A 275,770-nucleotide genomic window follows, 5' to 3' on the forward strand; every position below is an offset into this window, starting at 1 on the left:
GTCACAAAATACGATCCGTGAGACTATCTCACACAAATTTTTGTCTTTTTATTCGAATAGCTCGTCCTTCGGTGGACAAGGGATGTGTAATGTTTCAAAAACATCGATTGTTCATATATATATTTTTCATGTATAATAAGTAAACATCTAAAATAATGCAATAATTTTTAAATAACGTTTATAAAGTAAATCATAAAAAAATGTGAATTTTTGGAAACTCTTCTGTGCATAGGTTAGAGTTATTTCACCTTGTAATGCCTCACAATATTAAATAATAATTGTGGTGGGACTACTTAAATTATAATTATAGAAAACAAGTGTCTTAATTTCTTACTTTTTTATTTTTTTAGAAAAACTTATTTTTAGAATTTTATTTTTTATATACAGAGTTTTATTTTTATATGTTATGTTTTTTTAAAAAAAATCAAACACATTCGGATTTTTAAATATAATTTAGTTAAAAAAACTGATGATTTGATAGCTTATCAATAATTTAGGGAGAAAATTATAATTTTAATTCTGTCCCGTTTATCTATCATGTGTCTTTGCATGTTTAACGCATTATTTCTCGCTGATGATTGCGAAAAACGAGGTCCACAACCTAGGCTTGATTTTAATTGAAGCTTTTCGAATTTTCTTCTTAAATTATTGAGTGTGTGTCGTGTGTAAACTTGCTGATGGGGGAGAGTTTGAAAACGATGGGGGACAGTGGCGTGACAATTGAAGGTGTGGGGAAAAGTTTTGTGATTTGGTTTGGGGTGTAAATTGTATATTATGTAGTTTAATTAAACACATTAATCAAAGCTTTTGTCCATTAAGAGATTAATTAGGCCCATTAATACTTAATTAAAATATTTAAGAGATTTAAAAATAATTTTGCTTAAATGAGTTTGTGAATTTAGTAGCCGGGTTGCCCACAAGTTCGTATTTTTGTTGAAAAACCAACACCGATAAAAATTATGTCCCGCGTATAAAATCACCTCAAAACTCCTTATTTTCAAAAATAAGAAAAGCCATCAACGATATTTTAAATAATTAAAAACAATTTCTATTATTCAGCACTCGGTCTCCGTTTCTCGATCGAAACTCGAATAATAAAAATACATTTTAATGCAACCATGTAGAAAAATATATTTTAAACATATCAATATGCACAACATAATTAAATAATGCAATTAAAATAATTAATTGAAATACACGAGAAATTTAATAAATCACTGTTGCCGACTAATAGCGCGTTTGGATTTTAAAGTGTTTTGCTTAAAAGCAATTATTGTTTTTTAATTATTATTATTATTTGATATGTGTTTGTATGGGTTTTTAGTGTTTTTTTAAATATTTTAATCTAGGAGATGCAGAAGACTCGAACTTGAGTCAATATATGAAGAATTCGAGTGAGACCATTGGACCAAGCCCTCAATCTCGTTTTCTAATATTTTTAAAAGCACTCGATTAAGCAAAAATTGTAGCTTTTCAAAAAGCCCAAATTTGAAACTTTTCTAAAGCTTCTCTTTAATTATAAATTTAAAAATTATATATTTATCCAAACACAAAAATAACACAACTTTTACTTTATAAAATAATTTTAAAAGCCAACTGAAAAACCATTTTTTAAAACAAAAAACTTTAAATAGAAACGAAGTCTAAGAATATTTGGCTCAATTTTTACAAAATATGTATAAAAGCATTTATAACATCTCAGTTCTACTATATAATTCTGATATATATATATATATATAATAAACTTTTTTTAAAATAATATGACAGATATTTGAACATATATTGTATTAGATTAGAATAAATTATATTATTGAGCGTAATTAAAAAACTGAATTAAAATTAATCATCATTGGCGGTAGTAAAATGACAGGAACCAATTAGCTTCCTTTATTATTTTTTTTGCGGGTTTTTATTATCTTTGAGTCTTGAACTAAAGACTTCACCAATTAGTATTCTACACATGCAAAATAAAATATATATTATTTGAAATTAAAAGTTATTTTTGTTATTAAAAAAATTATTTTTCGTAAATTTGAATCTAATTATATATATATATATATTTGCTTTCATGTTACCGAAGCAATGACATAAGCGGCATTCCAGAAGATCTGTCTGTTTGCTCTTTGCAGGCGAGCCGCGTGGAACATTTTTAAATTATTTCGATCGCATCAAGTTGTTTATTTTATTAAAGAAATTGTTTTATATACGTGTTATTAAATAATTGATACTACCTGTATATCTATATTTAGATATTAATTTATATAATACAAAAAATTCAATAAAAATAAAATTTATCAAAATCTATATTGAATACAAAATCTTACAATAAAATCTCATGAAATAATAACCATATATTGATGATATGATTGTTCTTGTTAAAGACATGCAGATGGAACTCGTTCTCACGAAGTGACATCATATACAAATATATAATTCCGATGCATGCATCCTCCCTGAATTCTTGAATTAATCCAGAGAGAAAAAAAATGGCGGAAAAAACAGTAGAATTGGTGTTCATCCCTTTCCCCGCCCCGAGCCATCTTGCAGCTTTGGTGAAACTGGCAAAGCTCTTGACTGATACAGATGGACGCATTTCAGTTACTATCCTCATCTTGAAGGCACCGATTGACACCAAGATCGATTCTTTGACAAGGAATTCGAGCCACTCTCGCGTACGGTTCGTACGAATCGTCCCCCATGACGAGTCCATAGAGCGGGAGTTGATTAAATCTCCCAAAAACCTGATGCTCCGGTTCATTGAAAGCCAGAAGAAAGCTGTCAGGGACGTGGTGGCGGAGATGATGGAGGACCCGACGAGAAGGATTGCTGGGTTTGTGCTGGACATGTTCTGCACCACCATGATGCAGGTGGCGGATGAGTTTCGGGTCCCGAGTTATATTTGCTTCACTTGCAGCGCCGCTGTGCTGGGTCTTATGCTTCATTTCCATCGAATTAGCGACGAATTTGGGCCGGAATACGTGGCAGAACAGTACGAGGGTTTGGATTCTGAGGTATCGATTTCGACTTACGCTAACCCTTACCCAGCGAGTGTCTTACCTTCTTCTGTACTTGAGAAAGACGGCGGGTTGTTGAACAATTTCAAGAGGTTTCGGGACTGCAAAGGGATTGTGATAAACACGTTCCTTGAATTGGAATCCCACGCGGTGAAGTCTCTTTTGGCTGATGAAAGCGTCCCAAACATTTACCCTGTCGGGCCCATAATTCAGGAAGCAAGTGGTGCTGAACAGAGGGAAGGGCAGGGCGAGATCCTGGAATGGCTGGACCAGCAACCAGATTCTTCCGTTGTTTATCTTTGCTTCGGCACCAACGGTTCCTTCGATAGAGAACAAGTGAAGGAGATTGCCGCCGCTCTTGAAAAGAGTGGACACCGGTTTTTATGGTCCCTTAGGAAGCCTCCTCTAGAGGGAAAATTTGAGATGGTCGGGGAGTACGAAGACCACAAGGAAGTACTGCCGGAGGGATTCCTGCAGCGCATGTCGGGAGTCGGGAAAGTGATCGGGTGGGCACCACAAATGGCCGTACTATCCCATCGTTCCGTGGGAGGCTTCGTTTCGCATTGTGGATGGAACTCGACTTTGGAAAGTATTTGGTGCGGGGTGCCGCTGGCAGCGTGGCCTCTTTTTGCAGAGCAGCAAGCTAATGCATTCCAATTCGTTAAAGAGTTTGGGATGGCAGTTGAGATTAAGATGGACTATAAGAAAAACTGTGGTATCATCGTAGGGGCGGAGAAGATCGAGATGGCGATTCGGGAGCTGATGGATTTGGACAACAAAATCCGAGTCAAGGTTGCAGCAATGAAAGATAAGAGTCGGGTCGTTTATGAGAAAGGCGGGTCGTCCCAGGATTTCTTGCAACGTCTGGTTCAAGATTTTATTGATACGGTGTCTTGAAAGCATCCTATAACCATTGAGCATCAGCTTTCAAGATTTGATCTCCTTTTAATCTTTTATGAAGTCAAGTGACATACTGTACTGTTCAATTTCCATCCAAATTGAATATTTTACTTCGAGTGTCTGAATGGATTCGAAAACATTACTTGTTGCTCAATCTCATTCAGCAGACTGATACATAGTCTTTTATACTAATTAATGTCATTTTTGGTTTATGATCAAAACTCTTTGCGTGGGTTCAGATGATAAATATACAGAGCATGTTTATTCGGGGAAGTTAAGGTTCAACAGCCTGTGTAGGAGATTGTATGCACTCAACCTACGCATTCATTTACAATCAGTGAAAACCAAAAGCTTTTCTCCATGGAAGGGAAACATCTCTTGTAATGGATAGGTGAATTTCAGAAAATTAACTCTAGTTCTAGCTTGGAATCCGCAACAATTCTTGATACCTCATTTGCTATTTATCTTTTTCTTTACAAAGCCAAGATTACATGTTAGCAAGTGACTCAAACTATTCATGAGTAACTCATGAATAACTTTTAGAATATGTGTCTAACGAACCAACTCGTTGTTTGAGTTTTATTGTCAATTATATAAAAACAATCTTTGTTTTACTTTATTTGTATACTTACATAACAATTTTTGTTTTACTTTGTTTGTATACTCATGCAAGTTGTATAGATAAAGTCTTTGAATATACTAAAGATACCATGATGTATGTCTCTCAACATAAGATTATGAAAACCACTAGAAAGTGTATCATATATTCTAAACAGGTTCTTACTCGATAGGGATAAAGGTCGCTTGAACTTGAGAATAACATATGTGATGTAAAAATCATGTTTCATTGGTAAGTGCATGAAGATGTTTATTAATACAGATGAGTGATCGTTTGCTGATGCACTAAACAATCCTCGCTCGAACTTTACAAGTGGTTATCACTTGTTGAGTGTAATAGTCTGTGGTTATGGTCATACATCATTATTCATTTGACTCGTGACTACATGGAAACTCCACGTATTAACATGCAATTTAATCTGTTTATCGACTCTATTGAGGTCATCAAGTGACGAGGTTGAGTGTAGTTTTGAAATACGTAAGAGCCAATACATTGTAATCGGGGATTAACTGCTCACCTACGGGTGAAAATATCATATATGGTATGGTGAGTTAATAATGTCATGAGTATTTGGCCAGAGCAAGACATGTACTTTACATAAACGTGTTTTTCCTAGTTGCACATACGAAGACACTATTATTACTAAAAGATATATTACATCGTTCTTAAATTCATTTGTAACTCTCGATATACCAATTGTTGCAGATTTGATCGGGATATATGAGTTGAAGAAACCGTATTGTACGCTAGCTATAACTTAAGGTTTTTGCATGTACTATCAGTGATACTTAGAGGATAATTGGCTCGATACTACTAGACGCTCTTACCTTGATTCGATGAATATAATCAAACTTGAGTTCTGACGTCCTTGATCAAGAGATTGATGAAAAAAATGAGGCTAATTAGGATAAACCTGAATAGGAAGAAATGTTGTTCAGGAATAACATGAAGTTGTGAACCTACGACTAGCTGTATCCCTGAACCATTAAGAATTACACAAGTATAAGACTGTGTGTTCCCGTTGAGATAGTCAAATTCAAGGTGTTGAATTTTGGTGACTGATGTTTGGATATCAAACAAATATCTTATAAAAGGAGTTTATAAGTTGATTCTTGTAATGGAAGTTGTTGAAGTTAGCTTCATTGATAATTAAGTGAGTGAGTGAAAAGTATGTTTTAGTTAAGAAGTTTACAAAACCGGCGGCTGCAAAAAATGGATCAATGAAAATTTTGGAAAATGTATGTTTTAGTTAAGAAGTTTACAAAACCGGCGGCTGCAAAAAATGGATCAATGAAAATTTTGACATTCAAAATTTTCATTGTATAGCGAGATTTGTACCATTGATATATCGAAGCTGTTTGATCATCGATCGGAGTTATAATGAGTTCACAAACTAACGTACTCCAATTCGTTAAAGAGATTGGAATGTCGGTTGACATTAAGATGGGCTACATGAAAAATTGTAGTGTCATTGCAGAGGCGGAGGAGATTGAGAAGGTCAATTGGGAGTAGATGGATATGGACGACGAGATACGAGCTAAGATTACAGCGATGAAAGGTAAGAGTAGGGGTCACCTGCGTGAAAGGCGGGTTGGGACGTCTGGTTCAAGATTTCGTTGGCACGATGTCTTGATGCTCTATCAAGTAAATGTTTGGTTTCCATAACTCGTGAATTTCAGTTATATCTCGTGTTATCTTCAAAATTTAACATTATGAGGCTCCCAATGTAGTTGAGATGGTAGGGTATGACAGACACTTACCAAAAGACCAGTTGTTCGATTCTTCCTGCATCTTCTTTCTCAATTTGAGTCTTGTCACACAATATTTATCCAATATGATTTACTTATTCAACATGGTTTACAGACTACTACATTGGCTTTTTGGATTTATCCAGAACGCACCAAAATTTAACATTTTGCAGACTAAATAGGCCTATGATTGAGCACTATTTCAAGCCTATGTTTGTAATATATAATTATTATCTTTCTGTGTATTTTGAGTAAACCATCGACTAACACAATAGACAACTTTATCATCAGACCTCCAATCATCACACAACTTAATATTACATGTTCGTCTTATGAGAATAACGAGCGCAACCAACTTAATTGAACTTTAAAAATTATAAAGATTTTCGTCAAAAAAAATTATAAAGATAGCATAAATAATTTGAAATATTAAATCTTCGCTTTGTAAATGCAGATAATAATCGCTCACGGCTCATCCAACAAGTAGAGCTATCCAATAAATTTTTATATCTATTCTACATTTAAAATAGATTGAACTTTAAATAAGTCACCAAACTAAAAAAGTAAATATTTCACCAAATAAGTTATTTTTAAAAAGATATGGTTGGATATTGAAGTAATCATGAAACAAATAAGGATGAAGTATTACGGGCAAAAACTCGTGTGAGACGGTCACACGTGTCGTATTTTGTTAGACAGATCTCTTATTTAGATTATCCATGAAAAAATATTACTTTTTATGCTAAAAGTATTATTTTTTATTGTGAATATCGGTAGGGTTGACTCATCTCACAGATAAAGATTCGTGATACCGTCACACAATAGATCGTCACAAAAGAGGCATACTCATATATATATATATATATATATATATATATATAATTATCGAGATGAAACTGGAGTAAAGATGATTTAATTTAATTTTAATAATTCATATAATCATATTTTATATTAATAATTAATTATTAATTAAAATCGATACATCAAAGTATCATATTTAATTCGTTTATATTTATGGCCCTTTCTCGTTACCGTTAGGGCTTAATCCTCCTAAACCCCATCTTGTTTACCTTCCTTCTTCCCTTCACTGTAAGCGCGCTCGCTATAACAGAAGAAAAAGAAAGAAAAACGGTGGAGAAATCATGTACGGCGGTGGTAAGTGTGGTTGATTCCTCGTCGGTTCTTATTTATTTAAGGATTATGAATAACTGGGCACGATTTTACTTCTTGTTGTTTGGTACAGACGAAGTGTCCGCAATAGTGGTGGACTTGGGTTTCCATACCTGTAAAGCTGGTTACGCCGGTGAAGATGCTCCAAAGGCTGTTTTTCCATCAGTGAGCCGGCCAAATCTCTGTTTAGCATGTTTTTGTTTCTTCTGAATAGTTTTCTGATATTTTTTATTTCTTTTATTTTGAAAGTTTTTGTATTGTTCTCGCGGAGTTTCGTGTTTCTGGGTTTTTGCTTCCAAAGTTGAGAAGTCTTTTTTTTTCTTGAAAGGGATCGAACAGTGGTGCAAAGACTAGGTTTTTGTCTTTCAGACCGGAGATTTTACCTTGATTTAGTTGAAAGTGTTAAACTTGGAGGAACAGGAGTAAGTTTGAGGGTTAAGGGAAAAACTTTATTAAATTGTAGTCCAAACACAGGGTTTCCATTTGCTCAGAATTTTACCAACTAAAGTTTATCTTGTACAATTATTCTTTTCCTGAAATGGGTATAGTTTTGGTTGAAAATTGGAAGAAAAAGTTTGATGTCAAAGCCAAATAATGAAGCGATGAATGGGAGGATGTCAAATAATGCAGACAAAACCTTTTGCCAAAGAAGGGACTTCGATGATGTATAAAGGAGTTAATTGACGAATATCGTCTTAAAAAGGGGTTGCTATAATAGTTTGGGTTTTCAAATTTTTATAACATGTTTGTATGAATAAATTTACCTGATTATGCCCTGCCAATTCTTGCATTTTCATTCTATCTTTTTCTGAAAATATAATATATTTAATCAGGATGTTGGGTCAATTGACCTAATGGAAGTTGATGATATTGATAATTCAGACAAGAATTCTGGATCTGCTCTAGATTCTAAATCCAAGGGTAAGCGTAAACTTTATGTAGGATCGCAAGACATGGGGTTTCGGAGGGATCACATGGAGGTCAGTGTATTAAATTTATTGTTCTATGATTCAGTCCACATCTTCATAAATTTGTACGCTGATCATAAAAAAGTGATATCATCAGGTATTATCACCCATCAAGGATGGAATAGTTGTTGACTGGGATATGGTTGAAAACATATGGGACCATGCATTGAGGTAGCTGCTGCTTCATTTTAAATTTTTTCTAGATTTCATTTCTCAACCTTTTACAATGATCTTGTGTAAGAGTGTAATTCCGACAGTCTTTTGTTCCTACATGCTGAATATTATTTACTTAACATGTTATGCTCAAAACTTCAATCTTAAAAGCCTCTTAACTGACAGGAAATGCCTATTGATTGATCCAAAGGAGCATCCAATGCTACTTGCTGAGCCATGTTTTAATACTCAACTGCAGAGAGAAAAGTAAGCTGAATCTTTTTTTTCATATTGTGGTTACTTTTAATGCTGTCTATGTTTCTGTGAACATTTGCACTCATTTTTATGCCAGATTCCTTCTAGCTGGAAGAAATGGTTTCATTGGAAGAGTAATATGGAAATATGGGAATGAGTTTTAGAGGAGAGTTCTAAGCTAGGTGGACTAGAATATAATACAATATAAGCATTTCTAACTTTTTATTTCAATAAATATATGTGGAAGTTCAGCACTTACTATTATCAGATCTTGTTAGGGATTGGTGTTTTATTTGTTCTTGACTTGCTACTAGATTTAATTTCTCGTCGTGGTTCATGGATGGCTCATCCACTTCGCATTGTAATCTTTTGATATTTATTAATAATACAATAGTTTCCTATCAAAAAAAAAAAAATATATGTGGAAGTTATCTTAAATGTTGATTAAATTGGATGATACATATCACTGTAGCTGGTCACAATCAATTTGTAATTGAGGTTTGATGTTGATGAGATAGAGGATGTTCAATGGATGCTTGAGGCGGTTATGGAACACAAGTTAGAGTATTGTAGTGAATAACGAAAATGGGCTTTCAAGTCCTGGATATGTAAAGGCTGTGAAACATCCCAACAATCCGAACTACTGTATTCTGCAAGCAGATTGAAACAAAGTGTTTACTTCGTCCTGTTTCAGTTTAAGCTTCTTCCACTTGATTGTTGGGTAGAGTTGGAAGCCTTTTTATGGCTTCTCACATTTCCTAGTAAACATCATTGTAAAAATTAATTTTCAGATTGTTATCAGTAATCACATTGGCACTGTTATGAAATACAAGTTTTGGAAATGTTATAGCATTGACACTCAAAATTTTATATATGTTATTCCAAATGCTTCACAAGTTACATTCTTCATATTAACCTGTGGTAATTTGTATTAGTTTTATTTGGTCTTACTTTGGCTGATATTTTGTGAGTTTTAACGTGATTGTTAAGTGATTTTTTTGTCTAACAGGTCTGCGGAGATCATGTTTGAGAAATACCAAGTTCCTGCATTATTTTTGGCCAAAAATGCTGTGAGCACCCCCGATTGCTGTCTTGCATGCCCACTATTAACAATTTCTTTTTTCATAATTTGGAATAGAGTTTTAATTCCCTTGTCTGTTTGTGCTAGGTCCTCACGTCTTTTGCATCCGGACGGGCCACCTCTTTAGTCGTTGATAGGTAGGAGTGTATTGCTACTTGTTATACTGACCACAGTTCCATTTATTTCCAAGGTTACGATATGCTTGTGAACCTTCCATTAATAATCGCCTGATATTTACTTCCACCAATTTGAAGCTAAACAGAGGAATTTTCCTTTTTTTTTTCCCCAAAAAAGACACACAGCAATTCATTGTTGAGGTATCATAAACTTACAGCCAGTCGCTCTTTTGATGGTTTACGACTGTTATTTTATTTTTTAATTTCTTTCTCCAATGAAAGAGCAGCCTGTGTGCTTATTAGAGTCATAAAACCATGAAATCTTTGTTCATCTGAATTGATCTCCACGCTCATCTTAATTCCAAACCTAATTTGGTTGCAAAGTTCCTGAGAAAATTATCGGTTTTTAGTTTTCCATAAATTGCTCTCTTATGCACCATTAGTTACAAGAGCTTTTTCGTTCCTGGGAAATGTCATTGATGCGGAGAAATTCTGCATGGAGTGGTCTTTCTCATTTATAAATCAATCTAAACTTGTGGAGTGATGCTAAAATCAGAAGTTCGTTTTCATTCTTATTTTCAAATCAGTCACCCAAAAAGAACATCAATGATTTATAATTCAAAATCTGTATTAGAAAATCTGCAAAGTTTTATCTGTATCTTCCTAAATGTGCCACTATAGCCTAATGTTGCCAAAATATTATTTTCAGGTCCTTGGTTTTGAATTGACTGGCCTTACTTATTACTCTCCTGTTATTGATGTTTCTATTTTTGCTTAATTTTGACCATTTGTGCTTCTTCCTGCTCAAGTATTTGCTAATCACCTGTCTCAGAGAACTCTGGTTGTTTTCTCATATTCCTTCACACGAAATTTTTTTGGTCTTTCCAACTTCCACAGACCATAGACAATTTTTTTGTACTACTATTCTGTCATTAAAGAAAACTGCTATTCACTATTTTTGCTTTCAGAATCGTTCCTATAAAACAATTTCTCTTTTTTATAAATTTATTAGACAAGGTAGAACCTTGATTCCTTTTACAAAATATAATATTTATCTTTTGTGCTCGTTATGGTTTCCCAGATTTATTATATGGCACCATCTAGTATTAATTCGTTGCAACTGTTGCTTGTTTCAGTGGTGGAGGATCAACTACTGTGGCTCCAGTTCATGATGGATATGTTCTTCAGAAGGTACTTCCTTTTGTGTTAAGTATTTGGTGATACTCATATTATAGGTATTATTGGGTTATTCAATTTCATATACCTTGTTCAGAATCTCTTAGTCAACTTTTTTTGGACAAATCATTTTCTTCGTATATGCCATATGACTAATCATTTTTTTCGTATATGCCATATGCACAAGAGATTTGTTGTACTTGAAAGTACCTTGTAGATGACATTCATCAATGCTAATTCCCTGTCCGTAACAATTACTTTTGGACATTTGTCAACTCCTAAAATTTTATTGAATCTCTCTAATTCTCAAATGTAATCTTCCTCTTCCTCCTTCTGCATAAACACAAGACGGGAATAAAATAACGTGTGAAAACTTGACATGCCAATGACATCAAGAAGTGGCATATTGTATTTGTTGGTCTTGTATGTGCAATATATAACGAGGACATTAGAGAAATTCTTTGTCAATGTCATTGAGCTCGGGTGTGAGAAAAACAAATGAGTCAAGTGATTATCTTAGTTAAACTTCATATCATAGGGTTTGATTTTTGGTTTGACTTTCTTCTCTTGGTGGTTTAAAAGGACTGGTTAGTATTCTGGATATTAATTGGCTAAGTTTGTATTTTGGATCTCTGGGAGGCTTACTTTTATTTAATGGGTCATCAAGTTTTAAAAGTCGGTTTCATTTCTACTGTTGATGTATTAACCTTTTATTTTGGAATTGGATAAGTTTCCCCATTCTAATTACAAATTGTTTTGCTCCCACGCTTGACATAGGCTGTGGCAACATCTCCTGTCGGGGGAGAATTTCTCACTGATTGCTTATTGAAAAGCCTGGAACACAAAGGGCTTCCTGTAAGGTTTTCCCCTCCATATTAGTTTGCGATTTAACAGAAAGTAAACTGGTAGCTACTATTGGCATGTACTTTTATTTCTTTTCCATCTTTTCTTTGATTCTTCCTGCTTTCTTATCATCGGAAATGTAGATAAAACCTCGATATGCATTTAAACGGAAGGAAATTCGTCCAGGAGAATTTCAGGTGATCTGTCCTTTATTTATTTGAAATTTTTTGAGTAATCCTTCACTTTACTTCTGGTAGGCATTTGGCGTGCTACTTAGGTTTTTATTTCTATTTTAACTGTTAATTGATTGCTTGTTTCTGGTACTGTGACGAAATCTATAAAATTAAAGTACAATCTAAATTTTGCACTAGCTCTGTGTTGCACTTGAAGTGTGGATAGATCTGGGAGCCTTTGCTAGCTTGATTCAGACTACTGAAGAATGCTCTCCACTTGTTCAAAGATGCCATAATCCTTGGCTGCATTCTGAATGGAAAAATAAACCTTACTTATCTTCAACTTAGCTGAAATTTAAGCTTCTTGATGGTTTTTGTTTGAATGTTATGCCTACTTCATTGCAGTTGCTGTTGTTGATTTGTTTTCTATGACTGCTTATGACCCTTTCTTTTGATCTCACAGATTACGGACCTTGACTTCCCAAATACAACAGAAAGCTACAAACTCTATTCTCAGGTATGTGTTTGATCAGGCTTGTTACTTGCTGGTCCTCCTTCATTTACTTAAAAGAATTTTTATTTGTGACAGAGAGTTATTGTTGGAGATATTAAAGAATGTGTATGCCGAGTGCCAGACACCCCTTATGATGGTTTGTCCTCCTAAATGTATCAAAGTGATTTATTCAGCTAAATATTGTGTGGCATTTTTTAAATACTTAAATGTAGCTAATATTTGTTTTTGCTATAATTAATATTACAATTTACCACCAAGACAGGGTAGACTAAATGAATTATTTATACTGAATACAAGTTACTCTCTATCATAACCCTGTAACTGAATCACAATATGACTACTGTTATCTAAGACATGCTGGTATTTTAGTTGTGAATTTGTATAGAAATTTCTCGGTCCAAAAGGAAAAAGTTCCTTGGCCTTTACATGTTCGTGGGCATAGAAAATATAGAAATTATGATAATGCTATGCACGAGTTCTCTGTACTATCTAATTCCACTGGATTTACAAGACCTGCTGTGAACATTATCATCAGACGAGCCTTAGTCACAACTAGTGGGTGATCAGCTAATATTTTGCATCTTACACCAACTATATTTTCCATGGTGTCTAGGAAAAAGACAGAATTTCTTGTGATGTCTTCTCTCATTAATCTTAATAATCTTTGTGCCTGATCAGTAAAACGTTTGGCCTTGTGGATGTAATTTATTGACTTGTCCCGTCTATGGCGACTCGCATACTATTCTATGATTTGTGTTGGATTAGAAAGTTAAAATTGCTGACCCTTCTCTTTTCTCTCAGAGACTTCATATTCCAACATCCCAATGACACCTTATGAGCTTCCTGATGGACAGTAAGTTTGTCTGTAAGCTATTTTTATTCCTCATTTCTCCATCCTTGAAATTTGGATATAAGATCTCTAATGCGATACGGCTACGCCATTCAACTGATGGTTCTTTTCACCTTTCGCGAGAATATATTGTGAAGATTTAGCTAGTTCAACTTCGGCATGATTTAACTGGTTGTGCATTTATTTTCCTTTTTGAGGAATCAACTAGAATTTGGTCATAATATTTTTTTGTTAAATATAATCATAAATTTGTATGTTCATGTGGTCGATTACTATTATGTTCTTTTGCTACCAAGTTGTTTAGTTATTTATTTTAATGCAGGACGATTGAAATTGGTGCTGACAGATTCAAAGTTCCTGATGTACTATTCAATCCATCTCTTGTCCAGGTTAGTGCAGGACATTTATAATCTTTGTACCTGTTTTGTGAAGACCCAGTAATGGGATATTTATCTAGTTATGTGTTTGCGTTGGCGTTTGCTTCACGTTTTTGTTATGGGATTTTTTTGATACCTTGATACTTGTGTGATATTTGCATGCATTGTACGAGATTGGGGCATCTCTGAAGATTTTTTTATTTAATCCATGTTCCTGGATATTTTTTTATTTTATCATATTATATGATAATCACACATGGCTGATCCTTCTACGAAGAAACTGGGGAAATTATTACTTCTAAGGTTAAGCTGCAGTTACGTTACAGAACTTCTACTCCTATAGAACAACCCTCGATCTCTATGAAGCAATTTGGAACAATCATATCATCTAAGTCTGACCTCTGTTATTAAAAACCCTAAAGCAAATTGTTCAGGGCATTGAGCACAAGGCAATCATTCAGTATGAGTCTGGTATACATGCTCACAGTCTCACACCATGTTGTCAGGCGAGAATGACACTATACTGATATCAAGGAATACTTGTACTTAAAATGGGTAAGCTGCAACATGAATGCGTATCAAGGACAGTCTACTGTTGTTTCTTTGGGGAGGAAAGTCATTTATTAACGAGAAGGGATTTATATTGAAAGCCTAATACACGTAAAAATTAGAATATTGTCTTGTTATAAGGTGGACAGACTAACAAAGCAAATGAAAAGGAGGGGATGTCACATAATTTATTTTTGGAAATCGATCCACATTCGATACTTTAATTCCACAATATCAATCAAGTGTGACTAGAGTCATGTCATAAAATTACCATCTGTTTATACATCATGTGCTTTTTTAAGATTGTTTGCTCTTGATTTCTTCTTGATATCCTCAATTTTTTTGTGTATTTTATTTGTTGTGGTCAGAGACGTCCATGTCTTGTGGTTTATGAGAGATTCTTTCTAGTTACGGGATATGCCCTTACAGAATATTTGAATCTTATCTAGTTTATGCTTGACTTTTTTACTTCTACTTAGCATATTGTACTGACAATTTGATGCCCACCGTAGACTATACCTGGTATGGAAAATTCTTTAGAGATTGCTTCATCTGTCCGTGGTCTGCCTCAAATGGTGATTACTCTTTTCTTTCACTAAACTTATATTTGTTCTCAATGCTCATTACCAGTTCTTCTTTCATTCCTAGTTTCAGTTAGTTGGTCATTCCTGAAAATTTCCAGGTTATTGAGAGCATAAACAAGTGCGATGTTGACATCCGAAGAGAACTTTTTAGCAGCATTTTGGTACGTGTCTCTCCCTTGTCTTTCCACATTTCAAGTATTCCCAATTCTGAGTGTTCTTGTCTGTTGTGTAGTTGGTAAGAGTTGAATCATGCAAAACCTTCAAATTTATCTCTTTCTTTCCACGTTTTCTGTCCTCTACACTGGCTTGTCCCCAGCTTGGGACCCCTTCCATCTTGTAGATTTGCTCCTCTGCTTGGACGATAACTTAGTTGGCTGTTTTCTGAAGGACAGTGACATGTTAATGAAGTAATTTTGTTATATTTGTTTTGTCATGAACAGATGAAGGTTCTGTCTACATAGTACATACTTACGGAGTGTAAAGGAAATATGTTTCTGCAATCTACTCTTTTGTATTTGTTATAGGACTTGTGTTTTTTCATTGTTGCTCTTTGTTTGAGTTGGACACTGTTATTATTATTATTTATTGATCCATCCCTAATTATTTTCTTTTTTTTTTTAAGTTCTATAGCAGGATAAGCACAACAGATCCACACTTAACTTTCAAGTTTAATGTCAGAAGTTGTATTGGCACAGTTTCTATGGCTCCCATGTGAAACTTGACACACTTTCAGATATATGTATTTAGTAGTCTTACTATTGTAATTTACTTTTTTTCCCCTGCAATAAGTTTGGAAAACGGGAACCATAATTTTCAGATTTTAGGAGATTTGATTATTGTAAAAGAAATTTAATACTAAATGACGGTTCCTTGGGCCCAGCCAAACTAAGTTGTAGGGATTTTAATAGCATAATTCTATGTTGTGCAGCTTGCTGGCGGTACTGCATCAATGCAACAGTTGAAAGAACGTCTTGAGAAAGATTTGTTGGAGGTGCCATCTTCTTTATGAACATACATGACTTGTTTTGATGAAATATTTCTTGTATTATTTGTTGTTGGTTGCCAAAGAGCGATGCTTTTATAAAAGGAGGGCTGGAAGGTGGTCATAGCATTTCCTTATGGAGGATTATACTAGTCTTTGATTAGCAGTTGCTTAGTTTGGTTGCCTCTTGGTCTTATATTTGCTATATGGGTTAGCACAACATATGCTGGTTTATTTGCTTACCCATTGAAATTTGTAAAGATTAAGATAATATATCGACTCCTGTAGTGATGTGTAGGTATAAGCTTAATATAGTGGGAATTTACGGCATTGGTGATGGAGTTGAATTAACATTTCATTCTCATAGTACTATTCGAGTGAACCGACTTCAATTTATTGACATTCTATATTACTTGGAATAGTGTGTGGCATCTTTAATGTTTTAAGGAGTGGCTTTTTGATGCTGATTATTATGTTGTTTCTAGGAATCCCCTCAAGCAGCAAGGGTCAAAGTGTTGGCAAGTGGAAATGCTACTGAAAGGAGATTCAGGTTGTGTTTATTTGTGTACCACTGCTCGACAGCATCTTTTGCCTTTGTCGCTCTACTCCTCTTTCACGAGTGAATCAGCTGTATATGCGGTTGTATTCTTGGGTTTCGTTGGGTCTTTAAATTTACCAGAGTTTATATTATGGACATGTTAGGATTAAATGGTACAAAAATATTGAGTGTACCTATTTTGATATCTCAAGAGTGCCAATCAAAATATTTTCTGTACCAGATTTTTTCGTATTATTGTCAATGATTAAATAATGATCAAATATCCGATTTGTGAAATTAAAACGGTCATAATTTGAGAAGAATTGTTACTATTGTTATGAGATTTTTCAACTCTCAATATTCTTTGTCAATGCGCCTATATAAGAGTTGTCTGGGAGTCGCTTTGTTTTAGCTGCTGTCCACTTCGGTTTCTAGAGTAAATTCGTATTTGTCTGGTGCACTTTTGCTTGCCTTAAGAATGCTTTAAGATATTCACTTTCGGAATAGCAAACCTTTGATCTTGAACTTCAGATTTCAAGCTATGTCAAGAAAAAATTCCAATCAAAAAGTGACTTGTGTATTACGACCAAAATTGTTTTCGCTTGATGCTGGATGCTAACGAGTGTTGTCAATACAGCGTTTGGATCGGGGGGAGCATATTGGCATCTCTTGGTTCCTTTCAGCAAATGTGGTTTTCCAAGTCTGAGTGAGTTCTCGTGCCTTTCAGTTCATACACTTTCTTTACGTATAATATCTTTGTAGCAGATTCATAATTTATATGCTGTGGTGATGACAGGTATGAAGAGCATGGAGCTTCTTACGTTCAACGCAAATGCCCCTAACATGCTCTCATGTTCTACCTGCTAATTTACATGAATGGCAAGATGATTGGCTATTTCATTACTTCTGTATCTTGTTATACATTATATTTAATGTGTTAATGGATCTTCTCGGACGCTAGCAACTTTACTACTAGAGCATAGTTTACTATCTATTTATCTCGTGCTTGGTTTCGTTAATGCTTATCTAAATGCCAACTTTACTACTAGAGCATAGTAATATTTACGTGCATTAGACTATCCCATGATGTGGACAATGAATGTTTGTGTTCGAGTTTTGGCAGTGGAAATATTCAAGGTGTGATGTGTAAATAAATGAAAGTTTATAGAAGATAAACTAAGAAGATTTTCATAACTAGTTTTATTCTTTCAGTTATAAGAGTTATGTAAATGATTTTTCAGTTTATTCCCCGATTTTCTCATTCCCTAAATTTTCATTGAACTGTCTGAATTCATTGTTGCCCAAAGACTACTAACCACAAGTCTTTTTATTAACAAAGTTTGAGGAAAAATTAACTAGAAGTTAAATAATTTAGCCCATTGCATGAAAAACTAACATTTGACTAATTCAATTCTTGAATATTTGGAATGAATGATGAACTTGTACGTATGATATACCTTTTAATTTGTGTCAAATGTTAATTTTATAAATGACATGTAATTTAATGTATCCAAAGACTTCGTTTGTGCTTGCTTCATTTATGTCATCACATTCTTCTTGGCACCCACGTTCTCTTCTCTTGTCCTTATTTCCTCCGTCGTTCTCTGAGAACTAAATTTTAAACCATATATCGCCACACCTGACTGACAAGCAAATATTACCGACAGCAAAATCAATTTTCGCTTATATTTATATGATTTCTTTCAAAAAAAAAAAAAATTCACTCGAGCTAGTTAATAAATTGATTGCTAAAATCATAAGTTAATTTTTTCAGCGTAGGTCTTCTAAACTTTTTAATTCTACGATATGCTGATGGCCTTTCAATTTTCTCGTCACCCTTGGAAATTTCGTTAGCACCGTTGCACTTGGGTGTCATAATCCGATTTGGTTAACGAAAGAATTTTTCAACGAATGTAAAAGGTAATTTTAACTTGTGGATTTTCAAATCAGAAGAACAGTTTGGTAAACTTGTACCAATTCACTAGTACTATACAAATTGGACGTATATAATCACATCTAAAGGATGGGATTAATTGCAAGATAACATTATTGGAAGTATATGATTAAGTTTGGTCCACAGAGCCTGTGAAGTATCAATCGTACGTCCTTCTCCCAAGCTGTCAACTTTGTTATGGCCTACCTATCTTTGTGTTCAGATCCCAAGAAGATTGTTTGTGCTTTGACAAAAAATAAGTAAATAATTTTTTTAAAAAAAATTACTGAAAACAAAAGGGGTGTCACTTCATTTGCTTCAATGAATTTTTCGTAAAGTGGATGAGAACTAGGAAGTGGAACAAGTAGCACTTTCTCGTAGCAAAAATTTACGTGAGACTGTTTCACGAGTCGTATTTTGTGATAGAGATATCTTATTTAGGTCATCCATGAAAAAATATTACTTTTTATGATAAGAGTATTATTTTTTATTATGAATATCGATAGGTTTGACCCGTCTCACAGATAAAGATTCGTGAGACTGTGTCACAAGAGATCTATTCATTTCTTATTGAACAGGTGGGGCTGAAAGACTCCAAACCACATTTACTCCCCAATCGATTTTCGCAAACAAGAAAATAGGCATCGCATTCACATGGTAAATGACATTAAGGAAGTTGTATATCCAACAAAAGTTGCAAAACATCACAAAATTCAAGCCCTCTTGGCCAAAAGAGACATAGGCCCCAGCACCCAAGAAGAGACACATTTGCCCATAATTGAAAGCTTTCCACTGCCGAGTGTCATGGGCTTGTTCCACTATAGATGTTGCTTATTCCAATGCCGGTTTTTTTTTTTTTTTTGCTTCGATAGATTTTAGTGTGTGTAATCATCTTGAACAAGTGTTTGTTGGAGGTGCTGTCTTTTTTATGCACATACATGACTTGTTTTGATGAAATTTTGCTTGTTCTATTTGTGTTTTGTTGCCAAAGAGCTATTTTATTTATTTATTTATTATTATTAGAAGGAGGGTGGTAAACATTTCCTTGCTGAGGATTATACAAGTCTTTGATTAGCAGTTTCTTAGTTTGGTTGCCTGTCGGTGATGGATTTGAATAAGCATTCACTCTCATGGTACTATGCGAGTGAATCAACTTCAATTTATTGACATTCTATTTCACGATAAAGATGTCAGCTACTTGAATGGTGTGATTTATGGAGTGGCTGATTTATGTTGCTTCTAGGAATCTCCTCAGGCAGCAAGGGTTGCCATTGAAAGGGATTCAGGCAACCACGAGTGAATGAACTGTTTATGCAGTTGTATTCTTGGGTTTCGTCGAGTCTTAAAAATTTACCATAATTGATATTATGAACATGTTAGGATCAAATCGTACAGAAATATTGAATCTGCCTATTTTGATATCTCAAGGGTGCCATTCCTTATATGTCTTTAATGTAAAATCAGTCAATCCCGTGATGGCAATGATCTGTTTGTACGTATGATGTATATATTAATCATTCGTCCAATGTAAATATTATACACACTCTTCTTCGCACCCAAACTCTTTTTCTTGTCCATGTTTCTTCCATCCTTCTCTTACTAAATCCACACCATATATTGCCACATCTGAATACCATATGCAAAAAAATATCAACAGCAAAGTCACTTTTCGTTTATATTTCTTTAATATAAATTCTTTCAAAAGGTTTTTCACTCGACCAGCAAATAAATTAATGTTTAAATCATTAGTCATTTTTGTGAATTACCTTTGCCCTTGTCATGTCTGGGACATTTTTCTTTTGAAGTAATTGTTGGGGGGCCACTTTCAGAGACGAAGTCATCAATCGTCCTTTTCCCAAGCTGTCAACTTTGACTTTGAATGCGGACTTTCGAGCCAATTAGCTGCTTGCTGCACGGTTCCTTCTCGACTCAAACGCGTCTTCCGATTCTGAAATTTAGATAGATCGATGGGCGTGATTTGCCCACATGGGCAGATCTGCCAGCGTTGATGCAACTAATGCAAGCTTCCACTTAACTTTTAAGTCCTAGCCTACGTATGTTTGTGTTTAGATCCCAAGAAGATTGTGTGTGCTTTGACCAAAAATAAGTAAATAACTAAAACTTGTTTCAAAGGTTTTGCTACTTCCTACTTGATTCAGTGCATTTCTATTCAAGTGGATAAGGAACTAGAAATTGGAACAAGCAGCAACTTCTTATTCAATGGAAAAAGAAAGAAAAAGATCACTCATCCTCCGGTCACTCAAAAGGCTCCAAACCAAGAAAACAGTGTTGTATAAGGTTCAAATTAAAAAAAGAATGGCACCAATGGTAAATAACATCAAAGAAATTGTATATCCAGCATAAGTTACAAAACATCACAAAAATTCAAGCCCACTTGGCCAAAAGAGACATAGCTCCAGCACCCAAAAGAAGAGACACATTTGCTCCTAATTGAAGCTTTCCACTGTTTTGCAATTTGGGACTCATAAAATCAGCAGCAAGAAGATCCACGAGTGCCATGTATATCAAGATCCCTGCAGATGCTGAGTTAAAGCATCCTTGGACAATCAGAGCAGTCGGGCTTGTTTCACTGTAGATGTTGCTTATTCCAATGCCAATTGCAATGCCAACTGGAGTTGTTAGGGAGAAGAATAGACCCATTATTGCGACTGCCCGTGACTTGAACTTTGCTTGTGCAATGCATCCTCCGAGGCCAATGCCTTCAAAGAATTGATGGAATGTCAAAGCAGCAATCAAAGGCCGTATTGTTTTAGGACTTTCCGAAGCACCTAAAGCGATTCCAATTATCACCGAATGGACTATGATACCCAACTCCAACACCTGATGATTCAAACGTATGGAAAATTCAAAAAACTTGGTAAAATATCAAAGTTTTACGATTGAAGAGTACTCATGCTCAAAATTCAAATTTATTTGAAGATAGGAAATTAAGGACTAATTTTGTCTCGATATATTTATACAAGATGATCGATCGAAAATTATATTGCAAAATAAAAAATAAAATAAAAAATTGATTGAACGTACAGAACCGAAAAGACGTGTACGGCTGAATTTCATTTCATTCTATAAAAAAAAAAAATAATAATAAAGAAAAAATCGTAACAATCTAATAATATACCTGGGATATTACTCGATGCCGGAGGAGCTCCGTTTCATCAGAATCCGACACCGAAGAAACAGATCCATGTGCATGGCCGTGCGTGGCGTGAGCATGAACCTGAACCATCCCTTCCTCCTCATTCCCAACTTGGGCCGCCGCCTTACCGGCCGACCTGCGCCTGTAATGCGAAGTGGCGTACGTATCCACCATCAACGTCCCAATAGCAGAAACCATAGCGATGAAACCCGTGAACGGGAAATCCCCCCACGGACTCTCGCTTATGCACGGAGACGTCAGGTCCTCGAAAGCGTCCGGTAGAACATGTATAAAACCCGTCGACAGGATCACTCCGGCGGCGAAAGCTTTGACGATGAAGAAGAAGTTCCGATCAGGGCTCAATGCGGGCACCGCTTTTCCAAGAACCGGAAGGCAAACCCCAATTGCACTGGCCACTAAGATCGACGCGATTGCCACTAATTTGTATTTTAATGCCAGAGATGTGTTTCGTTCTTCTTCATCGGCCTCGCACGTACATTCTGCCACAATAACTGCGGGCAGCAGCGCCATTATCGCAAAGAAAAGGGTCTTCATCTCTGCAGAAAAAAAAGGAAGAACAAGAAGAAGAACCGGAACGGTGGGTCGTGGAGAAAGATCGCAATACAAACTCTGGCTTCGACTTGTTTTTGTTTATATTATCGTACAGCAGCAGAAGTCAAACGATTGGAGATATTTTGTGTGCTAATTTCAGAGTCAAATGACAGGTTAATGAGGTAATCGCTAAGTTCAAGTAAATTAGTATTTATAAAGAACAAAGGGTTTACTCGGCATACTGACAACATAATGTGCTCATTCTTTTCAAACTAAAAATTTGACCTTTATTAATTTTTGTTATATCTAAATTAAGTAACTAATTTTTGATGGGATGTGGTAAAATATTTTTTAAATTTCTTTTTCATATCTTTTTTAAAAAGGCAAAATATAATACAAACTTAATTAAAACTTCCTTATTTAATTATTAAATATGTAATCCTTAAACTATTCTACTTATTTTCAATTCTAAGTCTTTATAAAAAGTTAAAAACTTGTGTGAGATGGTCTCACATATCATATTTTGTGAGACAGATCTTTTATTTGAGTTATCCATGAAATAATATTGTTTTTTATGTCATGAGTATTTCTTTTTATTGTGAATATTGGTAGGATTGACCCATTTTACAGATAAAGATTCGTGAGACTGTCTCACAAGAGACCTATTCAGCTAAACATAGTCACATTCTCAAATCTCTATGTTTCGGATTTGTGCTTTTGATTGCTAGTTTTTTATTTATTTTATTTACGAAGGCACACATATTAACATAATTAACTAATAAGAAAATATGTCGACATGGGTAGAGTTTTTTAAAAAAAAACAAAACCTTTTTTAAGAATTAGATTAATTAATAATAATAAATAATAATAATAATAATAATAATAAAAAACAACATCGATCTTATCTCGTCATCTCTCCTCATCATAATCTAAAATCTATCCTAGGATTTCGCTCCACCCATTCATCTACTAATCTCCTTTTCTTTAATCCTTTCGAACCCTTCTTCATTTTTATAATGAATAAACTTTTTATTTTATTTATTATTATTATTTTGAACGTGAATTTTATTTTAATATATTTGAGTTAGCTTGCAAGAGTCGATATCTGATATAATATATTTCTATTAATCAGAAAAATCAATTTTTTTAAAAAAAAATTGTATTTATGAAGATGTAAAATATATTAAAAATTTTAAAGAAAAACTTTGTATTAGAAAATAGCATGACGTAAATTGCTTAGAGTAGGTCTCTAATGAGACGATCTTTATCTCCGGAAAAAAGACACATGATTTCATTGTAAAATTTGTAGTTTTTCAAGAAAAGAACTTTGAGGTTGATCCGTGTTGATTAATAATTGTATGAAGATGATTTACACAAATATATCTATATTGTAACTTTGTTAGATTCAATATTATCTATCACTTTATCAAATTCTCAAATTGTTTCTACGTACTTATTTATACTTTTAAATCACAATGAATGACTAAAATATTATAAAAGAATTAATTAGATCACCAAATCTATTCACATGCACGTTTGCGTGCGTTAATCGCTAGTAATTATTATTTAATTGTAGTCAATTATCTAACAAATCTCGTACAATTAATTTCTTAATCTAACTGTTAAGTCAGAAAGATAATCGAATAGCATTGGGAAATCTCAATCAGAAAATTCCACACCCCTCCCAAACAGAATCTTAAGCTAGCTACTGCACCACCACAAAACTCAAATGAAATTCATCCTACATTTGTAATTTTTATTCAAGAAAGAATTCCTAACAACGCTTGCATCTACACGGTTTACTCTATTCAATTCAAGACAACTCAATACTCAGAAGCATTCCAGAGCACTCTCCAAAATAACACATATCTCGGCTATTCTACAATACCTTACAAAGCCCAAATGGTAACCCGTCGCCAGTCAAACTGTCATGTTGTACTTAAAATGACACCTTCATTTCTTCCCATCATTGTCATAGTGTTCATCATCATCATAATACTCTGCCTCCTAATCGTCTTGATAATAGTCTTCACTGTCGCTCTCATTGCTATCATAGGGCAAGAAACGCCTTGCCCGTTGTCCTCTTAAGCTCTCTTGAATTCGATCCCTAATGGCCGTTCCCTGAGAAATAGATGTTTGAAATGATACAAGAGAGTAGATGTATCTGAGTTTAGAAACTAGAGAATCTGAATGCCACCCCCAATGAATTGCTATGACTGCTGCTTACCATTTTATGACAACCTTCTTCAAACATCTCAAGAAATCCAGCAACCCAGCGATCAGCATTTTCGACCCAAACATTGGGATGCATGCCAGCTGTTCTTGCAACAGTTTGTATCTGCCAGATGGAGTTTCGAAAATGTAAACAAGCTGGTTACCGTTATAAGTGAGCAATAAAGGATAGCTGATAACAATTATGGATTAGCTATGTTCAATGCTTAACCAAATGAGACTTGAAGATAGGGATCAAGACAACCATTAGATAGTAATACAAGCTTTGAGCATTTGCAGGGGCATTTGCTATAAAAGGCCCTTGCTTAATGTCTCGGCATTGAAATGGCTCAAGGACGCTTAATTACCAACTGATACACAGGTAGGAGTTGGGGAGGTGGCTTTGGGTGGGTGTCACGGTGGTGGAGACGATTGCGTGGTCATTGGCTATTTTTTGCTGCATTTTCTATGCTTTTTATCTTCCGTTTTCAGTGTTTCTCTCTTACTTTTTTATTAAAAAATATATATTCAATATTATTGGGGTAAAAAAGTAAAACTGCAGAAAGAATATACCGTAGGTGTTTGTGATTCAGGCTAGCACATGGATTGTAATCGAGTAATGAGGAGACTAATAAGACAACATTTCCATAACTAGAATACCTTCTCCCCTACCTTTTCTTGATGCTCCTTCACTTTCTCTTGCAGCTTCTTCAGTCTCAAATTCACCCTCAGTCGTTTTTCCTGCACATGTTCGATATAAGAATTTAGCATCAACTACCAAAATTAAAATATGCCACGTGGTAATTAAATACCAGACCAAAGATGAATTAAGTTGTATCAGAATCAATATATGATAAAGCAGAAAAAATATATCTGGATCACCATGCCTTAACATAGCTAACATTAAGCTCCTTTCTTGTATAGCCACGATCCAAATTGCGCATAACATATTGGTTATAATCTTTCACTATCCTCATAATAATGTCTGATGTTGAAATTCCATCAGTCCTTTTAGTCTCTTTAAATCTTCCCACAGCTTTGACCTACAAAGATAGCAGCATAATTTATGATATCCATGTGTCAACAAGATATAAAGAAAAAAGAGAATTACATACTAGCACATATGTTAACTTTGGAAATATTTGAAAAACAATGGTTTATTCCAAATATTATAAGGTATAGCAAATGCTTACAAATTCATAAACATCCTTTCCAGCTCCACTAGTATCAGCATAACTGGAAAAGAAGGAAAATCCCATCGCACATAAATGCACAATTGTATGTAGTTTAAATTCATCGAGTTAAACTAAATCTTCCCATGCAGTTTGCGGAAGTAATAAACCAATTAACTTTGTTATTGTAAACGTAATCTCTTTGGCTTGATTTTGTCATGGAGCTTTAAACACAAGAAATCAAATTCTTTCCATCTGAAATAAATCTTACCGGTCCAAGTATGAATATCAATCACAGTAAGTCTTAAATTTTGTACCTCGTCGGAAATCAACACTTGATTGAGTGTGAATTGTGTTAATAAATGTGGATTTGCATGGCTTGATGAGAATTACTGTCAAGTAACGAAAAAACCATGAAGAAAAGAGATCACTATTGAAGATCTTTGTGATTTTGCAGTGCAAAAATAATTATAATTTGATTATTGAAGTCTCTAATGACTGATCCTTAGGTTCTATCCAGAGAAGTTTGCATCTGCATTGAACTTTGCAAGTCGACATTGAAATAACAAAGCTGGACAAGGTTAATAGACCATTCAGATTTTTTCTTTTTCAAGTCAAAAGCGCACACAGCTTTTGATGGTTCTTCAAGCGTCTGTGGTGTTTCATATTGCAGGTGACCAAGATACCTTCCTATGAACTAAGAGCTCTCGAATGATAAATTTGCTATTGTATATCTAGTAATTTTGGGTAGTATTGTTGCTCCTCAAACGAAATGTTCGCGCTAAACAATGACAAAAGAAGAAGAAAGGGGATGTGGACAAACATCTGTTACAAAATGAGTATTGATAAGAAATCTTACGGAAGAGAATCATGAGCCACATAGTCAATTTGGTGCTTGTCGAGGAATTCTTGATTTATCACCCATGGCGCATCAGGGATGACCTCATCAACCCACCTGCCAAAAAGAGGTTGCCAGGTGATAAATCGGCAGATCGTTTTTTAGTGAGAAAGGAGGAATTTGAATTATCGCAAAAGTGAAAATTCGAAAAACACAAGTTCAAGGCATTTGAATTCTTGTAAATAACTCAAAACTTCCAAACCTTTTCCATTGTTAAAAGACAACTATCATCGCTACTGATTAGAACCTCGGAAAAACATTCATCACAAATCAACTTCACTCATAAACATTATTGATGTAATCATTGCTGAACTGCATGAGTATAGCTTCAATTCCTCCGTAACTAAAAATTCACAGAAAGGCCAGGGAGGATACCCACTTGCAATGGCGAAGAGACTCATAACGCTCAGCATCGGTCATGACAGTCTTCCCCTTGAACTTATGCGTAATCTCATCATTGCAGCATCCGACAAGCAAATACGTATTGGGGAATCTACATAGATTCAAGTCAAGATATGTCGGCACTTCAAAACTTCGGTAACACTTAAAAGTTGCTAAACAAATCACAACTCAAAATAGATCCAAAAAATAAAATAAAAATAATTTTTAAAACGATCAAATCCGGTTCGACGTCAGTAGCACCATATGGACATAAACTAAACAGATTTTGTAATTGCATCCAACTTCGAAGGCAGAAAATACACAAACACAAAAAACTAAACAAAACCAGAAAATTTTATGGTCATTGTGGAAGGAAGAGAATTTCTTACAGCTTTTTAGCTTGTTCTAGGGAGCGAGCGTGGCCAAAATGGAAAAGATCGTAGATTCCATCGGCGTATACACGAATGGGGCCATCAGAAGTTGCAAGTGGATCGACGGAGTTGGACTGCTGGTCACCGTCGGCGGTCTTCGTCTGCTCCGCCGCAATTCCAACACTGCACTCCCCCATCGAAACTGTCTCCCGCCCTCTCTCCTTTGCTACCTTTCTTTTCCGTTTTACAGCCAAAATATCGAATATTCCCCGACTTATCCGGGCCGGCCCAACCATTTATTTTAAAAAATAAACAACATTAATATTTTTTTCCCCCTTTATTATTAATAAATCATAAATTTTAAAAAAAAACATCTATTTATTTCTGTCGAGTTTGGCCATGATTATTGGCACAATTCCCGACTGCATGAAATGGTTGATTCTTGTTTGCCGAAAGCGGAAGCTTTCTCCGAGTTGTTCTTCCTGTTATTGATTAAGCTGGAATAACATTTACAAAAACTCGGCCACGGAGTTCTTATGTGACTGTTCAGAAGCTAAACAGATATCCCAAACAGCAACAATTCATAATATTTTCTGCTCATTCGTCAAATGTAATGTGGATGCTGAGTTTTTTTTCTCATCAGAACAAAAAAAGTGGTTGTTTTGCGTGATGATGATTGATGAGCAAAGGAGGAAAGTGGGTTGGCGATTGCGTGATGATGATGAATTTGCTCAGTGTCAAAGAAGGTGAGGCCATAGGACTTCTTGAATTAAGCTATATCATGGGTTCGAATATTGGGTTTAAAACTTGATGCTAAGGTAACGGTGAATTCGATAAATTCTTCGAGTCGTGCAAATGTGTTCAATTATCTTTACTCAACGACAAACAAACTAGCGTGACTGTTTTAGCCAAAGCTTCTCGTTCCTATGCTAATTCCATGGTGTGGAGTAAGCCATCCAAGTGGTATTCTTTATCTTTTGAATCTTTTATGTATCAATTGTAATGAGCAATTAATGAGATCCTCAAGAAAAGTCAAATTCATCCAAATAATTTGGGTTTGAGTCGAATTCAAGTCCAATCTCAACATGATGTCAGAGTTTAGGTCCATTGTTATGTGTTGGACTGCCCATAGTTGGAACATTCATTCTCCTTATAATTGAGTTATTTGTAAACTTCGCGTCCTGGATGTTCATTCTTGGACGTGAGATGTGTTAGTTATCTCTCTTTAGACTAGTTTTTGAGGTTGAATTATGTTTAATTATCAATTTTAGCATTTATTTTAAAAAAAAATAAAAAGTCTATATTAATATATATCCCCATGACCATCAGTCAACCTAGCTCTCCAAGAAACCTTAGTTTTCAAAATATCTAGGATGTCATTTTATCATCTGCTCAAAAAAGTTTAATTGATAGTAGCAATTTAAATAAATAACATAAAAATCTAATTTTGAACGGTCAACACCATTGGGTAGATGAGAGGTTGCATAAATTTGCATCTTTCGGGAAAATGGTCAATTCGAATCTATCATTCCATTGGAATACGTGAAAAAAATCTATTTTTGAATTCTTGTTCTAGTAATCGAGATTTCATAATTTAAATTAGGGACGGGTACAATAAAACCTGTCTTTATTAGAGACAGTGTTTGATATTACATCAATAAATATTTATTAACGATAATTTTAACGACAGAAAATGTTACGTGCATCACATGGACACATTAAACAATAAAGGGGTAGATGATTTGTATTTATTTAGAAACGAGGGCAGATTGCAAATAAAAAGGAAATATTATTTATTGATCAAGAATTTACACCTCATGCCACCGAAGAGTCATCATTCATCAACACGACACTCAACTCAAGAATATCATTATCCTCTTCTCGTCGATCACATCATGTAGTAGTCGTAATTCCGATGATCTGTAGTGCTAGAGAACCCCGGCGGAGCGTGGAATGAAATGGCCTCGCCGCCGCCCTCCTGCGTCCTATTTATCGTGAACACTTGCTGTTGCTGTCTTAGGGGGTGCGAATACTGCATGTGAAACCCAGCGGCGGGATCAGGAGCATGATTAATAGCTGTGGCAGCTTCGTCAAGCGCGAACGTTTCGCCGCAACCGGAGGGCTGAGGCGTGGCAGAGAAAGTCGAGATGGAGGGGGCCCCCGTGAATCGCTGCACCATGGACCGGAAGTTGGTGGTGTCTGTGTTGAAAAGGGTGGTAGGGGTCCGCCGCGAGGCCCTCGACCGACGCCGGAGGGGCTTCGATATGCGTCCGTAATTCGGGGCCAAGTTAATATTCCTCGAGTCGGCAAAGGTGGCGTCGGCGGTCGGCTGAGGAAGGATTTGGCTGAAGTCGGAAATGTAACTGGTCTGGTATTGCATCCATTCGTTAGCGGTGGACATTATTGTTTCACTAGTAGTCATACGTGAATTTGGTAAAGAACAATAGACTACTCGTTGCTTGATTCATCTATTATATAGGCAGAGAAATGAGTTGGCATAAATCGATGTAGAAGTGAAGGCTTGGTCTTATTATATAGCGATAAATTATATTTTTGTTTTTTATGATTTTTAATTTCTTTTGTTATTATTATTCATTTGTGTTTTTAAAAATTTTAATCAATTTTGAGTAAAGTGCACTTGAAATTAAAGATGTAATTTCGGAAAAATTATTGATATGATAATGAACATCATTGATGTATGTTTATGGTGTCATGTTAATATTTCGATTAAAAATGACTGAATTTGAGAAAAAAATATGAATCAGTTGAATAAAAATGTAAACCGATCGATAAATATTATCAAAAATGAAAAATATGTAAATTATATGATCGTAAAAATGTCATTTGCTCTATTGTGTATATATATAGTGCAACAAATACAATAGTAATGATATAGATAAGACTATGTCATATATGTTGTTATGTAATATTATTGAATATCCATCTGTTAATTAAGATGGAATAATTATATTTTAGCATTCAAAAGTGTTGGTGTAACAAAGAATATTACCAGACAGAGTAATCGAAACGTAATGTTTGAATCACTGTATGGTTTAAAATATATGAATTGTACGATTACAATAAGCTAGATTTTTTCATATAATTATTATCAAGGTCAAGGTCACGGGTTCGATTATCATTGATCGCAAGAAGTACAAATGTTGGGAAAGAGATTGTTTGGTGCAATAATTGTCTATGTTAAGTAGAGTATCGAAACATATTAATTGAATTGTTGTATGATTTAAAAATTTGAGTTACACAGTTGTCATCGATTATAATTTTCGATAAAACTGATAAAATCGATCTTAAAAAATATATTATAAATAATCTTTATCATATATACTGAATATTAAGTTATTGATTGAAATGGTCCACCTTTGAAAATTTGAACGAATCGGATAGACGCGTTCGTTATGCACTCTACTTAAATTGTTGTTTATATATATATGTCACAACACGAGACAATGAAATGTAAAATATAATCTCATGAAATCACAGAAAAAACACGACCTTTGAAAAAAAAAAAACTAGTTAAATAAAATAAAACAAACAATGCAAATTAAGTTGAAAATCCATTAATTATTTTTTTATATATTTAGTTAAATAATAATAATATTTATTATACAAGAAAAAATACCGTAAATAAGTAACACCAAGTCCTTAATTACTAATTATTATTAAATGAGAGATTCATTAAAATTAGAATATCAGCAAATTTTATTTTCCATAATACTCATTCTCATAATATATTTAATTTTATGAAAAAACAAGATGTATAAAAATTTCAATATAATTATTTTCATGAATATAATTTTTTTATATCGTGTTCAATAATATGATTTGACTGGGTTTCTAATTCAAAGTTTTTACTGGTCAAAGAAAAGAACACTTGCAAAGTTTGTGATCGGTCTTCGTCATCAACAATGATCTAGAAGGTGGTTTGATTTTTATTTTATTTTTATGTTTTAGGAATATATTTTTAGAAATTTCAATTTATTTAATAAAAATATATTTTAGTAAATTTTTATCAAATATATATCTATTATATCTTAATAAAACATTGTTTTTAATCTTCATCTATATTTCTGAATTTTAAATCATAACATCATCCATAACATTTAAAGTATTATATAAAACTATATTAAAATTTTAATTTTAATATAATATCTATAATTTCAAAAAAATATTTAACATAATTTTAATGTATATGCACCCTTCACCTGAGAAAAAAACCCACTAATTATTAGGTAAAAATTTGTGTGAGACGATCTCACGGGTCGTATTTTGTGAGACGAGTATCTTATTTGGAGCATCAATGAAAAAATATTAATTTTTATTGTAAATATCAGTAGGGTTGACCCGTCTCACAGATAAAGATTCGTGAAACTGTCTCACGAGATACCTACTCAATTATCATTACTACAATTGGTACACATACTAACAAATGAAATATGAGGCTACAACTATTCAAAAAAGAAACATGAGACTACAACAAGGGAGTGAAAAATATCTTCAAACAAAGACGTTAAAAAAAAGTTGAAAATTGTTGTCCCCATAAGATAGCAGATATTTTTTAAAAATTTAATTAAAAGTTATGGATTGTGAAATTGAAATGACAAATAAATGAAAACAAAAATATTAAACCTGAAGGTGGGGAAGGTGGAGTGTTTTCTAGATTAAACAAAATTTTTGAAATTTTAAAAAATCTCATCAAAATATTCAAGTTGTTAGTATCGGGTGATTTAATATATATTTTTTTTAAAAAAATGGAGATCTGATAAATTAATAAAATATAGATAGAATTTTTTTCTTTTTTTAACGTGTAGAGCGGAGGAGAGGGCAATTTAACCACGCAGGGAGACTTTATTGACTTCAGGATTAATGCCAGTAATTTTGATGTGTATATAGTAGGAAGCTCCAAACCTCTAATACTTAACATGATTTATTGATTGTATTGATAGGATTTCATCGTAAAAAAAAAAAAAATCAATTTTCTTTCTATACTCGATATTTCTAAAATATCGACATTTTATACCATGACTATAAAATACGATAATTATCACGATAGAATCTTTTATTTAGGTCATCCATGAAAAAATATTACTTTATATGCTAAGAATATTATTTTTTATCGTGAATGTCGGTAGGATTGACCCGTCTCACAAATAAAAATCCGTGAGACCATCTCACAAAAGACCTACTCCTATAAAAAAAAAATAAAAGAATACGTCACCATTCCACGTGGTGTAGTAGCGTAAACCTTCATTCAAAACATATGACTTAAAATTTGACTATGACTCGGCTCAAGTCATCTCGTTCCTCTCACCGAAAGAGTCATTCTCATAGACTCACTCGTTATCATCACAATACAATCGTTACTTCTTCCCAAGCAAATTAAAGCTAATATAGAAGTAAATGGTCCCACCTTAATCTTGTACCCAAAAATTCATATACTAAATTTTATCAGACAAATATTCTATTTAAATTCTCCAAAAAATAGTGTAAAAAATATTATTTTTATACTAAATTTGGACTCACAGAAAAGCATTCATTTATTTTGACAAGTGAAGCGTGGATTCTCATTGTCAAAGCTAAGAGGATACCCTCCAACGTTATCCAACACTAAAGCACAAAAGAAAATGAAAAAGGGAAGACTTTTTCCCTTTTAAAGATTGTGCTGCAAAGATACTAACATCAGACACATCAATTATAATTTTTTTAAAAAAACATATATAGACCACTTTTGGACATACAAGAACCTCTAAAATTAATTAATACATATTGGAATTAGAATATGTCATAACAAAGGATGGGATGATGTTACATTGACTAATTAATACAAAAGACAGGGTTGTCCGCCTCCTTCTGTTTCTTCAGTATCCAGTGGGGAAGTTACATTTACCATACTCTACAACAATTACAGATTATTAAAATTATGATAAAAAATTATGTGAGACAATTTGACGGATCGTATTTTGTAATACTCATTTTCTTTATTTAAATAATCCATGAAAAAATATTACTTTTTATGCTAAAATTATTACTGTTTATTGTAAATATCGATAAGATTAACATGTCTCACAGATAAATATCCGTAAAACCGTCTCGTAAAAACCTCCGTCTTGTAAAAACCTATTCTAAAATTGATTAGAAAAAAGGTTAAAGAACTAAAAGAAGACCACGAAGAAATGACTCTCGTGGGTCACCCAATCACGTGCATCCCATATTAGCTGGCGTGCACCAAATCCCAGCTGCTACGGGGCCCACCCCACCCAAATCTAGTGCTACTGGTTTATGATGAATGGCACATGTTAGCCAACCAAAACTCTCTTTAACATGCGCCACTTAGTTCAGTGTTATGTTTCTTTGAATAGGCAGTGTTTGCACGGGCAATGAACGGCCCGGATCACTCCACATGAGTGATCCGGGCCCACCTCCATGTAAAAAAAAAAAAAAATTGGCTCGAAAAAATACGAGCCGTTGGATCGACCCCTGCAAGCAGTGCCCGCATGGGTAGGATCGACCGAACCCTTTGAATTGGAGTGTTTTGGTGTCGGCTAGTAAACAAAATACGTATCCCAACCCCCAAACTCTCTTTAACATGCGCCACTTAGTTCAGTGTTATGTTTCTTTGAATTAGAGTGTTTTGGTGTCGGCTAGTAAACAAAATACGTATCCGAACCCAATTCTTTTTAAGGTCGATGTATTTTTGTTGTCTAGAGACGTATATTTCAAATTCAATCTTTATGTGTTTATATGATATTTTATGTTAATAAAAATAAAATTTATTTTTAAATTTAAAATTTAATTTATTATTTCATCATAATTGACATTTTTAACCAAAATAAGCGATTTTGAAATAGAATAAAAGAAGAAATAGAGATGCTTACTTGGGTGTTGAGTGGAAATGAAAGAGGCCCCACCAAAATAGCAAGTCCCCATGCCACGTCCTTTCTTCTGATAATAACTGTTGAAGGCGTACGACGCGTGAGCCTCGAGTGTGTTAGGATCGAAACACGTGGACCCTGGCTGGATCGGATGGCAATCGGCGCCGCCTTCCCCACAAGCGTAGTCTAGACCCTCCTGCAGCTTGTCTTTGCCGGCATCTATCTTCGCCACGCACCACGTCTCCCCGCTCGCCGTCGAGACTCTCTGCTGGCCGCCTGTACCCGGAGGTCGGATGTCTTTGTAGCTCTTCAGATCTTCCGGCGTGAAGGGAACTTCGTAAACCTTCTTCTCGTTGGGGTAGAACAGGCCGAAGTTCCTCTCCGACGTGGGTCCCACTTTCTTGTTCTCGTTGAAGAGGGCAAAAAGGAACACGGTCAGGTTTTCTTTCGGTCGCAATGGAGTGCCGCCGCCGGTGAGAACTCGGCGGACTAGGTTCCCGTTGTACGAGGCGGCGTTCTCTACACTAGGCGCCGTGCTCGTTTGAGTCGCCTTTGGACGGCCACCCGGTTTCGCTGACAATGATTCCGACGTCGTCGTAGTTGAGCGCCGACATGGCCGCGAAGACGGCGTCGATCTGAGCGTCGAAGAGGGTGAAATAGTGCAGGCCGTTGCCAGCGTCCACCACCCCGGGATTCTCCCGGGAGAGGGCGTATTCCAACGGTATGACGTCCGCATTTGACTCGTAAGCGAAGAATGGGTACACATTTACCATGAGTTTGGACCCGGTTTTCCTTAGAAACTCCAGCATGGGTTTGAACACCGGTTCGATCAAGTCCGGCCGAAACGTACCGGCGGAGGAAGGGTACGAATTCTGCAGCGCGCTGAGTGCAATGGGAGACGAGAGCTTGATGTCTTCATGGAGGTTGTACTTCACCAGTGCGTCGTGAATGTTGTACAGCGCGGGCATCAAGTAGCGAGTGGTGTTGTGAGTGTCGACGAAGACCTCATTCCCGACTGCAATGGCTTCAATGGCAGTGGATGGGTGGTAGGCGGCGACATTACGGAGAACCCACCAAGAGGCGAAAGATTGGCGGCGGGCGGCGGATGAGAGGAGTTCGTTGGGGAGATTGACGGTGACTCTGATACCCGACCCGGACAACGCCTTGAGAACTGCCGGGTCAGTGTCGTACACCTTGACCCTATCCAAACCTTGCGATTTCAGTAGCTGCACCACCTTTGTCGCCGATGGGAGGTCGTTAGCTATCCGGCCATAGTTCACACCAATGGAACCTCCACCTTCTGCACATCCAAACCCCGAACAATTTACGGTAAAGCCCAGAAAAAGCTAAGTAAATGCGGCATCCGAATCTTTAAATCAGAATCAGAATGGATGAAATTAATTCGTTCACAGAATATGCGTGCCCGAAGAAGAAGAAGAACAAAAGAGAATAATGCAGCCAAATTAGCATCTATTTTTTAGCCATTTGAATCCACAGAACTCAAAAAAAATCTTTAAAATGCATTGCCCAATTCACAGACATAAAGCGCACACACATCTGCTGGAAGTAAGTGAAAAAGATAGTAACGATAATAATATACAGATACCTGCAATTGAGAGAAGAGAAAAGATTAGTAAAAGGAGATAAACGGGGAGAGCCTCCATGAATTGCATCTCGAACAAGCGAAAGCTCAAATCACGTCACTCCTTGTTTTCTTCTGTTTAAGCTTCCCTTCTTGTTTGTGGAAATGGAGTGAATTGGGAAAGAAGCTCTTTCGTCTTTAACTATATTAATCATATTCTCGAGCTTTTAAATAATTATATATATTATATAATAATAATAATAACCACTGCATGAAATTTTTGTCGCCAAAAATACTTCCAAGGAAAAATGTGATACATAATCGCTCATTGTAATTCACAAGTTAAACTTCTGTTACTTTTAATACAGATTACTTGTGGCACCATTTGTGCTCCCCATTCATATATCTTTCGTAATTTCCAAGTTGCTTATTCGTAGCCGGAGAAGAGACGAGTGCCTTCGATCAGTATCAACTAATGTCGTGGTACGTGTGTATCGATGGACACATTTTTTTTTTTGGTTTGACAAATCAGAATAAAAAATTGTGACCCTTTAGTGGTTATTCTTCGGATTCTACCTAAAAGCAATAAAGAACCAACATTTTGATTAACAGATAACAAATTTATGTTTTTGTAAGATTGACGAACGCTTTTTTTATTTTTTTTGAGGAAAAAAATAATAAAAACGACGATCTCTTTTTGGTTGCACCACGTACATTGCACGAGGCATCGGGTCCACCACTAAATTGGGACCCATGTTTCCTGACCGTTCACGTCGAGATTCTTTTTTTTACAGGCGGAGAAAATTCTGTCATATCATATTATTTAACAATGATAAACGTGAACATGGAGTAGGCTGTGGACTTGAATTAACAGATGCCAGATGAATAAGGGAAATAGGAAATTATAATTTATCAAATCTTTGGGTTATGGGCAATTGATGCTTCCCGAGATGTGAATGACCGTTGTCAGAAGAATTAAGACTCTTGCCACAAATATTACATTCTTAAGTTTGGTCAAATACCTTCACATTCCCCGATGATTAAGAGGGTCTTTCATTTCATATATATATATATATATATATTTATATATATTCGCAAAGGGTCTTTCATATTTTAGTAGATTTCGTGTTTCCTACACACCGAAAGATAATCGTTTCAAGTTAAAAAAAGGAAAAATGGTTGGAGTTCAACTTACGGTGAGGTGCTACCCTAATGTATATTGAACAATGCAAGTTATTTTTACACCTAAGATCCACGATTTTATGAATAAAGACAATTGGATGTCAGCCCAAAAAATATACATCACACAATGCTGATGGACAGCCACATATGGAAAACGGAGACCAAGCCTTAAATTAGGTGGAGGTGATGGCAGAAATCCCAGTGAAGACAAGTTGCCAAGGTTATCCTATGTTGTAGTATGACAAAATTTTCATAGACTAGTACTACCTTCTTTTAAAAAGGGTTAAGTTTCAAACCTAAATAATGAAAAAAATCGCAATTAAATTCCCAAATCCGCCGTCTGATCAAACCCATCGACACACACAGAGAAGGCCTAACTAAAAAAGAGCAAAGAGATGATGGTATCCAGATTATATAGACCTTCAAACCTGCAGTGCCACTGGAATTTGAAGGGAAAAAGGAGCTATGGATGATAGAAAACCTTCTATTGAGATCCCCAGTCGCCAGATTCTTCACGTTCCTTCAGCCTAAGTGGAACCTGCTAAAAGCATGAAAAATTTCAGCAAATCAATGGGTTAGTGATATACAAACGGTAAGGCAACCATGTCCGGAGCCTAAATTGATATACAAACTGGAAGGCAACCATTTCCGGAGCCTAAATTCCAAATCTGTAGTCACCTCTTAATCGTGTCACAAATTTCTTTTTACACTGTTGAGCCGCTAACCAGGTTAAAGCAAGAGTCATCAATCAATTATATGGCAGAAAAGCTGAAGACAAGATACAAAAACGCTTTCCGTGACTTATTAACAGTTTATAACAACATTTTGAGGGGTCTGTCTTCTACAGTAATCAGAGGTGAAGAATCCTAAATCTATCAAGCTTTTGAAACATCTACTACAACCACAATATCCCAGCAAAAATGTAAAATCCCGATTGATGCCAAAGGATGTGGCTATTATGCCAGTTCTCAAGCATGTCTAGCATTGCCTTGCAACTGCAACGATCTCACATTATGTTCATCCTGATAATAGATTAAAAATGGAAGTTATCGAGGAGTAAAATCTATTAAGCAGTGATTTTTTGAGGCACAATATTGCTACAAGTGACCTGCATGCCATAACTGAAACTTTGTTGCCCAAAATCCAGATGACCCTACAAAAATAGAGTGAAAAAGGTAACTCATTGTCTAAGATAATAGACATTGCAAGATTGATACGGAATCCACTAGAGTACCAGTCCATGCATGCTTTGTTGAACTCCATAAAAACCATCATGACTGGATGTGATGGGGTTTAACTGTCCCTACGAAACAACCCAGAAAGATAAACACTCCATCAACTTCACATGTAAATAGAATCAAGGTTGTGTAGACTTAAAGGCATCAAATTTTTTATGACAAAGTAAACAAAAAGTACCAGCCCCTGCATTGTCTGTTGGCCAACCAACATAATATGCATCTTGTGGTGGCTCCATCAGGTTTAACTGATAGACGGAAAAGGTCAAAAATATAATACATCACTCTTTTTTTATATATTCATTCTAAAAAAGTTAGTAGATTCAGAAGCTAGCATCTTTGACCACTAAAATGTTTCTACAATAATATGGTCAGGAACCTCATAAAGGCTTACCAGTCCATGAACATTATGTTGGGATCCATAGAACCCATTTAGGGACATTCCATCTGAACATAAATTCTCCTGGAGAGGGAAAAATCATATCAGGAAAGCATAGTTCCTTAAATCCCTCTTCACGCATATCAAAGATTACAAATGATTTCAACCTTTTAACAGACATCGTGCAAGTTATGATAAAGCCATGGAAAACTATGACTAAGCTACACTATGGCTCACCACTTGTTGCAAATGGTCTTGGGCTTCAACGACAGCTGTCTTGTCTGTTTGTAACTGAGATATAGACAAGCATTGAATACATTCCATGTAACAAGAAGATGATTGCCAAATGAAAATAGATATTGATAGCAAATAAAAAGCTACTCACTTTTCTTCTCTTGTTTGTGGTCTTCTTCTTATTTGCTTTAGTAGAATGGACGAATTGTTTCTCTTCGTCAGCACGATGAAGAGCAACAGAACTACTACTAAGCTCCATGGCATTTCGGTTATTAATATTTACACAGTCCTTCAAGGCTTCAATTAAAGTACGGCAAGCAATATTGTAGTTATCCTCAGACAAAGAACCTTCTTCACCTAATTCAATTGCACGTTTACAAAGATCATTGTATCTCTGCACCCTATTTTGGATTTTCTCTGTTCCTTCTATCGCTGCTTGCCTGGTTTTTGCATCTTTTGTCCATCTTTTCAGGATATATCTGGATGGGATACTAGAAAGACCACATATCTGGAGGACAATCATTGAATGTCTACAAAGAAAGCCTCTATTTTCAAACATCATACATGAACAAGAAACCTCTGAATTCGCCTCATTCCATGTCACCATAAAATGCTCAACTTTTTCGCAATCATCTACTCGAAAAGTACTAATTCCTCCATTTTCTTTTTCCTTCTTAGGATGGCAGCCTACAACACCTAAAACTTCAACCTGGAATTTTCTAAATATTGCATGTGTATAAATTGTCGACATCTGTTTTTCCCAAGGAGAAGGTGATTTGAGTGCCGGCTGTTTGTGCCATGTGTCAAAGTCAGACATGTCTTCCTCTTCATACCTACTTTGAAGCATTGCTCCATATTGTCTCACAAACTCTTTCAAATTGATTTTTTTGTGAATGTATCTATCCAAGAAGGAGTTCACACTTTCCGATCGTTGAGATGTGGATAACCCTGCCAAAAAACATTCCCTCAAAAAAGCAGGAACCCACATCTTACGGTCTGCATACAGTGAAAGAATCCATTCATTGTTATGTAGTTCAAATCTGCCGATCATCTTCCACCACCTCATATCAAATTCTTCATCTGTCAATGACTTGAATATACACTTATTGAATTTTTTCATCAAACTGTCATGATATTTGAGTGCATGAGCAAGAGTTTCAGCCATCCTTTCTAATATATTCCAGAGTGCAAAGCAGTGGCGTGTATATGGGAAAACTTCTTCAATAGCTGATCTCAAGTGGTTATCTTGATCGGTAATTACCACTTTAGGAGCTTGCCCACCCATTGCTTTAACCCATGATTTCATTAACCAGACAAATGTTGGTTTAGTTTCATCAGCTAACAGTGCACTACCAAGCAACATTGGCTGAAAATGATGGTTCACCCCAATGAACAGAACAATAGGCATTTTCTCATTGATTTTCATGTAACTGGTATCAAAGCACACAACATCATTGAAGTAAATATAATCTTTCCTGCTTATTCCATCCACCCAAAATAAGTTCCTCAGACGCTGATCTTCATTCAAGTCGATTGCATAGAAGAAAGAAGGATTTTCTTTCTGAATTCTCACAAAATATTCAAGAATGACCTGAGCATCCCCCTCTTCTAATGCCAAGTACCGATCTCTGTCGAACTGGTGATCAAACTCATTCTTGTCAACGCAATAATTACGGTCCCCACCATACTGTCTAGACATCTCAACATACATCATCCTTGTCCTCTCACTAACTGCATGCAAAATGTCTATATTATTCTTGTCAGCTAACTTCACATTCCTATGAATACGAAAATGATACGCTAAGGCAGGCAAAAGCTCGTGATTGTGCTCCTTCATAAATTCGTGAATATACCATTTCCCATCCCGCTTTCTCTTTACATGCATACTAGCCTTACAACCCGTCTTTTTGACACTTGGCCTTCGACAACTGCCACTCTCTGATTCTGGTGTGACCCCATATCTTGAGCACGCAAACTTGGCGTCAATAAACTCTTTGGTTTTCTTAGAACGTCGACTGTTTTTAATCGATGTGGTGAATCCCATAGATTTTGCATATTCCTGATAAAATATATAAGCCGCCTCATGGGATTCAAATTCTATCCCATCATGTTGTTCCAAGTTTTCACCTTCAATCCCTATGTTATCACTTTTAGGACAAACAATCAAATGTCCATCCTTATTTTGAGCACTATCTGCAACATCAACTATACATAAACCGGTCAAACCACCAATAGTTTCCACAAAATCCATCATTTTTGAAACGTATATTCCAGGTCTATTAAATCACTGCACGACTCATTGTTCTACTGTAAATTAATCAATCCTGTAGACGGTCAAAAAGAAGAACATGAAAGTGTGAATAAAATCTAAAACATGACAAAATGAACTCGAACAAACCTAAAATCCGAGCTTCTCTGTATCGACTCAGGATCATATACCACAAACTATAGGCGACCATAAAATTTAAAATACAATGTACCACCAGCAATTATTATTCTTTCTCAACTTCAGCTTGCTTCAAAAGAACCGACAAAAATGCCACATGATTGCCTATGAATTGAATCAATATACTCAAAAATATTTCCATTTCGCAGTTTCTACACCAAGGTAACATACTGAGTTCTTTCTCATTCCTGATGCGCCATATGCGGGAATCGGCTAAAAAATATGTACGCAATAAAGCTTTACAGGACATGCATATCAGCAGCCCTGGCAACAAAAGGAGATCTAAAAAGTAGGTCGGACAAACAATATTAATCACAACCAAGCCAATAGAGACATACAAGGCACTATCTAGGCTCGAAGTCCAAGCTCATGAAACAAACAATGTCACCCACAAACAAAGCAGTAGAGACAAAAAAACCACAATATCCAGTTTCATCAGCGAAGTTCAAGTGCACACCGTCTCTTGGATTGAAAAACAGCTCCAAAAAACGGCAAAGTATTAAGAAAACTCTAGCATGCATGGAATTGAACTAAATACACATATTAAAATTGAGATCGAGAAAGGGTGTTGTCAAGAGAAATGAAAAAACCTGTTAAAGAAGAACTCTCATGAAAGCCTAATGGGGTAATTAATGTTATGACATATTTTCCGTACCGGATACCACCCACAAGGGGTGCATGTAATTGATGTTTGGCTTAAGCGTCCACAAAATTCAAATTCTAATCCTTTCATCATTCATTGAAACACTTTAAACATCGATTTGGGACTCCACAAGGAATGAAATGCAGAAGATATCATACCTACAACATGAACCAAAGATTTTGGAATGTATATAACAAAAAGAAAAGTAATTAAATAGAGCCCATACAGCAGAGAACATCAAATATTTCAGGATAACCTTTAGAAATATCATAACACATTCACTTCCCTTCCAACATCTCTGATTCAATTATTTGACACGGCTTAAATTTCAATTACCAACACCCAAGACAACCTTCCATTTACAACAAACTTTCCAAAACCCTGATCCACAACTTAATTTATCTAAGATGAAAAATGACACTCGGTTCACATATACCAGAATTTCAACAAATAAAAAACCTGAAACGGCAATGATTGAAGGCACAGAGAGTTACTTATTTTTGTCTGGAAAGAGAAACCCAAATCACCCGCCAACCCTCCGTTATTATATTCACTCGGAACCTCTTCACATCCCCACGAGGACGACTCCGCGTAGTTTTGGGTGAGGATTGAAAGAGATGCTTACCCGCACCTTCAGATTATGCCTTAAAAGAGCTGGAAATGGTTAAACGATGATGCGGAACCAGCGCCAAGCGATTGAAGAACTGGAAAGAACCCCAAATCCATCGTTCCCAGGCGCAACTACGCGTTATTGGATGCAAGGATTTGAAGTTACTAGATTTGATTTCTTGGAGACAAATATTAAAATATATGATTAATTTTGACATTTCAAATATATAATTAATTTAATTAGCAAAATTAACCATTTCAATTTCAATTTAAATTTAAATTTAAAATGATTCCAATTTTATTGTTTTTAAAATTCTTAATCAAAAAATGAATCAGTGCACACCCTACATGGATTTTAAATAATTCTATTTGTGAAAAATAATAATCACAAAGCTTGATGTAAATATATGAAAACATTATAATATGATGAAAATTGCATTTAAAAATAATATTGTATATAAATATCGAGATTATTTTAAATATTCTGAATAAAACTTTGGTTAAAAAGTAACTAGTATTATCTTAATTTGTTTTTAAAGAAATGCGATCTTACCAACTATTTCTAATCACGACCTCTTTAAAGAAATTATTTAGCACTTAATAATCCAATAAATTGATAATTTTATGATTTATCTAAAATATTTTATAAGCTTTGTCACACAAACAATTAATTTTTTTGGGGTTAAAAACATTGCTTTATTCTCTTGGGGAAAAAACAAAATATATCATATTTTTTAATAGTTAAATGAACAATTTGAGCGACAACTTAGGACAAAGAGGCGAAATCACTTCAGAAATTTGCTTAGAATCTAGCACAAATTCATCTCTCCTAAGCCCAACAAGAACTCCACTACCCATCACCTATACCTGTCTCTGAACTTTTGTTTATTGCATATAAATATACATACATATATTTTTCTGGTTTCACAACTGCATGAGGATACAAGTATAACATGATCACAGTTAAAAGAATCCGCCATTTTCAGATTCAATCATCCTACTTACATAAAATCGGCTACAGATGGATAGCTACAACACACTTTACAATATGAAACTGTCATTCAGAATTTCCTGCCATCAGACATTGCCCCATTATACGATTGGTTCATTAAGAGACTTGAACGCTTCGTTTAGCAGTGAAGAAGATGGCTCTCAAGTATGTCTTTGGGCGTCATCATGCAACTGGGCAGATCTCATATTCGGTTCCTCCTGCAAAGGCTATATATGAATCATCGAACTGCAGATTGATGAGGTAATATGAGAGATTTATGAGCTTTTGTCATCTGGAAAGACTAACCCGAAGACCATAGTTGAAATTTGGAGTGCGGAAAAAATCCATTTGCCCCTGAAAAAAGACATCCATGGTAATTTTGTTATATATAGATGTTATTCACCAATAAAATATTAAGAAAAATAAATGTAGGATGATTAAGTACCAATCCGTGCATGGTAGGATGAGTTCCATAAAAACCATCATGGGTAGGTGCTATAGAATTCAGCTGGCCCTTCAAAAGAAGTTGACAGGAATTAATTATCCCAAACAAATATAATCCTAGTATCAAAACTTATTTTCTTATAGGCGAATAAATGACATACCAATCCCTGGATAGTCTGTTGGTTCCCATAGTAATTATCACGTGACGGAGCCATTAGGTTCAATTGTACCTTCCAAAAGATTTTAAGGCCGTTAGAAATAGTGTGTGAAGATCAATTTGCTGCATGAATTTGACAAAACTGCTTACCATTCCTTGCACCCCTTGTTGCTGCCCAAAAAATCCATCAAGATTGACCGGTCGTAGAACTCAACTTCTCCTGCACAAAAAAGAAACAATTCATAAAGAATTATTAAAAAAAGAAGGTTGGAGGAAACCGCAAAGGCTATCACTATTGTGGAGGTCAGTAGTTTCAGAATGCACTTTCTAATTCACACGAAAAGCAAAAACAACTGGCATTCATGGCCTACAAGAACTCCAAAAAAAATTTCCCTGCTTTGCTATACTCTATGCATGGTTTCATATTATTTCCACTTTTAATAGTTATTCAGCCAAGCTTCCTGTAGGCTGATATTCACAACTCATCCAGATTTGATATCCTGCACAGCTGAGAAGCAAAGAAACTCAAAATGGCATACCATTTGTCGCAAGCTTTCCGGTGAGCCAACTGTTATAATATCTGGCTCCACATTTACCTGCAACACAGGTAGTACAGCCTTTCAACACAATGGAGAACATAAAGAAAAACAGAACATATAACTTGATTCACAACAACCTTCCTTTTCTTGGTAGCAGTTTTCCTTTTATTTGTCTTGCTCCCTTGAAAGTCTTCTTCAATGCAGAGAAGACCTGGTGAGATGGATGCGCCAGTTTCTACTAAATTCTTATCTGATTTGTTAAGATTCAAACAATTCTCAAAAGCACCATCAAGTGCACACACGGTCATATCATCTCTCTCTTGTGATAACGATGCTTCTTCGCCTAATTTTACAACTCGCTGATAAAGATCATTATACCGCTGCACCCTTGACTGAACCTGTTCAGATGCATCTCCAGTTGAATATCCGCTCCTGGCATCCCTAGTCCACCATTTCAAAATATATTGCGATGGAATAGCAGAAATTCCACAAATTTGAAGGACAATCATCACATGTCTACAAAGAAAACCTTTGAATTCAAATAAGTGGCATATGCACGATACTTCTGATTTCATTTCATTCAAAGTGACAGTGAATTCTTGATTCCTTTCAAAATCTTGAACTTTAAATTTAATGGTTGCATCAACCTTTTCCTCTTTCTTGGGAGCACATGCCACGGCACCCAATACCTCAACTTGAAACTTTTTAAAAACTGCATGGGTATACACCCCAGCCACGTGCTTCTCAAATGGTGATGGAGACTTCAAAGCTGGTTGTTTGTTCCACGTATCAGAATATGCCTTTGCTTCCTCTTCATATCTATCTTGTAGAATTGCCTCGTATTGTTTTACAAACTCTAGCACAGTATTCTTCTAATGTACGTACTTGTCAAAGAAAGAGTTCACACTCTCGGATCGTTGAACTGCAGACATGCCAGCCAAAATTTCATCTTTCAAAAAGCTTATCACCCAATTTTTACGGTCTTCAAACAATGATTGGAATAGTTCATTTTCTTTTATCGCAAACCTGTCCACCAATTTATGCCACCTCTTCTCAAACTCCTCATCTGTCCCTGATCTATAAATACACTTCTCAAATTTAGATATAATATTTTCGTTCTGTTTAATTATATGATTCAAGGTCTCAGAAACCTTCCCCATTATGTTCCACAAGCAAAAAACGTGAAGAGAGGAAGCGAGTATCTCAGAGACCACCGACTTCAAAACCTTATCCTGACTGGTAATCATTATTTTTGGAACTTGACCACCCATTGCTTTCAACCACGTTTGCATGACCCATGTGAATGTGGCTGCAGTTTCATCTGATATCAAAGCACATCCAAGAAGCATGAACTGATAGTACTGATTGACCCCAATAAACAGAATCAGAGGCATTTTATACTTGCTTCTGATGTAGCTGGTATCGAAAGACACAACATCACTAAGATAGATATAATCATGCCTGCTTTTTGCATCAACCCATAACATACTCTTCAGGTGTTGGTCTTCACCAACATCTACTGCATAAAAGAAATTGGAATTCTGACATTGCATCTGGACAAAAAACTCAAGCATAATATTCACCTCTTCTGCATCAATTGTCATATTCCTATTCTTCTCAAATGAGCTTCTGGAGTCATGTTTTTGACCAACTGCACTTTTATATTCAGCAAACTGCCTGGCCATTGCAGCATACATCCTTCTAGTTTGTTCGCTCACAGCTTGGGCAGGTAATAATTCGTGGTTGTGCTGTTTCTCAAATCTATGTATTATCCATTTGCCATCCTGCCTTCTCTTCACATGCATGCTTGCCTTGCAATCTGTCTTTGCACATGCTCGCCTACCTGTGGCAATATCTGGATCTTGCTTGCTTCCTTGTCTACTGCGTGGCCGGTTTAAAGATTTCTCATATTCACGTTTTGTTCCATATCTAGAGCATGCAAATTTTGCATCAATGAATTGTTGGATCTGGTTTTCTACGCGCCCAAACGCAGCGGAAGTTTTAAAAATTTTTATTTATTTTAAATTTCTAAATATGTTTTGATTTAGGCGCTCGTATGATTTTATAATAAAAAACATTCATAGGGAGTTGAAAATTATACCTTTGGTGAATAAATCACACGGCTCCAACTATTCCGGGTTTAGCGGAGATAGCTCTTTATGAAATCCCTACGAACTTTCTTCAAGGACTCCTTTCTTCTAATCAGGTCAACGACTAGATGATTTGTTCCTCTTCTAATTCGCAATAGAAAATTAGAAGAAGTTTTTACGTTGGAGATTGAAAAATTTTGAGAGATGACTCAAATCTCTTTTCTTGAAAAGTGGCCAAAATTGTTTGGAGGAATTTTGGATTGTGCCTCTCGTGAATCACCCTTGGAAGAATGGAGGCTAGGTCAATTTTGTTTCCTTAAAAACAATAGCTTGACCTAAATTCCACAATTAACATTAATGGGCTTGATTAATTAATTGGGCTAGTCCAACTAGTTTAATTAATTAATCAAAGTCCATTAATAACTTTAATTATTTAATATGTTGGACTTGTACTCATACAAGCCCATTAAACATACTCTCACTATATTTGATTTAATATTTAATAAACTCAACTTTTGAGCTTAATAAATTAAATCAATTATAAATTCAATATTTGAATTTAATATTTAAATTATAAATTCAACTCCTTGAATTTATCACCTCCAAAATTTAATATTTAATAAACCCAACTTTTGAGTTTAATAAATTAAATTATCAAATTTTATAAATTCAACTCCTTGAATTTATTCTCTCCAAATTTCATAAACTCAACTTCTTGAATTTACTATATCATAAATTCAACTCCTTGAATTTATTTTCTCAAAATTTAATTATCATAAATTCAACTCCTTGAATTTACTATATCATAATATAAATTCAACTCCTTGAATTTATTCTCTCCACGGGAACAAACGATCCAGTGCTTGTGTGACCCTCAATGGTTCAGGGATACAGCTAGCCGTGGGTTCACAACTCTTTGTGATTCAGAATAATATTTATTCTTATTCAGGCTTACCCTAGTTAGCCCCATTCTTTTCATCAACACCTTGATTAAGAATGTCAGAACTCATTTCTGATTGCACCCATCGGATCATGGTAAGAGCGTCTAGTAGCATCGCCCCATGATCCCCTAGGTATCACTGATAGTGCCTGCAAGAACCAGTCGATTATGATTAGCGTACAGTACGGTGCCTTCATCTCATATATCCCGATCGAATCTGCAACAATTGGTTCATCGAGGGTTGCATAATAATTCGATAACTATGTGACACATATAATAGTGGCATCGCGTGTACTATTGGAGAACTCCTTCTCCAACGTACATCTCATACTCTGGCCAGAGATTCCATGCACTATTATTACATCAGGTCACATAGGATATCCACACCCGTAGGTGAGCGGTGAATCCCCGACTACAATGAACTGGCTCCTATATGTGTCGCAACTGTACCCAACCTCGCCACCTGACGACTCTCCTGGAACCGGTAAACGAGTCAAAGCACAGCCCTAGCATATAGAGGCTCAGTGTTGTCCCGAGTCGTAAGGACTAATGGTGTACAATCATAACCATGGACTTATCCTCTCGATGAATGATAACCACTTGGAAAGTCCGAGGGAGGATTGTTCGGTATAATCATCATATGACTACCCATCTGCATGTTTGGGCATCTCCATGCCCTTACCAAGAAACGCAGTACACAACATCACAGATGCTAGTCTCGAGCTCAGCGACCTTTGTCCCTGTTTTAGGCGGCTGAATCTACTAGGAACGAATTTAGAATATGCAGTGTTTACAAATGAGTTTCAACATCGAATTACGATTCATTTGTATTAAAGCATAATCAAGGACTTTATCTATGCTGTTTGCATGGGTATACAGATAAAGTATAACAAGACCATAAATAGTTAAATTATATTAAAATAAAGATTGTTTAGTACATTTGAGTCAATAAATTCCCCAGCCAACAGTTGGCTTACAGGGCATCTACTCTAACATGAATTCCCTTGATGTCTTTGAACGACGGCTATTCTGAATTGCAGTATTGAATCCCACAGACCTGGAATATTCCTGATAGAAAGCATAAGCATCTCCGTGTGATCCAAATTCCATACCAGGAAGAGGCTCAAGAATTGTCAGATCTTTAAAATCTATATCGTGTAGGGGGGAATTTATATCCTCCCCGTCTTCAATATGTAACTTTTCCTCAACATCCACCATACTTCCACCAACTCCATCTAAATTGAGGGGTTTCTCATCTCCATCGAGCATATTAACAATTCCATTGCGCTCTTCTTTATCAGTTTCTCCTGAAGGTAACCTAAGATCTATATCCATGGCAACAACTTGTTTACAATTCAAGTTTTCCAGTGGCCACCTAAAAAGAAAAGTCATATCAGTGACAAATTCCAAAAAAATTAAAAAGTATACTCAGGTGTTTATAAACTTCTTCATTCAAATGCAACCAGTGTGAAGAAAGCTAGGATAAATTTCCCATTATCAAAACACTTTAGAAAATCTTAAAAGACAATCAATTATGAGTCCCGGGGAACAGTACAAAAGACTATTGAAACTGAATTTAATGGCTTCTACACTGAAGCACTGGAAATCTCAAGATTCGCTGGAAAAATATTGTATCCTCCTATGATTGGCATGACAAAAATCTCTTATTGCAGCTGATAATTGAACTATAGTAAACTTTGACCATGTAAACACGAAATGAGTATATATCAGATTTCCTGTCTCAAAGATTTAACACCCAAACATTGGAATTTTCAGTTTCACCAAGCTAGATCTCCAGCCCAATAAATTATTTGTGTGCCATGCAAAACTACTAGAAGCCAGTGATTTTTTTAGCATATGCAAAATCAAACATATGCTACGCTGGATAGCCTCAACTTTGGTGCCAAAAAAAATTATAGATGCCCATGTATTTAACTGCAATCTCATATACTATTCAGTTTTTACAGCACATTCAGATCCTCTTATTTCCCCAACAAATTGGCTTTATAAAAACAAAAGAAGACCTTTTGGAGTATTGTAATGACCATAGGCTTATCCCGATCTTGCGCTCCCTTATAGGACCTTTTCCCTCATAGGCTTTCCACATGTGCCATTACTCGTAGCATTATCCCAGCCCTGGCAGTGGTCATTACATGTATACCTATTAAAACTCATCTATCTATCAGGGACGCCTAGATGGGACCACGAGAACAGGGCACAGGCAGCAAATATTTGCCATGAAGGCTGTAAATAGCTCCCATATCTGCCATGGCGTATACTCTTAAAACCCTTTATCTATCACAGAGGCCTAAATGGGACCACGTGAAGGGGCCATAGACAGCAACCATTTGCCATGAAGACTGTCATTAGCTCCCATAACTACCAGTTACTGTCTTACTGATCTTGCCATTCCAAAAAAAATGCCTGATCAGCAAAGGGGAAAAATCACAATCTTCTTTACTTTAAATCTCCAGTATGTTCCCGTTACCTACAACTCATATCGCAATGTGACTCGTCCGCGTAATACATTCACATGCATTTTACCAATCTCAAACTTCTCCTGCATGGCATAGGTAGCCATTTTCATCTTCCCGACCAATCCGAACACAAAACGTTAACAACACCATTTGTGCTCATAGCTAAGTAGATTATGACGGCCCTAACTTCAGCTCCATAAGTCACCAAGCTATTTCAAATTCGAAATAATTCAAGGTAGAATGGTCAACTGCAGCTGACTTTCCTCAACGGAATTGAATCTGAATCCGAAAATTACAGTTCAACGAAACATAAAGTTCAAAACTACAGCTTTCCACACGAAGTTCAAAAGAAACCTTTCCGGTCCCTTTTTCCCCCAATCAAACACGGATAGTAATTTGAACAGACTCCTGCTAAATAGCTGACAATTAGAATCGCAGCTTCCAAAAAATAAAAAATTAATAAAATATTGGATCCCAAATTGTCCAGTGATACACCAACGCTAACGTAGAGAAAACTACAACTCCAAAACATAGCAAAACGGCAAAATTCGTTGCAGACAGAGTATCATCGTCGATCACTTGGCTATGGTACCGGCGAAAAATTATAGTTAAAACAAACGAAAAATGGCTAATAGGCCGGGGGTGGCGGGAGGATGGCCATACTGTAATTTTGTTTTTCCGTAAATTTTTTCGATCTTCAGATCTGCAAATCCACGCGAGGGTTTGGGCGAGTGGACGAGTGCTCTTCCCCCAAATCTATTGGACTTTTTAGGGTTTCCGATATTTCAATCGCTTAAACAATTTTCATCTCGCGCGTGACTCTCTGTTAAAGAGTTAATAATTACGATTAACTACAATTATTGTAAGTAATAATTTTCAAATATTATTTTATTCTTATTATTATTGGAGAATATGCATAAACAATATTAAATATGTCATAATTTATACTAAAACTCATATTTTTATTTATAGTATATATGAATTGTATAATTAGTATTAATAATATTTGGATATAAGATACATTTATTCGTCAGTTGTTTGATTTGAACTCGAACTTTATTCAGTTGAAATTAATATATTATTGTTTAAAATATGTGTCACGCGAAACACAAATAACAACAAAAAATTTCATGTTTAAAAACGAAAGAATTGATTTTAGAAGAAAAAATGAATTAAAAAATGACGAAATTGGGACAATGAATAAATATTATTTTTTATTTTTCTTATGTATTATTTTTTTCATGAAATAATTGATTTTTATTTGTGTAAATATGTTGTCCAGAATGTAAAGCAGCTGAACTGCACTCGCCTACTTCATATTCTGAACACCTCACACACACACACACCGCCATCAGCTCCCCGCCGTCGCTTTGTCTCCTAGCGCTTTGTACTATATTTCCTCCCAACTTCAACGCAAACAAACAAATAACTCTGACGTCTCTTGTTTTGTGAGTAATTTCTTTTTCATCTCAGCAGTTACTGAAATTTATAAACTACTTAGATTATTGGGGAAAATAAGAGAATTTTTTTTTGGCTGTTTACGTTACATTGTGTAACTTTCTTTTAGCAAAAACCCATTTATCAGTAAAGTTAGTTTTCAGGATTGAACAGAGGAAACCAACACGCACGCTCAAGGGCAGTGTGGTGCGCTGGGATTCGGGAAGGCTGCGGAGTGGGAATTGGGGATTTTAGGGTGGGGTAAAAAGTGATGGTGAGGAAACATGGGTGGCAGTTACCAGCGCACACCTTGCAGGTTCTGTTTCAGCTCATTTTTCGCGCTGTCCGTCATTAATTCCAGTGTTTTTTAATGGAATTTTTTTATTTGTTTTGTTGTTGCGTAATTGAGTTGGTGTTCAGCTGATGAGTTTATTATTCGAATTTGCTAAATTTGTGGGATTTTGATTTCTGAGGGATTTTTAATGGTTTCAGCCATGAAATCTGGTTAATATCTGTGTTTCTTCCTATCATTTTTATTGCTCTGTGGCGTGGATCCTTAATAGATTGTGGTGTTTTCTTGACTATTTGTTTTTAGGTTATTGAACGACTGTTATGGCTTGCAGCATTTTGATTTCTCGATGGTAAACGTATGGATATGTTCGCTGTTATAGCTTTTATCTTGACAGCTCCCCATTCAAGTATTATGTCTGTTATACCTGAAAATTACAGGCTCGTATGGATTTTGCGAGAATTCTTTTGGTATTTGTCAAATTAGTTGCTAAGTAGAGTGTAAGAAGTAGGCTGTCTTCTCTCCTGCTCTTTCATATATGTGATAACATTTGGATACTGTATGTTAAGATAGGAGTTGCCAGGATACGTTAGTTCATCTGTTGGTGCTCAAGGCCAAATGTTTGCTGAAGGTTGCTCGCGCTTAGGTTGTGTTAAATTTGCTCAATCATGGCTTTTCATGAATGTCTTTTAGTTCTAGATCAACCGATAGATACTTACGAGATGAAGTGTAAATTTACCAAATTGCTCGAGCTTTGTTCTGTTTGGCTGAGAAGAGTTCAGTCCAACTCAGTTTGAAGGATAATATGAACAATTTGAGAGCTTGTTTTTCACATTTAATATCGAAGTTGTCATTTGTTTTGAATAGTGGTGTCAAAATGCAACACGACCCGTCAACCCGACATGATCCAACATGAAAAAAATCAGGTTCGGGTTGGTGTTTTTCGGGTTCGAGTCGGGTGAGTTCGGGTTAGTGCCTGGTTAGATGGGTTTCGGGTTGGGTCGGGTTGGGTCGCGGGTCGACCCGAAAACTTTTTTTTTTGAAAATATTACCTATATTTTTATATATTGTATATTTATATGATAAATTTTCATCATTTAATATTTATTTTGTATATTTTTTATTTTTTTAACAATTGTTTATTTGATTTAGTAAATATAATTTAATTTTCTACCATTAAACTTTCAAATTTAAATCGAAAATTTTGTTATTATGTGTTTAAATTAAAATATTATTATTATTTTTTATTTTTTTCGAGTTTTTTTCATTAATTTTTTTTAGAAAAATAAATAAAATTCGGGTTAGGCGGGTTAGATGGGTTCGTGTTCGGGTTGGGGGTTTTCGGGTTGCTTCGGGTTCGGGTTGAAAAAAAATTAAAAAAATTTCGCGGGTTGACCCGAAACCCGACCCACCCGACCCGATTGACACCCCTAGTTTTGAACATTCATGGTAAAGGTGGAGCTGGTTAAAATTCCCATTCATTTGATTCAGCTTCGTAACTGGAGAAATTTAAGCGACGACATAGTCTTGTCTGCCTTTTAAGCTATAGGTGCTTTGTGTCTCTTGATATATATCTACCATTACATAATCCTTATCTCTTCTAGTGTAGGCCACACGGTTTTACTTTGTGCTTGAAGTATCTCAATATGTGATTTTAAGGTAAAGTTTTTTGAGGGAGTTGTATTTTGTGTCAACTGACCTTTGTCTGACTTGTTCCTACATTTTCATGTTAAATTGCCTTGGTGTCGTGTGACTTTGTATTAACAAGTGTGTGGTTTCTATGAAAACTGACTTCTTCATATGTTTATATATGCTAGCTCATAGACGAAATCTTTTACAGGTGGTCGCCATCACCGTGTTTTTCTTGTTAGTGGTGGCGTTTTATGCTTTCTTTGCTCCTTTCCTTGGTGGCCAAATTTGGGAGTATGTTCTTATTGCTGTGTATTCCCCTGTGGTACGTATTTACGGCTTATGCATGCCAATTTTATATTGTTTGAACAAACCAAAAACATGTGCTACTGTCGATGACAATTTATACTGAACTTTGTTACAACTTACAAGATACAGCAAAGATGAGTCATGAGAGTAAAATATTCAATAGCAAATTAAGTAATGAAAATTTACCCTTTAACCAGAGTTTTTGGATTGTCAAATAGTTTAATTGATAACGAAGTTGTTACCTCTAGATTCTTTTTAATTTCTGAAAGCAAATTTTACAAGCGAAGGGTAGAAAATTGGAACTTAAAATCAAATTGAAAAGGCATCTTAATTGAATTTGAACTCCAAACTTTTCCGTCTATTGAATGCTATGGTAATATGGTGATATCGATCATCAACCTTTTTACAGTGAAGATAAAGGAAATAAATGTATCAAGTGGGAAAGCCTACTGATGATTAATTTATGACTTCGAATCATGTGCAAATAGGAATTATTGTCTAAGTAAAAAATAAAAAATTAACTTGTAACAAACCATCCTCGGTAACTAAATGGGATGGCGTTGATAATTAAAAATCATGGGCAATAAATTTTCACATCAAAGGACTTAGCAGACGACTCTAGGCCCAGTCTTGGCAACCTAGCGTTTTTGTTGATGAGCATTCTTTTGCTACCGTTTTAAATGTAATTGGACATTTAGTAAGCTCATGACTCGTGATGTATTGTCATAAATTTATATTTGTTATGAGGATGGCTGAATTGACGTTTTACTCAAATTTTCATGAGGCATTTTCCTTCTATCGGTTTTTTTAGTGTTTTTAACACTAATTTGACATTTCTATTTTGTTTTCATATTACCTTTTCTCTATTTATGCATTGTCCACATGACAATCGGCATTTTACATCAAGACTTCACGACTCTTATTTGCACATAATAAATATGTTTAAATCCAGTGATTCCTCTAAATGCAGGCTTTGTCGGTTTTCATCCTTTACGCTCGAAGCACTGCAATTAACCCAGCGGACCCTGGTATCATGTCTAAATTTGACCCCGGGTTAATGGACAACACAAGAGACAAGCATAAATCAACTGCACGTGGCCAGAACAGAAAGTTTGATGAAGTTAGCAATGGAACACATTCTTCTGCATCTTCAGCTTCGCGAAGCTCCTTTGGAGGCGCTCATTCCCGCAGAAAAGGTTCGGTTGAGTTCGTGAAAAACAATGCTCAAGTTCTCTCACCAAGGAGTAGGTCCTTGTGCAATATTTTTGGAGGATTTTTTTGTGCAATCTTTGTTCACGAGGATTGCCGGAAACCTGATGAGGTGGTCGATCAGGAAGGTACAGGTGAAGATGCCTTGTTTTGCACGTTGTGCAATGCTGAGGTGGGTATTTGTTTCACAGTACTACGTGCTATATGCTGCAACAGTAAATCGAGATGCTATATGTGGACGATAGTAATCGAGATGTGATATGTGAACGATTCGAGTTGCTATATGTTGACTACCCGTATCATGATGCCATTAGAAAACAAAATATAATTATGCTCCATACTTGTAAACATGTTTGGTGCAATTAATTTGGGGGATTACGGCTCAAAGCAAGATCACTTGGAATATTTGTCACATCTAGGAAAACTGGCAGTTCCTTCTTTTATGTATATGATTAGACACTTGGAAAATTCATTTTTATGTTTTTTAACAATGTTGGTGTAGGATTTATAATGATAAAAAGAGTTATTTACATTTTGTACTCTATTATGCTTATTCTTGAAGTATAGCAATGATTTTAGCTGTATCTGTTGGTGTTGATTATCAGGCTTCTGTTTTATGTTACGCTTTATTTGTGTCCTATCACTTTTACGTGTGGTGACCGCTGCGTGTACGGCTTCATAGGTTCGCAAGTTCAGTAAACATTGTAGAAGTTGCGACAAGTGTGTGGATGGATTTGATCACCATTGTCGGGTATGGTCCTTGACACGCACAGATTCTTCTTGATGTATTTTCTGGAATTTTGATGCAAGATGTTTATATTTTTTATCTCTGTTGAGGAAGCTTAACTTTATTAATTGATATTGCAGTGGCTCAATAACTGTGTTGGGCGGAAAAATTATGTAACATTTATTTCATTAATGGCCATCAGTCTAGTTTGGGTAAGTTTTTGGAGAAACTTTCTGCTCAGTAACAGAAAGGTTTTAGATGACTAATTTCACTCTCTTTCCAGCTTGCTCTTGAAGTTTTAGTCGGGATTGCTGTTCTAGTTCGATGTTTCGTGAAGAAGAAGCACATGGAGACAGAAATAATTGATAGGCTTGGAAATGGTTTCTCTCGTGCCCCATTTGCAACTGTAGTGGTAATGCGATTCTCGATAGGGCTTATGGAAACTCTAGTGTTTGGTGATTAACCTTGTTTTGTTTAAATTGAAAGGTGTTTTGAAACATGTGAAATCAGAGGTTTTTGTTCTTTTTTTATTATTATTATGAACTCAATGCACAACATCTATTGAAATGAAAATCGTGATTTTATAATTTCTATTGTGGAATAAGATAATGAAATTGATTGTTTACATTTTGTTGATCTTTGTTGCTTTGAATTGATAGTTTACCAGTGTTAATATGAATTCATAGTCAAATCCTTTGATCCAAATATAGCTAACGAAGTATTCATATCATGTTGTTCATGTTATGCTGCAGGCTCTGTGTACAGCTCTCTCTTTAATGGCCTGTGTACCTTTGGGGGAACTTTTCTTTTTCCATATGATACTTATTAGAAAGGTCAGCACCTGCGAGTCTTATTTTTCTTTGCCTTTCTCATTTTCACAAGTAACTACTAAAGCTGCCAACAACCATTACAGACTTGGTTGGAACCTTTGTTTGGAGCTCTAATGAAGCTTTTTATACGTATCTCTAAAGGATATTTTGTTGCATGATTTGCATTCTTGAATAATCATAACTTGCCATTGACTGAACTTGTCGACATTTGTCTTTGTATACCAGGGAATTACAACTTACGAATATGTTGTGGCAATGAGGGCCATGAGTGAGGCTCCTGCGGGAGCATCCGTAGATGAGGAGCCCCCAAATATTCTTTATTCTCCGTCAGGATCTGCTACGACTGGTTTCAGTGGTGGAAGCTCTTTGGGACTGCAATATAAAGGGGCATGGTGCACTCCTCCTAGGGTGTTTGTAGACTACCAGGTATAAATTATTTTTGTAGTGTTTAAATCACGTGGCTGCATATTTTGCACCTTGTATGAAATTATTTGTTTCGGGGGTAAACATTTAATTCCATCCTCCTTGATTCATTAGCAGATGGAAGAATCTTTTACTTAGGGGGTGAATTAAATTATAAAAGTTTTTTCTAATGTGGAGGAAAACACCTTTCTTTAATCTTGTTGGCCATTGAGAAGCTCTTTCAATCTTGAATTCTCTTTATTGAATATGGGTCACTCCAAAGTTCATTCTATTTTTGAATTTTGGATATCAGGAAGAAGTTGCACCGCAGCTAGGACCTGGTATGGTTCCATCAACAGTTGATCCGGATGCAACTGCGGTTGGCGATGTGAGGAACAAGGCACAGAAAAAGGGCATTCGCATCAGTGCTTGGAAGCTTGCTAAACTAGATTCGAGTGAGGCTGTGAAAGCTGCTGCAAAGGCAAGGGCATCTTCTTCCATCTTACGACCTGTCGATAATCGTCACTTGCAAGATTCTGAACTAAGTTCCAGCGATAATGTAAGCATCAGGAGCAGTATGAGTACTGAAACAGGAGGAAACAAAGATGTCAGAAATGAACTCACATTCTCTCCTTTGAGAAACACTTGTGCTCCCAGCCAAGGTAGCAGGGATGAATATGAAACTGGCACTCAAAGTGTAAGCAGTTTCAGCAGCCCAAGCCATGTCCATGAATCTGTCACGTTAAGCCCTCTTCCACAAGCTCATGGGTCAAACCCTTTTGTAGCATCCAGCTCGGTGCCTGGACTTGTCCCAGATCAGCCCCTAATTTCTCGAGTCACAGCCCCTGTTAAAAGTAGCTTAGCGTCACTCAACCCATCTGGATTGGACGGGAAGATTGTACAAAAGAGTAGCACTACAGACCCTTTACAGATTTCTGCTGCTCATGCGTCATCCTTGCTTAGAGACATAAAAAGAACATCTGTTGTTTGGGATCAAGAAGCCGGAAGGTATGTATCTGTTCCGGTATCTGCTTCTAAACCATCTTCACATGCCAATGCAGCATCTATTAATCATGAGAAGCAGCCTGCTGTTCTCCCCCGAGAACCTTTGCTTCCTCCAGTAAAACCATCGGTCCAGCGGTCAGAGAAACTAACATACACCGGAGAATCTATCTTCTTCGGTGGTCCACTTTTAAGTGCTCCAAATCGTGATGGCCTTAAATCTGAAAGGGTTTCAAGCTCAAGAGATGGCCAAGACAAACTGACATTGACTTTGCCCCCTAGATACAAGAGAGATGCTGTTTCAAACCAGCTTCCTGTCTTTATTCCCGGGGATTTTGACTATAACTCGACATCTGGATCAGGACTCAAGTAATTTATCTCGGGTAGTCTGAGAAACCGCCCCGGTGCATCACATAACACGTCTGTTAGGAACAAACCTTTGTAAGAGAAGTGTTTCTGAACCATGAGTCCTTCGTTAGGCTTCTGGTTCATTAGCGAATACTGTTCCTTCTTGTCCGACTCGTTATTTGCAGGAAGATCCCGTTAGATAGTAGTGAATGACTCGTGTAAGGCTGAGTTTATCGTAGAAATCTCTTTGGCTATGGGCATTGCTTCTTTTTCTTGTGTAAATGTATGCTTGATATTTGTTTATGACTGATTGAGATAGTGTGGGGTTATTTTTTCTCACATTGATACTTGATAAATTATTAATCTTTATTATATTTAAATTTTTCTTTATTAATTTAGGCGATGTATATATATATATATATATATATAATTTATAGGTTAATATTTGTATTATAAATTACAAATCTATTAATGATCTACCCTTAAAATTAATGAACTTGGTCTTTTAGTATTATCATTAATTTTATCTCACCCACCATTCTCACAAACAAATTATATCATCATTTTATTTATTAAAAAAAACACACAAATTATCCATACAATAATTTGACAAACTATAACAAAATAAGTTCAAATTTTGTCAATTGAAATTTTCCCAATCTAAATATTAACTTAGCTCTAACAATAATTATTCATAAAAAATTAATTGTACATCATTAGAATTACTAGTTCATACAAAGAATTACCACTTAGTGGTATTTTTTTTTAAAGCGTGTACAAAAATGCTTTTTTATTTAAATTCAAATTCAAAATCAGAACGAAAATTATTAATTGTAAATTGCCTAAATGCATTTATTTATCTGAAAAATCCCATCCTTTTACTTATTTACTTATTTTAAATCAATTGTATCATTAATTTATATTTTTGGATATTTTCATTTACAACGATTTTATGTATCTATATCCGTGGGACGGACCGATCAAATTCATTTTGAGCATTGAAAAATAATAATATTTTTTTATGGATAAGGTCGATCAAATCCGTCTCACAAGTCAAGTCGTGGGATTGAAGATCATTTATAAAATATCTTTTCCCACGACGGACTTTTAAATTAATTACAATTTTGAAATATTCCCAATAAAAGTAACTAATGTTAATTATATTATAAAACTAAAAAAGCATGCTCTTAATATAAATTTTTTAAAACATATCCACCAATGTAATTTTTTTTTTTTTTGGAAATAATTATATTTATGTTGTCGATTGATCAGATATATGTTACCGTTATTCATCGAAATTATATCAGATACAGTGATGGAAGTCGAGATTCATACAAGTCTTAGACCTATGGCGAATGTTGCTGAGTACCTTGACAGAAATGAAGTTCCCGACCGATATTAGTTTTGGTGAATACTTAGTTTTAATCATGGTTTTATCAAAGAAATAATTCGTCAATACTCTGATCTCTTAAGGTACTGAAATCAGTCAAATCTCGTTCTTTCTCCATGTGTATTCCTTCTCACTTTTGAAAATGTAAGACTAATAGTGATTGGCTTTGTATTCTCTGTTTTTTTTTTTAAACACCTGTTATTTTGCTTAATGTATGTTGTTTTTCTTGTTTGAAAAAGTGTTCATTTACTTAATGTCTGTATGTTCTTTTTCTGGTTTTAAAAAGGTGTTAATTTACTCAAAGATCGTTTATTCTATTCTATAGAAACAAGATAAACCATCTATGTAGTTCATTTGAAAAGATCTATCATATTAATGTTTATTTCAATATCCTTGTCGACCATGTCAAATTTTATACATGGGGACAACTCTAGACTTAATCTCAGGCAGTCACAGATTCTTACTTAAATTACTACACTTAACTTTGTCAAGAGTACAGAAATCAATTAGTACTGTCCTCACAGACGTTTATTCCACCATGGATTAAAAACAAAAACAAAAACAAAAACAAAAAAACTTACACAAAAATGTTTGTATTTGTGCTCAATTGAGGTTCCTCTATCTTTCATGGTATTTTAAGCTTCAGAAAACTGACGCGGAGATTGATGGAACAGAGAAGAAGAAGCAAAAGAAATTACCCTCGAAGGGTGGATTCATACAAATGGAGAAAGGATTGTCCGATGTGAAGGATTGCAACCACAATGCTGAGACAAAATCTTATGCAGGCAAAAGACCAACTGTTGTTGAACATACTGATTGGAATCCCGAGGCAACTAGAGAGTTGCTAGAATCACAAGCAACAGTTAAAGAGCTTGAAGATGAATTGGCGACAATTTTCTGGTTTATTAAAGGATTCTGAATTCGAGAACATGAATCTAAAGAAGGAACTCTTGCTGTCGAAAAAGCATTATCAAGAAAGTGTAGAGAAACATGACGAGATTCGCCTTGAGCATGAAAGAATGCGTGAGCACATTTCAGAAATGAAGGTGAGACACGACCTAGGTAGTAAAAGTATGCAAGGTGCATTGAAAGCTCAAGAATTGAAGACCAAGGAGCTGACAGATGTGAAGGAAGCGTTTGAGTGTCTCGGTCTTGATCTGAGGACCTCGAGAAAGGATATGGAAGATCTTAAGTTAGATTTGAAAATTTCTATTGATGAAGCTGGGAGATTTGAGGAGTTGCACCGGCAAAGCAGTTTGCTTGCTGCATAAGAAACGAAAAAAACCTTTGAGTTAGAAAGGTTGCTCAAGCTGGCAAAATCCAGTGCAATAGAAATGCAAAATCAGATGGTGACCTTACAAGATGAGCTGAAGATTTTGTATGAAAACACTGCTGAAAATCATAAAGTAGAAGAGATGCTGAAGAGGAGCACTGCTGAACTTTCTACTGTTTGAGGGGAATTGGAGCTTTAACAATCAGAGATGCAAGATTTGAATCGGAGGGTAGCTTCAGAGGAAGTTCTTACCAGTGAATTGACTCGAGAATTGGCATTTGCAAGGGTTACTGAACTTAAGGCTAAAGAAGACGTTTCATCACTCGAGAATTTAATGTCATATACGAAGGGATCCGTTCCAGAGATGGTATCTTATCTTGAAGATGTGAAATCGAAGCTGAAGGAGAAGGAAAGTTATGTTAAACAGCTGGAAGATCATTTGAAAAGCCATGAAACAAAGACAAAAATCATGCAGGAAGAACTAGCTAAATCTAACATAAAAAAGGCAGAACTGGAAGATGCGGTGACTGATCAGACCAGTAGCATAGCTCATATTAAAGAATTTTATGATGACCTTGAGGATAAGTTGTTGCATTCAGATAAATTCCTGAAAACATATTCTCTTTTTTTCCAAGCAATACCAAACAGCAGAAACTGAAAATTGTCAAAGTTGTAGCAATTGAAGAAAAAGATATTTCTGGAAAAGAAATGGAAGAGCTGAGACAAAGGTTTGCTTCTGAAGGCCAAATGCTAAAGTCTCAAGTTAGTACCCTACGTTGTCTTGTTTTCCAAAATTTTGCTATCTTTTTAGACTTTCTTTTATCATTCAGGTGAATTTATACTAGTATTTTCATCATGCAGATATCTGCTGTTTTGTAAGAGAACAGTTTACTTCATGAAACATATAAAAGTTCCAAGAACGATCTACTTACATGACTGAGCATCTCAAAGAACACCCGAGAGAGCAAAAATCAAACAAATATGCGTCGAAGGCTAGAAGGGATACCCTCTACACTGAAGGTAACCAAAAGTCAATTCGAGCATTATTAACAAATACGCTATTTCATGGTACCAAGGTATCTCAAATGACGACCCTTACGTTCATTTTCATTGTGGTTTTAGTTTCAGTTGTTATCAGCACTAAATGTGGATCATGTTTAAAAGTGTTGTTCTTGCTGTAATCGAGTTTGTGTTTAGCTACTACAGTATCTGTTTTTGTATTTCAATCGTGCGCCTAACAATGTTTTGTTGGCATTCTTTCTATTTGTTAATCATTATTGTAGCGTATAGGTTATAGTCTTGTCTGTGAGATGCTTTGGCTCTAACTTAAAAAGCTTATGCACATTTAATCGGTACTGAGTACAGACCAGCTGCAGCGCGTTCAATAAGGTTATTCTCATTTCAAATGTTCTTCAGCGGCTGGTATTCATTCTTGTTAAAAAACTGTTTCTTTTGAGGGACGATCTAAAATCAAGAATGCAATTTTGTGGCTGCTTTCTCGCATTGGAATTGATCACTTGGTTGGAGTGAATACCTCAATGAGGAATCTATCACAATTCAAAAACCAACAGTAATATAAATTATGGCAAGAGCAAAATCTGTAAATTTAAAATATTTTTCCCGAGACATTATCATGCTGAGTCAACCAATCAAAGATAATGTAAACAGTGGCCTAAAGCATTAAACAAGTATCTAATCATACAGAGATATAATTGAGTAAAGTGAACAAAAAGGTGGTATTTGTATCTGAGGTGTCAGTCGATCGCTAAAAGAAACAATAAATTACATATTAATGGACGTGAAATCTCACAAAGAGACTTGGAATAAGTCCCATGAATCCATGATCTCCAATTCTCCATGAAGGTTGGCACATTTCTTTATTCTAACATCAAAGAATAACATATATAACAAAACGAACAAATACAATGTATCTCCATCTCGGTGTGATTGTAGAGGCTAGATTCCAAATTCTCAAGCGAAAGCACCTATATATCCTCTGTTCCACCTTAAAAAGAATTTGGTTCTGTATCCATGATCCCATCATCAAAATCAAGCAAGAACATCAGTATCGTGATCCGTTACCCTTTTCACGTGTGCAAAAATTCGATTGACTATTCACATGGCTGCCAAGCTGAGGCCGTGAGCAATGCCAAATCTTTCCATCCCAACTTCAAGCATCCACCCTCTTCTGCCAATGTATACCCCTGCCAAGGAAACATCCCAAGCAATAAGTTGGCTTGAGCAGCAGGGTTACCAGCAAGGGAAATTGATCGAAATCCGCCTCGAACCAACTCATCTTCCCACCTCTCCACCTTCACTTCCCCCGTCCGCTTCGGTCCACCTACTGCCACAATGTTCCGAATCTCACACCCGAAGAGCTGCTGCTCCACTGTGTGCCTCTCCACGCTCTCCGCCTCCAATCCGTCCCCTAACGCATCAAATAAAGCTGAATAATAATGCAACGCCTCCACAAATCGTCCCAAGAAACTTCCTCCATGGCTCAAATCCTGTTCAACAATGGTTATCAGTTTCGGCCTCAACATAGTTAGTATTCTTGAAGCTCCCAAGTCACTCCCTGATACATCATACAAGCAATGATGCATCCAATGTACCACTATGGTTTCTCCCACTTTGATATTTAATTGACTTAAATCTTTTATGTTTCCAATCTTCCCTTGTATGGGCTGAAACTCAAAAGAAATGTTAAGTGCAGTAGCAAATTCAGCTAAACGCTGACCAGTTGAGTTAAGTAACTCTGCTGAGGATCCAAATCCTGTGATTCTAAAAGACTTGACCTTTCTTGACTTGGAAGCGAGAATGTGAAACAATCCTGGCCATTGAAGGCCCTGCATGATGTCCAGGTCGATTATGTGGACATGATCAGCACCGTCCAATGCATGCTGGATGGCTTGGTTGGCTGTGAAGTGTGAGAATTTGATTAAAGGGGTGACAGAGTTGAAGATTTGTAGTGCGTTCAGGAGTTTTTGATGATGGGTTTTGCAAAGAGGGCTGACGGGTGAGTAGATGCTTAGATATGAGCTGATGATGCGCGCTGAAAGCGCGTCAGCAAAGTACGCGCCGACCCTTTGGGCGGAAGAACCGAAGGGGGAGGAAAGCTCAGCTATTTCAGGCAGGAGCTGGCCGGCGTCGTCGAGGTTATCCATGGCTACACACTCGGCGCATTGCAGAAGTAACCCGAGGAGGCGCAGTCCGGTCAAATCATCATCCTCCCTGGTGGAAGCTCCAGCAGCGACGGACTGCAGCTGATTCTCCCCCTCTTCCTCGAATTGTAGGTCCTTCTCGACGTGGGAGAGATGAGTTCGATGGCGCTTGACGGGCTCGGCTACAGAAGGGCTAGTAAGGTCAACGGCGCGCTTGCCGGCGGAGTTCATGGCGGAAGAAGAGGCTTTGGGATTGTGTTGAAGGGTTGGCAGTAAACTACGAAGCATGATCGGAGAAAAGTGAAAGGAATCAAAAGGATGTGTACTTTTGGAAGAAAGGATTCAAGCAAGAAATGACAATAAAAGTTGTGCAGAGATACAGAAATGATTGGTGGAGTGGAATTTGTACATTTTCTTTGCGTTAACTTTTTGTTGGCAATTGGAAATTTGATGTGTGATGATTCAAATTTATTAGCTGTGGTTTTCAAGAATTTGAGGATGATGAATCCATAATGGTGATATACCAGAGAGAAAGAGGGTGTGCGAGTGTGTGGTGTTTGGAGGCTTGTGGGACATTGAAAGAGACTTTTGTTTCTAGTCTCGAGTCTATGTGGTGGAAAAAATAAAACTCAATTGGCCCCGTTTTTATATGTTGTATTCTAGACATGGCGTTTATGTTAATTATTTGATTTGGATACGAGGATTCGATTTGAGTGAGTATTTGATGGATACTTATTCTGAGTTGATGTGATCCACACGAATTGAGTTAGTAGGGTCGGGACAATCTACGTTGTCTGATAAAAATATGTTTAGGAAAATGAGTAAATGAGATATATCTTTTGGTGAAGATATATCTATGTATAATATAACTGCAACCGTATCCTGCAAACAAGGAAATGAACTCGTTAATGGGAGTCGAAAGAGTGTCCGACGTGATCCACTCTGATGCTTAAGTTAGCAGGTGAAAATGGAGGGATAAAAGGCTGTATATGTATGAATATACGTAGGGTGCCAAGAGCTTGGAAACAAGAGTATCTGAATCTTTGAAATGTAAAACATATCTGTTATTTATAAGAAAAAAAGGTGATGAGTAACTTGTTTTCAGTGCCTACTTGTCACTTGTAATCTTAGATGTTGACTTCCTGTCACGCCGTCCTACTTTTCCATCGTGTCACATTAGTAGGATTTTGTCAGGAACGCTTATCGAGATAAGATATTACCTGCTCTTGCACTCAAGTTCGATACTGTTATCGAGGTATCCGGATAGATCATGTTTACGAGTCATATTGAGCGCAATTGTGAGAGAGAAAATGCTTGAAACATTTACATTGTTTTGTTTGGGAGCCTAAGACAACCTTAGTCAAAGGTCATGTTTTGGATCATCGTGTGGTTAGAGGTTAGCCTTGTTGTTTGGTTGGATTGGCTTTGTGTTTTTTGAATATTGTTTTTGGGAATATCAAAGACACGAACGTTTGTCTTGACGCGGTAGATATAAGATAAGATGTCGATATTACTTTATAAAATTTATTTATTTGCCGCCTACATAACAAAAATAAATAATTGGTACATAACGTGTCATGTAAAATATAATTATTTTGTTTGATTGGCTGTATATAATTTTGAAAAAATTACCGAATATCATTTTTAAAAACTGATATTTAATATTTTTAGTATTGTTTGTTGGTTTTAGATTTTAGTCCTATCAAAGTTTGATCTTCATCAATAATTTGGATTTTTTGTTGTGACCCTTTTTCATGCTTGAAACTCCTGAATCCATCGAACGTGATTTTTTTGATATTAATTCTTTCTTATTTGGTGCATGTGATGAGAATCAAAATCATATTATTCAAATTAAAATTAATATGACAAAAAATAAAAAGAAAATAAATCAAAATGACTCATAATACTTCAAAATTGGAGAAAAAAAGTTTGTCATTTCTATTTATTTTTGTTTATGTATTTTTTAATGTGGGTAAATTATGTTTTGTTCTCGTCGCATGAGTCACATAGAAGATTATTGATAGGGGTGTCAATCGGGTGGGTTGGGTCGGGTTTCGGGTCAACCCGCGAATTTTTTTTATTTTTTTTCAACCCACCCAACGCGAACCCGAAGTAACCCGAAAACCCCCAACCCGAACACGAACCCGTATAACCCGAGTCAACCCGTCTAACCCGAATTTTATTTATTTAATTTAAATTTTTTAAAAAAATTAATGAAAAAAATTCAAAAAAATAAAAAAAATAATAATATTTTAATTTAAACACATAATAACAAAATATCCGATTTAAATTTGAAAATTTAATCGTAGAAAATTAAAAGTATATTTACTAAATCAATAAAAAATTGTTAAAAAATAAAAATATGCAAAATAAATATTAAATGATGAAAATTTATCATATAAATATACAATAAATTTTGTTCAAGTATACAATATATAAAAATATAGGTAATATTTTCAAAAAAAAAAAAGTTCGCGGGTCAACCCGTGACCCAACCCGAAACCCGCTTAACATGGCACTAACCCGAATCAACACAACCCGAACCAACCCGAACCCGAAAAACCTCAACCTGAACATGATTTTTTTCGTTTTGGGTCGTGTCGAGTTGACGGATCGTGTCGCATTTTGAACACCCCTAATTATTGATATCAAATAAACAATATTTGATAGATTAACTGGTTTCGAAAAAAATTGACCAAAACAAAAAAAAAAAGTTCAATTATTATATGAAAACTAAACTTTGACGAGTTGATAACTAAAACATAAAACAAATCAACTTCCAAAATATGTGTATATAATGTTTTCAAAAATATTCTCCCAAGATCATCACATCAACCTTTTTTTCTCTTTTCTAAGTAGAAATTGATTTTTTTTAAAAAAAATTGCATATATGTATAATGTTTTTTGGCCATACTTCCAAAAAAAAAAAAATCGAAATTGACTCTAAGTGACAATTATTCTTTCCGATAAAACATGAATAACCTTCGACGACAAAATTACATAGATCAATTATATAACTAACGCATGAACAAAACACAATAAGCACAACACTTAAAATTTTGTATACATAATCTAAATATATTTTTATATATTTTTATGTTGAACAAATCAACTTTCAATTTCATCAAAATTGAGTTTGGATCGAATAAATTAGATTCGAAAAAGTATTTGAACAAATTATTAGAAATGACTTCATGTTTTAATGGATGAAATCTACATATTTACGATCCTAAAAAAAGTCAAACAATTACGAATACTTACAAAATCATTCAGAAAATCTCATATTCTACAAATCCAATTATTTGTAAATACACAATCAACAATCTAAATCCCCAAAGATTGTCATTATTAAACATTACATCTCAAACAATCTATCCATCGCCCTAAAATCCCAAACCAAATAAACCATTGAAAATGTGAAAAATTAAGTATACAATGATGTTTGTAATAAATCTGACTATAGAATCTTCAGCACCTCAGAAACAAACATCCAATGCACAACAACAGCACAAGGCGGCGCAACTGCAAAATCAAACATTTCATTACATTTTTCAAGTATTTTTTTATTTAAAAAATTATTCTAAAAAATAGTCTAAATATCTTGCGATTCATAGGATCGATTTTTAAATATGATACTCTATAAAATATAAATGTCACGATAAATTAGAGGCAATAATTGGCATATTTTGTAGAAGCTGATGCATCAAAAAGCAACGGTAAAAAGACAAAAATTTATGTGAGACGATCTCACGGGGTCGTATTTTGTGAGACATATATTTTATTTGGGTTGTTCATGAAAAAATATTATTTTCTATACTAATAGTACTGCTTTTTATTGTGAATATCGGTAGAATTGACCCGTCTCACAGATAAAGATTCGTGAGACCGTCTTACAAGAGATCTAGTCCAGTAAAAAGTTATATAATTGGTAATTTGGAAATAGATAACACTGTTTTATCTCTATTTCAAGCTTTATCTGTACTAGAATAAAACACTAATTTGTATTTTAGTAATATTTAGATTCATGAATAAAATTTAAGACGAGATCTCGAATTTGAGAAGTTTAAAAAATTCTTTGATTTATAAAATAAATTATTTGTATCTATTTTTTTACTGTATCCGATTGTTTTCAACTTTTCATGTACAAAAAACGTAATTTATTAATTAAAAAAAACTAACCATCCTTTCCAAAAACCATCGCCTCTGGACTTCGTAGTTATGGTCGGCGACGGGTTCGCGGCCTGAGCTTCGGATCCATCCTTCGTCGGGTAACCAGCAGGTGGCGGCGGAGCCACGTATCCATGCGTCTCTGCCGGGTACGCCGTGCTCGGTGGCGGATACGCCGCTGCAAAGTTTAATTTTAGACAGATCATCAGAATTTCACAATCAATTCACTCAATTCCAATGCTTCCGCAACTTCATGTCTCCATACAAATATCAAATAAATACATAGAGCTCAAACATGTTTTCTTCAATTACGTACCTTGAGTCTGGTTGTAATTACTCATATTATTCCCGCGAGTATGATCTAGAGCAGAAGATTAATTAATATAATGAAATAATAAAACTTGAAGTGTATATGTTTCATGTTTCGACCGTATATATATAGACAGGGAGGAGGGGTAGGATGTTTATGACGAAGGTGGAGTTGTTCTTCGAGAGATTACGTAGGGACGAAAAAAGCGAGGGGCGGCGACACCGCGTGAAGGCTGCACCGGAGGAGAAATCCAACAAGGTACGACTATACTTTTATCGTTACGCGTGGAACAAATTTGAAAGCGATTTTTATCTGATTCTTGACTCTCACCGTTAAATAGTGCCAACCCTAGTAAAAAATAATATTATCTGCATGAAAAATAATATTTTTTCATGGATGACCCAAATAAGATATCTGTATCACAAAATACGACCCGTGAAACCGTCTCACACAAATATTTGTCCTTCATTTATTATTTGTTTCGCATGTGTGAGATATATATTTTATTTTATTTTACTTGTTAAATATATTAATTTTTATGTTAAAAATATCACTTTTACTTCACAAATAAATCAAGTCGAATGTCTCATGATATTTTTTTATTTAGATATGATTTTTAGATTTTAAAAATTGAAAAAAAGGCAGTGTATTTTTTATTTTTATTGTTTTGAACTTTTATTTTTTGAAAATTAATTGTTTTGATGTTTGATAACATTTAAGGTAGCATTGTTTAGTGATGTTATACCATATATTTATTTTTAATAATATACTAGAATGCAATATACTTTATAAGCATAGTATTTGAATGTGGACATTATCTCATATAATGCAATATATTAATTTATATTCTTAATTTGGAGAGTTTCGAAGAATTAAAAGTATAATTTATTATTTTATATATAAGATGAGATGAAAATTCGATTTTATATGGAATAAAATTAAGAAAAGGTAAAATTAAATTTTTTAGGGCCAAAGCCCAAATGCGCTACGTTAGTTGAAACGGATTAGGGCCCAGTAGTTTGACCGAAGCCCAGTATGATAAATACTTGTTTTCACTAATCCGTTAATTACGTGGCCGATTACTCATAAGTAATCAATTAATTAATTGCAAGAATTTTGACAGGGTAGCCGACGATGTACTCATCTTATTTGATATTTCGAGAATAATTTTGAAATGTGATTTTTATAATATGATTGCGAAATTAAAATTTATCAAAGACATGTTGATTGACTAGTGCACCGATACATGCGTAGTGTGCTTATACAATATTTTTTATAATTCATTTAATTTATATTTAATTGATGATCAAAATGTAATTATAAGAAATAATGAGAGACTACGTTGTAATTTTGATATTTAGAAAAAATAAAGGGAAAAAAATCAAAGTAGAAATTGAACATGCAACTTGATTTTAAAAAACAAAGATTCTATCTGCTAAGCTACATGTGACTTGCATTAAGGTTATAACACTTTATTAATATATATAATTATTAAAACAGACTGTGACTACAAAAATTAGTTATTGTGAGTATGTCATACTTAATACAATACAGATGATATAAAAAAAAATGAGAGTGAGGTAATCAAATGATCAAAATGGTAGCCACACATTTTATTTCTTTTTTAAAATTCGAAGAAATGTATTTCAAATTATTTTTTATTTATTTATTAGATAATGGAGTTTTTTTATGTCTATTTCCAAATTATGTGAGTAGGGAAATTTATGCTATCCCACCATTCATCTTGTGGAGCATAGCATTTGCATGTGATGCATATGGAACTGAAATGAAAATGATCTTACAATGTATTATTGTTCGATCTTGACCACACTTACAAATAGTTTTAGCTGTCAAAGTCAGTCAAAACTGGTTATAAATCGGTGAACCAATAAAAAACGTGTCGAATTGGTTCATTATTTTGTATTTTTTTGAATTTTTTTAGGTCAATTGTTTTTAGTATTTAGTTGTTTTTTATATTTAAAATCTTGAAAAAAATGCTGCAAAATATTACAGTAAACATCGAATAAATATATATTTCAGTCAAATAGTTTCATAAAATACTTAAAAACATTGAAATAAGAAATTAAGAAAATATACAACATGATCCATAAAAGATAAAGTAATTAAACCAAACATGAAGAAATTAAATAAATACTATAAAGTCAATTCTCATTAAATTCCATTCAATTTTTATCTTCTACATTAGCATATAGATTCAGATTTTACCCGAGTGAGTGATGGAGGCGAGGGTATGAGAGGAGAGAAATAAGGAAGAAATAAGATAAGAGAGTCGTGGAGACGTATGCGACTTATTCCAATTTTTATATAAAATTTAAAAATATAAAATTATATCATAACTTGGCGAGCACCCCGTCTTGGCCCGCAACCCAAACGAGCTCAACTCATTTGACCCGTCTCCAAATGGTCTGATATTTTATCAACCCAATTTGTTCAATTTTTATAATAAGACGGGCCAGCCCGACGGATCTGACCTGATTTAACAAATCTATTTCACAGCCCAACGACCTGACCCAATTTAAGAAGTCTAATTCGCATTATAAATGCAAAAATGGGAATCTAACCCTATTGTCGGTCTCCCTCCCACTTACACAAACCAAACCAAACCGAACCAAAAATCTTTTTTTTTTCTTTTTCCTCTCTCTCCCCATGATCTATGCGTAATGAAGAAACAGCCCGCGGTGGGTTGCTTTGTCTGCTTCTAAACCCTACTTATCAAAATCTCTGTTGCAATTATTTGAGCTGGTTCCTATATGGAATTATACTGTGATTTGTGAGCATGGAGAGATCGGGTGGCGGAAACTTCAATGACTCCAGCAAGGCCTCCGCCAGTTCTGTTTCTGGTACGCAGCTCAGATTCCAGCAAACTCTAATTAATTCAGTTTTTTTTTGCTCACTATTTTCGGGTTCATTTTTTTTCTTTTTACTCTGTTTTCCTTTTCTTTTTCCTTTGTTTCATCTTTTATTTTACTATATTTGTAGGAAAAAGTGGCGTTTTGTTTGGTTGATTTGATGTCTGTAAGATTCCTGTTAGACTCACGTGTCTTGATATGGTTTGGGTTTTGATTCTCTCGTGCAGAAGGAGCTCTATTCGATGCATCCCAGTACCCGTTTTTGGGGAAAGATACAGTGGATGAATTGGAGTTAGGGAGCCTCAAAGATGAGGTAGAATGTGTTCATGAAATTGGAGGTGCATTCGGTGGCGAAGAAGAGTTACATGAGTATCATTTGTTTGACAAAGATGAGGTCAAGGTATAGAAGTTGTGCTGTATATTTTCACATCACGTGCCTGTTAAAATAATGCTTATTTCGTGTGTGATGTTGGCCTTTTAAAATTGACTGGGTTGGTCATGTCGCGCCATGGGTACTGCCGTATGGATTTGGATAGGGGCGGGCATAACAATTCTTTTTATCAAATTCAATGACCATCTAGCCTTCTAATGGAAGACTATAAGAGCCTTTGTATATTGCATGTTATATTGTGATGGAGTGTGGCTAGATTCAAAATATGAGCTTTAGTTATATGGAGCTTTTAAGATGTTTTAGAGATCAATAGATTAGGTTTTGACCAAAGATGATATAGCAGCTTGTTTGTAGAACAATCTCTCAAAAGCTATTATATGTTTTAGTAGATTATTTTATTTTGGAAGGTTTTTATGTTCAAAGTTTTTATCACTCGCCTTTTTACTTAATTTCACGATCCACAACAGAATGGGAATGCCATCTATCTTTGAATATGCTAGAATTTCTGTAACTCATGGTGGTATAATTTCTGTAGTTCTCGGTAGATGCATGGTTTTGTACCTTCAGACGTTTAATTGTTTACAGTTTCTTTAACACCTTCTTCCTATTGCTATTGTGTGGTCTTCTTTGTCGTTGATTTATTTTTTGTTCTTTTTTCGGGTATCTCGTTTTGGTTCATTATCTGATATTGATGATCCGGCTACTACAATTGCTAAGGTTGTTTGGTTTGTGGATCCTGAGATTTTGACTTCTGTCTCAATTTATGATGCTGGATACGCTTATTTCTTTAAGCCAGTGGTCCCCTTTTCTGATCAGCTGTAATTTGTTTAGCCATTGTTCTGGTCGTAACATGGGTCCAACAAGTTATCAGTTAAACATGTATGTTGCATCTTCAGACATCATATGAACGAAGGGGGTTGGAGTGAAAGTAGGGGGATAGTTCCTTAAGTATGGTTCTGGGATATAACTGATATCCTCTAGCTTGTCTTAAAATTTAATGTTTTAAATATTTGAAAGCAGTTTTAAGCAGTACTATTCAGGAAAATATTTTAACACTTTACATTTGGCTATGACTATTCTGATTGACATGCAATAACTGTACTGGAAGAATGGGAACCAAGGCTGTTGTATGTTAACAAAATATAAAAGAAAAGAAATGGAAAACTAATATAAGCAAGAGACCTTTGGCTTGAATGAAACTTTAAAATTGATCTCGGTGACAAATGCTACTGAGAAAGGCGAATATTCCAAATACCAATGATACTTAGTTTTTCAAAAATTTCTCTAAACAGTCTGCCAAGGTGCTACTAGTGCTAAGACATAATCCTGTATTATATATTTTTGTCCTGTATCAGGATTGCTCTGCCACCTGCTGCTCCATCATTTCACAAGCTCATATAATTTTTTTTTCTCCAGTCAAATAAAGTTGTTTCTGGACCAAGACATCCTGGAATAGTTGGTGCCCGCGGATCTGGATCTGAACCTTTCTCCAGGGAGAGTGAGTATTTATGGCTTGTCTCACCGAAATTCATACTCATTATTTTTGTTAGTCAAGTTTCCACGTGCTTGATTCCAAACTAAAGGCAACTGTTTGTGCTTGAGCTGAGCTTGAAGCCTGGTTTAATTTCATATACTTTTTATTTCTATATTTCTATCCTTTTTTTGTTTTATTTTAATTTTTGGCTTCCTAAGGACCTGATAATAATTCAGGTCCATCAGCCACGGAATGGGCACCAGAATTGGATTTTCCTGATCGGCTTGACCGTCATATGCCTGACACAGAATGTCACGAGGAAACAAAGAGATGGTCATTGCAGCCCTATCTTTCTACGATGCTTCTTCCAGAACATAAACCATTATACAGAATATCGTCATACCCTCGGCAGCAACAGCAGCAGCAGCAGTTGCAACGTTTTTCTAGTGAGCCTATTTTAGTCACAAACTTGTCGTACACTTCCTTCTCTCCACCAGGATCTCAGCAAGCTTCGTTATATAATTCACGTCATCGTTCATTGTCATCTCTTTCTGGTGGATCCCAGCCAAAGTTCTCTACACCAAACAACCCTCCACCATCTAGCTTTACTCAAAATTTACCTTGCTTGCCTCTTGGATTCCATTATAACACACATGGGTTATTACCGGCACAGGTGTTACCCTCCCAGCAGCAGCAGCAGCTGCTGCATCTTTCATTTCAACCATCTGTAGCCCACATGTTTGTATTGCAGTCTGATATATACCACACATTTCCTTCACCATCACACTTCAGTCAATATGGATACTACGATAAAAGAGAGTCCAAACATAAATCAGCGCAGAAGGGTAGACATTCAGTGCTATTCTCTCAAGGGTATGATTCTAGCAGCCGTAGGGGTGACAGTGATTTGCCACTGTTCAAATCGAAGCACATGACCGTTGAAGAAATAGAGAGCATTTTGAGAACACAGCATGCTGACACCCATGGCAACGATGACCCATACGTGAACGATTATTATCACCAAGCCTGTCTTGCAAAAAATGCGGCTGAAACAAAGTCAAAATGTCGTTTTCACCCTTCCCACCAAAAAGAACAATCTTCCCGATCCCATAATAGTACTGATTCACAGCCTCATCTCCATGTTGATGCACTTGGAAGGGTTTGCTTTTCGTCGATTCATAGACCTCGCCCTGTTCTTGACGTTGACCCTCCACTCTCTGCTTGTGGAGATGGTAGTGCTGAGCAGAAATTGACTGTGAGGCCTTTGGAACAGGAACCAATGTTTGCTGCGAGGGTTACAATTGAGGATGGTTTATGCCTTCTTTTGTTTGTAGATGACATTGACCGGCTCTTAAAGTTCACCCAACCCCAAGATGGGGGGATCCAGCTTAGGCGGAAGCGCCATATGCTGTTAGAAGGATTAGCTGCCTCTCTTCAGCTGGTTGACCCATTTGGGAAAAGCAGTACCTCTGTTGGATTTTCCGACAAGGATGATATTGTGTTCCTGCAATTAGTTTCTCTTCCCAAGGGCCGTAAACTTATATCAAGGTTTCTTCAGCTTCTTTTACCTGGCAGTGAGCTTGTACGAATAGTTTGCATGGCCATCTTCCGCCATTTAAGATTTCTTTATGGGGTTCTCCCCCCGGATCCGGAAGCTGCTGATTCCATTATTGATCTTGCCAAAACTGTCTCTGTGTGTGTTGGTGGTATGGATCTTAATTCACTCAGTGCTTGTCTTGCTGCTGTTGTTTGTTCCTCTGAACAGCCGCCTCTTCGTCCAGTAAGGAGCCCTGCAGGAGATGGTGCCTCAGTCATCTTGAAATCTGTTTTAGAAAGAGCAGCACACTTATTAAAAGATCCTCAGTCTGCAATGAACTTTAGCATACCAAATTCCGCCCTTTGGAGGGCTTCATTTGATGCGTTTTTCGGTCTCCTGACTAAGTACTGTATCAGCAAGTATGATAGTATAGTACGATCGTTAACCACTCTAAGCCTGCCAAATTCGGAGGTTGCTAGAGTTGTAAGCAGGGAGATGCCCATGGAACTCTTTCGAGCCAGCCTCCCACACACTGATGAGAATCGGAAGAATATATTAATGAAATTCGCACAGCGAGCCATACCTGTGAGTAGATCCAGCAATCATGGTGGAAGTGGTGGACAAAAAAATCCTGAATCAGTGAGAGGTTAGATGAGATATGTTGACGGTGCGTAGCAGCTCCTCTCCCAATTGTAAATGCTTTGCATTGGAGATCATTCTTTTTGCTGCTTCCTTCCCATTTGTGTTCCTTTTATGTTTGCCGCTGCACAAACATGGCATAATGGGATGCATTTTACTTTAGGCGCATTTTAATGCCTAGAGTTCTAGTTTTGGTATCAGTTACTGTAGAAGATTTCCCTCCACCTTCCCCTTCCACTCTCTTGCTGGCACGCTCATTGTGTGTTTCATAAAGGGTTTTATTTCCGGTTATTTATACGGCTATAGCACCGTCTTACAGAACTCTGCATCTTGTGAAAAGCTCTTGAATGGTTTTTAATATGGAGAGCTTTAATCTGATGTATTTTATTCTGTGTAAACTATGGATTTTCTACCGTAAGATTGTAATATAGAGTCGAACAATTTGAGAATTGTGTCTGTATTTTAGTTCGTTGGGGGGCTCTCTTTTTCATCGCGTGGAGGTAGAAGCTTGTTGAGTGATTTAATGTTGCAGGTTTGGACTGGAATTTCAGCATGTCTCTCAGCAAATTGAATCACAAATAAACCACTCTCTTTTTTCTTTAATATAGATTTTTTTAATTATTATCTACACTTATAATTTAGTATTTCTGCCAGACTAAATCAAGAAAACATGTACTATATGCTTTGTTGAGCATGTCGATAGGGACTCCGGGGACAGTAATATGTATTGTAATATATTAATGGAAACTTTGGGATATATAAATCTTTGGTTTTTAATTTATTTTATTAATTTAGCTGTCCTTTTAAAATAAAAACGTTTAAAAAATATATTTATTTAAGTTTTTTTTTAAAATTAAAAAAATCAAGTGCTTTTGTATCCAAATTGATCCTCTTCTGGCATTTGTGTTTTAATATCTTCCAATCACTCACCATCTTCTTTTTTTCCAATTTCTTTTTTATTGACACTTCTCCTAGTTGTTGCTTCTCTGCCAACCCGTTGACTTGACTGCCAAACAAGGAACAAATCACAAATGGGAGACAGGGAGATGTTAGCAAAAATAAATTATCAATATTGATTAATGAATCAATAATAATTTTATTGATAAACTCAATGACCACGTCAAAATATATATACTTTACAAGAATAAACAAATAGAATTAAGTAATTAATCGTTCTTCACAACTTCATATAACATAACTTGAAAGGAGTTAAGATGCAAAAAGTCAACTCTCTCTATTTACACAACTATTTTAAAACAATAAGTTTGAATGGCAATTTGGTATTTAATTTTCAACATCCTTGTATGGATAACATTTATATTCAAGTTGAGTAATTAACTTTGGTGTTTTTATTTATTTATTTATTAAAAGGGCGGGCTTCATTTTATTATAAAAATCTATAACAAACCAATTTTATCAACTTATCAAAATATTTTGAACTAAAAAATATGAGAAAAATCATTAGTTTGAAATAACAATTTTTTTTATCAATCATTATTCTAATTTTACAAACACACAATACGTGTACACGAGAGACATATGTATATAATATAGATGTTATTAGATGTAAAATTAAGGAATTACTAAAGTAGACTTGTGAATTAACCACTCTCTGTGCCGTTAACTTGTCTTAAAGTAGTAGTAATTTAACCTGTAACGTAAAATAATTTGCTTGCTTAATAGAAATTCAACCTGTACTTTACATACATACATACATACATATAGAGACGCACGCTATATATATGTTTCAAGGTGGTTAATATTTTATGTTGCCTGATTTTGAGGTTGCTTTCTTCATGGATCGTTAGTTATGTAGTTCTTATACGCATGAAGAACGAGAATTGTCCACTTTTCTTTCATTACAAATTTCGAGATCTTCGAAATCTCTCATCTTCCTTCTTCACATTTATTATATATATATTTATATTTATTATTCTTGCTTTCAAATTTTCCAGCAGCCCTTTGACATTTAGACCAAATAATCACTGTCTATTGATCTCCTTTTCCTGTATAACTATATAATATTCAGTCTAGCTTCTGCTTACCGTATATTCTTCGTTTATTTTTCTTCTCTATTTTTCCTGGTAAGACTTCTTCAAATCCTTGCTGTTTTTCTCTTCTTTTTTGCGTATGATTTGTGATTGATTTCTTATTTCAATGAGGAAAAAAAGTTTGCGGGCGAGTGCAAATTTTATTGGATGGATCATTCTGTTTTTCACAGATCAATGATTCCATTTGCCATCTTGTTTTATATTCCTCACGACTGAAAAGGGTCGAGTTGATTGAGTTTGTTTCCTTGTCATTAGATTGTGTATGTTTTTTTTCCTTTGTTAGTCAGATTAGGTGAATTTTGTTTCATAAATTGTTAGCATGAAATATGGATTGTGCATGATTCTGTTCCATATGGAATGATTAAAGATTGAGCCTTTGGTTGCAACTTAGGACGTCTCCAACCGTCCAATTAATTCGAGTTTGCTGATAGCAATTTTATTCCCTGTTGCTTGCTTGACTGTTGCAATTCAGCCCTTCTTTTAGGATCGGTAACGCATTCCATATTGATCATAGAAAATTTGTTGTGGTATCAAGAAATTGTTGCAGTTGTCATTAACATCAGATTGTATTGAAAGTAGTATTCTTCATTAAAAGTTCATGTTTTTATCTCCTGGTGATGTGCTTGAGGATCTTACAGTGTTCCTAGGAATGGATTACATAGAGAAGCAGCGCACGAGCAACCTCACAAGGAAAATTATCTTTGTTGCTGGAATCACTGCGCTTTTTCTTTTCATGCTTAATCGATCACCTGTTACAAGTAGCTCAACCAAGGTAACTGGTGGTTAAATTTGTAGCAGCTTCCATGATTGAGTAGTGACATTCGCTTTTTTTTTTTGATCTGTGGCTCTGAATTGATTATGCTTTTTGAGTACTTAAGATTCTTTTGAGAAGGCTGCTGCCTGCACAGAAGCTTAAGTGCGTCATAATCATCTCATTATTTTTGTGTGAGCGTATTTCTGACCAGGCGTGGCATCGGCAACTATCCAACTACCTTGTTACATCTTATATTTTTGTGCTTGTCTGGTTCGATGTTATATGCATTTCCTAAACATGTTTATAAATTTAATTTTTCTTAGGCTACAATATATACTCTCTTAGTGTTCAGAAGTTGTTCTTGCAAATAAAATGAAGTTATCTGACTTGTGTGTCTTGATTGTGTTCAGTTCTCTCAGCACGAGCAAGGTGTAATCCATGTCTTGGTGACTGGTGGTGCAGGCTATATAGGTTCTCATGCTGCTCTTCGACTTCTTAAGGATTCGTATCGTGTATCCCTTGTGGTATATCTCCTTTTAGTCCATTTCATTACTGAACTGACTTGATTTTTCAGCTGATGTAGAAAAGTTAGAACATGTATTTGTTTTGATAGAAAGTTAAAAACATTTTCTCATAATGTATTTATGGTGTAAATTTCGACAGGACAACCTTTCTCGTGGCAACATTGGAGCCGTTAAAATCCTCCAAGAACTTTATCCAGAACCAGGGAGACTTCAGTTTATATATGCTGATCTTGGAGATGCAACGGCTGTATCCTCGAGATTTCTTTTGATATGTACTTGGCCACCTCATGTTTCCAATTATATTTTCTGATTTGATTATCCTTTTCCTTAGCTTTCTATTAGGTAAACAAAATATTTTCAGAGAATGCATTTGATGCTGTTATGCATTTTGCTGCTGTTGCTTACGTCGGTGAAAGTACAGCTGAACCTCTAAGGTACATATCTCACTTTATTTTGGATTACAAGGCTTGAGTTTTTGTCATCGCAATAATTTTGTCCTACATGTGTCTTTTCTTAATTTTTGCAGATATTATCATAATATTACATCAAATACGTTGCTGATTCTGAAGGCAATGGCTACACATGGTGTAAAAACTTTGATATATTCAAGTACTTGTGCAACATATGGAGAGCCTAAGGAGATGCCAATAATAGAAACCACTCCTCAAGTGAGTCACTGTTCCTCGAGTGGTGATTAGTTATCCCACCACTTCTAAAATAACGTTGTGAAGTACTAAAAGACTCGAGTATATTGCTCTTGCTCACTGAAAATAGGGAGAACTAAGAATTTAGAGAGTAGGCTTAGATTTGTGGCTGATGTTAGTTGTTCAAAGTTCAGGTACCTATTAATCCATATGGAAAAGCCAAGAAAATGGCAGAAGATATTATACTGGACTTCTCGAAGACATCAAACATGGCTGTCATGATCTTAAGGTCTGTCAGCACTTCTCTTCCTCCAACTTACAACAACTATAACCAAAAAAGAAGAAATTGGAAATATAAAAAATCAATTACCACAAAAATATTATGTTTATAACGTAACTTGTCCCAACGACTAAATATCTTTGTCATGCCCATATAGAAGTTCCAAAATGGCATTTATCATACACAAACTATACATCATGTGCCCTGCAAGAAGTTTTACATGGCATGATCTTGTGATCAGGTACTTCAATGTCATTGGCTCAGACCCTGAGGGACGTCTGGGAGAATCTCCACGACCAGAATTGCGAGAACAAGGAAGAATATCGGGTGCTTGTTTCGATGCAGCAAGAGGAATCATTCCAGGGTTAAAGGTTCTAGTTTCTTTTTTTTTTGTTTCAGTCATATGGACCTATTGGCAACGGATGCATAAAACAAAGAAAAAGATTAATAATTTTCCTTAAATTTTCATGTGTTGCACCTCACAACGGTGAAAGGTATTATGCAAGAAAAGCTCACATTGTTCCCTGATTGCAGATAAGAGGAACCGATTATAACACGACTGATGGAACTTGTGTGAGAGACTACATTGATGTCACAGATTTGATAGACGCACATGTGAAAGCTTTAGCTCACGCCGTACCCAGAAAAGTTGGTGTCTACAATGTTGGAACAGGGAAAGGTCAATCATTCCACCTATACTTGAAACACATGCGAAAATATTCACACACAAAAATTCAAAGGTTTCTATTATACTGGCATTGCTTTAAACTGAAGTCATTGCAACAATCACAGGTAGTTCGGTTAAAGAATTCGTGGAAGCATGTAAAAAGGCGACTGGCGTGGATATAAAGGTGGATTACCTAAGCCGACGGCCAGGGGATTATGCAGAAGTTTATAGTGATCCTTCCAAGATTAAGAATGAGCTTAACTGGACAGCCAAATATACAAATCTTGAACAAAGTTTGAGTGTGGCATGGAGATGGCAGAAGGCACACAGAAATGGTTATGATAATAATAATTATTTTTAGCTCTTGAAGTTCATGATGAGGTGTCTGAATAAATAAATGAAGTTTTCTGAAGGAGCATGTTGTTTAAATATGTGACAAATACATATACCATACTTAGGTCGACAAGGGCTAATTTTGTTTTTAGTTTTTAATAGATCAGTTATACATGCTGAAGTAACTTTTGTTTTGTTCTCCTACGTTATGAACTAAAATCTGGTTCCTTGGAAACTGAGGGTAATAAAATATACCGCACAAGTAAAGGTTCACATCGTTACAAATGCTAATGAAGTGAACTCAACTTAGCTTCGGTCATTCTTGCTAACAGCTGGTAAGGAAATAATATCTCCATAAAGCACGGTGGAGGATAAAACGACATCAAAGTTAAAAAAGAATTTCTTGTTATAGACTTTTTTTACAAGATTCCACATGACTGATATAACAGAGTCCCACAATATTACTACTGTGGATTCAACCTTGTTTTCCTCAAATGTCAGACAAATTCTTTCCATGGGCAAACAAACCCTCATAAATGATCTGCCTGGCCGTGATCCTAAAAGCATCTTAATGTTACAAGTATAAAGATCATAAATAAAAAAAGCAAAAGGTGCCTTGACAGAGTAGGGTGGGGGTTTGAACCCCGGGTCACGTGTCTAATAATCCGATGGATCAGAAGCAAGAGCCCGTCACCAAGAATTGGGTTCAGTTCTGTGATTTCTAAACAATTCTTGTACCATTTGATCTGGAGCCGGTTTATATATGTTCTTGCATTGCAGAATTACAAGCTCCAATGTTTTGCATCTCTAAATGGTTGTTACAACTCATCATGTGCCGCGGGCTCAGACTCTGCTTTGTCATCACCCCCAGTGTCTGAATCTCCTGTTGCTTGGGTATTTGAAGCGGTTGTCTCTTCAGATGCCGAGTCTGTGGCATTTGCTTTATCAGTAGAACTTGGGGTTTCTATCTTCGTAGGTTTCTCAATTGGCTTTGGCTTGGGAATTCTGTTGACACTTCCAACCTACAAAAATCAACATAAAGAGAATAAACATCAGCAAGGAACTCAACTGCCATGATCACAAGTACTATACTACATAACATTATACATGAAAGTATCACTTTGCCAGTCGTGAGACCGAAATTTACTATGATGATGGTTTTTTTGCACGGATTAGTAAATGAACTAGTAAATATGGTGTGCATAATTAATGATTTAACAAAACATGGACTTGACGAAAAACTTCCATTTGTAACGAGGAAAAAATGTCCAAGTTCTGAGGACTAATAAAAAACATGGATGAGCTACAGACTTTAAGCAAAGAAAAGGCCCAAATAGACAGAGATACCTTGTCCTGTAGATCAAAAACCTTTGAATACAATTCTTCGGATGTAAAAGCGGGTGTTCCAAATACGGAAGTCCTGTTGAAGATGATGGTGAGGGCTTGATCATGAAAAAGATTCAACGAATAGCATGATCCAGAGTAATAAGAGAATCAAGCATTCCATTCCCACAAATTTGACAACTATTCAATCAATAACTTTACTGGACCAACCTACCCCCGCCGCTAGACTCGTAAGGTCAAGTGCAACTTGTTCATCAGCATATTCTTATCAAATGACTTCACATATTACGTGAAATAAGAACTGCCCATGGGTTTCATGATATTTATTTCAGTAAAAAAATTTAAACATAAAAAATAAATGACAAATTTGATGCATAAAATAACAGGGTAGTTACGTTTTCACTTTGAACATTTAATTTTTAAAAAATTCACTTAAATAACAAATAGACTTAATTAAGAGGCAATGTTAATAGGGACTTAGGTTGACCAGTTAAGAGAAGGCATCTAGGATCACACCACAGAACCACCCTCCATTCAACTACTTGCAAATGAATGACAATTGTGATTCCCAACTTTAATCTCCTAAAGCAACGCAATTAGTTCTCGTTACTACATCTGTAAGTTGGAACATTTCTACCTTCTTTTTCCTATGGGCCTGATTTCAATATAGGTCAGTTTAGAATAAAGGGATTTTATGAAGACCAATCAGCCCAAAAGATTTAGAAAATTACTTCAATTATAAACACTCAGCAAAAAAGAGTAATCATACTAGCCCAAGAATGTAAAAGCTAACGAACAACCAAACATTGCCAAATAGGTGATGAGAAACACAAAATAATAGGTTAAACAAACATCGAAAACCAGCAACATTCAAAACCTGAGGGAAGGCAGAGAAACCAACATAACATAGAAAATAACTAATAAGTAATAAATAAAAGGTGACTAACTTCCTCTGTTCAGCCTCCTTGTCATCTAACCAATTCTTTAACTTCTCAGCTTCTCGTATAACCTGAAAGACCAAGAATTAACACAAACTTCTTATTTGCATTTAACAAAATTCATAGCCATATTCATTTGTCAGAGTCCTCTGCAATATGCATAAATGTTTGTTGAAATAAAGTTATGATCACCTCATCTATTCTCTCTCTTGGTAGCCAGGATTTGTTTTTTTCCCATCCCTGCACGACCTAAAATATGTGTTGACAGACAAAAGGTAAGACACTGACCCAGACACCCAGTACTGTATGCCCGAGCATATTTCCAAAATTCAAAAAACATGTTCTATCTGTTAGAAATTCATCATTCAAAAATATCAATAACATTGAGATTTGGGAAGCAATGAAATTCAGTTTTGACCCTCATGCAAGCCCAGTTTCTGTCGAGTTTTATGTATTAACATGGAAATTGAGTCGATGAAAAACTTACTGCATTCAATAGTTCTCCAATTTGCACTGAATCAGTAAACCCAGACTAAAAACATTTCCTCATTATTTTCCATCACTTATAGGAAAAATATTTATGCGTTTGCCACAATTAGCACTGTTCAGCTATCTTAGAAAGAGATATTTTACTAGAGAAAACATCAAATCAACCAATGTATTACACCTGTTGCAGCTCAGTAAGATACTTCAGTGCATGTTCTGAGGCAGCAGGTCGTGCCGTAATCTCATTATACCTGCATCACATGACTAATGTAACAGCTATAACAGTAACATGGTAGTTTTTTCTGCTAATCTGTTTAAACTAACCACAGGGGCAGACCTAAAGTATATGGGGTCGCCAATAGCTTTCAACATGTCTAGGCGTTCTTTAAATTCATTTGCAGAAGCATCTTCGCCATCCATATACAACCAATCTTCCACCTGGAAATAGGCCATTGAAACCAATATTCTGAAACAGTACTTAACTCAAATACGTGCCTCAAGATTTGTGGAGAGAGAGAGAGAGAGAGAGAGAGAGAGAGAGACCTCAGCTAGTTTCTCCAAGAAGGACTGTCGCTCTTCATCTGAAGATATTTTCACAAACTCCTCAGATTCAAGCTATATCAATGATTGAAAGAACACAAGTCTATCAGGTGCTAAAATAACAAATAAAGGGCAAGCTTAAAACAAATTACAAACATAACTAGTGTATAGTATAATAATATCCCACCTTAACTGGGAAAAAAACCTATACAGTTAAAGAATGGCAGATCATGAAAATAAAAGTAGCTAAGCGTGACGGTGATACAGGGAAATCCACCTAAATCTATTCAGCACTCTAAGGTGTCAATGAACAGGTGCATGCAAAAAAACTTTCAGTAGCATCTTAAATAATGAACGGTAGAACCAGTATAAGCATTAATATGTCAACTCATGAATCAATCACACAAATTACACATATAGATAGATTAAAGCGAAAAAAAAAGGTTTAGATAATCAATGGGGCTGTCCTAGAACAACATCCATCAAACGCAAAAATATTAGAAATAATAAGATAAATCGATTGGCATGAACAATCCAACAAATTAGAGTTATCACCTTATCTTTAGTAGAATAAATGTATCCTTCCAAGTTGTTTTTCAATTCAGCAGTTCTTTTCCTTTCAGCATCCTTCTTGTCCAAAGCTTCTAACTTGTGCTTAGCCAGAGCCAAAGATTCTTTTGAGAGAGGCATTCCAGCCCCTTTTGTCTTCTCAATAACCTACAAGAAAGATACAAGCAGAATTCTAAAATGTAATATTACTGTAATGCAGATTAAATAAAAATAGTTTAAAAGGTTATATAAGAAAACCACTGTACGGGTATAATTTAAATATATAATACCTTAAGAGCAACACGAAAAGTTCTCTTCTTCAGCTTCTTTTCAGTGCCCAGATCCAACGTGTTAGAATTGTCAACACTCGAATCTGAATTGTTACTGACACCATTATTCATTTCCAACTTATCACTGCTATCCTCCGAAGCATTCTTAGAACCAGCATCTGTAATGTTGACAGTAGCAGATGTCGAGTTGTCCAATGTGAGATTCTTGCGTGGAACTTCTACCCATTCAGTTATTTCAATTACAGCATCTGCTCGATCCAAGGTAAATATACCACTTCTACTGAGAGAGAAGTGTAAACTGGCTTTAATTGGGGAGGAAAGGTTCCGTGTTGAATACCTGGAGACAAAGCAGGCATTAGAAACTATTCATTCATAACGAGAATCATAGTCCGAAGAAACCAAATTTCTAAGCAACAACATTCTTACTTCTCACTGGCATCTGTGAGACCTAGGACATCATATTGTGCAAACGTCAAAGAGGGTGTGCCAGGTGGCATCATATCTTCACTTTCATATGCAAGTGAAACTTCAAAATCTTTGTTGTGAACAACAGACCTGAACATCTGCGGTAAAAGTAGATGACATCAACTTAGTACCATGGATGAACAAATACACCACTTTGCTGTCAAAAAACATCTTACTTTACTAGGTAACTTCTTCATTCTTGGTACGATCAGCTGCCGGGTGGTTTCATCTTTCAAAAGACCATCACCATCCAACTCAAGCACAAATCCATAAATAGAACCATCAATCATTCCTAGCTTGCGGTTTAACTTGATTCCATCACTTAAATTTGCAGCATGCAATGAGGCACCCAGAACAATAGCTTCATCAGCATCAAGATGCTTGCTCAACTCTTTCCTACCAAGAAATTCCTGAAGTTTGGCCTGCAGAGGAAAATGTTTGGCTTGGTTCGTTCGAAATCATCAAGTACAAACAGGTATGAAAAATGCTGTAAATGGCTGGTCATATTTTCCTTACACTTCTATAAAGAGCATGACAGCATCTATGGCCAGATATGCAAGTCAATTAGTGATAAAGCATGAATTGATAATATTTGTTTGACTTACGTTTTAAACCTGAAGGGTATAATGACAAAGCATCATTCCAATTTCTGATATCTAAATGCAAAACTAACAAATTCTAGATACGAAGAACTTTTTCATTGGTATTTCAAAAAAAAAAACTATTTGCATAAGCTCTGTCATTAAATAACATTGCTCTATTAGTTGGATCTGAGAAAGACCTGCAACTTTGGCACTCGAGTGGCACCTCCAATCAACTCCACTGCATAAAGATCATCTACCTTCAGTCCTGAATAGTTGAGAACTTTTTTAACAGGGACAAGGGCTTTTTCCCAAATATCTTCACAAAGCTCTTCAAACTTCTCACGGGTTATTGTGCTCCTGAGGAAAAATACATTACAGAGAGGATTGTCAAGCTAACAAGCAAGAGTTCATTCATTGAAAAACAGTCAGCTGGGATCTATAGTTTAAAAAAATTGTAGGCGTGTGATATTCCTGTTCACAACACACAACTCAGGTTCTCACACAAGTATGTTAATCCATTAACTCAAACCAGCTCAGAGTTGGTATCTCCTGCTGTCGATTTTCATGGAAGTACTTTGAAAATGTAAGATTAATTGATTAAAAAAACTGCCTAAACTAGAGAAACAAGTAGAAGTAAAGACAAATCTTGCAAGCTTGAGACTGACCTAAAGTCCAGATCATCATAAAGGGATTCTACAGAAACTGGAGCCATCAGATTAGCACTTAAAATTTCTTTTGTCCGCTTAACTTGTTTCTTCAATTTGGCCATTGCCTTAGGAGAGTTTCTAACGTCAAATCCATTTCCAAGCTGTTTGTTGAATTCATCAGCCAAATACTCCACCAACCTCAGTTCCATGTGCTGACCACCAAGTTTTTCGTCCCATTTGACATCCTTCACCTGGAACAACTTCCACAATGTCATGCTATTCGAAGTAGCACTTGCATACGCAAAGTTCTTGAAATTAGCTTGATGCATGAAAAATCTGTTCTTTCTATATGTATAAACACATGCCAGGATGCTCTGTGACATACCACATACATATCCATATTCATAAATAAAAAAGGAGTCCGGGTGGTAATATTTCCCATTAACAACTTTACATTTTCAAGACACGCAAAAAAATCTAAGGGCTACAGCAGTTTATCTTAACACGAACGGTCATAAGGTGCGTATGAGTACTAAGGGTTTAGCATTATTTTTTAAGATCAATGTCATATAATCTATTCAAAAACATGGCTTGCTATTATCACAAAGGCAATGGCAAGAAGTTAAAACGGCGAAATAGCCATCTCTCAACCAGTATCAAATTGTCAGGAACAAGAAATAGCAATAATCAAATTCCGCTGGACCAAAAAATTCACCTGAAATTGATTGATGGATACAGTCTTGCCGAATTCCTTAGCATTATAAGCGGAGAATTCCACCAACGCAGCATAAGTACTGCTGGCGCCCATGTCATAAAACAACACTTGCCTCGACCCATTCGAAAAATCCTTATCAATCCCATATTGCAATGCAGCACCAGAATACTCGTTCATTAAAGCTAGAACATTTATCCCAGCCAAGTCAGCCGCCGTCACTAAACTCGTTCTCTCCGCCACCCCCATGTATGGCGGCACAGTGATCACCACGTCCTTGATGGTCGTCCTCGCTTGCGTCTCCGCCAATCCCACTGCATACTTCAAAATCATCGCAACCATCTCCTCCGCCGTGAAATTTGCAAACTCCCCAGCGCCATCTGTCTGAAAAACCGCCACATCCCTATTTGCATCCGGCTTGATTTCGCAACTCAGATAGAGTGATCGAAGAAAATCTCGAGTAAAATTGTACGGTTTGGCGAGTAGTAAGGGTAGATGAGAATACACTTTGTTGGGGTAACGAGCTTGAAGGTTAAGCGATTCCTCACCGATTAACCTCGAACCTGCGTGGAAAGAGATAAGATTTGGGGTCTTTCGCTTCGACATTTCATTAATAGCGACAGAGATCGGAGCTTGGCCCGGTTTGAGATTGACGACGGCAACTTTCAGCGATTCCGACCCGAGATCTATGCTCGCCACCGCCGATTCAGATAGAATCGAATTCAATAACAAGATCGATACGAAGAGCAACACGCGAAAATAACTCGCGATCTCCATTGTCGGAGAAAGAATGCAATGATATCAGCAGGGCATGAGCAGAGACCGGAGAGCTGTAATACGAATTGGGGGGGTTTCTGGAAGCGGGGTTTTTTTTGTAAGCGTTGCAACGAATGGTGGCAATACACGTCGTCTAAAGAACACGTGTCGCGATCGGATTTGCTTGGTGTGTTGTGCTTGCCGTTGCCGTAGATCCTTGGATTCGAGAATTAATTCAGGGGAGTAGACCGTAGCGAAGACTGATGACGTCAAGGACAACTTATTTGATTTATAATTCAAAAAAAAAATTTATTTGATTTATATTTATAATTATAGTTTCTTAAATGAAAAATTGATTATTTTAGTATATTTCAAAGTCATAATTTCAAAAATGTTCTTATTTATTACACATTTTACATTATGTCTTATTCAATTAAAAAATCCTAAAATACATTTTTTCTATTAACACACATGTTCCATTTTCGTGATTCATTTGTTTAATTATCTATTATTTCTCTTTAGAGTTGATTTAACATTTATTCTGTTTTATTTAATTTATAATATATTAATTTTTTTAACACTACTTACTTATATCAATAAACATATTTTAATAAAATTACGAATTGTTAGTTTGAATTAGTGCATACGAAACCACCAAGGTTATAATATTTTAATTACGATTGTTGCTCATCTAAAATAATATAAACAAAATCACCGATCACCATGGTTATGAAACGTAATAATTACATCAATATGAGTTTATACAAATATAAACAAAAAATCCGATGGTCTCAATTAAATCTCTACTTTATTCCACGCTAACAGTTTATGAGTATATACAATAAACTTCAAAAAATAAAATGCATAAAAATGATACTCACAAAAGAATTATCTCAAATTATCACAACTCTATGTCCAAATGCATGGAATTCATAAGATTATTCGAGAAATTGCGAAAATCAAATAAAGAATTTGAGATAAAGAAATTGATGGTGGATATAGTTTAAATGATAGTGAATATCTATGTAATTTGATATGATAAAAAGGCTATTTTGGTAAATTAATTTAACTGAAGACTAAAATTGATTATAGTAATTATGTGAAGTCTATTTAAGAAAATCTCTCTTATTAAATTTAAGAGTTACTTGTACCAACTCTGTCAAATATCAGAAATATAAATTTGAAAAACACTTGTGTGAGACGGTCTCACAGATCGTATTTTGTAAGACATATCTCTTATTTGGGTCATCCATGAAAAAATATTACTTTTATGCTAAGGTACTGTTTGGTTCAAATACTTGTAAGTACTAATATAAATAGTCCTATCATATCACTTGTTTTGTACAGGTATTATTTATCTCGATCAATCAAATTATTAATTATTTATTTCACATAAATCAAATTCGTAATAATTTATCTCACATCAATCAAATCAATAATATAAAATTACGCTATTACCCTTAATAAATAATATTATTAATATTCTATTAATATTTTCAACAATGACAAAATGGTAATATCATATTATCTCAAATTTAATCAATCAAATCAATTAAATCAAACACTATATTAACTATCATTTTCTATTTATTTTATTATTACAAAATATTACTTATCTCCATACTATATATCTCATACCATGAACCAAATGATACCTAAGAGTATTACTTTTTATTTTGAATATCTATAAGGTTGACCCGTCTCACAGATAAAGATTCGTGAGACCGTTTCACAAGAGACATACTCTATAAATTTAGTTCATGTGCAAATTAAATAGACATTTTAAACATTAATACTTTTTAAAAGTTACATGAACGTTTTTTGTACCACCTGAAAATATGGCGAGCTGAAATATTTTGATAATATCCACATACTAGTCATCAAAATGACCAGCACACAAAACAGTAGAAAAAACTCATTTGGGTGCAAGTCATATTTTGTGAAAGCCCAATACCCAATTTAAGCGCAACCCATTTAAATTTATTTTTAACCTATTTAATATAAGTGTGTATCAGTAGCCAAAGAAAAAAAACTTTTATCCACCCCTGCATACCCGTCACCTTTCCTCCTGTTTCTGCAGCCCTCACGCAGCATCTTCAGTAGTCGAAAAAGTAGCGCAGCCAACAACCTTCTTCCTACAGTCTTAGAGTCTCGTTCCTGCAATGAATCGGAAGATTTTGAGCTCGATCGGCCCTGTTTTCATCTCTTGTGCGCACTAATCCAGTTTTAGGTAAGATTTTGGCTTCGATTCTTAGTTATTCTTGGTGGATTAGTTTATATAAGTGAAGCCTTAGGTTTCCTCTGTTGTCCAGCTTGTTTTCTCATTCTGAATAGTGATTTCATCGACTTTCTGGTGAGCCATTTCCGCGAGACTACTATTGTGCATTTAAGCTTTGATTCTTGAGGTATTAAGCTTGAAATTCCAGATTTTAAATCGGTTTATAGGCTGTCGAGAGTTCAATTTCTAACAACTTCGATTTAATTAGTTTAGTCATTGGAAATGCATTATCTTGGGGTATATAACAATTTTATATTGTAGATTATATCGTTGGACGAGATTAAGATTTAAAATCATCAGAAAGTCCTTAAGAAATTATTGTGGTATTGTAAGTTGTAGTTGTGGTACGCTCAAACCTATATTATTATGACGTATATATCGGCGTATAAGAATATCCAGTGGAGGTTGTTTACTATTATGTGTCTTAAATATTTTATCTGATGCATTCATGCATTAATTATTTTGGCATAACATATTGAGCATTGACTCTGTTGACGACGATTTATGTTGATTCTATTGAGATATATTAAGTCATTAGAAGGACGAGTCGGATAGGATTAGCCACATTCCCGGATGACAGTTAGGGACGAGTGACTTAGCTAATCGCATTCCCGATGCTATGTGAATAGACGAGCGATGGTTTGATGTTGCATTCTTGACATGGGTAGCTACTGTTACTGTTGTTGATGTTATTTGTTTGGACTCCGTTTGGTATCCGTTATTTCATTGTTACCATAATTCATCGCATAATATTGCATTTTACTTGGTATTATTACATGTCATTTATTATGTCATAATTTTACTGGTTTGCCGTACTGGGGATCGGCACCTGTTTTTCTTGTGTTGTTGTTTTTGATGCCATAACAGGTTATTCCAGGAGATTTGATGCGTCTGGTGGAGCATCAGCGAGTGGTACCTAGTAGTTGAGTCGGTTTGTGTCAGAGTCCCCATATATCTATATATATTATACTAATTTGATACTTTTGCCAGAGAGATGCCCTTATGTAGCTGTATTGTGATATTTTTATGTTGTTTTGGATTGTTTTGTGATATGTTGTGTCTAATTGTTGGAATATTTCATGTTGGCAATCTTGCTTTTGATGTTAACAAAACTTGTTATTTTGTTTCTAATGAATTTACCTAAGTGCGCAGAAAGATACTAAGCCTAAACTGAAGCTATCGAGACGCAAACTGAAAGCGGTAACTGATTGCCCAAACTGAACCAGTTCAACTGATTGTCCAGTTGATAGGTAGTTCAACAGAAGACCTTCAGGAAGCCCGACCAGCAGATGAAGAGATCAACTGATGAAGAGCCTAGTTGACAAGTTCAACTGAATCAATGAAATGAGTTTAGCTGACGTGCCAACTGATTTCACTACATTAGTTCAAGACCTGTTCAATTGACTAGTTCAGAACATCAGTTGGGAGCCGACCCGTTTGCAGAACACGACAAGTTTATTTAAGTGGAATCCAGCTGAGTGCATTTAAGTAAAGCACTTGTCCAGTCAAAGGACAATAATGGACATTGCAGCAGTGCTTAAAGTCAAGACATTCTAGAATGACTGTCAGGACAAGTAACAAACATATTCAACTACAATGAACATATTTGATGAGTCTTGATGTACGGTTATGAAGCCTCTATTAAATAAAAGATCAAGACCATCAACAAAAAGTGTGTTTGTGAAGATCAGAAAAGAAGAGAAAAATAGGGCATGCCAACAGCTTAATCTAGAAGCAAAATTCTCAATGTGTGAGAATACTTTCGTTTTGTATTCATAAGATCAGTGATCACACACACACAGCAAAATTCTCAATGTGTGAGAACACTTTCGTTTTGATTGTGAACTTAATGTTATTTCGAGTGTCTATTGTTGTTGTTGTGTTTTCAAAAATTCTTGGGATGTCCTATTTATGGGATGGTCATGTCAAATTTCTGCATACCTAAATGAATATTTTAAATTCGTTTTCGCTGTTTACACTAGTTCATCCTTGTTGTTTGGTAATTAAATATTAATTAAAAGGACGAGCCCTCACATATTTCAGCTAGACAAGTTCAAATGTTATATATGCTAATCGGACGTTGGCGGTTGCTGCATCCGTGTCATCAAGTTCGATCTTGCAATATCCGGTTAGCATAGATAAATTCGAACTACTCTAGCCAGTATGAAGTGTGAATGATGGAAAATTACATTTTTTTTCTAACAGTATTGTTCGCTGGTCATTTTAATCACTATACTCTGAGATACCATCAAAATACTTCAACTCGCTAGATTCCAGATAGTGCATGAGGTGTTCGTGCAACTTTCGTAAAATGTTAAAGTCTAAAATATCTATTTAATTTTCAGAAGCAAAAAAAATATGCATTTTCGATATTTCACGAGTTAATGAAAAAAGAACTCTTACATTTAACTACAAAATTGAGGTATTTTGGTATTTTCATTGTTAAATTATTATAGTTCATAGTTGTTTTGAAACACGTCGATGATAGTATACTAACAAGAAGCATATGTCTCGCATATTGTGAGAATTAATCATATGATATTATGCTATATATATATCATATGATTAATGTTATTTCACACGCATTTTTAAATAACGATGAATAGATAAATATCATCGAAAGTAAATCATAAATAAAATTGAAGATTTTTTTGACAGATATTAATAAAAATATATCTTCTACTAAAAATAATTATAAAAAGAAATAAATTTAATTAATGATAATGTTTTAATTATCGTCCTACCTTCGGTTACAAATACTAATAAGTAATAAAAATAATAAAATAAAGCTTATGGTTATAATTGAGTTGCTTGCACAACTGTTACTTGAAATACAGAAGAAACTCAAAATATGAAATCAAGAAATAAGCTAAACATAAATAATGAAAAAAAATAATATGTTTAAATAATTCATTCGATAAATATAATAATTGAAAATTAATTGTATCTAATAATAGTATTAATAATGAATTTAATTTCACAAAGAAATATGTTAATTTTATTATTCGATTTACCATGATAATTTTTTTGACTTCGTATATTCAAGAAAAATCATTTTAAATTTGAGTTAACATATTATATTTATCACAAAATTTTTTTTAACGGTTTCATAGGTCAATTTTACGAGACAAATATCCGACCCGATTTACTTAATGAAAATATTATTTTCATGACAAATATATTACTTTTCATGATAATTATGGATAGAGTGAATCAAAATAGACCGTCTCTTTAGTTATTTGTAGCGGTCCAGTGTAACATTATTGAGACAATTATCTTCTCGCTTGATTTTACTTGTTTTATTTTCCTGCAACGAAACCCCCACAGCTTTGTAGTTGAGAAATTTAATGCGACAGCAAAGCGAATGAAAGTGAAGCAATCCATTTTGTTGATTATCCACACGTATTTCATTGACAATCTTCCCGGATTAATGTATAGGAATCAAATATTAGGTTGTCTTCTTAATTACATACACACTGATGCAATCTCGTTGAAATTGATACGCCGAGTAAGGAGCTCTAACGGATCGAATCAATAATTTTTAGTGTTTGAGAATTTGAGTGAAGATAGTGGCTGCAGCAACACCTGCAACTTATAAAAGAACTCGTGAATGGGCGCCGGAGAGATGTCCGGCGTAGCCACTCCGATGCTAAAGTCATCATGTTTTCAGATGAACACAATCAATATTTGAGAGGAAATATGTAAGTGCTTGAAAGTTCAAAGATTTCAGAATCATTAAATGAGAAATATACCTGCTATTTATAATAGAAAATAGGGGTAAGTATCTCGATTTTCGCGCCACCTACTAAGTATGGCAAGTCGGCTGCCCATACTTGTAGCTTCTGATGAATTTTAAAATACATCCAAGTTGCTATGACAGATTAGACATTATGTACCAATCACACTCGAGTGTGGTGCAATTTTCGAGGTGGCCGGAGTGTTAAGGTACCCGGGCATAGGGGCGGAGGTACATGATCTTGTACCCGGGCTTTAGCCCGGGTAACCCAATTTTTTTTGAAAAAATTTTTAGGTAAATTTTGTATAATTTTAGAATAATATGATATTAGCTCGGGTATATAAATTTACAATATTAAAAATTCTAGACATTAAAATTCTAGTCCGGGCGGAGCCATATTTCTGGCTCCGCCCCTGCCCGGGCATATACCTGAGGGCTCGGGCTATCTGGTGATCACCCGGGAAAAGAAGAAGTGCCTGGATATTGAGGAAAGTGCTCGGTATAATGGCTCTGATTTGGGCTATCCAAGTAACAAACCGGGTTAATGATGACCGGGGCTTATGGGGTATCACCACACACATTACTAGGTGTGATTAACGTGTCTTGATATCCACGAGTATTTTTCGGGATAGAAAGATGAAAGAGCTGGAAAATATGGTCGGAGGCGCGAATTCTAAAAATTTAAGGATAATATATGTTCGTCTGTCCAAGATTCCATCAAAGTTGAATATGTAAATTGACTGTCACGATCCAAGTCCATGTTCGCGTATTGAAAATTGTAAAGAAGAAAGAAAGTGATTTTGCATGCCGCGGCAGTCATGTATCGAATATGCAAATGGTACCACATGAATGTACAGAGTGGTGGAAGACAGATTCTAGGGTCAAGCATGGTCGCAATTGGTGGCTATTTGTTTACCTGTCTCTGTCTATATATGCCTGATTGAGACAAAATTTAACGAAACAATTTACTCAAATAACATCAAAATAATACATTGAACAAGAAAATATGTGAATGGTTAAACCTTAATGTTGAAGATGACAGATAATATCACTCTCTGCAGTCGGCTCCATTCATGCTGTCGATGAACGTCAAATTTGCCTAACAAAACTTGGGCAATTACTGAACTGGTCTAACATAAAATTTCCCAATTCTTTTATACGCAGATGTCCTTATCACCGTTATAACTGCAGCATTTGAAAACAACTGTAGTCAGTGGCACCTGTCTGTTCCTTTTAAGTCTAATGCTGGGATCAAAGTACCGAAGAAAGATTACGTTTTGATTCTTGAACTAGTGAAGCTTAAACATTATCCATTGGGATATATTTTCTGAGGTGGGTTTTTGTTTTCATCCCCAAGAATTCGAGATTTTATCCCTTTGTCCGACTTGAAAAGAAACCATTTTTTTCAATACAATCCGATCTACGGTTGAGCTATGGATGCTATATATCTTCCTGATTGGAAGACTGATGTTGAAGGTCAATTCCCTGAGCCTAATCAGAGAAGACAGTTGGGGTAAGTGAACTCTAGAAAACAACCGACTTTTATGGAGGAAAAAAGTTGAAAATAATCTTGAATTCTGTTTTATGCTATGATTCGTTGTTTCATGACTTTGCAAAATTATATTGGCTAAACTACAGACTAGATAATGGGCTAGTGGAGTTGTTATGGCAGAATGGGGAGGTGGTTTTGCATAGCCAAACTTGCCGAAAACGGAACCACGATCCCATGAAGTCCAAGCAAGTTAACGAGAATGACCAAACAATGAGTCCCGTTGTCGGTAACCTGGTGACTAATCTTATTCAAGATGATGAGACAATCTCATGGATTCATTGCCCGATTGATGAAGCTTTCGAGAAGGAGTTTTGTTCCGACTTCATGTCTGAAAATCCTGCGTCTACCGCGGTTCAGGCTAACAAGCCATCCGGGTCGATGGAATTTGAAAAACCTTTCAAGTTTAGTGTATCGGATGTTACCCATGTTCACCAAACTTCGCAACCGCCAACTTTTGCCCCACCTCCAATTTTTGAAACCTTTGAATCAGCCCTCCAAGATCAGAGATCTGGACATGTTAGAAGAACTGATAATCTTGACTTTCCAGGTAAAACACCAGTATATAATCATATGGGATGCAGTGAAATTCATGAATTATCTGTTCGGACGATAGGGTCAAGCCATTGCGGCAGCAATCAACTTGCATCTAGCTGCGGGATTGGTAGAAGAACTGTGTCACCAGGGGTGAACGAGAACCATACTCGAAATGTGAGCCCTCGAAGTGACAACGGGGAAAGAGAGACACATGACCAAACCATTTCATCGTCATATGGAGGATCCGGCAGTAGTTTTTGGAAAACCGGCAAGCAATCCAATGACACCAATCGCCACAAAAGGAGCAGAATTGTGACCGGATTTGAATTCCCAAGTGATGTATGCTCACTCCAGTTTTACATATCTTCTGTCAAATGAAACACTGCTGAAATTTAAAAAACTATTATGCAGGCTACTGAATTCGAATCAGCTTCAGGGAATAAGTCATCCCAAAATACCGGAACGAATCGTAGAAGCCGTGTAGCTGAAGTGCATAACTTATCTGAAAGGGTTGGATTCTTGTATTTCACTTCATGATTTTGGCATGATTGTTTCATACCGATCCCTCTGATGTTCTTCCTTTTTCATTGCAGAGACGGAGGGACAAGATCAACGAGAAGATGAAGGCATTGCAGGATCTGATCCCTCACTCCAACAAGGTAAAATTTGTTGTTTTCTTGGTTTAAGGTAATCTAAAGAAACACCGGATTAAATGTTAACGTCCTCTTATTCAGTCGGATAAAGCATCGATGCTAGACGAGGCAATCGAATACATGAAATCCCTTCAATCACAAATCCAGGTAATAAGTTCCTTCAGAGAATCAAACAGATGTATGATCCCAATATTGTAATTGAAAAAACATATAAAACTTGGTATCTAAAAGAAAATTTTGGCTTGTTTGCCGTCTTAAATATTATATGTGGCATGACCAGTTAATGTGGATGGGGAGTGGAATGGCACCAATGGTACTTCCAGGCATGCAACAGTTCATGCCTAGAATGGGACTGGGAATCGGCCCCACGACGATTCCTACAGTCCCCAATCTCATGCAGCTATCTAGGATTTCACTCGTTGATCAAGCCATGGCTATTAATCCCGCAACAAATCAAGCTACTGCCGGCCTGAGGCAGGTTTTGAATCCTGTGAACTATCAAAACCAGATGCAAAATCCAGGTTTTGCTGAGCAATATGCTAATTACATGGCCCTCTGCTCAATGCAAAATATTTCCCAGGTCTGTAATTTCCTTCACTTCATTATACACTAAATCTCTGTGCACATATTACTTTTCTTGGATTCCTGTAGTTGCAGCTAAAATCAGGCTAATTGCACCAGATCCTCTCGTCTGAAACGCGTAAAACCCGTAATAATATATTATGCTGAATTTCTGAATCATGTATTACTATTTGTAGCCAATGAACATCTTCGGCTTTAGCTCACATTCATCGCAGCAAAATCATCATGCGTCGGCACCTCCCGGAAGTGGCAATGGATCTGTTCCGTGAGGCAAGCGGAAGCCACAATCTCTACCAACATTAATATATTGTCGCAAAAATTATTATTTTCTGTTTTAAAATAAAACATGTCACAGATAAAATTATTTTGATCTTGAAATGTGATTTCTTGAAAGTTCAACTGTTTTTTATTTATCATTTTTAAGACTGAAGTTCAGCATCAGAAATATATTCCGACTTATTGTTCTTGATCTTTGAATATTTGTAAATTTGTTAATGATATTGGGAAAGAAAATGTTGTTGTGGTTGACGAGGTATTTTATGATTAATGTATGATTCTTGACCATATCCAGTTATAATTTTCTATTGTTGGATTTAGATTTTGGTCCCTCGTTGGAGTACTTTACTTGTCCTGTGAAATTACGAGGATTGTTATTTTCTAAAATCTCAATCAACAAAACTCGCTGATTTTAAGAAAGAATTTGTGTGAGACGGTCTCATAAGTCGCATTTTATAAAATATATTTCTTAGGCATAGTTTGGTACACATGATAGAATAAATATGTGATATATAATATAAGGATAAGTTAATGATAAATAAGATGTAGGATATTATATTTATTGTTTGGTATTATTTTAATAAGAGTGATTAAATTTATATATTAGATTGTAATGACAAAATTAACCTTATCATAATAAATTTTATAATTTCAAAGTTGTTGCTTGAGTTCATATTTTTTATCTGTTCATGCGCCGATAGTGCTTGCATGATTTATTTATTTTTACCTAATTTTATATATTATATAATATGATAATCGAGCCCTTGATTTTGTGAGTCAAGTCAAATATCAGTTTTTAAGGTTAATCGAGTGATACTAATAATTTTATTGATATTTATAAAAATTATTTATATAATTATCTTGAATTCATTTATATAATTATCATATTATACAATATATAAAAATTAATAAAAAAATTTATTTGATTTTAATTTCTACCTACTAGCATAGATTTAGATTTATAAAAATCATTTATAAATTAAGGACAATTAAGTCATTTGTGGTGCATTTTATCATTAAATTAAAATTATCACACCTAATAGAAGGGACTATTTATCCTTCTAAAAAATTATTTATCAATATCATGGGCTTTTTAAAAAGGTACCAAACTATGAATAAGGAGGATTATTTATCAATCATTCCCTTATCTCATGTACCAAACTATGCCTTATTTGAGATATCCATGAAAAAATTACTTTTTTTTGCTAAGAATATTACTTTTTATTGTGAATATCGGTAGGGTTGACCCGTCTCACATATAAAAATTTGTGAGACTGTCTCACAGATAAAAATTTATGGATATCGTCTCACAATAGAGCTACTTCTTATTTCAAGATTGGCTTAAAAATATTGCATCCCAAGAAACGATTTTCTAAATAGCCATGTTTTAATCATGTGCATGCAAAGTAAGAAATGTACTGTGTTTTTTCATATTCCATATTTGCATTAAAAATTGTTTTTAACTAAATTATGTCGACATTTATTCGAAGTCTAAAATATGTACGGTTTTTTTTGGATTGAGTAATTACAAATCATGAAATTTAAACAATCAACATGTAACTATCTACATTTATTCTATAAATTTCATTGAAAAAATTACATTTTTTTTCAATTAACTTGTCTTATTTTTCATTTTTGATTATATGTTTTCAGTTAATTCACAGTTTTAATATATTAACGTGCAATTTTTTTTAAAAAAAAATAGTTAACTTTCACTGAAATGTTGTTGTGACGTGTCACCAAAAAATAATTAAGTAGGATCGAAAAATATTGATATGATATCAGACATTGTTGATATCCAATGAAAAATAACTATTTTTTTTAAAATAATTATTAAAATCGTGAATTCATCGATAACGAGACAAAAATAAAAAAATGCTAAAGTTACATTATCAAAATGTAATTTACCATTTTTTATTAATCAAATTTGAAGTGAAATTAGATAAGTAATTCGTTTCCACTAAAGAAAAGAGCGGCTCGGTTCGCCAACAAAGCAAATGGACCAAATTGATTGGAAAATAAAAATGTAGGGACTAAACTGTAAATTGTGCCACTTTGGAAGGCCGCGGTGAACGAACTTCCAAAACCAGAGGATATGAGTATATTACACACAATTTTTCTCCTACAAATGCAATTATCCACAAAATATCTAAAAATTTAGAAACATCAAAAGCTACGAGCAGAAGGCGGCCTGCTGTCTCTTTGAATTCGCGAGTTGTGTCTGAAAGCTGAGTATATAAAGTGAGCTGAAGCTGTGGAGTGTGAGATTCTTGAAAACAAAGAATGCCTCAAAATTCAACAATTTTTCTTAAATCCTTCATTCCAGCTCCTTCCACTAGAATTTCAAGGTCTTTTTTTTTCTTTTATCATGTTGCCCCTTTCTTTATGTGATTTTAATTCTGAAGTTACAATTTTTATAGAAGTTTATTCTTAAAGCTCATTCTCTGAAATTTTTTTTGAATACCGTATAAGCATTTTTCTCTTGTTTTGTTAAACATGTCTTGCTATTTGTGGGAAATGGGAAAATGTGAGTTTCATATGTTTGTTCATGTGAGAGCTGGTTTGTATGGGTGGTTTTGAAGTTCTTTGGGAGATTTGTTGATGTTTGTTTGTGTATGTGAAATATTTTCTAAATGTGTGTGTTTACTTTGCAGTAAGTCATATGGTCGTGAGAATTTAGTCGGTGCCAATATTCACGTATGTAAGAGGGCACAGGTAGTCTGTCTGGGTATGTTGGCACCAAGAAAGTTCATGCAGAAGAGGAAGAAAGTGGAGGTTTTTAAGGATGCTGCGGATGAAGCAGACCAGAAGAACTGGAGAAAAATTATGCTTGAAATTGAGGAATCGGATTCTGCGATTGCAGTGCTCAGGAGTCGAAGATCGAAGGGCGAGCCTCTCCCTAAAGACTTGGTTGTTGGAACCCTGGTTCGGTTTAAGCAGCTTAAGAAGTGGAAGCTTGTTGGTGAGGTGTGCAATGCCTCAATTTATCTGTTCTTCATTATTGTTAGTGGTGTTTCTAATCTGTCTACAACACATTTAGATTTACAAATTGAGTTACCACTTGTATTGTCGTATGCAGATAAAACACAATCGTGAATTCTTGAATGAATACATTTGAAGTTCCAAAGTTGGTGCTTATAATTTTAGAACTTGAAGATATCTAGATACTGGATTTTATCATGATAGAAAATTTATTTTAGCATAAAATATTTGGTAAGCAAGAACAAACTAAAACTTTCTGATAGAGGGTAAAATTTGTTGTTTTAAGGACTTTTTACTTGAAGGATTTTTGTTGTATTTTTAAATTTGGGGTTCTCTTCAAATTTATTTCTAATTTTTTTTAGCATCTGCAAGGCCCTAATTTACCTGAAGCACATATGTTTTTTTTTATTGTTTCACTCATTTATCTGTTTATTTTATAGATTCTTGAATGGCTTCGAACTCAACATTGGTGGGATTTTAAAGAGATGGACTTCTTGATGCTCATAACTGCCTATGGAAAGCAAGGAGATTTTAACAAAGCTGAGAGGGTTCTAAGCTACATGAACCAAAAAGGTTATGCGCCTCATGTCATATCATATACCGCTCTTATGGAGGCATATGGCAATGGAGGTCAATATAGTAAAGCAGAAGCTATATTTCGAAGGATGCAATCTTCAGGCCCTGAACCCTCTGCAGTGACATATCAAATTATTCTTAACACATTTGTTAAGGTGACTCCATTCATTGCAATAATATTATGTGTAGTACACCATATTATAACGTGTTACTGCTGATGTGAAACTTCAAAATATGAAGAATAATCTTGCTGCTTAACAGCAAGTAAATATTGGTTTGACTAAAAGCTGTAAGAAAATTTTTAACATTGGGATTCTCGATTTATGGTCTTCTATTGATGCGGCATGCTTACTGGGGGGATGGTGCTATAATATTAACCAAGGCTCACACTTTGTGTTCTGCTCTACCCGGCATCTCATTATTTTATTAAATAACGTGAATTTGATTATTTGTTAGTTTATTGTTTGTGAATCCTTAATGAATCAGAAAAGAATGACTTGTTCAAAATGATCGTGCAAAAGTACTGCTTAGGGTGCTTGTAACACTTTTAAGGGTGAAATTTCAAGAGCTTCAAGAACCAAAATTCTAGAATGGGGCTTGCTTAGCTGCTACAAATTTTCCAAATGATAGATGCCACAGGAAACATGACTTCTTCCCTATATTTAGGATTTTTTTTGTTGGTTGAATGATGCATCTAAATTATTTTAGGATTCTGTTCTTGATTGCAGTCTAAGTTCAGAGTATTAGCTAAGATCTTTAAGTGAAAGACTTGAATTTTGTTGATTAATAAGGATTTTATTTTTCATGTATAGTAGCATATCATGGATACTTTGTGTGCTCCTACATATTGATGATGGTACTATTGAGTGAAACTTTTTTTGCGACATTGGGCGGCTGCAGGGTGACAAGTTTAGAGAAGCTGAGGAAATCTTTGAGACCCTCCTAGATAAAGAAACTTCACCTTTAAAACCAGACCAGAAAATGTTCCACATGATGATTTACATGTACAAAAAGGCTGGAAGTTATGACAAAGCTCGTCAACTATTTGCATTGATGCCTGAGAGAGGAGTTCAGCAAACCACTGTTACATACAATAGCCTGATGTCATTTGAAACTAACTACAAGCAGGTCGCAAATATGTTTGACCGGGTAGGTTCAAAAGTATCAGCATTTTCATTCAGTCTGCTATTTTTTCACATGATTTAACTGAAGTTGTTCTGCTTTGTTTTTTTATTGAGATTATTAGAGTGTGGCAAACAAAAAGCCTAAAACGGTATTTTGAGGCACATATACATGGTCTAAGCCACGAAAACAGCACTTTCCTGAGGATGGCAACTTTGTATAAGGGTGTGCCTCGAACATGAGCTTTGACACGTCTTGGAAAATGTCGAAGCATGCTGGAGAAATTTTTTTATTTTTAGTACTCAGTCCTGCTAAAGAAACATCAGGTGTTGAAATATTTTAATGGAAGAACTTATGAGATTTTAAAGAGATCGAGAATTCAGGGAAAGCTTTTGTAGCTTTTTGTTTATGTTTGTCTTCTAAATCTCAATCCAGCTGTAAGTACTTGTATGGTAACTGGAATACTTTTTTACTGATAGATAGAGTTGTTCTGTCACTTGTATGAGCACACATGTGGATGCCTCCATTTGTAATAATTTCCTCTTCAATATAATTAAATTATTATGTATCTGGAAATAGTTCTAAAGAAAAAAATCCAACGGCTGCATCAGGGTTATTGGCACCTGCAGATTCCTTGGGTTTGCTGTGTATCAGATCATGCTATTCTAATAACAAATAGGTGGACAATTCGGTTTTTTTTATGGTCATGTCAATTGTCTCTCAGTGTGAAACTTGATTAGGAGTTAAACTATGGTAAATTTCCAAGTTTTGTTGCACAATTCACCTACTTTTTTATGGAAATTTGGCTTCTAGATGCAAAGAGCGGGTAATCAACCCGATGTTGTGAGCTATGCACTGCTCATTAATGCCTATGGAAAAGCCAGGAGAGAAGAAGAGGCATTGGCTGTATTTGAGGAGATGCTTGATGCTGGCCTTAGGTGTGATTCCCAGTAATTTCTTCATTTCCAAGTTGTGCAGTCTATCTGAACTTTATGTTTGGCAAGATGAAAATAATAAATTCAGACACTTTCATCTTCAAGTCCGACTCTGTAGAGCATTCTTACTATTGTAAAACAAAATGCAGCTGATCATTTTTACCTTTTTTCGTAAGCATAACTAAAATAGCTGCACTTCAAAGCGTTAAACACATCTTAGTGAACTAGAGACGACATTATTAAATAGTAACCAAATATTGAGGCAACTTCTTGTTGCCTTGTGATAATTGTGAATCTAAGAGCCCGTAATTGGACCTATGTTATGCCAATCAAAAGTAAACACTCAAGCTGCCACATTCTAGTTCCCATCAATATTCAGTTGATAATTGTGGAATCAGTTGAATGCCATGGCCCATGGCTAGACAAATATTTGTGTACTTTCTCAACTTATATAGTTCTCTTTCCAGGCCGACACAGAAAGCATACAACATCTTGCTTGATGCTTTTGCAATCTCAGGAATGGTGGAGCAGGCACGAATTGTATTCAAGAGCATGCGGAGAGACAGGTGAAGTTTTTCTATGGCGCAGTTATATAGTTTTTTCCTTTTTACTAAATTCTCGCTTATTATACTATTATTGAATGATTCCTTGGTGCACTGCTTCGTTAACCTCTTACCATTTACCTCACTTTTGATTTGAATTTTTAATACAGTCATGTCCTAATAATGAAACGAAATTATTATTTGTTTCTTGTAGATTCTTTTTGAAGCTAATGATAGAAAAAATTGAGAAAACGAAAGCCCAGAAGTCTCAATCTTATTTCAAACAAGTGGTTTTAAACATGAAATACTGTGAATGAGATTCGTGGAGGTGGCATGGTAAAAATTGCTGTGAAGTTGGTACTTTTGGATGGCTATAAGCCAATTGTTTTCCAGAGTTCGGGGTTTTCCTTTTTTCACAAGTTTAGGATGGAATTAGATTTGAATGACTTCCTTTCCAAATGGTGATTGGGATTAGGGATTCATTAACATTAAGAGTTCTGGCTAGTCGCTAACCCATTTCTTTACAGTCACCCACTTGCCTCCACTCACATAAACTACAAATATTTTTTTTGCGAATCGATTTTATTTGAAAGTTGATCTGTATTTCATATCATGGCTGAACAAGGATCTTCCTTCCATTATCAAGTAACATAACCTTAGTTGCTGATAGACATATCGTTCATTGAAATTCCTTAATTTGCAATACCTACGTGTTTGTAGAGAATTTATTATTTACCATTCATTCTTATTCTTTGGTGACAATCTTGTTTAGCTTGTTACACGTGGAACCTAATATCCCATTTGGGATGAAGAATTGAGTTAACAGTGTAGTGTGATAATTTGATTCTCGTTTTTGTTCTGCAGATGTACGCCAGATCTGTGTTCCTATACAACTATGCTCTCTGCCTATGTTAATGCATCTGATATGGAAGGTGCCGAGAAGTTTTTCCGAAGGATTAAACAAGATGGATTGGAACCAAATGTTGTCACTCACGGGATTCTGATAAAAGGTTACGCTAAAGTAATTAATCTTGAAAAGATGATGGAGAAATATGGTGAAATGCGTGCCCTTGGGATCAAAGCTAATCCAACCATTTTCACCACAATCATGGATGCTTATGGCAGAAACAAGGATTTTGGTGGTGCAGTGGTTTGGTACAATGAAATGCTATCGAGTGGCACCCCTCCTGATCAGAAAGCGAAGAATGTTCTCTTATCTTTGGCGAAAACAGCAGAAGAACAAATGGAAGCTAATCAACTAGTCGAAGGTCGAACATTTGAAGGGCGTCTAAAAGATGTCAGTAGTGATGAAGTGGATAATGTGAATGATGACGGTGAAGTTGAAAATGAAGAAAAAAGATTTATATTTGAAGATGAAGATGAAGATGATGATGATGATTTGACAAGCATGTAGACGTATAGGTCTTTTTCCTTAAGAGCCTAAAGATACATCAACCAGAGATGCACAGCAGATATTGAAACTGAACCTCTTTCTATGATATCATATATTTTCCTCAAGGTGTAACTCTTCCTCTGCAGATTCTTTCAACCGATCAGCAGCTTTTGCAACCTGCAAACAATTGAAGAAAACATGAATTCAAAGACCAATATACGAAGACCTGCCTGGCGTTGGGCTAAAAACTTGCAGGTTTCCTGGTCTAATGTGAATTTATACAATGTGCAGATAATCTTGTAATTTTTGCAGGCAATTGATCATGTTTATGTTTAGGCGTTACTGTAGGGAAAGTTGTGTAGATGCAATTAACGCGAATCCAAATAATACTAGGAAACAAGCAAAAAACAATGATACAACGTCAAAGCAAAACCAAAGATTACCTCAGATGCCCAGTTTGTTCTTGCAGTTATGACAAATAAAAGCAAGGTTTGTAATACAACTCCAATGATCATCCCCCACCAAATTCCCTGGGAAAACCGCCATGAATTTTCCTCATCACTAAATAATACAAAAATTCATACCAGTATTCAGAAAAAGCAAAACTTACAGCGACTCCTAAGTTTGTTTTGAATCCAAGAATGCATCCAATGGGCAAACCGATGATATAGTAAGTGGCCAGGTTAATATAAGCAACCACAGCTTGCCATCCACTACCAATGGCAACACCTGAAAGTCACATGAGAAGATACGGATCCGTTCCAACCAAACCGTAGCAAATGAATCATTTATGTTACCTGATAGTACAGGTTGCATTCCATTTAAAAAAACAGATATGGCAAGTAATGGAGTCAAATCAGACACAACTTCAATGACTTGCGAATCACTTGTGAAAAGTTTGCTCAATCCAACCCTGAATATAAGCACAATTGTGCTGAAGAGTATGCTGATTACGGTACTTGTTGCATTCACTATGATGACTGAGAGCTGGGCTACCCTAGGATGACCTGCACCGAGCTCATTACTGACTCGAATGCTGCAATCACCACAAAATAATATTTAGAATGGAGATTAAGAGGAAGACTTCTAAATAATAAAAGAAACCAGAAATTTTGTCACCTGGCCGCAGCTGCTATTCCCAGCATAAATTGCATATCCCAGTTCAAGTAATTCATGCTGTTATTTCGAGAGAACGAGTGAGAACTGGTAACATTTAAAGTTAGACAAACCAAGAAATTTTCTGGATTTTTTTTTCTTTTTTTTAAGTAAGATTTTCTGGATTTTTACCATATAGAAATAGAGTCCAGGGAGACTGTTGGATTAGGGAGTAGGCCCGAGACAAACACTAGACCTTGGAAATACCATATTTCCAAGCTGCAACAAACAATAAAACAATGATAAGGGACAAGAAAGAAGGATTGAATAACAGATGTATGATTTTCCTGTGTTACGATTAGTCGATTACCATAACATAACGGCAGAAGCCACGGTTAGCTTAAAATAAGGCCATATTCCTTTGAAAGCACTGGACGAGAAACCAGTCCAAGTTTCTTTGCAAGATGGACTGAATCTAATGTAAATCCCTTGAATAATGACTAACAGCCACCAAGAAAAACTAAGCGTTAGAGCCGCCCCAACAAGTCCATAGTCAAAAACATTAACTACAAGCCAGTTTAGCAGAACATGCAAGAAGAATACTCCTACAGCCATGTAGGCCAAAGGGTTAACAATGTTTTGAGCTTGAAGGAATCTTTGCATGGGACAACTAATCGCAAAAGCGTAGAGTTGAGGGATGAGTCCTCGAGCGAAAACTTGGCCTTGTGCAGCAATGCTATGTGATTGACCTATAGCTTTAAGCGCTGGCCCTGAAAACCAATACAGGGATGTGATCATTACAGCCGCTCCAATGTGCAATACTATTGCTCTTTGGCAAATGATCCCCATTGCTCCATATTGCTTTGCTCCATAAGCTTGTCCACATACCGTTTGAACTGCACTTGCCATACCTAGCTATGATAAAAATAAAAAAAAGAAGACAGAACACGTTTAAAACATCTTTTAGTAATATGTTTGTTGAGAATACGTTAGCTCCGGAGATTTAGTTTTCTTATCTTCATGCGCCTAAAACTTCAAACAAGGTGTGAAGATCGACTTGATCAAACCTCAGGGGTTGATCTTAAGAACGTGTCATTCTAATTATTGAAACTTCAAATTTCAAGGGAGTAGTTCTAATTTATCCTGTACGGCTAGAAGAGTTGAGAATAAAGAATTGTGTCGTGCACGTGTCTATTATCGCTCTGATTTAAATGCCCAAAGGTAAATTTTCAGAATAATTGTTTCTATACCATGACACCATAAGCAAGACCTTGAATTCCGACACTGGCAACAGAGGCACCAGCCAGCTCAAGTGCACCTAAATGCCCAGTAAACATAAGGGTAACAAAGCTGAGCATGTAATTGAACAGCAAGACTATGATAGAAGCACCGGAGAGAAGCCAGAGAAGTCTCGACTCCCATGCTACGAGTCGAGGGTACCACCGGATGGCCACCGGCCCATGTTCCAAAAATTCTTCAATTTCACCTGTTGATAAATCAGGAATCTGTGCATGAGAGTCAAGCCCAAGCATCAATGGCTGGTATTCTTCAACGGCCATGCTATGAAATCTTTGACAATCTTTCACCACTACTGGCTAGTATGTTTTGTCTGTTGAGCTTAAACCAGAAAGTCAAACAGATATGAATGACAGGTAAAGATGGAGAGTGAAATATGGCAACTAACATTCCTGGTTGATGCCCGGATATCTTTGGTGGTTAGGGGGTAATGGGGACTATGTTATTGAGTTGTTCGGTTTACATTTGACCTTCAGATGACCAAGAAACCAGCTAGTGTCTTTTCAGGGTGAAGCAAAATGCATGGGAATTTCCCTACGTTAAATTAGCCATATCACGCTGAAGGATCAACTCCATCTTTGAGAAAGATTATGCGATTTAGACACACATTCGAGTGATATTAAAAGAATAATTTCATTCCCTCCAAAAAAAAAAAATATGCTTTCGTTTGATTCTTGCAACAATAGGGAAAATAGCAAAAAAATGTCCTCTCCATTTACACAGTCTGTGCTTTGGTCCTTTAGGTAGTCAGAGTTGGTTTTGGTCATGTAACTTAGGTTTATTTTTTTAACTGCGATTCTTTCTTGACAGAGTATTGACATGAAAAAATACAGACATGATACAAAAAATGTTAGATTTGCAATGACAATGCTAGCGACTTCTGCCCTCAATTTTTTTTAAATTTTAAATATATATAAAAATTATGTTATATAACTAAATAAATAAAACAATGATTGATCAAAATATAAATGTCGACCCGATTTTACCAAACCCTAAAATTTTTAAAGTTTTGGTTTCTCAATTCTATCTAAAATTTCTTTATTAAAACATAATTTTATCTTTTATGATTTAAATTTATATATTAGTAATTTTATTTGGAAAGATTAAAGTTCTAATTTTGCTTTAGTTTTAAAATAATATATTTCATAATAGATGAAAAATAAGCTTTCTTATAACATATGCCAAGTATTATCCATTACTATTATAATTATTATTATTTTGTGAGTAAATGTTAAGTAATATATTTATATTTTTAACATATCATTGATGGTTGATTAAGTTTTCTAAAAAATTATATTTCAACCGTACGCCAAAAACTCTAGCTCAACTTTGGCTTTTATGTCTAGCAAATACCTGTGTACAATCTCACGGGTCGTATTTTGTGAGACAGATCTCTTATTTGGACCATCTATGAAAAATTTTTACTTTTTTATGCTAAGAGTATTACTTTTTACTGTGAATATCGATAAGGTTGACCCGTCTCACAGATAAAGATTCGTAAATCCGTCTCACAAGAGACCTACTCTATATGTCCAACACCATATCACATTTTGGTAAGTGAGGACCAAAGGCTAAAAAACTCGAAGTTACAAGATCAATTCCCAATTTTAACCAGTTGAAAGAGCAAAAGTTAGAATAGATAAATTTCGAGGATCACTTTAATAACAATGTAAGTTGACTACATGCACCAAGTGTCTCAAGTACATCCCTTCAGCTTTCTTCTTCCTATTGTCATTTTTTTTTCAAGTGTGGATATAAGAACAATCATAAGAGCAATTTATAGCATGTATAATTTTAATCATTTACACACTACCTGACCACTGTCATAACATATGGCGCAGTCGAGAAGGTGAACCCGCGACTTGATGCAAACAACAATACGTCTTACAGTTCCATTAATGTCAAATTATTTCTACAAGGATGAGGATCCATTGCAGGTATACATGGTAATCATCTGGCGGAGAGCTTCAAATGATCATAAGCTAACTAGATAAACAGGTGACATACCATCATTGGCCTAAAACAGATAATATGTAAAAAATTGACCAAGACCAATGGAGAATATTTTGGTCTACAAGAAACATTTCGCATAGTTTTCACAATCGGCTACAAGTCATCAGTAATGAAGTGAACCCGCAGTTGGAATCCCATTTAAGATGCTTCTGGAGTCCTTCCGATTCATATGATCATCACAGCTATTGCCGCTATTGGAGAGCTGGTGCGTCTGGACAGAGTTAGGAAGATCAAGGCCCTCTTTACCCATCTGCCGCACTTCAAGAGGGGAGAGAATTTTGATACACCAGACGTTGTTCACAAATTCCCTGGAATACAAGGGGAACTCTATTAATGACGTTCAGACATAAATGGTAATCAAATAACATTTTTCGGAGTCCATCTCATACGTGCTGTTTTGAGGAATGACTATGCAGCATACGTATAAAATGTTTAGGTCAAAATCTCAAACAGAATGTTAAAAGCAAGAGAGAAATGCAAGAAGATAGAAGCTTACTGCCAAGGGTCATCACCGAGAAGAAGAACATCATTCTCTCGGTCAACAAATACAAGCTGCCAGCCTGATCTTTGAGGGTCCTCCAACAAGCCTTCAAGCCCAAACATGCGAGCAAGCTCGCTCCGCAGCTCATGGTAACTGCTAAATTTGGAGACATCGAATGACCGTCCAAAGGACCCTGACTTGTGAACCTGAAAGTTATATATAAAAATCAATAGTAGTATTGGCTACAAAAACAGTGACATATTGTTCAGAAGGAAAAGAATTTGATCACACTCTGAAAGCAAAAAAGCCATGGATACTTGAATGTCATATCAGAGTACTTAAGGTTGCGAAATGACCCTATAAACATATCTAAAATAGGGCAGTTCATCAGATAAAGGAAACATAAAGGGTTCACGAATTTAAAGACATGATTCCCTTGACCTTAAAGAAATAATATCTCAATAGAAAGGCACTGTTATACGGAGTTGGAACTAAAATAAATTCTTCATACAGGAGCCTGTGAAAAAAAGATTAAGGGAATTATGTCAATCCTTCAAAATGTGCATGCCATTATGAGAAGCCAAGATCATATCCACCTCTCAAATTTTCTTACATAGAAAAGCGACAAATCTGAACAAAGATGTGTTATCAAAATAGTTGAGAAATATGTGGGGAAAAAAACATGCTTGTTCACCTTCACGAAGGTTCCAGGTGATGGGGTTGTTTGATCCACATTTTCTGAGTGTAAATAACCTGATTCAACGACACAACTTGAGGTTGTCATGTCTGAATTAAGAGGAAAGTCGGTGGCTGCAGCACTTGCAAATGCAGGGGGTGCATATGGCAATGGTAGTGATTCATTCGCATTGCCACCATTTCTAAGGGTTGACATGTCACTTCTTATTATCACTGATGTGTCTGTACTAACTCCAAACAACAAAGTATTATGGGTATCTGTCACACCATGGAAATCAGGAAATTCTCTACCAGGAAACGGTGGCAACAAGGCTGAAAGGTCAGAGACCTTGGAATGCGATATCATCAATTCTTCTGGATGGGGCACGCCAAATTGAGAAACCTTAGAAGGAAATTGAGGGTCTAATGCTAGTCGTTTTGAAGATGAGGAAGGTGAGACTATAGGACTGGGACCGAGCAGGTTCACTGGGTGGGATGCTCCTTCACGGGAAAATGAACTTAGAAAACTCTGCATGGAAGAATTATTAGATGAAGTCATATGGTTACCAACGATATCCACGAAGTTCTGTAGCTGGTTTGTTGACGACAAGGTCTGCAAAGGTGAGAGCTGCGGCTCAGAGGTTAATCCCATTCGCAGGCCACAGGGTATGGTTTTATCGGTTTGTTCATCTTGAAATTGTGGATGCAGTTGCTGAGATTGCTGAAGTAGTTGTTGCTGCCGCTGCTGATCATTAAATGGCTGACGGAGCTGCAACTGCTGTTGCAAAATTTGAGCCTGAGAAATAGCATTGTTTTCTGGAAAGTTAGGAAGGAAATTCTGTTGAGAATGGGACAGTTGCTGCATCTGATTCTGTATCAGTGAAGCAGAAATATTTGGAACATTTTGCTGGAATTGCAGCAAGGTCTGATTGGTAAGTTTACTGGGACCAAATGACCCTGCTTCCTGAAGTGGAGCTGCTGCCATTAGTTGGTAGGCATCAGGTTGTAAACCAAGTATGGAAGCATCGAGCCTTGGTTGCATCCACGGGGATGCACCAAATCCCTGGAAATTTAGTGAGTGAATCCCTTGATCTTCCATACCCCCACGAAGCCATGCAAGTGAAGTGTTCATGCTCATATCACCATCTCTAAGACCTGAATGGCACAAAAATAAAACATAAAAAGGAGCGTATCAAAATCTAAATTAAACATAAGAAATATGAATAACTTTCTCAGCCAACTATTATAAACCAAACCAGGGAAGAAAGGAAGTCCAGATGGCCATGGTCGTTTCAATCTGAGGGAGAATGGAGATGGGTACATGGGAAAGGTCGTCAGAGGTTCAACCTCCCACAAAGAAACTCTTGGTTGCTTCTCCCCAGCAGTTGATTCATCCCATCCCACCTGAATAAAGAAAATGCAGGATACTTATGTTCAAGTTCCACATTTTTTAAACGACACAGAAAATATGCACAAGTGTCCTGTGGAAAGCTACATAGGATGCACATAGAAAACAATTTGATCCGCACAAACATCTCACTGAGGATCTCAAGTAGCTAATGGCCTTGAGGCTAAGGCCCCAGCCGAGTTCATGATTTTGAGACTAATTTAGCCATTCACAAAAAAAATAACACAAGTAGACCACTAATGAGAACCATAAAACAGAACCACAATAATTGCTTTAATTATCACCAGAATTTGTAGTTCTACAGTAAGGGGAAAATGTAAACAAAAAATGGGCAAAAAGGACCCCAGATATAGTCAGGAGTGCTTTAAAAAGAGGCAGTAGACAAATGAGGATTCTTTATTCAAGGGCGTGGAATAGATTGAGCGAAGGATTTCAGAAGCTGAAGCAGCATGTTAGTGCCATCACGTTCTGAAATCTAAACTCCGCCTTCACAAAGCGGGTCTTGGTTTGGCATTTTGGTTTCGCCTCGGTAGCAGAGACAATGAATGAGAGAAAGCAATCAATATACCTTTACCGAGCGCCAATGTGAATTTGGCCAACGAACAGGATCCAAATCGCTTATGCTGGTAATTGTACCCATGTACCTATGTTCAAATGTACAAAATTTCAGTAGTGTGCATACCACTTCATCCGTCACGTGTACACATAACCTTAAAATTTTCAAGTGACAGCAAAAATATTTGCACATGATCTCCTAAGCTTTTGATATTCAGTATTGAACCCTGAAGAATTAGAATTTTCACAATCCATAATGTGCTGGGTTTCACTTTTCCAAAGTGAAATGCTTGAAGACATTGTGATGCCTTTGCTTCTTAAGTATGAGAATAAGGTTCAAATAGCATGTTTTTTTCTGAAAGTTGATAAGCTTTGAAAAACATGAAACAACGTACAAGCATGTTTTGAAATAATTACCAGGAAAATATAAGATGATGCAATAAGTATATTTGAACATGTGACAGCTTAACTTGTGTCCAAGCCAAACCAAATGCAGCCTTAATGAGGTCAAAACAAGCTTCAAATTCCAACTCATTTCCCAAAATATACATAAAACTTTGATTTTATTTTTTAACAATGAAAAAAAAAAGATAATGCCAATTACCAATGGAATATATATTCAAAAGGTAAAATTATTTTCAAAAAATGGAACCACACTAAAATCTTTTCACTCAAATAAAAAGCTTTGGGCTTTATGTTTATACACAAAATAGAGCGTTCCAGATTTGTACAGATTCTAAAATCACGAGTTTGAAAAAAATGAAGATCAAAAGGTGGACTTCTTTCTCACTTGCCGCATGCATTTAATATGCAAGAACATTTAGACATACCTACGGACACTGGATTCCTCTGTTTCAAAAAGCATCCGAAAGCGCATCCCCACAGAAACTCGGGTATGATAAACTGCTTTGGCATACTTCGCCAGAGGTATCACAAACTCAGATGGACTAGCCCTGAGAATATAATAACTAAACGTGTGAAGGAGCGTCTTACCTAAGATAATAAAATTTAGAAACACACCTTGGATTGTAAAAGATAGTGAAACGACTATTTGTTGCAGCAGCATGGGCAGCTGCTGCAAGAAGACCAATGTGCATACTGTCGCTTGACAGAACAGACGAAGGCATAACAGTCTGGGAACGATTAGCACGCCGAATCCCCAAGAGCAACTGATTATTTTCATTCCTGATAAGAGAGTAAAAGAAAGAGTCAAAACAGCAGAAACAAAAAAAAATCAAAGAAGAAGAAGATATAATGACAACGCAATAAGGTTGTCATTAAAGTTATTGTATATGATGAGAGAGATTATGATATGAATAATAATATACCTGGTGCAGGCGATTAGCCTTGTGACAATTAATATGATTAAATGACAAATCACCATTTCACCCTCCAAACGACATATCCCACAACATTCCAATATAATATTGGGAGCAAAATTATATGTTAAACATCTTTGCTATATTAATTTAGGTTATTGAAATCAACAGCTAAACAGAAAGCCCTTAAGTCAAAAGCGGAAACAAAGCGCGATCATGAAAAAGCTCCACAAAAATCCAGACAACATACCAAATGAATATAACAGAATCTCCAGCAACAATTCTCTTTGCACTTACAAAAACACTCCATCCGGTAGTAAGGAGATGTCTCTTTGGCTGACCTGTATATGCGAGTCGATCTATAAACAACTCAAGAATGAAATTTCACCTAGAAAAATTTGTCAGCATATTTGATATGCAGGTGCTATATTTCGGTATCCCATGAGTAGCCCCCTAACTAAAACCTCTCTGAATAAAATGTTGAAAGAAGATTACGACCTACTCAATTAATCAATTCCATAAAAAAAATCTGCTCTTGTCAAAATGTCCAAAATGTGTGTCATAGCAACAAATAGCAATGTCCACAGGCTAAAATCTCCTCAGATGTTCTTATCAAATCAAATATGCACAACATCAACTGTTAATATTCAAAGCATAATCAACTCATCCATTGTTCAATATCTATTGTTTGAGCACTATTTCTCTCTCTCTTTGTCAAACTCAAACACGTATGTACAAACACACATCTTCTTCCAAAATCATAATTTTAAGATGTGGATCACTAAGTAATAAAATTATTATTTCATTTGTCCTTGAAAACTCTTGAATTTATATGACATCACAAAGAGATGTGTACCAACAAGTGCCAAATTAATTCTTTAACAATAGTTACCAAAATAAATTGAAGCGATTTGGGACAAAGTATTCTCGAAACCAACCTCGGAAGATATGCCTGAACTTCCATTCATTGCCGTGAAGATCTTTTGCAATTAATTCTTGCGCAGGAGGCGTCAGAGAGTAATCCTGAAAAAACATTTATAACTTAACCCAACAAGGTAGGCAATTAATAAAAATTACAAGGCAAACCAGTAAACACAAGTACTGATGGAACCTACAAGAGGAGGAAAAACTTTCTCAGCTGCTCGGCGAGGAACAGAGAATCCTCCATGAGTGCTGGTATCACTAGCTGTCAATGTTTTACAGAAATAGTTGGTTGGCTGTTTGCTTGGTGAGCCAAGTTCTGCCGGCAGCAGGCATATGTCCTTTTGGTCTTGCTAACCAAAATTGAAAAGTTAGTAGTTGTTGACCAACAGTGACTAGATAGAATTCATAAATGCTAAGTTTAAGAGTGATACAGGGCTAAGTGGTTGCAAAGTCATCTGAGCATATACTTCTTCTGTTTCAACATCAGCCTGCAACATTGAGAATTTAGGCCATTAATAAAAATAATGCTGGTCAAAAGTAAAAACATATATAAAAAAAGTGACATACGTGCATTGTAACATTGTGAAGTTGGCAGATTAATTGTGGTGACAAGCCAGGATAGTTAGGGATCGTTGCATCTACTTCCTTGTTCGTCGAGGCAGTAACCTATATACAAATCACTGATCAAAATTACACCATGGGCACCTTAGTCTTACTAACATCATCATTCTTGTAGGATACATAAGCTCATTCTGGAATAATAATTGAAATCGCATGTGTGGAACTATATTCAACCAGCTGAACCTTACAGCAACTGAATGTCAGAATCACATTGAATAATTTACATATTGGGAAAATATATATAATTGATTTAATGTAGCAAAGTAATGATGCCAGACAAAAATTCATCACTGCCCAAGACAAGTAGAAAAATACAAAGGGCACTGGACTAAGAACTACCACTACTGTTCCATATTTTCAAATCTGTAAAGGAGAAGGTAAAAGAACAGATAAAGGCGATATATCAGCGTGAAATGGAACAAAATGTTGGAACGGTTATATGTCGGCTATAACATGGAGAATTAAATTTCATTAAAAGAAAAAGGAAAAAGAATAGAAGAACAGATAAGTTTTTAAAATAAATATTGGGAAAAGGTGATAAAAAATAAAGAAGAAACAAAACAGGTTCAGAAAAAAATAACAGATTCAATTCCTTCACAAAATAGAGATCATCAGCTTTCTATTGGAAGTGGTGTTGGATATCATGATGCGATTATTGATCTTTTAATAAAATTGATTGCACTGAACTCCTAAGATGAAATGATTTAAGATTTATTCCTTTCTGTCACTCGATGTACTATGTCTCTCATCTTATAAGATTTTTTATAATACCTATCAGTTATCAAAACTTGTGTTGGATATTATGCTTTTTATTACGTCATTACAATTACGTATTCATTGACATAATAAGTACTTCAACATAAAAAATTTCATTAATTTATCTCATCAATTGACAAGTCGATCAATGACGATTACAATATCAGGTGACCCTGACCTTTTAATCTGGCTCGGATATGTTTGCAAGTAATATTAATGTGTTTTCAACATAACCACATCTCATTTTCAAAGACGGAAAAGTCTGCCCATCTTTTATTACATTTTCAAGTCCCTAAACTAATGAAATCTCATTCTTGTAGTACCACAAAGTCATTTTTTATTACCACGACGACACCAAGCCTTTGGTGTAACAGATGCTACTAAATCACCAGCTTTATCTTGGGAATGTAAGAGATGCTTAAATATGTTTCTAAATGATTGTAATTCTCCCATACTCCATTAAGATGTTAAATAAAATTTAAACATTACTTACAGCTTATAAACGTTTTGAAATTTTAAAAAAATATGAAGATTTAACAAAAAAGAAAGTTAAAAAAACCGCAACCAATTCCGTTATATTGCTATGAGAATTGAAACTGCGGTTATTGAGCCAGTTTCGACGAACCACGGTGACATATCAAATAAACTAACTAAACAAACTACCAACCTACCATAAATTTATTCCATGAACTGTTTAATAACCTCAAACGTCAATACTACATCAAAGTATTGAACCAGATAACATGCGACTGAAATTGTAAGAAACCTGCTCGCTATGTCCTTGAGGAAAATACACAACTCGACTCCCAATTTGTGGAAGCGATACCAGAGGACCTGCACACGCATGCCACAGCTCCGAATTCAAGCATTTCTTCTCGTCTACCACTCACATAAGAAACACATATCAAGAACACAGCAAATAAATCTAAAAAAACATTCTCGAAAAAAATAAATAATAATAATGAAACCAGCAAACCTTCCCCCGGCTGCGTATCAAAGCCCGACGTGGAAGACGAAGATGACAACTTCATATTCCAAATAGAATGACAACTGCCAGAACCCAAAAAAACAATAGCCCTAAAAACAAAAGGGCTTCATGAAAAATTATATACTTCAAAAGGTCACACCTGAAACTCCCACGTCACCCCACCCCACCTCGCCCCCTAGACTACCAAAAAGAGCCAACCTTTTCATCCAAACTGACACGCACCACCCATTACTCTCCAATTTCTTCCGTTTTCAGCTCAAACAATGGAAAGAGGAGAAATGAAGCAGGTTACAACAACCGAAAACTTCACAAGGGCTTCAAGAAAAACAAAAACTAAAGCAGATCTTGAAGCTTTTACAGCAAGTTTGAAAAACTCGTACAAGAAAAGAGAAAAAAGGAAAGAAGAGGACCCGTCCGAGGAATAAATGAACTAAAGTAAGTAAAAGCAATGGAAGAAGATAATGAGTAGCTTTTCGCCACTATTAAGATCTTTGTGTCTTGATAGCTTAAATGAGCTTCAGATCTTCGAACTATTCTCTCTTCTTTTCTTTTTTTTACAACATTTTTTTTAATGAAGGGGAAGCGATGAACGAAGAAAGAAGTGAAATGGTGAAGACAAAGGCTATTTAGGAAAGTATATCAATTATTGAAATCCATCACAAGATCTACCTTTAATTTGTACAACAAGAGATTTCATGGCATGGTGAAACCTAAGTCTTTATGCAGTCTGAAATGCTTGTACCAGAGTCCAGACCATGGTAAAAATGGGAATATCTCATTCTTTAAATTTATTTACTTAAAAATTGTTTCTTGAAATTATTTTATAAATTTATCCAGACATAACATAAATCCTAAATTAAGGAATGTTAAGAATAAACTCATACTATTTAAAAAAAATCAGTACAAAATAAATAAAATTACATTGAGAAAATTGTATTTTAATTTAAAGAATCATGATCTACTGCATATATCAATGGTAGTGAATGAGGGTTGGAAAATCTTGATTAGATATGTTATCCATTTTTAGGACTGAGTGAGAGGATGGAATTGGTGTCGGAAGTTGTTCATATAAATGTGCATTCAATCTTGATTTTGTTTGTTAGAGATTTATTATGACAATAATTTGTAATCTAAGGCTTTCATGAGGTAATTATATATAAGTACAATTGCTTAGGTTTTTATTACAATTCCATTGTATGTTTTCAAGGGGGGGAAAATATGGCAGGGCATTTGAGATTTTGCCAAATGATCCAAACCCTAATTCAAATGCTCCACAATATTTTTTTGCCAAGTTAACTATTGGTTACACAAATTAGCCCATGTTTGAATATGCATGCCACCAACGGCCAGGCAAGTAAATATTAGTTAGCAATATGAATATTTTTTTTCTGGAAAAAACGAACAAAGTGGTAGTTTGTGAAAAAAGTGAAACCTTTTTTTGTGAATGTTGTGATTTTAAAGATACATGGTCAAAATGACTGTTTTTTCCTCTTATTTGTCTTTTTATTATGAATGATATAAAGTACTATTGCACATTTTTTTGGCTTAGTTCTAAAGATGTGTATGCTCTAAAGTTCTCCATATTACAAGGAAAATGCTAAATATGTGGAAGGTTTAGAATCTATTAGGTAGTTTTGTTTGTTTGACATTTAAGCTTTATCGATCCATTCTCCAAGGATTAAAACGGGATGAAGTCAAAGTAACAAAAAAAGCGTATCGGAAAAAATGAAAGATTGTGCAAGAGACTTTTTAAGCAGTGAACTTATATGAAGATATAATTATAGAAATATTATCAGATTCGGATGTATGTGTTAATCATGGTATTTCCTTACAAGAGATCCAAGTTTCATTACTAAACATCGTACACCTTTCTCTTCTAAAGAAGGTGATGATTTACTTGTCTTTAAACTTGACAATATTACAAATGAAAAGGTCATCTCATTATTAAGAAATGATGGAGGTAAGACTTTCGCTGATCGAGAATTTTCTCCATTTTTAACGGACACATTCAGTCATGTTAGATTGAGTTTTCGGGTTCGAGTCAGATCGAGTTGGACCCGATAGCTGATCCGAAAAAAATTATCGGGTTGAGTTGGGTTCGGGTCAACCCGAATTAACCCGAAAATTTTAAATTTTTTTTAAAAATATAATTAATAAATATTGCTCATATTTTTATATATTGTATGTCTAAAAAATATTTATTGTATATTTATATCATAAATTTTCATAATTTAATATTTATTTTGAACATTTTTTATTTTTTAAATAATTGTTTATTTGATTTAGTAAATATATTTTATTTTTCTACAATTAGACTTTTAAATTTAAATCATATATATGAGGGAGATTTTGTTATTATGTGTTTAAATTAAAATATTTTTTTTGAATTTTATTTAATTTTCTTTTAAAAAAAATTCAAAATCGGGTTGATTTGGGTTCAAGTTCGAGTTGAGAGTTTTCGGGTTGAACAATTTTTGAATATTACTATTGTTCAACCCAACCCACCCGAATTGACACCCTTATTCGCATCACAAGTATCACGTCATTCTGACGCCAAAATATATGGTGGTGATCTTATTTTGTGTGTACGACGAGTCGCCTCATTAATCAAGTTGAGATATACTCTTCAAAGACAAATTCAAGGAAGAAACATGGCAATAATATCCCAGCAAACATTATGTACTATAACACATGGAGTATGGTTTACAAGAACCAAATCTTTTGTTGGTGGGCTCCAGATAGCAGTACTGAAGTGAGACTTTCATTCAATATGAGCCAGGAAATCTTTGAAACGACGCCTTTGCCATCAGGGATTGAAGCCTTGGGAGGAGAAGGCAGGATTACAAGAGCAATTTTCCCCCTAAAAGAATCAATTGCTTTGATTGTGTATCCTATTGGACAACTTAACAGGTGTCGCAAGTTCTTGGACTAAGGTGTCAAGTATTGGCCCTCTTCCAAGAATTCATAGACCATTAGGATTTTGGAATAACGGGGAATGGATCCTGGAAAGTAGCGGTGGTGGGTTGGTTCATTATAATCCTAGCAACAAAGAAATCACGAATCTTGGAATTTATGGGAAAAGAAATAGATTGGAGGTTATCGTTCATCTATTTCCAGTCAACCAAGTTCATCCAGATTTGTAATTTGATGTCCTTCCCTTTTATTTGTTTTAATTTAATTATAGAAGGGGGTATTTGTTCTTCCTCGCAGTTTCATACGTCTACTTTTCTACTGTCTTCTTTATAATCTTCAAGGGTGACAACCAACGCAAATGAAAACAAATTTAAATCTTATAGCATAGCAAATGTTCATATCCTGCTTCTGTATATTATCCCGTATAAAGTGAAATGACATGATAAAAATCAGTGCAAACGAATGCACAACAAAAACCACAGCAAAACACATACTTAACTGGAATAATAACCATTAGATACGTCGTCCTACAAGAATCACACACCCTTCGTATATATTCTGAAGCATTGGCTACTTTTGTTTCCTGATGTCAATTCCAAGCTTGACGGACACTAGTGGGTATATATGATTAAAAACAAGAACAAAAACAGAACCTCGGAGGTTATTATCAAATTACATTCAAGGACCTTACACCACTGCAATTGGACCAACTTTCTTCGATTAACAAGATTATGAACAGTAGGATCAAAGACGGTTGGATGACCAGTTAGAGACTCAGAGCCATAGCAAGACTCTTGGACTCCAGCCCACAAAAGCAACCTTTAGTCTTTACTAGTCGTATGGAGTATGCCCTGTCACACTGAAATTCCATGAACACAAGGCCATCTCATTAGAAACAATAACAAGAACACAGAAAAATAAACCACAGTGACAATTCAAACCAATTAATATAACCACATCCAAAATTACCAAAAAATGACTAAATAATAATCAGAGTGATAAATTGTATATTGTAGAAATTTAAAGTGTAAAAAAAACTCAGAGTTAAAAGTGAATGAAGCTGACACAAGCTTTCTCAAGGCAAGCCTGGAAAATCTTGTGAGCCGTATGATGTGTAGATTTTTAAAACATACCTGCTTCAAAAGAATCTCCTCCCTGTATTCCGCTTACCATCATTATTTTCATCAGAAAAACCACCAACACGGCTTGAACGATTCTGCCCAGATCGTGAACTGCCAAATCCACTGGAACGATCTGATCCAAAATCCTCAAAACCATTTGAGCGACTAGAACCACCAAAGTTTCCAAAACCACTACGATCTGAGCCTCCTAGGTCTCCAAAAGCATTTGAACGGCCAGACCCAAAACTGCCGAAATTGCCAGAGCGGCCAGAACCCTGTCCACCAAATCCCCCACCAGATCCATATCCTCCCGACCGTCCTGAACCAAATCCCCCACTACGACCACCACCAGAACCACTGTTACCACCAAAACGGCCACCGCCAGAATTGCCAAAACCGCCAGAATCGCGTCGAGCGCCTCCCGTATTTCCAATATTACCAAAACGACCACCACGATCCATACCACCATACATGTCCAAGGCTCCAGCATCAACAGCTATTTTTGGAAGCTACACGGGCAAATTTTAAAGAATTTAGTCATGTGATCAAAACCAACATGCAAGCAATTAATAACTAGACTTCTTCGACAGATCTGAAAGTTTGGGTGTTAGATACCACATATGAGACATGTCTCTTATAGTTGTAATTATACATATAACATAATTGACAACTTACCTCGACAAACCGGCATCCAACTTCACGTTCGATACCCTTAACTTCCCTGTATTGGTGTGTAGAATAGATGAGAATTGCACTACCCTTCTTCCCAGCACGACCTGTTCTCCCAGACCGATGAACAAAAATCTCTGAAGAGCTTGGAAGTTCAAAATGTATCACCTGGCCAGAATAAACCATCCATTTTAACCCCGGTTCTAGGAACAAAGAAAGGAAAGAACAAGAGTTCCAACAAAGGCAACATTAAAATTGCATCCCCGTTGAGCTCCCTCTACTAGAGGTATAACAATTACTGTGCTTTGGATGATGATTTAAATTACAGAATTCATCACAAACATGAGATACCACATATGATGAAGATAAAAGACTCAGTTGATTAACTGCCAAAAGAGTGACAAAACTGTAGTAATTCTAACACTTGAACACTAATGATAATTCCTGACATAAATCGCGGTGCTTACATCTTAATATTAAAGAATGGCATCACATGTTCCATGAATTGACTTAGTAAAAAAGAAAACCATGCCAAAGTTTTCTTTTCAATCATTAAAAACAAGCATATCTTATCAGAACACCACAACTGCAACTGAAATCCAATTGAGCTCATTTATAACTGCGGATTTGAAAGTTAAAATTTAGACGGCATAAAATGGAAACTAATGCACTTCATCCATTTTCTCTGTGTAATAACCTATGATTACAAATAAAATGCACCATAAACAAGCACATGCGAGAACAGAAAGAAGAATCACCAGATCAACATTCGGTACATCAAGGCCACGGGCAGCGACATCAGTAGCCACTAAAGTATTAAAACGTCCTTCTCGAAAAGCAGATAAAGTTCTTTCCCTTTGGTTCTGTGAAATATCACCATGCAATGCTTCACACTTAAAGTTTCTTTGCATAGCATATGCCAATTGATCAGCATCACGCTTAGTTTGTGTGAAAACAATGCATTTGCCTCCCTTTGCATGTTCCTGGTATAACATCAAATATAAAAAAGTTTGACTTCAGATGATAATTGCCTCTTAATAAATTAAAATTAAACGCCAAAGTAAATGCAGCTGCCAGAACAAATATCAAGTCAATCATGGTCCGTCGATTGAAGATCTATATTCATACCGTTATCAAAGGTCCAATTATAGCTGGTTTCTCACGCATGTCGGCCGTAATTGCATATAAGGAAATCCCATCTGCTAATTTCTGGTCAGATTCTCCCACCTGCAGAACATATTTCAATCAATAAGTTCCAGTGAAGATAAAAGAAAAAGAAGCTGGAAGTAATCCAAATAGTAGCTGTAAAACTTGCTCAAAGCAATCAAAAAATATTCAATGCAACAGAACGGAGTCTTCATCTCACAAGATCAATGGTAACCGGGTTTTTCAAAAACTTCTGCGTAAGTCTCAATATCCAATTTGGCATTGTGGCTGAAAACATCAAGGTTTGATGCTTCTGCGTAATATATCCCAAGATAACCTCAACGTCATCAGCGAATCCCACATTAAGCATTTGATCAGCTTCATCAAGGACGACAAACTGCACCTCCGACAAATTTAAAGCACCGCGCTTAATCAAATCAATGACACGTCCAGGAGTGCCGACAATCACATCAACACCACGGTCGAGAGTACTCATTTGGCGAGAAATTGGAACACCCCCATAGACGCATAGAGTATCTAATTTTGGCGCAGTCTCGGAAAACTCTTTGTCCACTTGACGAGCAAGTTCTCTGGTAGGAGCCAATACAAGTGCCAAAGGATTCCGACCCTGTCTGAAGAACAATAAGCATAAACAGAACATTTAGCTTATAACAATTAATGATTCTAAATCAATTAACACACACTGAAACATTCAAAATTTTAATCTCATATAACCGACCCATGCTTCTCATTGTATCGAATTATCTTATCGATTATGGGAATTCCGAAAGCTAGAGTCTTCCCAGTTCCGGTCCTTGCTCGGCCAATCATGTCGCGCCCCTGCATAGCTGGTTCCAAAACAGCCCTCTACAATTGTCAAAGAATAAAAAAATATCATTTGATTCACAAGTTGAAAAGAGCAACCACTTTAAGAGATGACATACAAAAGAAAGAACAACCCAAAAGAAAAATGTAGCTTGTAAAATACATCGTCCACTAGGACCTAGGTGTTTTTCCACTCAAATACTAATCCCTTCTTTTCACTTCCAATTTATGAATCCAAACACATTAACAATTTAGTTCATACTTCATTACCACAAAAGTTCAAGAAAACAAAAAAAAAAGGATAAAAACAGACTACATTTCAGCTCAAACTAGTGGGTAAGATCGATTGCTTCCTAGCAGCCCCTGCTGTCCGTTATCATCAAAGCTGTATTCTTTTTTATCCGCTTCGTTTTTAGGGGCACCCTAGGCCTAAAGGTCCGGAAGAGCAAGATTTAGTGCCAAATGGTGGAAAAATTATCGAATTTCATCCCTTCTTGAAGCTACTGAGTATACCTGAATGGGGAAAAGCCTATTAATACCCTTCGCAGCCAAGGCCGAGACAATCTCCTGCGATATCCCGAGCTTGGAAATCTCAAGCCCATCATCAACGGGCCCGTCATCGGATAAGTCAGCGACGGCATACTCCGCCCACAAAGCCCGGCCAGAATGAAACCCCCTGAGGGTCGACTGGAAAAACGACGAAGACTTAGGAAGAGCTCTAGTAGAGGGAATTTGCGGAGAAATGAGGGCATTTGACGAAGAAGGGGGTGGTGGCTTCTCCGGAAAGATATGGCTGAGAGCGGTGAGAGCCAACCTCTTCGATGAAGTAGAAGATGAGGATCTCCTGAGCAAGAGGAGGCCACCCATTTCGTAAGATTTCTTGAATTTATTCAAGCTCTGGTGAGGGAGATGTAAATGTAGCGAATAAACCCTAGACAGGCTTTTGCTAGGGTTTATTGAGGACCACTGATTAGTAATAATGACAAGGAGTGGACCGAACGAGGAATACTTCTACCGCATCGTTTTGTTACTGCAATATATATTTTGTTAGATAATTTCATAATATTTTTTTCGTAAATTGAGGTAAATATGTTTATATTTATAATAAAAAATAATATTTTTAATATAAAAATTATTTTTTATTATTTTTAAATAAAAGATATATCTCACAAATTTGACCAAAAAATCACATCACATGAATTTTGTGTTTTAATAAATAAATTATACATTGTTTTGATTTTTAACTGTTGTTCCTCAAAAAACTACTTATTTTTTGTTTCTTGAGTAAAAAGTTAACTGATTATTTTGACTTTTCATTGTTCCTCAAAAACCACTATTCTTTGATTTTGAGTAAACAGTTACATTGGGGTGTATTGAATTCAGAGTTTTGATGATTTTAATGACTTTATCAAATGATAGACTTTTATGGATTTAATATATTTTTATTGACTTTTACAGAATCTTACAGATTTATGTGAATTCATGAAAACCTTTTTGCAAGATTTGTATAGATTTTTGTGAATTTTTTTTATAAAATTTAAAAAATTTATACTTAATTATAACATATTATTTTTTATTAATTTTTGTAAACCAATAATTAATTAATATACATAACATATTCAGTTTGAAATAGTTTTTCAATATTTATATTAATAAATGAATTTACTTATTTAAAAGTAAAATCATTTAATCCTTACATGTGTATATATGTGGGTTTGTATGCATGCTTGTAGATTTTTTAAAATACACCAATTGGTTAATCTGTAACTTTATTTTTAAATTGATAATATATATGTGAAAGAATATTTGTGTGATATAATTTTGTATAAAAATATCATAGCTTACATATTAATTGAAATGAAAATGGTAAAAAGAATTTAAAAAATCATGGTTATTGCGAGGCTATTCAATTATTAAGAATTAAGCGATATTTTTTGGATCATCTTTTATTATTATTGCATACTTCATTAATTTGTATAAATCACAAATTAAAAATCACAAAATCAATTATGGAATTCATAATTTCCTATGATATTTTTTAAAAAATTATTAAATAAACAATCAGCCAAAAAATGAAAAAATTTTAAAAAAAAGATGAAAATATATATAGAGATACACTTCCAAAATTTGAGAGAGTGATAGGATAGATGAGAGAAGAGAAGATAAGAAAAGAGATGATGTGAAGCGTCAGAGGTAAAAATAAATAGCTTGTGTATGAGTTAGAAGTTTTAAAAATCAATCCAAATCTTTGGGTTGAAACAAATACAATTTTTGACAATTTATAGTTGTACATTAGGCTTTAATGTTTGTATGTTGATGAATTCCATGAAGTTATTAAAAGTATATTAAAATTTGAATACCTATAGACTTTGATAGAGTTTTTAAAAATCAATGTTGAATACCACTTGACTTTTTAAAAGTCTATGAAAGTCTATTTTGAATACCACTAGACTTCTATAGAGTATGTAAAAGTTTAAATTGAATATCTACAGACTTTTAAGTCTACAAAAGTCATTAAAAGTCAATAAATCTCCTACATTGAATACACCCCCTATAATTTATTTGTCACGACATATAAACATGCTTAATGAGCTTGTTCGGCCAAAAATCGTATTAAAATCGATCCATTAAACACGAAATTGATTTGGCGTTCAAAACCGCCCCTAATCCATTCACTGAATAGATCATGGTGGTTTTTAACTTATGAACAATTAGAATTAAAAAAAAATAAAAACATTCGTTAGGCTAAGGTACATACCCTATTAATTTTTTTTAAAAGGGCTCGGAACCAGTCCATTCACTACCGGTTCGGGTGGTGAATTGGATTGATTTCAAGATACATACCTTAAAACAAAACTTATTTGGAACTGATTTTGGATCGGTTTTTACCGATTCCAGGAATGACATGCATACAATTACAAAACTTTTAAAACATATTTTTGCTGTATGTGTTTGATTGATTTTGTTGTTCGCATGCTCACACATACATCTTGTGAGATTTAAGAGACAATGGCATCGGGCTCATTTCAAATGAAGCTCGTTATAGTTTGTATATTTAACATATCTATCAACTTCATACTTTTTACAATATTCACACAATTAATAAAAGTCAGTGTATGTAATATTTCATGGATATATTGTTTTTGTGCTTGTAAAATGTTATTTTAGCATTCTTATAATTTGTAAATTAATTTTAAATGTTTTTATTTTATGGACGTGTTGTTTCTTTTTCCTGTGAATTGTTATTTTAGTATGCTTCTGTTATTTTAAATTGCAAATAGTTTGTTAATGATATGGGCCAATTGACCTTATTGGATATAATTTTCTAGTTTAAATATTTAAAAATATAAGTGGTACCAACTAAAGCTACGTTTGATAAGAACGACAGGCTGCCCGCCGTTGTCGAAGTGGATGGACAATTTTGTAAATTTCATCAAAAGGTTCTTAATTATCTCATTCTTAACAATCATACCAAACATAATATTATTTTATCATTATATATTATATTTCTACTTCAATCATTTTTTTTATAATTTCTCTTAATAATTTCGTAATTTTATTATTCAACCAAACGTAGCCTAACAAACAAAATCGTAATTTCCTATCATTGTTGTACTTGTATCTTCCCTACTTTGAGAAATGAACTTTTTTATGCTGATAAAAATAAGTCATCTATATATTTGAAAAGGTTTTTAGTGGTTGTGAACTCTGCAATAAGTCAATAACAGCTATACTAGCATCCAAAATTCAGGAAAGGGGACAAACCGGGATGAGAATTTTTTTAAAAATATCATAATTTTACTTAAGATTGAATATTGACAAGATCTTCTGGGTTCTTGTTCGTTTTCAGATGCAAACAAGCTTCAGGTTTCAGCACAGAAGCTGAAAAAAGGAGGGACATAAAGTAAACTGCATAGCTTCCAACCACATATCAAGTTAAACTCCATATCACAATAACAGTTTGCTTCATTTGAAAAAGAAGTCGAATTTTCGACATGCATGCTTCTCCAAGTTCTACTCAAACTTCTTTCCCCTGAACTTGCCTGTAGGGATTCGGCTGAGGACATGAGTATCCAGCTTTCGGTAATTATGCTGAAATTGATCCAGGACATTGCTGACGAAGCTGTCGACTTCATTTTCGTACCTTTCGTACAGTACAGGCAATGTGTGGGCAGCAACAAAACCTTTGGAATCAAGACAAATTCCAAATCCATGATACATGAGATTAGCGAAGCAGAGAATGAATAAATACAGCTTTCTTTATTCCAATACTCAATATCTAATTCTTGCTGAAAACATTTCTTAAACGTCATCCTCATAAAATATTCATCCTCACAATTTAACAACAAAACAGGAATGGAGAACTCAAATTTACTGGAGAACTGAACACAAACTAAGAATTCCACGGAATTGTCAAAGTGCACACAAGTAACTCAATACCGTGACTATAATTAATATCTTTGTTATAGCATATAGTGTGATCCCTCACCGATATAGATCACAGTCAGTAAGTTGCACCAGCTTCCAATAATAGCAACAGCCAACAAGCTCAACACAACCTGCAAGTAGTATTCAGGATATCAACTAATCTCACAGACAATGATCACTAGGAAGAGCAGAACCAGTAATTCAGAGGTCATTGGATCTCTGATTCTATTAATCCATATGAAATGTTTTTGGTTTGTTTAATTTTAATTATATTATTAAAGAGTAGAGAGAAACAATTACATGAAGAGGTAAACAGCCGAAGGGCTAAAACTATTATTATTAATTTTCTTCAGATGTTCGATGCAACAGACAAAAGCAAAGTATGACAAAGCAAAAGACAGTAAAAAACTAGCCTGCAGGTGAGATTTATACCACTAAAAATTGCTTCATATTTCCTCCACAGGCAACATCCTGCAAGAAATTCAAGCCACGATTCACCTCACCTCCAACCAACTTGCCAATGTTAATGAAAACCTGCTCAGGCAGAACAAGACGAGGAACTTCGGAAGGAGATCTGCCATCAGCGTTATGACAATTAGAGAAATTCTGCATATTGTCCTCGCTGAGAGCAATGGAAAAGTGATAGGTAAAGGGTGGTCGCTTATCGGCCCCCTTTGATTTTTCTAAGATTTATATATTTCATGTGTTATGCAGATAAATTATGAAGTCACTCCTCCCCCTGCCCCATATTTTTTGAGTTTAAGTTTTGCTCCATCTCAACTTTCTGGGACATGCAGCAGAAGGATAGCAGCATATAAGTTTATATTGTAGCGTTACCTGTTTAATATGCCTGATGCAGTTTTCCACACAAACTGAGCAACAATGCCAATGACAATCGCGAGGCTTAAAAGAGTAAGAAAATTGTAATTCAACCATTCAAAAAGCACCCAAACAATTGTAGCACCAGCCAAACAACTAACTGAGATTGTCTTGTCCCTCCACAAAAGCACGTCCGCGGCTGTACAACAAAATTATAAAAGCTACGCAATAATGTTGGCTCGACTGATTAAATGATAAAAATGTAAAGACATCCTACATTTTCCGCCTCCTAGAAGATGGTGAACTGGCTTTTGACGCCCAAACAGTCTATTGAACTCTGATGACACGGAGTTTAATTTTTTGTCCTCAGAAAACGAGGCTTTTTTTTGCTTGGGAAGATTGTCGGAAATTGTTTCCATGATGTTTTCCATAAGACACTCGGCTGTAATTCCCTCAGGCATCTTCTCCTAATGTAAAACATGACAAGAAGACAATAGTTCATATCGAAACTCAATGTTCTATCTAAATGGCATATGTATCTTAACTTTTGTTTTTACAAGAACAAATGAGATAATGACATAAAGATAAAGTCAAAATTGGACGAGTTATAGATTTAGGTTATTAATTCTCTAAAAAAATGAACATTAGCCTTGTGATCAGCGGATTACACAGTTCGTAGCTTCAGTACCCTCTATAAGAACTATCACTGGGATATTGACCAACTAACTTGTTACAACACATCTGGTCTAGTACAGATTACAGATAAATCACGGTGGTAACTTGAAAATCAAATTATTCAATAACAATTAAAATCGAAATTATTTGAAAGACATGCTTATTTGCAATCCAGAAAACTTATTTAATAAAAAATATATCTTCTGGCTCACATAAGATTGCAAGGTTCATATCCTGATAAAAGTACTTTTTGTATCGATAAAAGTTATTTGTGAAGGATATTTTTTTGAATTGACATATCTTAGTAAATTTAAACCTTAGTAGCAGGCGATGATGGATATACAGCTTGATCTACACACAAAAATCCAACATATAAACATGATCGTAACATCAAGAAGCAAGGCTCAAATTATTCAGCTTTCCAACTTCATATGATCAATTCCTTTAACAAAATCAAGCATGATATTTAAACATGAATTTAAATAAAAGATGATGACTGAACAAATATATAAGCCTTCAGCACCGATTTAACTTAACCTTAACTTCACGGTAATTATAATTTACAGGCATGAACCAAATCTATTGAACACATCCCTTAAAAACTCAGAACACAGTGGGCATGGATCATGGCAGAACCAGGATTTTTTAGAGGGAAATTAAAGGTCAAAAGTTGAAAATTTTTAATAGAGTGGTCCCGTCCTAGCTCACCCCAATCTGAAACTGCCGAATTGAATAAATAATATCAGAAAGCAAAAGAAATTCCACGAACTAGCTGTTTGAAAATCAAACACATGGTGTTCATTTACATATCGTTTCTCTTTCTTTTGCACTAACCCATCAGACTGCATCGTGCCTTGGCGAAGAGATTTCAAATCAATAAAATTTTGAAAGCATACAAATCAAAGCTAAAGTTAAAAATCAAAATTCAAGGGTGCCCAAATATACTTTATAAATATACTTTATAAATATACTTTATACAAGGATAACATTAGTGCAGTAAAGCTAGAACCACTGTATTTCGATAGGCAAATCATCGCTGGCTGTCCAAAGCTATATAGAAGCTAAGATGCTTAAACGAAGCAATTTCTGTACAGCTGCATTACATTGCACTACAGTGATTACTGAAGACAACAGATTATATAGGTACCAAAATATTACATGTAAAAACAACAATTGAAAATAAAAAATGATTTTAAACGAAAGGGCAAGAAATATAAACTACACAAACCACTTAATTAAAAATGTAAAACAATTATTTCTTATGCTTCGCATCGGTGACTAAACAGTAAAATGTAGCATTTGCAAGCAACCCGGAACAAAAGTTACATGCGACAGCATAGAGTAAAACCGTGAAAAGGAAAAACCACACAAACTCAAATTACCATTACGGAAAAAATACCCCATCTAACAGATATTACTCAAGGCAGCGAAAAGAAACCCATTGTTGGCAGTTCAGTGCTTAGAAACAGGAAACACAGACGAACCCAGAAGCAAAAACACCTTTTAATGCAACCAAAAATCAGCAAGAACTACAAATACATCAAGAAAATGGTAAAAAGAACTTCAAAAGCGCAACTTTACCTATCTCGCTAATGCCCACTGTGAAAATTGAAGAGTTAAATAGAAAGAACTATCCAGATTCGTTGAGATAAAAGGAGATTTATACCAAAAAGATCACAACTTGCTTTGGAGAAAGTCAGATTCCTTATATTCTTCAGAATCACTGTGCCAAATTCGCTCAAGAACTGAATCAGTGGCAAGATACTTGGTAACAAGTAACCACCACTCGTTCACGCACCCGGGCCCCCGTCCTCTGTCCTCGTATAAATCTACATAATTTTGCATTTAATTTAATTAATGTATAATTTCTCAAACAAATGATGCCAAGCTAAAACAAAAAATAGACCACGACTCCACTGTGTTACACCAAACTTCTTGCATAAAGTAGATTTTTAAAAAGGTTATAAAATTTTGTGGGTGATGTTTCCCAATTACTGTAAACCAAAAAAAGAAAAGAAAATATTTTTGCGTAAAGAAAGGTTAACCCATTTCATAATTTTGGGTTTTGCCCGTATGGATGGGGCATGTGTTGAGCATTATATACACACATATATTGGACATGCTGAGCAAGCACTAACAAGTACAGTCGACAGATATTTTCCAAATTATGGTTTTTTAAATTTTTTTTCCCAAAATTTTTAAAAGTAATCACATGAATTTTGTAGAAAGGAATAAAACATATGTCGACATGGTTTGATGAGAATTGTGAATTTTTTTTACATAATCTCGTGTTCGTCACAAGTTTTATAATAATCGAAATTAAAAATAGCGATTATCAGTTGTTCTCAGCTAAACCGACATAGTTTCTCCAGGATGCTTAGGTCTCTACTCACATACACCACGAGAAATTTTTTGGGAATCACTCATCCAAAATTACCCAAGTCACCCATCACAAACTTGTCATCATAAGTCAATCATGTTTAACTTTTGGAGTTTTAAGTTACGAGCTCCCGAAAATAAGATACATTTTGTTGATACGAGTAATATATATTATATATTTTAAGTTTCCATCAAATGTACATTTATATACATGCACAATCTTGTAGTCACTCTCATTCTGATGTGGGATTAATTCATTCATGTTTTCTCACTTAGAAGTCCGCAAGAAGTCGTTTTTTGTGTGTGTAACCTCTTCGATCTGGCGATTACTATTCACCCTCTTCGCCCCTCGGGTGTCACATGTCCACTAGCTAGTTCATCACCGGATCACGTCGTACTAGGAGAGGTCAACTTAGATATAATTCTGTAACGTCCACATTCGACGACTATTACCATTATATCAACACGAGTCTTTCTAACATGCTTATGTTCTCACTCATACGTACCCTGATACGAGCCTTTGGTGGCCACGGGAGGATGGTCTATTGACGATATTGATCATTGTTGCATATTGCTATTGTGCATAGCTCTCTTCGGTGTAAAGTAGGTGGGTCAAGGACCCATGAAAGTAAAAAAACTTTTAATGATATATTTTTTATTTTTGGATACACATTATAATGTTTTATCGATATTCATATAATTTTCATAATATGCATGGTTTTTATTCACTGGACATTAGCTCATGCTGCTTGATAATGCTAAAATCGGTGATGCTAACTGGCAAGTCAGATCCTTGCTTGGAGACCTCGGATCAGGTCTTGGAATGCTAGCCGGGAGGTAGGCACGTCCCTCGGAGAGCTCGGATTGGACTCTCGAAATCTAGCAAAACGAGCAAGAACGTTAGAAGGGGGCCGGAAGGTTGTTCCGGCGTAGCCCCTCCGACGCTCAAGTCAGAGAATAGAAAATTTGAGAGAATAATATGTGTGCTGAGAGAATGTGAATATATGAATGAATAAACAATGAACGAAATCTGGTATTTATAGGAGAATGGTAGAGTCCTGATTTGGTAGGTTTTGGATCCTCGGAATCTTGAAAGATTTGATAATATCTTGAGCCAGATTTGATTAGATCTTGTGTCAGATTTGATTAGATCTTGTGTCAGATTTGATTAGATCTTTAATGGGCTTTGATTTCTGTGGGCTACGCGCTACTGCATGAGTAAGGGCTTTCTCCGGCATGACCCCGCCTGAAGTTTGGGCCCATATGGGAGCTCGGCCGAGATGTTTTCAATCACACCCATACCATGATCTCGGAGGTTGGCTCGGCTTCAGTGTGAGAGGTCGGCACCGGAGCTCGGCCTGGGAGGTCGGCACCGGAGCTCGGCCTGGGAGGTCGGCTGACCTTTCTGATTGATGGGACTGCTGATATAGGAGGTCGGCTTGATGACCTCCCAGATGACCTCCCGTGCTTCTACGAAAGCCGGGTCTTCAACTACGTGGGCTACCGAGAGCGGGCCGAGCCCATCCTCAATCCGAGGGATATCACTGCTCATGCATCGTAGGCAAGCATGCGAAATATGAGGTTTGGACTGGCTAAGCAGGGTGATGTGCTCTTATTGGTTTTGAGGAAGAATGCATATAGAGGACTACCTACTGGGAATATTGTAACCTTATTTTGGCTTTTGCGTCCCAAAAATCATATTTTGAAACTTATATCATATGCGTAGGCTAGTTTGCTAACTCAAGCAACTTTTGAATCCACGAAATTATATTTTGGAACTTTTATGGTCATTTGAATTGAAAAAAATGTATGTATAAAATTGTTAATAAATTATATCAACAGTGTATTTTGATGATGATGCTTTAGTCCATCGAAATAAAATGATTTTTTATTTTAACAATTTAAATATCAATTTAATCTCTCCATAATTTGTCAAATTTCACTTTAATCCATCGATAATGATAAAAAAATGTGCACATGATGCTTTAGTCCATCGAAATAAAATGATTTTTATTTCAACAATTTAAATATCAATTTAATTTCTCCATAATTTGTCAAATTTCACTTTAGTCCATCGATAATGATAAAAAAAATGTACACACGCATCGCGTGTGCACAATAACTAGTATATATTAAGTTTGTGTTATTTAGATTAACTGATTTTTGGTGTCATAGTCTGTTTAATAATTATATATATTAATAAAATTTTAAAACTTTAAATAAAGTCATCTCTAGTTTAGCGTATATCGTCTTTGTTTTTTAATCATCAAGTTGTTGGTTCAATTCTTATTTTTTTTTTCCTATTTATTTTCTAAAGTCATATATAAAATTACAGTATAATTTCTCACTAATTTTTATAATTATATTTTAATTTAAATTTAAATATAAATCAAATGAATTAAAAAAACTATTATAATAATACAACACGCGTGAGTGGATATAAGAAATGAAAAAAAAGTCTGCGAGCCACGTACTCTGTCACGTGTCTTCCAATCCGAGATTTCTAATAAAATTTGTCCCAATCCAAGTCGCCTGTCTCGTCTGTTTTCTTCATACGTACACTTGGACATTCCACTTTCTTCGATATACGCACTATTTCTGTTTTCCCGTTTATTCTGTCTTCTCTCGTCTTTCTATTTGTCTAATTGCTAATCGGAGATTTGTTTTCTTAAGTTTCTTTGTTGTTTTTGGTGTTGAAAGCAGTAAAGAAGGATGGGCAGCTCTGGAGTTTCATGGAAATTGAAGGATCACCCCAAGCTTCCGAAGGGGAAAACTATAGCGATGGTTGTTTTGGATGGGTGGGGTGAAGCCAAACCCAATAAATACAACTGCATCAACGTTGCCGAGACTCCAACGATGGACTCACTGAAAAATGTATATATATATTTTTAGTATTTTCTCGTCTAAAATATACTGGGTTCCGGATATTTCAGCCTAAATGATTCGGTATTGCATTAGTGAACACATTAACTCGAACTCTTAAGATCCAACTTTCCATCCAGTCTTTTACTGTATTTTACCTCCAAAATTTTGTGGGTTCCAAATTTTTGTCATCTAGATGGTTGGATCAAGAGAAATACTTAAGTAGATTAATGATATGTTAATGAGTAGAGTTTTTTAATACCCCCTCCTTAAACACTAAATGGGATTGAGATTTGTTTCATTCAAAACGTGATGAAGGGTGCCCCAGAGAAGTGGAGATTGGTGAAAGCGCATGGTACTGCAGTGGGGATGCCAACAGAAGATGACGTGGGTAATAGTGAAGTTGGCCACAATGCTCTTGGTGCTGGACGGATTTACGCCCAAGGGTGAACTTCCTTTTGCTTGCTCTTTACTTCGTTGAAGTTATTGTAGCCATCTGGGAATAAAGTTATATTGAAAACTAAATGTTCAGATGTTACTCTCTCTAATCCGCAGATAGTTGGAACTTGGACAGATAGTTTGTCCAATCAATATAATTTAGAAGTTTAATATCTAATACATCATGCTTTAATGACTGTAATCGATTTCTACTGGTTTTTTCTATGCTGTAATGTGATTTTCTTCAAAGGAAGAAAGGGTATTCTTTCTTGTAGTGCAATTATAATTTATATGGCTGATCGAGAGAAGTTCTTGGACTAAAAAGGGAGCAGTTCTATTTTTTTTTATGAGTGGAATTGCTATCATTATCAGAATTCGATTAAGTACAAACTGTATGAAAACTGCTAAATTATTAAATTTTTATATGTGGAGATGTTTCACACCCATGGTTTGCAGAAACGATATCGGCCATTCCGGAACGGGAACGAAGCATACCTTGACGAAGTTCCGGGGTGTGAACGTTGATGCTTTGGATCGTCGTTACATAGATAGAAAACGCCGCGTTATCGGTGGAACGACACGGTTCGATGAAACGACACGGAACGGAACGTTAAAAAAGAAAAAAAGAAGACCGATAGTCGAGTCTCGACACCGAGCTCGAGGTGGGTCGAGCTCGACCCAGATTTGGTTGAGCTCTTCACTAAGTTGTGAAGAGCTTGGGAAAAGTGAAGAGCTCGACCCAAGAGCTTTCATTCTTTTTTTTTCCTTTTTTTCCCCCAAGAGCTCTTGTGAAGAGATCGTTGACAACTGGAAGAGCTCGACCCACTCTTCTGGATTGAGTTGGTTGATCTAGATATAAAATATTTTTTCAAATAATGTCTCCTAGTAAACCTACATCTCTGAAATATCTTTTCAAATAATGTACATTATATTGCTGATTTGAAAGCACCGTGTAATGCTTAAATTTACCATTTTCTTGATTTGCATATCACACACATATCCATACTCAATTTTGTAGTTGAAATTATGCCGTACTCAAAATTATTTTTGTATTTTTGATTTCGAAGTTGTTGAAGCTTGATAAATATTTGGGCTTTTGGCGTTTTGTTTGAATTTTTTAATTTTGTATAAGTCAATATAAGTATTCTAAATCTGTGCTCGGTGTTTTCTAGAATTTTGGAGATTATAAAGTTAATATTTACGCTGAAAGACATGAAATTTTATAAAGTACAATATATTCTTTCTTCCAATTAAAATTTTTTCAAAAATTTATTTGATTATAACCCAAAACTTTCTTAATAATATATTTCATTTTGAGAAGGTTGTGAAAATTTCGATATATAACAAAAATATGATTTGTGATTCAATAAGGTGTGAATAAAATTTAAAAAATATATTTACTATCTTGTTTTCATCAAATATCTATTTAAATGATATTTTTATTTGATTTAAATATTTTTAAATATTTTTAAAGTTTTAAATTTATATTATTTTAAAAAAATATCCGCGCCGTGACAATTTCGTGAAATGTCATGATAACTGGAATGGTGACTTCCGCTGACCGCGATTGCGAACCATGTTTACACCCACGGAAGTGTCAGTTGTGTTAGGAACGTAAATATATGCAAAGCACTGATTGGTAAATTCGTTTAATCTTTGTTCTCATGCGTACGGTGGTGAAATGTTACGGACTTTATTATTATGGACCATAATATGTTGGACATAGGCCCAACAGTCTCAAGCCCATGGAAGAATCTAGATGTGCGAGGGAATGAGAATAAAATGTGGAGTAGTAGCTGTTGGATCAATTTTATTTTATGGGCTTATATGTGAATAATTATATGTTGTGGGTTGTCTATTAAGTTAAACCCAAAATAAAGTAATCAACTAATGATTCGGGTTATTGAGCTTTAATGTATCTAATAGATTGTGAGTCTTTAATATGTAGAGACAAAAGTGTAATTTCCGTTTTTATGATGGGCTAAATCAGAAATATCAGAAAATAATGATAAACATTATCTATGTATGAGTCATGGTCCCCAGATTGCGCGGCATCACGTTCCCTATCCTCTTCCCCATTAAGAAAATAGTTCAGAAGAGAAAACTAAAGAATTCTTTAAGGAAAAAAAGTGCGTAGATCTGGAAGATCAAGACACGTTTTAAAGAATTCATAATTATGGCTTTATGTACACTTTCTCTTAAGTTTTCAGTCAAATTTTTAATGATTTAGCATGATGAATTATGTGGTTTATGGATTTTTCCAACAAGTGTATCAGAGTCACTTATGCTCGTATCATCTAGATTTTTTTAAAGTCTGTGGATATTATTTGGTTCCAGATCTGGAAAAGAAAATTTTGTTAAAATATTTTTGATATGACTTCAGATATGGAAAATATTTTGGCTGAAAACAATTTTTTTAAAGTTTCAGTTTTGATAAAGAGATTTTGATTGAAAATTTTAAGGATTTGGTATAAGACTTCGATTTTCCGTCCAGTTTTTGTTTAAAAAAATGAAAAGAAAAAACATTTTAGAGGAAAATCGAAAATTTGGGTTAAAATATTTCTCCACCAAAATCGACCTAAGGCGTGCCCAACAATACATAGACGTAGAGGCGCGATTTTGAGGTGCCCCCGTGAGCCCATGTCGTCTGGGCCGAACAGGCGCGACTTTCGAGCCGCCCAGCGCGCTCTGTACGGATTTCCAGGAATTTTTTTTTACGATTTAGGTTTATTCGGTTTAAAGTTAAATATTCAATTATTCAAGTAATGATAAGGTTATATGTATTTTAAAATAATGTCACCAAAGTGACATCTTTTATGAAATTTAATTTTATTTTGAAATACAAAAGATTTTGGTATATGTGAGTTATATGAATATTAATCTTCCCAAAGGAATGTTGATATTTAATATAATCACATATGCACTTGTGTTGGTAAACATGTGATAGTTGTTAGGTTTTTCATGTGAATAATAAGTCGCCCAAATCAAGATTGTTATTTGACATGATAGTTACTGTCAGTGTTTGACTGTTGCATCAGGATGTCACTTGTCTAAAGATAAAACATTAATGGAGTGCTTGATATCCTGTTTATGAGGTTTACATTATTTGAATTTATTGATTATTTTATTTGGATATTTGGTTGAGCATATATATTTGGTTTTTGTTCTTTGTTCAGATTTGACTCGTACAAATATTCATTCCAAATAAATTCTATTCCTATGTTAAATGACTCTAGTTTTCAATCGTGGCAAGAGAATTTAGTGATAGTTCTCGGAGTCATGAATTTGAACCTTGCGATAACGGTTGACTATCTTCTGGCCATTATGGATAAGATTACCTCTAATGAGAAAAGAGAGTTTGAAAGGTGGGAGAGGTCGAATCGTCTATGTATGATGATTATGAAGAGGGTCATTCCAGAAACATTCATGGCCACAATGTCTAGTGACATTGCTACTGCTAAGGCTTTCCTTCAGGACCTTGAAAAGATGTTTGCTAAAAGTGAAAAGTCTGAAAATGGTACACTTTTGGCAAGCCTCGTTTCAATGAGGTACAAGGGTAAGGGCAACATCAGAGTGTATTATGGAAATGTCTCATCTTGTTTCAAGGTCGAAAGCACTGAAGCTTGACCTCTCTATGGACTTGCTGGTACATTTGGTTTTGATATCTCTTCCCTCACAACTCAATCAGTTTAAGTTGAGGCATAACTGTCAGAAAGAGACTTGGTCTCTGAATGAGCTCAGCTCGCACTGTGTTCAGGAAGAGGAAAGGTTGAAGCAAGACAAGACTGTGCTCATTATGCCTCTATCTTAAAGATAAAGGAAAGAAAATGAAGGATAAGGAACCTGCGGATACACAACCTCCGAAGAAACAGCAGAAGAATCTCAGTGATTCTCAAAGTTCTGGTGGTTTTTTTTTTTTTTTTTTGCAATGATGAGCATATGAAGAAGCAATGCACTAATTATTACGCTTGGCGTGCTAAGAAATGTATGCTTCTGAATATGGTTTGTTATGAGGTTAATTTAACTTCAGTGTCTAGACATCGTGGTGGATAGATTCTGGTGCAACAACTCATATCAGTGTGTCTATGCAGGGTTGCTTGGATTGCCGAAAACCAAGTGATGCTGGAAGATTCATCTAAGTTGGTGACGACAACAAAGTTGAAGTTGAGACAATAGGATAATTTAGATTATTGTGAAGTACTGGAATATATTTGGATCTTTACGAAACATTTGTTGTGCCGTTTTTAGACGGAATTTGATTTCCATTTCTGCATTGGACAAATTCAGTTATTCTTGTTCATTTGGAAATGGAATATCCAGTTTGTTTCTTAATTCAAAATTGGTTGGTTCTTGTTCTTTATCACGATATGATAATCTTTAATCTTTTTATGTTACTGCTTCATTTAACGAATCTTTATTAACAAGTAGAGGCACTAAAAGAAAATTAATCAATGAGAATTTAGCTGCGTTACGGTACAAGAGATTGAGCCATATTTCTGAAAAGAGAATAATGAGACTTGTGTCAGACGAAATTCCCGAACTTTTAGATTACACATATTTTAATAATTGTGTTAATTGTATAAAGTGAATACAAACCAACAAAAGGATATTTGAAGCCAACATGTGTTCAGGCGTCTTCGAACTTATACATACTGATATTTCTGGACCATTCTCTTTGGCTTCTTGGAATAGTCAACAGTATTTATTATGTTCATAGACAATTTTTCAAGATATGACTTCATTTATCTCATTCATGAAAAGGAACAGTCGTTGGATGTGTTCAAAAATTATGAAGTTGTTCAAAAATTATGAAGTTGAAGTTGAAAATCAACTTGGCTTAAAGATTAATGTAGTTAGATCTGACCGTGGTGATGAATACTATGTTAGATATGACGGTTTAGGTGAACAACATCCAGGGCCTTTTGCTAGATTCCTAGAAAAATACACTATGCCGGTTTCGCCCACTATGAATGGCATTGCTGAAAAACGAAACAAAACGCTTAAGGACATGGTGATGAGTATGATTAGTTATTCTACCTTACCAATATCAGTACGGGGAGAAGAGTTAAAGACCACAACATATATCTTTAACAGGGTTCCAACTAGGGATTTGAACCCAAAAGAGATACCCCTTAGTAAGTAGCCGTTATTTCAACTGTAGTGGACCTAAGGTAGGATGCGGTGAGTGACCCTGTAAGGGAGTCAAGTAAGGAAAGAAGAAAGGGGTCTCGAAGTAAGACCTCCTTGTCTTCTTTTGTTTCCTGCCCCGGTTAGCTAGGCCCACTAAGGCTAAGTAAGAGAATAAGAAAGAAGGCTTTTTTCATTTTCCCGCCCGGAGATCTTTTCTTACAAACAAAAGGGCAACTAATCATAGCATAGACGTGGTCTAGCCACTCCACATTAGTCCCCTAACAAAAAAGTAGCAAGCCCCTTTGGTGGACAATGCATGCATGAGAATGACCCCAAGTTGCAGCTGGAAAGATAAGTTCGCTGACTGCGACCAAGACCTTTGGACGGGTAAAAAGCCTAGTCTTAAGCATCTGCACGTTTGGGGATGTCCAGCTGAGGCAAGGCCTTGTAAGCCTAACGTAAAGAAACTGGACTCAAGGACGGTCAGCTGTTATTTTATTAGATACTCTGAAAGATCCAAGGGTACAAGTTTTATGATCACACAAGTAAGTCGATTTTTGAGTCAGTAAATGCCCGGTTATTTGAGGATGTTGAGTTTGCGGGGGAAGATAAAGTAAGTGATATTGTCTTTGAAAAGGAATATGTAATTATTCTCACAGATACATTGATCAGGATCACATTCCTCACTTTGACCAAGACACAATACAGGAAGACAATATTGGAGATCATCTCATTCCAGATGAACAAAATCTAGAACCTCCAGAATCTATGCCATCAAGAGATCCATTAGAGAGCAAATAATTGCAATGCTAGATGATTACATTGTATTTTTTCAAGAACATGAGGCAGACATTGGACTGATGGAGGATGATCCTATCAATTTTCGTCAAGCCATGGAAAATTCTAACTCCCAAAAGTGGAATGAGGCCATGAATTAGGAGATACAGTCCATGAAGGCCAATGACGTATGAGATCTTGTCCCATTGCCTAAAGGTACGAAGCCCATGGTTGCAAATGGATATTTAAAACCAATAGGGATTCGAAAGGTAATGTGGAAAGAGATAAGGCTCGTCTTGTCGCTAAAAGGCTTTACCAGAAAGAAGGCATTGATTATAAATAGACTTTCTCTCCGGTTTCTTCGAAAGACTCTGAGCATTGTAATGGCTTTGGCTTTGGTGGCGCATTTCGATTTTGAGCTTCGTCAGATGGATGTAAAGACCGCGTTTCTAAATGGTAACATTGATGAAAAGATTTATATGGTGCAACTGTGTCAAAAAAAATATGGTTTGCAAGTTAAAAGAAATCCATCTACGTTCTCAAGCAAATATCTTGTCAATGATATTTCAAATTTCATCAAATGATCATCTCGTTTGGTTTGGTTTTGAGATGAATTTGATCGATGATTGTGTTCACCATAAGTATAGTGGGAGTAAGCATATTTTTCTAGTTTTATATGTTGATGACATTCTGTTCGCTAGCAACGATTAGAATTGTTGCATGGCACCAAAAGATTTATTGCTAAGAATTTTGAGATGAAAGATCTTTGTGATGCATCTTTTGTACTGGGTATCGAGATACATCGGGATCGCTGTCGAGGTATTCTCGGATTATCTCAGAAAGGCTATATCGAGAAAGCTCTCAAGCGATATGGGATGCAAGACTGTAAACTAATATATTCCCCCATGGCTGAGGGAGACAAATATAGTCTCAAACAATGCCCCAAAAATGATTTTGAGGAAAAAAATGCAGAAGATTCCCTATGCATCTGCAGTGGGCAGTCTGATGTATGCTCAAATTTGTACACGTCCAGATATTGCATACGTGATAATATGTTGGGAAGATATCTAAGTAGTTCAGGATCAAAGTATTGGAAAGCAGTTAAACGACTCTTATGGTATTTATAGAGAACAAAATATTACATGCTCATATATCAGATGTTAGATCAGTTTGAGATCATTTGGTATACTAACTCCGATTTTATGTGATGCCCAGATAATATGAATATATTACGTTGAGCTATATTTATTTACTGGCACAAAGTGTTGTCTCATGAAAGAGTGTTAAAAGGTTATAGCATCTTTTATCATGACTGTAGATTTTATAGCTTGTTGTGTTGTATCCAATCAATTTTTTGGTTGTTAAAGGGATAATTTAGGGTTGATAGTTGTCTATAAATCACTTCGGTACAAACTCCATAATTGTTGATTCAATTATTAAGGGACTATCACCCAAAAAGTTTTTGTGCACATTATTTGTATGGGGTTTGGTCAATTAAGGATATTCAGTTTCAATGGGAGTTTGTAATTTTAAATGTTTTATAGACATGTTCAGTAATTCGGTTTATAGTTATGTAAATTTATTTTCTGCAGAAATAATTTTCAAGTGAAGTCACATTCTGATTATGGTTTAAAAGTTTGATCACAATAAAATTAAGAGGGAGGACCAGTTGGAAATTGACATGTTATGATAACATTGCATGAAATTTTCATGTTACACGTCACGTCCACTTCATGATTTATGTCATTTAGTTGTGTTGGCATATGTGACCATTGATTGATCTAGTTACCTTGAGTGTAGCGAAGACTGCTTTGATCCTACGTTGATGTGATTGATGAACCAGATTGGCTATAGACACATTTTGGAATGAGAACATTTTTTAGCTCATAAGATTATTTTCACAAACATAGTTATTAGGTTATACATATAGCCCAAGTGGGAGATTGATAGATCATTTTTATTTTTATGAGCTTATATGTGAATAATTATGTGTTATAGGTTTTCTATTAAGTTAAGCCCAAAATGAAGTGATCAACTAATGTTTCGGTTTATTGGGCTTTAATATATGTAATAGGTTGTGGGTCTTTAATATGTAGAGACATAAATGTAATTTCTGTTTTTATAATTGGCTAAAACAGAAATATCAGAAGATAATGACGAACATTATCTATATATGGGTCATAGTTCCCAGATCACGTGGCATCACGTTTCATATTCTCTTTCCCATTAAAAAAATAGTTCATAAGAGAAAACTAAGGGATTCGCTCAAGGAAAAGAGCGCTTACATCTGGAAGATCTTGACACGTTCTAGAGAATTCAGAACTATGGCTTCAGGTACGCTTTCGCTTAAGTTTTCAGGCAAATTCTTAACGATCTTGCATGATGGATTATGTGATTTATGGATTTTTCCCCAGCAATAGCTGATCAGAGGCATTTCACGTTTTTCTGTTGATTTAGTGCTAGGGGCAAGAGTTCTTCATCTTGTGAAGGGATTATACCCTTGGCTGAGTAGTAATACTCAGATTTTCATATTGAATCTTGAGTTTAATTTGTGTTTGAATCGTTAGGAAATATTGTTCCTAACATCAGGTCAAGATCAAAAAGCATGGTAGTTAATTGGAGTCTAGAAAAATATGTTACAGTTTTCGATCATTCTTGTGCCTTTGTCATTTGTCCACAGTTACTGAAACTATTCCATCAGCTTTCAAAAGGTTCAGTTGCCAAATAAATATTGCCTTTTTATCTTACCAAGTGGGAATGACAGTCTTTCTCGACCGAGTTTGTGAACCTGAAGGTTAGCACATGTAACATTTTTTGTGTGTGTGTCTCTGTATATAGAGCAAAGCTCGTGGATCTTGCTCTGGAATCTGGAAAAATCTATGAAGGAGATGGTTTCAAGCACATCAAAGAATCATTTGAAACAGGAACACTACACCTCATTGGATTGTTAAGTGATGGTGGCGTCCACTCTAGGCTCAATCAGTTGCAGGTATTCCAAGTGTTTAAATTTCATATGCTTCTGTGTTCCATCTAGAAAATAATTTTTTCTTCCTCTGCTTTCATTGCTTCAAATTTCTTAAATACTTGATTGTTTCCTTTTTACCCCCCTCTTCTTATGCAGACATAGTTTTTAACAAACATATAAGAAACACTTATGTGAACTTACAATTGGGTGGGCAGTTGCTGCTTAAAGGAGTTAGTGAGCGTGGTGCTAAAAGAATTCGTGTTCATATTCTCACAGACGGACGTGATGCGTTGGATGGTACAAGTGTAGAGTTCACTGAAACTCTTGAAAATGATCTTGCAGAACTGCGTGATAAAGGTGTTGATGCCCAGATTGCATCCGGTGGAGGTCGCATGTATGTTACTATGGATCGTTATGAGGTGAAACATTCATTTTCTGTTTTGGCCTAATCATTCTCATCAATTTTTGTATTTATGCATTCAGGAATATGTTAACATAACTTGTGGCTGCCTTGACTTATTTTGCATGATTTTTGTGTATCTAAGAATTGCTTGGCTTCTAGGACCAAAACAATCTGCACTGGAAAATTGCACTTTTGAGGTGATTAGAGGGTTTGATTGGGCAGACGTTCTCGACCCTACCTATCTTCGGCATAGGAGTAAAAGATAACTATTGGGCCCATAATTCCTTTGTCTTGTTTGTGGGTTGTGTGATATTCATCTTTAAGTTCATTTTTGCTGGACTAGCCTCTTTGTTATCACTTACAGTTATTTCTACTTCCACCTCATCTTTCGTCTCCACTGTGTATTTCTTTCTACCATGTTCTATCATGCTTGATCTGATGACCAGTAGTCTTTGATTGGAGGATATCACAGTTAAATATGATTCGTTAACGATGAAAAGGATGCCTTTTAAACTCTCATTGCTTTCTTTCTATTTGATGAGTGTTGTAAACTTGTCTGATTGCACATAATACTCTCTAGTTGGTTACCAAGCCTTTGGTTCTGTTTCTCATGTACCCATATTTTTCTAAATATTTTCAGAATGATTGGGATGTTGTAAAACGAGGTTGGGATGCCCAAGTACTTGGAGAAGCACCACACAAGTTTAAGAGTGCTGTTGAAGCTGTCAAGAAGCTGAGAGAGATTCCTAATACAAATGATCAGTATTTACCTCCATTTGTTATTGTTGATGATAGTGGAAAAGCTGTTGGACCTATCGTCGACGGTGATGCCGTTCTGACTTTCAATTTTCGTGCTGATCGCGTGGTAATGATAGCTAAGGCTCTCGAGTATGAGGACTTCGATAAATTTGATCGGGTTCGATTTCCTAAAATTCGTTATGCTGGAATGCTTCAATATGATGGTGAGCTGAAACTTCCAAGTCGCTACCTTGTTTCTCCTCCAGATATTGAACGGACATCAGGAGAATATTTGGTGAATAATGGCATTCGTACTTTTGCTTGCAGGTAATTTGTTTACAATTAAAACTTCCAAAGCTCTAAAAAAACACAAAGTCAGCGGCCTCACTTTTTCTGACGAAAAAGCTATAAATTCTTTTTCTTAAAAGATCTGCCTAGCTTTTTGCGTTCGGATTCATACTTAGATTCAATTTGTATGTCACGGACTAGATTTCATTTTAGCCCGTCATTCTATTTAGTCATTTACCATGGTTTTTTTACAGTGAAACAGTTAAATTTGGTCATGTCACCTTTTTCTGGAATGGAAATCGCTCAGGATACTTCAACCCTGCGATGGAAGAATATGTTGAAATTCCTAGTGATTCTGGTATCACCTTCAATGTCAAGCCAAAGATGAAGGCCTTGGAGATTTCTGAGAAGGCAAGGGATGCAATTCTCAGCCGTAAATATGACCAGGTAATCCATCAATGTCTTGTTTCTGGTCAATTGCTCGTTGAAGAAAAATCTTATTGGCGAGTTTATATTAGTTTTAACGTGGTTTATTCCGAAGGTACGTGTCAACCTCCCTAATGGTGACATGGTGGGACATACTGGTGATATTGAAGCAACAGTTGTGGCTTGCAAGGTTGCTGATGATGCTGTGAAGGTATGTTAATTCTACTATTTGATTCGGCTGTGAATGTATGTTGATTCAAGCAACGGTTGTAGCATACCTTTGATTGAGGAAGACCAATAAACTATAGTGTCCCATGCTATTTTTACGCACCGGCGATGGTATTTTTATGCTACACGCGGCAAGATACACTCAATCTGGAAACCTTATCTTAATTACTGTTGTTCATGTAAATTGTTGTGGTTCAGGTACGCTCACTTCGTCCAATGTAAAATTTGTAACAGTAATTAATCTTTAGGTTGTATCTCAGAATTACAGTTTGGATGCCCTAATCTTTTGCGGACATTGTATTTATGAGGCTTTAGAGTCCAAAATGACTTTTCTTTTCCATAAAAATTGAAATTTTCCTGGAGTTTCGAGAACTTCTTTTATCTGTATTATGCTGATGAATTAAATGATTGTGCAACGACAGTCAAAATCTGCAGCCTAACTCGATGATCCTGAAAGTATGATCACTTCTGTACTAAATGTCACCAAAATGCTTGATAAATATAAAAATTTATGGTGATGAAATGCAACTCAAGAGGCGACTCAGTTGCCTACTTATATGCTGCACTTGTTACATTATCAACCACTTGAAAATTTACTTTCTTGAAGCTGTGACATATTTATAATGACATATTAATTGTTAATTTGGGTAGATGATCCTTGACGCAATAGAGAAAGTGGGTGGAATCTATGTTGTTACTGCTGATCATGGAAATGCTGAGGACATGGTGAAAAGGAACAAGAAAGGAGAGCCACTTCTTGACAAGGAGGGAAAAATTCAAGTACATACTTCTCACACTCTGGAACCAGTAAGTGGTTTAACTCAATACTTCTCGTTTTCATGCTGTAGATCAACTACCATGGAGAAAAAAAAATTGTGCTGCGTGTGAATTCCTGATTGTGGCTGCCACATATTTTTCACCAACAGTTGCCTTAACCATAACCTGTTATGTGACTTGAGAAAAAAATTTGATTGGAAAGATGTGTTCTTATGGATATATTCTATGGTTGATCGGGTATGAACCGTACCTATCGATCATATAGAAGTCTATAAATAATCCAATCCATCACTCATTTTGAATGGTTCGACCAAGTGATCCGACATATAGTTTCCAGTTGTCAGCTTATGAATTCTTGATTTTACATGCATATTAAACTTCTATGTAGGTTCCAATTGCTATTGGTGGCCCTGGGCTGGCACCTGGCGTGAGATTCCGCAAAGATGTTCCCACTGGTGGTCTAGCCAACGTGGCTGCAACTGTCATGAACTTGCATGGATTTGAGGCACCCAGCGATTATGAGACAACCCTTATTGAGGTTGTTGATTAATTACAATCTCATTCCCGATTCGAACTCCTAGAAATTTTGCAAATAATGATGATGTGAGGAATACATTATCCATTATTTTTGAATAAAATGTTTTAGGCTAGTATCACTGATATATAACTCAGCATTGAATATGCTAAAAACATGCCCGTGGTTTCAGATTGAGATATTCGAAATAAATTTCAACTGTTTCGCTTTACTTTGTCCAGTTTGTTGCCTCAGATGTGTGCTTATTTTTACCCATGTCGGGGTTTTTTTTCAACTCGCACGTTTTTTCCACCAAAATTAAATAATAATCCATAACATGGAGTGATATGTGTTTTAGTACTTTTAGCCGTGTTAAAAACGTTGGGATTAGTTCACATAATTTTGTTTACGTAGACAAATATGTTATATGCGTGTCACAGAGAAATGATCATAGATTAAATTTTAAATTTAAAAAAAAATAATAATACTTCAATCATTGATTCTTCAATCTTGACATGCGAATTATGTAGTGTAAGTAATCATTATACTGTTTCTTTGATTTTCTTATATTTGACACTGAAATTCGTATTTTTTTTAAAAAAAGTATATAGACAAATTTAAAAAATCTACTATACTTTCCAACTTGCAAAACCGACAAGTAACCACAGTAGACCATTAATTAGATGGTTCAGCTAAAAGATTAAGGTAATTACCATCATTTTCTTTCAATAGAAAAATGAAAGAAAATGATAAAATTAAATAAGTAGGTGCGGCGTATTTATCATGTAAAAAGACCTTTGTTGTGGGGAAAAAGAATCCCACAATTATGAAATATTGATATTTAATCAGCTGTAAAAACTAAAAACAATAATTTGAAATCTAATAGGGAGCTAGCGTGAACAGTGGAATCGTTTTGTTTCATTCGTTGTTTCTTCTTACGAGCCAAATTAATGAATTATCAAACAAATTTAAAAGGAAGTGGGTAGCTAAAAGAAAATATATTGTATTGTATTAGGCAAAAACTTACGTGAGATTGTGTTATTTGGGTCATCCATGAAAAAAGTATAATTTTTATGCTAACGGTATTACTTTTTATTGTGAATATCGATATGATTGACTCATCTCACAAGAGACATACTCATTCTGTCGTTCTATATTTGCGATTTATGATCACACAATTTGGACAAAAAGTTAGCCAACGATACCTACATAGTACCTTCAGATAAATGCTGCGACAATAACATAATACCCACTTCACACCACACTATATATAAAAAAAAAGATTAGCAACCGACACATTAAAAACCAAATCAACTTTAATTACGTGATGTGTTATTCTTAAAGAATTTTATTCAACCGATTTAGGACAACTAACACACTCATTTCTGAACGTGAAGTTTACGAATAATAATCCAACTATAAGCATTTCAACACATTATGGTGGAAATTGAGTTCTGATAACATTTGAAATTTGGACCTAACTCAACCCAAAAACTAGCTCAAAAAATGAGTATTGTGCAAACCCATATATATCTCTAAAACAAACTGTGAGATAATAACAATTATATTATATATAAATACACATACCTTGGTAGCATTTTTCATCATCAAAGAAGTCTCAAGAGGGGAAGATTAGTGGAAACCATGCAGCTAAGAATCTTGATTCTTGGCCTTCTTCCACTAGTGCTGTCCCTTCCCGCCACCGCACATGCACACAATATCACCCATATACTTGCCGGGTACCCGGACTTGTCCACCTTCAATCACTACCTCACCGTCACGCACTTAGCGGCGGAGATCAACCTCCGCCGCACCATCACCGTGTGTGCTGTCGACAATGCAGCCATGGACGACTTGATCTCCAAGAATTATCCACTCTACACCATCAAAAACATTCTTTCCCTTCACATCTTCGCTGATTACTTCAGTTCCAAGAAACTCCACCAGATGCCGAAGGGATCCACCACCACCTCCTCCCTGTTTCAGGCAACGGGGGAGGCTGCCGGGACATCTGGATACGTCGACATCACTGACATTAAAGGCGGGAAAGTTGGCTTCTTACCCGTCGACAGCAGCGAAAATCAGCCGATGGCAACCTTCGTCAAGACCATAGGAGATTTACCGTATGATATCTCAGTTATCCAAATCAGTCACATTCTAACGTCACCGGAAGCCGAAGCTCCATCTTCCGCCCCCACGGACGTGAACGTAACTTCGCTCATGGCGAAGCAAGGTTGCAAAGCGTTTTCCGATTTGATCCGAGCGGAAGGGACCGAAGACACTTTTCTTCAAAGTGTCGTAGGCGGATTAACGATCTTCTGCCCTTCCGACGACGCGCTAAAATCCTTCATGCCTAGCTACACAAATTTAACATCTGACGGAAGAACTTCGGTGGTTCTGTATCACGCCATTCCGACCTACAATTCGCTCGGAATGCTCAGATCAAGCAGCGGATTGGTGAACACTTTAGCTACTGAAGGAGCAAACAAATACGATCTCACCGTACTGAACGACGGAGACAACGTGAAACTGGAAACGAAAGTCAACACGGCCACGATCAAAGGAACTTTAATCGATGCAGATCCTTTGTCGGTTTTTAAAATCGACAGGGTTTTACTGCCGAGGCAGCTGTTCAAGGTGGATCCGTTATCCAAATCGAAGAGCAGCAACGGCGCCGAATCTCCAGGTCCCTCCACCGACGACGAGGCGGCGGCGGCGGACATAAATTCAAGCAATGATAGAGAAAGAATCCGCGGTGGTTGGTTTGTGATGAGCGTGATTGGAATTTTGGCCACCATTTTTTAAATTGTTAATATTATTGGAAATTGTCTTGAATATATGAATATATATTGTGAGAATTTTCATGATACGTTGATACAGTTTTCACATATTTTTTAAAATTATTACTTCTGGTTTGCAAAATAAAAATAATTTATTTATATATTATAAGTGTGGGTATTTATCGAATGCAAATTTGCAAATTGTATTTCATATTATTTATGCCTCGGGTGACCTTAAACTTAATATTAAGACAATCGCATGTTTATTTTATAAAATATGTCAATTCAATTCATATTTAAAAATAAAAAATATATGTATAATCGACTCGAGTTCGAATATTAATTTTCAAGTTACTGGAACTTGACTCAACTGGAGACCGAAAAATTCGATAAAAATTCGATTTCGATATTATTTTAACATACCCATCATCATATAGTTCGCCTTGATCATGAGCTCGAATTTGGTCAAATCAAATTTGAGTTGAGTATTTAATTGCATAAAAAAAAAAAAAATCAAATACAACCATATATATATATATATATATAATTTAATGGTCAAAGGCCTTAAAATTTATAATTGTATTTGTGGGGTACGTTATATATATATTTTTAATGGTATTTGGCCTCAAAATATGACCATCTAAACACGACAAATGATCTTTTAAAAATCTGTATTTATAAAAATAAGGAAATTTCTTATACGCGGTTTCACGTTTACGGAGAGTTCTATTTAAATGATGTATGTTAGACTATTTTTCCCCCCAATAATTATAGTTTGCTTCGTTGGATTGTGAATTCAGAAAGTATACCTTTGTTTTATCACTTCCAAATCCAAAGGTGGACAATTCATCTTTAGTTCATTTTTCCAAGGGCTTTAAATGCATCTTATTCTTTCTACAGTGATGGTTACTCTCTCCACATTTATTTAAAAACGGTCTTCTCTTGTTAATAACACATGATGCAACACATTGCATGTATCAAGAAATTTCATTGATCCAATTCTCCCTTAATGCACTATGCAGCATTATTAGTGCTCACTTGTCCTGAAATGACTTGGTGAAATGTGTTTGATTCTTGAAATAAATTTTGTTTATTTGAATTATATATATATATATATATGTTCCTTTTAGTTCAAGTGTTGTTTTTTTTCATGTTAAAAAACGTAGGATATTTACGAAAAGAATAAAACCATGAATAGATCGAGTATTTAAATAATTATTATATTAATCAATAAGGACATATCGATTGCATAAAAAAATTTAGAAATAAAGACACTTGAACAAAACAAATATAGTGGATGATTAATTACGTAACACTAAAATTTCAAGTTTAAAACGATGATTCGGAATCGACCCAATTGTAACAAGCTTTTCTACAACTCAAAACAACAAACAAAACTAGTAATTAGTTACAGGAGCAAAAGTATTTTCCATTGATATTTCAATATTTAAGAGACAACGAGAAATTTATTAAATATCTTTGTTTACTCCAACAAGATTTGAGGTAATGTCACAATGAAGATGTTCATGTTCCCACTTGCTAATTCCTCGTCCGCCCTTATTCCTTGGGCGACTCGTTGAAAAATCAAGAACGATTTCAAGTCGAGTAGGTCTTTTGTTAGACGGTCTCACGAACGAGTCAACCCTACCGATATTCACAATAAAAAGTAATACTCTTAGTATAAAATGTAATACTTTTTCATGCATGACCCAAATAAGAGATATGTCTCACAAAATACGACCCGTGAGACCGTTTCACACAAGTTTTTGTCTTTCAAGTCATACTAACACTATGTTTGGAAGCAAGGATTTGGAGAGACTCGTGGGGATTTAGATTTGAAAAATGAAGAACGATTTCACGAGTTAGTTATGCTCCACCGGGAGAATCTCCTCCATAAACTGGAGGCCTTCTTGGATTCACGATTAAACTTACACCCCAAAGGAGATGGATATATGAAAAGATTAACTCAGACAATACAGTGCGACTCTGCTTCACACAGACCTATTAACTTTGACACACAGGTGTGTAGATATAACAAAACTCCACCAGTGCTAGATGTCTGTCAAGCTTTGAATTCTTTCTATGCTCTACAATTTAAGGCCAACTAAGAAGATTGGATAATCCAAGCACGCTCACAAACACACACGTGCGTGTGTGCTCGCGCTTATCTTTTTCTAAGCTTATTATTTATTGCACTACCTTTTGGAGAAGATGAAACAGTGGAACGAGTTGAAAAGCCTGCCAGCTTATGTTCAGCCATGTCTCTGCTGAATGCTTTCATCACATCCGCCTTGAGTTCCATGAAGCGCATCTTTTTCGTTCTTTGTTCTTCTGCTGTACCCTTCTCCAGCAGTAGAGCGCCTAAAATGTCGTCCTCCAACAGTCTGTCGAGAACTTCCGAGCAGTTGGGGAAATATCGCCGCCCCGTCTCCACTGCCATTTAACAAAGATTGAATCTTAATTCGCTGAGCTATAATGTTCATAGATTTTCAGATGAAATTTGCATCTTAAAATTTATGTCAATCGACAGGGAAGTGATGTATAATGCTTTTAAGTTCAAGAAATTCTTTTGAGTTGGTACTCTTACCAGTTTTTTGCAGGGCTTGCAACCTCTGCTGGAGCCTTTTAACTTGGTCAGTCGGTATTTCATACAAATCAACCTCTCTAATGTTCCCAAATGAACCTTTGGATGCCGAAAGCCCAGCAAACTCCAGAGTCGAATCTACGTGTGCTATCTGCATAGCTAATCTTGCTTCCAGTGGAAATAAGGTTCGTGCCATTGCAACTGCCAAGTAAACTCCAATTTTATAAAGCACTCACACATTCAACTATAGCTGAATAATTGGTTAGTTATTGACTCAGAATACATGCAAGCATCTGTTAGAGCTGGATGAATAAAGGTATAAGCTGCAGCTTAAAATTTTGTAACTAGCAATTCATCATTATTGCCCCTGAGTTCAATTTTAGAATCAAACTTTGTCCAAAGTTATAGTGATTAATAATGATATGACTTGAATATTCCAAAATACACGGACAATTGCTGGTCCAGACAAACTCAAAACTCGAGCAACTTTCGCAAGGATTAGCTATTTAATTTGACTCCCTAACTCTAATTTCTAGCCCTGTCCCTCATGCATGTGTGTGATCATTTTCCAGGGAAAAAAAAGGATAAATAACGCTAATATATGGCAACGCATATTAACTTGATAACTTATCGTTACCTCTGTTTTCAAAAAGAAGAAGCGTCATGTGCAGATCATCGGCCACCATAATAGATGACATTGACACATTCCCAGCCATCGGATTCCAGCACATCTCTCTCACCAGCATATCTACACACAATCGGTCCTTATTCGTCTCCTGGCCATGCTTCATCACCTCGTTAAAATCCTTAGGACGCGTCAACCTCCTGCATATTGTCACAGCTGTACGTCCATCCCACGTCTTGTCAAACACAGATGCACCCTCGGCAAGCAATCCAAGAACTATAGATGGGTCCTTGCGTCTTGCAGCAACATGAAGTACGGAGTACCCTTGAGAATTCCGGAGGTTAATATCAGCATTCTTCAAGTTCAGAACCTCGTTTATAAGCTTGGGATTGCAATATGCAGCAGCATAATGAAGAGCACAAGATGCATCTAAGGTGATATCGGATTCATCCAAAAGTAACTTCACTAATTCAATGTCATCAGAATCAAGTGCTTTGTGAATTCTCCTGATTCTCTTCTCATTCACAGGGTCCACTGTGATCGAGTCATTTTCTTCTCCTTCTTCTTTCTTGGAACGGACGCGGAGTGATTTGACATCAGCCAACACCTCATGGGGCAGCTCCTTCTCCATGGCAATATTGTCAAGTTCTGATCGTGCTATTCTTTGGACACAACTTGCAAGAAGTTGCTTCAAGTCACAATGAAACGCCACCGTAAGAATTGGAAGTACGTCTTCCACAAAAGCTTTGTCAACAAAACTAAGAAGGCGATGCTACAAGCAAACAAAAAGACAATTGTCAGAATCCACATCTCCGTAAAAAGTATATGAGAAAAGATTTTAGTCAGCACAGCATTCAGAGACTAGTACCAAACTAACCTGAACAACCACCAGAAGTTCTTTAATCTCAAATAAAGCACAAGCATACATCATCTGCACAGCATAATCGATGGCAGGACCACAGGAATCATGAGCACAAGATTCATCAACACAGGTTGATACCTCGGTTGGATACGCCTTAATCTTTCCAGTATACAAATAATTCAAGACGACCATGAATGCTTCGTATCCTATTCTTCCATGAGGCACCAATTCAGACATATGATACTTCGGTTTTCCTTCCTTAACAGATTCATCACTCATTTTTTTAAATAGATTGTGAAAAAATTGACTCTGGGAGGCTAAAATGCAGCGATGGACACCCACAATGTGCCCCTCAACTTCTATTTTGGCGTCACTGTAGTCAAAGTCACCACCAAGCAAGAGCTTCTCAAGGCCGGTACTTGGTCTACTCAAACTCAATAATTCAAGACTCGTCCCCACTTCGGAGCTAGCAGAGGAAGATATGTTGTTGCTTGTAGAGCCATTTGACAAGTGAGAATTGGAGGCAAAGCTCAATGATGAATTCAGCTCACTGCCATAATCCATAGTTATTGCTCCTTGGATTTTATTTACCCAAAATCAGATTATTTTTAACAACAAAAGGAAAAAAATGTACAAGATTATAAGCTCCAGCCCTCCAAATTCCTCAAATCCTTGAGAACCGCTCACCTCCCTCAAGTTGCTCTGATTCAAAATTTACATCCATTAAAAAAATACCGAAAACACCACAGGATTTGGGCATGAGCCTGTTTTGTACGTAGCTCCTAATACAGCAAAATCTTCAATTCCGAGACAACCAACTGTTAAACCAATCTCTATATATGCTAACCTTTAATCAATACAGGCAAAACCTCAAAAGTAACACACACACCGATAAGCCACGCAATATGCAAAGACAAATTTCGATTTTTGGGCCGACAAACAGACTCGTCAGCTCTCCTAGCTAGCAAATTATTCTCTGAAAAATGAAACTACTCAACACGATCCCCTGATTGTCACAAAGAAGCTGCCTGCAAAGTTCAAGAAACAAGAAACCAAGTCATACAGAGTTATCCCATGTGAAAGGTGAGTATAAAATCTTCCCAGAAAAAGAAGCAGCAAAATTCTTCCAAGTTACCTGCAGTATTTGTTCAAGAGCCGAGAAGCTCGCTCATTGTTTGAGGTGACAGTTGACTTCGCTGAAAAGGGTTATGTATACGGTAACTACTTCGGTTAGAAGTTGAGAAAAATGGTGTAAAAAATGTGAATGACTGGGTTTCCGGGAAATGACAGTGAAGGCCGTACGGATCACTCAGAACTCATATTGGGGGGCTGTGTTTGTCTCTTTGCTCCAAGTACACGCCCTTTGCTGACCAAATCCAACGTTCCCCTTCCTCTCTCCATCTCCAACTATAGCAAATATAAAAATATTATAAACATATATATATATAACATGTATGTGTATATATATAACATGAATATGACTTGGATTGGATGTCTGGATTCTTTGAAGTTTGAACCCCAAGCTCTTGGATTGGCTGTTTTGTCGCCAAAATGAACGTCAAAGAAAAATGATCTACGGTGGATAGACCGATGCCATAATTCATATTTTCGGAAAAAGAAGTAATTTTATTTGTAGCATAATAAAACAAACAACGCAAATTCCAAAAAATACCCAAAGCAATTTTTTATTTATCGTGCAGTCCCTAAGTCAGAATTTGTTATTTTTCAAGTCCCTATTGCACCTAATTTGTTACTTTGAGCTCCCTTTTGGGTCGGGGTGTTCAAACTTCGGATAAAATCGAAAAAACCGAAAATTCAAACCGAAAAAACTGAACACCGAACCGAACCGAAAATCGAATTGTGTAATTCGGATACAAATGTTAAAACCGAAATTTATTTGGTTCGGTTTTGGATTATATATGTGAAAAACCGAACAAACCGAAAAACCGAAATTTCATTAAATTAATAATATTTTTTATATTTTTATTTATATTATATATTTTGATATGATATCTAGTGAATGAAAAACCATTTTGAATAATTTTTAGTTGATTGTTGTTTGTTTAATTAATTTAGATCTTATATTTAAATATTTTATTAAGAAAACGTACAGAAAGTTAACATATTATATTTTACAATATATTTATATTATTAATTTAAATAATTATACCAAAACCGAATTAACCCGACCGAAATAACCGAACCGTTTTGGTAGAAAACCGAACCGAACCGAAGAAAAATGGTTCGGATATCGGATTATATATTTCTAAAATCCGAAAACCAAAAAAACCGAAATAAAAAACCGAAAACCGAACCGAACCGACCGATGAACACCCAGTCTTGGGCACAAGATTACCATTTTTTCCCTAAATATATCTTAAAAGTCAATGTGACCCTTATATATTATATTATTCGGACAATGACAAAAACTTGTGTGAGATGGTCTCACGGATCGTATTTTATGAGACGGATCTTTTATTTGGGTCATCCATGAAAAATAATTATTTTTTATGCTAAAAGTATTACTTTTTATTGTGAATATCGGTAGGATTGACTCGTCTCACAGATAAAGATTCGTGAGATCGTCTCACAAGAGATCTACTATCGGATACTATTACATTATAATTTTATACAATTGGCTTTTAATAAACATTAATCAGACAATGATTAAGTACTTTGTGTGTCGACTATGATCGAGTAACGTTAGACAATAATTTTAGATTATCCGACAACAATTTGACATTACTATATAATTTTCAGGCATTATTATATTTGTACACTAGTTTGACAACAACTGGATATTGATAAAACGATATTTATTAAATTGTAATTGAGTACTCTCAAACTAAGTTAGTAGGGTTGTTTGGCTACTGAATTTAAATGCAAATTGAATACAATTATATAATATTTTTTACCAATTATTTAGCACCAATTAGTCATGATCAGGAAGATAATGACTACTGAATTTAAAAACCAATTGAGTGCAAAATTTTTTTTATGACGTGGGAAATTGTAGCCGCTGCATGTCAGTGTACACTGGATAAATCTCTCGGATTATCGCAATAGTCTGCAAATCACACTAGTCATTTAAACCGCATTGGGCAAATCTTATGTGACATGTTCGTCTGATTATGTATTGACAGGAGGAATCGAACTTTTGACTATTTGTCAAGAGCTTATCTACTCAACAAACTCGGATACCCAATTGGAGGGCTCAGTTGAGTACAATGTTTACATAATTATTCATTATTTATAAGAAATTAATCATTATCGAATAAAAGTCGGGTAGTTGCAAACCAAATAAGATTTATTATTTGAACATTGAATTCAAGCATCATTCTCGTATCAATATATGTTAGGGCTGATTTAGGTGTTCAGAGAGAGGGTGAATAAATTTCTCACTAATAGACTTGCTAATTTCACAAAAATCGTGAAATTAAATTAAAAAAGTAACGATAATAAATTAACTGGAACAAATTTGGTATGAAATATGATGTAATACTGTATCAATTATAATTATTTCGAATCCAATATTACTTAATTAAGAGCACTCAATTATTGTCTTTTTTTTTAAGTAAATTTCATTAAACATGTAAAGAACTACAACCTTTATCCAAATGTTCAATTAAACAATGGGGGAATCTCAAAATAAGTAGAAGGACTAGCATCTAAATGAGCCGCTCGGGCCAGGGCATGAGCTGCTGCATTTGCTTGTCTATAAACAAACTGAACCGAGAGCGACGTTCCTTGATTTAAAAGAGATTTGCATTGGCGCACAATAGATCCAAATTCCGTATCATCATCTGTCGGGTTTTTTATGGCATCGACAACATTTTTCGCGTCAAGTTCAAAAATCACATTTGCAAGCTCCATTTCCTTGATCCAGGTAATAACTTGGAGTAGCGCAAGAGCTTCGCATTCCTTTACAGCAGGATTTCCGGCGTTGTGTTGCATTCGGCATGCTATAAACTCTCCATTTTCGTCACGCAGCACACCACTAAGTCCAAACCTGTTACTCGAGGTGAACAAAGCAGCATCTGTATTGCACTTTAGGAAGGAAGCAGGAGGTTTATGCCATCTCTTGCAACTGATATCAACACTGTTGGAGTTGGGATACAATACTTTCTCTTTTCCAATTGCTTGCAACCAATCATACAAATTCTGTAGTGCAAAATGCACCACCTGTGTAGGTGTATTCTGTTGATTGTTCCACAGTTTTTCATTCCGTTGTCTCCATAAGCTCCATAAAATCATAACAACCATGCACATTTCTTTTGTGGTTAGTGAGTTCAGCATCATAAATATGAATTCTACAAAGCTTTCAACTTGAGATGAGCAGGAATTTATACTTGTAATAGCACTCAACTATGGTCAACATTATCAAATTATCGTAACATAATATTCCCCATACTTAATTTAAAGTACACAAAAACTCATGTGAGACGGTTTCACGGGTCAATTTTGTGAAACAGATATTCTATATGGGTCATCCACGAAAAAATATTACTTTTTATGTCAAATATGAACATGATTAATCCGTCTCACGAATAAAGATTGTAGGACCGAGTGCTTACCGCTTTACCAGAAGCTATAGCTAATAGTAATGGTGCAACTCAAATCTTTTAAATCGCACAGCAGGTCAAGCATCACGATTCGATCGCTCTACCAAGCATGAACAATTATTGCACCCAACAAAAATCCGTGAGATCGTCTTATGAAAACCCACTTTTTAAAGTAGTCAATTTACGTTATCTTCACACAACTACGAAGTTGGAGGATATTGATTTATTTTCTTACTTTAATTCATTGTATTGTTGTTTTCAAGATTTTAGACAAAAACACGTACAGAAATTTGGTTGGGAGAGAAAGGTTGAAGGTGAACAAAATCAATTACATGTTTGTCAAAAGAGAGAAGGGACCACTTAAGTTTGCGAGTATTTTGAACTTTTGAGATGATTGAAGAGTGAAAACTATATTTTTCTCAAACTAATGACCCCTTACTATTAAATTATTACACAAGGACATATCCTTGATTAAAGTAGGTTATAAGTATTTTTTTACACATTCCCCATAAAACAATGTATTTCCCTTTAAATTTCGCAAAGCAAAAAACTAAATAAATAACTCAATCTGAGATTACAAATTAATTTTTTTTCAGATTTTTAAAACTTATTAAAATTGAGAGTATGTCTCTTGTGAGATGGTCTCACGAATCTTTATATGTGAGACGGGTCAACTTTACCGATATTCACAATAAAAAGTAATACTTTTAGCATAAAAAGTAATACTTTTTCATGGATGATTCAAATAAGAGATTCGTCTCACAAAATATGACCCGTGAGACCGTCTGACAAATTTTTGCCTAAAATTGAATAACCAAATATACTCTTATACCAATTGACATCTAAAATAAAAACTATCTCATTCATACTGACTGAGGTTTAGGATATGAATTCTATCTCATAGTTCATTTTTTCTGGTGAAAATATTTTTTTCTTTGTAGAATAATAAAACAATATATTTCACGCTAATTTTTGCTAACCAAAATCAAAAACTCGGTTACAATAAATTATTTTTCAATTAAAATAATTCATACTCATTAAAATTATGACTGAAAATACAGCATTGTAATTGAGAATCTTGCTCTAGAGAGATTTTAACACACAAAAAAAATTACTTTTATTTTAATTAAAACTTATCAGTACTTGTCATGAACATAAAGCTAAAAATACAAATTAAAATTACACATGTTTAAATCATCATTTTGATTTAATAGCATAATTTTTAATATTTCTCTTACATGAAAATGTGGTAACATTTTGTCGATTTTTTTATTAGATCAAATTGGAAATACTGTTCATTCCTTGAAGGCCAAGAAGGGGGAAAAACAATGAAGTGAGTGCAAGTCCCTGTCTTAATCTGTACAACATACGAAATATCCTGTGAATGTCTTAACATACAAATAAATAAAAGATATATTATAGCAGCACTTTTTCTTTTTGATTCTCCAAGTATTCACAGATTTGGTGAGTGATAATATTATATTCACAATTCCCATTCACTGGCTCTTCTTCCTCTTGGCTAAAGTTTTCTTGAGCCCTTTGAATATTTTCCCAAACCAAACAAAATTCATCACAGATATGATAAAGGGAACCACAAGTACCAACACCATTCCACTTGCATGCATTTGCTTCACCTGTTGTATTCCAGAAAGGAGGGTAACATTAATGAAAATCCTTCATTTATCTCTTTAATTAAAACAAAACATGTCATTGTAAATATATGGAAAAACTGCGAAGTTGGTGGAATTACCTGACCATAATTCACATACGTATGATAAAACAAATAAACGAACAACAAAATTCTTGCAACCTGCAAACATGGCGTTTAAAACCATACTTAGAAGCTGATCAAACAAGATTTGCACATGAAATTGATCCCCAAAAGGAAAATAGAAAAGGTATAATAGATTCGTTTACCAGCCACGCTAAGAATATTATGATCCCATTCGTAAGATATAGACGGGAATTCTTCATTCCAGCTTCATCAAGATACCTGTTCGAAAGAAAGAGTCGAAGAACATCAAAATGACTGCAGATGCGACCAAACTTCCAACAAAACATGAAATTTTACCATCTCAAATTGATCCAAGGTGTGGTTGCCTCGGATGTTAAAACCATGTAAGTGTAAACCTGTGCTTCACCGGTCAACATGGCGTAGCTGACACCCACCACAGAGAGAAGATGGTGAATAACCTGAATGATCGAAACCATTACCAATTTTGAAAGTTTCGTGCGGACTATTCATAGCAGAAGTACATAACAGAAGCAAAGGCACTTACATATTCCATCCCACCTAAAGAAGGATAAAACCAAATTATCATGCCGAGATCAGAAAAGAAATAACCGGCAGAAACCTATCAAAGAAAGATGAAAATGAATTCTTGGAAAATTCAAGTCTGAAACTGCATCTCATACACCAAAATTTTTGTAGATTGAAGGCATTTATTTAGGCATGCAATATTTTTTTTCATATCTTTAAGTAGTTGTATAAATATCACAAGCCCGCTGGAAACATGGAAGTCAATGCTCACCAATCAGGGGGCTTTAAAAATATTTAATCAAATAAAGCAGAACAAATTTCAAATCTTAACATCCTATAATAGTCGTAAAGATATTCGGAAATGGATGTTTCTCCTCTCATAGATATGGACTCAGCATAAATACGCTGAAAATTTCATGTCTAGAAAAAGAAATACTCACTCCCAAAGCAAATGACGACAATGTCGAACGTCGAAGAGTAATTGGACCAAGAACCTCGTCGTTCGAGTAGAGATCTGACCAGAATACAAAGTACAATGACACAGTCGTAATAAATAATGCATGAAGTGTCGACATGGCACTGCAAAATAGGGAAACATAATTTAAAATTCAAGCAAAGAATGGCAATTGAGGTGAATTTCAGGGGATAAAGGTCACCGGTTATTCCATTCAATTTGTTGAGATTTTGGAAGGCCAGAATAGCTTTTGAAGTGAATTGCACCAATCATCCGGCTAAGACCATAAACCTAAACATCAACAAAATGACTCATTAGAAGCATAGAGATTTCGTGCATTCCAGAGCCAAGGAGAATAGGAGATCACTAACCAAAACAGGACGTGATATAATGAACATAATTAGTTAAAAAATACTGAGATTGGATTCATGGAAAGGACTTATGTTTTCATACCATTTTGCATGCGAGAATGCCAATGATGACAGAAGAGTAGGCAACACGGGCATCAGTAAATACATAGTTCTGCAGAAGAAGATCAACTATACTTTGGGTAGATCTGATCACCATATCAGTCCCTTCAAATGGCAGCGTCAATCTATGTTCCTGCTCGAGCACCAGAGTTGCTGTATTCTTAAGGTTCCCTCAAAGCTGGATCCTAATTTAACATATTTGCAATAAAAACAATACCAAAAGTCTAAAAGCATAGAATAAAATAAAAAATAGATTATGAATCAATTGGGTAGACCTTAGCTGATAATTTGGTTTGGAGAATCTTCGTTGATTTCAATATTCCAACTCATTCAAGGTTGGAAAAAGTCCTAGTCTTTGCCCAACTAAGAAAATCAAAAAGGTCCCTGATTTCGTGCTAGTAATTTATCATGTGGAAATGGTTGAAATCGTGAGCATCTTAATCCATGTAATGAGAAAGAAAAGTAATATTTGACCACAAAGGCAAAGTCCACAAATGTTAAAGAAAAGCATCTTCAATCACTCCTTTCCTTCTTGAAAAGTGGTTCTTAAACCAGCAACCTCGTCCAAAAGTCAACACAATACAGGACATAACTTTAATCATGAAAAAATACAATTGAAATTTGCAGCAACTATCTCTATCATGCCTCTACCTATATAAAGGATCTGTTGAAGTTAACAAGGCCTAGCTCAAGTGCAGACCGAGGCCAAGAATCCCGAGGGTATCATTAAGCTGGTTGAAACAGTGCATGATTTTCTAACATAAAAAAATAAAACTCATAAAAAGCTTGCCTATTCTTCATTCAGACAAAAGATACAAAACCCAAGAAACTTTTCAGGCAATCCACCAATTACAATTAAAGAAGAACACGCCCCAAAACAATACAACAAATTAAAGTTCTTCAAGCAAGAATTAGAAATAAATACATGTAATCATGATCAAAGAATGAATCAACACAACAAGACACGGAAGAAACCAAAAAAAAAGGAAAAAAAGAAAGAAAAGAAAATTCAAAATATCATTTTTGCTACACATACCAGAAGACAATCGGAGAAAAAGAAGCGCGAATACGGGTTTTCTCTCTTTATACGGTTTTGTACTCTTGATTGTATTATTTGGGGATATCTTCGTTCAAGAAACCGGAAGCTGGTTTTCGACGTTTGTCTGATTCATCATGGCTCCTATAAGAATTTTTGTGAATCTCTAATTAATGCGTGTCCTCGTCACTTTCTTCAATCCCCTTGTCTTTTTTTATTGCGTTTGCGTTTCTTCGAAGTCCAACTTCGATGGAAGTATTAGCTGTAGCTTAAAAAATAATATATATTTAGAGATGTCAATGAGACGGGTATGTGACGGTTATCGCTAAACCCAAAACCCGTTCCATGAAGAAAACTTCGACCCATTACCCATCCCACCCCGGTTAAATATTCTTTGGACCTGTCTCACCCCGAATACGAAACGGGGCGGGTTAGACCCATGGGACCCGTGAGACCCGAATTTTTTTAAAATGAACATTAATCTTCTTTGTCACATTATTGAATTATTAAACAAACAAGTCTATAAATACAACACAATAGAAAACTAATCATGTGTTCGACCACACTTAATAATAACAAACAAAATATTTTCATGATATAATGAATTACATAAAAAAAGAGTTACTAGCTCTCTAAAAAAAATCTTGACATCTCCAAAAATAAGTCATAACAGAACTTAAACAGATCGGTATAAAATCAGTGAGTAAAAAAAAATCAGTCATGTCTATGGTTGACCTTGAGATGAACTACTAAAAAAATGAAAATTAATAAAATTAAATCCTAAAATATTTATATTCACATATATGAGGCGGGTATGAGACGGGTATTATAGGACCCATGACCCGCCCCATACCCATACGGGTTTGAAAAACTGGACTCGAGACCCACCCCATGACCCATTTAATATACCCAAACCCGTCCAGATGGGAGGGGTCCATTGTGGGTCTGGGTCATTGACATCCCTATATATATTTGTGCCATTGGCACGCGATGCACCATCGGTGTGAATATAATATATATATATATATATATATATATATATATATATGTGTGGCACGCGATGCACCATTGGTGTGAATATAATATTTTGAGAAATTGTTAAAATTAAAAATTTTAAAAATGTTTTTTTAAAATTATTTTTGAGTAGTTCTTTTGTTGAGACGAGTCAATTCTACTCACATTTATAATAAAAAATAAATATTTTTGCAAGAGTGATCTAAATAAAATGTTTGTCTCACCAAATTGACCTGTGATACCGTCTCATTAGAATTTTGTGATTATTTTTTATGTTATGGGTGATGAAATTTTAAAATTTTAAAATATAAATAAATTTAAAGAAATATTTCATTAGCATTTGTTAGTTGTATAAGATTTATAAATTTATTAAAATTAGGTTTTTATTAATTTTTTATTAAATAAAATGAAATATTTTATAATTTGATAATAATGAATATATCATGATCCAAATATTAATTGTTGTAAGCTCTTCAACCTTAACCATATATAACAATAATAATAATAATAATAATAATAATATATATATATATAAAACAGATATTTTAAAAATGATATATCTAGATATTGGATAAACTAATACACACACACATATATAATAACATCATTCAATTCAATTGTTAAATGAATATTTAATTTTAAGAAGGATATAATATTCTTCACAAAAATTAAATTAAAATAAGGAAAGGCATGGTTTTTCTTCTCTAATTTGGTTCTGCCTTTGAGAATTCGATCATCTTATCTACCCATTCCCAACCGGATATCTGCCCTTTCAACAAATCAAACAAAGTATAATTTTATTTTGTGTTTTTTTCGTCTTATACATTAAAGCGAAATACGATTATTTCCTTCCAAAGGAAAAAAAAACCTTACATCTAAAATATTAACAGCACAACATTAAAACTTTGTGGGAATTTTGTCTATATAACCGCATAAACACTTTAAACACCTCTTTGCAGCAGAAATACTCGGGCTTTCATGTTTACATACATTAATATATATATATATATATATATATATATATAAAAGTGAACCTCCACGACTGCTTGAAGAAAATATGATCATACAGGAATTCAAAGTTCATCGTGCATGCGTTGCTCTAATGGTACATTCGGCTCGGGATGAACCGGAGCAACATTCATACCATTCAAAGGTAAAACTTCTTCTGATCTCACCATGCCAGCTTTAACAGCTTCCATTACTTTCCTCTGCAACTTGAGTAACCCAATGCGCTTTGAAACAACGTAAAGTACAGCCAACGAGAAGATAAGAAAGCCAAGGAGAAGTATCACTCTGCCCAAACATACAAATAAACACAAATTAGGTGGCACACAAACAGAATTTGGATATTACATTTAAGAATAACAACGGTTGAAACCTGTCAATAACATCCTGGCGCTGCATTGTAGAAAGAAGGTTTCTTGTCCGTGACAGTAGAGAACGTTGGCCCTTGTACTCGGTCTCAGCCTTCCTTAATACTCCAGTTGATTCCTCTGCAAACATGCCAAATTTATACAACATACATGTTGTCTAACTCTGAAGAATGTCCTTTGTCTACCCCGAGAGTCAAAACACAAATTTGGTGGAGTTAAGTATTACAGGTGAATGGACTCACATAACACAATAGTTCACATTATATTTGGGACTAGGATATTTATAGTGACTTCAGGGGTAAGTATATTATCTTCGCAAAGGAATGCTATAAGAGAAACTGATCCGCGGGAATGCAATGGAAGTGATTATGCATGCTTGCGAATCTATTTAATAGTAGTACTTCATACCTCGATTTTTAATTGCTTGCATACTGATACGTAAAACTCATTAAAAATTATACAGAATGGATATGAAGTAACATCAGTAGTTTCTCTCTATTAGCCAGCACGAGTAGAAACACATAAGAACAATCAATTTCTCGCTTGAATGGTTGGGGGCGTACCAAACGTTATGAGGGTGCTTGCACTCCTTTCAACCTCCTATAACACAATGGAGAAAGAAAATTACATCACAATTGATAATATATGAACAACAGAATGTTATATATGAGTTATAATGACCTGAACCATAAGCTGTCGAGTACGACGAAGACTCTCTGTGATACTTTCAGCAGCAGAAGTCATCCCTGCTTTTGTCCTGAAAAACAATTACAGAGAAACTTACACTCTTGCAATGGTCTTATTCCAGAAATATTATAAATTCACCAAATGCACAATTGTATTTGACAACTAATAAATATACTGCAGATTTCGCCTTCGAGTTGTAGATTCTTCTCCACCTCCCAAAAGAAGCTCTCTCTGTAATCAATAGCATCAAGTTACATTATATTTCTTGATTGTATGATGATGAAATAACGTTTACTCTTTCCTGAATTAGCCAAAAGAATATCAACTTAAAAGTAAAAACAGCAACGGCTCACATCCATAACTTAATACTAAAAGGATAAAAAAATTAATAGAACAACCTTATACATACATGCATAAACTATTTACCTCTTGTTGAACAGCTTTCTTCATGTTTGCCTTTGCTTGCAAATTAGCATTCCTTAAATCCATCCGCAGACTAAATCAAAGACAACCAGTTAAAAGAAAATACATACTATTATACTCCACGTACCTACGTAACCACCATATTGATTAAATGAAAACATAACACGATGTAGCTGGAGTGAAAAGAGAAATGTAATAGAAACTCTATGTTATGAACCGAGAAATAGCAAGATTTTATATCCCAATATTCCATCTCTATCTGTATTGTCTTTCGGTTACTCTTCTTTTTGGCTGCCTACATCTAAAGAGGTCTCAGGAGTCCCAAGAAAGACATCTTCACCACCAAAGTCATAAAGTACTTCACAGATGTGCTTGATTATGGAAAACATACACACAAAAGAATACAATTTTTTAGCAAGAAAACAACGAAACCTTGAGCTCTTGTAAGAATTATTTACCAACACTCTCATTCTAAAAAATCCAACGCATGCTTCTGTAAATCCATTAAAATCCAATTAGTCTTGAACCCACACCAAAGAAAAAAGTCACGTTCTTTGAATTTCTGGACAGGGACCTACACCCCAAAAAAAGGGAAAAAAATAACGCAAGAAGGATCAATTAGCACCTCTGGATTTGATTTTGCCAAGACTGAGCCAATGATTGCGCCTTTTCAGCGTCGTCGACAGAGGGTATTTGTGGGGCAAGGAGATCGAGCCTGAACTGAAGTGATTGCAGCATTTTAATTCCATCTTGAACCAACCCATTTATTCTTGGCAGTGAATCTTTTGACCCCTCTCCTTCAATGTTATCTGGTTCAGTGATTCTTTTCCCATATTCTTGAATGGAGTGGATGTGCTTCCTAGTTTCAGTGTACGTTTCTCGGAAATCTTCCTTGATTTTCTCCACTTCTTCTACAACCTGATCCATTAGATTTATATGATGCAGAATCCGGACTCTGCGCCGTGTTGGTGGTATGTGGGAGATGGAGGAAATCAAAAGCTGATTCAAATCTCTCTTATATGATCGGCGAGAAGTTTACTGAGTCGTTTGGGGGAAAGATTGGGGGCAAATGGCAATGGCAATGGCTTTCATTAGTTCAATATTTAAATAACGCAAATTTACTGTTTCATGAGAACAACCAAATGAATTGTGCCTTGACAAATATTAATATTAAATAGATAAAATGATGAAAGTGAACAAAAAAATAAATCTCATTCTTTCAGTGGACAAAAACTTGTGTGAGACGATATCACGGTTCGTATTTTGTGAGATGAATATCTTATTTGGGTCATCCATGAAAAAATATTACTTTTTATGCTAGAAGTATTACTTTTTATTGTGAATATCGGTAGAGTTGACCCGTCTCACAAATAAATATTCATGAGACCGTCTCACAAGAGACCTACTCCTTTGAGCGACCATCAAAATCTTCACTTCTTTCCTTTTTTTTTTCTAATTTCGTCAATAATACCTAAAAAGTTAACACAAAACATAATGTTGTATTTGCATGAAAGGATTTGAAATCCATGAATTCAAATGTACTTTCATTTTTTAGATAACTTAAACAAAAGAAATTCAAATTCATTGTCCTACTTATTTACAATACAATTATACTAACGACATCAATTTCAAATCCTTAATTGAAATTCATTGTGATATGTATAATAATAGTGTAAATAAGTAGAAGATGTATTTTAGTTTTTTATATTTAACTTATTTAATAATGAAAATAAATTTGAAATCATAGATTTCAAATGATTTAATTCAAATGCATAATAAGTTAATTTAGTTCTGAAAGAAAATTCACAAAAAAACACAGGTATAATGTATGATCCATCAATGAAAAACCATTTAAGATACAACTGAGATAATTCAATATTCACTTAAAGCCTTAACTGGACATCTCCATATCTTTTTTGAAGCAATGACTATTAAAATCCTCTAATGTAAAAGATTTCAGTGGAGTAACAATTATAATCTATTGATTAATTTCTCTCATTTTTACAACTCGTGAGTGCAGCCAAGTCTTTAATAACAAATGCAACCAAATTACCAAAGAGAAATAAATTCAAACACATTAACCGATTAATGAAGTCCTTTGCCAGTCTAGATCATCCACAAGTACAGTAGTATATACACAGATTATAGAAGAAGATAGCATGCATACGTCAAACATTAATATATTTCAGACACAATATTCAGCACTTTGCTATCATTTTAAGATTCAACTCAAAACTCCTAATCATTTTCCATAATCAATGCACATTTAAATTCAACCAGCAACTCATAATCATTTTCCATGATCAATGTGCATTTAAATTTTATGATAACTAACACTCTTGTACAAGTGTTGTGTATCTGTAACATGCGTCTTTTCCAAAGATTCATTTTACATTACCTTTTCCGAAGGTAATAAATCTGCTTAGAGCTCGAGTTAAATCAGAATCCATGTTTAATTGTCGTGTACATTTTCACTCAACAGATAATAAAACACTTTACCCTCAAACTCTCCTTGTCAATATAGTTACCAATCCATATAAGATTAATCAAACACAGAAAAGACAAACGAGTGAGATGCACAAAGAAAAATGGCACTCCCTCGTGAACGATATCGTTTTTATCCTCTATGACAATGATTCCTTTCAAATGGAATGTAGATCAGCCCTATGGCTGATTGGAAGAGCCGTGCTCCTGATGTCCAGGGAAAGTTACCACGGGTATATCATGGCTGTTCATTTCTGCATCAAGGGCGACTTCCTTAACATAAGCTATTCTGGCTTCTGTGGTTTGAATATCGCTCCATTCACTTTCTGCAGGCACAGGTGTAGGTTTCAACTCGCTAAGACATGCTTTATCCACATTCTCTTGCGAAGAATCAACATGCTTCGTCAGTGGTAAATCGGGACCCGAACTTGAGCAAGACTCGGTCTTCTCTGCAAAGACTTGCCGTGTCTCAACCTGCTGTCTGCTAACAGGAGACAGATATTTACGTTGCTACAGGATATAAATCAAGAAAAAGAGAGCTAGTATTGGGGTTAATTAGTTCATGATCAATTTCGTTGATTTTTTCAGTGTCATTCCTCTGGGTGGGTAGGCAGTGTCAAACAAAGCAGACTTTAAAGTTGGAAAGCAAAAAGCATATTAAGAAACAGATAAAAGAAAGCATGGAATCTTCTCAGTCAAAATGAATCCTCTGCTATCACACATTAACTACTCTCATATGTATTGTATATTCCTGTCGCCGTCCATTATAACCCGTGTTCCTGTGCTATTGGTTAATATAAGAAAAATGGAGTGGCCAATTAACATATAGATTTAGAGTTTGAGTTACATCGAATATGTAAATGAATTTTTCTGTTTTTAAGGACAAAGTATCAAACGATCTTCCAGGTTTAATTCAACTTAAATAGAGTTAGTAAAGAAAGCAGGCCATCATAAAAAATAAATAAAGATAAAGAGTAACAAGGCAGGTAAAACCTTTTTGTTCATAAGACAAATGAAAAATGAAGATTAGGCTCAGAACATCTTTTCAGTAAACCACCTATATAGAGTAACGAGGCAGGTAAAACCTTTTTGTTTATCAAAAGACAAATGAAAAACGAAGATTAGGCACATAACACCTTTTCAGCAAACCACCTATATAAAAGCATTTCACTTATAATGGATCTTCTACCAAACCTTTTCAGTTGCTCTTGCAATATAGTTATATATGCAAGCAGTTCTTGCTTCTCATTGGCTGCTTTTGCCTCCTTTTCTATTGCTTCTTTTATTCTAGATTCAGCATCACCCTCGGAAACTCGGACCTTCTCTTCTGCTCGAACAACAGCACCTTCTAATATCACTGCACGCTCTCTGGCTTTTGCAAGCTCAGAACGCCACAGATGTGCCTCTTGAATGGCAGAGTCCCTATGTTTTACTAGCTGATCTTTTTCTTTGCTCAGATTCTGAACTTGCTCTTCCAATTCTCTAACCTATATTGCCAAAGGTAGAACATTGACAAATGAACAAGAAAGAGGAAAAACGGCATCTAAAAATGAAAATTGCATTGGATGAGAATCTATAGCACCTTCAGATTAAATGATTGCATTTGTTCGCCTGAATCTCTTGCTAACCGTTCAACCTCTGCAAATGCAATTCTCCGTTGCTCATCCATGGTGTGAGCAGCAGATGCTGCAGCTTCAGCAGCTTCAGCCGTTTCAGACAGTTTCTCTGCTATTTCTTTTATTGTCGAGTCCCTAGCACGTAGATCCCTTGCCAGAATTTGCAGCTCTTCATCCTTTACCCTTAGTGTTTCCTGCAACACGCTACAGCTTGAGACAAGAATGTAATTGAACAGGGAGTTTAGGGCAGGGAATGCCCATGGTCCATGCTACTTAATATATATGTAATACAATGCCCGTAGACTGGGCTGCATTCTTATCTTTTTATGGATGTTAGAGAGATCGAATTTAGTAGTTAGTACATCAAAGCAGTATATCCTTAGGGTAAAGCAAGGATAAGGGCTCGTGGAATAAAAATTAAGAATCTTAAGGAAAATACACAGCTCAACATTACACACTCACACACTCAAAGACAGTATCCCTTCACCTCACTTCCCATTGCATTTCAGCCAATCATCCAGCTTTCAGACATGAATCACCCAAGTTTTACGCACACAAAAAATGTCAGTACATCATCATTGAACATTCATCACCTTCCAGTAGAACATCAATTAAAATCAGGAGGAGAAATAAAGTCCTCACCAGCACAATACAACCGACAAATTTTAGTCCAACGAGTTCCAACCAGAAAACAAACAGAAGAAAAAGAAGAAGGAAAATACGATTCAGCACCACAAAATCAGCAAAAAAGATACAGAAGCAGCAGCATGCATGCGAGGCTTCAAAATCTGCGGTACGAAACGTTAAAACAAGAAGTTTTGGAAAGAAGTGAGGGTGTTCTAGTTTTTCCTTTGTGCTTTCATAAAAACGTGTATTCACAAATTAGCATTTTGAATCTTGAAGAATTAAGATTTTGTGCAATAGAGAAGTCGGTAAAAAAACATATATTTATGTGTGTGTGAACACACACACAATTTTCTGGGCGCGGCGCACCTTCATGATTGATAAATCATCCATAGGTAACTCAGATGTTCTATTTAACATAGCTCCCAAAGCATTCTTCATAGCAATTTGCATTGCAGCTTCAATTTCTTTAGAAGCCTCCAAGGCTGTCGAATTGGCAGCAGCAACTACAGCAGCAACTGTTCCCAACTTTGAGGACCCATTTCCACTTAAGGTATTTACAGCTTCTTTATGAGCCTTTAAGACCAATTGGGTTGCACTGCAATTTCAAAGGCAAAACCAAAATCAAAAGACAACACAACATCACAGTATAGTTGATTTTTTAAAATAAAAATTAGATCAACATGAATCAGAAAGAGAGCGGGTGGAAAGAAAAGTCAGCTAAAGAATTGAAGGTGCATTAAACATGAGATTAATTCAGGGGAAAATGTATTAAATGTGAGAAAATAAGGTGACAGTCGAATAGTCCGAATTTACTTCTCCTATTATGGCTACTCCCATCACCAGCACTATCATTTACCCCCCAGCACCACCGGACACACCCATAAAACAATCCTTTCTCTCCCTACCGTGCTACCAATACTCACTCGAGAATTGTCGAGAAAAAACTAACTCCCCCCTTATTTATTCCTCCCCATTACAGGTAAAATTTCACCATTTCCCCCATTGGATTTCCTAAGTCCAAGTCTGTAACATCCCTCACATTATAACATACATGCTGCATGTTCCTTGCTTATTAAAAGTACAATCTACACATACCTAAAACCTTTTGAACAAGCAATATTTTCTTACACGAGATGCATAGAAATTTCTGCAACACTTTTTCCAACACAAAGATGGCCGAGAGGAAAGTTTCAGGCTGGAACAGAAGAAATATGGCAAGGGGATACAGACTTACTTGGGTTTGATGAGATAGACCCGATTGGATGGTCAACTAAGGTAGAACAGGCCCTTGCAGACATTGTTATATCTCACCTAGCTACAACTGATTGCTTGCAGATTTGTGTGTTCAGAAAATTAAAAAGGAAATTCCATACAGATGTTGGAAGTTTCTTATCGAGGAGTTAATCAGAAAATATGGTGGTCGGAAGGCGATTAACTCAGTTATTTCCTTAAGAGTTGTGGTTACTAGCATTGCTAGGGGGAGCAAGAGCTCTTGTACACAGTTAATACTCTGGGTTTTGCTTTTTATATTTCATATATAAACTTAAATTTCAGTATTCGAAATTATATTGTTCTTGATCTCTTTTGTCGAAAAATTGGGAATCTAACACAAAAACTCCAATTTTTTAGCTTAGATTGGATATAGAACATTTGGTATTACATTTCACATCGATTTAACAAATAATTGTGGAGTGACATTTAAGCTTTAGGCATTCTCGGACATAACAAACTTGTCTCTTGGGTTTGCGCACTGTTTTTAGGTTTCTAGTTCAATATGAATCCTTGGAACATGAACAATCCCAGACATACATTCAAAATATTTTCCAAAAGATTGAAATCATGTCAGCACAGTTATCAGTGCAAGAAACAATAAATGGAGATGCGAAAGCATATGACATGAGAAAAAATTCAACACTCACTGTAAAGTAGACACCCAAGCTCTAGCAGCAGCAGGCGTTTCTGCACAAAGGAAATAATCGTTTTTCTGGGGTGTCCCAATATCTGATAAGCAAATTAAGTGTTTAAAAATGCAAATGCTATGGAGTTTAACCATTATGACAAAAGGAAACGGAATACAAATGTACATGATTATATTCAGCAATTCTGAATTTCAACACTTCTATCAAAAAAAAAAAAAAAGAATTTCAACACCCCGCCATCACCACTACCATCAAATTTTTTTATTCTACTCCAAAATAATATAGAAAAAGAACAAAGAAACCAAGTGAAGACAAGAAAATATTAATCATATCAGCATGGATACAGAAACAGCAACCATCATACTTTGGTAGTCCTCTGAATCAAAAGAAGAATGATGTTAATAAGATTAGTCACCAGATGAAGGAAACATATCTGCTCAAAATTTAAAATAGCATGTCAACAAGTTCAAAGTGTAAAACGATAAGAATATTACTGGAAATTCACAGGAGATATTGCTATAGTGCTGTTTGCATCAAATTTTATTGCTCCTTTGACTGTTGGCTCATTTCTTCTCACCCTGTACAGGGAAACTAATAGAAACTTAGTAGGCAGTACATTTTAATTTTGGAAAAACTGATAACGAAAGAGTTATCTGCAGTGGCTTACTTGTACTCCATTTTCCCAGTTGTTGGATCTAAAATCACCCACCTCTCATTCCATTTCCTTAGCTGTTAAACAGAATAATTTAATCATGTCTACTAATTTGACAAGAAATAGTACAGATTACTAATAGATTAATTTCAAAATCAAATACTTTTTTTTTTTAAAAATAGAAAGTTCCATTTTCTCCATAAATTCCACTTCAACAGCCATAAATTTTAAATGTTATGGAGCCTCTCTGTTGCCTGGCCCCACCTATAATGAGACTGCTCAAGAACGCATGAGTCACATGACTATTAACTGGGAAACAGCAGTCTGTAACAAAATTAAAACAGTTTGGGATGCAAATAATCTGACTAGCTCCCTCTGAAACCAATGAATGTTCATAGTATCTTTCTAAGACCCAACATCTCCCTTGAATTTTATTTCAGTTTACACCATTTTCTAAAACATAAAGCTGGGTTATCCAGCCAATACCTACCTAAAGATATTGCGCTTCGAAACCTATTACTGGTGATGTGGGTGCCAATCCTTTACAGCAGTGATCCCTATCCAAACACTATTTCAAACTATCAATTAACACTCTCTTTACCTGTATCCGTGCTAACAGATTGAAAAACCTTCATTCCCCGTTTAATGTATTTCTGTCATGATTAAAGATAAGTATACTGTCTCGAAGCCACGTTACGGTTTGCTAAAAATGATATTACTAGCAAAAAAAATGGTAAACATAGGAAATCTAGATTTAATATTATAATATGGATAAGGATGACAACATGAGAAGCAACAGTGACAACTAAAACATAAAGCTAGGTTATCCAGCCAATGTCTACCTAAAGCTATTGCGCTTCGAAACCTATTACTGATAATGTGGGTACCAATCCTTTACAGCAGTGATCCATACCCAAACATTATCTCAAACTATCAATTAACACTCTCATTACCAGTATCTATGCTGACAGATTGAAAAACCTTCATTCCCTGTTTAATGTATTTCTGTCATGATTAAAGATATGGATACTGTCTAGAAGCCACATTGTAATCCAAACAGTATGTTAAAAAAGTATAATACTAATTTTTGATTACTAGCAAAAAAAAAATTTGATATACATAGGTAATCTATATTTAATATTATAATATGGATAAGGATGACAACATGAGAAGCGGCGGTGACAACTAAAACATAAAGCTGGGTTATTCAGCTAATATCTACCTATGGATATCGCACTTCGAAACCTATTACTGATAATGTGGGCACCAATCCTTTACGGCAGTGATCCCCTATCCTAACACTACTCAAACTATAAATTAACACTCTCTTTACCTGTATCCGTGCTGACAAATTGAAAAACCTTCATTCCCCATTTAATGTATTTCTGTCATGTTTAAAGATATGTATACTGTCTAGGAGCCACATTGCCATCCAAATGGTTTGTTAAAAAATTATAAACTAGGAAAAAAAAATTGGCAACATGAGAAGCGACGGTGACAACTAAAACATAAAGCTGGGTTATCTAGCCAATATCTACCTAAAGATATCGCGCTTTGAAACCTATTACTGATAACGTGGGTACCAATCCTTTACAACAGTGATCCCTATCATCCAAACACAATATCAAACTATCAATTAACGCTCTCTTCACCTGTATCCGCGCTGACAGGTTGAAAACCCTTCATTACCCGTTTAATGTATTTCTCTCATGATTAAAGATATGTATACTGTCTAGAAGCCGCATTGTCGTCCAAAGGCTTTGTTAAAAAATTATATTACTAGCCAAAAAAAAATTGGTAAACATAGGAAATCTAGATTTAATATAATAATATGGATAAGCACAACAACATGAGAAGGGCGGTGACAAATGGTAGCTATAATACTGCAAGACATTTAAAACATTCATAGCCTGATTGAACTGATCCCATGCTGAAAGCTTACTCTTACATTGACATGAATAAACATCGATCAAACAAGAAAATGATGAGTGATGATAGTAAAAATAACAAAAAATGACAAACATTTAACATGGCAATTGACAATGTTTTGGTTTCTTTATGTTACTATGATTCAATCTCCACGCACCTTACCAAACAACCAGGTTCAAATATTATTCCTTTTGAGTCCCACCATATTCACCTAACAACGCTCCTTATCACATCTCTCCGAAGGCGAATTGAGACCTAACTAAAACATGCGCAGCTCGTGATTGAAAATTAAAAAGATCGAAAATTGACAAAAAAAAACCAAAAACAAAAAAAATGCCTCCTACAGTTTTAGAACTCAATCAGCCAAAAATAAAAAAGAAAACAAAAACATTGTATGATTATGTACAACAAAATACCGTCAACCATTAAACTATATTAAAAAGCAACAACCATTCCCTTACAAGCAATGTAACTAAAGCAATAAAGTGAAAATTACCGTTTCAGATCGTTTGAGGAGAGGCCCTTGCAGAAAATTTCTGCCTGAGCTGGTCGCCAGCTGCCTTTTGATCCTCTCCAAACTCGTCTTTGTATCCGCATCTCCCTGAATTATTAAAAAAATTTGAAGATCTAACATATCAATCAAACAATCTACAAAAAAAAAAAAAACAAATCCAAGGGTCAGTGAACTCACAAGAGAAGCTCCGTTCGAACTCATGGTGATCGACGATGATTATTATATTTATCTGATTAATGGGAACTCCAAAATCGACGAATGATCGCGAATCAAGCAAGGGTTTTTTGTGTGTGTATATATATATAGAGAACAATGTCGTCTTGTCGGTTTGGCTGTTATTTCACTGTCTTGGACTTTCAGGTGGAACGGATTACGTTTCACTTTTGTTTTAACTTTTTTATTTTTATTTTATTAGAATATGATGCAGATAAATTTTAACTAAGACAATAACTTTCGAATAACTCCAAAAAATATTGATACGAGTAATTAACACAATAATCTTCAAACAAAGTTAACTCGAAAAAATATTGACGAAAGTAATTGAACTTTTGATTATTAACTAAATGCTCAATATGTAGTTTTAATATATTTTTTACCAATCGTGTTCATTTTTGTGTCTTAAACTAACAATCATATAACAGATGTATAATTTTGATATGTTTTATTTGGTCGAATACATCAATATAACGTGAAAAATACAAAAAATTGACATATTATATCAAAACTACAAATGATGTCATCTCATGGTATGGTCGAATTTATGACGACATATTATATCAAAACTACAAATTTTGATATTCCTTTTTTTTTATTTTATTGGATTATTATTTGTAAACAATAAATAAATCATATTACAATTTAGGGTTCTAAAATCAACAGATTTGTAGTTTGGGCCACAAAAGTGTTTGGAGGGGGAGTTCGGTTTACAGGGGGGAGTTCTTCTCTGAGTTCGTGTAAATTTCCGTGAATTCGTCGCAGCGATGAGTGTGAATGAATTCCGATTCTTCTTGTCGTGCGACATTAATCTTCCTATCACTTTCAAGATTGAACGTTTGGAAGGGAAACTACCTCCTCTCAAGCCTCCTGATTCGGGTAAATTTTTTTGAGCACGGATTCGAAGTGTTAGTCTGGAATGATTATGATGTTGATTGTTCCTTTGTGTGATTATGGAAGTGCGGTTTTTGTTAATATTAAATCAAATGGGCTCGCTGCAAGTTGTACTGTATTTCGGATTGTGGTATTTATTACTAGTTCTATTTGGGACATGTATGATTCTAGTTAACTTTAATTCGAAGTACTGATTGTAATAGGATAAATTGAATTATTCAGCTGATGGTGATTGTACGGTAGATGAGAGGAAACCGGAGTTATACGTTGAGTGTATGTTGTACATTGATGGCGCCCCTTTTGGACTCCCGATGAGGACAAGGTTCGCTCCTTGTTTATAAAGTTTTTATTTTTTTGACTTGGAGGTGTGTTTTTCCCCCCCAAATTAATGGGCTTTTTTGTAAACTGTAGGTTGGAAACCTCAGGTCCATCATTTTCTTGGAATGAACTGATCACGCTGAGTACGAAATATCGGGATTTGACAGCAAATTCACAGCTTGGTATATCTGTAAGTCTTCAAATTTAGTCATTATAACCCCCTTAAAGTTTAGACTTTTGTCGTGTTCAATGTTTTTCAAAAAGTTAGTTTGTGAATTGTGACTGTGATTTTTAGTTCTTAATTGATGAATTAATGCATCGAACTCCATAGGAAGATTTCACAGTTAATATTTACATATTGCCTTTTCTTAAACTTCTTTAAACAGACAATGATATTTCATATGTAGGTCTATGATGTTTCGTGTAATGAAAATGAGGAAGCGGTCGGTGGGGCAACCATTAGGCTGTTTAACCTGAAGAAACAGCTCAAGACTGGGAAGCATAAACTTAGGCTTTGGTCAGGCAAAGAGGCAGATGGCTCCTTAAACACAACTACTCCTGGAAAGGTTTTACCTGTCACAAGTCATCATGATTATGCCATTCAAATTAAATAATTTTATCCTTGAATCGTTTTTGTTAATTGCCTCCTCTGGGAGGATGATAGGTTCCAAAAGATGAGAGAGGAGAATTAGAGCGTTTGGAAAAGCTTGTAAATAAGTACGAGAGAGGTCAGATTCAAAGAGTTGATTGGCTGGATCGACTTGCATTCAAATCCATGGAGAAAATTAAGGACCGCGAGAATAGTAAAAACGGGAGTTCTCATTTATATCTTGTTGTTGACTTTTGCAGCTTTGAACATCGAGTGGTTTTCCAGGTAATTTCAGTGCGGACTGAATCTCTTTTGAACCTTTTGATATTCTGTTATATGCATGAATCGCAAGTGTAAATCATTAACTCTTCATAATTTTCTTTTTTAAAAATAAAATCTTGTGTCTAAAGGTTGGGTGTATGGCATGAACTCTAATTGTTCTTTTTCTTTATAAAAGAATTTATTAATTAATATAATAAAATGCACAATAGAATGTTGAGACATTCTTATGATCAGTCTTTCAAAAGCGTGTGGTCCTTCATTCTATTATAGCGGATGAAGTTTCACAACGAGAGCCAAACCTAAACATTGGAGCTAATGAGTAAACTATAAACAAGACCATATAAACTGGTTGAAGACTTACATGTGCAAGATTTCATGAAGATTGTACCATCATTTCTAGCAACTCAAACAACAAAGACTATGTGCTCGTGTCTAACATCTCAAATGCAGGAGTCCTGTTTAATCTTTCCCAATATAACCTTGGCCCAGGGTTTGTTGACATCTCTATTTATCTTTCAAAATTGCACACGGTGCGATTTGAAACTAGAATTCAAGAGTTCGGAAACCAATATCTGCACCACTAAGCTAATTGTTCAGTAACTGGTTGTGCAGAAAGGGTTATTTTCATGGAAAGCTGGCATTAAAAGCTGAGCAGTGCTTATGTTTATTTAAGCAGCATAGTGTGTGTTTAAGTAAATAACCAAGTACCAACTTAAAGGTTAAAACATCGTTTCAGTATGGTTCTGACAAGTTCTCACAGCCAGTTTGCGACTTTGCATCATCAATATTATGCCATCCAGTGAATGGTAAAACTTGATACTGACTTAAGCACGAGATACAATTTGGTTTGCTTCAGTTTATTTGAGCAACCTTATGGCATTCGACCGCTTTAAGAACTAAGGTCTTGAAGCTACCATGTTCATACTGTCAGTGTCAACTTTATAATGTTTGATTCTTATCTTGCGTCGGCCCAGTATTTTTTTTAAAGCATGTTGAACTAGTTATAAATATGATTTAATTGCTGATTAAGTGCTTATAGATTTGAGCTTCAATTACTTTGATCTGCAGGAGTCCGGAGCAAATTTTTTAATGCCTTCTCCAATAGTTTCAACAAATGAGCTTGTCACAGTTTGGGATCCTGAAGTGGGAAAAATGAACCCTTCCGAGCACAAGCAGCTAAAGCTGGCAAGAAGTTTAAATCGTGGCATCATTGACAGAGATCTTAAACCAAGCTCTACAGATAGAAAGTAAGTTTTACAAATCCTAAAACTTGACTCCTGTTTTTGGTTCTTTCATCTTTTAATCAGTTTTTGCTTTATATTTCTGCTAAAAGGGTCTCTATCTATATGATATGATACACATGATGTCTTTCAGGGCTTGGCTCCAAACCAACCCTATTACTTGACAAAATGTTATATCCATTGGTTCTGTGCTTATCTGGTGTTTAATTGTTATGTACTACTATTTCTCGTGCATCTGGGAAAGTCTTATCTGTCTTTTGAGGGAGTAAAGATAGTTTTATGTTTTAAGGAACCTATATCTTGGTTCAGAGTATTCCATTTCACTTAATCTGTCTATTAGAATTTTTTAACCAGTTTATATATATATATATAAAATTAACCAGTTGATGATGCGTCTATTTGCATCATATGACTGCCCATATCCCCAGCCTTTAGTCAATAGTCATGTTTTTAACTTCATATAAAAATTATGTATGACCTAATTCGGCCACAATTGGAGGCACTGTTACTTTTTTTATGTCATTGACTTTATCTGCTGTAGCTAAACAACTACCATGTAAATATTTAGGTTTATACAAAGGATACTCAAATATCCACCTACAAGGACTTTAAGTGGAGAGGAGAAGCAATTTCTCTGGAAATTCCGGTTTTCATTGATGTCAGAAAAGAGGGCTCTCACAAAGTTTTTACGATGTGTAGAATGGAGTGACGTTCAGGTATTGTTACAGAAAATCTCTTAGGTAATTTGTTGTGAAACATATATTTATGTATAAAAAGTCATCTGGTTTTTAATGCTATCATTAGGTTAAAGTTGTCTTACATGTTATAGATTTATTGGATACACTCACAAACCCCCTTCCTCGTGGTAAGTAGTAGAGAAATTCTTGAAATGTACTGTGACTCTCGTCTCATATTACAACCATGACAATAGTTGAGTATTCAGCAAATGGAAAAAGTAGGTGTTATAAGCTTTTGCTAGGTTAGGTTTGTTAGTGGGTGAATCTAGTTTTTTCCACTTTTCCTCTTGATGAAAAATGTGAGTTGGTTTCAGGAAGCGAAGCAGGCCTTGGAACTGATGGGAAAGTGGGAGACAATTGATGTTTCTGATGCACTAGAACTTCTGTCTCCTGTTTTTGAGAGTGAAGAGGTTAATATGTGACTTCTTTGCATTTTCTTGGTTTATTCTTTTATGCTAGTGATTTTTTAGACTATGTGTAAAGATGTCGTCTGACAAGACCAGTTCCACAAACTGATGCATGCTAAGCAGGAATGGCTATTTTATTTTTGCCTTATTTTTTTCTCTCTTTGTAGAGCAAAGTCTTGTTGTTTAAGAAATTTTCATGTAACTCCATTCCCATCGTGGTTTGAGTAGCATAGTTATGCGAATCATATTGGTTTATTTGTTTGAAGCTCGGGGAATATTAAACTCTTTTGGTTGGTGCCTGGTCAAACCTTGTTTTTTTTTTTTTTTGAGTTAATGGAACACAACATTCATGTGACGAATCCATGATACTTGTTTTTACCTGTAAGTTGGAAATACGAGTTCCAGTATGCGGTTATCTATTATTTGGTTCTAGTACTACAAAAGACTCACGGTGAGACACTTTGTGCAAGGATTGTTTGGCCTCACAATCTCAGGTATATATCAGTGAATTTGATTAATCTATTCGTTTTATTTTGTGGATGTGGATTGAATTAGTTCGTTGACATCTCTTCAAGAAAAAGAGTTGCTTAGGTGCTATTAGAAACTATAAACTGACTCTGAAATTGTTGTGATGATGCTAGCATTATGCCCAACTTTGTGATGATTGTTCCAATCAACAACATGGTGCCATTTTTAGATATTCAATCTTTGCCCATATAGTAAGTACTAAACAAACAATCATAATACTAATATGAACTTTTCAATAGGTCCGAGCATATGCAGTGAGTGTACTTGAGAGAGCTGGTGATGAAGAGCTTCAGTGCTACCTACTTCAACTGGTTCAAGCTCTTCGATTTGAACGTTCTGATAAGTCGCGCCTTTGTCACTTCCTTGTGCAACGGTGTAAGCCTCTTGCAATAAATATTGTAAACTTGTACAGATTTGAGATATTTCCAAGCTCATTTTAAGGTCCATGGGAATCATTATGCAGCATTACGCAATATTGAATTGGCTAGCTTTTTCCGGTGGTATGTTGCGGTTGAACTCCATGATCCTGTATATGGAAGACGTTTCTATTGTGCCTATGAGGTTCTGGAAGAGAGTATTTTGAAGGTATGAAATTTCCCTTCTTTGTTAGAGTTGAAATTTCTTTTTTTAGTTCTCTCTACATGTGTGTTTTTGTTTTGGATGTGGATTGGTTCCTGCTGAAGCATTTGGTAGGCTCCGTCAATGTTGTAATGCTATTTTTGCTGACTTGTATTTGTGGTTTGGCCACCCACTGTAGGAAAGAGATTTGCATGATTATTAACTATTTAAAATGTTCGAGAAAATGTGAATTATGTTTCCATCCCTGCGTCTTTGGTTTCTGACAAATAGTATTTGCTACTTGATTTGGACATCATGCCATTGTGCCCGACAAAATATGTGGATACATCTTAATTCATCTATCGTTTGTCTTGATGTGGCCAGGCATGGAAGAGAACTTTTAATACTATTGAAGTGTGTATTATGAATAAAACAACACAACCAATACCTGACAAATACTTGAGCATCATTGTTGGATACATGGTTCTGCTGTCTTTTTGCCCTCTCTTTGGTCTAGTTATTGTTGGCTGACTGTTTTACATTTTATCAGTTGGGTCCTGCTGCTAATGGTGATGAAGATGGTTTGAATTTGTGGCAGAGTTTGGTGCGTGAGACCGAATTGACTGCTCAGTTGTGTTCTATCATGAAAGACGTGAGAAATGTGAAGGGTGGAACTCAGAAGAAGATTGAAAAGCTTCGTCATCTCTTGTCAGGCCTTCTAAGTGAGCTCACATATTTTGATGAGGTACTGCCTTTAGTGGCTTGTCCAACATACATGTGCTTCTTACCTGTTCAAAACATGTCATGGATGTTATTTTCCACTCTCGGTTCCATGACCTTAAACATAGTCTCACCCTAAGTATTTGGAATTAAAGAGGTAATTTTATTTTGTCAGCCTATACGATCACCTCTAGCACCTGGGGTCCTTATAACAGGAATCATACCATCAGAATCATCAATTTTTAAAAGTGCATTGAATCCTTTGCGGCTATCTTTTCGAACTGCAAGTGGAGGAATTTGTAAGATCATATTTAAAAAAGGAGATGATCTCAGGCAAGACCAATTGGTAGGTAGATCCCAAATTGTAACTGCACTTTCTGACTTAAAGGGTGATTTCTTTGCGATTGTGTGTAATGTTTCAAAGTTAATGACAGGTTATTCAAATGGTATCATTAATGGATCGGTTGCTTAAATTGGAGAATCTCGACCTGCATTTGACTCCATATAGAGTGTTGGCGACGGGGCATGATGAGGGCATGCTTGAATTTATTCCATCCAAATCTTTGGCGCAGGTAACTAATTCGACATGCCACTGAGCCATCGTGATTCATGAGCTTTATATACTTGGATTTAAGTGCATCAGAATTTCGCTTGCTTCATTAAGTTGACATGTAGAATAAAATAATTGATCATATTACAATTTTCTGATTTAGCATTCTATTAGAGATACTACTCTGAAGATGCATGCATCATTTAACAGTATTAATTATCATTTCTGAATTGTTCTTCCTCACTCTTCCAGATTCTGTCAGAACATCGAAGTATTACAAGCTATCTACAAAAATTTCACTCTGATCCAGATGGACCATTTGGAATCACTGCTACTTGTCTTGAAACATTTATTAAAAGCTGTGCTGGATACTCAGTTATCACATATATTCTAGGCATTGGTGACAGGTGATTTTAATATAGCAATCATTGTGCCTGTATTTCTAGCATCTTGTGTTTTTTACTCTAATTAATGAAACTCTAAAGTTATGTATCTTCTTGATTAACAGGCACCTTGATAATTTACTTCTCCAAGATGATGGCCGACTTTTTCATGTGGATTTTGGTTTTATTCTTGGTAGAGATCCAAAGCCCTTTCCGCCGCCTATGAAACTTTGTAAAGAAATGGTTGAAGCAATGGGTGGAGCGGAAAGGTATTTGTCCAAAAATATAAGCCTACCCAATCAATTACATTTTTAATTTTTTCAATTTTTTAAATCTTCTCATTCCCCTTTTACTTTGCAGTCAGTATTATACGAGGTTCAAATCCTACTGTTGTGAAGCATACAACATTCTTAGGAAGTCGAGCAACTTAACTTTAAATCTGTTTCATTTAATGGCTGGTTCAAACATTCCTGACATAGCTTCTGATCCTGAAAAAGGAATTCTTAAGGTGATATCTCCTTTTTCATGAATTTTATGCTTCCAAAATGAACAGAATTTATGTCTTTCCCTGAGTAAATATGTTTTTCATTGTTTATGTAGCTTCAAGAAAAGTTCCGTCTGGACTTAGACGATGAGGAGTCAATTCATTTTTTCCAGGATCTTATCAATGAAAGCGTCAGTGCACTATTTCCTCAAATGGTTGAAACCATCCATCGCTGGGCGCAGTATTGGCGTTAATTTAACACTAAACCGAGATTCAGGTCAGTAGGAGTATTTATATAATCTTCTTATTAACTGTGGTTGCTCTCCGTGCTGCTTACCAACTCATGCATGCAGAAAGGCGACCTCGCGATGTATCATTAATATGTAAATATTGATTGGTTTTTAAACTTTAGCGTTTTAGCTATTTTTGTAAATAAGCTGCATTAGTTTTCTAGTTAGCTTATTCATAGACCTTATTATGAAAGGGAAAATGAACGCAAGACCTTTTTCCACTTGGTCATATGGACCCAATATAGCTAAACATATGATAAATTCCCAGCATTAACGCCACTTTTTAGATAATATAATACAGGTTAATCACAGAACTTGACATCCTATACGCAAAGAAATCTTGTATTGATTATAAAAAATTAAAAGAAGTAACAACTCATTAATCATGAATGTTACTGACAACCATGCGTTGGAGAAGATCTTTTGGCACAAGAAACAGACAAAAAATAAGTAAAAATAGAAGGGAATGGAATAAAAGTTCACCACATCTCTACAAACGAGTGCCATTACAAGGATCCCCACTTTCTTCTCTTTTTGACCAAGTGCGTGAATGAGTTTGTGTGGCTACCCCCACTTCACATAAAATATAATAATCTCTTCCCATAGAAACCCAGACGTTTTATGGGAAAAAAAACAAATTTTAGAAAATTTTATATCTAATATATCTGTGGAACAAATTTTCATTTCAAGAACTCAATTAATTAACCTCTAAAACCTTGTTTACCAAAAAAAAAAAAAACAGTTGTAGAACTCGTTGAAAAAACATGGGGTCTGAAAATATTTTTGATCATAAATGTGGAGTTTTATGATTTTCTTGTATTTTACAGAGGTGATGAATACAATATGCACTTAGAAAAGTCATCGATAATAATTTTAGTTTTTTTTCATACCCTCTTTTTGATGCACAAACAATATTAAATATGTAGTTATTCATTATGGCTCATTGAATAACAAAAGTAGCAAATCCATGTACGCCCACACAATATATATTGCTAGCAAATAATCATATTATAAACATGTAGAAGCCTACCCAAAGAAAGCAAAACGAATGATTACATAATATTTTGGGATAAAGTAAATCTCACGATGTTTAAAAGATGGTAAAAAGAGCTTGAATATTGTGTGTGTGTGTATATATATATATATACAAGAGTAGGTCTCTTGTGAAACGGTCTCACGAATTTTTATCTGTGAGACGGGTCAACCTACCGATATTCACAATAAAAAATAATATTCTAAGCATAAAAATTAATAATTTTTCATGGATGACCCAAATAAGATATATGTCTCACAAAATACAACTCGTGAGACCGTCTCACACAAATTTTTGCATATATAAAGGCAACCAAAGCAACATTATTTGGAAATCATCCAAAGATATCATTTTAAATGTACACACACACGTATATGTATAAAACGACAATCAGATAATTGTGGGTGAGCCCGGATCATTAGTATGACATGAGATTCCAATTAAAATGAAGTAAAAATAAAAAAAATAAAAGGCTTTTTTAAAAATCTCAGTGATCCGATTCATGAATAAATAATAAATAATAATTTTATGTCAATTTTTCATAGTTTTCTCTCTAAAATATTGTAAATTACAACGTCTTGACTATAAATATTTCGATGAAATTGATCATTATGTAATTTGAAATCAAATATTCTGATAGAAGCAGTTTGAAAGATTTTATACAATCAATATGATTATTCAATTTAATATAATTTTGAAATCAACCCTAGAATATAATTACATTATAGTTTAGATTGAATTGATTCGAATTTTGAAAAATAATAATGACACTTAAATTCATTTTTTAATTCAAATAATAACATTTTGCAGGGGGGAAAACAAATAAAATTATTTTTAAAAAAAATCAACCGATTGTCTCCACCGCAGGTTAACTTCACAATAGGGGTCAACATGCATGCAAATCATACTTTCCCTCTCAAAAAATATACACACACACACATCCACTCCATTCATTCTTCTCAGCAAATATTCCAATGTCAGCCCCATCCTCACCCTCCCACCACCACCTCCCCATCACCACCGCCGCCACAACTACCAGCACCACCATCCGCCGCCGGATTCTCAACCTCAAGTGGAAAGGCGCAAGGCCACTTCCCTTGCTGATCTCCATCACCCTTGGCCTCATCCTACGCTTCGCCGTCCCCAAGCCTCACGCCGTCACCTATAAAGCTTGGTCCCTCCTCTCCATCTTCACCACCACCATATCCGGCCTCATCCTCGGCCCATTGCCTGTCGGCGCCTGGGCATTTGTCTGCCTCACCGCCACAGTCATCACTAGAACGCTCACTTTCACCGCCGCGTTCACAGCCTTCACTAACGAGGTCATATGGCTGATCGTCGTTTCGTTCTTCTTCTCTAGAGGGTTTGTGAAGACTGGTCTAGGGGATAGGATAGCCATGATGTTCGTGAGATGGCTAGGAAGGAGCACACTGGGTTTGTCTTATGGCCTGATTCTGGGTGAGGCGGCGATTTGCCCCGCAATGCCGAGCTCTACTGCTCGAGCTGGTGGGATTTTCTTGCCCATCATCAAGTCTTTGGCCATGGCTGTCAATAGTATTCCCAATGATGTCTCGTCCAGGAAGCTTGGTGCGTATCTCGTTCAGTCTCAGATTCAGGTAAGTAACTAGTGCTCTTCGTGATTGAACGACAATTCAATTGTTGGGTTTACTAAGTTTTATTTTGCGTATAGTTATATGAGTTCACTTGGTAAATAATCATCCCTTGTCCGGAGGATATGCGAAACAAAGTTTGAATCTTGAACCACATAGAAAAAGGGCGTACAAAAATTCAGTGGAGTAGGCTTGTCCAATTTTTTATTTTTTTTAATGTGGGAACTAAATTATATATGAAATTTTAAAATAAATAAATTTAAATCCCCTTTTCAACTTAAAAAATTCATGATGAATGATTCAGTTGTTCAGACGAGACTAGAGATGATCAGCTCACCTTAGTAATGGCGTCTCTAATCACCAAGTCATGTTTAAGTAATGTTTGCAAGAGCTTATTTCAAAGCCAATGAAACGTTTGAGAATTGTACGTAGAAGTCGAGAAGGACTTATAATAATCTCTTGCAAACCCTTAACATGTGACTAAGTGATTGAACAGTTTTAGTTTCTGATGTGTGACAGTGCAGTAGTAGCTCAACTGCTCTTTTCCTGACGGGTGCAGCTCAAAACCTGTTGTGTATCAAATTAGCCGAGAGTCTTGGCGTTGTCGTTCCAAGTCGATGGATCACCTGGCTTAAGTCAGCTGTCATACCTGCACTAATATCTCTTTTAGCGACTCCGATTATCGTGTATAAGATATATCCTCCGGAGATAAAGGCCACCCCAGATGCTCCTGCTATGGCCAGACGGAAGTTGGAGCAGATGGGTGGCATCAAGAGTGATGAATGGGTGTTGATGGGAATAATGCTTCTCACAGTTGCTTTGTGGATTGCAGGGTATGCCTGTCTACATACTAAGCTTTATCAAACCCAGAGAATCTGCACATTCAATTATGGAAATCTTGAAAATATGTCGATTTCTTATTACATATAATATGATTACGATAACATCTGGTACTACTGGTTCCATCATCTTGCTCTGAATTCTTAAGTCCCTCTTAGTCCCTGATCGGTGTAGTATGTTAACACGAAACAATAAACTGTACAGAGAAGCTCTCAACATGACTAGCGTCATTGCTGCTATGCTCGGTTTATCATTACTCCTGCTCTTTGGAGTCCTCGGTTGGGACGACTGCTTAAGCGAGAAACAAGCATGGGATACCTTGGCTTGGTTTGCGGTACTAGTCGGAATGGCGGGACAGTTAACAACTCTCGGTGTCATACCTTGGATGTCTAAATGCGTGGCAGATTTCCTTGAATCTCTCTCAGTTGGCTGGTTTGGTGCGTTTTGTATACTTCAGACGACGTACTTCTTCATCCATTATTTATTCGCAAGCCAAACAGCCCACGTCGGAGCTCTGTACTCCGCCTTTCTTTCGATGCATTTAGCATCCAAAGTTCCCAGTTTGTTGGCTACACTTGCTTTGGCATACAACACCAATCTTTTCAGTGCAATTACACATTATAGCAGTGGTCAGGCTGCTATCTACTATGGAGGTATTTTGGAGTGAATTTGGACGTTTCTTTTACATCAACCTTAAACATTTGAATCTTGTGGATTATGATGTTTGTCAGTTGTCTCACATCGGCTGGATAAAATCATCTCTCCTTGAGCTAATTTTTGAGATTAATCTTAACAATTTTAACATATTTGATTCATTGTCCTTTTTTTCCTTCGGTTCACAGGCGGTTACGTAGATCTTCGCGACGTTTTTAGACTCGGTTTAGCAATAGCTGTGATCAACATTGTTATATGGGCATTGTCCGGAGCTGCTTGGTGGAAAATCTTAGGCCTTTATTGAGTTCCCAACAAGCAGGTTAGCACTCTCATTTCATATTTTCTCTGTTGTACATTTTGCTCCATTGATTGAGTATTTATTACACCAAATAAATGTATATTTTAATGTGATATAATATAATACATGTGGCGACCCATCCGCTCGTAATAAATGTATGATTTCTTGCTTTCAGTGGAATTACTAATTGGAAAATTCAGTCAATTTTGTAATGAGCGTTACGGTGAGAATATATTATTTTCGAGGCAAAAATAAATGATAAAAAGTTGTGTGAGATGGTCTCACGGGTCGTATTTTGTGAAACGGATCTCTTATTTGGGTCATCCATGAAAAAATATTACTTTTTATGCTAAGAGTATTACTTTTTAGTTTGAATATCGGTAGAGTTGACCCGTCTCATAGATAAAAATTCGTGAGCAGTTTCATAAAAGACCTGCTCAAAATAAATATATAATATGATCTCTTTATTCAAAAATATTGATTAGAATAAAATGGATTAAAAAAAATGTAATTATTGATTGTAAATTAAAATATTCACTCAGCTTTCCCACACTTTTGGACGAAATGGAAAATAAGACAAACTTTTAAAAGCTGACAACTTTAACGGCGATCATGTCTTTTTTAAAAAATTTTTCCCCTTTCTCAGATTTTTTAAAATTAATGTTACATATATTTAGGAAACATATCATTGAAAAAATATGTGGAAATAGATAAATCTTTGATTATATTTTTTATTTTAATAAATAGATCAGATTTAAAATTTTTCAATCAAATTAATTTATGATATCCAACTTTTGGTTTTTTATTTTTTTTAGTTTAAAAGTAGGTTTTTTGTGAGACTGTCACACGAATCTTTATCAGTAAGACGAGTCAACCCTACCGATATTGACAATAAAAAGTAATAATCTTAGCATAAAAAGTAATATTTTTTAATGGATGATCCGAATAAGATATATGTCTCACAAAATACCACTCGTGTTTTTTTTCTTAGTTTAAATATGAATTTGATTTCACATGTGTTTAATCTGTATGATACAATTCATTTTTCGTGTGATAAAAAAAAATTGACGTAGTGTAAAATTTAATTTATTAATAATATTGATACGTTGTTATCAACTAAGAAAAATAAATTGATTCTATAAATTTTATTTATAAAATGTTTAATTTTAATACAAAAAAATTATAAACCAAAGTCTTTGTTTTATCTTAGTATAATTAGAAATTTATTTTTTCAATATATAATAATGACCATATTTTTTTATTAAATTAAAATTTATAAATCAAGTTAACCATGACAATTTGGGGAAAGTATTGTCAAATTTTGATAGATCGAGTTTCCTAGAATGAAAAATATGATCAAGTCTTTATAACCATGGGATAAATTGATCTTATATATAAAATTATCATGAATATAACATTAAAAAATAATATTTTTTTATTGATTGGGTCAAACCGAAGATCTATGTCACAAAATTAAAAGATAGATTAATTGAACAGATTAATTCGGTCTATATTTAAATTGAAAAGTAATATTTTTACCATAAAATGTAATATTTTATCATAAATTGGTTCGAATTAGATTAATCTACAAAATTGTTTTGTAAGACGATCTCATATAAGTTTTTGTTTTACATAAAACATGGAAAAAAATATAAAATATCTTGCGCAAAAGTAAATTTATTTTTAAGCTTTTAAAAGTCTGACATATTTGTCGAGAAATTTATACTTTTTTTTATAAGCATCTGGTTTTAAAATATCATTAATTTCATATAAAGGATTATACGAGGCAATATGATATTTTCCTTTATTTCTCTGAGATTACCCAACGTCAGCTTTGATTAATTTAATGGAGATTGCGATGAAATTGTTGGATTTTTTTAATAATGTCTCGATAAATCTAAATTTTATACGATAAATGTAGAGATGATAGACAAAAAAAATTAATGTCGTGATTAGAACACTTATCCTATGTCCACACACAAATGCCCGAGGGCGGTTTCTTATCAATCATCAACCTTTCTGTCTAGTTTTATACAAAAAAGTATATTCTACCGTTCGATCCGATCATGAAAAAATATAATTTTTATATTAAAATATTATTTTTAGATTTAAATATAGACTGAATTAATTCGTCTCATGAAAATATATTATGAGACTGATGTCAGAAATATTCTCAATTCTAAATATAATCATCATCATCCATTTATGTAGATTTTCAATGAAAACTATTTTTGTAGATGAGAAAATATCCTAATAATAAGGGATATTATTCACATATCCTCTAGATTACTTGAATCTGATGTATACCAAACAAATTTTTTTAATTGCTAGTGTAGGGATTTGTCCCACCAGAAATTGTAATAAATATTATTGCTTCAATATTATCATATATTATATGTTGTAAATATAGTTTATCTTATAAATTACACAAATAATAGGTTTTATTGTAAGACGGTCACACGAATCTTTATCTGTGAGAGGGGTCAACCCTACCGATAAGTAATATTCTTAGCATAAAAAGTAATATTTTTTCATGAATGACCCAAATAAGAGATCCGTCTCACAAAATACGACCAGTGAGACCGTCTCATACAAGTTTTTGCTTTACACAAAAACTCATGTGAGACAGTCTTATGAGTCAATTTTTTAAGATAAATATCCTATTTGAGTCATTCATGAAAAAATATTATTTTTTATACCAAAAATATTACTTTTATTGCATACATGAGCATGATTGACACGTCTTACGAATAAATATCCGTGTAAATTAATGATATTACAATGACACGTTTTAATTTTCAATTCGAGTTGGAATTTTGATTCTGTTAATGCAAGGCATAATCGAATATTGGATTTCCTTTTAGTACTTACTTTTTACCTATCTTTTCGGAATTTCGAATTGATACGCCGAAATCAGGTAATTTGCCATTCTTAATTATAACAACAAACTATAATTTAGTTAATTTTTTTATAAGTATATTAATATTATCAAATCATAATAACAAAAATCAAATAATTTGACTTAGACTTGTAAAAAATGAAAAATATCTCGAGGCTCATGGAGATTATGTAGGCATGAAAATAAGGCTATCTTTGTGTGTTTGCGTGAAATAAATACATTTATTTTCCAAAATGAATATTTATTTCACAACTCATTTCATTATATTGTTATTTCTTCCAAGATAATTATTATTATTTTTAATACAAAATTATTGTATAAAATGATTATACCATTTTATATTTTAACGATTTTGTTGGAGTGTAATAATTGCTTCTGATTAGTAGAACAATTGGAACATGGTGCTTGATGTGCAGTAAAGTTTAAAATATCAGAGTCAAGCAATTTTCATTACTATAATTTTTGGAAAAAATGACAAACGTTCGGTCCTATAATTTGTATCAGATCAAATGTTACGAGTTTGATTTTTATTGATTGTAAAAATTGTAATTATTAAGTGTAAGTTTGTGGGGACCCGGACGCTAATTCCAATTTTAATCATTCTTATGAATTATTCAATCAATTATAATAAACATGGTCTAATTTTTTTTTTTAAATACAATGCGGAAACGTAAGATAAATCAATCTGAAATACACATTATACATAAAAGTACAAGTCTTGTATTTCCTATAATGATTCAACTAGGTTCAACCACTATATATCAAGTGATGATTCCTAGTTTACTTCTGAGCCTGGATCTCCACGCTATCTAGTCCAGCTTCATTCTCTTCTTGACCCTGATTCTATCCCACCTGTTTCCATACACACATACAAACAAGACAACAGCCGGATAACTCCGGTGAGAATTACATTCTCAGTATAAATCATGTGTACATGCAATCATATAAACCATATAAAAGCATATAACCGACATTCATAACATATATCAAATTCAGAAACATAAATCAAATATTCATAGCATGTATCATAATTCGAAACATGTCTCAATATCAATAACCAATCATATTCTAAACATGTACCATAATCAGGAACATAAATCCATATCAATCTATGAATATAAAGCAACATCAATCAATAAATCACAATCAGTGACTTTCAGACTTAGACTAGACTCAATCCTAGTCTAGGGATCCCGGTTTCCAACGTTGGTGTTCCTATATCGACCAACAGTAATAGAAGAAATTTCGATTCTATCCACGTCGATATAACCAAACATCCAGTGTCTTGACCTAACCATCACAGACTTTGGCATTTTCACCAATACCCTATCTTGTGACATCGTGCAATGTGCCCGTGGCGATCCCGGCACTATCAGGTACTTCTGTCACAAGATCACTCGTCTAATACCTGCTGTCTATAATCAATAGCACAAGCATATCAATTCATTCATTGCAAATATCAATGCAATAAAATAAAGTATGTGATTTAGGGAAACTCGAGTCAAACCTCACTCGAGTTGTGCAATCCCAACTCAACATTAATTTATATCTTTCTCTTCTCGGTCTGACGAAGACGAAGTCTCGAATTCAACTCTGTCCATACCCAATCTGGCAATGACAATATCGAACAGGTACAATATCAATATATAACTCAATTCAGAACCTGTTCTGATCAATACTCAAATCAAAATACAATCTGATCAATGTCAATCGACATACAGTACAATAATACAATCTCAATCAATCGTAAATCTGATCAATATCAATCTACTGATGTTTCGACGGCATAACAATACAGTCTCGATAAGCCCGTCAATCTCAACATCACAGATATAATATCAGAACTCATAATCAATATTGGTACAACTCATAATCTCATTAACAATACAAATCTGATATCGAATCTCAATCAAATCAACTCCGAAAATCATAACAACTACATAAACAGTCTGTTCTTTAATCTGACTTCAAATATACGATGTCTACTGTATCAGAAACATCATATCTGATTCATATTCGATTCTGACAATAACATAATTTCAAATCATGTCTAAACGTAACAAAACTTACGTCCAGTTATAGCCTGCGTCGATATGAACACAGTACTGAAGTCGGATTACAAATCGGACGGGTAGATCTTTCACAATCACAAATCTAAAAGGCGTAAGGATTTGGAGCTTCTCGATTTCCTCCTATTTTCCTCTGAAGAAATGTACGATTTGTTATATATATACACACACGCATGTAAGGCAAGTGGCTCAATATTCATGCTGCACGTCTCACCGCGTGTGCGCTATACATTGGACCGCGGGTGCGCTGTGCTTACTGGATCACCTTCAAAAATTCAGAAGGAACGACCGCGGATGTGCTGACTCTTGCACCGCGGGTGCGGTCCTGTTCTTACCGCGGGTGCGCTGCCTCTACTGTACCAACACCAAAATTTCAGAATGACAACCGCGGGTGCGGTAAGGTTCCTGGCGCGGGTGCGGTGTCTTGTTGTCACTAAACTCAAATTACAACGTCGCTTCTCCATGTCTGTTCTTCCATTCCCTTTTTCATAACACATAATAATCTCAAAAGTATCAACTAAAATCTCGGGCATTACAAAGTTTGTTGGGTATAATAATTATTTTTTGCTTGGTGGAGTAATCGCAACATGACGCGCATGCTACTGTATGATTTAGAATATTTGAGTTATATTATTACTGTCAACTATAATTTTGGTAAAACGATAAGGATTTCGGTTCTATATATTATTATCTTAAAATTTTAAAAATATACTATATTTAATTTATATAAATTTAATATATATCTATACTATTTTATTAAGTTTGAGGCACTTAGAGTAACTAATTTTGGTGTCATGGTCAGTTTTAATAATTATATATATTAATAAAATGTTAAAATTTTAATATAAGTTATATGTAGTTTAGTGGATAGAGTCAGTGTTTTCTAGGGTTTAGGTTATATGTTCATCATTCTTATTGAGTTCATTTTTTTATTTTTTTTATTTTTCAATTTATTTTTTTATTTATATATCAAAATTATAGTGTAGTCCCTCACTATTTTTTATAATTATATTTTGATCCTCATTTAAATATAAATCAAATAAATTATAAAAAATATTATACAAGCACGCAACGCGTGCGTCGGTATACTAGTATATTATTAAGGGTGAGACCCTTAGAATAACTACTTTAGAGGATACCAAAATATTTAATTTCATAATTACTCTTCTTAACCTACTAAAAATCTCATAAAATCACTTCATATTTTATATTTAAAAAAATCTAAACAAACTTCTTTTTTAAATTGAACAACTCTTGTAAATTGAAAATAATTTCATATTAATTATTTAATATTTTTTGATGTTCAAATTAAAAATAATAATAACATATATATAATAACATATATATAATAATAATAACAAATTAAAAATAATAATAACATATATCGTTATATATTTTTACTAATATATATCATGAATAAAAACATCTCTTTACCGAAAAGTAGATAATTGAAACCAACGACTACCCAGATATCCCAAATGACACCAGGCTGTTGAAAATTTCTGGCGGTGGGCCACTGCCAAAGTTTTCTTCATTTGCCGTGAATTTGGAGTTCATTTCATTTGCAACCCCAAGCAGCAATGCACCTAACCCCAGTCAGATTCTGACCGCATGTGTAACCCGAGTTGGTTTTATTTATAGATACAGAAAGGTTGCAACTTGCAAGACTGGCCAAGCAGTGTACTACTGATCTTCACCCACTACCCCCGAGCTTCTTCCGTTGAATTGATTGAGTAAAACATACAAGAAAGCGATTACTTGTGCTTTCGATCATTTAGTTTATTTTTCTTTTGGTGGATTGGAAATGGCTCGAAGATCTTTATTTTTCTTTCTTGAGTTTCGGGTTTTCGTTGCTTAATTTTCTTGGTTTTTCTTTTTCTTTCCGATGGGTGCAGAGTTGGAGGAAGTGATGAAAAAGAAAGGCGATGCGTACTATAGGAAAAACAAAAAACTCACATTGAGTTTACGTACATACGAAACTGCACCTTTTGGGAAAGTTTGTGTGATGGGATATTGACTACCATGTCCGCTCATTCCAAATGAAAAAAGATTTACTGCTAAAATGAATGAAATTACACACCTAAGTTCATCCTTGAGTTTTTGGTTTACAACGAAATTCTGGTAACCAAGTCTGCTCGATCATCAAGCATGAAGAGACCAGACAGTTCGGATTCCTTGGGTGATTTGATGTCCATCTGTCCAGAGTCTACAGGTGATTAGCATCAAATATTCCCTTTTATTTACTCTTGGTTTCATTTTTAATGGATCATGTTTTTTATCCCATACATTCAAACATCCACTCATTGTGTTTTCTTGTCCCTGCACTATTCACGTTCATGATTTGTGAAGTTTTCTAATCAAAGATCCAATCTTTTGTTTCCTTCAATTGATATGAATTTTAATTTCCCTTTGTTAACCATTTTGGGATCTCTTGTGTCTTTCCCTGGGACAATATATATAATCACATGATGTTCACTTTTGGTGGTACTGATTTTCCGTTTTGTGTAGTTGAACATAATCAAGAAAACAATATCATGTATTCCGGGGAGTTTGGGACCATTTTTGAAGGGTTGGTTGAAGAATCTAAGCATGTTACGGAGAAGAAACGAAGATTGGGAGTTGAACAAGTGAAGGCATTGGAGAAGAATTTTGAAGTTGAAAACAAACTTGAACCTGACAGGAAAATGAAGCTTGCACAAGAGCTCGGCTTGCAGCCGAGACAGGTGTCTATTTGGTTCCAAAACCGCCGTGCACGGTGGAAAACCAAGCAGCTGGAAAGAGATTACGGCATCCTCCAAGCCAACTACGACTCCCTTAAGCTCAACTATGAAACTCTGCACCGTGATAATGAAATTTTGACCAAAGAGGTAATAATTTATTAGAAATAGCATAAGGCAAAATTTCTCTTTTATTTGAGATTCTGAGATAAAAATATGTATTTTTCAAGTTATAAAACTATGCCAGTTACGCATGACTTCTTGTTTTTGTTTTTCCTTATATGGCTTGTAGATTCAAGAACTAAAATCAAAGGATAATGGAGATGGTAAAAGCGAGAGCAAAGTTTCTGCAAAACAAGAGGCAACAATGGTTTCTGATGAAGAAAAAGGTAATCTTGGACATGAAACATTCGCTTGCGAGCATAATAATAACTACGTGAATTATTATGGAAACAACGGATCCTCTGATAGCACAGATTCGAGTGCAATCTTGAACGATGACAATAGCCCACATCAATTCCTAGATTCCCGAAACGGATCCACTTCTTGCATGAATCTAAGTTTCGAGTTTTCAGATTTTAAAGCGAGTGCAAGTGTTCTCGGGGATGCCCACAATCCTCATCCCCAGCCACAGCTTGTCAAGATCGAAGAACACAATTTTCTTGATGAGGAATCTTGCAGTTCTCTGTTTTCTGATGCTCAAGCTCCAACCCTCTATTGGTACTCATATGATGAATGGAATTGAAGATCATCTCGTCACATAATAAGGTAAAAAGTTGAAAAAAAAGATAATATCAAACAAGATCAGGCCGCCAGTGACTCACTCGCCCAAAGCCAAGACAATTTTGTATAGCGATGTGAATCTTGGACTTAGCACTTGTAAAATCAAGCAAGCACCGTCTTTCAATCTGATCGAGTCCTTGCAGAAATCAACAAAAGTAAGTGTAGGGGGCCAGAGAATGGTGCTCAGAGTTCACGTGGGGTGTGGGGAACAGGAAGCGTGTAGGTATTAAGGCAAGGGTTAAAAAGGGAATAAAATTTCACTATCATGCTTTTATTATTCGTTTTCAAGAAAATCCACTCCAGAAAAATCTTGTTATGGTGGAAAATCTATGCAATTTAATTTAAAGTGTGGCTCTAATATAGTAATATGTATGTTTATGATTGGTATTCTTCTTGATCTTTGATTTTGATGGGAAAAAATGTGAGAGTTCGTAGTTTTGGTTTTCCGATTGTGAAAATTTACCAACTAGGAGAAAAGAGATGCATATAAATTGTCGATACATAGAAGATAAATGAATAGATTAGGGGGACCTGTTTGTTAGCATTTAGGGATGTGAACGAGTTGAATCGAGCCGAATAACATAAAGTTCGAGTTCGATGGGTTTTTTTTATCATAAAGCAAGCTTGGATCGTTTTGATATTATTAAGCTCGAGCTCGGTTCGTTAATAGCTCGTTTATTATGTTTAACAAGCTGTCTCGAGCTCGGCTTATGAAGCGGACTCGTTTTCGAACTTGTTAAATAAGCTCATTTTCGAGCTCATTAAGCATTTTTAGTCAAAAAGTAGATTAAGATACGAAGGTTTAAAGGGGTAGACTTCTTATTTTACGATATCAATATCTTCTCTTTCACTCAAATATCGATGTGGGACAATGAAATAAATTAGCCAGACTCGAGCTCAAGTCACATAAACGAGTCGAGCTCAAGTTCGTGAACAAACTCGCGAGCTTACTAGTTGAATATCTTTAAACTCGAGTTTGTAAAAATAGTTGCGAAATTTTTGAATGTGTTCAATATTATCAGATAAATAGACATTAAAAAAAAACTGAAAGTAAATGCTGAAAAATTTGTGTGGTATCAGTTTCTAAAAGCTCTTTGGATCATGTTAACAAAAATGTATAGCATACCCAATTTATATATCTAAGAAGACAACTAATTCCATCTGGACACTTGGCACGTAACAATACAGATTTGATAGTTTATCACCTTATATAAATATATTTCATGATTTTTCAATATTATTGATAGGATAAGATAATAATTAAGGTATAATAGTTCGATTTTTGAAATACTATTGAATATCGAGTTTGATTTTCAAGCGAAAAACACTCAAAATAATCATTCGTAAAAACATATTAATCATTTTATTAAATCATTTAAAAGATATGCAAGTTGAACGTGTAAAAACGTTTTTTGTTAAAGCATTTTATCAAACGTTTGTTATGCAATATTTCGGTATTTGAACTACACATAAAATGATTCAACAATGCATTTTCAAAATAGTACCAATATAAGTAAATTGGATAAATAAATATACACATATTTGTTTATAAATGTTCGGAGATTAACAGCTCCGACGTCACTCATTCTTCCCCCTAAGGAAGGATCCTCTGAAAGATTTTGATTTATACAAATCCTTGTACAAACTCATTTCAATTAAGACTTATCTATTGCCTAATCGAAACTCCTAACACACTCGATTATAGACTGCAACATCACAATTTGAATGATGTTTACCGTTTTTATGTCAAGATTACAAATACAATATTTAATATTTTTGTGTGAAAACTCATTCATCTAAACTTTGAAACCCAACTCTCATGCGTATGTATGAGTAATTGTGTGTGAGGATTTTTACCCTCTATGTATATGTGATACCCTTGTCCCACATCTTAAAAATAAAAGATTTAAAATGAGTTTATAATAGCTTACAATGGACTTATATAGCAACTTGGATTAATCATTTTCGTAAAACGAGGACGAATACGAAGTAGTTGCTATAGGGGCCCATTGTGCAGTCACGCAGCCGTGGGTCCGAGCTCGGGGCGTGACAGAATGATATCAGAGCCGGTCACCGGCATGGAACACCGAGAAATAAGTGCTATGCAGGGCAAAATGCTACGTTCATGGGAGCCACCTCTTGAACCTGCGGGACAAAGTGCTACATGACGGGAGCCACCTCTTGAACCTGTACGAGCCACCTCTAGATTCTCGGCGCTGGTGGATCGAGGGGTCAGGCCACGACGAGGACGTCACGTTCTGAAGGAGGGGTGATTGTGATACCATTGTCCCACGTCTTAAAAATGAAAGATTTAAAATGAATTTATAATGGCTTACAATGGACTTCTATAGCAACTTGGATTAATCATTTTCGTAAAGCGATGACGAATACGAAATAGTTGCTATAGGGGCCCATTGTGCAGTCACGCAGCCGCGGGCCCGGGCTCGGAGCGTGACAGTATATATCAAATGTATCCTCACACTTAGATTTTCTCTCATTGTAGCTAATTTCTTCATGTAGGCTGCTCATGCTTTGAATACACTTTAAAACTTGTATTTGATATGCAAGATTTTGTATTTATAGGCTCTAAGAATGACTAGACACAAGAGTATGATTGTTTGGAAAGTTTTTGTATTGTTTTTTTATTTTGAAACGACCATTTCCACATTCCTGGCCACTTTTCCCGAGCCTAACTGATTTTAAGGTCCGCTGCTAGTTGGGCTCGTCAACTAGACTGAACCAAACTGATGAAGCCTGATGAAATCAGTATTGCTGATTTCAACTGGTGTACAACTAGTAGGTTCATCGTCATTTATCATCATTTAAACTCCGATTCAGACTTTGATTTGTGAAGATGATATGTAGATCATCGTATTAGCTTCGTAACACATATTGAATCATTCTATTTGGATAACCGACCTGATCAAGATGATCAAAATACTGCAACTGCTCAAGTTCAACAAATCATTGCTAATATGCCAAACTGATATGTCTTCTCGCTATCAGTTTGCCTTGATAACATCCGATTGAGCTCAACTGACGTGAAATACAACTTCTCCCAAATTTAGTTTTATGTTAAGTGGTTTTGGCTGCTGGTCATATGCATCACCGAGCTGCAGATCGTCAAATTTTCGGTTTGGCTAAATTCGAGTTTCGACTTTCATTTTGAGTTACCAACTTCTCACTTGAGTAAAAATATTAAAAACAAAATAACAAGTTTGGTTGTTATTAAAATCAAGATTGTTAGATTTTTTTAAACTCTACAATTATGCAATATAGGTCTAAAATAATATCCATATTTCTCCACTAAATTATCACAAATAGAATACGGATACTAAATAAAATATAAATAAAGGTTGTTGAAACTTTCCTAGTATTGGGCCTCGATCAAGTTTACCACTTGGAAATTTGAATCTTAGATCAACGATTTCATTATTACACTTTTTAATCACAAATCATATCATACATTTAAAACTTGGATTTGCTGAAAAAATCATTTATTTTTGGTTGAGAAGAGAGTGTTTGAAATAAAATATTCTTTCACAAAAAACTCCTATGAAATCATCTCACAGATTACTTTTGTAAGAGAGGTCATTGTAAGTACGAAACAAGTTGACCTTTCTCATCGATAAAGATTTATACTTTTAGATTAGTGATTAAAATTATAAAAGTTTGAAAGAATAAAAAGTGGTAATGTTTGAGAATAAAAATCTATGGTAAAATAGTTGCAAGCTGATCAGTTGATAACTCGTGAAAATATCATTACGTCATATTTTTTTTCCTAGTTATTTCTTTGAGCGTTCTTATATAAATTTCAAGTTAAAAATTTATAGGAATCAATAAATATTACATTTAAGTTATAAGTCGAAATGGTGTAGATTTTAAAAGCTAAAATATAGATCAGCACGAGTTTAAAGAAATTTAATTATTGTTTTAGTCTATATATATATTTATATATATATATATAGACTAAAACAATAATTAAATTTCTTTAATATATATATATATATATATATATATATATATATGGTTGACAACATATCGATTTTGGTTAGGTATTTATTGGAATATGATAATTTTAGTCTTGTATAGTTCATTTGATTGAGCGGTTAAAAATATATCTCGCAACGTGCATATGTGTTTAACAATGTAACTATAATATTTTTTTTTACAAAAATTCATGTGAGACAATATATATGTCGAATTTGTGAGATGACCCAACTGAACTCGACTCATGAAAAAATATTGTTTTTTATATCAAAAGTGTTATTATTCCTAGTAGTTATGAATCAGATCAACTCATCTCATTATTATAGATATATAAGATCGTTTCACGAGAGATTTACTAAAAAAATTTTGTATTCAATTAACATATAATATTGAGAAATAAATATAATTTTACATGTTTTTATTTTTATTTTTTGTTTCACCAAATATCCGTGGATATCTGTTTTATAATTTGGACGGTTCATATGAAAAAGTTGGATCGATCTAATTCTACAACGACCATATCTTCTCTTGTCCAAAATAGTTACCCGCATATCAAGGAATGGGTCCGGCAATCAGCTATTTATCAAAATAAACTTTACATTTTATATTAATTTGTATGAAAAAAATATAAATTCTATATCCGTCAAAAATATCAAACTTCCCCTTACCCGACCCAATTTTTTTATTTTATATCACATATTCCAAGCAATCGTTGCTTAAATATGTTTGGCCTTGGGATGCAATGATTGAGACAAAGTCTTAGTTGGAAGTTTCAGACTGTGCTATATTTTGTTAAAAAAAAGTTTTCTTTGCATAAATTATTAAAAATTAAATATATTATACATCATGTATGAATAAAAGACATTTTAAATTATTTCGTTGCAATGATTATCTTCTTATACGGTTTAAAATATATAAATTGTATATTCACTTGGTGAAATGACAATCGTTCGGTCATATAAGTCGTATCAAAAATGAAATCATGGTTCAATTCTCATGGAATATTCAAGGATGATTGTTCTATGTCGGGGTACAATAATTGCATCTATTGATCGCTTGGTCTTTTAAACGCATTTATAATTTTTGATAAAACTCTACTGATCACTTGGCTTTTAAATGCAGTTATATTTTTTTAGCAAAACGGCAAATTCTCAAACTTAAAATATTATATATTACCTCTAGATAATTGCAGTTTTAATATTATAAATTCAAATTCTCAAATAATTACTTATATATTTATATTAACATAAGCACATGATAAAAAAAAAAAGAGATTAAATTCAATCAAATCATTGTTAATACAAAATTAAGAGAGAATGGTAAAGATAACTCAAAAAGTCATTTTAATTTCTTGAAAATTAACTCTGAAATAACTTCATAGACATAATTCAATCTTTCTCTTGCTTGATAGTTGATTTCATTTTTTTTTGGGAAGCTGTTGAGAGAATTCATCAATTAGAGATATCTTCAATGTCGAATCATTCAAAATATCACTTGAAAAATTTTGACCTTGTTTGTAGATTTCAATAGTTGTTACTTCATCATTAGATGAACAAATCTATGATTTTTTAAAAAATTAATAGTGAGAATTTTGATTTTATGGAATGATTTAAACATTAATTATTACCTCCCTTCATGTCTCAAATCTCATCACTTTTTTATTTGGAAAAAACTTTTGATTCATGTAATAGAACGATAAATATTATGGTGAATGTATGAGAATCTATATGCCACATGCAAAATATAAAATGTGACATGTTTAAAAAAAATATCACTTTACCTTACTTTCAAGAGTTTTTCCATAATATTTTTCAATAACGTTGAGATATATCGTCATTTTCATGACAGTATAGATCCAAAGAATCCACGAGTTTGGTTGGGTCGCACTTATATTTTAAAAAAGATCTTTTTCATCAACTAAATTCTTGATTTCTTTGATGATTTTTCTGAAGTTGATATCTGAAATATATATATATATATATATATATATATATATATATATATATATAAATTTGACATAAAAGAAAAAAAATATTTGCAATTTCAAAAGCCTCTTTCTCCACATCAACCCTCAAATCCAGTGTTATCTTCCCTATAGTCTTCCCTATAGGTTCAACACACTCTCAATCATAGAGTAAGAAAACAACATTTCTAGTGTTGTCAACAACTCTATATATGATGAATCTTAAACTTATTTAATCAAATAATGAACGATAAATTTTTGCGAATATATAAGGTAAAAAAAAATTTAATTGGAGATTATTGATCAAACCTCGAATTTTCAATCACATCAGAACGATCATATCTTTCGTGGTAAAATTTATTGTTCACTGGAGTCACTTTTTTGAGATTTTTTTTACATAACAAATATAATCATTCATGAGAAGGCTAAACACCTACAATTTTTACGAAAACTCAAAAACTTCCAACTTATAAAATTACATGGAAAATTATATTAAAGTTTAAAACTCCATTAAAAATAAATTTGGTAATGAGTATATTTAAAATATTTTTAACCTGTTATCTTCAAAAATTTGTTCTATAGTTCAAATATTATTTTTCGAAATTTCCTCTAAAATTACGTTAAATAATGTCAATGAAATAGTGCTAATTGCGTTTGGTGTATTATTTTCGACTACAAACATAAATACATATTCAAATAGTTAATTTTCATTAAGGTTTATATTCTTATTTTTTATTTAAATGATTTTAAGTCAAATAAAAAAATTAACAAGAAATACTTTTTTTCGAAATTCATAACTTCGGCTAAATCTCTGTTCACAACCAAGTTCGTGTTATTGAACACATTTGATACACATATTTCACCCCTAAATCGTTTTACTCGACACATTTGAAGAGTAACAATCACAATTTCATCACCAATATTTTTCAATCAGGCTGTATTAGAATTTGTATAATCCTATTTTCGGACAATTTCTTTATCAACCAACAACGTAAATAGTCTATTTAGTCGATCTTATGACATTATTGATCGAATATATGTCTTTATTAACTTCAAATTCGATAAGTTTCTTTTCTATTAATGCAACCTTTACTTGTATAGTTAATAAAATCGTATATGCAATATAATTAAGTATTTGTGAATAAACAATCGAGTTTGTCAAACACTGTAGCCAATCAATTATTCTTTTTCAGTTGAAACCTCTACATAGAACTTCGTCAAGCTAGCTAAATACTCATTTTTTAATTTCAAACTCAACAAATGACCAAAAATATTTTGATATTGTTTAAATTGTTCGAACCGAACTTAAATAGATGATCGATCACATTTGAACAATTATAATTAAAAAAACTTTTGATTTAATTTTGAAACAATTTTTTCCCAAGAACCAACAACTCAACACATATATATATAATACATACATACAAATATATAATAATAATAAAAATTAATCTCCATCCAGAGTCGGGTCCTGAGCCGCCTCAGCCTCGTAGAAGGTCCCGCCCTGGCGTTGAAGCACGTAGAATAAGCGAGTATCATAGTTGTAACCAAATAAAGCAAAAGAATAAAACCGATAAAGGAAAAAATTAAAAGAAAAGGAAAAAAGACATCCTTCGAAAATTGGGAAAGCACATAAAGTCACAAGCAAGTTTACGAGACTAAGACATAGGAAACTTGAACGTTTAATCAAGTGTCTTGGTGACAACCCTCGATGAAGTATAGTATAAGTTTATTTAATCGTCGGCGACCTGTAGTTTATGTGACATAAAAAATCTCGAATTCGAAATAAAATTTTGATTTTGCCCCGGTTTATAACAAATACTTATCATACTAACAAAAACAAAAAAAAAAAACTGTTAATCATGTCTTGTATTTAAAAATTGGTAAAATAAACAACAAAAAACCACAATTCACATACATGAATTTGCCAAAATTCCAACTCATCAAAAATTAATCATGAGTTAATTATTATCATCATCGATCATCGAATAAACAGTACGAATACCATTATTCTGATATAAGTGATAATCCACAATTTTATGAAAAAAATACGTAGCTCGTTTGTTTTGGTACGATGAATTCGAGATTGAGAAACATTACGGTTTTTGTATACATCGATTTATCAAATCCTTCAAGGATAATGCATGCATGCCTCATAAATAATTGATAAAACACTGATTTAGAAAAAAAAGGAAATCATTATATGAAGTTCAAAAGTCAACTATGGAAACGCAGAAGAATGCTTAATTTGTATGAAATAAAACTAATCGAAATCTATGTATAGTCTTTTAGAAAAAAAATCATAAATCGCGCGCTCGATTAAATAAATTATTGGTTTTACTACTAATTGTTGAGTCATAACGTGTAGTTTGATCTTAGATAAAGACATGGTCGTGTGATTATTTTGTTTTATGGTCATAATTAATTTCAAGTGTCCCGAAAGAAAGGATGTACAATGACTCGATCGGTACTTAATTATCCAAAAGTTGGTCTCGAAATCAACAACTTGGGCATGAAAAAGGGAATAACGATCCATTTCTTCTACGAGAAAAGTGCATCATGTTGTGGCATTTCTCGTGTTAGGTGTCGCCAACCAATAATTGACGAATAATTAATTTTTTTTTTCTTTCCAAAAACAATTATTGGATGGTAGCCTCCGAATACAATGATTGAGAGCTATTGATCACATTTCATCTCTTTTTACGACGATGATGCTAGTTAACTATGAAGATTAATTCGGGGACGGTAAATATTGATGTACGTTATTCTATTTACGAGATCTATCGAAGAAAATGTGAACCTCGTATTTTTAGATAAATGTTTGCTCGTAAATGCATTTTCCGGACAATTCTATTATCGGGCAGTTGCACAAAATCAATTTTAGAAAGTTGTCTATTTGTTGATTTTTTGGTGGACTTTTTAAAGTAATTTGACTAATTAAAGTGTAGATATTTTATGGAAGTCAGGAAAGAGCTCCGAGTGCTGTGAAAAACCTATCCCAGAGAATATTACGGAAGTCTCTCAACAAATGAAGATGTCAGACATTTTCCTTTTAAATAATCTATAAGAAATCTAAATTGGAAAGTTTGTAAAACATGGAAAAATCTATGAGTTGTTTTCTTGTGAGACGGTCTCACGAATTTTTATCTGTGAGACGGGTCAACTCTATCGATATTCAGAATAAAAAATAATAATTTTTCATGGATGACCCAAATATAGATCTGTCTCACAAAATACGATCCGTGAGACCGTCTCACACAAATTTTTGCCAAAAAATATAGAGGTTTATCAAATTTTATTGGTTCATTTTGTTTCATATTGATAAAGATATTGACATTAAAAAAGAATATTACAACAAATATTTATTTTAACGAGAGAATCAGCCGTCATTGTCTGCATGTGTGTAATAGATAAATCTTCGGACTGAACGCAATAATCTGTAAATCATAGTCAATCATACTCTTGCGCCTCTAACGTTTATGACGCTATCATTTTAATTTTCGGTATCATATACTATATATCTGTCATATCTCATATGTCCAAATACCAAAAAGCAAAAACTTGTGTAAGACGGTCTCATTGATCATATTTTGTGAGATATATCACTTATTTGGGTTATCCATAAAAAAATATTAGTTTTTATGCTAAGAGTATTAATTTTTATTGTGAATATCGATAGGATTGACATATTTCACAGATAAAAATTCGTAAGATCGTGTCACAACATATACATATATAATTATATACAGCGGATGGGTGAAACCAAAACAAATCCCTCGAGAATTAGCAAACAAAGAAGAAGAGAGAAAAAAAAACAAAAAACAAAAAACAAATATAAGAATATTTTGACCAGCAATAGTACGGTCGCACGCACACCACATCTCCTCTTTCTTCCAGCTCACCTTTAATTCCTCTTCTCCATCTCCTTTGCCTCTGCTACCTAATCAAGTAATGCAAGCGCAGAAGGCCTAATCGTTTGTTGAATCATTCATTTTGGATGATTGATGTGAGGAAATGTTGAAAATCATATAAATTGAGCTCAAGAAACTTGTATTTCGATTTTCTTTCCGCTTTTACTGCTGATGTCGAGGGAGGATTTGGTTCCGAAGACGTTCCGCGCTTTGGTGGAGAGCGCCGAGCGGAAGTTCGCGCGTGTACGAGACGCCCCGCTGCATCCCTACGGCGGGATTGGGCTGCAGCACGGCCATTTTTTCCACAAAGTTTTCAAGGCTTACATGCGGCTATGGAAGTACCAGCAGGAGAATCGGGCCAAGTTGGTGGACTGTGGGCTACAGAGATGGGAGATTGGGGAAATCGCTTCCAGAATTGGGCAGCTCTATTTCAACCAGTACTTGAGAACTAGCGAGGCTAGGTTTCTTCTCGAGGCGTACATATTTTACGAAGCCATTTTTAATAGGAACTATTTCGAGGGTTCGAGGAAGGATCGAGGGGTTAGGTTCAAGGAGCTGAGGTTTTACGCAAGGTTTTTCATGGTTTCTTTGGTTTTGAATCGCGTTGAAATGGTGAAGTTGCTCGTCGAAAAGTTTAAGGAGCTTGTTGATGACATGCAAAGTTAATTTTCAGGTGTGATATTTTTTTTTCCTCATGAATTCCTGTCTCAATTGTTGCGATTGTTTACATACGCGTACTGTTTTGTTCAGTTATGTACATCTTGAGTTCACTGTTTGCTTGTTTGAATTGATTCTTCTTGTTCAGGGATTGAAAGGTTTTTTCTTTTTAATCTTTCCGCCTGAGATTACATGGTTATTGTTGGGGATGTGTTAAAGTTTCTAGACCTTTTGTACATACATAGATACCTGACATATGTGCCTGTGTTAATACCTATTATTTCCCACGGCGACAATAGATTTTTCGATGATATTGAACTTAATTGGCGGATTGGAATAAAAACATTCCACTTGGTTAAAATCTTGTGCTCGGCAACTTTGCAAGAGAGAACTGTTATTGAGATACATAGATGATAGTGTTAAACACGAGTACTGTTCTATTATGTTGGTTAGCTCATTTTACCAGAATTCACCAGGCTTGAGCGAGACACCTACGCAAGTGACATGGTGGTTCAAGATTTCTTCCCTTAATTTTCATATTCTTCATTATTAATTCATTTTCATGGAAGCCCGGATTCTTATCTGTTATTGTTTGTTCAGTCTGTATGTTATTGTCACTTTAGATTGACATTAGAAAATCAATATGCATTTCCAACGTGATGTTCTCTAACCTTGCATGAATTTGGTCGCATTTTTTTCATTTCCTACTTCATTGCATGAATTTGGTCGCATTTTTTTTTTCATTTCCTACTTCATGGCAGGAATCTTGATTTTTTAACTGCACAATGAGCAAATGGTTGATGCTCCGTACAACCATAAAAGTGCCTCCAATAAGCTTTTGATATTTTTCAAAATTTTAAACTATACTAGGAAGCATTCAATTATGTTAATGCTCAATAACCTTGAATAGATCGAACTAGCATTGAAGTTTCAGGCACGACAAAATAGAGAATAATATTGAAGTTTAGGCACAACAAAATAGAGAATTTGAATTGATGCAAAGCTTGAATTTTGATTCTTTGTAACAATGTGATTAATATTACTTAGTTAGGTATCTTCATTTATCTTAGTTGTTATTCCCATCGTTGATTTTATTATGGTGATGCGTTGTTCATTCCCTTCAAAACCCATTTTGAGTCTCTAACATTTAGTCATGGTAAACAATCATCTACTTCTTGATTTGTCTGACTTAGGAGAGTTAAAACGGTCTTTGCAGTTAGGTAATTAGTTTTTTTGGGAGTACCTAAAATTCATTACTACTTCAAACTCTAGAGCATTTGATAGAAAAATTGCAAATACTCGGTCAAACCTTCCTCCCAACAAGTGCCACCATAATTAATGTTGGGTTCCGTCATTTTGAAATTGTGATATCTTTTGTGAATCCCTGTTGAACTCTAATCGGATTTTTATAGGATTTGACAACTTAAATATATCAGGTTGCATGAATTGTTTAAGATTTTGTTGTATTGTGGAGAATTGACCTTCGATTTACATCTTATAGCTTTGAGAAATTTTGTTACTTTGTTGACATTTATACATCTTGGTCTATGAGCAACGGTTGTAGGATCTTTGTGGATAATTCTTGGGATTGAAGGATTGTATCAATAATCTACTCTTCAAATGAGTGCTTGCTTGTAAAAATTTTAAAAAATGCAAAATGATGGCAGAAGTTACATAACAGGGGCGGTGAAGAGACTGAAATGGAGAGAACTTCCTTTTGCATGCTAATCTTGTCCTTATATCAGAACATCCCCTTTGTCCAACATATCCCCTTTGTCCAATATATAACTTAACTTTTTTGAATTTTTCTCTTTTCTGTGTAAAATTAGTTCCGATGTGTTTTTTAGTTGAACATAAGAATAAATTGTCGAAACAATATTTATCAATTTGAGAAAATAACATATTTATCAAATCGAGAAAAATAACGATCTTTAACTCAGGTACTTCTCATCCTATGAGAAATAATTCGACTATGTTTGTTTTGTATTCGGCATTTGATTGCAAACAATGATTGTCTATCTCAGGATAGGTACTTGTATTTTATTATTCCTCAAGTTATTTTTAATCTCTCATTTTTTTTCGTGTTTCTATATCTTTATCCGTTGCTTAGCCATATGGTTTCTATGGTAAAACAGATTGCATTTTTTGCACTTAAGTATAGCTAACACTCCATAAGCTTTTCCTTCAGGATACTAACTTCAAAGAATGGAAGCTGGTGGTGCAAGAAACTGTTCGGTTTACAATGGCTGATTCAGTAATCCTGAATGCTAGGCCTTTGCGTTATACTTCCCTGTTTGATTCACATCCAGCGTCTCTCCCATTTGTGGCTAAATTTCATGCAAAGAGACTTCTGAAGTTTAGAGATGCTGTGTTGACAAGCTATCACAAAAATGAGGTTATTGAATGTATTTGAAATTGTGGATTGTTAGCTCTTGTCACGTTAACGCTGCCAATTATGCTTGAACTTTCTGCAGGTGAAATTTGCAGAACTCACTTTAGATACTTTCAGAATGATGCAATGTTTGGAATGGGAACCTAGTGGTTCTTTTTATCAGAAGCATGTTCTCGAATCAAGAAAAAATGGTTTACTGGCTGATCATTCTGCCTCTTCAGGATTGATAGATATAAATTTGGTTGCAGATATGACAGATCCAACATTGCCTCCAAATCCCAAAAAAGCTGTTCTCTATCGTCCATCTGCACCACAATTGATAGCTGTGAGTTCTTGGATCTTGATGTGATAATCCATTGTTCTCTAATTGCACGTTTCAACCATCTTCTAAAAGCTCGTGTGCATCTGATCAACAGAAACAGTTTAATTATAATTACTATTAAAATGTGAATTTGCACACAATTCCATACGAAGTTCTAGCAACAGGCATTTACAATTGCTTCACACATACTGGCAGGTGATTGCAAAAGTTTGTGAGGAACTTCCTCCTGATAGTGTTGTGTTAATATACTTGTCAGTCTCAGGTTAGATTTCAGATAATTGATTATTTACATGAGCTGGATATTCTCTGTCATTCTGTCAAGTCAGATCATGTTTTGGATGCAGGAAATTCTGGTCATTATAGCACTTTGCAAATGGGAAACTCTGGAATTTCAGGAAATTATTCCATGATGAGTGCCTCATCCTATAATAATAATGGGCAGATGAATGGGTCAAGTGAAAATCATGTTAGTGCAAAGGGGGACCCAAGTTACTTTGAGAATTATTTGTTCTTGGGACCAAGGAGAAACGGAGGTAGGAATAGTAAATAAACTTCTTGTAGTTTGGCTCCATACTGTGAGATATTTCACGCACGATATTATGTACTCAGTTTGTTGCCACCAAAAAAATACACATTTGCTTTGTTCTCTGTTTCTTGCTTATGAACTTAAATCTCTTTTTCAGGTTCAAATATTCTCTTCCCTGGCGATATAATTCCTTTCACAAGAAGACCACTTTTTTTGATAATTGATAGTGATAACAGCAATGCATTCAAGGCAGGTTTGTCAAAACTTTGTAGAGTTACTTATCCCAGCATGTCAGGTTCGTTGGTTAGTTGTTGCAGTTAAACTCCAGTACTTATGATGTTATTCATTTTGTATAAGAAGTTCAAAGTTGATTTTACTCAGTCCATAGTTTGACTCTTATTCTTACAGTTCTTATGTACCTTGTTTGTGATAGTCAGATGTGTAGTGCTTTAAACAATTAAACTTGTAACAAATGTGCGGTAGATACATATGTATCAGAAAGTTTGTTCAAAAATTCCAATTTCCACTAGATTGTTCTTGTTGTTAATTGGTGTTTGTACGCAAACATCTGCATTAAAAATCATTAACTTGTGAAACTACCAATAACTTGGTCTGTGTCTGGTGAGCTTTTACATATTTTGAGCTGAAATTTAGGAAGAGTTTACAGTATAGCGAGTTGGTATATTCTGAGGGCAGTTTTTGGTTGCATGCATTTGGGTGAATTTTTCTCTGCTGAATTTTTTGATTCTCGGCTCTTTTCAGGTTTTGCACGGAGCTGAAAGGGGTGAACCTGCTGCATTATTTCTGTCTCCTCTGCGGCCTTCATTCAAGAATCCGAGTGACGTTAGTATGGCACAGAATGGAAGTCAATTCACCTTGTTCCTCGCAGCTCCGTTGCAGTCTTTCTGTCAATTAGTTAATTATAACTTAGCCACAGACAGCATGGTGCGTACATGTAACCTAATCAAGCTCTTTAGGACAAAGTGTTGTTAACCTTTTGTTTTATTTATTTTCATTTAGGACGTATACAATAGCGCAGAAAGCATTCTCATCTCAGCTTTCTCTGAATGGGAGGAGATCCTCTGTACGTCGACTAGCCTCAATCTGGTTTGGGCCCAACTTCTTACTGACCCATTCCTGCGTCGGCTTATTATTAGGTATGCACTCGAGTTTGATTTAATAATACAAATGTTCAATATTTGAGATAGATCTGGAAATCAATAACGCCGGCTTTAGCTGATGATTGAGCTATGCTTGGGTTTCTCCAGATTCATTTTCTGCCGCGCTGTTCTATCTTTATTTTGTTTACGAGAAAATGGTGAACGGTATCTACCAGTTTGCATACCAGAACTTCCCAATGTCGTGGCTGTCAATTCCAAAGCCGTCCAACCTGCAATCAACCGACTTGCAGATCATTTCAAGGTTGCAGATTGTTTTAGCTTTTCATAAATTTTTATCGGAAGGCAGCCTGAAATTTGTACAATAAAGTTTACATTCAGTCCCAATATGCATGCACAACATGGAGCAAAGATTTCTTGAAGCGGTAGGTATCGGATCACATAACGTTATGGACCATGGTGGTCATTGGAGTTGCTTTCTTCAAGTCTGTATTAGCTGCATGTGTGGTTTAGTGTACAAAATTCAGTTTTTGTAAAGGCTACTTATCCTATGGAAGACTTTTCTGATACTGGGTTTTTTGTTCATAGTTCCATTGCATCTGGGTTAGTTGGGTTTATTAGCATACTGGCGATGGTTTTGGTAGCATGTTGTAGAATTTCATACCTTTTGTATATTAGAACCGAGAGTCAGAAATATTTTGTGTCTATTTTTTTGCCCATTTATGATATTTATACTTCAATTGCTCTGCATAGATGGATTATCTCTGGAGCATATTTAGTTGATGGGTGTGATTGGATTTCGGGTAATTGAAAACCAATAGTCAATCATTTGCTTTATTTATGCATGCTCTTGAATACAAAGTTCCACAAATCCAAAGCATGTTAATTTTTGTCTTGAAAGAAAATGTTAATAAATGATTAATGCATTAATTTCACTTTTCATGATCATGGAAATTTCATTCCGAAGGATACAGCAACAAATAATTTATTTTTAGTGCGAGTTGTTGAAATACAATAAAATACCACTTTGAATACATAATAATTTTATTCATATCTTTATTTTTAATATTTATAATATAATAGTACCATTCATTTATGAGTGAGTCTCATGTAAGACCGTCTCACAGATCTTAATCTGTAAGATGAATCAACCCTACTGATATCACAATAAAAAAGTAATATTTTTTCATGGAAGACCCAAATAAGAGATTCATATCACAAATACGATCCGTGAGACCGTCTCACACAAGTTTTTACATTTATTTATTTCACATCAGTGATCGTTATTTGTATTATTAATATCATTCTTGGTTTATTTTTTTAGAAGTAATAAATTTTTGTCTTTTGTTATATTTTTGTTATTATTTATTTAAAAAACATTATACTAAAAAAGCACTATATTATTATGTTGGGCTTGGGCTACGTGCCAAGTTTCAACCAATAGAGAAAGAGCATTGAGGTCTCTCGATCCGTGTCATATATTAAACTTCCCATATTAGCCGTCCATTTGACAGGAGAAAACACAATTTACCTCATTCTTTGCCGTCCGATAAACGATTTGATCTAAATTTCTGGACCGTCGGATCCGTGGAAGCCCAAAACTGAAAACTTCCACAACAACAAATAAACGTCAATCGACTTCTCTTACCGAGTTTATTGCATTCGCTGCGATTACGAGAGGGAGATTTTCTACTGCTACTGAGAGGTGAGTTCGTCTTTCTTTCTCATTTTAATAGATATTTTTATTGATTATGATTATGATTATGATTTCTCGTGTTCATCTGTGAAAACTGGCTGCAAATTGGATATTTCTTTTGATGGGTGTTAATTTTTGATTGCTTACGAAATTAGGGTTTGGATTCTAGGATTAGGTTTATCCTCAATGTTTGGGTTTGTATTCTATATGGAGAATGATCGAAGCTTCAATGCCATGTTTCTTTTCTTCTTGTTTTGCTTCTTTTTGTTATTCAATTCGGAAAACTGGTTTTTCTTCCGAGGTTCTTGTTTCTCTAGGCTGATAAAATTGTGTTTTATATCGACAATTTATGCACAAATTTTTGTATGTGTGTTGTGCTTTTATTTTAATGTTGTTATTCGCTTCTTGTGCCCGACCGTTCCTTGTTCCAGTTAAATTAGGGCTTTTTCATGTCTTGGAAGTCGAGGATCGGAGTCGATACCTGAATATCTACACATTCGAATAACATATTTCACAAGCCAATTATATATCGTCGGCTTGTTCTTGTTCGAATTTGATAATCTTACCTTTTCTGCCCACATTTTTATTCAGTTTGGGTAAGTTTGTTTGTTGCCTGAGCTCTTGGGACGTTTGATGCATGCATGTCATTTTCGCAACATTTGTAATGTGTAGGTGCCTGCTGATATGTGACCTGCTTTATGAATGGTCAACTATGTGATCTGATAGTACTTGTGTTTGCTAATATCTGTAGATGGCGCGTACTAAGCAAACTGCTCGGAAGTCTACTGGAGGAAAGGCTCCTAGAAAGCAACTTGCCACCAAGGTTTTTCCGTCCCTTTCATTTATTCTTTGCTCTGTGTTATTGATACTTTGTTATGTCGGGATCTTTATGTTTTGATTTCGTATATTTTTCCGGACCAGGCTGCCCGTAAGTCTGCTCCAACCACTGGTGGAGTGAAGAAGCCACATCGTTACCGTCCTGGTACTGTTGCTCTTCGGTGAGTTATCCCTTTTCTCCGGGTAATTCAGCACTATCTGTTGTGTAAAGAGTAATGTTTGACAAGTACACTGATATCTCATGTAGTGAAATCCGTAAGTACCAAAAGAGTACCGAGCTCTTGATCAGGAAGCTTCCTTTCCAGAGGCTTGTTCGTGAAATTGCTCAGGATTTCAAGGTTAAATTTTCCCCAAGTATCTTGTGTTTCTGTGGCAAATAATTGCAGGGATGGTGTTTGTTGAGATTGGTATTCGTTTCTGTGGTTGCAGACTGATTTGCGTTTCCAGAGCCATGCTGTTTTGGCGCTTCAGGAAGCTGCCGAGGCCTACCTTGTGGGTCTATTTGAGGACACCAACTTGTGTGCCATTCATGCCAAGCGTGTGACAATCATGCCTAAGGATATCCAGCTTGCTCGCAGGATTAGGGGCGAACGTGCATAATCTTCCTTTGCTGTCTTAACATGCTTAATGTTGGTGTGGGATGGTGGTGGTTGGTCTTTTGTTCGCATTCTGTTGAGAAATATCGTCGAAGTAAGATACTTTTTAACTCTAGTATTAGCAGTAGTTATTTCCGTGGGGCATGTGTCATTATATTTGTTCTGTGTTGGGAGTCCAGATAACTGCTTGGTTGAATCTTGTTTTGTCACACCTTTGTTGATGAATACTTTTATGTTTGTGTAAAAGTTGTGAATTGTTTTATGTGCCTGGTTAATCATGTTTCGTTATATTATTTTTTGCACTTGAAAAGGTTGTTTTAGGAAAAAAATTTCAAGGTGAGTTTCTATTGATGATATTTTCAAAATTCGATGCCGCCTTTGCCTTGTGTTGGATGTCAGATTTGTATATGATTGATTAGGGCACCTTGTGATTGAGGGTTCTTTGAACCAACACAAATGAAACCCATTTTTTGGGTTTATGATTGGAGATGCTAGTGTAATTTGAATAATTGTATCATCCATTCCTAATATGTTTATTTATGTAAAGATTAGGTATTATGAAACACTTGAAAGTTTCTGTTCGATTTAAAAAATGATGATTGCCTGTCATTGGTTTGGTCTTGGACTCTAGGCCACATCAGTTGTACACATGTTACCGTTTTCTGGTCGAGTCACTTGGTGTTACATAAGCATGGATCATGCTTCCCAATGGATCACATCATGTCCTCATCTCAGTCAATTTTTTTATAAAATGTTATTATCTAAATATAAAATGTAATCGAACATAGTGCCCTGGACGTTTAGAAGACCCCCATATCATAGTTCACAATTCACTTAAACGAAAGTCGAAAGATATCAAAACATTCTTCCACACCTTCACGATCATGTTCATTCACAAGTATGTACAACATAAACATTGAATTTCCTTTTAAAAAAACAGAATTGAATTCTACCTGGGTCCTAACTGATGCATGCAACGGAAACCGAACGTATAAAATATTCGACAGTCTTTAATGCAGGATTATCAAAATATGAACAGCCGAAACTATTGCGATTATGATCACCCTTCAAAACGCTCTAAAATCACTGAAGGGTGAGGATCCGATGAGCTTGAGAAAATACCCTCGCATACGGAGATCTACTCGATCTTCCATCTTTAGCCTTGATGGCAGTTTAATTTTTTAAATCTTGATAGGTGATTCTACACTTTCAATAAAACTTAAGCGGGGGAAATATGCAAAATTTAAATCCAACATTTTCAAAAAATATAGATCTTGAATGTGAAAAGTATCGTTAAATATTATTGTGCAAAGACTGAGTGCGAATAATATTGTGATGATTGACTTCTTAGAAAAATCTCGTAGCTTCAAGTTGCTGAAGTTTCGTCGCTCGAATCTGGCTAGCTAGGTCGTAAAAGAGTGTTTCAAATCTTAATAGGTGATCAGCGACATAAAACGATAAGATTGATCTCTAAGAAATATGAAATATCATCAACATATAGACACTCATATTATCGGAATTTAAGTCTAACTAGCCCGACTCATTAACATTCAAGTATATCCACTATACACTGCCACAAGTATAAGGAAATAAAGTTGATAGTTGGCTAACCACTATAGTTTTTGGCTTAGTGGTAAATATTAGATCTTAACAATTGGTATCCGAGTCCAATGCTATTAGTCCTGTTTCTTTTTAATTGCAATGAGTATAATTATTGGAAAAAAGATTATTGATATGTAATAATTGTCCTTGATGGGTAGGTCGATCAAACCATGATATTTGAACAATTATGCGGTTTAAAAAATTTGAGTTGTACTATTACCATTAACTATAAATTTTGATAAAACAACATACTCAATCCTACAAATATTATGATTATAAAGTTACATTTTTCTTGCTAACCGATCCAGAATTAAGTATTTTCATTGTTGTATATTTCACCCTATTTAACAACCGCAACAATCACTTTTAAGGTAAAAACTGTAATACATAAAAATAAAATTAAATTTTTTTATTATAAATGTATTATTAAAAAAATCATCTATTAATATCATAACTGAAATAATTGATATTCAGATATTATATATTAATATCATATTTTAATATTTTGTATTCGTCCAATAATAGATACATGGTCCAGGAAGTTCAGCACATTTTTTCTGACGTGGAAGTGAAAAGCAAATTTTTGTTTGTTTTTAGGAATTATTGAGTAATTGTTAAAACTAATATATATTATAAAATTATAAAAATAAAAATCAGCTTAATATCGGCATAATGCAAATAGGAAGGCTTTTTTTAATTGGGAAACGGTTTGTATAATTAAGTTCCAAATCATAGATCACGTCACACATTGCGACCTTGTCCCAAATGAGGTGCTAAGATCATCTCTATCTCATTTTACTATTTTAGTGTGGTATACCAAATATAAATTTATCCAATTCATCGAATTCTAAACTCACGTGATAATCTTATTAACATCAAATAATAAATATACTTAATTTATTTCAAATAATAAATATAAAATATAATAAAATCATTTTATGCACACTTAATTAAAATATATAATCAATTTAATACATAATAATTATAAAAGATATAAGTTTTTTTTAAAAAATAAAAAAAATCAAATAATTGCTATGCCAATCCTGGCGCAACACCATTCACCGTCTTCAACGTAGCGTCGGAGTGTCTACTCAGTGCTAAAAATTATTCGACATTCTCAAAAAATTCCACGGATATTCAACTACTGTTCCACGATTAAGTGTAGTTTTGGAACATTAATCTCAAACAAAGAATGGTGACCAAGACTATAACATTACAGATCACAAGAACCATTAGAAATTCAACTAACAGAAAGGGGAAACAGAATGCATAGCAACAATGACAGTTCACTTCTCTTTTTCTCGACATCAATATCACAACCATGTACCATTAAAATGTAAGAAATACAAATCTGAATATACCACCAAATGTTCAAAAATTACAACCGAGAGCCTAGAGTAAAAGAACCATGATCCAAAACTAGCTTCACACAAATCAAGATGAACTACAGCACATCCTGTTCTTTTCCGGGACTACCTGCGCAGGTCCAGGGATAATAATCTTTTTCCCAGCCAAAGAAGTAGGATTGTCACTAGCTTGATCATCACCAGCAACAAGATTTTTCTTATTCACCAAGTTAAAAATCTCGCTTAACACAGTCATGAATGCTTCCTCCACGTTTGTTGCTCCAAGTGCTGATGTTTCCAAGAAGAATAGTTCTTCCTTCTGAGCAAACTCCTTGGCATCCTCCGTCGGCACGGCTCGCTGGTCTTCAAGATCGGTTTTGTTTCCGATCAGAATTATCACGATGTTCTTGTCAGCATGAGCACGCAACTCTTCTAGCCAACGTAGTATGTGGTCAAAGGTCTGTCTTTTCGTTATGTCATACACCAACATAGCCCCCATGGCACCTCTGTAATATGCACTTGTGACTGCTCGATATCTGTTCACAATCATAACAAAGGCTAATTAGGCGCCACAGAAAAGTTCTTGCTGATTCAATTCATTTTTCTTGCAGACGACTTTAATAATAGTGATCTAAGAAGATGATTCTAAAAGTTTGGGTACCACCACTTGAAACAGAATACAATACAAGAGGACACCTAGAGCTTTGGCACCGGAGAAATAGATTCTATACAAAAGCAAACTTAGAGCTTTGGCATCAGGGCTTTAACTACTTATTTGTATTAACTGAACACAACCCAAGTTTTCTCGAAAAAGGGCCAAAAATGATGGCTAGAATTAATAGACCATTCATTGGGCGTATATTCTCCATTATGGTATTGCTACAAACTCTAAGACAATTTAATCCAATAACCAGCAATTTAGTTATGTCAGAGCCAACATCAAAGAAGCTCTTATGCTCATAGTGGCACTACAAAAAATAACTCAACTATTTGATCTAGAAGTTTACGCGCTTTTGGCATTCGCCATGAAATTCACAATACAAACAAAGATGATGAAAGAAGTACGTATTTGAGTATCCATTACCACCTCAGTGGTTGATGTAAAAAGTTGCAAAATGCCACACATAGGAAACTTAGGTCATCAAGGCATCAACCTACTAATGGGTATAATCATGGGTCATATGATTTGCACACGTGTTCACGAGGAGGAATGCAACAACTGATGGCTACGAGAAGGTTAACCAAAAGAAAAGTTATTGCAAATGCTTGTTAATTATTCAAACAAAGTAATGCTTTAATACCAGTAAATCAATGAGGTACAGTAACGTTTAAAAACATTTAGTTGAAGGATACACATTCCAGCCTACAACGCGGAAAGAAATCAATTCCAAGTAAATTCACAAAGCCGAACTGATAAGTCTCTTAGAATTGACTAGACATACAAAAGTGATTGAGCCAGATGTTGTTACATACGAGCAATTATTCATAATACTCGAAAATAAAATGTAAACTGACATATAATGATTTCATTAAGAAACTTGCACATAACTGATACTCATTATTCCAATCGTCATTTCCTTTCTTATTCTTTACACCATAAGTTATACATGTTATGCAATTGTACATTCTCTCTAATTGTTAGTCACTAGTAAACAAAAAACAAACATTCTCAGCACAAAGTTCTAGTTAAGTCACTTATTAGACGGACTCACGAATAACAAATCGACCCTACCGTTATTCACAATAAAAAGTAATATTTTGACATAAAAAGTAATATTTTTTCATGAATGATCCAAATAAGAGATCCGTATCACAAAATACAACTCATGAGACCGTCTCACACAAGTTTTTGCCATTAAATGTTATATTGAAACCAAAATAAGTAAACATAATGTTTTTGAAAAACAAAATAATGCTTTGATTAAACTCAACATTATAGACTTTTATAATCTCGTCCAGGTGGAATGAAAATCTTTTAAGTTTGATTAAAGTGTAAATTGTTATCATAAAATAACTACTCTTTGAATGATGTTTTGATTAAAATTTACCACAACACCTGTTAGTTGCTAAATTCAGATTATAAAAAGTTGAACAAAAAACGTTATTACATCCCGCAGTCATACAGAGTACAGTGAACAAGAGCTCCGACGAGCCAAATATAGCTGTAACACAAATCTCTATGAAGTACACGATATATACAATCCAACATAGGAGGTTTCTATTTCACCACAACGAAAAAACTAGATCAATCCTTCAACTTCCAAAATCAACAAAAAAGACAAAAAAATAAACATCAGGATACAAAATGAATCCAGCCAAGATCAGTTACATCATGTATAACGCACATGCAAACAATCAACGTAAGAGTAACGATTTTCATTCGACAAACACAGGCATTCGGTAGATATACAAAGTTTTACCTTTCCTGGCCAGCTGTGTCCCAGATCTGAGCTTTAACAGACTTATGCTGGATAACGAGAGTTCGCGTCTGAAATTCGACACCGATTGTAGCCTTAGAATCCAAACTGAACTCATTTCGCGCAAAACGCGATAGTATTTGAGACTTGCCCACCGCGGAATCACCGATCAGCACCACCTTAAAAACGTAGTCGATTTTCTGGCTCGCGTCGCCATATCCACTACTAGCCATTTCCACTCGTGCTCTCACTCGATCTTCTAGCCCGTGTTTTGCGCTAAAAAAATTGAATGGAAAAAGGAGACAAGGAAACGGAAGTAGCGGAGGGGAGGGAGAGCGAAAGAGATGGGAGGAGATTAGATTTTTCTTTTCGTGACAAAGTAGTACAGTGGAAATCTTGGTCGGTAAAACTATTAACTATTTTTATATTATCGATTATATTTTATTTTAATATCATATTTTATTCTATGAAAATACAAATTTTTTTTTAAAAGAGTATTTATAATTATAAATTTATAAAACAGTTAATAAACTTTATTTATCAGTTAATTTATTTTTCTTGCTCAAGTAATGCAACCTCCTTCAATTTTAACACTTCTGTAAAACAAAATACATAAATTATTTAATATTATTCAATATAATTGTTTGACTACTCTGAAACTATTTTAGAAGTTAAAAACTCATGTGAGACGGTGTCGTATTTTGTGAGACTGATATTTTATTTAAGTTATACATGAAAAAATATTATTTTTTATGCTAAGAATATTATTTTTTATTGTGAATTTCGGTAGGGTTGACCCGTCTCACTTTCTAAAGATGTTGTGCAACTAGTACACTTGGTTTTGACTGTGGTTCTTGTTTTGCTACCTTTTGGTTTTGTGAAATATAAGAGTGGGGAGGGAGATTTATGGTTGTAGTGGTGGATTATACGTTACTTATATCTGAAAATTTGATCAAGGCGAGTGAGGAACTACTCACTTAAGGTTTGTTGGCATACCTTTTTCCATCAATAAATATAGAGAGAAGTGTCGTCGAAGTAGTCTTTTGTGATGGTTTCCCTTGGCATCGCAGTCACACTCTCTTTCATTCAAAGGCACAGCGCTATACCAAAAGAATTCTAAAATGAGTTGGGTTGTAATGGTCCACATGCTATTTTGCATCGATGAATTCAATGGATTGGGTCTGCTGTTTGTTGTCACATGGGAATCACCTAACTAGTGTACGAATTGGAATGAGCTCTTAAGCCATGAATTTGGTATGACAGAGATTTATATAGTTAATGACCGCTGTCTGCAGCGATATTGATATTTGATATGTTATATGATAATTTTAGATTGGTTGCCAGTAATTAGTTTGAAACCTTGAAAAAAGGTGCCATATTGATATGTTCAACTGATGTTTAGATATATTACCTGCTGGGCATTAGATAAGCGTGGACTGAAGGTTGGAACATGTGAATGAAATACGTATCAATCAGAATACTGTGGAGTTCCCTATCATCATAGAAAGACATCTTGCTATATGATATCAGAAAATATATAATTCTTGGATGTCTACATTCATACCATTGTCCGCAGGTGAAACCGTTATTTTAAGGTTTTGGCTTCGACCATCCTAACCCGTATTTTTTTTTTTTTTGCTTGATAAACCGACATATTCCCATATTTTGGCTTTAAAGACAATTCTTGTGTATTAGTGTCTGTCAATCCATCTAATGCATGCCAGTATCATTACTATTGGAGGGTTTTTCAACACTATTTGTCAAAACTTGAAGCATGTGATATTAGATGCTTATCTTGAAGTCTTGATCTTTATCACTATAATATATATATTGAACTTAATCAGGATTTGCCATTGGCTGATAGGATTGTGTTCCACAACTGTCTGATACCTTATTTTTCGTCGTTGTCCGAGATTTGTTTACTTTGTTAGTCTTCTTGTCTGTATAATTTTTTAATGCATCATAAATTGAATTTCTCAAAATAATATAAATTTGATAATATGTAAAATTATGAGTTGATTCGGTAATTGACTGCGAAACATAATGTAAAGTTTCCTTTTGCAGGGAAATTTACAGCTTTTACAAAACATTGCTGGATAGACCTATAAAAGAGTGCTTGTGGGTACTCGATAACTCAGGTTCCTGAAGAAATTGATGATGCTTCCATTCAGATAATCTGAGTCTACTCGGTGGTTATGAGTAAACTCTCTGGTGTTCAGTCGACTGATTCTGTTGATGTCATTGCCTTGGTTAGAATTCCTACAACATTTCATGTTGCCAGTGACAACCTACATGAAGAAGATTGCCGTAAATGGTTTTCTATTTCACATCAAATACTGGTTCTTGATGGAATTCAGGTACCTTTACGTCTTTTGTATTCATAATTGTTGGTTTATATGTCTCAGCTATTTCCCCATGATTTAAGAGTCAGGTAAATGTTTTCTGAGTACCGTCATCATCGCAAATTTTGAGCAAACTAACTGGCGCGGTTAAGTCAATATTTTTGAATTCAAAAATTTTGAGCAAGAACATTTCATCTAAATTTTTCTTGATTCGAGCCCCTAAATGTTGATTATAGACATATGTTTTTGAATTGAATCAACTTTTGATGATTTTTTCTTCCATCATCGCCTATTTGTGCCAATACCAGATAGTGCATCAACCTTTAAAAAGGCAAAAAGTAAGAGGTTGCTGCTAGGAAACTTGTTTGAAAGGTTCTCATGCACACCAAACATGCAATAAGCGATGATATCTCATGAAGATCAAAATAGTTGTCTATTTCTATATTTCAGATGGATGTTGATGTCATAGATAGGGGTTATTGTAGTCAAACATCAAGTTGCTTGTTGCATCATGGCAGAAATATTTAGCCCATTGATTTTGTGTTTATGTGTTTGAAGGTGAAATGAACTGACATCCATTGCTATTTTATGCGGCAATATTTTGGAAATCCACAATTTCTATTCTATTCTTGCTTAAGCTTTGTCAAAGTCTCTGATATCACTGTTTATTTTAGGACCCCGGCGACCTTGGTACACTACTTAGATCTGCTACAGCCTTTAGATGGGTGAGGAATTAATTGCCATGTAAATCTGCAATAGTTTTTCATGCTTCGAGTTTGAAATTTTTGTTTTTTTCTTGCCTGACCCACTTTTTGAAGAACTAAACAGAGTAGGTAATGGATAATGTCTGAGCAGCCTATTTTCATTTAGTTCTTCACCGTGTTTGGTTGCATCCTTTGGCCATCTGAGAACACTTGAGCTAGATTTCATGATCATTTTTCCTTTTTGATTAGAGATTTTATTGGTTTAAAGTTATTTCAATGAAAGTTTTTAGAACTTCATTCTCGGTGGATCCATGTAGATAGCTTTTAGAACCCAATTTGTTTATCCGGAGAATAGTTGCTTCTATAGAAAATATTCTTGTTGCCTATCCTTATATTATTTCTTTCTTAATTAATGGAAACTATTATTTCTTTGAATAATTGAATTCAACTGTTAATTTTTCAGTTAAAATGAATCTGAAGAAGTTGGAGAAGGCAATTATTTCAACGCCTCTTCTTTCCTGGCAATCATCATTTCTGAAATTAATCTTACTAATTTCATAATATAAACCCCTAAATTCTCAAATTAAGATTTATGGCTGTCTTTAGCAGTTGAGATTTCTGGGGAAATCCGATAAAATTATAGATGGTGTAGTACCACATGGCACAACGTTCAAGTTTATATTGATAATATATGTTCACTCAATAGGAGTGGAACGCATATTTAACCAACAAAGAATAACTGGCAAAGTATCTGAACTGCACATGAAGGATATCCAATGAGTAAGTTGGATGAATACAAGAGGCAGATTTTGGTATTGGCACACTCAAGGATCATATTACTTTTGATGAAGTTTTGTTCCATAAGCTTAAAAGTCGTAGCTTATCCAAGATGAGGAGTCGCAAGAGCAATTTAGGCCATTGTGAGGGAAGTTTTGTTATGTTAGGACTTTGCGAAAAACTGCAGAATTTCATTTTTAAAAATTTTCCCAAGCTAACCTGAGGAAAAAACATTTCTCGTTACGATAAAAGTGAATTGCCAACATTCCACGCTTCTGTTATGGTAAAAAGGGAAATGCCTAATGTTATTGCAAATTTGGAACCTGAGGCCGTGGTCGCAGTTTAATGCTCTAGTTGGTTTCATTTCCGATGATATATCACATTTGCAGTGTCAACTATATTCTTCATTTCAAATTTGTATTTGACTCCTTTGACAAATTTATCATTTCAACAGGGTGGCGGGTTGCTGCTTCCAGCTGGTTGTTGTGATCCTTTCAACCCGAGGAGCCTTCTTTCAGATTCAAATTGTTACTGGTAACTGGACACACATAAAGCTCTAGGAAAAGAATTTCGAATGAAAATGTTGGCTGGCCCATCCTTCAATTAGTGATAAACTGAATCCATAACTTAAAATTTCTAAAGGGTTGGCAGATTCTTCAGCAGAATTGCCTCTTTGCCTGGTGTTAGGCAGTGAAGGAACTGGCCTTCCTGGAACCAGTAGGAGTGCTTGTGAGCTTGTGGGTATTCCTATGGCTGGAGAATTTGAGTCTTTAAATGTTTCGGTAGCTGGTGGCAGCTTCATGTATATGTTGCAACCCGAGAACAGTAGAGTTATTTGACTTCTGAGCAAGAAGATTCTTTCTGCTGTTACTGACAATATCGGTTAAAATCGATAATTTGGTTCTGGAAACACTTGTATACCCGTAATGGATAGGGTATCAGGACTTAACACCAAAATCACCGAGCATTTTGGATTCTCAAATGGTTTTTAAACTGAGCAAATGTTGTAAATGTTGCAACCCGAGAACAGTAGAGTCATTGCGTTAACCAAAAGTGGTGTTTTTATAGGCAAAGGGTACCAAGATAATGGGCTCTTTAAGATGAATGTAATGAATGTTATCCGCCAAGAGGCGAAGATGATTGAAGAAGGATCCACCTACAATTGCAGATGATGATACCGATACCCAAAGGAGAAATGCTGTGGATGCATGGAATCACAGCGATTTCTTATGCAGGAATTACATCCTAAATGGACTTGATGACACACTTTATAGTGTCTATTGTTCAGTAAAGACTGCAAAGGAATTGTGGGATTCCTTGGAGAAGAAGTACAAGACGGAGGATGCGGGTATCAAGAAGTTTGTTGTTGGAAAATTCCTATACTTCAAAATGACTGACTCCAAAACCGTGATTAGCCAAGTGCAGGAATTTCAAATCATTCTTCATGACTTGCTTTCTGAGGGAATGTTATTGAATGAGCCCTTCCAAGTAGCAGCACTAATCGAGAAGTTGCCGCCTATGTGGAAGGACTTCAAAAACTATCTTAAACATAAGCGCAAGGAGGTGAAACTCGAAGATCTAATCGTGAGACTTAGAATCGAGGAAGACAACCGAAACTGTGAGGCCAAGACATATAAAAGGGCGATGGAATCTGAAGTCTAAAGCAAATCTAGCGGAATCAAGAACTAGTCACAAGAGAAAGCGACCGAACGATGACAAGAAACAAGGAAAAGCCAAGAAGTTCAAAGGGAATTGCTTCAATTGTGGCAAGTCGAATCACATGGCAAAAGATTGTCGTCTTCCAAAGAGAGACAATACAAAGCAGAAACAAAGGCAAGCAAATGTCGTCGAAGAACGGTATGTACCAGTTGATATTTCGCAACTTGATTTATCTGCTGTTGTATTTGAAGCCAACTTGGTGGACAACCCAAGAGAGTGGTGGATAGACACCGGATCTACTAGCCACATTTGTGCCGAGAAGGAGATGTTCTCATCCTACTCTCCCAACAGTGAAAGAAAACTATTTATGGGAAACTCTACAACGTCTGATGTCGTAGGAGTTGGAGAAGTAGTGCTGAAGATGACTTCAGGAAAAGAAGTAACGCTAAAGAATGTACTGCATGTGCCGGACATTCGGAAGAACTTGGTTTCTGGTTCTTTGTTGAGTAAGGCCGGTTTTAGGCTTGTGTTCGAATCAGACAAATTTGTGTTAATCAAAAGTGATGTTTTTATAGGCAAAGGGTACCAAGATAATGGGCTCTTTAAGATGAATGTAATGAATGTTATCCGTCAAGAGGCGAAGAATAAAATTATAAATTCTGCGTACTTGATTGAAAGTTCAAATTTATGGCATGAAAGATTGGGACATATTAACTTTAACACGTTGCAAAGACTTGCTAACCAAAATGTAATACCTACATTTAAAAAGGATCCACAACACAAGTGTGAGATCTGTGTTGAAGCAAAAATGGCAAAGGTCCCTTTCCATTCGGTAACGAGAAGTACTACGCCGCTTGAGTTAATCCATACTGATATATGTGATTTAAAATTTGTACAAACTCGAAGTGGGAAAAAGTATTTCATAACATTCATTGATAATTGCACAAGGTTTTGCTATGTCTATTTGTTGAAAAGCAAAGATGAAGCAATAGAAACATTCAAAGCTTATAAGAATGAAGTCGAGAATTAACTCAGTTCAAAGATCAAAATGATAAGAAGTGATCGAGGTGGAGAGTATGTTGCTCCGTTTGAAGAATTTTGTGCAAAATCTGGCATAATTCATCAAACTACAGCTCCATACTCACCTCAATCAAACGGAGTAGCAGAACGCAAGAATCGTACTCTTAAGGAGATGATGAATGCGTTGTTGATAAACTCAGGCTTACCCCAAAACTTGTGGGGGGAAGCGATTCTCTCAGCGAACTACATTCTCAATAAAATACCACTCAAAGGAAACAATGAGACTCCATATGAGAAATGGAAAAAGCGTAAACCATCTTACAAATACCTCAAAGTGTGGGGGTGTTTGGCTAAAGTAGAAATACCAAAGCCAAAACAAGTTAAGATTGGGCCTAAAACAATCGACTTGCATCTTCATTGGATATGCAACTAATAGTAGTGCATATCGCTTCTTAGTGCACAAATTTGAAGTTCCTGATATAAATGGGGGAACGATAATTGAATCAAGGAACGCCGTATTCTTTGGAAAAATATTTCCTTGTAACGAAAGGAAAGAATCCCGTCTAAACAAAAGACCTTATGAAACTTCGATTGCACCCATTCAAGGCAATGAAGATATAAGGTGCAGTTAGAGAGCAAGGGTTGAAAAGTCATTTGGTCCCGATTTTTTAACATACTTGTTAGATAATGAACCAAGAACTATTCAAGAGGCTCTATCAAATCCAGAAGCTCCTTTCTGGAAAGAAGCAATCAAAAGTGAAATAGATTCCATAATGTACAACCACACATGGGAGTTAGTTGATCTTCCTCCGGGTTGTAAACCTTAGGATGCAAGTGGATCCTTAAAAGGAAATACAAAGAAGATGAATCTATAGATAAATATAAAACTCGACTGGTTGCCAAAGGGTTTAGACAACAAGAGGGATATGATTTCTTTGACACATACTCTCCAGTTACGAGAATCACATCCATTCGTGTTCTCATAGCCATTGCAGCGTTGCATGACCTTGAGATTCATCAAATGGATGTTAAAACAGCCTTTCTAAATGGAGTATTGGAAGAAGGAATCTATATGGAACAACCCGAGGGGTTTGTTGTACCCGAACAAGAGAAAAATGTGTGTAAACTTGTCAAGTCTCTATACGGACTCAAACAAGCACCTAAACAATGGCATGAAAAATTTGATACCACAATGATATCAAATGATTTCAAAATCAACGAATGTGACAAGTGCGTCTACATTAAAGGAAATAAAAATGTATATGTAATTGTTTGCCTTTATGTAGATGACATGTTAATCATGGGAAATAATCATGAGTTGATCATGAATACTAAGAAAATGTTGAAAAAACATTTTGATATGAAATACTTGGGGTTATGTGATATAATATTAGGGATTAAAATCTCTAGGAATTCTGAAAGAATTATATTATCACAAACTCATTATGTTGAAAAGGTTCTTGGAAAGTTCAAGGCACTCGACAATCCTTCGGCAAGAACACCTTTAGATTTGGGTGTTTATTTAACAAAGAATCGAGGAGAACCTATTGATCAACTAGAATATGCAAGGATAATCGGTAGTCTAATGTACTTGACTAGTTGTACCCGACCAGATCTTGCATACTCCATAAACAAGTTAAGTTGGATTTACAAGTAATCCAAATAAGGATCATTGGAAAGCCGTGACGAGAGTGCTTGGATATTTAAAATACACCATGAACTTTGGATTGGTATATACGAAATATCCAGCAGTATTGGAAGGATACTGTGATGCAAATTGGATATCTGACACAAAAGACTCCAAGTCCACAAGTGGATATGTGTTCACGATTGGTGGAGGAGCGATGTCATGGAAATCTTCTAGGCAAACATGCATAGCTCGATCCACGATGGAATCCGAGTTTATTGCTTTGGACAAAGCAGGAGAAGAAGCCGAGTGGCTAAGAAACTTCCTAGAAGATATTCCTTGTTGGAATAAACCAGTATCTTCTATTGTTATTTATTGTGATAGTCAATCATCAATAGGAAGAGCACAAAATAGTATGTACAATTGTAAGTCTCGACATATTCGTCGGAGACATAATACCATAAGACAATTGATCTGAAATGGGGTTATTTCTGTTGAATATGTGAAATCAAAGGAAAACCTAGCAGATCCGTTTACTAAAGATATAAATCGAGATCAATTATACAAACTAATAAGGGGAATAAGCTTGAAAGCCACAAAATAAAAATGTTTATAGCGGTAACCCAACCTTGTGAATTGGAGATCCCAAAACCTTGATTCAATGGGAAAACTAAGTTATAAACATTGGTTGAACACTTGGAAACAATGAAGGCTCATTCCTGAAACGTCCAAGTAAAATGTACCTGCAACATGTGGTGAGGTTAAATTTTTTTTTTAATGATTCCTATACCTAAGAGGTAGAGTATGACAGGATACTCTTGATAGGAGATCACCTATATAAGTGAGAAGTGATGGCCGCCTCAAGAACACTTATAATCTAAGATATGGTCCAGGGCCGAAATGGACACAACATGAGAACAAAATATGTTAGCTATTGTTGTGTAAATGCTGTTGACTTGGTTTACATAAACGGTTGAATGGTTCAAGACATCGCGTCACCAAGCAACTAGTAAATCCGATAGTATTTTACTACGGAAGGTTCAAAGCTAAAAGCTACCTTTCCCGATGCAATAATAGTTCAAAAGAACTTTCAAGTGGATTTGCATACATGCATAAATTTCATTCATGTGGGGGATTGTTAGAGAAAATGTGAATAAAATGGAAATGTGAATGGAAATGTGGTTGTCCCACATTGGAAGCTTAGAGAAAGGTTTTCCTCCTTATTAGTTCTAGTGTGGACTAAGGGTTTGGGCCCCAAGGGGTACCAAAGATTTTAGAAGGGGGGAGACGCTACTAGGCTAGGTCTCGGTGAATTAAACACATGCGCGCGCGCTCGCCCGGCCCGGCCCAGGGAGGTGTGGTGTCCAAACAGAAGCTGATGCGCCCTTGCGCGTGTTCTTGCGCGGATGCGCGCATTCTTGCACGCGAACAGAAGGCAGCGCGCGCCACACTGGTTTATTCAAAGTGCGCGGACAGAACATGGCGCGCGGCCGCGCCAGTTCTCGCGCGGGTGCGCGCGCACCGCTGTGCGGAAGAAGAACAAGGCGTCCTTTCACCGAAACAAGATGGCTACTCATCAAAAGTTGCATCTTTGCACGAAATATTGTGTTCATTCAAGACAATCTTTGATGCTCTACATATATCCCTTACATGCATTCATTTACATACTTTTGTTGCATCGAATTTCTTCTCCATATTGCTGCAGATTTTCGTTCATACACACTTGAAAGATCTTGCATTTCTCTGTTCGTCGAAGTCTAGAGTTTGTTGTGCTACTACTCTAGATAGGAGTCGTTGTATCTTAGGGACGATTGCCGTTAACGTAAATCACTTGTATACGGGCAATATCGTCTTGCGGATAAAGGATTTATCTTTGCCTCGACTTAAAGAATCGTTGTTGTTTCCAGGATTTCGAGAAGGACATTTCCAGAATTTCGTGAAGGACACCAGGTTTCAATAACAGTTCCCAATATAACACATTTAAATTTAGGATCCCGTGCATTCCCACAAGGCCTAAACTTCAATATGCAACGAAGAAGATAAATATTCCATAATATATAGCTTTAATCCATGACACTTTGCCAACCGAAACAAAATGTAGCTTTGAAAACGATAAATCTTTATATTTCATTCTCAAATGTACAGACGTCCAAGTAAAGAAACCAACACTGCAAACTATCTACTCTACTAGTTAACCACCTACAAAACTTAACCTTTTATTTATTGCTTTTGAAGAGAATGCTCAAGAACCAACCTCAGTCGGCGTTCCAACACATCTAATTCAGCAATCCTTTGCTTCTGCCAGCGTGATTGTAAACTCTGATAACTCATATTCCGCACTTCGCCACTCCCACCAGCAAGAAACATCGTCCTCAAGTCATTGCAACACTCATCAAACACATTCAGCACCACCTTCACAACTACTTCACCTAATGTATCCTCGCGGTCAAAGTTGACATTCCCGAACCCGACCTTGCGGCAGTGCGGCATTCCATTATTGTCCATTGCCGCATCTTCCCCTTCAAACTTCACATTCACCTCGCTTAATTTAACCTCTTCGCCATTCTCACTACAAAGAAAAGCATCTCCACGTTTGTCTTCATCCACATTCTCATCATCGAAACACTCTCCAATCCCACCTTCGCTTTGACCGAGTTCAGGGCCTGGATTAAGTCAAGCATCATTTCGGGCCTGTCTTCACAGCATAATGTTGCCTTTATCAAGCCCGAACCACCCTCGCAGGGACATACTTTGAGCTCGTCTGTTTCAGTCGGGAACACGGGGAAATTTAAGGTTGTGCCCGTATGATCCATGGCCGTTAATTCCGCGGTCGCTTGTTTCAACTCCTTAACGCGCCGAACTGCTTCTCCTAGCAAAGAAGCCTTGTCTGTCTACAATATCTTACCCGGTAAAAGATTAAAGAGACATTGATTCAATGGAGGCCAGCTTAATTTTTATGAACTGATAAATTTATTACCTTGTGCACATTTGGAAGAATGGCTTTGAGAGTGGCGATGTGGCCATTGATTCGCTTTCTCCTCCTCCTTTCAGCTTCCTTGTGACTATTGCTTGCTGGAACTGCTTTTGCCTCGGTCATGTGTTTAACATTTTCACTCAAATGATTATCTTCTGTTAATGGTGGTGATGAACTCAGCGTTCTCTGAAGAATAGGATCATAAGAATCTAAACAGTTTCCCAGTTCGTAAAAACTTGCAGGATTAATCGAAAACATCTCTACACACCTCACAGCTTTACCAAAAAAAAAAAAACACGCACAAGAACCTAGAAAAAATCACGAAGAGGAAGAGATTATTCAGGGGTTGTCTGTGTGCGCGTACGCCGATCGAATCTCGGGTTTTAAGAAAGTTTATATGGGCATTTATCAATAACTCTTGGGAATATGAGACACGCGGGACGAAATTAAGGAGCATTAATTTCCAGATATGTTTATTTTATTACATTTGCAGATATGTTTGGTGAAAGCTATATTTGATCTGAGCTTCTTGGGATTGTGGGTGACAAGCAAAATCAATTATTCACACACGAGGAATCACTCAGGTTCACCATATTCATTTGCCTGAGATTTTCCATTTTGTTTAGCCATTTGTCTGTTGGGGCTGCATGCCCTTTTATAGTAGGGATACGATAATCCAATTATTTATATATTTATTTTAGTTTCTTTTATAAGAATTGCACAAGTTGGTTTGGTTTATACAATTTATTTTAATTTTTTGGTTTTCGATAATCATTTTGGCCATGTAATTTGATTATTTTTTGACATCTGGTCTTTTTTTTTTGATATGTCAGCATTAATCGTTATAATGATAGGACTCTTGAAAAAAAGAACGAACTCCAAAAATATAAACAATTTAGATGACAAAAACCCAAATTTGAATCTCCACATTACCAAAACACAAAATTAGAGGACTAATTAACATTGAGCAACGGTATGTTTTCATACTATAGGCTCAATATTTAAATACCACGATATTACCACCTATCATTATTGAAGGAAAATATATATGTAGCATCTCGATGGTATAACTTTGCTCGATGGTAATAATCACTAATCAAACGAAACTTGGCTATGGTACACCGAATGTTATCTTTTTCGAGCCAATTCAACGAGCTAGCCCGAGTATGCTGAAAAATGTACGTAGCAGTCTGAAACTATATATATATATATATATGTGTATATGTATATGTATGTATATGTATATGTATATGTATATAAATTTATTTGAAAATTAAGTCTGACGAATACTGGAGAGTGGAATCCGAACTGAAGGAGGGGACAATAAAGTTGGGAGAATGGAATCTTTGTTTGTTTGTTTGACTACAAGGAATCGAATTGCTTTTGGGAGTAGAATTCTACTTCCAGTGGAGAAATTCAAAAGGCGCAATCATTTTCCGGCGGATGGATTTGCGACACACTCGGTCAAACAAAAGAACATGGAACGACAGCATCATTTATATTTATATATATGGTTTTCTTGGAATCAATTATTTATTTATTTATGTCAAACCATAATGTATATAAATAAGCTTTTCTTTATGAAACAGTGTAATCAAAATAGAAAATATTATTGGATCAAATTCAACTACACCGTAAACCTGATCCGAATCAATGTTAACGTCGGATTAAGTTCAAATTAAAAACGATTAAAAATGTTTCAGATTGAATCAGATTCATATCATTCTAGTTTGATCTGGACCATTAAGCATCTCTAGTTTGATGTTGAAAAAAATTTCTTTGAGAAAGTGTAATGTTTGCTTAATTTGTTTTTTTTATAATTTTGTTTTTTTTATGTTATCAACTCCCCCTTAGTTGAACTATATGAATTATTGGAACAAATTAATTCAGTAATATTATTCGATTGGTGTTATTTTCAACATGATTTTTGGTGTGATATATTATTGACATATTGTTAACTGCAGCAATGTGGAAGTCATACATCATCACAGTGATATAATATTGTTCGCTTTGTGCTTAAAAATTCATGAATCTGTTTTTAGACTTTACCAAAAATACGTTACAGATATCAGGATTTTTGTTGTATTCTCAACGTTAGCCTCCTCGGTTGAAGTACTTTTATGGCTCGGGCCTTTGGTTTTCTTATTTATTACTTGTACTTTTAGACAGAATATGGTTATCCATTCTTATTAAGAAATCTAGATCAGAAAACAAATGGTGGAAGAATCAACTTTCCTCGTGCATCTTTAGTCTTGTCCATGAATCTCCTCTGGATTTGTTATTTTCGATGCACAAATGGAGGGGTCCGTTTTGTGTTGAACCAAACGGGTGAGACATTTGCTGCAACGTTAATTTTCAGAACTGCAAACCCAATGTGGTAGCTGCAAGATTGTGACAATAAGCCCTTGGGGCCAACCCGAGAAGATCGTCGTCTTCTAAGACCAGTAAGGCGAACCTTAGAAACCTGGGTCATTAGGACATATTAAAAGAGGGTGACAATATATATATTTCCACATACGTCGTATGGATAGAACGTATGATTGTTTAATCATCGTCATATCATAATATAATAAATAGTCGAAGCCAATTTATTATTAAAAAATAGTTGTTGATTATGCATCTAGCGGTCAGTTGGTATTTTTTTTTAATTACAACACACGTAGGGAGAGAGATCAAACCCGAAGAACCGACTAATCCGACAGGAGGTGAGACTATTAGGTTACAAGCTGCCATGTCTCGGTCAGTTGCTATTTCAAAATGAAAATATTGGAGATAATAATTTAAAGTTGTGTTTGATTTGTTGGATGAAAAAGTTTAAATCGAATTCAAGTGAAGCTATGCCATTTCAATAATAATCGTTATAAATTTCAAAATATATTATTTTTTAAATCAAATTTTTCTATCCAATCAATATTTGCCGAGTGATCACACGACCTTTGGCTAATTATTCAAATTTATCCCTTTTGTCTCTTGAATTCAACATGATGATGTGCATTTTCTTTTTTTTTTTTATAAAAATAAAATAAAATTACGGTGTCTTGTCCACCAGCAGGGAAATGATTGCGCTTTTGAATTTCTCCACTAAAATTCTACTGCCAAAAGCTTTCCTCTTTCATGTCAAACAAACATAGATTCTGTTCCTTATCCTTTGATTTACTGTTTCTAGTTCACTTTTTTAAATCTAAGATTTTTAAAATACGAGCAAACTTTAATTTAACAAGGGAATCGACTCTATGAAATAAAAGGGCATCGTCAATGATGTAGAATTTTTTAGGACATTGTATTTTTTTTGTCTCAACAATAAAATATTCCACCAGTGAAAGAAAACTAATCAAAAATCAAGAATACTTAATGGTCATTTCACAAAAAATTTGTAGAGAATTGAAATATCCTTCTTTTGGTAAATGAAATCAAACCAGACAAAGTTTTCTAAACTTTTGACATTAATGAGACAGATATCTTAAAATGGCATTAAGTAGTATATATGAATACATGACTTTGTTAGAAGGCCGTGTGATAAAAGGCAACATGCGTGGTAAGACATGTTTTTATCAAAATTCAAACGCAAAATCAAACCATATCGTCTGCAATAGCCAAAAGTCCTGGCTGCGGCTTATGTACACCAAGATTTGTAGAATTTCTTCCCTCACATGCATCACACACACACACACACACACACATATCTATATGTATGTGTATATATATATATAGAAAGGGAGTGGCTCTGTCACTACTATAAAAGGGCATGCAGCCCGGTGAGCAAATGGTTAAACAAAAGGAAGTGATTCCTTTCCTAGTCTGTGAATTGATTTGGCTGGTCACACACAATCCCAAGAAGCTCAGATTTAAGAAATTTAGCTTCCGGCAAAACAATCATCTTTAATTTCGCTCACATATTTCATATTTCCTCCAAGTTATTGATCCATTAAATGCCCATATAAATATTCTTAAAACCCGAGATTCGGCATATATATTGTGTACAGACACGCACGTCCCTCGGTTGTCTCTTCCTCTTTATGATTTGTTCTAGTTTCTTGTGTGAGTGAGCGTACGTGTTTTATTCTATTTTCTTGAAGCTGAAGGCATAGAGATGTTTTCTATTAGGTCCAAGTTTCTATGAACTGGGAAACTGTTCGGATTCCTATGACATTTTTCAGAGAGTACCATTGTGTTCTCCACCATTAATAACAGAAGATAGTCACCTGAATGAAAATCTTAGCCCGAAATCCATGGCCGAGACAAAAGCAGTTGCAGCAAGCAATAGTCACAAGGAAGCTGAAAGAAGAAGAAGAAAGCGAATCAATGGCCACATCGCCACTCTCAAAGCCATTCTTCCAAACATGCACAAGGTAATTACTTTATCAGTTGATGAAAATTAAGCTGGCCTCCGTTGAATGAATCTATGCCTCTTTAATCTTTTGCTGTGTAAATAAATATTGTAGACAGACAAGGCTTCTTTGCTTGGAGAAGCAGTCCGGCGCGTGAAGGAGTTGAAACAAGCGACCGCGGAATTGACGGCCATGGATCACACGGCCGAAGAGGTTATTAAGACAAAACACAGCACAACCTTAAATTTCACTATGTTCCCGACCGAAACAGACGAGGTCAAAGTATGTCCCTGCGAGGGTGGTTCGGGCTTGATAAAGGCAACATTATGCTGTGAAGATAGGCCCGAGATGATACTTGACTTGATCCAGGCCCTGGACAAGGTCAAAGCTAAGGTAATGAGAGCAGAAATGTCCACCATTGGAGGTAGAACAAAGAGTAGCTTGTGGGTGGAATTGGTTTCTTCAAATGTCGGAAGTGAAAGGGATTTGGGCTTGGGAAGATTAAGACAAGTGCTGAAAATGGTGGTTGAGAAGTCCACTTTGTTGGCCAGTTCGGGCCAGACACTGCCGGGGAATAAACGACCTCGTTTCTATCACTTCTGACGAATTTTATTTCCATTCTTGTTTAGATTTTTTTATCTACAATACGTTCTGTGTTGGTAAACCAAGAACATCATTTGCAATCATCTTGTCACACTACTTTTTTAATAAAATAAAAATATTTTCTCAATGTACAACACAAATGGCATTGGCTTTTGTCTATTTTATATAAATGTTAGTGTATATCATATATCATGTATGTTTCAATTCTTGTAGAACACAATGTCACGGCTATAACTGGACTTTATAGCTTCTTCCAAACTCTGTACTCTGTAGAAATCGACTTTGAAATTTACTATCGTAATGTTATCTTTTCCAATATCGTAATCCTGCTTGATTTCCTCAACTTGAAATATCTGAAGCTGCAAGGAAAGTGAGTATTCAGAAGATCGATAATAAATCCAAAGGCGAACTTGTACAGAAAATCATAAAATGCAGGCACATGCACATGACAAATTAAAGGAAGGTTGGTTTGGGGCGAAAAAAATCGAATCAAGCTCTTATCAAAAAATGGTAATAAATAGTCCGCCAAACCTTTGAAACTATTTTTGCAAATTCAAAGCAAGGGATGCTGGGTGTTGTGGATTCTCCCATGAAAACAAGAAATTATTGTTTTCTTGGCAGAACATGGATTAGATGGCATATATCGCACTCATGCATCGTCAAGTCAAATTAAAGAAGATTCTAAAAAGTCTTACAGATGGAGAGGTAAGCACATAGAAGTTCAAAAGTATCAGAAAACTCAACAGACGATTTTTTTTTTTTTAAATCTGCTCAGAAAGATGACATTTTTCTTCCTCTTCCATACCTCCAGCCACACAAGTGCAATATTTTATCAAGAAACAACATGATTTACGGAAGTGGCAGATCAAGTGAAGTTGGTGCTTTTATTCCCTTTTCAACTGTTGCAAAACTACAAAATCTCCTTATGGTAAGTTGGGTTTCATTTCCAACACATCTGGATGTGTTTTACAGAAATATGATTCGAGAGATTGTAATATATGATGTGATATATGCTTGGTTTTGTTTTTTTGAAATATATATTTTTAATGTAAATTTCGTCTCGCGTGAGAATTTAATGAATTGGTAATATCACATCATAAACACACAGTTATTTCTAATTGTGGGAGTCTTTAAAACTTTTACACCATGTAGTGTGAAGTTAGAATCGAATATCACATATTCTTGGCATGATGACAAAGCTAAAATACAAATTTAAATGATGTTGCATAATGTGAAAATACGATGAAAATATGTTTTGGGCGAAAAAGAGTAAAAATGGGATGTTAAATGTTAGATTTGATTTACTGTTGGATGAAAATAAAACTAAACAACGCAAAACAAATCATCAAAAGTAGTCAACAGATCTGATCGATCTTACTTGATGGCACAGAATTCCCAAAAGATCAACCGAAATCTCCAATCCCCCTTGGAATCTACAGAGAAAAAAATAAAAAAGTTTGATTTTGCATACACATGCAACTCTCTTAAGAATCCAAATTAAAAACTGAACCACAAGCTTGGATATGTGCAAATTATACGCAAACATCGATAACTTCTCAGAAAATTAAGGTGCAGAAGTAAAAAAAACACTAAGGTATTGAGGGATAGTTTAATACTTTGCATGTTACTACACAAGTTGGGGAATTTCTCAAGCATTCTGAAGCAACCCCTCCATAAGCTCTAACTAGTCCTCCAGTTCCTAGTTTGATTCCTCCAAAATACCTAAATGTAGAGAGAAAAAATGATCCAAAGCCCAGGAATCAGCACATATTCAATCAGAACAATAATCAAAATTTGGAAAAAAATCCATATGACAAGCTTCCTTCCATATCCCTTCAGATAATGTGAGGCCCAATAAGTATTGGCCCAGCCCATTTCCATTTAAATAAATCAACCCATTTGATAGAAGATATCAGATCGCTCTAATCCAGAAAAGAAGTTTTCCCAGCCTTGCAACTCGTCGCTTCTCTCTTGTTTCTACCGCCCTCACGTAGCACCGCCCTCGGTCGGAGAAGTAGACCAGCAGCTAGTAATCTTCTTCCTCCCTTCGATTAGCTACTTTCCTGCCTTGAATCGGTAGGCGACGAGCTCGATTTGGCTTGATTTCCAGTAGCAGTGCGCGTAGCTTCGATTCGGTTTTAGGTAAGCTTTTGGCTTCGAATTTTGGTTGTTCCTGGTGTATTAGTTTATAAAAGTGAAGAATTGAGTTTTTCCCCTAATTTCCAGCTAGGTTTCCGGCGTGAACAGTATTTCCGGCGATTTTTTCCGGCGAGCCATTTTCGCAAGATCACCGTTGTGTGTTTAAGCTTCGTTCCTTGAGGTATTAAGCTTGAATTCAGATTGTACAAAGGTTATATAGGCTGCCCGGATTTCGAATTTTAACCGAGCCGATTTATTTTGGTTTAATTGTTTGGAATGCAGTATATTGAAGTATATAGCGAATTTATATTGTAGGTTTTATCGTTGGACGAGTTCATTCGATAACCTTTAAGATTTACCGTGGTATTGTAAGTTGTAATTGAGGTATGTTCAAACCTATATCATTATGACGCTTATATTGACGTGTAAGAATATTCGGTGAATGTTGTTTACTATTATGTGCTTTGAATGTTTAATCTGATGCATTCATGCATAAATTGTATTGGCATAACATATTGAGCCTTGACTCCTTTGAGGGCTATTTATGTTGATTCTGTTGAGATATATTGAGTCATCAGAGGGACGAGTGGGTTAGGATTAACCACATTCCCAGATGACAGCTAGGGACGAGCGACTTAGCTACTCGCATTCCCGATGCTACGTGCATGGACGAGCGGCGATTTGATGCTGCATTCCTGGCACGGATGGCCACTGTTACTGTTGATGATGCTACTCGTTTGGATTCCATTTGGTATCCGTTATTCCATTGTTACCATTCATGCATCGCATAGCATTGCATTTACTTGGTATTATTACATGTCCTTTATTTACGTCGTGATTTTACTGGTTTGTCGTACTGGGGTCCGACCCCTGTTTTCTTTTGATGTTGTGATTGTTTTGATGACATAGCAGGTCATTCCAGGGGTTTTGACGCGTCTGGTGGAGCGTCAGCGAGTGGTACCCAGTAGTCAGTCGGTTGGTGTCAGAGTTCCCATATATTTATATATATATTATGCTGGTTTGATACATATGCCAGGGAGATGCCCTGTATAGCTGTATGGTTATGTTTTAATGTTGTTTGGATTTTATTTGTGGTATGTTGTGTCAAGTCCTGGCCAGTCCGGCTGTAGGATGTTTGTTGGGTTGGTTGTGAAACTGATGTTATTTTCGAGCGTATATTGTTATTGTTGTGTTTTGAAATTTTTGGGATGTCCTACTTACAGGGAGGTCATGCCGAAATTTCTGTAGGCCCTAATGAACATTTTAAACTCGTTTTCGCTGTTTACACCATTTAATCCTTGTTGTGTGGTAATTAAATATTAACTAAGTGCACGGGCCCTGACAGATAATTTACGGAACCAATGACTGACATAGTAGAAGTACCAGTTGCTTATATAAATTTTAAAAACAAACAAGAAGAAGTTTCAACAGCGTCTAAAAATGCCAAGCGAAACATGCAAAAGCAGTTCCAGGACATTTTTAAAAAGTGGAACTCAAATAAAAAAGAAAATGGCAAAAGCAAAACATAATTTCATACCTGATGACAACCACCATTATTCTATCTATCCCCGAAGAGGCCATTGCAGACTATATTGGCTTTCCAGCAGTACCAGAGGGTTCACCGTCATCTTTACTTCGGAACCGATCTCCAATCTAGAATCAAGACCGTAATAATGGGGAGATTTGAAATGGAAAGATGACAATAAAAGTCATGGATAAGGTGAATAAATCGGAACGAGTGTTGACACTAGCCCAACTTCTTGAGAGGGTGTGGTGATGTCTTATGATACATCCCGAGGTATCATCTGATGGTGTCTTGTGACATGTCTCTTTTTGTTAGGTGGGGATTTAGAGTAATAAACAAACTATCGGTGATGATTATGTAAGACACGTTATGATGTGGAGTAGATCTCTTGCGAGACGGTCTCACGAATCTTTATCTGTGAGACGGGTCAACGCTACCGATATTGGGTCAATGCTATCGATATTCACAATAAAAAGTAGAGTATGTCTCTTGTGAGACGGTCTCACGAATCTTTATATGTGAGACGGGTCAACCCTACCGATATTCACAATAAAAAGTAATATTCTTAGTATAAAAATTAATATTTTTTCATGGATGACCCAAATAAGAGATCTGTCTCACAAAATACGACCTGTGAGACCGTCTCACACAAGTTTTTGCATAAAAAGTAACACTCTTATCATAAAAAATAATATTTTTTATGAATGACCCAAATAAGATATCTGTCTTACAAAATATGACTCATAAGATTGTTTATAATCAGATATGGATAAGAAAAAAAATACTCTCTATACATTGATACAGATAGATAATATATTTATAGGCACCGTTTGGTTTCTTGGTTGGTATAAGTAAGGAAATTTAGTAAGATTGATAAGTAAAGTCAAAGTTTTGGATAATTATTTTATATTGGATAAGATATATTATGTTTGGTATTCTTACCAGTTGGATAATTGGATAATAGATTGTTGAATAAAATTGGCAATACCCAAAAAGCCCTTTTCTCTTTATTAAATTTATTATATTCGATCCTTTTGCTCACCTTCTTCAATCCTCTTTCTCTCCACACCAGTACCCTACATACGGCTTCATATTTACACAAAACACTTTTCTTTACAAACGCAAGTATTTCTTCGGCTCAATTCGGTGAGTTAACACAATTACTTTTAACAGATTTTTGTATTATTCTATTTTCTTGAAATGAAACCCGAAATTCCAGTTTAGATTGAGTGTCCCTTTGTTTCGCGTCTTAGTCTGATTATATGTTATTGTTGTCATCTAGCTTAATTTCATTACGCTCCGATCATTCGCGAAAATTTCTGGTCACTCATATCTGTAATTTGATACCGTATCTGCCCTTGATATTGTCTTGTTCTGAAACCTAATTTTTGTTCTTATAAATATGTATATTTCAGTAGGTCACTATTTATTTCATGTGTTTAATAAGTTAGATTTAAATAATTACATGGTTTTATTCTGTATTGTGAGTTAATGTGTTAAATTATTTAGTGTTATGGAGACAAAGCCTACTCCTCAATGTCAGTGTGGCAATGGGTTGATGCTCTTACGGAAAGCTGGTGATCAATCCACTCGTCCGGGTGAATTTTACTACATATGTCCGGCAGCTCTTAACCATCGAAACAAATTCATCTGGTATGACCAGTATCAAGGAAGTAACGTGATACACAAAAACAACATGTCAATGGAATATACTACGGGCTCTTGCAGTGGTACGAAGCAAACATGTATCAATCACAAAGGTCCCTCGACGCAGGAACATTCATTTAGTCAAGAGTGTTACCCAAGGAAGAAAGAATCAATCGCCCCCACAAAAGAATTTGTTGACATTGCTACTGACGTAAAAGAAGCAACCAGAGACAATAGAAAAATGGTCCCGAAGCCCATGCATATTTCATCAGATGATATTTGTTGTTGTTTCGGGTGCACATGTTGTTTCGTAAGTGTGTTCCTCTTATTCTTACTATTGTGTGTTATTTTGTCAAAGTAAGATAAGTATAAATATTTGTAAGATCTCTGCTAGTTGTACATGTATGTTGTATCATTCATTTTGAAGTAGAATGATTCAATGTTAGTTATGAATATCACTTGTTGGTTTTGAGATTTTGTATTTTAATACAATGGAAGCAAATCAGTGGGCCTTCAATGACTTGGTAACAATATTTGTGATACTAGTTTACTCCCTCGAACTATCATACAGTGTATCAATATATTATTACCATCACTAAACATTGATTCAGCTCTTAATTAACTTATAATATGAAATATTTGGTGTTGTCTTGTGTTGATTTGGTCGATCATTTTTTGAATTCTCCACACCAAAACAATTGACACATATAGTAGAAAATTCAATGCTTCTCCATTTGCTGCTGCAATGCATTTAATATTTTTGTGGTTTCAATAGAGATGGGACATTACAATTAATATTAGTTGTCACACCCTGCTAGTGAGGAACAAATTACATGGAGTTAAAATATTGGTAGTAGGTGCACCATCATAAATACATGAATTACTTCTATTTAAGTCCTTCTTTCCTTGGTACTCGGACATGCAAGCATTTTGTAACACCACAAATGTAGTTGAAGAAAAAATGTCTCGAGATTTGGATGTGTCATCTGAGGAGTCGGTGAATAGCACTTACAAATATGTATTCCCACATGTTATTGAGCTTATATCAAGTGATGATGAAGCTGAAATCGAGATTATAGTAATTTCATCGGACGATGAGAATGATCTCAAAAGCGATGAAGATGTCATCTTGGGCTTCCCAACAGCTACGCCTCCAACAACACGTAAGTTTGATGAAATTGTTCCGCCTACTGCTGTTAATGGATTACTCTCTGCCAACATTAGTGGAGATTCAACAGCACTACAACCCAAGGGTATGAAGCCTAAGATGGTTAATGATCTTGAGGGGCAGAAAGTTATAACAGATGCAGACAATGATGGCACAAATGAGCACGTTGTTGGGGCATTGGCTGTGAGAGAATCGGTAGAAATCAAATGCTACGAAGCCCCGAAAAGTGCTATAAACTCCAGTGGCTGAATGTTGCATCCGTCACTAAAGTTAATTAGTTTTGGAACCTTTTTTGTTGTTGGTTTTCACCCATTTGTCTTGGGTACAATGGTGCGTAATGCTGTTGTGTATATAGGCAGCAATGTTTTTATTTTTGTTCCAACAATTGTACATACTAACCCAAGATAATGTTACTGGTTCCAAAACATGAAATATCAAGTGCAATTTTTTTCTCTCAATGTGAACAATCGGAAAGGGCATATAACCTAGTAGTGCAATTTCATCATATTTCCAAAAGAAAATACAGGTACAAAGTATTACATTGTCAAATAAGTTTCATCTACAAAATATGCCAACGGATTTTTCAATGTCAACAGTCGAAAACGACAGTAAATTACTAGTGCAATTTCATCATATTTCCAAAAGAAACTACAGATACGAAGTCATACATTGTCACATAAGTTTAATTTACAAAATATGACAACGGTTTCTGAAATAGATGATCAAAGCAACTAACTAGACCATTCCACACACAAAATAGATACTGTGGTAGTTAGTTGAGCACAGTCATGCACAAAATACAAAACAATTTCATCCAATTTCAAAACCTTTGTCAAGTCCAATGTATGAAATGTAATTTAAACTACGTTCTTCTTAGTTCAGTCTTCCTTAAGTAGCCTTCGAACCAACTTCAGCCTTGCATGTTGAGGAGCTTTAAACAACAGATTATGTTGTTTTGGATTTTCTGCTAGCAATGCAGCCGCAACAACAATTTCATCTGGTACTAGTTCGGGGATTGGTTCTAGCACAGCAAATACATCCTTTGTTGCGTTTACCATGTCATACTCAACACCAATTCTCTTCACAAACTCGTTCATCGCAGCTCTTGACATCTCAGTGAAATTGTTAATGGCATCAATGAATAGTTCTTCGCCATCTGAGTGCTTCTTCCGTTTCTTAGTGTTCTTTGATTTACTACCAACTTTGTTCACAGATGGAGCATTTGACACCGACATGGATTCACCTGCTTCCTCACACTCTTGGAGAAGAACATTCGGTCCAATTTTGTCTTCGGGCACAATATCATTGTCATCAGTCATGTTTAGTACTCCTTGAAGGGCCTCAACAAAGCTCTCAGCATGCTGTCCCGTTGCACGGTCATTTCCAAATATTTCGCACCAATCGGGAAAATAGGGCCATGTTTTGTATCGCCACGTACGAACACTGCTATCAGTCTGTTGTATATTGCAAATTAAATAGTGTACAAAATTAAAATTTAAATGAAAAATAGCATGGAGTTGCACACTGCACATAGTTATGAAGTAAATAAAGAATGCAACAAGTAAAAATTTCAAGTGAGCTTTACCTTCACAAATGAATCCCACGTTTCGTCAGTTGCTTCAATCCTCTTCTCTGTTTCATTCCAGCCAATTCCACTCCTGTTAAGCATTGTTAACAAAGAACCATGAGTCCTTTTCCAGACATGTATCTTTGAGTTAATATGTGGGTTCCCTCGTAAATCGGTGTTTGGAAAAGCCTGGGCAATAGATTTCTCTAAGACAGTCAAGTATCCGCAGCGAAACCCATTTTCACTCTTCCATCCAGTATTCACTAGTTCTTTAAGTGCCTGAATGAGGAATTCATCCTCCTTTTGTGTCCACACTCGGCGAATTCTCTCAGATTTCTTAGCGGTGCTAGTTGCAGTAGCAATAGGTGAGCTAATATCCATGATGAGTAGAACATTTTATACTAATCCCTGTACAATGCAGAATTATTTACGTAGACAATTTTAGTCGAAAAATGGAACCGCCATACATAAATTTATTTAAATACACAACCAACATCGAGTTTTACATATCAAAAATATAAAGACAGAAAATTTCAATCACAACAGAAAACATAAATCAACAACCGTTCACATATTGTCTAAAATAGCACAAATACAGAAAACTACATGAACAACATCATTTCTCAGTTATTATGGTACATAGACAGTGCTAGGTTTTCCCTCCATGTGTCCCATGCAGGAGAAGATTCAACATTGCTAATGAAGTCAAAATCTCCGGTTTCTGTAAGTTCAACATATGACTCATCATCTACATCTACAGGGTCATCTACCATTTCGGAGCGAATGAAATTATGTAGCAGAATACAAGCCATTATTATACTGTTCTGAACTTTCAAGGGGTAAAACGATGGGCTACGAAGAATAGCCCATCGTCTTTTCAATAACCCAAACGCTCTTTCAATAACATTACGAGCATGACAATGTTTAGAGTTGAAAAACTCTTTGTAATTCTGGGGTGCAAAAGAACCGCCCACCCACTGATCCATATGGTATCGAGTTCTCCTATACGGCATCAAAATCCTTCAACGTTTGGGTAGCCATTGTCGCACAAGTAATAACAACCTGACATTTGTCAATAGTATTAAAAGTTAGCGACAACAAATACAAAAATACAAAAGGGACCTACCAACAAATTATATTTCTAATCTCATTATGAAATAATGTGCTGAGAACTATCATTTCATTGATTACTAATTAAAACTTGAGATATTAAATAAATAAATATCAAATGATATTAAAACTATAACAAAAAACGTGTACAGTATAAAGTCGTAAATAAGAAAATAAGATATCAAACATGTTCATGTAACGAAACATATCCAAAAAAATATTTATACTCCATACTGAAATTATGCGAGAGTAGTTCGAACCTCTGGGAATTTTTAGCCCATCTTGGCGATTAACTGCATCACGTAGAACACGAGCGTCTGCCGCTGATCCTTCCCATCCGGTTAGTGCGTAAATAAACGGCATGTCACTATTGCATATCACCAAAACATTTATTGATGTTGTTCCTTTTCTATTTCTGAATTTCGCTTTGTCTTTATTTGGTACTTGGACACTTACATACGTTCCATCCAAAGCACCCAAACAACCCTATAATGTATGTTGTTCATATACTTCAAATTAGTCGCAATAACATTTGTGGTTGCTAGTCTTCATATCATGAATTTAAATGCATGACGTCTAACTAATGAGTTTTAGAATGGATGCAAACAAATGGTGATAATGAGTAAAGACACTTACCTTGAACCATTTCCGAGTATTGTTGGAGCAAGTATCATCCACAGGGAAGTGGTTTGACAAGTAGTAGGGGGTGTAGTTTCAGAATCGAACGGAGTACTTCGTGGAAATGAGAGCTCACTGTTTGTCCACTTCTTAAATAATCATGACCAATCACTCTAACTTTCTTGTGATGTGCTAAAATAGATAAAAACATTGCCACCTTCTCCTCAATACGAACATATTTCGAATCCACTACGCCACTGACATTTTTTACCAAATAACAAAGACGTGAAAATGCATTACGATCCATTCTCAAATTCGCAACACACTGCACATCTCCTAATTCAATAATCATATGTAGATGGTTGATTTGAGCAGGTATTCTCCCAATAACATTATAAGACCGGTCTCTTCTACGGTATTTACGAGGCGACCGTGCTACAAACTTCGTAAAGAAACGTATTAACAGCACTAAGAACATGAAGGACCTGCTCAAATGTTGGTGTACCGCTACAAATGTTGCGATGTGCCGATGTACTTCAGCCATGACAGAAAGATTTATGCCACAAGTTCAAACCATTTAAAGTGATCTACTAAAAAACACGAAGACCATGTAAAAACTTATATCGCAACAAGTATGTGTACAACAAAAAAATCCATAAGAATAAAGTAAGTATAATACGAAAATGTAACGATACCAACACAAATACATATAAAAGTGAACAGAGTAGGTTCTTTCTTCGGCGTCTCGGAAAAACACAAACAAAATAAGCTGATCTTTGTAAAAATGCAGGATACGAAAGTATCTAACCCTTTGTAAGAAGATAGTAAGATGGCTTCCAGTGTTGTTCTTACAGGAATTTCATGGATGTTGCGTTCCAGTCTACGGCTGCGAGAAGAAGATAAATGAGATTTGTCGGTCAATGTTCAAAATAAATGCTAGGGCTTCGAGGGTAAATCGGTAAAATGTGTTCGTGTACTTCATGTCACTGTAGATATTGGCTATAATTGTGTTGGGCTCCATTTAGTATTACTAATATCTTCCGCACAGTGAATTGTAACGGGCCCATACACAAACACACATGCGTTGTCATCGTACCAATCACGGTACTAAATCTGAAATTGACACAAATAAGCCACTTATACAGGTTACCAAACGGTGCCATATAGTATTAAATTAGTCAAACATATTTAATAAAAGATATTTTTTTAAAAAAATATAAATAAATAAATAAATATATATATATATATATATATATTATTATATAATTAAGGAAAATATTTACTAAACGATCGGTACCAAAATCAAATTGGTGTTGGAGGGGCGCGATGTCAGTCTGGGATTTCCCGGCACCTCCGCAGGGCAAGGCAAAACTCTTTTTTTCTCTCCTCGGCATCCTAAAAAACCCTAGCTTCTTTTTTAGTTCTTGAAAACCTTCCATTCCGTCCGGGAATGGCTCAATCTGCAACACATTCTGAAAATGGTGTTAACAGTGGCGTGTTGTTGTCGGAGGAGTACGAGAACGTGCCTTTAAAACAGAGGCTAAAGATGTTGATGGCGGCCCACAGTATTTCATTTAACTCGGTCGTCAAGTTGGAGAGTGAAATTCCGGAGTTAACACCGTTCGTAGTCCCGTTTCTTAGTTTTCATTTGTCATTTCTTCCTGCGAATTCTAGTCGTTCTTATTATAAGTGTCACGCTCTTGAAACCGGGTTTATCATGTGCAGAAATACAATTGGCTCTGTGGCTAGAAAAAGGGGAAATAAGCACTCCAATTCCCAGGTCCCTTTGTCTATGATTTTCCATGTTGATTTCCCTTATACAGAGGCGCAGAATTCAATACTTTTTTTCTAATTCTTTATGTATACCCTTTTCTTTTTCGTGAGTGTGGTTCTGTACAACTCATGTTCTGATGAAGCTCAAGTTGAATAGAATTGTTAGGAATTGCAGTGTATTCATATGGTAAAAGATAATTTTTATTTAGATCGTGAGATACATTTATTATAAATTGTAATGGAACCTTTACTTCATATATATGATGCTTCCTATGGGGAAGAGATGGAGTGTTTCTGTGTTTGTTATTGTAGTCCGCCTTATGTGTTGTCACCCGTTCTTGTACCTTAGCTGCTAGTAGAAATATGGTTAAACCTTGGTTTCTTATTCGTCTTTGTGGCAGACCGCTGAGTATTTTATTTAACAGACACGAAAATGTACATGGAGATCGATCACATGGAGCTTTGATGGGATTATCTTTTCTACTGTGCCAGTTATTATTTTGCGGGCTTTATCAATCTAAACTTAGCTCATCCATTTGCATCTTTATCATTCCTGTCAAACATATAGAGTGCTGTATGTCTTAACTCTTATTATGTTATTTTCACTTCTACCGTGTGAGCTTGTAATTTATTGTCTGCTTTATTTTTATTCCGTGTCACATTCAATATCACGATGTATGTTGATTTTTTCCTTTTTAATACCTCAAATATTTACGTTAAGTCACTTTGGTATTGAGCAGATGATTGAGACAGTTATGAGGCAAGAGAAACATGCAGGTAATAGATGTTATAATATGACACAGCCTAGAGGATTTAAAATTTTAATTGAATCCCGATTTTTTTAAATAAATTATTGTCTTCTGAAAATTCATAATTTATTATCATGTATAGCATTTCATGCACATGGAAATCGGAGAAACAGTGAAGCCAACTTCTTTCAAAATAGGTGGTTTTAGAAAATGTTCCATATTATTTATATGTATATTTAAAAGTTGCTCTATTGTTCCTAAATATTGATCTTGCAAAATTTAGCTGAGCTAGGTGAATGTGTCAATCAAGAAACTTTAGCCAGGGACTGCATGAATCAAGTGTGAAATTCCCAATTACTACAGCATCTGACGAAGTCCATTCAGTAGATAGTAGTTTACTACACGAATAATTGCATTTTCAAATATCCTATTGCAGTGAAGGTTGAGGAAGGCGTTGATAGTCAAGCAACCAAATGTAGCTACAGTTACTCATTGCCTGGGATCCAACAAGTTAATTTTGGCCCTGAGACGAGTGATCAATTTCGTGATGAACTTGATCAGGTTGTTTTAAAGGAACGACTGAGGTGGCTTCTTGCAAGGTTTCTCTTTTTTGTTCATAACTGTTAGATCTCTCATCCATTTACCTTAGAAAATGTAATTGTACTCTTCGTCAAATGCTTGATTAAATTGTTTTTAGCAAAGCAGTTGCATTGCAACCACGTTGATGGAATGGATTAAGCGGAATTAGGAATTTGATTTTTTTTAGAGAGGCCTGCCAAGAAGGAAAGGTTTGACCAGTCTGAAGATCGGTTCCACGATTAAGATTTTTCTTTATAAAAAGGCTTTGCTATCGTGTGGTTAATAGAATCACTGTAGCCTGTTTTTTTTTTAAAAAAGTGTGATCCGGCCAACATGGTTTGTGGAATCGCAACATTGGCGTTTTATCTTAGTAAACCGCCTCCCACCAAATTATTTTGATAATGGATGGGCAAAAATGCAATTTTTTGTTAGAAAACTCTCGACGAGATTGTGTTATTACTCTTCCTGTTGGTATATAGGATTAATGTGAGGGAGGTGAAAAGGAAATGGAGAATTGTTCAAACCGAACTTGCACTACATTTTTCATTTGGGGAACACTAATGTAATTTGAATTTGTTTAAATAAGCCCAACAAATCTTAATGGTCGAGCATATCGTTCATGACCGAACTGGTACTTTTTAGAGTTCATACCACAAAAGTTTAATTACTGGACACAGGATTGATTTATCTAATCTATATTTTTCTTTTTCACTGTCTGATTTCTTTATGTTATTTGTTCTTCCATAAATGGCCTATCCTTTTTTCAATCTATTTTGCAGCAAATCCTTGGAATTGCAGTCAACGCTGGAGGTATTTTAATTCGGTGATAAATTGAAGTGTCCCTTGATGTTTTTGAGTTTTTAGCTAAATGTTTCACCAACATTTGTAGTATGTGTAACTTTGTTTAGTTGACATGGATTCATACTTTTAAAATTTAGATTCAATTCTTCGAGTGCCTCATGTTTTAGCATTTGGCATTAATCCTTTGTTGCACTATAATTCCTTGATTACTTCTTCTAGGAGTTTTTACACAAAATCTCAGGTGGTTAATCTTGACTGAATTTCTGAATTCTATAAATGCCAATTTCTGGGTCTAGTTTGCAATCAAGCAAATCCAGGATGATCATTCTCTACATCTAACTCATTCTTTATTTATATGTACATACCCTATTCCCATTTTGGTATGCATGCAGCAATAATTTCCGGAAATCGGTTGAAAATGGAGGAGTATTGTTTATTTTATTGAACACAATGTCTTCCATGGTATCATGCTTAAAACAATACCACCCTTATGATACTTACTGTGAACAAACTGAGAAAACTGAAAAGTGTAGAGCTGTTGATTATTTACAATCACTATTGTGGTGCACCATAGCATTTTTTGGAAATGGAATATCTTGTTGGCCTTTCCTCCATTACCGATAACTGAATCCCCCCTGGGTGTTCCTCTTTTATCAAACTACTTGTGCGTAACTATAAAAGTTTTCTGGTCTGGCTCAAGTGGCTAAATGAAAATATTTATTTATTTGTCTGAATAAATTCGTTTCAGTTTTTTTCTGTTGTGAATTAATAATTTGATATAGCTGCCTTCAAATTTCACAGAAGAATTCTTCTGGAATATCAGTCTCGGCTTCTGAACCTCGTAACAAACAAAGTGCTGGAAGAGTAGGGCTGTTGAGTTCTTGCTGATCAAAAGCTCGCCGTACCTGGTAAATCAAATTTTTGAGATGTACATGACTATAAAATAAGGTCACTGTTATTTATCTTGTAAATTTGTTCATGCATTTTTTGGGTGTTTTCCTGAAGAAACTGGAGTCCCATATGCAAGGGATTCCTTGGGGATTCAAAGAGAGGACAACATTAAATTTTCTGAGAAATTAGGCTCTATATATGAATCAGATTGTGGAAAGGCCCTTCTGTCTGGTAGTATTACCCCCGCTCAAGATTCAACCAAACAGAAGTTGGCAAATATCAAGGTTGAACCACCTAATTGCGATGAATTCGAGAGTTTCAATGTAACGACAGTGGCAAATATGTCCTTTAGTCACTTGGTCTCCATGAAAGAAGAAGTTGATAATCTTGATGATTTGTACAAAGCTGAGCTGGATCATATGTTGCTCCGAGACAGGATGAAGTTGATGTCATCGAAAAATGTTCCCTGTATGAACATTCACCAAAATTCAGAACGCCTGAGCACAAAGGTTCCTTCTGCCTTAAATTCTAACACTGGTCCATCGAAACCTATTCGGTCATTGAAAGTCAATCGTCCAAGAAAAAGGCGAAAAACTGTCACGTAAGTCGTTGTTTGGTTTTTTCAAATCAAACACTACAAAATATCCTGATCCATGATCTGTCAAGTTTCATGTTGCTATGTTTTGTGCTAATTTCAGGGATTCAATTGAAATTGCCATGGAAGAAGATGCTCCGGGACTTCTTCAGGTACTTTGGGCATCTTACTTATGTTTCTCCTCTGAAATTCGGTACATGGTTATTTTTTTCTTATGACCAGGTATTGATTGAAAAAGGCGTTTCACTTGATGAAATTAAGCTTTATGGTGAATCGGAAAGTAAAGATGCTTTAGATGATTCATCCACCGAAGATAACTTTTCAGAGCTTGAAGCGGTTATATCAAAGGTTGTGACAAAATTATAATTAGTGAAGTTCCTTTTCTGTTGGATGATTTTTTGACCACCTGTTGTTCATTCTTGTTCTTCATACTGATCAACACCGCGTTCCTTGTTTTAATTCTCTTTTTGTATTTCAATCACACAGATTGTCATGATGACTAATTACAAGAACATTTAGAACTGCTGGTTATAAACTTCCTGTTGGCTGCCTATGCCATGTGAAAAAGTTTTATTTTTATTTATCTTTTTATTTTTTATGTTCCATTTGCATGTAAAACATTAATGATGTTTCTAGATTCTGCTAAGTCAATGAAATTGCAAGTGGACTGCCTTCTATACAATGATGAGATGTACATCACACAAAAGTTTTTACTTTTGATAATGGAATGGTAGCGGAGATGGAAAATGATGATTGACATGATGGAAACTGGAATGATGGATGGGGTATTGATAAGAGCTGTTGGCAACAGTAACTTTACCGCTCAAACTTATTAAGGATATTAAAAACTGAATCTAATTCGAGGAAATATAAGTACTAAATAATATGCTAAAATGGCCAATATCTATTTGGCCTTGTGAACTAATTGCTGCATAATGTTTTTTCCAATATGTCTGATCTTGTTATATGTGCCACAGCTTTTTACGCAGCGGGAATCATTGCTGAGGCTAGGACCCTTGCGATGTGGAAAGGGGGAGAAGGCTAGTTACTGTTTGGCATGCTTATTCTCACTTGTGGAACAGGTATGGACTACCTTTTATATTTTGCCCCTTGTTATGTGTCAACCCTGTTCCAATTGGAATCGGGGAAGTTGTGGGACTAGCCGTTTAAGGCTCTCTTATATCAGTTCCTAAACTTATTGCGCAAAAGAGAAGAATTGGACATATTTTATGTTGGAAGTTTTTCCAACAAACATCGTAACTGAATTTAGGTCAAATAGAATCGAGGAAAATCACAACAGAGCTTATAATTTAAACCGAAGTGAACTCCTCTCAGCCAGATGAATAGCTAAGACAAATTTGCAATAGGGCGAACAGAAGTGAGAATTCTCCTTGCTGGGTAAGTGGCAGAGACAAAACCCCTCGCTACTGTATAGATGGCCGTGGCATGGAAGATGCGGAGTAGAATCTGGCTAACAATGGAACAGAAACCTTCGCGGCGTTGTCAATTTAGATGACTATAATTGGAATGGGCCTCTCTCAGCCGGGTAAGAAGTTGAGGCTATAATGAATACAGATGGATTGGTGACTACACCTTTGACAGAAATTGGTGGTGAAATCTACACTTCCCAGTAGTCTTTGGTTTACCATTGTCCATGATCTATACTTAATCCTTTTTTTCATCAATCCATCTGAAACAAAACATATTTCAGGCAAAATTGAGTTGCCAACTTAGTGAGCAACAAGAATAACATTGATGCAAGGAATGTGGAATGCCAAAATAGGGGTATACACATATATAACTATTTTACAGAAATAAACAGAATTGAATTGAGATAGGACAAAACTATAAATATTAACTTTGTGGCTTCTGAATACTTTATCTATTGTCGCTTTGGATACCACTTTTCCTCTTACGTCACACCTTCCGTGCCCTTTAACTTCTTTCTTGTTAGGCCACCTTTGTGGGCAAGCTTCTCTGATAAATTAAAGAAAAATTTACTGAAAATTCTACGTCCATGTAGCTGCAGTTAAGATTAATATGAAAACAGATACTTCTGTATTTAATTCAATGTTCTTTGGGTGATCGCATAACCACCTAATTTTTCCGTCAGGCAAGATATCTACAGTTTCGAAATTGGCCAGTTGAATGGGGATGGTGCCGAGACCTCCAGTCATTTATCTTTGTTTTTGAAAGGCATAACAGGTAACTTTGTCACAATTATGCTGTAGAAAAGAGTCCTTTAAATGTCTAGCGTGCTTAGATATATCGGGCCTACACTATTATCCCGATTGTCAAGAATATACTAGAAGCAATGACTTGGGAAAGTGGATAGGTTTTGGGAAGAGAAATAATATAATACAGGACTTAGTTGGAGGGAAAAACATTCTAGCTTATTTGTATCTGTTGAGAGCTAGCTTATGCCAAGGGCAAGAAGATTGAATGTTTTTATTCTTCTAAAAGGATTTATTCCTTGGCTGAGTATTTTCTCAGATTAGTTCTTGTTGAATTGATCGGTTTTCTGATTGTTTTTGAGTTGTTCAAAGAATGTTTCTATCGATGTCTGAATGGATGAAGGGTTTACCTACACTTTCATGCTTGCAGGATAGTTCTTGAACGCCCTGAATATGGTTATGCAACATACTTTTTTGAATTGGCAGCTTCTTTACCAATACATTGGCAGATCAAACGATTAGTGACTGTCATGAAGCTTACCAGCTGCGGCAGGGTTACCTTACTTGAGAACAAAGCATTGATGGTGATTGCTATACATAAAATCGTATTTCATTGCCAGAAAAGTTTGAGTACTTTTACTTAATGCGAAAATGATCTACCCGAAGTGTGTTATGATTGGCTCACTATTCTGGGCTCGACAATTTGATTTGCATGTGCTAATGTGATTGAAAGCCTGAGGACTTATTGTTGGTGCTAATAGTGAAGTTATAGGGTCTCGATCTTCAATATTTTTGCACAAAACATGATCCCATTTCTCATTTGTTTTGGTCGCAGTTATGTTATCTTCTTATTTTTCTGATTCCTCATTGAAAACTCTTCAACTGGATAGATTATTGTCTCTATTTGATGATACATCTTTCTTTCTGAGGCACTTGAGTCGTAAGTGAGACGTAGATTATGAAATTTTACATGGTAGATTTTTCATTGATTCTTGATTGCCTCTAATGACTTTATGAATATCAGCTATCGAAGTTAGATTGCCAGTCATATTCTGTGAAAAAATATCTTGAATTTTCACTTTTAAATGTCTATAGATTATAACAGAATTTTTAGCGACTAACATTTGGTGCAAGCATGATGAGACTCCTTCCCTTAAAAGTTGTATATGATTATCTCATGAAACCTTATACTTCTCTGTTATTTAGGTTGAACTCCCACATAGTTTGGGGCTTATCTATGGAACTCTTATTTGCATGAGAAACTTTGGTGGCTTTCAGCATGCACGATGTGAATGGTGTGTGCTGTTATGCTATATAAATTTTGATAGACGGTCCCTTATATTATCCTGAGGTAATGTACAATTTGCAGCACAGAAAAAACTAGTTGGCTAGAGAATTAATCTGCTGGGTACTTAAAATGAAACATGTGCATCATTGTGATATCTAAATCATTAAAGACATGTAAGAAGGTGCCCTAACTATTGTTAGATGTCATGTGAATTTCTTGTGACAGTAGGACTTATGCTTAAGCATTTACCTCTTTGCTTTGATTATGGATGAGCTGACATGACATATTCAAGATGAGGTACTTCGGTGTATGTTGTTTGTAGATGATATTGACCTGATTGACGAAACTTAATAAAGATGTATATAAAAAATCAGATAGATGACGGGAAGCTCTTGAGATGAAAGGTTTTAGAATTAGTGGCTCAAAAACGGAATATATAGCTCGTAAGTTTGGTCCTGAATCTAGACGAATGGGTAACCCATTTTAGATTGACGATCGAGAAGTCTCAGAATGTGAAACTTTTTGCTATTTAGGATCTATTATCCAAAAGACAGGGACATTGGAGAGGACATAGACAATATGATTAAAGCAGGGTGGATGCAATGAAGGATGACATCAGAAGTCTTATCCAATAGAAGGATGTCTGCGAGATTTAAAGGAAAATGTTATGTTATTGTTCGACAGCTATGTTTTATGGTTCGGGGTGTTGGGCCACTACATGACTATAATGCATAAGATGGTTTAGTAGAGATGCGTATATTAAGATTGATGTGTGGTAAAACGCGCAAGGATAGAATTAAAAATGAAATTATTATGAATTATTTAGGTGTAGCTCTCATAGAGGATTAGATCAAGGAGAGACGTCTAACATGGTTTGGTCGTGTGAAGAGGAGACCTAACATGGTCTGAATCCAACATATCTTATATTGACAGGTTAATGGAATGATTAGAAGGAGGGGTAGGTGATATTAGATCTTGGTTTAAGAGATGACACGTGAGAAAATTGCTTAGTTTGTCTATCAGCATATGAGGATTAATCATTTAAGGTCTAAAGATTAATTAAATTATGAACCGAGGAAACAGGGTTAAAAATGATAATTTTCTGAAGAAATTGAGAAAGGGGAATGGATAAATAATGGACGTAGAGGACCACATTTCACTTAATGCCCTTCTATTCAAGTGCTGTTTTTTTTTTTTTTTAAAAGCTGCCCAAAAAATTATAGGATCAGGCAATGATCAGATCCAGCAAATAAACTGAAGCGATGGTACTAGAGAGAGGACATAAGAAGACCTCTCTAGACAGGCTAAATTTTAGTTTCTTCATACTCATGCGCTGTTGCAACCTTTATCCAAGTTCCTGTTTTCTTATGCCCTGCAAAAGCGAACATTTTTTTCAAGTTTAACCTTGCTATTTGTGTGAATGTCTCCTAGGGTTGTATTTTATTTATCTCCTAAAGTTGTTAAATGTAAAGTAGAAAGGGTATCTTAGTTACATGTGTTCTTTTACTACATTAACAGCACCTTCATGTGGATACCTTTAGTCTTTTAGCCTTTTGGCGTATTTTTAAAAATTTCTTTTGGTGTTTTTCTTAATTTTTTTGGTGTTTTCTTAATATGCTATTTAAGATTGTGTGAGCTTCTCGAATTGGCTGCATTATGATTTACATTCATATCTACCATAAAGCATGATAATGCCACTCTTATGATTATAGCTATGTGATTTAAAATACCGAGTTTGCCTTTACGATTTAAGCCAAAATAATTTACAGGTAGGTGAAGATTTGACAGAAGGAGAAGCTCGGGTGTTGACAGAATTTGGTTGGATACCGAACACTGGTCTTGGAACAATGCTCAATTATTTTGACCGAGTTGTTCATGACAGGAAGAACGAGAAGTACAGCTCTTCTGAATGGAGTTCCAAAATTGGTAAGCTGCTTATGGATGGCTACAATGGTGGCACTATAATATCTGCGGAGATTCCAAATAGGGTTACAGAATATAATGGTGAGCATTCCATGCAAGTCAAGGTAGAACTTGATGGAAGTCAGTTCTTTTTTGAAGTGTAAATTTTGTCATAGAAACCAGCGGGTATTTTCATCTATTCTGATAAATGGAGCACAAGATGTGAATATTTTTGTCATTTTCACTATGAAGCTGTCTCATTTTATGCAGTTTATGTTACATTTATCTATTAAATGTTTTATGTTCTGAAAACTATGAAGTTGCCCGCTGCATCTGTCTTACATCGTTGTTTACCTGAATGAGCATGTGACATCTATACTATTAATTTTTATTTTTATTTTTATTTTTGAGAAAATGAAATTTAAGAAAATTTTGTATATATATTTCAGAAAAATGCTTTTTAAAAAGAAGTTAAGTCGCATCAAAATTTTCCCACTAAGAGATTAGTTGATAAATTGATTGAATTTGATTCCTTGTCCAATCTGTCTTGAGCAACTAGTGTTGGAGGGCTAATCAGTCTATTGATGTTTCACATGGCCAAATCATTGACTTCATATGTGGCTTATACAAAGTTTTATAGCCTTAGAACCTCTAAAATATTTCGTCTTTTTTTTTTTTTAATCTTCTAGGTGATTATTTATTTAGATATATTTGATTACATTATCGAATCGAATCAGGCTTCTTTCAGAACAAGCATGCTCGAGAACTGAAATGTTACCCGCAACATAGCGCGCAAGTTGTTTCTGCCTAAGGTCCAGCAAAAATGTCCCTCGGCAGTGTTATTTATATTAGCACGACAATTAGTTTTTAGGGATTGGTGTGTGTTTCTCCTAATTTTTTTTTAAAAAAAACAACACACATTAATCTAAAAATATTTTTTAAAAAAAACCCAAGAGAAAACATACTGTTATATTTAGATACGGAGGCTGTGGTCAAGAAAACACGATCTTCTATCAATACTCTACTAGTCTTTTTCACATGGTGATTAATGACGAACGCCAAAATTAATTTAAGTTATGGACAAGTTGATCATCATATCGCTCAATTAGTCTACTTCCTTTTTTATTAAGATATTTGACTCCTTTTTCATAGAGATGGTGACAATTTTTAAGTATTTAATTGAGTTATAATTTATTAAATACAATAGAAATTTGTATGCCTATAATCTAACGTAACATTATTATTTAGTTTTTATTTCTTTGAATGGGTTTAATTATTATATACAATATATATTCCAATAATTAACAAACATGATAGTAAAAGCTAATTTGAATTTTGGGGGAGCTATTATCCCTATCTTTCTTTACCACAAATTAATCTAAGTTTTATTTTTATTAGTTTTTTTAATGATTGGTAATTGGTAAATTGACTTTGTCGCATTCTAGAATACATAGATGTCATGTTGTCATTGTTGTCCAATTAGTTTCTCTCTTAGCATATTAAGATTTGTTAATGGGTTGAACTCGACTATTTTTAGGTAAAAGAAACTTGTACATTAGTTTAAATAAATACATCGAACAACTAAATTATCAAGTTTGAACAAGATAATAACAAGAGCACTAATTTTGGGACAAAAAAAATTTGTTAAATGGCCAATCGAGATAAAGTCATAGCGAATCTCGTGGACAATTATTATACCCAACTGATAAATTTACAAGCCTAATCCCGGTTTTTTCTTAATCATTTCTTTTGTTTTTTTTTAAAAAAGTCAAATTTGAATCAGTTCGATCTTTTAGTATGAGGAGATCGATATGTGAAATTATTTATAGTACGAATAGATTCCAGATTTTTTAAAAAACACCTTAAAAATGTAAATTTTGATCATTGAATTATATTTAGTTTAGATTTTCATATGCTTATTATGAATTAGGTGTGTCACTAGCAGTGATGCCAGGATCAGAAGTCGCAATTGTGGGCTCGAGGCTGAATTATATATATATTGTACATTAGTAATTACCATTTAATACTAATTATCTTAAACTCAAATTTTGTTTAAAAAATAAAATCAAAGTAATTAATTAATTTTTGAAATATTTAAAAGTCAATGTTAACCTTTCACAATCAGCTTAAGATGTCCTTTCAGATCCCATATGGCTTTTGAACAATATTCCATGCTATATTGATTTGGTCATGTTTTCAAGCATTTTGGTTTTAAATTTTTTCTTCTTCCCTGCCATTTTATAATATGTGAACTTTTATAAGAGAACTGCTAATTTCATTTTAGCTTAGAATAATGACATTATGTTGTTTTTAGATAGCGTATATTTGAAAAAACAATTGTTATTTATTTATTTTAATTATTTTATGAGGTAAGAACCATCAGCTACTACTCTTCGAGACGTACTGAATAATCGTTCAACTAAGCAATACCTTGCAAACCACGTTAGTGAGTCAAATCATACTGTGCAAGTCTTATGTGACAAACTCGTCAGAGAATGTGTTGGTAGGGTAAATCAAACTCCTGACTATTGATCAAATATTCACTTGCTCCACTAACTCAAACACTCACTTAAGACTAAACCAAACATTATTTATGTTTTATAAAAGTTTTCTTATGTTTTTTTTTTTTTTTTGAGATAATTATCTCAGCCCACAAAGAGGGACTTTAATTTTCTACAACCAAAAAATGAGTTTGGCGTTGACTTCTATTTTGTAAATAATATATAAAAAAGTATGAAGAAATATTCTTCTTCTTACGTGTATATTCGTTGAATGAGATTCTATTGATGAATATTCTATCACAGTTTTTATTGTATTAAAAGAAATATTATCTTGATGTATTGAAATAGATAGTTCTTTTAAGTTTTTTTTTTTTTTTTAATCAATTTAACAAAGGATTCATATGTCTTATTGTAAGGGATGCTTACAAAAATAATTGCCTAAATTTTGTAAATAATATATTTTATACTTTTTTTTACACTAATTTTTTGTGTATTCTACATTTTATTTACAATAAAATTAAATGTTTATTGATGTCAAAATTTAGAATATCATATAATTCATATATATTCAACAAAATTTAGGGTTGGTCGGGAAATTAATAACATTAATGGGACAATCAGGACCACATCCATCTATCAAGTTCATGAAATGCTAGATGTCTTAATTTAATAATTACTTTTGATTTTAAACTCGTTACTCTATGTTTAGGTAAAACGTCGACTTATTTTGGCAATAATTGATGGAGAAATTGTGTTATTTAATAATATTTTTAAAAAATTTCTTTGATTATTTTTAATGCATGAAATTAAAACTTGATAGAGACATCGTTTTTGTTGAGTAGTTTTACAAATTTGCATAAAATCCAAGTCAACTTTGAGATTGATCCACTATTTTATCTTGCATTTGTATTCTTTTTGACATTTCACCCAACAAGTAAAGAATCTTGTTATAAAAATATTAATTTTTTATGTCCAAAATATTATTTTTCACTGCAAACGTTATATTTATTTTGTTAGTTATATTACCAAAAATATTGTGTGATATATGCTGATTTAACTGAAAACTATTAATCGATCCGTCTCACGTATATAAACCCGTGAGATCGTTTCATGCTTAAAAAATTATAGGTTAAACATCCAAATATGTCATTCGTAGAATGTAGTCTAGATATGTATGTGTGTATATAGGTGTATACGTGGAGTAGGTCTTTTGTGAGACGGTCTCACGAATCTTTATCTGTAAGACGGGTCAACCCTACTGATATTCACAATAAAAAGTAATACTCTTAGCATAAAAGTAATATTTTTTCTTGGATGACCCAAATAAGATATGATTTTCACAAAATACGACCCACGAGACCGTCTAACGCAAATTTTTGTCGTATATAATATCAATAATAATAATAATATACAAGTGCCGGTTGAGAATCCAATTCAAGATTCCCCAACAAGGTCTGTCAACAAATCTACTCTTTGGTGTTGCATAGATATATAACCAACACTGTTCAATTTGAAATTTTATTCAATTTAGAAAAATGTTTAATCCAAAAATATAGCCAGCAACTGCTGATTTCCCACTATAAAAATGGCTTGTGCCTCTTGAAACCGATACATTCCAATCCAAAAAATCTATTTATTGAAGAGAATTTGCTGATATTCTTGAAGCATGTCGTTGCTTTCGGATCTCATTAACTTCAACCTCTCAGAGTGCACTGATAAGATCGTTGCAGAATATATCTGGTCAGTGTTTTCTTTGTAATTTTTTGGTTACAACGGGGCCGGGGTATCTAACCTTGGCCTCTTCCATTATGCCATTCCAACGCTGCGTTCTCTTTGTATTTTCTGCGGCATTCGTTCGGATCATTGTGTTTTCGTTGGCTTTGTTTGTTTTCACAAGAGTTTTGAAGCAGAATGAGTATTATGCTGTCATAGTTTACACCATTTTTGTATTGTTTGGATTCCTGAACAAGTTTATAGTTAGTTCACTCTGGTGGAAAGATTTTCTATCCACAGACATACACAAATATTTTTGAATGGATTGCTACGTAGTATATATTGGCTAATATACAGTTTCTTGTTTAGTGGAGTTAATATGTAAGATTTGAAAAAGTAATGGTTTTTTTAGTTTATGTCTACCCATTTTGTTCTTCTCGTAGCAGAGATTGCATAATTATGAAGGGCTCTGGTCCGGCTAGCCTAATCAACGATTGGGTTAAAAGTTTTATTTTTTATTTTTGCTCGAGGGCTGGCTGCCCTTGGATTTGCATATTTTCTACTTATTCTTTTATATTATTCTGGCCTACTAGGAAGTATTTGTTCTTCAACATACAATTTCCTGGTGATTTAAAAGAAATTATTCTTTGTAAATTAATAATTTTTTTAGAAGCTGCAATCACTCTCTCAATGCGCTATGAAACTAGAAAAAGGGTTAGTTTTATGGTTTATTTTCTATCAAATTCATGGTGCTCTATTCCATGAGAGATCAAATCTAGTCTAACAGCAGTATCAATTTTGATCGGATGAAGTAGTGTCTTTTATAAAACTGTGTTCAAATGTAACATCTGAGGATCACATCTAGTTTTTAGCCTATCTATTTTGTCAGGGATCATCAAATAATCCAATATGTATTTTATGCGTAACCTTCTTATTCCGATGATTTCTAATGCGAAAGTGTGGTGTCGAATATATGCAGGATTGGTGGCTCTGGAATAGACATCAGGAGTAAAGCAAGGGTATGTAAATCATCACATTTTCAAATAGTTTGAGTTTATCATGGCTGTTTTAAGGTTATTGAGCCAAGTTGTTTGGTTTTGTCAGACTGTTCCGGGACCAGTTACCGACCCTTCAAAACTTCCCAAGTGGAACTACGATGGGTCGAGCACAGGCCAAGCTCCAGGAGAAGACAGTGAAGTCATCATTTAGTATGACTATTCCAGTTTTGTCATAATATGTTTCTTTAGAAAAGGTTCAACAAATGATGCATTTTTTTATGCAATGAAACAGTCCTCAAGCCATATTCAAGGACCCATTCAGGAGGGGAAACAACATATTAGTGAGTTACTTCTTGTACCATCGAAATTTTGTTTACCGTTAGCTTCCAAATCTGAGTAGATAGTGATAATTTTGTGTCTCAACTACAGGTGATGTGTGATTGTTACACTCCTTTTGGCGAACCGATTCCAACGAACAAGAGATATAATGCAGCCAAGATTTTCAGCCATCCCGATGTCCAAGCCGAAGAAACATGGTACCAATTTTCTATTCTGGTGCAGAAATTTTCTACTACTTTCTCTGTTTCTTGTTATTTATTTGTTTTATTTTTAAAATTTTCATTTTAGGTATGGTATCGAACAAGAATACACACTTCTGCAAAAGACTGTTAAGTGGCCTCTTGGATGGCCTACTGGTGGTTATCCTGGACCTCAGGTGATTATCACCCGTATGATCGCCCTTTTTATTTCCTGATAGCATAATTCAAACCTGAAATACTAGTCTGAAGATTAACATACAACCACGATTTGCTGAGAAGCCGGTGTGGGATAGTCTATCATCTGCTATATTTCACTCTTTTCTTGCAATTTAGGGGCCATATTACTGTGGTGTTGGAGCCGACAAAGCTTTTGGACGTGATATAGTCGATGCACACTACAAGGCGTGCCTTTATGCTGGAATCAACATTAGTGGCATCAACGGTGAAGTGATGCCCGGCCAGGTAAACGTCCAACACCTCTTATCCTATACATACCTTTTAAGTAAGTGTTGAAGTTTGTGTATATGAGTTCTGTATCTGCTTTATCAGTGGGAATTCCAAGTTGGACCCTCTGTTGGCATTGCTGCATCTGATGAGGTGTGGATTGCTCGTTACATTCTCGAGGTAATAAATTTCCCGTTGAGTGAAAGATATCCATTAGATTGACTCGATGATCATGTTGAAAAGTTTATTTTTCTGTTGAACAGAGGATCACTGAGATTGCTGGGGTTGTGCTATCTTTTGATCCCAAACCTATTCAGGTAAAACCTTTCCCCCACCGACTTTTCATTGGATGTTAAATACAATCGGAGCACTAAACATGGTTTCTTGAATTGTTTGCATAGGGCGACTGGAATGGAGCTGGAGCTCACACTAATTACAGGTAATGTTTCTAGTTTTGTAATCAATCTCTAATTAATTCGTACTAAATCTCTGTTGATGAATGTTGGTTTAGCACGAAGTCTATGAGGAAGGAGGGAGGATTTGAAGTCATCAAGAAGGCTATTGCAAAGCTAGGACTTAGGCACAAGGAGCACATTGCTGCCTATGGGGAAGGCAACGAGCGTCGTCTCACAGGAAGACATGAAACTGCAGACATTAACACCTTCAAATGGGTAAAATAACACATTCTAGTATCGTATACTGTGTATTACATGCAAAAAAAAATCAAACGAATTAAAGTTCGTTGGCATTGTTTCGGACAGGGGGTTGCAAACCGCGGTGCTTCCATCCGTGTGGGTCGAGACACTGAGAAAGAAGGCAAAGGATACTTTGAGGACAGGAGGCCAGCTTCGAATATGGACCCGTACGTTGTTACATCCATGATTGCAGAGACAACCTTGCTTGGGAAGCCTTGAACATTTTGTATGAGCAGCATTACCATGAATTTGGGAGTGCTATTTTGTTCACATTTACAAAGAAACGCGTTTTTAAGAATAGAACATCAATTCGTCTACTTGTTTTCCATATAGTAGTCATATGTTAGATATTACTTGTAATACATGCTTGGATCATGTACAAGATTGAGTGAGCTCTCCTCTCTTGTTGATCCAGTTTGTAAAATAACTCCACACCATGATTATTAATAAAAGTGTAAGGATTGATTTTCCTCTTTTAATACAAAATTTCAGCTGTGTGTCAAGAGAAAGAAAGTGAATGTTGTCTCAATGTTTTATTTTTCAGATAATGATCAATGCTTTTGTTCATCCAATGGAGTAACTATGGAATGCAGTTCCCAATTGCATGAGTTTCAGTACACAAATTTCCTTTCTTCAAGAAAACTAGCTAGCTGGTAAAAAAATCAAAGAGGGCTGCTAGGAGGTTTCCCAAATCAATTAATGGTATATGACTGATTTTGTGGTATTCTTCTCTTCTCAACCGCTCAATGAAATTCCTGGGCATTTCAAAAATGGTCAGGTTTGTGATGGAAGCCATGAAAATCATTCCTTCTGGAATCATCATCAATTCTGGACATTCATAGATAGTGAGATCCGACAGATTTGGCATTGCCTCTTCTTCAACTCTCCATTCCACTAAATTGGTCAAAAACCAAGTTTAAGACTCTTGAGCTGAGGAAATCCTTTACTCCGACAAACCATTTCTGTGCCAACAAATGCCTCAAAGCACAAATGAAGTCTTCTAGCGTGGGAAGATGTTGTAATGTTTCCATCGTATCTTCCCAAATTACACTACGATAAAGGATCAAAGTGCTAAGATTCTGGAGTACTTGAGGGTCCCAATTCGGCATTCTGCTCAATTCCCCATCAATTTTCAAATAACTGAGTGGGCAATGCATTAACGAATCAATGAGAAGTGAACCTTCTTCGGAAGTCAAATCTGTCATAGAAATTTCTAAACTTGCCTCCCGAATCTGATCCTTGAGTTTAGCGATGTGATCAACAACCACAGAAAAGCTTTCTATACCAATAACACACCCACGAAAACGCTGGAGTTGAGGAGATGTTAGAATCAAAGATTTCACTATTGAACCCAATCAATGTCTCCAATTCCGTTAAGCCATCGAGTCTTAGTCTCCCACCATCAATCTTGCCTATCACGTTCTGTGTCAGAAAGAGATGCCTCAATCGTCCCATCTTATCAATCGAATTTGGTAACATAATATATAATTTCACTCGCAGATCCATTGATTGTAAACATGGAAGTTTGCAGACGAATTCTGGTACCTCATGGCGGACGCTATTTCTTATACTCAAATGCTTGAGCATCACTAGTTTTCTCACAGCATGTGGTAACTTTCCATCCTCAAACTTGCAGTTTTCCAATACCAACACTTTGAGAGATCTGAGCAATACGTCGTTGAGTAGATTTTCCAAGATGTTAGTACTGTTATAATATCCTATGTCCCCGTTGCATAGCAATAGAAGAGATCGTAAGTTTGCATTTTTGAACTGTACAACACTACATGCTCCGACATCGTCCAAATTGATTGCTAACCTTCGAACTTTTCCCTGAGATGAACCACAATGCTTTTGAGAATCCATGACCTCAAAAAACTCCTTTTCTATTCCCTTTGACAAACATAGATCTCTCAACATATCATGAAGGCAACATGATTTAAAACTCTCAGATGTTCTTGTATGAGTCACTAATTTCACATGAACCATGCATTTGCTTGCCAACTCATTTAGATAATGTTCCGCAACATCCCAAAGAGTTTCATTTCGCCCTTTATCATACGATGAAACCAAACCTTCTGCCATCCATATCAAATAAACATCTTCCGCATGTATATCCTTGTCCTCCGGAAAGCATCCTAAATACAGAAAACATAACTTCAGGTAGTAAGGCAACACGTTGTAACTCAAGTTTAGCACCTGCTCTACCCTTTTATCGGTTGCGTAAACACCTTTCCCATGCTTCAGGTGCGAATCCATATTCTCGAGGACCTGTTTCCAGTCCCCTAAATAATGTTGTCCTCGCAAAATTCCACCAATAACAGATACTGCCAGGGGTAGACAGCCACATTTGTGTACCAATTCCCTTCCTATAGCCTCGAACTGTTTCTAGTTAGCTGTGTGCAAAATTGGCAAACATAAATCAATCTCTATCTGGATGTCATTAGTACATAACAATAAACAAATAACAGGTTCGATAAATCTTTAAATATAACTTATAAAATACAATAAGGCTATTTCATATCTCATGATTTCATATTCTAAAAGAACAGGTTACCCTAACAATTTCATATTGTTTTCCAGTACTAAAAAAAGGCGACTGATAAAAGTAGACAACCAAGTATTTATACCGATAAGATTGTTTTGATTTTATTTAAGTATATCTTGAATTGGACCACTTGAGATTATATTTGTAATTTGACCACTTAAAATTAGTTTCACTAGATTGTCTTAATATCACCTTAATCTTGAGCTGATAAAGATCTTTGATTGCAAGTTTAAAGTGTTTGAAACACCATTGTTGGTCAACATCTCGATGTTTTGAGAATTAAAATGAAATATTCTTCGTATGTAGTCTTGATTTTTTTTTTTTTTTTGATGTAATTATTTGAGCCAAATTTTTAAGATTAGGAGAATTTTAATGGTTTAAATTAGTATTCATAATTGTAATCATGTTTTTATTTTATTGCATATAGGTGAAAGCAAGGAAATCCAGTGGAAAAAGAGATACATTCATATGAATTCGGCATTGGCGTCAAGGAATGAAAAAAAAAACAAATCAAAATCTGGATACAAGAATCAACCAACAGAAAACTAACCTTCAGATTCATGGATGGGAGGAAGAGCTATCTTTTGAAGCAGATCCCAACTTTCATCCTCTGTCATGAACTCTAGTTTGTCGACAAATTCTGTGTCTGCAATCCTTTGATTTCGCGTGGTGAGCAAAATTTTGGAATTCGATTCCGCAAGCGGAAATGCTTTCTTTAAGATATCCCAATGATCCATTTCCCATATATCATCAAGAACCACCAGACACTTCTTCAGTTTCTGTATATTGTATAGTTCTGTCACCAACTTCACTTCCTCCATTCTCATCACTCGTTCATTGTTTTCTCCCGAAAGAAGTTGCCTCAATATCTCTCGGAAAACAGCTTTTGCTTGAAATTTCTGCGTAATGCACACCCAAGCACGAGCTTCAAAACAGAAGAGTACAGCCTTGTCTTGGTAAATTTTTCTGGCAAGAGTCGTCTTCCCCAAACCACCCATCCCACATATAGAAACCACTCGAGATGACCTATCATCATTTTTCATACGTAATACGAGAAGGTCTATGTCATTTTTCATCCCAACGAAGTGCTCTTCAATCTCATGACAGTATGTCTGTCTTAGCAAACGTTGATCATCATTGCACTCGAAACTTGATGACCCCTGATCCCCATTACTTATAGAAACTAGATCTTTGGTGAGTTTATCCATGCAGGACATAATTCCTCCAGCCTCCTTCCCTATCTCGTGAATAGCCAAACACTCACCCAATATGCAATTGAGTCTTTTGAGCCTTTTTTTCAAGTTCTTGGCTCCTCTCTTTGATGCAACTTCAACGGCATACTTTTCAAGAACATCCTCAGCTCTTGTTGCCAGATCCATGAGTTCTAAAACCCATTTACCCACGCTGTCTGAGTTGTATCTGTCCTGCCTCTTGTTGGCATCCTTCAAGAAACCGCGCATCGCTTGAAGATCCCTTGCAACATCCTCAACCTGACCTTCAACACCTGATAAAAAACCTCACTTCTTCCATGAATAGGTCACGCAGCGCTTCCAAAGCTATTGTTGCAGCAGCATCCACCATCTTTTAGCTAGTCAAGATTTTTTGGAAGAAGATGTAGCGGAAAAATCTGTATTCACGCAAAGATAAGCATTGGACCTACGCACTGTTTACTCATTGTCCACATGTGGTAGGTATTTTTATGGAAAGTGGGAAGGTTAAGAATAGAACAAAAATTCAAAGCATGTTAAAAAAACACGACCAAATGTTATATTTCTTTAATAACTCTTTCTAGAATGTTAAAAAAAAACACTTTGAACAATGTAATATTTCTTTAATAACTTTCTATTATTGTTTTTTTTATATGGAGTTTATCTTCAAAACATTATTATTGATACTAGTATTTCGTTTTTTTTTTAAAACCAAAAACCCAAAAAAAATTGTAAAATTTAAAAATACAAAAAATATAAAGTTCTAGTAAACAAATAATCAAAACACAATTGAAAAAACCTATGTAAGACGGTCTCACATGTCGTATTTTGTGAGACATATCTCTTGTTTGTGTCATCCATAAAAAGTATTATTTTTTATGCTAAAAATATTAATTTTTATTGTAAATATTGGTAGGATTAACCCTTCTCATAGATACAAACTCGTGAGACTACCTTACAAGAGATATACGTTTTTCAAAAGTTAGTGACATTTTTGTTAATAACAAAATCAAAAAGCATAGTGTGTTTGTTATTTTAGTAAAAAAAAAACATCTAATGACTTCAAAAACCAAATAAAATGACTAATTTGCATGATATTTTTGTTTTGAAAGGATTTTTACTATATAATTATATAGTAAGATAGGAAGATAAATGCCTTTCAAACAATGAATTGGATTAAATTATAATTCAATTAACTGCACATTGAATTTAACTAATTAGGATTTACGATATTACTACTTTCCTTTTATAATGAAATTGTGTTTTTGACGGTTATATCCGTAACTTGTTTTTTTTAAAGTAAAATAAATGTGAAGTTGTTAATTCATGATTAATTTTTTTAATTCACTTTTATGTAGGTGTATATATAAATATAGTTTACAATGCGTTTTTTTAATATCTAAATTCACATATAATACATAATTTTTGACCATATTTTTATATTTTTTGAGGGAACAATATTTTTATATTGATATTTGAAAATATTCACGATAATAAAACAAAAAATTATATAAAAACAGAAAATTAAATTTAAAATGTTTTAAATTTAAAAACTTTTCACCGATAGATAATCTAAAATCAAGCAAATATTTTAGCAAACATTAATTTAATAAAAATATATTTCATCTCATCTAATAAATTTTTTTTTTATTTCCTAGTATCAAACAAAACTCTTTTTTGAGTAAACAAAAAGAAATTCAGCTTTATTCCCCAAACAGTTTGAAAAACAAAAATCTATCTTTTTATTTTTTCATTTTTATTAAAATGTAGATAAATTATATCCCTTTTATAACCCTATTTTTATTATCTCTTTTTCCAAAAAATTCCCACCTAAAAAATCACAAATGAAGTGCAAAGCAAAAGAACACCAAATACAATAATATATATAATATAAATAATATCTAATATAATATGGATATGGAGATATAAAATATAGAAAGACATTGTCTAAACCTTAAAATACATTTAAAACATGAATCAAATTCTTAATGTCTCCCAAAAACTGAAAATTTAACAATTTTTTAGTTTTGATACCACCAATATTAAAATTTGATTAATAATTTTATAATTCAATTGCAATTCTTAGAAATAAGAAATCGAAAATGGAACCTTGCATTGTCATGAATGTAAATTACTATCAATATAATCCACGTTCCATTCCATTTTATTACGTAATCCGATAAAATTATGATCGTTTTGTTATGTTATTCATCAACGGTGTCAATTTTTATATGTATCAATAATATGTCACTTATTTATTAGATTTGCTTTGTTAATATGCACCATAACTAAATTAAAAAAATATGATAATTGATAATATACAATAATATAATTATGAATTAATGATATTTTTTCCAACACTTGACCTAATTGTGAGACGGGTCACACTTATCGATATTCACAATAAAAAATAATATTTTTTTATGTATATCTAAATAAGATATTTATTTCACAAAATACGGATTGTCTCGTACGAGTTTTTGCCTATACGTTGTCTGTTTTCTTTCTTCTCACAGCAACTCCACTTTCCGCCGCACCTTGCACTCTTACTGCACGATGATCCACTTTCTTTGCACCAGCCTATTGATTTCGGAAGCGAAAAGATTACTCCAAACAGTTGTTTCAAGAAAAGGAAAGAATTTGGCTTCTGCGGTTTTTGCATTTGCAGTAATAATTGAACCAAAGGTACCAAAAGATCTGATCTTTATGGATTCACTGGATTAACTACTGCTTACTTAGAACTGGGATTTGGACTAAACGGACATATTAATATTGCAAATGCATAAACATACAAGACGTGGTAGAAGAATCAATCGCTGCTCAATTAAAATATTATAATTCCAAAAAGTTTATCCAATTTTAAAAATGTTCAATTCCAAAAATATAACGAACCCCCACGTCACACTTCTTGAATATTCATATGTCAGAACCATATTTTAAAGAATTTGTTGTTTCATAAATAATTATTCATGGATAACTGCTGATTTCCCACTATAAAAATGGTTTGTGCCTGTTGAAGCAGATGCATTCCAACCCAAATAATTTATTGTTCGAAGAGAACTTGCAGATATTCTTGAAGAATGTCGTTGCTCTCGGATCTCGTCAACTTCAACCTCTCAGAATGCACTGATAAGATCATTGCAGAGTATATCTGGTCAGTGTTTTCTTTTGTGCTTTCTGAGTTTACATTGACTTAGTTTGTTTACTAATATGTTTCTCCACAGTTTTCAAGCAGAATGAGTGTTATGTTATCATTATTTACACCATTATTGTATTGTTTTGATTCCTGAACAAGATTGAAGTTCACTCTGGTTGAAAGATTTTCTATCCACAGAGATACTCGATCTAATTGAATGGATCGATGCTTAGTATATATTGTGTTGATATATTGCTACTTGAATACATCTTTTCTTTTTTCCCGTTACTCGTTTCTTGCTTAGTTTCGCTTTGGTGGAGTTTGTAAGTTTTGAAAAAAGTGATGATTTTTTTGGTTTATGCCTATGCATTTTGTTCTTCTCGTAGCAGAGATTGCATAATTGTGGGGGTTCCTAAGAGGTTAAAATTTGATTTTTTGTAAAAAAATATGGTTACATTTTTATTTTTTGCTCGAGGGCTGCCCTTGCATTTTTCTTCTTATCCTATTATATTATTCTGGCTACTGGGAAATTGTTATTCTTGAATATACACAATTTCTGCTGATTTAATGCGCTTAAGAACTAGAAAAGAGGGCTACGTCGCGCCTTTCGGTTTTTATGGTGTATTTTCAGTCAAATTCATGGTGCTCTATTCCATGAGAGATCAAATCTAGTCTAACAGCAGTATAATTTTTGATCGGACGAAGTAGTGTCTTTTAAAAAACTGTGTTCAAATGTAACATTTGAGGATCACATCTAGTTTTTAGCCTATCTATTTTGTCAGGGGGTCATCAAATAATCCAATATGAATTTTACGCGTGACCTTTCTTATTCCGATGATTGTTAAAGCGAAAGTATGGTGTCTTATTAATATATGCAGGATTGGTGGCTCTGGAATTGACATCAGGAGTAAGGCAAGGGTATGCAAATCCTCCGTTTCTCAAATAGTTTATCTGAGTTCATCGTCACGGTTATAAGGTTATTGAACCAAGTTGTTTGATTTTGGCAGTCTCTTCCGGGACCTGTTTCCGATCTTTCAAAACTTCCCAAGTGGAACTACGATGGGTCGAGCACAGGCCAAGCTCCAGGAGAAGACAGTGAAGTCATCATTTAGTATGACTATTCCAGTTTTGTCATAATATGTTTCTTTAGAAAAGGTTCAACAAATGATGCATTTTTTTATGCAATGAAACAGTCCTCAAGCAATATTCAAGGATCCATTCAGGAGGGGAAATAACATATTAGTGAGTTACTTCTTGTACCATCCAAAAATTTTGTTTACCATAAGCCTCCAAATTTGAGTAGATAAGTGATGATTTTGTGTCCAAACTACAGGTGCTGTGTGATTGTTACACTCCTTCTGGCGACCCGATTCCAACGAACAAGAGATATAATGCAGCCAAGATTTTCGACCATCCTGACCTCCAAGCCGAAGAACCATGGTACCATTTTTCCATTCTGGTGCAGAATATTTCTACTCATTTCTCTGTTTCTTTTATTTGTTTTGTTTTATTTTTAAAATTTTCATTTTAGGTATGGTATTGAGCAAGAATACGCACTTTTGCAAAAGAATGTTAAGTGGCCTCTTGGATGGCCTCTTGGTGGTTATCCTGGACCTCAGGTGATTATCACCCGTATGACGGTCCTTTTTTATTTCCTGATAGCATAATTCGATTCCAAAACTACAATTTGCTGAGAAGCTGATGCGGGATTGTCGATCATGTGTTTCTCTCCCATTTCCAATTCTATATCCACTATATTTCAGTCCTTTCTTGCAATTTAGGGGCCATATTACTGTGGTGTTGGAGCCGACAAAGCTTTTGGACGTGATATAGTCGATGCACACTACAAGGCATGCCTTTATGCTGGAATCAACATTACTGGCGTCAACGGTGAAGTGATGCCCGGCCAGGTGAACGTCCAACACCTCTTATTCTATACATACCTTTTAAGTAAGTGTTGAAGTTTGTGTATATGTGTTCTGTATCTGCTTTATCAGTGGGAATTCCAAGTTGGACCCTCTGTTGGCATTGCTGCATCTGATGAGGTGTGGATTGCTCGTTACATTCTCGAGGTAATAAAAAAATTTCCTGTTAAATGAAAGGTATGAATTAGATTGCCTCGATGATCATGTTAAAAAGTTTTATTCTTTTGTTGACAGAGGATCACTGAGATTGCTGGGGTGGTGCTATCTTTTGATCCCGTACCTATTCAGGTAAACCTTTCCACCACTGAATTTATCATATATAGTATAATCGGAGAATTAAACAGCGTTTCTTGTGTCTGTTTACACAGGGCGACTGGAATGGAGCTGGAGCTCACACTAATTACAGGTAATATTTTTATTTTTGAAAATGTTATTATATTCTTGAATTAATTCTTACTTAAATCTCTTCGATGAATTCTGGTTTAGCACGAAGTCAATGAGGAAGGAGGGAGGATACGAAGTCATCAAGAAGGCTATTGAAAAGCTAGGACTGAGGCACAAGGAGCACATTGCTGCTTATGGAGAAGGCAACGAGCGTCGACTAACAGGAAGACACGAAACTGCTGACATCAACACCTTTGAATGGGTAAAATAACTCATTCTAGTATCATAATATCGTGCACAATGAATCAACCTATTAAAGTTTGCCGGCATTGTTCCACATAGGGGGTTGCAAGCCGTGGTGGTTCCATCCGCGTTGGTCGAGACACTGAGAAAGAAGGCAAAGGATACTTCGAGGACAGGAGGCCAGCTTCGAACATGGACCCGTACATTGTTACATCCATGATTGCAGAAACAACATTGCTTGGGAAGCCCTGAACATTTTGTATGAGCCGTCTATTTTGCTTCTCATTTGCAAATAAACGTGTTCCGGAAAGAACATCAATCCTTTTATTATGTTAGAAATTACTTCTTGTTGTACTATGTTTGAATCCAGTTCCCTAAAGCATGAGTTTCGTTCAATCTGATATATATCGACAAAGTTCCACAGTGGCTGTTGCATTCGATCAACTGTTATTATGTGATACCGTTGTTGATTGTGTCTCATTGATATGTTTGGTGTATCTTGTAATTAAACTTTGTTCTAAAAAGTATTATGTGATACAATTTGAAAATTAATAATGATATATTCTATAATTTTTTTTAGAACTACTTTGGAAATATTAGTTATCAACAAATTCTAAAATTATGTCTGGAAGTTAATTTTGATAGACGAATCTTTTACTCGATCCGACTCATGAAATATTGTTATTTTATATGTAAAAAATATTAGTTTTCTCGATCCGTTTTACATATATTGATTCGTGGGATCATTTCACATGAGACCGACTCTTATTTTTTTTAAAAAAAATATTGTTTAAACATTAAAATATTTTTCATTTAAAATATGAATCAAAATCCTAAAAATCGAAGTTTATAATTTTTTGATATCATCACGAATGTCTAAAAAATTTATATATGATTTAATCACAAATCCTACAAACATGAAATCGAAATAGAACCACACAATCATAAGTTTCAAATTTTGAGTATATATAACATAAACTAATGCACGGAACGTTGCATGTCCATAAAGAGTAGGTTTCTTATGAGACGGTCTCACAAATTTTTATCTGTGAGACGAGTCAATCCTACCGATATTCACAATAAAAAGTAATATTTTTTGCATAAAAAATAATATTTTTTATGGATGACCCAAATAAAAAATTTATCTTACAAAATACAACCCGTAAGACCGTCTCTCATAAGTTTTTATTGTTCATAAAATATTAAAAAAAAATTGGAATTAGGATATCGAGAAAATAATTTGATAAATTTTGAGTGAATAAATCAATTTCTTGGACTGTCTAAGGATTTTAATAAAGATTGTTGTCGATAAAATCCAAATTACATTTTTTTTGTTTTTGCATTTAAAAGCAAGACATTTGATAATATTCAATAATATAAGAGGAAATTGCATAATTATTAAATAATAATAATAAATTGAATTACTTAATTTGATAAATATCATTTTTTTTCCCGACACTTAAAATTGAAAAGAAAGAAAAAATGGAACGAGGTCAACATTCAGAAACTGACCTAATGAAAACTGAAGTAGGAAGAAAATGGCTGGTGCGACCAAGAACATCACCCCATCTCTTCCTCCCTCCTCGATTACACCACCTGTACTCCTCCTCCTCCGCTGCGGTCGCCTGGTACAAACCTCCTACGCAT

The 275,770-nt window shown here is 35.0% G+C and overlaps 39 protein-coding genes, 2 long non-coding RNA genes and 3 pseudogenes across 75 annotated transcripts in view; 22 read left to right on the top strand and 22 right to left on the bottom strand.

Moving 5' to 3' along the window:
- The first annotated feature begins 2,367 nt into the window (after positions 1 to 2,367).
- LOC142536792 (anthocyanidin 3-O-glucosyltransferase 2-like) lies at positions 2,368 to 4,106 on the top strand. The gene has a single exon (XM_075642134.1). It carries the CDS (start codon positions 2,487 to 2,489, stop codon positions 3,909 to 3,911), a length of 1,425 nt encoding a protein of 474 aa, XP_075498249.1. The 5' UTR covers positions 2,368 to 2,486; the 3' UTR covers positions 3,912 to 4,106.
- A 3,189-nt stretch (positions 4,107 to 7,295) lies between these two features.
- LOC142536794 (actin-related protein 4) lies at positions 7,296 to 17,629 on the top strand. Its single transcript, XM_075642135.1, has 20 exons — positions 7,296 to 7,436; positions 7,525 to 7,616; positions 8,285 to 8,431; positions 8,517 to 8,590; positions 8,759 to 8,839; positions 9,837 to 9,897; positions 9,996 to 10,045; positions 11,161 to 11,215; positions 11,978 to 12,055; positions 12,187 to 12,240; positions 12,680 to 12,733; positions 12,806 to 12,866; positions 13,532 to 13,583; positions 13,903 to 13,969; positions 15,019 to 15,081; positions 15,189 to 15,251; positions 16,019 to 16,081; positions 16,558 to 16,622; positions 17,248 to 17,316; positions 17,407 to 17,629. Exons 1-20 carry the CDS (start codon positions 7,424 to 7,426, stop codon positions 17,450 to 17,452), a joined length of 1,308 nt encoding a protein of 435 aa, XP_075498250.1. The 5' UTR covers positions 7,296 to 7,423; the 3' UTR covers positions 17,453 to 17,629.
- A 3,242-nt stretch (positions 17,630 to 20,871) lies between these two features.
- LOC142536795 (zinc transporter 8-like) lies at positions 20,872 to 22,362 on the bottom strand. The gene is made up of 2 exons (XM_075642136.1): positions 21,683 to 22,362; positions 20,872 to 21,384 (listed from the first exon to the last, which is right to left on the bottom strand). The coding sequence occupies exons 1-2, from the start codon at positions 22,253 to 22,255 to the stop codon at positions 20,929 to 20,931; spliced, it is 1,029 nt and encodes a 342-aa protein (XP_075498251.1). The 5' UTR covers positions 22,256 to 22,362; the 3' UTR covers positions 20,872 to 20,928.
- A 1,512-nt stretch (positions 22,363 to 23,874) lies between these two features.
- On the bottom strand, positions 23,875 to 28,101 carry LOC142536796 (choline-phosphate cytidylyltransferase 2-like). Its single transcript, XM_075642137.1, has 8 exons — positions 27,304 to 28,101; positions 26,913 to 27,026; positions 26,495 to 26,590; positions 25,657 to 25,699; positions 25,351 to 25,506; positions 25,136 to 25,204; positions 24,480 to 24,590; positions 23,875 to 24,373 (listed from the first exon to the last, which is right to left on the bottom strand). The coding sequence occupies exons 1-8, from the start codon at positions 27,579 to 27,581 to the stop codon at positions 24,260 to 24,262; spliced, it is 981 nt and encodes a 326-aa protein (XP_075498252.1). The 5' UTR covers positions 27,582 to 28,101; the 3' UTR covers positions 23,875 to 24,259.
- Positions 28,102 to 29,173: 1,072 nt separating this feature from the next.
- Positions 29,174 to 29,707, bottom strand: LOC142537848 (uncharacterized). Its single transcript, XM_075643334.1, has one exon. The coding sequence runs from the start codon at positions 29,705 to 29,707 to the stop codon at positions 29,174 to 29,176; it is 534 nt and encodes a 177-aa protein (XP_075499449.1).
- Positions 29,708 to 33,011: 3,304 nt separating this feature from the next.
- LOC142536798 (glucan endo-1,3-beta-glucosidase 3-like) lies at positions 33,012 to 35,941 on the bottom strand (annotated as a pseudogene).
- Positions 35,942 to 37,712: 1,771 nt separating this feature from the next.
- Positions 37,713 to 42,655, bottom strand: LOC142536797 (protein FAR-RED IMPAIRED RESPONSE 1-like). Its single transcript, XM_075642139.1, is given in 10 exon segments — positions 37,713 to 37,958; positions 38,045 to 38,089; positions 38,171 to 38,239; positions 38,353 to 38,379; positions 38,381 to 38,419; positions 38,566 to 38,634; positions 38,788 to 38,841; positions 38,936 to 40,977; positions 41,886 to 42,031; positions 42,499 to 42,655. Coding segments are annotated over 9 exon segments (2,424 nt in total). The 5' UTR covers positions 41,911 to 42,031; positions 42,499 to 42,655; the 3' UTR covers positions 37,713 to 37,904.
- A 621-nt stretch (positions 42,656 to 43,276) lies between these two features.
- Positions 43,277 to 50,930, bottom strand: LOC142536799 (protein FAR-RED ELONGATED HYPOCOTYL 3-like). Its single transcript, XM_075642140.1, is given in 10 exon segments — positions 43,277 to 43,691; positions 43,780 to 43,827; positions 43,919 to 43,987; positions 44,079 to 44,147; positions 44,225 to 44,278; positions 44,280 to 44,294; positions 44,614 to 44,670; positions 44,751 to 46,573; positions 48,645 to 49,018; positions 49,668 to 50,930. Coding segments are annotated over 10 exon segments (2,649 nt in total). The 5' UTR covers positions 49,751 to 50,930; the 3' UTR covers positions 43,277 to 43,634.
- A 793-nt stretch (positions 50,931 to 51,723) lies between these two features.
- Positions 51,724 to 58,682, top strand: LOC142536800 (putative protein S-acyltransferase 19). Its single transcript, XM_075642141.1, has 9 exons — positions 51,724 to 51,873; positions 53,687 to 53,800; positions 54,755 to 55,165; positions 55,676 to 55,744; positions 55,861 to 55,932; positions 56,004 to 56,132; positions 56,473 to 56,553; positions 56,776 to 56,976; positions 57,266 to 58,682. The coding sequence occupies exons 1-9, from the start codon at positions 51,829 to 51,831 to the stop codon at positions 58,325 to 58,327; spliced, it is 2,184 nt and encodes a 727-aa protein (XP_075498256.1). The 5' UTR covers positions 51,724 to 51,828; the 3' UTR covers positions 58,328 to 58,682.
- A 1,158-nt stretch (positions 58,683 to 59,840) lies between these two features.
- Positions 59,841 to 62,217, top strand: LOC142536802 (uncharacterized). Its single transcript, XR_012818458.1, has 2 exons — positions 59,841 to 61,727; positions 61,827 to 62,217. It is a non-coding gene; the product is annotated as an uncharacterized LOC142536802 (long non-coding RNA).
- Positions 62,218 to 62,622: 405 nt separating this feature from the next.
- LOC142536801 (scarecrow-like protein 23) lies at positions 62,623 to 64,747 on the bottom strand. The gene has a single exon (XM_075642142.1). It carries the CDS (start codon positions 64,412 to 64,414, stop codon positions 63,077 to 63,079), a length of 1,338 nt encoding a protein of 445 aa, XP_075498257.1. The 5' UTR covers positions 64,415 to 64,747; the 3' UTR covers positions 62,623 to 63,076.
- A 2,636-nt stretch (positions 64,748 to 67,383) lies between these two features.
- On the bottom strand, positions 67,384 to 68,858 carry LOC142536803 (protein CYSTEINE-RICH TRANSMEMBRANE MODULE 6-like). Of its 2 annotated transcripts, XR_012818459.1 has the most exons (4): positions 68,610 to 68,858; positions 68,306 to 68,471; positions 67,544 to 67,648; positions 67,384 to 67,504 (listed from the first exon to the last, which is right to left on the bottom strand). XR_012818459.1 is itself a non-coding variant. In XM_075642143.1 (3 exons), the coding sequence occupies exons 1-3, from the start codon at positions 68,632 to 68,634 to the stop codon at positions 67,603 to 67,605; spliced, it is 237 nt and encodes a 78-aa protein (XP_075498258.1). In that variant the 5' UTR covers positions 68,635 to 68,858; the 3' UTR covers positions 67,384 to 67,602. The 2 variants fall into 2 exon arrangements, 1 of the variants encoding a protein (XP_075498258.1); XM_075642143.1 differs by having other exon boundaries at positions 67,384 to 67,648.
- A 2,340-nt stretch (positions 68,859 to 71,198) lies between these two features.
- On the top strand, positions 71,199 to 80,952 carry LOC142536805 (UDP-arabinose 4-epimerase 1-like). Of its 7 annotated transcripts, XM_075642149.1 has the most exons (12): positions 71,200 to 71,464; positions 71,701 to 71,873; positions 73,281 to 73,362; positions 78,204 to 78,337; positions 78,730 to 78,843; positions 78,983 to 79,090; positions 79,186 to 79,277; positions 79,370 to 79,511; positions 79,682 to 79,776; positions 80,009 to 80,138; positions 80,302 to 80,446; positions 80,560 to 80,952. In XM_075642149.1, the coding sequence occupies exons 1-12, from the start codon at positions 71,401 to 71,403 to the stop codon at positions 80,793 to 80,795; spliced, it is 1,515 nt and encodes a 504-aa protein (XP_075498264.1). In that variant the 5' UTR covers positions 71,200 to 71,400; the 3' UTR covers positions 80,796 to 80,952. The 7 variants fall into 7 exon arrangements, with proteins under 7 accessions (XP_075498261.1, XP_075498264.1, XP_075498262.1 ...); XM_075642150.1 differs by lacking the exons at positions 71,200 to 71,464; positions 71,701 to 71,873; positions 73,281 to 73,362 and adding an exon at positions 77,325 to 77,598; XM_075642151.1 differs by lacking the exons at positions 71,200 to 71,464; positions 71,701 to 71,873; positions 73,281 to 73,362 and adding an exon at positions 77,621 to 77,825.
- Positions 80,953 to 81,132: 180 nt separating this feature from the next.
- Positions 81,133 to 88,255, bottom strand: LOC142536804 (heat shock 70 kDa protein 17-like). The gene is made up of 14 exons (XM_075642145.1): positions 87,326 to 88,255; positions 86,629 to 86,861; positions 86,161 to 86,320; positions 85,556 to 85,801; positions 85,341 to 85,477; positions 84,915 to 85,251; positions 84,631 to 84,792; positions 84,079 to 84,150; positions 83,873 to 83,973; positions 83,717 to 83,786; positions 83,242 to 83,298; positions 83,059 to 83,120; positions 82,115 to 82,187; positions 81,133 to 81,789 (listed from the first exon to the last, which is right to left on the bottom strand). The coding sequence occupies exons 1-14, from the start codon at positions 88,097 to 88,099 to the stop codon at positions 81,586 to 81,588; spliced, it is 2,688 nt and encodes an 895-aa protein (XP_075498260.1). The 5' UTR covers positions 88,100 to 88,255; the 3' UTR covers positions 81,133 to 81,585.
- Positions 88,256 to 95,111: 6,856 nt separating this feature from the next.
- On the top strand, positions 95,112 to 97,931 carry LOC142536806 (transcription factor PHYTOCHROME INTERACTING FACTOR-LIKE 13-like). Of its 2 annotated transcripts, XM_075642155.1 has the most exons (8): positions 95,112 to 95,605; positions 95,731 to 96,191; positions 96,258 to 96,517; positions 96,590 to 96,688; positions 96,772 to 96,837; positions 96,913 to 96,978; positions 97,112 to 97,411; positions 97,590 to 97,931. In XM_075642155.1, exons 1-8 carry the CDS (start codon positions 95,526 to 95,528, stop codon positions 97,680 to 97,682), a joined length of 1,425 nt encoding a protein of 474 aa, XP_075498270.1. In that variant the 5' UTR covers positions 95,112 to 95,525; the 3' UTR covers positions 97,683 to 97,931. The 2 variants fall into 2 exon arrangements, with proteins under 2 accessions (XP_075498270.1, XP_075498269.1); XM_075642154.1 differs by having other exon boundaries at positions 95,113 to 95,605; positions 95,731 to 96,517; positions 97,590 to 97,930.
- Positions 97,932 to 99,800: 1,869 nt separating this feature from the next.
- LOC142536807 (pentatricopeptide repeat-containing protein At3g59040) lies at positions 99,801 to 105,688 on the top strand. The gene is made up of 7 exons (XM_075642156.1): positions 99,801 to 100,037; positions 100,344 to 100,656; positions 101,112 to 101,402; positions 102,148 to 102,396; positions 103,183 to 103,307; positions 103,772 to 103,870; positions 104,711 to 105,688. Exons 1-7 carry the CDS (start codon positions 99,973 to 99,975, stop codon positions 105,258 to 105,260), a joined length of 1,692 nt encoding a protein of 563 aa, XP_075498271.1. The 5' UTR covers positions 99,801 to 99,972; the 3' UTR covers positions 105,261 to 105,688.
- Positions 105,272 to 108,100, bottom strand: LOC142536808 (protein DETOXIFICATION 41). Of its 2 annotated transcripts, none has more exons than XM_075642158.1 (7): positions 107,605 to 108,100; positions 106,705 to 107,245; positions 106,527 to 106,613; positions 106,359 to 106,415; positions 106,037 to 106,275; positions 105,850 to 105,968; positions 105,272 to 105,769 (listed from the first exon to the last, which is right to left on the bottom strand). In XM_075642158.1, the coding sequence occupies exons 1-7, from the start codon at positions 107,891 to 107,893 to the stop codon at positions 105,629 to 105,631; spliced, it is 1,473 nt and encodes a 490-aa protein (XP_075498273.1). In that variant the 5' UTR covers positions 107,894 to 108,100; the 3' UTR covers positions 105,272 to 105,628. The 2 variants fall into 2 exon arrangements, with proteins under 2 accessions (XP_075498273.1, XP_075498272.1); XM_075642157.1 differs by having other exon boundaries at positions 106,705 to 107,249; positions 107,585 to 108,096.
- Positions 108,101 to 109,475: 1,375 nt separating this feature from the next.
- On the bottom strand, positions 109,476 to 118,027 carry LOC142536809 (auxin response factor 6-like). Its single transcript, XM_075642159.1, has 15 exons — positions 117,569 to 118,027; positions 117,359 to 117,459; positions 117,149 to 117,261; positions 115,573 to 115,671; positions 115,437 to 115,493; positions 115,197 to 115,355; positions 115,020 to 115,104; positions 114,332 to 114,422; positions 113,783 to 113,947; positions 113,593 to 113,715; positions 112,776 to 112,851; positions 112,056 to 112,203; positions 110,819 to 111,954; positions 110,140 to 110,330; positions 109,476 to 109,951 (listed from the first exon to the last, which is right to left on the bottom strand). Exons 1-15 carry the CDS (start codon positions 117,574 to 117,576, stop codon positions 109,747 to 109,749), a joined length of 2,757 nt encoding a protein of 918 aa, XP_075498274.1. The 5' UTR covers positions 117,577 to 118,027; the 3' UTR covers positions 109,476 to 109,746.
- Positions 118,028 to 119,954: 1,927 nt separating this feature from the next.
- LOC142537849 (uncharacterized) lies at positions 119,955 to 121,046 on the top strand (annotated as a pseudogene).
- On the bottom strand, positions 120,756 to 125,034 carry LOC142536810 (DEAD-box ATP-dependent RNA helicase 53, mitochondrial-like). The gene is made up of 8 exons (XM_075642160.1): positions 124,558 to 125,034; positions 123,959 to 124,086; positions 123,440 to 123,851; positions 123,202 to 123,300; positions 122,832 to 123,056; positions 122,080 to 122,241; positions 121,417 to 121,913; positions 120,756 to 121,142 (listed from the first exon to the last, which is right to left on the bottom strand). The coding sequence occupies exons 1-7, from the start codon at positions 124,909 to 124,911 to the stop codon at positions 121,422 to 121,424; spliced, it is 1,872 nt and encodes a 623-aa protein (XP_075498275.1). The 5' UTR covers positions 124,912 to 125,034; the 3' UTR covers positions 120,756 to 121,142; positions 121,417 to 121,421.
- A 2,836-nt stretch (positions 125,035 to 127,870) lies between these two features.
- LOC142536811 (reticulon-like protein B8) lies at positions 127,871 to 131,863 on the bottom strand. 2 transcript variants are annotated; one of them, XM_075642161.1, is made up of 6 exons: positions 131,633 to 131,863; positions 129,569 to 129,758; positions 129,310 to 129,490; positions 128,905 to 129,046; positions 128,534 to 128,603; positions 127,871 to 128,228 (listed from the first exon to the last, which is right to left on the bottom strand). In XM_075642161.1, the coding sequence occupies exons 2-6, from the start codon at positions 129,750 to 129,752 to the stop codon at positions 128,059 to 128,061; spliced, it is 747 nt and encodes a 248-aa protein (XP_075498276.1). In that variant the 5' UTR covers positions 129,753 to 129,758; positions 131,633 to 131,863; the 3' UTR covers positions 127,871 to 128,058. The 2 variants fall into 2 exon arrangements, with proteins under 2 accessions (XP_075498276.1, XP_075498278.1); XM_075642163.1 differs by having other exon boundaries at positions 131,548 to 131,838.
- A 3,036-nt stretch (positions 131,864 to 134,899) lies between these two features.
- LOC142536814 (2,3-bisphosphoglycerate-independent phosphoglycerate mutase-like) lies at positions 134,900 to 148,123 on the top strand. The gene is made up of 9 exons (XM_075642167.1): positions 134,900 to 135,219; positions 135,526 to 135,653; positions 144,391 to 144,541; positions 144,733 to 144,936; positions 145,561 to 145,985; positions 146,201 to 146,393; positions 146,488 to 146,583; positions 147,252 to 147,407; positions 147,766 to 148,123. The coding sequence occupies exons 1-9, from the start codon at positions 135,058 to 135,060 to the stop codon at positions 147,925 to 147,927; spliced, it is 1,677 nt and encodes a 558-aa protein (XP_075498282.1). The 5' UTR covers positions 134,900 to 135,057; the 3' UTR covers positions 147,928 to 148,123.
- A 1,342-nt stretch (positions 148,124 to 149,465) lies between these two features.
- LOC142536812 (fasciclin-like arabinogalactan protein 2) lies at positions 149,466 to 150,864 on the top strand. The gene has a single exon (XM_075642164.1). It carries the CDS (start codon positions 149,536 to 149,538, stop codon positions 150,694 to 150,696), a length of 1,161 nt encoding a protein of 386 aa, XP_075498279.1. The 5' UTR covers positions 149,466 to 149,535; the 3' UTR covers positions 150,697 to 150,864.
- A 1,735-nt stretch (positions 150,865 to 152,599) lies between these two features.
- On the bottom strand, positions 152,600 to 156,183 carry LOC142536813 (BTB/POZ domain and ankyrin repeat-containing protein NPR1-like). 2 transcript variants are annotated; one of them, XM_075642166.1, is made up of 5 exons: positions 155,878 to 156,183; positions 154,758 to 155,770; positions 153,893 to 154,652; positions 153,253 to 153,456; positions 152,600 to 153,099 (listed from the first exon to the last, which is right to left on the bottom strand). In XM_075642166.1, exons 2-5 carry the CDS (start codon positions 155,304 to 155,306, stop codon positions 152,924 to 152,926), a joined length of 1,689 nt encoding a protein of 562 aa, XP_075498281.1. In that variant the 5' UTR covers positions 155,307 to 155,770; positions 155,878 to 156,183; the 3' UTR covers positions 152,600 to 152,923. The 2 variants fall into 2 exon arrangements, with proteins under 2 accessions (XP_075498281.1, XP_075498280.1); XM_075642165.1 differs by having other exon boundaries at positions 152,600 to 153,104; positions 153,259 to 153,456; positions 155,878 to 156,173.
- A 4,455-nt stretch (positions 156,184 to 160,638) lies between these two features.
- Positions 160,639 to 163,794, bottom strand: LOC142536815 (uncharacterized). Of its 9 annotated transcripts, none has more exons than XM_075642175.1 (10): positions 163,525 to 163,794; positions 162,764 to 162,851; positions 162,472 to 162,621; positions 162,221 to 162,309; positions 162,005 to 162,143; positions 161,584 to 161,658; positions 161,376 to 161,497; positions 161,222 to 161,297; positions 161,055 to 161,114; positions 160,639 to 160,938 (listed from the first exon to the last, which is right to left on the bottom strand). In XM_075642175.1, the coding sequence occupies exons 3-10, from the start codon at positions 162,583 to 162,585 to the stop codon at positions 160,801 to 160,803; spliced, it is 813 nt and encodes a 270-aa protein (XP_075498290.1). In that variant the 5' UTR covers positions 162,586 to 162,621; positions 162,764 to 162,851; positions 163,525 to 163,794; the 3' UTR covers positions 160,639 to 160,800. The 9 variants fall into 9 exon arrangements, with proteins under 9 accessions (XP_075498290.1, XP_075498286.1, XP_075498288.1 ...); XM_075642171.1 differs by having other exon boundaries at positions 162,472 to 162,666; XM_075642173.1 differs by having other exon boundaries at positions 162,764 to 162,883.
- Positions 163,795 to 165,308: 1,514 nt separating this feature from the next.
- Positions 165,309 to 168,114, bottom strand: LOC142536816 (uncharacterized). The gene is made up of 7 exons (XM_075642177.1): positions 167,647 to 168,114; positions 167,025 to 167,094; positions 166,774 to 166,829; positions 166,593 to 166,668; positions 166,475 to 166,511; positions 165,917 to 166,031; positions 165,309 to 165,831 (listed from the first exon to the last, which is right to left on the bottom strand). Exons 1-7 carry the CDS (start codon positions 167,946 to 167,948, stop codon positions 165,612 to 165,614), a joined length of 876 nt encoding a protein of 291 aa, XP_075498292.1. The 5' UTR covers positions 167,949 to 168,114; the 3' UTR covers positions 165,309 to 165,611.
- A 1,304-nt stretch (positions 168,115 to 169,418) lies between these two features.
- On the bottom strand, positions 169,419 to 177,117 carry LOC142536817 (uncharacterized). 3 transcript variants are annotated; one of them, XM_075642178.1, is made up of 10 exons: positions 176,940 to 177,117; positions 176,745 to 176,849; positions 174,335 to 174,396; positions 174,162 to 174,245; positions 174,012 to 174,043; positions 173,668 to 173,749; positions 172,115 to 172,343; positions 171,088 to 171,315; positions 170,700 to 170,992; positions 169,419 to 169,989 (listed from the first exon to the last, which is right to left on the bottom strand). In XM_075642178.1, exons 1-10 carry the CDS (start codon positions 176,961 to 176,963, stop codon positions 169,686 to 169,688), a joined length of 1,443 nt encoding a protein of 480 aa, XP_075498293.1. In that variant the 5' UTR covers positions 176,964 to 177,117; the 3' UTR covers positions 169,419 to 169,685. The 3 variants fall into 3 exon arrangements, with proteins under 3 accessions (XP_075498293.1, XP_075498295.1, XP_075498294.1); XM_075642179.1 differs by having other exon boundaries at positions 169,423 to 169,986; positions 176,940 to 177,114; XM_075642180.1 differs by lacking the exons at positions 176,745 to 176,849; positions 176,940 to 177,117 and adding an exon at positions 176,406 to 176,427.
- Positions 177,118 to 177,613: 496 nt separating this feature from the next.
- On the top strand, positions 177,614 to 185,177 carry LOC142536818 (phosphatidylinositol 3-kinase, root isoform). Of its 2 annotated transcripts, none has more exons than XM_075642182.1 (17): positions 177,614 to 177,854; positions 178,092 to 178,191; positions 178,281 to 178,377; positions 178,595 to 178,753; positions 178,852 to 179,061; positions 180,127 to 180,305; positions 180,868 to 181,015; positions 181,351 to 181,446; positions 182,211 to 182,346; positions 182,435 to 182,556; positions 183,080 to 183,274; positions 183,425 to 183,595; positions 183,684 to 183,821; positions 184,052 to 184,206; positions 184,308 to 184,451; positions 184,543 to 184,690; positions 184,783 to 185,177. In XM_075642182.1, exons 1-17 carry the CDS (start codon positions 177,743 to 177,745, stop codon positions 184,918 to 184,920), a joined length of 2,448 nt encoding a protein of 815 aa, XP_075498297.1. In that variant the 5' UTR covers positions 177,614 to 177,742; the 3' UTR covers positions 184,921 to 185,177. The 2 variants fall into 2 exon arrangements, with proteins under 2 accessions (XP_075498297.1, XP_075498296.1); XM_075642181.1 differs by having other exon boundaries at positions 177,615 to 177,854; positions 178,073 to 178,191.
- A 1,750-nt stretch (positions 185,178 to 186,927) lies between these two features.
- Positions 186,928 to 189,528, top strand: LOC142538046 (dicarboxylate transporter 2.1, chloroplastic-like). Its single transcript, XM_075643488.1, has 4 exons — positions 186,928 to 187,605; positions 188,119 to 188,432; positions 188,644 to 189,092; positions 189,282 to 189,528. Exons 1-4 carry the CDS (start codon positions 186,964 to 186,966, stop codon positions 189,395 to 189,397), a joined length of 1,521 nt encoding a protein of 506 aa, XP_075499603.1. The 5' UTR covers positions 186,928 to 186,963; the 3' UTR covers positions 189,398 to 189,528.
- Positions 189,529 to 196,004: 6,476 nt separating this feature from the next.
- On the top strand, positions 196,005 to 198,256 carry LOC142536819 (homeobox-leucine zipper protein ATHB-6-like). Of its 2 annotated transcripts, none has more exons than XM_075642184.1 (3): positions 196,005 to 196,571; positions 196,883 to 197,226; positions 197,369 to 198,256. In XM_075642184.1, the coding sequence occupies exons 1-3, from the start codon at positions 196,508 to 196,510 to the stop codon at positions 197,819 to 197,821; spliced, it is 861 nt and encodes a 286-aa protein (XP_075498299.1). In that variant the 5' UTR covers positions 196,005 to 196,507; the 3' UTR covers positions 197,822 to 198,256. The 2 variants fall into 2 exon arrangements, with proteins under 2 accessions (XP_075498299.1, XP_075498298.1); XM_075642183.1 differs by having other exon boundaries at positions 196,006 to 196,571; positions 196,868 to 197,226.
- A 9,376-nt stretch (positions 198,257 to 207,632) lies between these two features.
- LOC142536820 (uncharacterized) lies at positions 207,633 to 213,499 on the top strand (annotated as a pseudogene).
- A 728-nt stretch (positions 213,500 to 214,227) lies between these two features.
- Positions 214,228 to 216,129, top strand: LOC142536821 (histone H3.3). Its single transcript, XM_075642185.1, has 5 exons — positions 214,228 to 214,443; positions 215,186 to 215,257; positions 215,356 to 215,432; positions 215,519 to 215,609; positions 215,701 to 216,129. The coding sequence occupies exons 2-5, from the start codon at positions 215,186 to 215,188 to the stop codon at positions 215,869 to 215,871; spliced, it is 411 nt and encodes a 136-aa protein (XP_075498300.1). The 5' UTR covers positions 214,228 to 214,443; the 3' UTR covers positions 215,872 to 216,129.
- A 2,585-nt stretch (positions 216,130 to 218,714) lies between these two features.
- Positions 218,715 to 221,626, bottom strand: LOC142536822 (ras-related protein Rab11D). The gene is made up of 2 exons (XM_075642186.1): positions 221,236 to 221,626; positions 218,715 to 219,351 (listed from the first exon to the last, which is right to left on the bottom strand). The coding sequence occupies exons 1-2, from the start codon at positions 221,463 to 221,465 to the stop codon at positions 218,904 to 218,906; spliced, it is 678 nt and encodes a 225-aa protein (XP_075498301.1). The 5' UTR covers positions 221,466 to 221,626; the 3' UTR covers positions 218,715 to 218,903.
- Positions 221,627 to 231,450: 9,824 nt separating this feature from the next.
- LOC142538047 (transcription factor bHLH30-like) lies at positions 231,451 to 232,942 on the bottom strand. The gene is made up of 2 exons (XM_075643489.1): positions 232,339 to 232,942; positions 231,451 to 232,252 (listed from the first exon to the last, which is right to left on the bottom strand). Exons 1-2 carry the CDS (start codon positions 232,591 to 232,593, stop codon positions 231,905 to 231,907), a joined length of 603 nt encoding a protein of 200 aa, XP_075499604.1. The 5' UTR covers positions 232,594 to 232,942; the 3' UTR covers positions 231,451 to 231,904.
- Positions 232,943 to 235,864: 2,922 nt separating this feature from the next.
- LOC142538048 (transcription factor bHLH30-like) lies at positions 235,865 to 237,392 on the top strand. The gene is made up of 2 exons (XM_075643490.1): positions 235,865 to 236,684; positions 236,778 to 237,392. Exons 1-2 carry the CDS (start codon positions 236,565 to 236,567, stop codon positions 237,264 to 237,266), a joined length of 609 nt encoding a protein of 202 aa, XP_075499605.1. The 5' UTR covers positions 235,865 to 236,564; the 3' UTR covers positions 237,267 to 237,392.
- A 74-nt stretch (positions 237,393 to 237,466) lies between these two features.
- Positions 237,467 to 241,108, bottom strand: LOC142538049 (uncharacterized). 2 transcript variants are annotated; one of them, XM_075643492.1, is made up of 3 exons: positions 240,943 to 241,108; positions 238,883 to 238,988; positions 237,467 to 237,625 (listed from the first exon to the last, which is right to left on the bottom strand). In XM_075643492.1, exons 1-3 carry the CDS (start codon positions 240,984 to 240,986, stop codon positions 237,467 to 237,469), a joined length of 309 nt encoding a protein of 102 aa, XP_075499607.1. In that variant the 5' UTR covers positions 240,987 to 241,108. The 2 variants fall into 2 exon arrangements, 1 of the variants encoding a protein (XP_075499607.1); XR_012818636.1 differs by having other exon boundaries at positions 237,495 to 237,625; positions 238,645 to 238,988.
- LOC142538050 (uncharacterized) lies at positions 239,345 to 240,537 on the top strand. The gene is made up of 3 exons (XR_012818637.1): positions 239,345 to 239,586; positions 239,721 to 239,789; positions 240,318 to 240,537. It is a non-coding gene; the product is annotated as an uncharacterized LOC142538050 (long non-coding RNA).
- A 3,269-nt stretch (positions 241,109 to 244,377) lies between the features above and the next one.
- LOC142536823 (uncharacterized) lies at positions 244,378 to 247,920 on the bottom strand. Of its 3 annotated transcripts, none has more exons than XM_075642188.1 (3): positions 247,849 to 247,920; positions 245,331 to 245,720; positions 244,378 to 245,199 (listed from the first exon to the last, which is right to left on the bottom strand). In XM_075642188.1, exons 2-3 carry the CDS (start codon positions 245,691 to 245,693, stop codon positions 244,624 to 244,626), a joined length of 939 nt encoding a protein of 312 aa, XP_075498303.1. In that variant the 5' UTR covers positions 245,694 to 245,720; positions 247,849 to 247,920; the 3' UTR covers positions 244,378 to 244,623. The 3 variants fall into 3 exon arrangements, with proteins under 3 accessions (XP_075498303.1, XP_075498302.1, XP_075498304.1); XM_075642187.1 differs by lacking the exon at positions 247,849 to 247,920 and adding an exon at positions 246,683 to 246,780; XM_075642189.1 differs by lacking the exon at positions 247,849 to 247,920 and having other exon boundaries at positions 245,331 to 245,854.
- Positions 247,921 to 248,327: 407 nt separating this feature from the next.
- Positions 248,328 to 252,173, top strand: LOC142536825 (uncharacterized). 4 transcript variants are annotated; one of them, XM_075642191.1, is made up of 7 exons: positions 248,328 to 248,660; positions 248,766 to 248,820; positions 249,554 to 249,590; positions 249,999 to 250,184; positions 250,921 to 250,951; positions 251,744 to 251,850; positions 251,948 to 252,173. In XM_075642191.1, the coding sequence occupies exons 1-6, from the start codon at positions 248,491 to 248,493 to the stop codon at positions 251,808 to 251,810; spliced, it is 546 nt and encodes a 181-aa protein (XP_075498306.1). In that variant the 5' UTR covers positions 248,328 to 248,490; the 3' UTR covers positions 251,811 to 251,850; positions 251,948 to 252,173. The 4 variants fall into 4 exon arrangements, with proteins under 4 accessions (XP_075498306.1, XP_075498307.1, XP_075498309.1 ...); XM_075642192.1 differs by having other exon boundaries at positions 249,999 to 250,161; XM_075642194.1 differs by having other exon boundaries at positions 249,999 to 250,146.
- LOC142536824 (uncharacterized) lies at positions 251,948 to 258,104 on the top strand. The gene is made up of 7 exons (XM_075642190.1): positions 251,948 to 252,434; positions 252,532 to 252,580; positions 252,651 to 252,776; positions 253,406 to 253,510; positions 254,542 to 254,633; positions 255,033 to 255,186; positions 257,660 to 258,104. Exons 1-7 carry the CDS (start codon positions 252,175 to 252,177, stop codon positions 257,954 to 257,956), a joined length of 1,083 nt encoding a protein of 360 aa, XP_075498305.1. The 5' UTR covers positions 251,948 to 252,174; the 3' UTR covers positions 257,957 to 258,104.
- A 3,693-nt stretch (positions 258,105 to 261,797) lies between these two features.
- Positions 261,798 to 264,999, top strand: LOC142536826 (glutamine synthetase cytosolic isozyme 2-like). Of its 2 annotated transcripts, XM_075642195.1 has the most exons (12): positions 261,808 to 262,033; positions 262,986 to 263,025; positions 263,111 to 263,214; positions 263,297 to 263,345; positions 263,434 to 263,540; positions 263,632 to 263,719; positions 263,877 to 264,005; positions 264,093 to 264,167; positions 264,251 to 264,304; positions 264,389 to 264,426; positions 264,499 to 264,658; positions 264,749 to 264,999. In XM_075642195.1, the coding sequence occupies exons 1-12, from the start codon at positions 261,960 to 261,962 to the stop codon at positions 264,899 to 264,901; spliced, it is 1,071 nt and encodes a 356-aa protein (XP_075498310.1). In that variant the 5' UTR covers positions 261,808 to 261,959; the 3' UTR covers positions 264,902 to 264,999. The 2 variants fall into 2 exon arrangements, with proteins under 2 accessions (XP_075498311.1, XP_075498310.1); XM_075642196.1 differs by lacking the exon at positions 264,499 to 264,658 and having other exon boundaries at positions 261,798 to 262,033; positions 264,797 to 264,999.
- A 255-nt stretch (positions 265,000 to 265,254) lies between these two features.
- Positions 265,255 to 268,919, bottom strand: LOC142536827 (putative disease resistance protein At1g50180). Of its 2 annotated transcripts, none has more exons than XM_075642197.1 (2): positions 267,778 to 268,919; positions 265,255 to 267,075 (listed from the first exon to the last, which is right to left on the bottom strand). In XM_075642197.1, the coding sequence occupies exon 2, from the start codon at positions 266,936 to 266,938 to the stop codon at positions 265,940 to 265,942; it is 999 nt and encodes a 332-aa protein (XP_075498312.1). In that variant the 5' UTR covers positions 266,939 to 267,075; positions 267,778 to 268,919; the 3' UTR covers positions 265,255 to 265,939. The 2 variants fall into 2 exon arrangements, with proteins under 2 accessions (XP_075498312.1, XP_075498313.1); XM_075642198.1 differs by having other exon boundaries at positions 267,778 to 268,914.
- A 2,374-nt stretch (positions 268,920 to 271,293) lies between these two features.
- On the top strand, positions 271,294 to 274,526 carry LOC142538051 (glutamine synthetase nodule isozyme-like). Of its 2 annotated transcripts, XM_075643493.1 has the most exons (12): positions 271,349 to 271,589; positions 272,450 to 272,489; positions 272,579 to 272,682; positions 272,765 to 272,813; positions 272,905 to 273,011; positions 273,103 to 273,190; positions 273,353 to 273,481; positions 273,569 to 273,643; positions 273,731 to 273,784; positions 273,865 to 273,902; positions 273,983 to 274,142; positions 274,223 to 274,526. In XM_075643493.1, exons 1-12 carry the CDS (start codon positions 271,516 to 271,518, stop codon positions 274,373 to 274,375), a joined length of 1,071 nt encoding a protein of 356 aa, XP_075499608.1. In that variant the 5' UTR covers positions 271,349 to 271,515; the 3' UTR covers positions 274,376 to 274,526. The 2 variants fall into 2 exon arrangements, with proteins under 2 accessions (XP_075499609.1, XP_075499608.1); XM_075643494.1 differs by lacking the exon at positions 273,983 to 274,142 and having other exon boundaries at positions 271,294 to 271,589; positions 274,271 to 274,526.
- Positions 274,527 to 275,606: 1,080 nt separating this feature from the next.
- Positions 275,607 to 275,770, top strand: part of LOC142536828 (uncharacterized) — a 3,008-nt gene continuing 2,844 nt past the window's right edge. For all 3 annotated transcript variants that reach the window (XM_075642199.1, XM_075642200.1, XM_075642201.1), the window contains exon 1: positions 275,607 to 275,770. This exon is cut by the window's right edge. In XM_075642199.1, coding sequence (XP_075498314.1) covers positions 275,639 to 275,770 — 132 coding nt within the window. In that variant the 5' untranslated portion in view covers positions 275,607 to 275,638.

Source organism: Primulina tabacum, chromosome 2, assembly GCF_025594145.1.
Source record: "Primulina tabacum isolate GXHZ01 chromosome 2, ASM2559414v2, whole genome shotgun sequence".
In the NCBI taxonomy this organism is placed as follows: Eukaryota; Viridiplantae; Streptophyta; class Magnoliopsida; order Lamiales; family Gesneriaceae; genus Primulina; species Primulina tabacum.

What these genes read in the sequence shown, in the direction of transcription:
- LOC142538046 (XM_075643488.1), top strand. Translation starts at nt 186,964, where the DNA reads ATGTCAGCCCCATCCTCACCCTCCCACCACCACCTCCCCATCACCACC. An exon ending in TCGTTCAGTCTCAGATTCAG is followed by an intron (nt 187,606 to 188,118) that starts GTAAGTAACTAG and finishes GATGTGTGACAG; the next exon opens with TGCAGTAGTAGCTCAACTGC. An exon ending in GGCTGCTATCTACTATGGAG is followed by an intron (nt 189,093 to 189,281) that starts GTATTTTGGAGT and finishes TTCGGTTCACAG; the next exon opens with GCGGTTACGTAGATCTTCGC.
- LOC142536804 (XM_075642145.1), bottom strand. Translation starts at nt 88,099, where the DNA reads ATGGAGATCGCGAGTTATTTTCGCGTGTTGCTCTTCGTATCGATCTTG. An exon ending in TATGATGATCTGGACTTTAG is followed by an intron (nt 86,321 to 86,628) that starts GTCAGTCTCAAG and finishes ATTTTTCCTCAG; the next exon opens with GAGCACAATAACCCGTGAGA. An exon ending in AAGGAGGCTGAACAGAGGAA is followed by an intron (nt 82,188 to 83,058) that starts GTTAGTCACCTT and finishes CATCTTCAACAG; the next exon opens with GACTTCCGTATTTGGAACAC.
- LOC142536796 (XM_075642137.1), bottom strand. Translation starts at nt 27,581, where the DNA reads ATGGTTGGGCCGGCCCGGATAAGTCGGGGAATATTCGATATTTTGGCT. An exon ending in GAGTCTCTTCGCCATTGCAA is followed by an intron (nt 26,591 to 26,912) that starts GTGGGTATCCTC and finishes TCTTTTTGGCAG; the next exon opens with GTGGGTTGATGAGGTCATCC. An exon ending in GTGGCTCATGATTCTCTTCC is followed by an intron (nt 25,700 to 26,494) that starts GTAAGATTTCTT and finishes CTTCTTTTCCAG; the next exon opens with TTATGCTGATACTAGTGGAG.
- LOC142536794 (XM_075642135.1), top strand. An exon ending in TATTTTTGGCCAAAAATGCT is followed by an intron (nt 9,898 to 9,995) that starts GTGAGCACCCCC and finishes TGTTTGTGCTAG; the next exon opens with GTCCTCACGTCTTTTGCATC. An exon ending in TATGAGCTTCCTGATGGACA is followed by an intron (nt 13,584 to 13,902) that starts GTAAGTTTGTCT and finishes ATTTTAATGCAG; the next exon opens with GACGATTGAAATTGGTGCTG.
- LOC142536818 (XM_075642181.1), top strand. Translation starts at nt 177,753, where the DNA reads ATGAATTCCGATTCTTCTTGTCGTGCGACATTAATCTTCCTATCACTT. An exon ending in GGACTCCCGATGAGGACAAG is followed by an intron (nt 178,192 to 178,280) that starts GTTCGCTCCTTG and finishes TGTAAACTGTAG; the next exon opens with GTTGGAAACCTCAGGTCCAT. An exon ending in TAGAATGGAGTGACGTTCAG is followed by an intron (nt 181,016 to 181,350) that starts GTATTGTTACAG and finishes AGTTGGTTTCAG; the next exon opens with GAAGCGAAGCAGGCCTTGGA.
- LOC142536822 (XM_075642186.1), bottom strand. Translation starts at nt 221,465, where the DNA reads ATGGCTAGTAGTGGATATGGCGACGCGAGCCAGAAAATCGACTACGTT. An exon ending in GACACAGCTGGCCAGGAAAG is followed by an intron (nt 219,352 to 221,235) that starts GTAAAACTTTGT and finishes GATTGTGAACAG; the next exon opens with ATATCGAGCAGTCACAAGTG.
- LOC142536805 (XM_075642146.1), top strand. Translation starts at nt 71,401, where the DNA reads ATGGAGAGATCGGGTGGCGGAAACTTCAATGACTCCAGCAAGGCCTCC. An exon ending in TTGACAAAGATGAGGTCAAG is followed by an intron (nt 71,874 to 73,280) that starts GTATAGAAGTTG and finishes TTTTTTCTCCAG; the next exon opens with TCAAATAAAGTTGTTTCTGG. An exon ending in TGAACCTTTCTCCAGGGAGA is followed by an intron (nt 73,363 to 73,574) that starts GTGAGTATTTAT and finishes ATAATAATTCAG; the next exon opens with GTCCATCAGCCACGGAATGG.
- LOC142536825 (XM_075642191.1), top strand. Translation starts at nt 248,491, where the DNA reads ATGGCTCAATCTGCAACACATTCTGAAAATGGTGTTAACAGTGGCGTG. An exon ending in GAGGCAAGAGAAACATGCAG is followed by an intron (nt 249,591 to 249,998) that starts GTAATAGATGTT and finishes ATCCTATTGCAG; the next exon opens with TGAAGGTTGAGGAAGGCGTT. An exon ending in AATTGCAGTCAACGCTGGAG is followed by an intron (nt 250,952 to 251,743) that starts GTATTTTAATTC and finishes CAAATTTCACAG; the next exon opens with AAGAATTCTTCTGGAATATC.
- LOC142536810 (XM_075642160.1), bottom strand. Translation starts at nt 124,911, where the DNA reads ATGGGTGGCCTCCTCTTGCTCAGGAGATCCTCATCTTCTACTTCATCG. An exon ending in ATAGGCTTTTCCCCATTCAG is followed by an intron (nt 124,087 to 124,557) that starts GTATACTCAGTA and finishes TGACAATTGTAG; the next exon opens with AGGGCTGTTTTGGAACCAGC. An exon ending in TTGGATGCCGGTTTGTCGAG is followed by an intron (nt 121,914 to 122,079) that starts GTAAGTTGTCAA and finishes TTGCCCGTGTAG; the next exon opens with CTTCCAAAAATAGCTGTTGA.
- LOC142538048 (XM_075643490.1), top strand. Translation starts at nt 236,565, where the DNA reads ATGGCCGAGACAAAAGCAGTTGCAGCAAGCAATAGTCACAAGGAAGCT. An exon ending in TTCTTCCAAACATGCACAAG is followed by an intron (nt 236,685 to 236,777) that starts GTAATTACTTTA and finishes TAAATATTGTAG; the next exon opens with ACAGACAAGGCTTCTTTGCT.
- LOC142536800 (XM_075642141.1), top strand. Translation starts at nt 51,829, where the DNA reads ATGGTGAGGAAACATGGGTGGCAGTTACCAGCGCACACCTTGCAG. An exon ending in GCACGTTGTGCAATGCTGAG is followed by an intron (nt 55,166 to 55,675) that starts GTGGGTATTTGT and finishes ACGGCTTCATAG; the next exon opens with GTTCGCAAGTTCAGTAAACA. An exon ending in TGGCCATCAGTCTAGTTTGG is followed by an intron (nt 55,933 to 56,003) that starts GTAAGTTTTTGG and finishes CTCTCTTTCCAG; the next exon opens with CTTGCTCTTGAAGTTTTAGT.
- LOC142536792 (XM_075642134.1), top strand. Translation starts at nt 2,487, where the DNA reads ATGGCGGAAAAAACAGTAGAATTGGTGTTCATCCCTTTCCCCGCCCCG.
- LOC142536803 (XM_075642143.1), bottom strand. Translation starts at nt 68,634, where the DNA reads ATGAGTAATTACAACCAGACTCAAG. An exon ending in TAATTACAACCAGACTCAAG is followed by an intron (nt 68,472 to 68,609) that starts GTACGTAATTGA and finishes TAAACTTTGCAG; the next exon opens with CGGCGTATCCGCCACCGAGC. An exon ending in GATGGTTTTTGGAAAGGATG is followed by an intron (nt 67,649 to 68,305) that starts GTTAGTTTTTTT and finishes TTGATTTTGCAG; the next exon opens with TTGCGCCGCCTTGTGCTGTT.
- LOC142536817 (XM_075642178.1), bottom strand. Translation starts at nt 176,963, where the DNA reads ATGAGTTCGAACGGAGCTTCTCTT. An exon ending in TCCTCAAACGATCTGAAACG is followed by an intron (nt 174,397 to 176,744) that starts GTAATTTTCACT and finishes TCTGTTTAACAG; the next exon opens with CTAAGGAAATGGAATGAGAG. An exon ending in GTATGATGGTTGCTGTTTCT is followed by an intron (nt 173,750 to 174,011) that starts GTATCCATGCTG and finishes TTTGCTTATCAG; the next exon opens with ATATTGGGACACCCCAGAAA.
- LOC142538051 (XM_075643493.1), top strand. Translation starts at nt 271,516, where the DNA reads ATGTCGTTGCTCTCGGATCTCGTCAACTTCAACCTCTCAGAATGCACT. An exon ending in ATCATTGCAGAGTATATCTG is followed by an intron (nt 271,590 to 272,449) that starts GTCAGTGTTTTC and finishes TAATATATGCAG; the next exon opens with GATTGGTGGCTCTGGAATTG. An exon ending in ACATCAGGAGTAAGGCAAGG is followed by an intron (nt 272,490 to 272,578) that starts GTATGCAAATCC and finishes TGATTTTGGCAG; the next exon opens with TCTCTTCCGGGACCTGTTTC.
- LOC142536812 (XM_075642164.1), top strand. Translation starts at nt 149,536, where the DNA reads ATGCAGCTAAGAATCTTGATTCTTGGCCTTCTTCCACTAGTGCTGTCC.
- LOC142536815 (XM_075642169.1), bottom strand. Translation starts at nt 162,585, where the DNA reads ATGGTGATCAGATCTACCCAAAGTATAGTTGATCTTCTTCTGCAGAAC. An exon ending in CTTTAGGTGGGATGGAATAT is followed by an intron (nt 161,498 to 161,583) that starts GTAAGTGCCTTT and finishes TCGATCATTCAG; the next exon opens with GTTATTCACCATCTTCTCTC. An exon ending in CCTTGGATCAATTTGAGATG is followed by an intron (nt 161,298 to 161,375) that starts GTAAAATTTCAT and finishes TCTTTCGAACAG; the next exon opens with GTATCTTGATGAAGCTGGAA.
- LOC142536807 (XM_075642156.1), top strand. Translation starts at nt 99,973, where the DNA reads ATGCCTCAAAATTCAACAATTTTTCTTAAATCCTTCATTCCAGCTCCT. An exon ending in ATGCTTGATGCTGGCCTTAG is followed by an intron (nt 103,308 to 103,771) that starts GTGTGATTCCCA and finishes TTCTCTTTCCAG; the next exon opens with GCCGACACAGAAAGCATACA. An exon ending in AAGAGCATGCGGAGAGACAG is followed by an intron (nt 103,871 to 104,710) that starts GTGAAGTTTTTC and finishes TTTGTTCTGCAG; the next exon opens with ATGTACGCCAGATCTGTGTT.
- LOC142536821 (XM_075642185.1), top strand. Translation starts at nt 215,186, where the DNA reads ATGGCGCGTACTAAGCAAACTGCTCGGAAGTCTACTGGAGGAAAGGCT. An exon ending in GAAAGCAACTTGCCACCAAG is followed by an intron (nt 215,258 to 215,355) that starts GTTTTTCCGTCC and finishes TTTCCGGACCAG; the next exon opens with GCTGCCCGTAAGTCTGCTCC. An exon ending in CCTGGTACTGTTGCTCTTCG is followed by an intron (nt 215,433 to 215,518) that starts GTGAGTTATCCC and finishes TATCTCATGTAG; the next exon opens with TGAAATCCGTAAGTACCAAA.
- LOC142536808 (XM_075642157.1), bottom strand. Translation starts at nt 107,893, where the DNA reads ATGGCCGTTGAAGAATACCAGCCATTGATGCTTGGGCTTGACTCTCAT. An exon ending in GCTTCTGCCGTTATGTTATG is followed by an intron (nt 106,614 to 106,704) that starts GTAATCGACTAA and finishes TGTTTGTTGCAG; the next exon opens with CTTGGAAATATGGTATTTCC. An exon ending in AAACAAACTTAGGAGTCGCT is followed by an intron (nt 105,770 to 105,849) that starts GTAAGTTTTGCT and finishes CGGTTTTCCCAG; the next exon opens with GGAATTTGGTGGGGGATGAT.
- LOC142536824 (XM_075642190.1), top strand. Translation starts at nt 252,175, where the DNA reads ATGTCCTTTAGTCACTTGGTCTCCATGAAAGAAGAAGTTGATAATCTT. An exon ending in AAAAGGCGAAAAACTGTCAC is followed by an intron (nt 252,435 to 252,531) that starts GTAAGTCGTTGT and finishes TGCTAATTTCAG; the next exon opens with GGATTCAATTGAAATTGCCA. An exon ending in ATGCTCCGGGACTTCTTCAG is followed by an intron (nt 252,581 to 252,650) that starts GTACTTTGGGCA and finishes TCTTATGACCAG; the next exon opens with GTATTGATTGAAAAAGGCGT.
- LOC142536811 (XM_075642161.1), bottom strand. Translation starts at nt 129,752, where the DNA reads ATGCCTGAGGGAATTACAGCCGAGTGTCTTATGGAAAACATCATGGAA. An exon ending in TCTTCTAGGAGGCGGAAAAT is followed by an intron (nt 129,491 to 129,568) that starts GTAGGATGTCTT and finishes TTTGTTGTACAG; the next exon opens with CCGCGGACGTGCTTTTGTGG. An exon ending in ATATGAAGCAATTTTTAGTG is followed by an intron (nt 128,604 to 128,904) that starts GTATAAATCTCA and finishes TACTACTTGCAG; the next exon opens with GTTGTGTTGAGCTTGTTGGC.
- LOC142536806 (XM_075642154.1), top strand. Translation starts at nt 95,526, where the DNA reads ATGGATGCTATATATCTTCCTGATTGGAAGACTGATGTTGAAGGTCAA. An exon ending in GATTTGAATTCCCAAGTGAT is followed by an intron (nt 96,518 to 96,589) that starts GTATGCTCACTC and finishes ACTATTATGCAG; the next exon opens with GCTACTGAATTCGAATCAGC. An exon ending in CCCTTCAATCACAAATCCAG is followed by an intron (nt 96,979 to 97,111) that starts GTAATAAGTTCC and finishes TGGCATGACCAG; the next exon opens with TTAATGTGGATGGGGAGTGG.
- LOC142536819 (XM_075642183.1), top strand. Translation starts at nt 196,508, where the DNA reads ATGAAGAGACCAGACAGTTCGGATTCCTTGGGTGATTTGATGTCCATC. An exon ending in CATCTGTCCAGAGTCTACAG is followed by an intron (nt 196,572 to 196,867) that starts GTGATTAGCATC and finishes CGTTTTGTGTAG; the next exon opens with TTGAACATAATCAAGAAAAC. An exon ending in ATGAAATTTTGACCAAAGAG is followed by an intron (nt 197,227 to 197,368) that starts GTAATAATTTAT and finishes TATGGCTTGTAG; the next exon opens with ATTCAAGAACTAAAATCAAA.
- LOC142536827 (XM_075642197.1), bottom strand. Translation starts at nt 266,938, where the DNA reads ATGGATTCGCACCTGAAGCATGGGAAAGGTGTTTACGCAACCGATAAA.
- LOC142536826 (XM_075642195.1), top strand. Translation starts at nt 261,960, where the DNA reads ATGTCGTTGCTTTCGGATCTCATTAACTTCAACCTCTCAGAGTGCACT. An exon ending in ACATCAGGAGTAAAGCAAGG is followed by an intron (nt 263,026 to 263,110) that starts GTATGTAAATCA and finishes TGGTTTTGTCAG; the next exon opens with ACTGTTCCGGGACCAGTTAC. An exon ending in GACAGTGAAGTCATCATTTA is followed by an intron (nt 263,215 to 263,296) that starts GTATGACTATTC and finishes GCAATGAAACAG; the next exon opens with TCCTCAAGCCATATTCAAGG.
- LOC142536813 (XM_075642165.1), bottom strand. Translation starts at nt 155,306, where the DNA reads ATGGATTATGGCAGTGAGCTGAATTCATCATTGAGCTTTGCCTCCAAT. An exon ending in AACTTCTGGTGGTTGTTCAG is followed by an intron (nt 154,653 to 154,757) that starts GTTAGTTTGGTA and finishes GTTTGCTTGTAG; the next exon opens with CATCGCCTTCTTAGTTTTGT. An exon ending in GCAAGCCCTGCAAAAAACTG is followed by an intron (nt 153,105 to 153,258) that starts GTAAGAGTACCA and finishes GTTAAATGGCAG; the next exon opens with TGGAGACGGGGCGGCGATAT.
- LOC142536809 (XM_075642159.1), bottom strand. An exon ending in TGATACGCAGCCGGGGGAAG is followed by an intron (nt 117,262 to 117,358) that starts GTTTGCTGGTTT and finishes TGTGAGTGGTAG; the next exon opens with ACGAGAAGAAATGCTTGAAT. An exon ending in CACATTGGCGCTCGGTAAAG is followed by an intron (nt 112,204 to 112,775) that starts GTATATTGATTG and finishes TTCTTTATTCAG; the next exon opens with GTGGGATGGGATGAATCAAC.
- LOC142536823 (XM_075642188.1), bottom strand. Translation starts at nt 245,693, where the DNA reads ATGGATATTAGCTCACCTATTGCTACTGCAACTAGCACCGCTAAGAAA. An exon ending in CGTGGGATTCATTTGTGAAG is followed by an intron (nt 245,200 to 245,330) that starts GTAAAGCTCACT and finishes AATATACAACAG; the next exon opens with ACTGATAGCAGTGTTCGTAC.
- LOC142536816 (XM_075642177.1), bottom strand. Translation starts at nt 167,948, where the DNA reads ATGGATCAGGTTGTAGAAGAAGTGGAGAAAATCAAGGAAGATTTCCGA. An exon ending in TGGCAAAATCAAATCCAGAG is followed by an intron (nt 167,095 to 167,646) that starts GTGCTAATTGAT and finishes TCTTTGATTTAG; the next exon opens with TCTGCGGATGGATTTAAGGA. An exon ending in AAGCACCCTCATAACGTTTG is followed by an intron (nt 166,032 to 166,474) that starts GTACGCCCCCAA and finishes GCATGTTTGCAG; the next exon opens with AGGAATCAACTGGAGTATTA.
- LOC142538049 (XM_075643492.1), bottom strand. Translation starts at nt 240,986, where the DNA reads ATGGCCTCTTCGGGGATAGATAGAATAATGGTGGTTGTCATCAG. An exon ending in ATAATGGTGGTTGTCATCAG is followed by an intron (nt 238,989 to 240,942) that starts GTATGAAATTAT and finishes CTCTACATTTAG; the next exon opens with GTATTTTGGAGGAATCAAAC. An exon ending in CTTGTGTAGTAACATGCAAA is followed by an intron (nt 237,626 to 238,882) that starts GTATTAAACTAT and finishes CTTTCCTTGCAG; the next exon opens with CTTCAGATATTTCAAGTTGA.
- LOC142536801 (XM_075642142.1), bottom strand. Translation starts at nt 64,414, where the DNA reads ATGCTTCGTAGTTTACTGCCAACCCTTCAACACAATCCCAAAGCCTCT.
- LOC142537848 (XM_075643334.1), bottom strand. Translation starts at nt 29,707, where the DNA reads ATGACTACTAGTGAAACAATAATGTCCACCGCTAACGAATGGATGCAA.
- LOC142536814 (XM_075642167.1), top strand. Translation starts at nt 135,058, where the DNA reads ATGGGCAGCTCTGGAGTTTCATGGAAATTGAAGGATCACCCCAAGCTT. An exon ending in GGACGGATTTACGCCCAAGG is followed by an intron (nt 135,654 to 144,390) that starts GTGAACTTCCTT and finishes CTCTGTATATAG; the next exon opens with AGCAAAGCTCGTGGATCTTG. An exon ending in TTGCTGATGATGCTGTGAAG is followed by an intron (nt 146,584 to 147,251) that starts GTATGTTAATTC and finishes TAATTTGGGTAG; the next exon opens with ATGATCCTTGACGCAATAGA.
- LOC142536795 (XM_075642136.1), bottom strand. Translation starts at nt 22,255, where the DNA reads ATGAAGACCCTTTTCTTTGCGATAATGGCGCTGCTGCCCGCAGTTATT. An exon ending in GGCATCGAGTAATATCCCAG is followed by an intron (nt 21,385 to 21,682) that starts GTATATTATTAG and finishes TTGAATCATCAG; the next exon opens with GTGTTGGAGTTGGGTATCAT.
- LOC142538047 (XM_075643489.1), bottom strand. Translation starts at nt 232,593, where the DNA reads ATGTTTTCGATTAATCCTGCAAGTTTTTACGAACTGGGAAACTGTTTA. An exon ending in TTCTTCCAAATGTGCACAAG is followed by an intron (nt 232,253 to 232,338) that starts GTAATAAATTTA and finishes AAGATATTGTAG; the next exon opens with ACAGACAAGGCTTCTTTGCT.